At 43.5% G+C, this 239,355-nt stretch overlaps 2 protein-coding genes across 20 annotated transcripts in view; both read left to right on the top strand.

Annotated features, from left to right (window-relative positions):
- The first annotated feature begins 6,831 nt into the window (after positions 1–6,831).
- On the top strand, positions 6,832–150,439 carry zbtb38 (zinc finger and BTB domain containing 38). 19 transcript variants are annotated; one of them, XM_087993292.1, is made up of 6 exons: positions 6,832–6,950; positions 31,224–31,489; positions 36,915–37,165; positions 39,886–39,978; positions 106,732–106,824; positions 145,263–150,439. In XM_087993292.1, the coding sequence occupies exons 5-6, from the start codon at positions 106,822–106,824 to the stop codon at positions 149,421–149,423; spliced, it is 4,164 nt and encodes a 1,387-aa protein (XP_087849418.1). In that variant the 5' UTR covers positions 6,832–6,950; positions 31,224–31,489; positions 36,915–37,165; positions 39,886–39,978; positions 106,732–106,821; the 3' UTR covers positions 149,424–150,439. The 19 variants fall into 19 exon arrangements, 16 of the variants coding, with proteins under 16 accessions (XP_087849418.1, XP_087849419.1, XP_087849416.1 ...); XM_087993293.1 differs by having other exon boundaries at positions 39,883–39,978; XM_087993290.1 differs by having other exon boundaries at positions 39,775–39,978.
- Positions 150,440–228,575: 78,136 nt separating this feature from the next.
- The window catches only part of rasa2 (RAS p21 protein activator 2), a 202,400-nt gene continuing 191,620 nt past the window's right edge, over positions 228,576–239,355 (top strand). The window contains exon 1 of the mRNA XM_043702829.2: positions 228,576–228,705. Coding sequence (XP_043558764.1) covers positions 228,651–228,705 — 55 coding nt within the window. The 5' untranslated portion in view covers positions 228,576–228,650. The remainder of the gene's footprint in view (positions 228,706–239,355) is intronic.

Genomic DNA, 239,355 nt, shown 5'->3' with positions numbered 1-239,355 from the left:
TTGAAGAAGTAACAAAGAAGATTGATGAGGGCAGAGCAGTAGATGTGATCTATATGGATTTCAGTAAGGCATTCGACAAGGTTCCCCTTGGGAGACTGATTAGCATGGTTAGATGTCATGGAATAAAGGGAGAACTAGCCATTTGGATATTGCACTGGCTCAAAGGTAGAAGACAGAGGGTGGTGGTGGAGGGTTGTTTTTCAGACTGGAGGCCTGTGACCAGTGGAGTGCCACAAGGATCGTGCTGGGCCCTCTACTTTTTGTCATTTACAGAAATGATTTGGATGTGAGCATAAGAGGTACAGTTAGTAAGTTTGTAGATGACACCAAAATTGGAGGTGTAGTGGACAGCGAAGAGGGTTACCTCAGATTACAACAGGATCTGGACCAGATGCACCAATAGGCTGAGAAGTGGCAGATGGAGTTTAATTCAGATAAATGCGAGGTGCTGCATTTTGGGAAAGCAAATCTTAGCAGGACTTATACACTTAATGGTAAGGTTCTAGGGAGTGTTGCTGAACAAAGAGACCTTGGAAAGCAGGTTCATAGCTCCTTGAAAGTGGAGTCGCAGGTAGATAGGTTAGTGAAGAAGGCGTTTGGTATGCTTTCCTGTATTGGTCAGAGTATTGAGTACAGGATTTGGGAGGTCATGTTGCGGCGGTACAGGACATTGGTTAGGCCATTGTTGAAATATTGCGTGCAATTCTGGTCTCCTTCCTTTCGGAAAGAGACCTAAGAGGTAACGTTTTCATGCAGAGGGTGGTACGTGTATGGAATGAGCTGCCAGAGGATGTGGTGGAGGCTGGTACAATTACAACATTTAAAAGGCATTTGGATGGGTATATGATTAGGAAGGGTTTGGAGGGATATGGGCCGTGTGCTGGCAGGTGGGACTAGATTGGGTTGGGATTTCTGGTCGGCGTGGACGGGTTGGACCGAAGGGTCTGTTTCCATGCTGTACATCTCTATGACTCCAAATTCAGCATGTGCATAACAGCTTGCTGGACAGGCTTAGAGAGTGGGAAAAGAAGTGGAATACAATATGGGAAAGTGTGCGGTTATGCTCTTTGGTTGAAAGAATATAGGCATCGACCATTTTCTAAATGGGGAAGGGTTTCTGAAATCTGAAAGGTACAAAGGAACTTAGGGGTCCTAGTTTAGAATTTTCTTCAGGTTACATGCAGGTTCAGTTGGCGGTTAATAAAGCAAATGCAACGTTAGCATTAATTTTGAGAGGGCTAGAATACAAGAGCAGAAATGTATTGTTGAGGCTGTATAAGGCTGTGGTCAAATCACATTTGGAATATTGTGAGCCTGTACCAAAAGAACTTTGTGCTGACCTTGGAGGGAGACCAGAGGAGGTTGACAAGAATGGTCCTGGGGATGAAGGGCTTGTCATATGAGGAGAGGATGAGGACTCTGGGTCTGGACCAGATGGAGTTTAGAAGGATGAGGATGAGAATCTTATTGAATCTTATAGAATACTGAGATAGAGTGGACGTGGAGAAGATGTTACCACTAGGAAGAGAGATTAAGACACAAGGGCACAGCCTCAGAGTGAAGGGACAACCCTTTAGAACTGAGATGAGGACAAATTTCTTCAGCCAGAGGGTGGGGAATCTGTGAACTCATTGCCACAGAGAGGACTGTGGAGGCCAAGTCGTTGAGTGTATTTAAGACAGAGACAGATAGGTTCAGATTTACCTCCCTCTGCAACAGTCGTCTCCATTCTAACTGAAGGTTTGTGGATTTGGGTTTGCTCACTGAGCTGAAAGGTTCATTTTCATAAACTGAACGTTTGTGTTCTAAGCTATCCCTGATGTAGAAATTAAGGTAGCAAAAGATTTCTCTCAACAAAGCAAGCACAGAATTTTTTTTTTACAGTTTTTTTTATCACACTGCTACACCTATAGATGCCCACTCAAAGAGAAAGAAGAAAGATCTCTTTTGCTTTCAATCACCCATTTCCTAATCATTCTTTATGAGATATCATGGATTCCAAGTTGCTGTGAAACCAAAGGCTTTTATATAATTTTACAAAAAAAAGAGAATGTTGGCAAAAAAAAAGAATTGCAGATGCTGGAAATCTGAAACAAAAACAAAAGTTCCTGGAAAAGCTCAGCAAGTCTGGCAGCATCGAGAAAGAATCAGGGTTAACGTTTCAGGTTGAATGTCCCAAGAGGATTAGGAAAGGGCCCACTAGAAAAGTTTAATAAGTTATTACTCTGAATGAAGCCTTAAAAATTCTTTAAAAAGGTCAATTCTCTAAAGTTGAGAACAAATAACATCCACACAAACTAGAATAGACGTGAAATAGTTGACTGAGAATGCTTAAGCAAGGCCAAGGTGGTCTACTGACTATGTTGAAATGGCCAACACATCTGTGACATTTCAGTTAGATCACAGAACCATGCACCCTGATCATTAGATTAATAGTTGACGAGATTAGACAGGACAATAGGACAGGAATAGCTGACAAAGTAGTTAGATGATTAAATTATCAAATTCTGATTAAATGATCAAACGAAAATGAAAGCACATGGTATGTCCTAGGGAGTGACCACTGTAGAAAGGGAGCTGGAGACAAACTACTGATGATTGCTAGGCAAGATTGCTGGAGCGGGAACGACACGGGACTGCTGGGTAAGTGAGGCTTTTTAAGGAGTAGCAGAGGGTGAGGCCACAGTGAGGCGTAGAGGGCTGCCGGGTATATATTTGGGCTGCGGCTGAATCCCGAGACACTACAGGTGCAGTGTCATCACTCTGACAAAGTCTGGACACCATCACTCTGACCAGGCCTGGACACCATTACTCTGACCAAGCCTGGGCATCATCACTCTGACTAATCCTGGACACTATCACTCTGACCAAGCCTAGACACTATCACTCTGACCAAGCCTAGACACTATCATTTTGACCAGGTCTGGGCAATATCTCTCTGGCCAAGCCTGGGCACCATCAGTCTAACCAAGCATGGGCACCATCAGTCTAACTAAGCCTGGATACCATTACTCTGACCAAGCCTGGACACTATCACTCTGACCAAGCGTGGACACCATCACTCTGACCAAGCCTGGACACTATCACTCTGACCAAACCTGGACACTATCACTCTGACAAAGCCTGGACACCATCACGCTGACCAGGCCTGGACACTATTACTCTGACCAAGCCTGGAGACCATTACTTTGACCAGGCCTGGACACCATCACTCTGACCAAGCCTGGACACCATCACTCTGACCAGGCCTGGACACTATTACTCTGACCAACCCTGGACACCATCACTCTGACCAAGCCTGAACACTATCACTCTGACCAAGCCTGGACACCATTACTTTGACCAAGCCTGGACACCATCACGCTGACCAAGCCTGAACACCATCACTCTGACCAGGCCTGGACACCATTACTCTGACCAGGCCTGGACATCATCACTCTGACCAGGCCTGGACACCATCACTCTGACCAAGCCTGGACACCATCACTCCGACCAGGCCTGGACGCCATTACTCTGACCAAGCCTGGACACCATCACTCCGACCAGGCCTGGACACCATCACTCCGACCAGGCCTGGACGCCATTACTCTGACCAAGCCTGGACACATTACTCTGACCAAGCCTGGACACCATCACTCTGACCAAGCGTGGACACATTACTCTGACCAAGCCTGGGCACCATCACTCTGACCAAGCCTGGGAAGTAGGCTTTTAACCAGCTAGCTGAGCAAGTCATCGGCAACACCACAGTGATCCTGTGGGCTGGGCTATGCTCCCTTATTGTGTCACAGGCCCTTGCTGATGTCCAGCTCCTACTACTGGCACTTTGCAATAATTTGGCCCCCACTTGGTTAACCAATCAACATTTGGCTAATTGGACGAACACTTAAGAGGACTGAATTTCTCATGCTCACTGGCCAGTCTTTCAAGTCAAAAGGAGATCATCGCCTTCCTTTAACACATTCCATACAACATGCAAGAAACTTACAGCCTCCTGAACATCCATGATACTTAATAGTGAAATTTGGGAGTTCTCGGTCACTCATACTTTAACAGATTACAATGCGAGGCGCGCTTTTCTGGGTGTTTAGTTTAATTAACAAAAATCTGCAGGAAATCTGCATGAGCCACAAAGTTGACACTCATTGGCAGCTCTCTCCTCCAACAGGACCCTTAACCCTGAAGTTTCTCAAAACCTGAAACCCAGTTACATGAACATTTGACCAGTCCAACACCCTCCTTTGACTTGCTCAGGTATCAGAGACTGTGATCATACCTTGAAGTTAACAGTAATACAGCCTTATTGGAATAAAAGTGAGTTCAGATTTACCTTCAATGTGGTTTACAGTTTAACCTTCAAGAATTACCTAGCAACCATGTGTAAAAATTATATCACTTGAAGAAACAGTATAGTTAACTGAAGTGCTTTTCGATTAACTGGAATCACTTCAGCATATCTCAGGGTAGATAATTTCCCAAGCAAACTATTCTTATAGCACAGAGCAAGTGGGACTTAAACCCAGGCCTCCTGTCTCAGACTCAGGGACACTGCCACTGTGCCACAAGACCCCTCAAGGTAAAGGTATAGCTATTAGAGCTTAGCAATATTAATTCACCTCTTAACTGGTACAAGGGCATCTCGCTAACTGTTCAGTCTTCAATTCAAAGGCTAAAGGGTAAATCTAACACAAATAATTGATGGATGCCCCAGATAAATACTTTACTGTGTTAATGTGCTGGATTTTATGGTTGCAAATCAGACATTCAGCCCACCCATGTATGTGTAAAGTGAGACATGATTGTAGTATATCAGCAATATCTCATCAGGACAGTCTCAGATATTATGAAAGGTGAGTGGGCATAGGAAATGGAAACTGCTGAACTTGTTAAGAAGCCACAAGTGCAACTTCACATTTCCTGCTGCACTTATCAGGAGCTAAGATTTTATAGAAATCATAGAATCCCTACATGTACGGACAGGCTATTCAGCCCAACATTTCCACACCGACCTTCTGAAGTGTAACTCACCCAGACTCCGACATTTACCCCTGACTAATGCACCTCACCTATATATCCTGAACACTACAGGGCAATTTAGCATGACCAATTCGCCCTAACCTGCACATCTTTGGGCTGTGGGTGGAAACGGAGCACCCAGAGAAAACCCACACACACATGGAGAGAAAATGCAAACTCCACACAAGCAGTTGCCTGAGGCTGCAGTGCTAACCACTGAGCCACTATGCACCCCAAGCAGGAAGACAGTATGGATTATGTATGGTTAAAATAAAATCCAGCCACAGGACCACAGCAACATGGATGCTGCTTGACCCATTGTGACTTCCAGTATTTGTTGTTTTCAGTGCAGGTTCCAGCCTCTGCACTAATTGGTTCCAACATTAAGAGAAGATCCAGCTGGTAAAAGTGGCAGTGCCTGCAGCAATTTAAATTTAATTTGTCAGCTGCTTTGAGCCTGACATGAGGAAAACAGGAAGATTAAAGTGCAGGGAAGCGTTAGTTTTGAATCTGTAACCACTTTCTGTTCATGGTATCATTGCTTTTCTGGCATCTAGCCCAGGCTCCTGATTGAGAACAGAATCACAGAACTGTTATGGCACAGATGGAGGCCATTTGGCCCATCGTGCCTGCACCAGCTCTAGTACCCAGCACCAATCCCCTGCTTTTTGCTCATTATCCTGCACACCATTTCTATCCAAATAACCATCCAATATCCTCTTGAATGCCTCCATTGAACCTGCCTCCACCACATTTCCAGGCTGTGCATTCCAGACCCTAATTACTCGCTGGGTGAAAATATTTTTCTCACATCACCTTTGCTTCACTTGCACATCACTTTAAATCTATGTTCTCTCGTTCTTCTTTCTTTTATGAGCAGCAACAGCTCTTCCCTAAGTACTCTGTGTAGCCTGCTCTTGATTTTGAAACTTGATTAAATCTCCTCCCACTCTTCTTCAGTCCAGTTCAATCCATCCTCATCGCTAAGATTTCTCATCCCTGGTAAAATTCTAGTTTCCCTCCACTCACCATCCTGACTTGGAAATATAACTCAGTTCCTTCACAGTCACTGAGTCAAAATTCTGGAATTCTTTCTCTATCAGCTTTGTGGGTCTACCTATAGCACATGCACTGCAGCAGTTCAAGAGGGCAACTCACTCCCAACCTTCTTAAGGACAATTAGAGATGGATAATAAATGCTCGCACAGCCAGCAATGCCTGTATGCAGTGAGTGAATTGAAATAAAATACCTTCCTCTCCCAGGGTAGGACAGAAAAAGTTAGGTCAGGTAGTGGGCTGTCCAAGATTCGACTGGTCACTCCTATGTGGAGACCATCACGTCTCTGACCACCCAGAGAAGCTGAGTGACCGTATCCAAGACCTTGGACTGGTATTGGAGACTACTCTTGACATGCAGTGTTGCGATCCCCTGAGTGAAAACTATCTCTCTTGATTTGACTGAGTTAGAGGACAGAATCTAACCACGTTTCAAAATATTCTTCACCTGGAGGCAAGCAAGTGTCCTGCCCTGGTGGTCTGAAAGTTTTGCCAATCGAGCTGTCTCTCAGGAGGTGGCCCCTTATTTGGCTGCTAATTGTGGGCTTGAGCTCATCACAGAGCATGCCAGTGTAACAATACCCTGAGTCACAGGAATCAATCCATTTCAATTTGCAGACAAGCTGCTACATTGTCTTTCATAATCTTGTAATACTGATTAATTTGTGCAATCATTTCATGCAAAGCAGTCACATGCTGCAGTGTTGTGAGAACATTTCTTGATGTCATAGGGATTGGTGTCCTGGTGCTGGCTTGCCCCCTGTTGCTGGTGGAAAGTAATTGCAAGGTTGTCCTCTTCAACTTCCTGAAATGTGACTGAGCAAAAGGAAATTTTCAACTCTCCACTAAATGAAGATTTTCAGATGGGGGAGTTATTGGTAAATCATTTTTGAACCTTCTATGTCTGAAAAGTCACATATTATTGTGCAGGAGATTTGCTAGAGCTGCTCGGGAGGATTTAAACTAGTAAGGTTGGGAGGTGGGAGATAAGGTTGGGAGGTGGGAGGGTGGGACCAGGAAGATACTGAGGAAAGAGAGGGAGGGTGGGACCCAGGAAGATACTGAGGAAAGATATCAATCTGAGACAGGTACAGTTGAGAAAAGAAGCCGGTCAAGCAATCAGGGCTGGCAGGAACAAAGCAGAGAACAAGGTAGGCCTGATAAATTAAACTGCATTTTGCCAGAGCAGCGAGAAGAGAAAAAGGAGTGAAAGTGAGGGCTGCTGGGAAGGGTGAGTTTTCCCGCATAAAAAGGGACTTACCTCGGGAGTCGGGCCTCTTTAGTTAGTTCATATAAAGCTAAGCTTCCAATGACAGGGGACCTCAGACCCATGGCATGTGACTCTTGCTTGATGTGGGAGCTCAGGGACGTGTCTGACGTTCCTGACGTTCCTGACACTTGCAGGAAGTGTGTCCAGCTGCAGCTGTTGTTTGACCGCATGACGGCTCTGGAGCTGCGGGTGGACTCACTGTGGAGCATCCGCAATGCTGAGGAGGTCGGGGATAGCACGTTTAGTGAACTGGTCACACCGCAGGTTAGGATTGCTGAGGGAGACAGTGAATGGGTGACCAAAAGGCAGAGAAAGAGTAGGAAGGCAGTGCAGGTGTCCCCTGCGGTCATCTCCCTCCAAAACAGGTATACCGTTTTGGATACTGTTGGGGGAGATGGCTCACCAGGGGATGGCAGCAATTGCCAGGATCATGGCACTGCTGTTCAGAAGGGCAGGAAAAGGACTCGTACGGCCATAGTCATAGGGGATTCTATTGTGCGGGCAGTAGATAGGCGGTTCTGTGGCCGAAAATGAGACTCCCAGATGGTATGTTGCCTCCCAAGGGCTCGGGTCAGGGATGTCACCGATCAGCTGCAGAGCATTCTGAAAGGGGAGGGTGAACAGCCAGTTGTCTTGGTGCATATAGGCACCAACGATAGAAGTAGAAAGCGATATGAGGTCCTGAAAGAAGAATTCAGGGAGCTAGGAGAGAAGTTAAAGAGGAGGTCCTCAAAGGTAGTGATCTCAGGATTACTACCAGTGCCACGTGCTAGCCAGCGTAGAAATGAAAAAATAGACAGGATGAACACGTGGCTTGAGAGATGGTGTAGGAGGGAGGGGTTCAGATTTGTGGGACATTGGGACCAGCTCTGGGGAAGGTGGGACTATTACAAAATGGACGGTCTACACCTGAACCAGACTGGAACCAATGTCCTTGGGGGAGTTTTTGCTACTGCTGTTGGGGAAGGTTTTAAACTAATGTGGCAGGGGCTGGGAACCAGAAGAGAAAACAAGTAGGCAGTGAGGTGGAGACTGGAGACTGAAAGAATCGTGGAGATAGCATTAATAAAGGGAAGAGATAGCAGGGAGCAGATGAGCGCAAAAGAACTGGTGGCCTGAAGTGCATCTACTTTAATGCAAGGAGTATCGTGTGTAAGGCAGATGAACTTAGGGCTTGGATTGGTGCCTGGGAGTGTGACGTTATTGCAAATCACAGAGACTTGGTTGAAGGAAGGGCATGATGATTGGCAACTGAATATTCCAGGATATAGACGTTTCAGACAGGACAGGGAGAGAAGTAAAAGAGGGGTGGAGTTGCATTGCTGGTCAGGGACGATATCACAGCTCTGCCAAAGGACGACACTATGGCAGTCTTGAGTAGTGAGGCATTATGGGTGGAGCTGAGAAATAAGAAGGGTGCAGTTACATTGTTGGGACTGTAATACAGGCCTCACAACAGTGAGTATGAGGTAGAAGAATAAATAGATAAACAGATTATAGAAACATGGAGAGGCAACAAGGTGGTGGTGATGAGAGATTTTAATTTTCCCAACATTGACTGGGATACACTTAGCGTCAGAGTCTAGATGGGGCAGATTTTGTAAGAAGCATCCAGGAGAGTTTTCTAGAGCAGTATGTCAATAGCCCAACGAGGGAAGGGGCCATATTGGACCTGGTACTGGGGAATGAGCCAGGCCAGGTGGTAGAAGTTGCAGTGGGGGATTTCTTTGGGAACAGTGACCACAATTCTGTAAGTTTTACAATAACCGTAGATAAAGAAGAGAGTGATCCTAAGGGAAGAGAACTAAACTGGGCCAGGGCCAATTATATCAATATTAGGCAGGAGCTGGGAATGTGGATTGGACACAGCTATTTGAAGGGAAGTCCACATTTGAGATGTGGGAGGCTTTCAAAGATAAGATACAGATAGTGCAGGACAGGCATGTTCTGTTGAAGGTAAAGGATAGGAAAGGCCAGATTCGTGAACCGTAGATGGCTGGAGAAATTGTACAACTAGCCAAGAGGAAAAGGGAAGTGTACATAAGGTCTAGGCAGCTAAGAACAGAACGGGCCCTGGAGGAATATCGGAAGAGCAGGACAAGTCTTAAACAAGGAATCAAGCGGGCTAAAAGGAGTCATGAAATAGCTTAAGTGAGCAGAATTAAGGAGAACCCAAAGCCTTTTATTCTTATCTAAGAAGCAAGCGGGTAACTAGAGAAAGGATTGGTCCACGAAAAGATGACAAAGGAAGGCTGTGTCGAACCTGAGAGAATGGGTGAGATTCTAAATGAATACTTTGCATCAGTGTTCACTGAGGAGAGGGACATGATGAATGTTGAGATTAGAGATAGAAGTTTGATTAGTCTGGATCACATTGGCATAAGTAGGGAAGATGTGTTGGGTAAGCTAGAGGTTATTAAGGTGGGCAAATCCCCAGGACCGGATGGGATCTATCCCAGGTTGCTGAGAGAGGTGAGAGAGGAAATAGCTGGGGCTCTGATAGGTATCTTTGAGGCATCCTTAAATGCAGGTGAGGAGGACTGGAAGGTTGCTCATATTGTCCCCCTGTACAAGAAGGGTAGTAGGGATATTCCGGGTAACTACAGACCAGTGAGCCTGGCGTCAGTGGTGGGGAAGTTGCTGGAGAAGGTACTTAGAGATAGGGTCTATTTATATTTAGAAAAGAATGAGCTTATCAGTGATAGGCAACATGGTTTTGTGCGGGGGAGATCGTGTCTTACCAACTTAACAGAATGCTTCGAGGAAGTGTCCAAGTTGTTAGATGAAGGAAGGGCTGTTGATGTCATATACATGACTTTAGTAAGGTGTTTGATAAGGTTCCCCATTGTAGACTAATGGAGAAAGTGAAGTCACATGGTGTGCAGGGTGTTCTAGCGAGGTGGATAAAGAACTGGTTGAGCAACAGGAGACAGAGAGTAGTAGTTGAAGGGAGTTTCTCGAAATGGACAAAGGTGACCAGTGGTGTTCCACAGGGATCAGTGCTGGGGCCACTGTTGTTTGTGATATACATAAATGATCTGGAAGAGGGCACTGTTGGTATGATCAGCAAGTTTGCAGATGACACTAAGATTGGTGGAGTAGCAGAAAGCATAAGGGACTGTCAGAGAATACAGGAGAATATAGATAGACTGGAGAGTTGGGCGGAAAAGTGGCAGGTGGCTTTCAATCCAGACAAATGTAAGGTGATGCATTTAGGCAATTCTAATTCTAGAGCGAATTATACAATGAATGGAAGAGCGTTGGGAAAAGTTGATGGGCAGAGAGACCTGGGAGTGCAGGTCCATTGTACCCTGAGGGTTGCTGCACACGTAGATAGAGTGGTTAAGAAGGCATATAGTATGCTTGCCTTCATCGGGTGGGATATTGAGTATAAGAGCTGGCGAGTCATGTTAAACTTATACAAGACATTGATTCAGCCGCATTTAGAATACTGTGCACATTTCTGGTCGCCACATTACCAAAACGATGTGGACGCTTTGGAGAGGGTGCAGAGAAGGTTTACGAGGATGTTGCCTGGTATGGAAGGTAATAGCTATGAAGAGAGGTTGAGTAGATTAGGTTTGTTTTCATTAGAAAAAAGGAGATTGAGGGGGACCTGATTGAAGATTATAAAATCATGAAGGGTATAGACAGGGTGGATAGAGATAAGCGTTTTCCCAGGGTGAAGGATTCAATAACGAGACGTCATGCTTTCAAGGTGAGAGGTGGAAAGTTTCAGGGGGATACACGCGGCAAGTACTTCACACAGAGGGTGGTGGGCATTTGGAACGCGTTGCCAGCAGAGGTGGTAGAGGCAGGCACGGTAGATTCATTTAAGATGCATCTGGACAGATGGCTTGGAGAGGGTGGACGCTAGGAAATTGTTTCCGTTAGGCGAGGAGACTAGGACCCGTGGACACAGCCTTAGAATTAGAGGGGGTAAATTCAGAGCAGAAATGCGGAGACATTTCTTCAGCCAGAGAGTGGTGGGCCTGTGGAATTCATTGCCGCAGAGCGCAGTGGAGGCTGGGACGCTAAATGTCTTCAAGGCAGAAATTGATAAATTCTTGATGTCACAAGGAATTAAGGGCTACGGGGAGAATGCGGGTAAGTGGAGTTGAAATGCCCATCAGCCATGATTGAATGGCGGAGTGGACTCGATGGGCTGAATGGCCTTACTTCCGCTCCTATGTCTTATGGTCTTATGGTCTTATGAGTCGGTGGGGAGCAGAGGGATACAAATGCTTAGGAATTGACCGACAGGTTTAGACAGTACATTTGGATCAGCTCAGGTTTGGAGGGCCGAAGGGCCTTTTCCTGGGCTGTAAATTTTCTTTGTTCTTTATTTATTTTGATGCAAGGGGCCTAACAGGGAAGGCAGATGAACTCAGGGCATGGTTAGGAACATGGGACTGGGATACCATAGCAATTACAGAAACATGGCTCAGGGATGGGCAGGACTGGCAGCTTAATGTTCCAGGATACAAATGCTACAGGAAGGATAGAAAGGGAGGCAAGAGAGGAGGGGGAGTGGCGTTCGTGATAAGGGATAGCATTACAGCTGTGCTAAGGGAGGATATTCCCAGAAATACATCCAGGGAAGTTATTTGAGTGGAACTGAGAAATAAGAAAGGGATGATCACCTGATTGGGATTGTATTCCAGACCCCCTAATAGTCAGAGGGAAATTGATAAACAAATTTGTAAGGAGATCTCAGCTATCTGTAAGAATAATAGGGTGGTTATGGTAGGGGATTTTAACATTCTAAATATAGACTGGGACGGCCATAAAGTTAAGGGTTTAGATGGAGAGGAATTTGTTAAGTGTGTACAAGAATTTTTTTCTGGTTCAGTATGTGGGTGTACCTACTAGAGAAGGTGCAAAACTTGACCTACTCTTGGGGAATAAGGCAGGGCAGGTGACTGAGGAGTCAGTGGGGGAGCACTTTGGGGCCAGTGACCATAATTCTATTAGATTTAAAATAGTGATGGAAAAGGATAGACCAGATCTAACAGCTGAAGTTCTAAATTGGATAAAAGCTAATTTTGACGTATTAGGCAAGAACTTTCGACAGCTGACAGTGGGGCAGATGTTCGCAGGTAAAGGGACGGCTGGAAAATGGGTAGCTTTCAGGAATGAGATAACAAGAATCCAGAGAAAGTATATCCCTGTTATTTGAAAGGGAATGCTGGTAGGTTTAGGGAATGCTGGATGACGAAAGAAATTGAGGGTTTGGTTCAGAAAAAGAGGAAGCATGTGTCAGGTATAGACAGGAGAGATCGAGTGAATCCTTAGAGTATAAAGGCAGTAGGAGTATACTTAAGAGGGAAATCTGGAGGGCAAAAAGGGGACATGAGATAGCTTTGGTAAATAGAATTAAGGAGAATCCAAATGGTTTTTACAAATACATTAAGGACGAAAAGGTAACTCGGGAGAGAATAGGGCACCAGGTCAGGCAGCATCCAAGGAGCAGGAGAATCGACGTTTCGGGCATGAGCCCTTCTTCAGGAATGAGGAAAGTGTGTCCAGCAGGCTAAGATAAAAGGTCGGGAGGAGGGACTTGGGGGAGGGGCGTTGGAAATGCGATAGGTGGAAGGAGGTTAAGGTGAGGGTGATAGGCCGGAGTGGGGGTGGGGGGAGAGATCAGGAAGAAGATTGCAGGTTAGGAAGGTGGTGCTGAGTTCGAGGGTTGCGACTGAGACAAGGTGGGGGGAGGGGAAATGAGGAAACTGGAGAAATCTGAGTTCATCCCTTGTGGTTGGAAGGTTCCTAGGCAGAAGATGAGGCGCTCTTCCTCCAGCCGTCGTGTTGCTATGGTCTGGCGATGGAGGAGTCCAAGGACCTGCATGTCCTTGGTGGAGTGGGAAGGGGAGTTGAAGTGTCGAGCCACGGGGTGGTTGGGTTGGTTGATCCGGGTGTCCCAGAGGTGTTCTCTGAAACGTTCTGCAAGTAGGCGGCCTGTCTCCCCAATATAGAGGAGGCCACATCGGGTGCAGCGGATGCAGTAAATGATGTGTGTGGAGGTGCAGGTGAATTTATGGTGGATATGGAAGGATCCCTTGGGGCCTTGGAGGGAAGTAAGGGGGAAGGTGTGGGTGCAAGTTTTGCATTTCTTGCGGTTGCAGGGGAAGGTGCCGGGAGTGGAGGTTGGGTTGGTGGGGGCTGTGGACCTGACGAGGGAGTCGCGGAGGGAGTGGTCTTTTCGGAACGCTGATAGGGGAGGGGAGGGAAATATATCCTTGGTGGTGGGGTCCGTTTGGAGGTGGCGGAAATGACGACGGATGATATGATGTATATGGAGGTTGGTGGGGTGGTAGGTGAGGACCAGTGGGGTTCTGTCCTGGTGGCGATTGGAGGGGCGGGGCTCAATGGGGGAGGAGCAGGAAGTGGAGGAGATGCCCCTCCAATATCGACGATGCTCTCCACCGCATCTCCAGTTTCCACATTTCCCCTCCCCCCACCTTGTCTCAGTCGCAACCCTCGAACTCAGCACCACCTTCCTAACCTGCAATCAACCCCCACTCCCCCATTTATCTTAGCCTTTTATCTTAGCCTGCTTGGCACACTTTCCTCATTCCTGAAGAAGGGCTCATGCCTGAAATGTCGATTCTCCTGGTCCTTGGATGCTGCCTGACCTGCTGCGCTTTTCCAGCAACACATTTTCAGCTCTGATATCCAGCAACTGCAGTCCTTACTTTCTCCTGGAGAATAGGGCACCTCAAAGATCAGCAAGGTGGCCTTTGGTGGAGCCACAGGAGATGGGGGGAGATACTAAACTAATATTTTTCATCAATATTTACTGTGGAGAAGGATATGAAAGATATAGAATGTAGGGAAATAGATGGTGACATCTTGAAACATGTCCAGATTACAGAGGAGGAATTGCTGGATGTCTTGAAATTCATAAAGGTGGATAAATCCCCAGGACCTGATCAGGTCTACCCTAAAACTCCAAGGAAAGCATGGGAAGTGATTGTTGGGCCTCTTGCTGAGATATTTGTATCATCGATATCACAGGTGAAGTGCCAGAAGACTGGAGATTGGCTAACATGGTACCATTATTTAAGAAAGGTGGTAAGGACAAGCCAGGGAACTATAGACCAGTGAGTCTGATGTTGGTGGTGGACAAATTGTTGGAGGAAATCCTGAGGGACAGGATTTACACATATTTGGAAAGGCAAGGTCTGATTAAGAATAGTCAACATGGCTTTGTCCATGGGAAATCATGTCTCCAGAACTTGATTCAATTTTTTGAAAAAGTAACAAAGAAGATTGATGAGGGCAGAGTGGTGGACGTGATCTATATGGACCTCAGTAAGGCGTTCGACAAGGTTCCCCATGGGAGACTGGTTAGCAAGGTTAGATCTCACGGAATACAGGGGGAACTATCCATTTGGATACAGAACTGGCTCATAGGTAGAAGACAGAGGGTGGTGGTGGAGAGATGTTTTTTAGACTGGAGGCCTGTGACCAGTGGAGTGCCACAAGGATTGGTGCTTGGTTCACTACTTTTCGTCATTTATATCAATGATTTGGATATGAACATAAGAGGTACAGTTAGTAAGTTTGCAGATGACACCAAAATTGGAGGTGCAGTAGACAGCGAAGAAGGTTACCTCAGATTACAACAGGATCATGACCAGATGGGCCAATGGGCTGAGGAGTGGCAGATGGAGTTTAAATTAGATAAATGCGAGGTGCTGCATTTTGGGAAAGCAAATCTCAGCAGGCCTAATAAATTTAATGGTAAGGTCCTAGTCCTAGCTGAACAAAGATATCTTGGAGTGCAGGTTCATAGCTCCCTGAAAGTAGGGTCGCAGGTAGATAGGATAATGAAGAAGGCGTTTGGTATGCTTTCCTTTATTGGTCAGAGCATTGAGTATAGGAGCTGAAAATGTGTTGCTGGAAAAGCGCAGTAGGTCAGGCAGCATCCAAGGAACAGGAGAATCGATGTTTTGGGCATATGCCCTTCTTCGGGCTTATGCCCAAAACGTCGATTCTCCTGTTCCTTGGATGCTGCCTGACCTGCTGCGCTTTTCCAGCAACACATTTTCAGCTCTGATCTCCAGCATCTGCAGCCCTTACTTTCTCCATTGAGTATAGGGGTTGAGCGGTCATGTTGCGGCTGTACAGGACATTGGTTAGGCCACTTTTGGAATATTGCATGCAATTCTGGTCTCCTTCCTATCGGAAGGATATTGTGAAACTTGATTTACAAGGATGTTGCCAGGGTTGGAGGATTTGAGCTAGAGGGAGAGGTTGAATAGGCTAGAGCTGTTTGCCCTGGAGCGTTGAAGGCTGAGGGGTGATCTTATAGAGGTTTACAAAATTATGAGGAGCATTGACAGGATAAATAGACAAAGTCCTTTCCTTGGAGTGGGGGAGTCTAGACTAGAGGGCACAGGTTTAGGGTGAGAGGGGAAAGATATAAAAGGGGCCTAAGGGGCAAGTTTTACATGCAGAGGATGGAATGAGCTGCCAGAGAAAGTGGTGGAGGCTGGTACAATTACAACACTTAAATGGCATCTGGATGGGTACATGAATAGGAAGTGTTTATAGGGATATGGGCCAAGTGCTGGCAAATGGACAAGATTAGGTTGGGATGTCTGGTCAGCATTGACGAGTTGGACCGAAGGGTCTGTTTCCATGCTGTGTATGACTCTACGACTCTATGTAGAGCAGGTTTCACCAAAAAGACGTTGTTCTTCTGAAATATGCTCGGGCAGCTCTTCAGTAAAAGTAACATACCAACATAGAATATAGGAGCAGGAATAGGCCATTCAGCCCTTCGATTCTGCTCCTCCGTTCAATATGATCATGGCTGATCATCCAATTCAGTCTCCTGTTCCCATTTTCTCCCCATTCCCTTTGATCCCTTTATCCCTAAGAACTGTATCTAACTCCTGAAAACATTCAATGTTTTGGCTTCAAAAGCTTTCTGTGGCAAAGAATTCCACAGGTTTCACACTCTGTGGTTAAGAAATTCCCCCTCATCTCAGTCCCAATGTAAATCCCCTGTCATGGAAACATCCTTCCAGTGAATAACCTGTCTGTCCATTCTTGTTCGAAGATGTTGGGAAGAGTCCTACAGGACTGTAAAATGGCAAATGTAACAGCCTGTTTGAGAAGAGAGGGAGGTAGAAGATGGGAATCTATCAGCCAGTTAGCCTGACCTCGGTCACTGAAAAAACCTGTCTGTTCTTTGTGACATTTCCTCCAAGAAATCACTTCGAATATTTTCTTTTAAATTTAATCAGAGAAGACTGGGATTCTATATAAGGTTCCTGATTCAGTCAGTCGCTCCCTTCTGGCTGGGGAATTGACCTTGGGGAACAGCAGGAGTGGGGCATGGATCAGGATTGGCTGCTGAATGGATCCCTCCACCACCCCACCCTGCAGAAAGCTATCCCAAATCTAAGAGGGAGTTTAACCCCATGATCTCACAAGATGCAAAAATTACCCAATATCACTTCTTGCTATTTACTTAATTTCATTTCTATCTGACAAGGCACTTTCCATCTGCCTGTCCCGTTGAAAGAATGTGCTTCTTTGGATATTTAGTTCCCAGTCCTGATCTCCTTGCAACCATGCCTCAGTGACAGCCACAACATGATAGAACGGAACATTACAGCACAGTACAGGCCCTTCGGCCCTCGATTTTGCGCAGACCTGTGAAGCCAATCTGAAGCCCATCTAAACTACACTATTCCATTCTCATCCCATATGCCTATCCAGTGATCATTTTAACGCCCTTAAAGTTGGCGAGTCTACTAGTGTTGCAGGCAGGGCATTCCACATCCATACTACTCTCTGAGTACAAAAACTGCCTCTATATCTGTCCTATATCTATCACCCCTCAATTTAAAGCTATGTCCCTTTGTGCTAGCCATCCCATCCAAGGAAAAAGGCTCTCACTGTCTACCCTATCTCACCCTCTCATTATCTTATATGTTCAATTAAGTCACCTCTCAACCTTCTTCTCTCTAACAAAAACAGCCTCAAGTCCCTCAGCCTTTCCTCATAAGACCTTCCCTCCATACCAGACAGCATCCTAATAAATCTCCTTTGAACCCTTTCCAAAGCTTCCACATCCTTCCTATAATGTGGTGACCAGAACTGTACGCAATGCTCCAAGTGGGCTGCACCAGAGTTTTGTCCAGCTGCAGCATGACCTCATGGCTCCGAAACGTAATCCCTCTACCAATAAAAGCTAACACACCATATACCTTCTTAACAACCCTATCAACCTGGGTGGCAACTTTCAGGGATGTATACACATGGTCACCGAGATCTCTCTGCTCATCCACACTACCAAGAATCTTACCATTAGCCCAGTATGCTATTCCTGTTGCTCCTTCCAAAGGGATCCACCCCACAATTTTCTGCATTAAACTCCATTTGCCACCTCTAAGCCCAGCTCTGCAGCTTATCTATGTCCCTCTGTAACCTGCAACATCCTTCCATGCTGTCCACAACTCCACCAACCTTAGTGTCATCTGCAAATTTACTAACCCATCCTTCTATGCCCTCATCCAGGTCACATATAAAAATGACAAACAGCAGTGGACCCAAAACAGATCCTTGCGGTGCAGCACTAGTAACTGAGCTCCAGGATGAACATTTCCCATCAACCACCAACCTCTGTCTTCCTCCAGCTAGCCAATTTCTGATCCAAACGGCTCAATCACCCTCAACCCATGCCTCTGTATTTTCTCCAATAGCCTACCCTGGGGAATGTTATCAAATGCCTTACTGAAGTCCATATATACCGCATCAACTGTTTTACTCTCATCCGCCCTTTTGGTCACCTTCGAAAAGAACTCAATAAGGTTTGTGAGGCACGACCTACCCTTCACAAATCTGTATTGACTATCCCTAATCAACTTGTTCCTTTCTATATGATTATAAATCCTCTCTCTTGTAACTTTTTCCAACACTTTACACATAACTGAAGTAAAGCTCGCTGGTCTATAATTACCAGGATTGTCCCTACTCCTATTCTTAAACAAGGGGACAACATTTGCTATCCTCCAGCCTTCTAGAACTATTCCTCCAATTTTAGTCTGTTCCATGTCCTTAACTTCAAGGCTACATTTGACTGATGTGGCATCAAGAAGCCCTTGCAAGACTGGGATCAATGAGAATCAGGAGGCAAACTCTCCACTGTTTGGAGTCATACCTGGCACATCGGAAGATGGCTGTAGTTGTTTGAGGTCAGTCATCTCCAGGACATCTCTGCAGAAGTTCCTCAGAGTAGTTCCGAGACCCAACCATCTTCAGCTGCTTCATTAATGACCTGCCCTCCATCATAAGGTCAAAAGTGGGTATGTTTGCTAACGATTGCAATATGACAGCACCATTTGTGACTCCTTAGATACATAGAACATAGAACATAGAACAATACAGCATAGAACAGACCCTTCGGCCCACAATGTTGTGCCGAACATTTGTCCTAGTTAAGAACCTATCCATGTACCTATCCAGTTGCTGCTTAAAGGTCACCAATGATTCTGATTCTGCCACTCCCACAGGCAGCGCATTCCATGCCCCCACCACTCTCTGGGTAAAGAACCTATCCCTGACATCCCCCCTATACCTTCCATCCTTCACCTTAAATTTATGTCCCTTTGTAACACTCTGTTGTACCCGGGGAAAAAGTCTCTGACTGTCTACTCTATCTATTCCCCTGATCATCTTATAAACTTCTATCAAGTCACCCCTCATCCTTCGCCATTCCAATGAGAAAAGGCCTACCACTCTCAACCTATCCTCGTACGACCTATTCTCCATTCCAGGCAACATCCTGGTAAATCTTCTCTGCACCCTCTCCAAAGCTTCCACATCTTTCCTAAAGTGAGGCGACCAGAACTGCACACAGTACTCCAAATGTGGCCTAACCAAAGTCCTATACAGCTGCAACATCACCTCACGACTCTTGAATTCAATCCCTCTGCTAATGAACGCTAATACACCATAGGCCTCCTTACAAGCTCTATCCACCTGAGTGGCAACTTTCAAAGAACTTTGAACATAGACCCCAAGATCCCTCTGCTCCTCCACCTTACTAAGAACCCTACCGTTAACCCTGTATTCCGCATTCTTATTTGTCCTTCCAAAACGGACAACCTCACACTTGACAGGGTTTAACTCCATACTAAAGCAATTCACATGCCAGGCTCAAACTGACAAGTGATAAGTAACATTTGCACCACACATATACCAGGCAATGACCATCGCTAAGAAGAGAGAATTTAAACATTGCTCCTTGACCTTCAATGGCACTACCATCACTGAATCCCTCACTATCCATATCCTGGGGATTACCATTGATCAGAAATTAAATTAGACTCACCACGTAAATACAGTGGCCACAAAATCAAGTCAGTGTAACTCACCTTCTGACTTACCAGTCCTGGGGAGTCTGTCCATCATCTACAAGGCCCAAGTCAGGAATGTGATGGAAGACTCCTCATTTGTCTGGATGAGTGCAGCTCCAACAACATTCAAGAAGTTTGACACCATCCAGGACAAAGCAGCCTGTTTGATTTGTTCCACACGCACAAGCATTCACTCCGTCTACCACCGACACTTCATAGTAAGTGTGTAGTATTTAGAAGGTGCACTGCAGAAATTCACCAAAGATCCTCAGACACCACCTTCCAAACTCACAACCATTTGTTTCTGTAGCCAGCAGAGAAAAAGCAGAATGGTGTGTTGCTTCCCTGGTGCCAGGCTCAAGGATGTCTCAGAGAGGGTGCAGTATGTTCTCACAGGGGAGAGGGGCCAGCAAGAAGTCATTATCCAGATTGGAACCAACGACACAGGAAGGGAAAAGTCTGAGATTGTGTCGGGAGATTACAGAGAGTTAGGCAGAAATTTAAAAAGGAGGTCCTCAAGGGTAGTAATATCTGGATTACTCCCGGTGCTACGAGCTAGTGAGGGCAGGAATAGGAGGATAGAGCAGATGAATGCATGGCTGAGGAGCTGGTGTATGGGAGAAGGATTCACATTTTTGGATCATTGGAATCTCTTTTGGGGTAGAAGTGACCTGTACAACAAGGACAGATTGCACCTAAATTGGAAGGGGAACTAATATACTGGCAGGGAAATTTGCTAAAGCTGCTCGGGAGGATTTAAACTAGTAAGGTGGGGGGGGGGGGTTGAGCGTGGGGCCCAGGGAGATAGTGCGGAAAGAGATCGATCTGAGACGGGTACAGTTGAGAACAGAAGTGAGACAAACAGTCATGGCAGGCAGGGACAAGGTAGGACTAATAAATTAAACTGCATTTATTTCAATGCAAAGGGCCTAACAGGGAAGGCAGATGAACTCAGGGCATGGTTAGGAATATGGGACTGGGATATCATAGCAATTACGGAAACATGGCTCAGGGATAGGCAGGACTGGCAGCTTAATGTTCCAGGACACAAATGCTACAGGAAAGATAGAATGGGATGCAAAAAGGAGAGGGTGTGGCATTTTTGATATGGGATAGCATTACAGCTGTGCTGAGGGAGGGTATTCCCGGAAATATATCCAGGGAAGTTATTTGGTTGGAACTGAGAAATAAGAAAGGGATCACCTATTGTACCTATCACCTTCATCCCCTCCCCCACTCACCTATTGTACTCTATGCTACTTTCTCCCCGCCCCCACCCTCCTCTAGCTTATCTCTCCACCCTTCAGGCTCTCTGACTTTATTCCTGATGAAGGGCTTTTGCCTGAAAGGTCGATTTTACTGCTCCTCGGATGCTGCCTGAACTGCTGTGCTCTTCCAGCACCACTAATCCAAAATCTGGTTTCCAGCATCTGCAGTCATTGTTTTTACCCAATAAGAAAGGGATGATCACCTAGGATTGTATTATAGACCCGCTAATAGTCAGAGGGAAATTGAGAAACAAACTTATAGGGAGATCTCAGCTATCTGTAAGAATTTTAAAAATCACACAACACCAGGTTATTGTCCAACAGGTTTATTTGGAAGCACACTAGCTTTCGGAGCGACGGTCCTTCTTCAGGTGGTAGTGGAGGGCTCGATCGTAACACAGAATTTATAGCAAAAATTTACAGTGTGATGTAACTGAAATTATACATTGAAAAATTGATTGTCTGTTAAGCCTTTCATCTGTTAGAATACAGTGATAGTTTCACTTCTTTCATGTGTAAATCACAAAACCTTTTTTTAAAAAGTTGCATTCTCGGGTTAGCTGTTAACATGGTGTTAGCTAGACAATATGTTGAAGGTGTTAGCCCCTGGTATTCTCTGTCTATGTCATGATGTTTAGATTGATTCTAATCTAAAAAGTGAGATCACGGAGTTTTACATGAATGCATGCAGTTTTTGAGCAAAGTACAATGTAACCCTGAAAGTACAAATTCACCCCACAAAATATATGTGTGCATGTGGGTCTTTGTCTGTCTGTGTGTGTCTGTCTGGGTTGGGAGTTGTGAGTGTGAGAAAGTGTATGTGTGTGTGGAGTGAATGCAGAGTGTCTTAAGTCTGTGAGGGGGTGCATGTGAGAGTGTGGGAGTGTGTGTGTCTGTAAGGGTGTGTGTGGGTGTCTGTGTGTATGTGTGTGTAGGAGTGCCTGTGTGTGTGTGAGAGTGTGTATGTGTAGGAGTATCTGAGTATGTGTATAGTGACCATTGGGTGACCATCCTCCAAGGCGGACTTCGGGACAGGCAGCAGAGAAAAGTGGCCGAGCAGAGGCTGATAACTAAGTTCGGTACCCATAGGGATGGCCTCAACCGGGACCTTGGGTTCATGTCACATTACAGGTGACCACCATTGCACTATATACACACACAGATACTCCTACACACACACACACACACACACAGGCACTCCTATACACACATACACATGGACACACATACACACAGACGTGCACACAGACACCCACACACACCCTTACAGACACACACACCCCCACATTCACACATGCACCCCCTCACAGACTTAAGACACTCTGCACTCACTACACACACACACATACACTTTCTCACACTCACAACCCCCAACCCAGACAGACAGACACACAGACAGACAAAGACCCACATGCACACATATATTTTGTGGGGTGAATTTGTACTTGTAGGGTTACATTGTACTTTGCTTAAAAACTGCATGCATTCATGTAGAACTCTGAGCTCAAAAACTGCATGAATTCATGTAAACCTCTGTTATCTCACTTATTAGATTAGAATCAATCTAAACATCAGGTCATAGACAGAGAACACAGGGGGCCAACACCTTCAACATATTGTCTAGCTATCACCATTGTTAACAGCTAACCCGAGAATGCAACTTTTTTAAAAAAAGGTTGTGTGATTTACACATGAAAGAAGTGAAACTATCACTATATACTCTAACAGATGAAAGGCTTAACAGACAATCAATTTTTCAATGTATAATTTCAGTTACATCACACTGTATGTTTTTGCTATAAATTCTGTGTGTTAGGATTGAGCCGTCCACTACCATCTGATGAAGGAGCGTCGCTCCGAAAGCTAGTGTGCTTCCAACTAAACCTGTTGGACTATGACCTGGTGTTGTGTGATTTTTAACTGTGTACACCCCAGTCCAACACCAGCATCTCCAAATCATCTGTAAGAATAATAGGGTAGTTGTGGTAGGGGATTTTAACTTTCCAAACATAGACTGTGACTGCCACTGTGTTAAAGGTTTAGATGGAGAGGAATTTGTTAAGTGTGTACAAGACAATTTTCTGATCCAGTATGTGGATGTACCTACTAGAGAAGGTGCTAAACTTTACCTACTCTTGGGAAATAAGGCAGGGCAGGTGACTGAGGTGTCAGTGGGGGAGCACTTTGGGGCCAGTGACCATAATTCTATTAGATTTAAAATAGTGATCGAAAAGGATAGACCAGATTTAAAAGTTGAAATTCTAAGTTGGAGAAAGGCCAATTTTGACGGTATTAGGCAAGAACTTTCGAAAGCTGATTGGCGGCACATGTTTGCAGGTAAAGGGAGAGCTGGAAAATGGGAAGCCTTCAGAAATGAGATAATAAGAATCCAGAGAAAGTATATTCCTGTCAGGGTGAAAGGGGAGGCTGGTAGGTATAGGGAATGTTGGATGACTAAAGAAATTGCGGGTTTGGTTAAGAAAAAGCAGAATGGTATGTTGCTTACCTGGTGCCAGGATCAAGTATGTCTCAGAGAGGGTGCTGGACCTGATCAGGTGTACCCGAGAACTCTGTTGGAAGCTAGAGAAATGATTGCTGGGCCTCTTGCTGAAAGATCTGTATCATCGATAGTCACAGGTGAGGTGCCGGAAGACTGGATGTTGGCAAACGTGGTGCCACTGTTTAAGAAGGGCGGTAAAGACAAGCCAGGGAACTATAGACTGATGAGCCTGACGTCGGTGATGGGCAAGTTGTTGGAGGGAATCCTGAGGGACAGGATGTACATGTATTTGGAAAGGCAAGGACTGAATAGGGATAGTCAACATGGCTTTGTGCGTGGGAAATCATATCTCACAAACTTGATTGAGTTTTTTGTGGAAGTAACAAAGAAGATTGATGAGGGCAGAGCAGTAGATGTGATCTATGTGGACTTCAGTAAGGCGTTTGACAAGGTTCCCCATGGGAGACTGATTAGCAAGGTTAGATCTCATGGAATATAGGGAGAACTAGCCATTTGGATACAGATCTGGCTCAAAGGTAGAAGACAGAGGGTGGTGGTGGAAGGTTGTTTTTCAGACTGGAGGCCTGTGACCAGTGGAGTGCCACAAGGATCCTCTACTTTTTGTCATTTACATAAATGATTTGGATATGAGCATAGGAGGTATAGTTAGTAAGTTTGCAGATGACACCAAAATTGGAGGTGTAGTGGAAAGCAAAGAGGGTTACCTCAGATTACAACAGGATCTTGACCAGATGGGCCGATGGGCTCGGAAGTACAGATGGAGTTTAATTCTGATAAATGCGAGGTGTTGCATTTTGGGAAAGCAAATCTTAGCAGGACTTATACACATAATGGAAAGGTCCTAGGGAGTGTTGCTGAACAAAGAGACCTTGGAGTGCAGGTTCATCGCTCCTTGAAAGTGGAGTCGCAGGTAGATAGGATAGTGAAGAAGGCGTTTGGTATGCTTTCCTTTATTGGTCAGAGTATTGAGTACGGGAGTTGGTAGGTCATGTTGCAGCTGTACAGGACATTGGTTAGGCCACTGTTGGAATATTGCGTGCAATTCTGGTCTCCTTCCTATCGAAAAGGTGTTGTGAAACTTGAAAGGGATCAGAAAAGATTTACAAGGATGTTGCCAGGGTTGGAGAATTTGAGCCAAAGGGAGAGGCTGAAGAGGTTGGGCTGTTTTCCTTGGAGCATTGGAGACTGAGGAGTGACCTTATAGAGGTTTATAAAATTCTGAAGGGTATGATAGGATAAATAGGTAAAGTCTTTTCCCTGGGTTCGGGGAGTCCAGAACTAGAGGGCGTAGGTTTAGGGTGAGAGGGGAAAAATAAAAAAGAGACCTAAGGGGCAACCTTTTCACACAGAGGGTGGTATGGTATGGAATGAGCTGCCAGAGGAAGTGGTGAAGGCTGGTACAATTGCAACATTTAAGAGGCATTTGGATGGGTATATGAATAGGAAGGATTTGGAGGGATATGGGCCGGGTGCTGGCAGGTGGGACTAGATTGGGTTGGGATATCTGGTTGGCATGGACGGGTTGGACCGAAGGGTCTGTTTCCATGCTGTACATCTCTCTGACTCTATGACTAAATATTGCAGTGACAATTGCTCCCTTTTAATCTGTAGGAATAATTTCAGAATTAATGGAATCATGGGAGATAATCACCAATGCGTCAACTGTCTCCATAGCTCCAACTTCAATATTCGGGGATGTACACCATCAGGTCCTGGGGTTTTATCAACTCAGCCCCATTAATTTCTCCAATACAATCTTCCCACTAATGGGAATTTCCTTCAGCTCTTCATTCTCCCTCGCCTCTTGGACCTCTAGTTTAGGGAGACTTCTTGTATCTTCCACAGTGGAAAAAGCCAGAATGAAATCATTCAGCTTCACTGTTATTTTTCTATAAGTTATCGTGACTCTGCCTGTAATGGACTCATATTCAGTTCAGGTGAACCTATTTCCTTTCTCAGTATCTATTGAAGCTTTTACAGCCTGTCTTTTATGAACAGTGCACATGTCGCCCCAGCCACCAGTGAGTCCATGTATCTCCATTTAGACTGACCATCTCCAGGCCCTTTCCTCAGTCTTCAGCATGTTTCTTAAATTCACCACCATCAGTAAAGACTGTTTCTTGTTCCTCTTTGTCCCGGCAACTGCTATCCTTCTGGAATATTTGTTGATTTGTAGGTAGGCCTGTAACCTGATCTCAGGATTGGCTTTCTCTGCTCTCTTCCCCATGACAATAAGACACAACTGTTCATAAAGCATGGCTTTACCTCAACACCTCTCTGGGTCTTTCAGAGACTCAGGGACTACTCATGGCAAACTCAGAGACTGCTGTCATTATCTCCACATGAAAATGTCTCACTGCCTCTTCTCAATAAAACAATCTAATGCTTCCTTTGATGTTTTAATTATCAAACCAGTCAAGCCTAATGTGAGGTCACGTGACCTCCTGCATTTCCCTTAAGTTTAAAGCTACAGTCCTAAACTAAAATAGAATAAAATTGCAATAAGTTGAAACACAGAGGCCCGCTCATAAATTTATGTTAAAAGGGGCTTCAGGATATCAGAGGAAGCCCCTATGTAATCCTATTTTTTGACAAAGATGCTCTGTGTCAACAAAAATGAGAGCGCAGTGACTCAGGTTAAACACACGCACCAATGGGTTCAAACCCAGCTTCTTCAAAGCTGTTATTAGACTGCAGAATGGACCTCTCAAATTTAAATTTAAGTTGATCTTGCTCTCTGTGCACCTTCTCTGCAGCTGTCACATTGTATTCCTCGCTCTGTTCTATTACCTGAAGGCACTTTGTTAGGCATGCTCTGCCTGTATCGCTTGCAAAACAAAACTTTTCACTGTACCGAGGTACATAGATTCATGTGGCAATAATAAATCAAAGCAAATCAAAAACAGTAGAGGAGAAAGTGAGGACTGCAGATGCTGGAGATCAGAGTCGTGAGTGTGGTGCTGGAAAAGCAGGTCAGGCAGCACCCGAGGAGCAGGAGAGTCAATATTTCGGGCATAAGCCCTTCATCAAGAATTCCTGATGCTTTTCCAGCACCACACTCTCGAAATCAAAAACAGTAACTTGTTCACACCCAACAACTGCCTAACGTTTGTATGGCAAAGGCATTGAAAAACATCGGGAGTTAGCTCTGGAAAGATTCAGTCACTTTTTCCCCTATTGATGCAGTTAACCGAGTTTTCTGTATTGCAATGTGAAACCCCAGAGCAGCTTTATGGCCTTTGGCTTTTCAGCTGGGAAACAGGTGGGTGAGCGGTTTGACTCTCATCAGATTCCTCAGCAGCATCAGGAGATAATCTTCTTTTTCTTACCAAGATGGTAAAAAAAAAAACTCTCAGACTTTGCTATCACAAGAAGCAGCAGTTTTTTGGTGCCATCGTCATGTTGGACACAGACTGAAGACAATGGCATATTCTGTGCTTTGCTTCCCATAATGATATATTAAAGAGTCATCTGGTAAAAGATGGTTAAAAAAAAACTCTAGTTGCAACAGTGTTAAAATTGTTTCTTGGTATGTACTTTCACAGGACATGAGCGAGACTATTGGGGAGCTGTTGCTGCAGCCTTTTCTGTGGTGTTGTTTTTATTCACTCATGGGATATGGGCCTGTCCCTAGTTGCCCCTTGAGAAGGTGGGGGTAAGCTGCCTACTTGAACCCCTGCAGTCCATGTGCTGTAGGTGGACCTTTAGGGAGAGAATTCCAGGACTTTGACCCAACAACACTGAAGGAACAGATATATATAGTCATAGAGTCATAGAGATCTTCAGCACAAGAGAAGGTTCCTTTGGCCCATCAAGTCTGCACTGGTCTAAAACAACCTCCAAATTATTTTATTCCCATTTTCCAACATTTGGCCCCAAGCCATTTATTCATTGGCATTCCAACTGTGTGCCTAAATACTTGTTAAACGTTGTGAGGCTTTTTCGCCTCTACCACCCCTACAGACAGTGAGTTCCAGATTACCACTCCCCTCTGGGTGAAAAATAGTTTCCTCACATTCCCTCGAAACCTCCTGCCCCTTATCTTCAATATATGCTCCTGGTCATTGATCCCTGCACCAAGGGGAAAAGTTCCTTCCAGACTATTTTATCGATGCCCTTCATAATTTAATCCATCTCAATCATGTTCCCTCTCAGTTTCCTCTGCTGTAAGGAAAACAATCTGTCCAATCTCTCTACATTACTGGAACTCTCCAGCCCAGGCAACAGCCTGGTAAATCTCCTCTGCACCCTCTCCACTGGTATCACATCCCTCCCAGAATGTGGATTCCAGAACTGCATACAATACTATAGCTGTGGTCGAATCAACATTTTATACAGTTTCAGCATCACCTCCTTTCTCTTAAACTCTACACCTTGGCTAATAAAGGCAAGAGTCCAGAATGTGGTGCTGGAAAATCACAGCAGGTCAGGCAGCATCCGAGGAGCAGGAGATTCCTGATGCCCGGGCTTATGCCCGAAATGTCGATTCTCTTGCTCCTCGGATGCTGCCTGACCTGCTGTGTCTTTGCAGCGCCACACACTTCACTCTGATCTCTTGCATCTGCAGTCCTCATTTTCTCCTAAAAAAGGCAAGAATCCTATATGCCTTCTGAACCACTTTATCCACCTTTCCTGCTCCATTAAGGGACAGATGGATATGCTCCTCAGGATCTCTATGATCCATGGCGCTTCCCAGGGTCCTACTGTTCATCATCTCTACCCTTGGCTTGTTTTAGATTTGCTAAGTATGTCTTGTCGCAAATTCACTGTAATCTTATAAATCACGTCTTTGTAACAATGCAGACCTTAGCTCTCCATTGCTTTATGTTTTACAATTTATTGTTAAACTTGAAAACTATCACGATTGAGAATGGTTACACAGAATCTGCCACTGGTTTCCACAACACAGGTGTTTTCTTATCAATCTGTAACAAACAGCATTGTTTATTTTCATGAATGTATTAAATAAATTTTTATTTATAGAGTCATAGAGATGTACAGCATGGAAACAGACCCTTCAGCCCAACCCGTCCATGCCGACCAGATATCCCAACCCAATCTAGTCCCACCTGCCAGCATGCCGACCATATCCCTCCAAACCCTTCCTATTCATATACCCATCCAAATACCTTTTAAATGTTGCAATTGTACCAGCCTCCACCATATCCTCTGGCAGCTCATTCCATACACGTACCACCCTCTGCGTAAAAAAGTTGCCCCTTAGGTCTCTTTTATATCTTTCTCCTCTCATCCTAAACCTATGCCCTCTAGTTCTGGACTCCCCTACCCCAGGGAAAAGACTTTGTCAATTTATCCTATCCATGCCCCTCATAATTATGTAAACCTCTATAAGGTCACCCCTCAGCCTCCGATGCTCCAGGGAAAACAGCCCCAGCGTGTTCAGCTTCTCTCTCTTGCTCAAATCCTCCAACCTTGGCAACATCCTTGTAAATCTTTTCTGAACCCTTTCAAGTTTTACAACATCTTTCTGGTAGGAAGGAGATCAATTGCATGCAATGTTCCAACAGTGGCCGAACCAATGTCTTGTAGAGCCACAACATGCCCTCCCAACTCCTGTACTCAATAGCTGAAAATGTGTTGCTGGAAAAGCGCAGCAGGTCAGGCAGCATCCAGGGAACAGGAGAATCGACGTTTCGGCCATAAGCCCTTCTTCAGGAAACGTCAATTCTCCTGCTCTCTCGATGCTGCCTGACCTGCTGCGCTTTTCCAACAACACATTTTCAGCTCTGATCTCCAGCATCTGCAGACCTCACTTTCTCCTGTACTCAATACTCTGACCAATAAAGGAAAGCATACCAAACACCTTCTTCACTATCCTATCTACCTGAGACTCCATTTAGGTCTTATTTCATCAGGAATTGCGCTATAATCTCTGTTTTATGTACAGAAACAAAAATAGAAGTTGCTGGAAAAGCTCAGGAGGTCTGGCAGCATCTGTGGAGAGAAATTCAGTGACTCGAAACATTAACTCTGATTTCTCTCCAAGATGCTACCAGACCTGCTGAGCTTTTCCATAAACTTCTGTTTTCGTTTCGGATTTACAGCTCTGCAGTTCTTTTGACACAGAACGTAGAAAAGTGCAGCACAGAACAGGTCCTTTGGCCTACATTAGGTTTAATCCTAATGTAAAATATAGTAACTTCACCTACACACCCCTCAACTCACTGCTATCCATGTGTATGTCCAGCAGACACTTATATGTCCCCAATGATTCAGCTTCCACCACCACCGCTGGTTTTAGCTCAGCAGTCTGTAGAAATCCTTCCAACTAAGTGAAAGCAGAACTAAAAGCTTTCCTGGGTCTGTGTAAACCCTGACCCCAACCACTCATGATTCTTTTGTTTCTTAAAATAAACACCCAGGTATAAATCTAAGCTGCTTGCTAACTGCCTGTCTACAGGAGACAGTTCAGAACCAGTGACAATACCTCCCTGCAAGAGTAATAGCACAGAACACATCTCTTAAAAGGCACAGTAGCATCACACCCAGCATACCAGCACTTCCTGTGGGTCTCTTTCCCCCCAAATGTCTATTTGACTAACTCAAGGAATTTGTATGCAGCAGGTCCAGCTTTCTCCTCCTTTGAGTGGGTTTCGATGTTTTATATTTCTATTTTACCGTTCACGATTCCTTTTAATTATCAGGTCACATCAGGGGTAACAAATCTAAATTTGCCATTGAAGTTTGAATTTTTCAAGTTAGGTTGTTGGTTGCATCAAGAGCTAACATTGCCATCACAAATCAGTATCCTCATAATTCAAAGCTATCCTGATTAACCATTACAAAGACAGAGAAAGTGTACTCATCCTTGTTTGGAATATTAAGTGATGAGTTAGAGAATTTATCAGTAATCCCAATGTGTTGTGTGATGTGCCATGGAGTGTTAGAATAACAAAATAATAAAACAATCACAGCCCACATTTTGGACATGTGATTAAAAAAAAATACTCAAACTGTGAATAAGGAAACAGATTGAAACTGGAAGCAGTAATAAACAAATGAACTCGACAATTCGCCTCACCAGAATGGCCGTGTAATCGCTCATTAGTACCAAAGATTGTAAAGCCCCTTGATAATGAATGCTATCCATGACGGAAGCTTCCAGCAAAATGATAAATTGGACAAGATTAGCTTTGACATTAAAGTTTGTCAGGAGGTTAAGCAGATTGAACAGAATCTAAATGCAGAGGATGAGGTATCATCTATAAAAGGAACAAACTTGCTTAATATTTTCACCTCCACATTTTTGTGATTCCTGGGACCATAGTTCCCTTTAAAAGTAGGAGCTTGCATATCACAATACTTGGTATTGAAGATGTGCTGGATTTTATATTGGAATAAGCTCCTTTCACTTAACCTCTTTACCAAAGCTGTTTTTCCTTAATGGAACTCCCACAACTTAAATGATAAGTAGGTCAAGTCCCATACTAGACCAGTAAATGGAAGGCAGAGTCAGAGTCTAGCATGTGAAGGACAAGCATACAGTCACAACTTTGAAAGTTTTGGACATAGATAATCCATGTTATTCATCAATCTCTTGTTAATGTTATTTCCTAACTTCCCTGTGATGAAAAAGACCAACTTATTAAATGGAAAATGTGTACAGCAAAAACAGATTAAATCTTAATCAATGGATCTGATTTCTTCCATCAAAAAATGCAAAGTTTTCACCATGTTGTTTTTAATCCCTTCAGAACATTCACACAATGAATTCTGTGTACTGCTAAACCGTTCCAGAGAGTGACCAGCCCAGCCTGCGATCTTTGGAATTAGAAACTGAAAGGGGCTTTGTAACTTGTACTGAATGCTGGCCAGGAATAGAGATCAAAACAGAAGGGAGGAGGGAACGTTTACAACACATGTCAAAAAATGGCATTGCCCAATTGTTCAATTTATAAACATCAATAACCTAAAAGTGACTGAACAAATAACTTATTCCAACTGCACACAGCTGCAAGAAGTAAGTGTTGAGAAATGCAGTCAGAACAATCCAAGACCTACTGTTGAGCTGGGGACACTGTATATCATATGATTGTTAGTGCCTCTCTGGTAGGGCGGATGGTACAAAGAAACATGTTAATACTTTTCCCAAACTGTTGGTTTATGAATGTATTAGCTATCAGTACTGAGCCTGAAGTTTGTTCCAATAAAGGATCATTGAATTCTTGACTTAATCGACAATGCATTACACTCTCCTGCTTCCTGGGAAAGTCTGAATGCAAGCTAGGGGACGCCTGAGGGAGATTAGTCACAGATTATTGTCACCTTCCATTTATTAATGGAGGAAGAAGCTGAAAGTAGGTCCGAGGCTCACCCTGTCAGACCCAAGAAGTTTGTATTGGGAAAGAATAATAGGTGGGTTTCTGACTTTCAATAACAAATCATATTCGCACACAAGTGAATCATGATCATGGTATATTAACCTAGCAATTTAGTTAATTGTTAACTTAATTGAAGATCTGGTCATGCCAATGAATCAGACTTTAAAGTTGATTTCCACACCTGAATTAAATATTTAGTGGAACAATTGATCAGACTCGTCATGAACGATGATGTGGCACTAGTCACAACATTCTCATGGACGCAGAAACAGGTCAGTCAACTCCTCACCTCTCTAATGGTGCTGTTTTCTTCCATATGAGCTGGCTATTTGAAACAGAATCTCATCTGCAGGTTTCATGCCCTTTAACGTTCCTCAAATTGGACAATCCATCATTTCTTTATTTTAGTTTCACAAAGTACATCACTTCCACGCTGTTCATTTGAGTTTGATATACAACAAGTATTCATGTGTTTGCATGTCAATTGTTGCAATGGGTGTTACTATGCCCAGTAATTTTAGTTTTGTGCTTTAGTATACTTCCAAATTTTTAAAAAAACTTCATATACTCTGGAAAGTGGACATATGATCTTATCACTTATGCTAATGCGAATAGAAATGTAATTTTATTTTGTTTAGTGCTTTTACATTGTAAATTTGCATTATATTGATGGTTGTACATATTAAATTTTCGATTCTCTGGATAAGTAGGATATTAATTATATTGCTTTGCTTTGATCAAATTGTTTAAAGGGAGGTTAGGTATCCATTAAATGGACATTGTCGGAAAAATAACTCTCCTAGTCTTTCAGTTGTTTTGATTCTGGTCTCTGATTCTCTGTCAAGATTTCAGGAATTGTGGAATTCCTCTCAGCCTTAATGTAAAAACTCACAGTACAGTACAGGAACAGGCCCATTCTGCCCCCCATGCTGCTGTTCTAAGTTAAGTTAAAAATCATACAACACCAGGTTATAGTCCAACAGGTTTAGAACAAAGAACATTACAGCACAGGAACATGCCCTTCGGCCCTCCAATCCTGCGCCAATCCAGATCCTCGATCTAAACTTGCCGCCTATTTTCTAAGGATCTGTATCCCTTTGATCCCCGCCCATTCATGTGTCTGTCAAGATACAACACACACAGACACTTCTACAAACCCATAACTCATGCAGACACTCTCTCATACACAAGCTCTCTCTCTCATATGCTGACACATTCATACACTCACACCCACACACAGACACCTATCCCTTTACACTCTCACTCTCACACACACACATACAGCCCCCCCCCGCATGCGCATACACGCACATACACAAGTTTGTGGGGTGAACTTGTACTAGCAGAATTACATTTTTATTTTGCTCAAAAACTGCACGAATCCATGTAAGATTCTGTAAATCCCTTTTTTAGATTACATTAAAGTACATTACAGTGTGGAAACAGGCCCTTTGGCCCAACAAGTCCACACCGACCCGCCGAAGCGCAACCCACCCATACCCCTACATTTACCCCTTACCTAACACTACGGGCAATTTAGCATGGCCAATTCACCTGGCCTGTACATCTTTGGACTGTGGGAGGAAACCGGAGCACCCGGAGCAAACCCACGCAGACACGGGGAGAATGTGCAAACTCCACACAGTCAGTCTCCTGAGGCGGGAATTGAACCCGGGTCTCTGGCGTTGTGAGGCAGCAGTGCTAACCACTGTGCCACCGTGCTGCCCGTTAAAATCAGTCTGAACATTGGGGCACAGATAGTCCCACACTCGGCACCTCACACCTTCAGTGCATGATCTGGGCCAACATGGCACCCATTGTCACTTGAGAGTATAACTTTAAAAAAGTTCTACTATTTGCATATGAAAGAACTGAAACCAACATGCTCATTCTAAAAGATGAGAGACTTAACAAACAATCCAGGTCTTTTTTAATACATAATTTCAGTTACATCACATTATAAACGTTTGCTATAAATTCTGTGTCTTACCATCTTATACTCCACAACCACCTGATGAAGGAGCAGCACTCCGAAAGCTAGTGCTTCCAAATAAACCTGTTGGACTATAGCCTGGTGTTGTGTGATTTTCATCTTAATTGATGCTATTGTTCCCGCCTCTACCACCTCCACTGGCAACGCATTCCAGACACCCACCACCCTCTGCATGAAGAACCTTCCATGCATATCTCCCCTAAACCTTCCCCTCTGACCTTGAACTCGTGACTCCCAGTACTTGAGTTCCCCCGGTCTGGGAAAAATCTTCTTGCTGTCCACCCTGTCTACACCTCTCATGATTTTGTAGACCTCAATCAGGTCCCCCATCAACCTCTGTCTTTCTAATGAAAATAATCCTAATCTACTCAACCTCTCCTCATAGCTAGTGCCCTCCATACCAGGCAACTTCCTGGTGAACCTCCTCTGCACCCTCTCCAAAGCATCCACATCCTTTTGATAATGTGGTAACCAGAACTGTACGCAGTATTCCAAATGTGGCTGAACCAAAGTCTTATACAACTGCAACGTGACCTGTCAACTCTTTTACTCAATATCCCATCTGATGAAGGAAAGCATACTGTATGCCTTCTTGACCAGTCGACTCACCTGCGTTGCCACCTTCAGGGAACAATGAACTTGAACAATAATCTCGCAAGGAGTTAAGGGATACGGGGAGAGTGCAAGTACGTGGTGTTGAAATGCCCATGATTGAATGGCAAAGTGGACTCAATGGGCTGAATGGCCTTACTTCCACTCCTATGTCTAATGGTTTTAACACCCAGATCTCTCTGTATGTCAATTTTCCCCAAGACTTTTCCATTTACTGTATAGTTTGATTTTGAATTGCATCTTCCAAAAAGCATCACCTTGCATTTACCTGAATTGAACTGCCATTTCTCAGCCCAACTCTCCAATCTATCTATATTCTGCTGTGTTCTCTGACAGTCCCCTTCACTATCTGCCAGTCCACCAATCTTAGTGTCACCTGCAAACTTGCTAACCAGATCAGCTATACCCTTCTCCAATTCATCTATGTATATCATAAACAACAGTTGTCCCAGCACAGATTCCTGTGGGACACTACTGGTCACAGGTCTCCATTTTGAGAGGCTCTCTTCTATTACTACTCTCTGAATCCTGTTTCCCAGCCAGTTCTCTATCCAGCTAGCTAGAACAGCCTGGACCCTGTGCGACTTCACCTTCATCAGCCTACCATAGGGAACCTTATCAAATGTCTTACTGAAGTCCATGTCTATGATATCTACATCCCTTCCCTCATCAATCAACTTTGTCACCTCTTCAAATAAATCTAATAAGTTTGTAAGTCTTGACCTTCCCTGAACAAAACCACGAGCCCATTACTGATAAGCCCATTTTCTTCCAAATGGGTTTATATCCTATCCCTTAGTATCCTCTCCAGTGGTTTCCCTACCCTGACGTCAGGCTCACAGGTCTGTAATTACTTGGATTATCCCTGCTACTCTTCTTAAGCAAGGGAACAATATGTTTATTTGGAAGCACTAGCTTTCAGAGTGCTGCTCCTTCATCAGGTAGCTGTGGAGCAGGATCATAAGGCACAGAATCTATAGCAAAAGATTAGTGTTATGCAACTCAAATGATATATTGAACAAACCTAGATTGTTGTTAAGTCTTTCATCTTTTGGAATGTGTTCCAGATTTCAATTCAGTAATACATAAATCCCAGAATTTTTATAAATTCTGTGTCTTATGATCCTGTTCTACATGAAGGAGTGATGCTCCGAAAGCTAGTGCTTCCAAGTAAACCTGTTGGACTATAACCTGGTGTTGTGGGCTTTCGAACTTTGTCCACCTCAGTCCAACACCGGCACCTTCACATCACGTTCTAAATAAAGCCCATCTGTCTGTACATGGTTTGTATCCCTTTATTTCCTGCCTGTTCATGTGTCTAAGTGCTACTTAAACATTCTTCCACCTTGCTCTCCTCACAAGCCAAAACCATGACCAAATCTTTGTTCACTCCTCCCTATCTTTCAGTTTTCTTTTAACTCCTTGAAGAACCTCTTTAAAGCATTTTTCTACGTTACAGGTAAAAATGGGTATGTCCTTCTCTATTGCCCAGTGTCTTATTCTTGTGCGCATCTTTTTAAAGCTCTAGACTAGTTTCACTTCTGTGACAATTTTTAAAAATGAGTGATTTAAATTTCCTGAGTCCGTAAACTTGCAATGATGGAAAGCTATTCCTATGATAGGCCACTTGGTGGAGTGTTACGTTTGGAGCCTTTTTTTTAATGTGGCTCCAATTCATGGACAGAGAAGCTCAACAACAGGGTGCGGTGGCTTGAGAGAGGTCAAACTCTCTTGGTTCACCCCTTCACTTGTTGGGGACAAGATTTCCAACACAGAAGAGGGCAAGAGAGATTCACAAACAGGAGAACTAGAGCAAATACCTGGTCTGAAATGTTTGTTTATATTCCTTAGAGCTGCAACTTAATATCGGTTACTTATTAGACAATGGCAGGCCTAATGTCCAAGTTGCAAAGGATATTGATTGATTGTGTGGCTCTCTCTCGCACTCTCTCTCTCTCTCTCTCTCTCTGCAAATTGTTGAACATGTTTTTAAAATAAGTGCTATCAAATGTTTGGAGGATTAACCACTAAAACAACTCTATTGTGATGTTTTTTTCTCTGCATCAAGTATTCCTCCTCATTCTTGGCTTTTCATTTGCTAGAGTATTGTCCTACAAACAGGGGTCATGCTCAAAGTGTCTGTCCCCGTCTTCCCAATTGCATAATAATTCAGGCATTCTCTCTCTCTCTCTCCCTCCCCATTTCTCTTTTACTCCTGATGTCAGCAGCATTTCTGAGCTACTCATTGCTGCTAGTATTAGTTTATGTTGAGTCACAAACCTGTCCTTGTTTGAAGTCTGTCAACATAATCCCTTGTACTGAGCATTTTTTTTGTTAGCTGCTATATTTTGATTAAAAGCATTTTAAGTTGTTTAACACTATGGCTGGTAGTTTGAAAAAAATTACAACTGCAAATCTTTTCTATTTGCTGACATCATATGTATCCTCCTCCTTATCAGGAGAGATTTCAAGGACTGTGTGTTGGCCAAACCTTTCCAGGCACGCACGTAAAGAATGAAGTGTTGTCAGGTTGCTCTTCTTAAGGCCACAAAGGTTCTACTAAGCGGACAACATACAAACACCAAGAGAGAAGCTTGTGAATTGGGTCCTCAAACCAAACAACAACGAGGGAGAGACTCCTCAAGTCCTCGAGTCACAGAGCTGATCCAAAACTACTGGACAGGCTCGGTATTGTTTCATTCATTTTCAGGTAAGAGCTTTCACCCGATCACCTTCTGAGACGAGGGGTGTCTTAATAACTGAGACCAAGTTAATTCTGTATCGTATACAAGCTTAGAGATTTGAGAAAGGAACTTTTTAGCATCACTGCCTCACTGAATAAAATGAGACAATCAACAGTATGGGAATTTTTCAAAGAAGGCAATCATTGATTTTAACCTTTTATCTGCGTGGCCTGTCAGGCTCCATCATTTGTGCAGAAGTAATCTGCAAAGTTTTCAAAGACTTGGGCATTTGTGCCCTTTCTGAGCTCAAAAGAGAGTACTGAGGAAAAAATATATAATTTAAAAAAAAATTTGTAGCTTTTTGTGTTTAGTGTTATTTAGCGCCAAACCTAGCAACAGTGTTCAGTGAAGAAGGAGGTTGGATGAATTCAGTGCAGCATCCTGCTTTTAAAAAGATGTAAAACAAGTGTGGGTAATTATCCCTCGGTGTTTCTATTAGTCTTTCACCAATAATTAGGAAAATATTGGAATCTGTGAACAGGAACAAGTTTAAAGAAATTGAGTTGGAATAATCCAGTAAATAGTGATGTTATGTTTGGAAGATGGATTACTGTTGAGGCACCCACTTTTTATAACCTACATCAGTAACCTTAATCTAAAAACAATATGGAAATTAATGGATAACATCAAATTAGGAGGGATATTCAAGAACAGCTGGAAATTAACAATGGAAGTGTAGAACAAAAGTAGAAATTATTGGAGAAACTCAACAGGTCTGGCAGCATCTGTGGGAGTTAAGATTTTGAGTCTGGTGACTCTTTGTCAGAATTCATCAGGTGTCTGGAAGGATCTACACTAAATTTACAAATTGCCAGAATCTGTAAAGACAATTCAATTCGGACAGGAACAAGGCTTTCAACTTTTAGAAAAATGAGAGACGTGCTCAATTGTGTTGAACGGATAGGAAATGCTGAAAGATCTGGGAGCGGCAGTGGACTTTGTTCTTGGCACATGCAATCATTTGCAGAATAGCAATCAACAAACACAATGAGGTATATCGTCAAAACAGTCAAAAGATTTGGGCTCCTTGCCGAAAGGAATATGTGGCTAGCATAGGGGTGTGAGACATTAGCCATAGTCTCTATGAATATGAGATTGTATGGGTTTTGGTGTCAAAAAACTGAGTTATGAAGAAGTATGGAAAAAATGTAAAACTTATTATTTGGATTGTAATGGTGTGCAGGGGTATGGGGAAAAGGCAGGAGATTGGCTCTGGGTAATCGAGCTGGTGCTGGCACAATGGGCTGAATGGCCTCCTTTTGTGCTGTAATGATTCTGCGTGTGAGAAACGAAGCTCACTGCCAAATAATTTTAGTCCGAGTCAAATTCCGAAGCAGTCTTTATTCATACATTCTTGCAAGCCCGGGTGACCACAAAGTAGGCACACTGATCAGAAGATTACATTACAATTAATACAGTTCAGTTGAGTCTCTCGGTACTCCCCTTTTACCCCGTTGGTTGCTTTTGCTGTTGCGTGTAGCCGATCACAAGCTCTAGCTTCACACCGCCTCTGTTTACATTTCCCACTACTCTAAGCCTGTCGCACCCCCCTCCCCGCCCCACTCATATTTATTTTTGCCTTACTTGTTATCTTGTTCATACTAACTCCCAAGTGCATGACAATTGCAATTGTCATGTCAATACATCTGTTTCTACCAGTTGACCACCTCCCTTTTTAGTTAGTTATTTCTTGGTATACACCCTCATGATTCTGCCTTGCAATTTCTGCAGAGGCAAGATGCAGCTACTTGTAGCTGTTTGTGCAAGCATATTTAGTTTAATATACACCCCCACTCATAATTCAGCCTTGTGCAGTTTGCAGAAACAACAACATTTGCAAGCGCCTCTCACATGCGGAATTAGCCAAATGAGGAAACTAAATAAACACAAGTAAATCCTAAATGGAACAGCAAAGATTAATCATGAATATTGCTTCAAGTTAAACCATGTCAGCAGGACAAGAGAACACCGGTACACAAACTGGGCAAATTCAGGCTTGTGGTCAGGAAACATAGACATTAAAATTTCGAGTAGCCTAATGAGTAGGTTAATGGAAACGCAAATGCTGTGTAAGGTGTTAGTTCTGAATGGGATAATCCTAATACCATGTCGAAGCTACCCTTACCCAGTCCCACATTCCAGTAGAAAATATCGCAAGGTCCCAGGAGTCTGGGAAAAATGCCAATTCCAACAGTGCAGATCTGATCCCCACAACAAGAAGGAATCACAGAGACCAAGAGAAAAGAAAAGCTTTGGAGAGAATTTAACACTTTAAGACACAATCAGTCAGCAGCGGAACCGTAATTACTGACAGACTGCGGAACCTGTGGAAGTAACAACAGGGCACGCTCAGCAGGCTAAAGGTACAACTTTCCTCAGAAGATGGAAGAAGTCAGATGGGGCTCTGGGTTAAAAAAAGAGTATAGCCAGCCACTGTTGGATAAGGCTGAAGATAGCTGGAACTGAGAGGATGCTTTCCAATAGGCTGATATGTGAATGAAATGATGCCGAGTTATTCCGGTCTGCTAAGAGCTAAAATTGCAGGAAATCAATAAATTCTGTCTCTACCAAACAGGGACACAACATTCCAGATTGGTCATCTGCACAGACAGTTCCAAATAAGGCATACACTTGGCACAGAGACCAGTGTTTAAAGAGCCTGAGAAAATCCTTGCTTTTTCAGCAGAACTTTGAAGAATAACCCTGCAAGATGTACCCTACATCAGGAAGTGAGAAGACCTCGAAGAGTTGCAACCTGGTCATCTGCCAACTCTCCCGGGTAATAACATTTGGGGTTAGTTATGGAACCTTTTAATCTTTTATTCATTCACGGGATGTGGGCATCACTGGCTGAGCCAGCATTTACGACCCATACCTAATTACCCAGAGGGCTGTTAAGAGTCAAGCACATTGCTGTAGGCCAGACCAGGTCAGGATGGCAGTTTCCTTCCCTAAAGGACATTAGTGACCCTGAGTAGTGAAAGTGAGTAAGCTGTCTCCAGTGTAGGGTGACCCCCACATCCGCGGGTCTGGTTACCACTGTTTCAGTTACCTGCATGCTTACCGCAGCCTGAACGTATTATAGGGAACGTTCCAGAACCAGGGACCAGGAGGCTGCTGGGAAGGTACGCTTCCCACTTAAATGAATGGGTATGCAGTTTCCAGCTTCTGTGGTAAGTCTTGGAACGTTTCCCCTGCAGGTGCGGGGTGGGGTAGTTAAGAATATTTAAGGACTTAAGGACATTTTAATGAGCTCTGTCTCCACTGTATCTTTATCCGTGTATGTACTGTTGTCTCTCAGAAATGGGCAATTTGTATACTGAGAAAAAGCCAAGGCCTTTGTGAAGGAATCCCTATAAAAAACAACTCAATGCTCCAGAGAAACCGTTAAAGAATTTTCTGAAGGGAGAAGGGAATAATGTTGGCAATAATGTCAGGAAAAAGTGTGCAAAGCTGTGAAGGCAAAGAACATTTTTAAAAATTTCTTCTTCTTTCTAATGTGCATCTCAGCTTTGGGCCTGCAGGTTGCACAAAATGAGGCTTCAAGCCGAGGTTAAAACCCCCCTTAGATCAGGGCTGTAGAATCAGGAAGGCCCCAGAATTTATTTAAATTGAAACCAGTAAATTTTAAAGAAGCTTCATGGAAAATGTCTAGCAGAAAGAAGTAGAAGGAAAACCTGAATATTTAAAATGACCAGGACTCTGTAATTAAACCACAATTTCAGTATTGATTAGTGTGGCGCTAGAAAAGCACATATGGTCAGGCAGCATCAGAGGAGCAGGAGAGTCGACATTTCGGCATTAGCCCTTCACCAGGAATGCTCCTCAGATTGTCTTGCTCCTCGGATGCTGCCTGACCTTCTGTGCTTTTCCAGTGCCACATGTTTCGGCTCTGGCATCCGCAGTCCTCCGTTTCTCCACAATTTCCGTAGGCATATTTATAAAGGCCGTAGCTACCATTTTGTTTAAACACTTGTGCAAACCATTCAGTTGTGTGTTAGAGCCCTTCTGGGTATGTAAATGTTTGGTGTGAGTGTGGGAGAAAGTGCGTGATGTTTTAGATCATGAGAGGCTATGATCAGCATTCCCTCTGACTCCTTACTGGGCCTCTGCAGTCTGTGTGGGGCAGTGACAGCAAGGTATGTGGATGATGGGTGCATGTGGCTGGTGCTCTGAGATACTGTTGGTGCTGAGCAGTATGGTGTCCTCTCACATCCAGCACAGCTGATGTCTCCAGGTACCTGCCCTGACTGCCATGTCCAGATTTCTTTATCGTGGAGGGTGGCACGGTGGCTCAGTGGTTAGCATCGTTGTCTCACAGCGCCAGGGACCCGGGTTCGATTCCAGCCTCAGGCGACTGTTTGTGAGGAGTTTGTACATTCTCCCCGTGTCTGTGTGGGTTTCCTCCGGGTACTCCAGTTTCCTCCCACAGTCACAAAGATGTGCAGGTTAGGTGGATTTGCCGTGCTAAATTGCCCATAGTGTTAAGTGAATGAGTCTGGGTGGGTTACTCTTCAGAGGGTCGGTGTGGACTTGTTGGGCCAAACGGCCTGTTTCCACACTGTAGGGAATCTAATCTAATCTTGTGAGTTTGATAAAATGGGAAGTGGTGGAGGGTCAACAAAGCAGTTAACAAACTTTAATCGCCATCAATCGGCAACTCACTGCCCATAAGAAACGTAACTTGCCATTTGTGAAAAGACAGTCAGATTCTCCCATGTAAAGTTGGGCGTCACTTGACTTGTCCAGTTTTATCTCCAATCTCACCATGGCCCACATCACTCAGCCCCATGTAAGATCTGTTCTCAAAATCCCAAGAGGACAGACACTACCTTGATCAAGAGAGTCTGTTCACTATATGGTTACTCTAGAGAGGCACATATAACACCAGGAACAAGCAAATACCTGATGCAAAATATCAACCAAGACTCTCTGGCCTAAACAATGATCAGGCATCACTAAGTGATGCTATATTTACAAAACACAAGATCACTTCCAGAAGATGTGATCAACTGAGGCCCATGTCATAATGGAACATAGCGATACTGTCCAATAAATGATTTGGAGGTGCTGGTGTTCGAATGGGGTGTACAAAGTTAAAAATCACACAACACCAGGTTATAGTCCAACAGGTTTATTTGGAAGCACTAGCTTTCAGGGCACTGCTCCTTGATCAGGTGTAATATAAGATCATAGGGCACAGAATTTAGAGCAAAAGTTTACAGTGTGATGTAACTGAAATTATATATTGAAAATGACCTGGATTATTTAAGTCTCTCATCTTTTAGAATGGACATGTTGGTTTCAGTTTTTTCATATGTAAATCCCAGAACTTTCTTGCAGTTACATTCTCAAGTGAATTTTAACAATAGGTGCCATGTTGGCCCAGATAATGCATTGAAGGAGTGAGGTGCCCTGTGTGAGGCTGTCTGTGCCCCAATGGTCAAAGAGTCATAGAGATGTACAGCACGGAAATAGACGCTTTGGTCCAACACGTCCATACCGACCAGATATCCCAACCCAATCTAGTCCCACCTGCCAGCACCCGGCCCATATCCCTCCAAACCCTTCCTATTCATATACCCATCCAAATGCCTCTTAAATGTTGCAATTCTACCAGCCTCCACCGCTTCCTCTGGCAGCTCATTCCATACATGTACCACCCTCTGCATGAAAAGTTGCCCCTTAGGTCTCTTTTATATCTTTCCCATCTCACCCTAAGTCTATGCCCTCTAGTTCTGGACTCCCCGAACCTAGGGAAAAGACTTTGCCTATTTACCCTATCCATGCCCCTCATGATTTTGTAAACCTCTATAAGGTCACCCCGCAGCCTCCAACGCTCCAGGGAAAACAGCCCCAGCCTGTTCAGCCTCTCCCTGTAGCACAGATCCTCCAACCCTGGCAACATCCTAGTAAATCTTTTTTGAACCCTTTCAAGTTTCATAACATCTTTCCAATAGGAAGGAGACCTGAATTGCAGGCAATATTCCAACAGTGGCCTAACCAATGTCCTGTACAGCTGCAAGATGACGTTCCAACTTATGTACTCAATACTCTAACCAATAAAGGAAAGCATACCAAACGCCTTCTTCACTATCCTATCTACCTGCGACTCCACTTTCAAGGAGCTATGAACCTGGACTCCAAGGTCTTTTTGTTCAGCAACACTCCCTAGGACCTTACCATTAAGTGTATAAGACCTGCTAAGATTTGCTTTCCCAAAATGCAGCACCTCGCATTTATCTGAATTAAACTCCATCTGCCACTTCTCAGCCCATTGGCCCATCTGGTCCAGATCCTGTTGTAATCTGAGGAATACACCTCTTCGCTGTCCACTACACCTCCAATTTTGGTGTCATCTGCAAACTTACTAACTGCACCTCTTATGCTCGCATCCAAATCATTTATGTAATTGCGGCACTCCACTGCGTCACAGGCCTCCAGTCTGAAAAACAACCCTCCACCACCACCCTCTGTCTTCTACCTTTGAGCCAGTTCTGTATCCAAATGGCTATTTCTCCCTGTATTCCGTGACATCTAACCATGCTAATCAGTCTCCCATGGGGAACCTTGTCGAATGCCTTACTGAAGTCCATATAGATCACATCTACTGCTTTGCCCTCATCAATCTTCTTTGTTACTTCTTCAAAAAACTCAATCAAGTTTGTGAGACATGATTTCCCACGCACAAAGCCATGTTGACTATCCCTAATCAGTCCTTGCCTTTCCAAATACATGTACATCCTGTCCCTCAGGATTCCCTCCAACAACTTGCCCACCAGGTCGCAGGTAGATAGAATAGTGAAGAAGACGTTTGGTCAGACTGTTCTAAGCTTTAAAAAAGGATTTACAGAATCTTACATTGATTCATGCAGTTTTGGAGCAAAATAAAATGTAATTCTGCAAGTAAAAATTCACCCCACAAACCTGTGTGGGCATGCGTGGTGGGTATGAGTGTCTGTGAGAGAGCATGTATCTATGAGTGTAAAGGAGTATAGATGTATGAGAGGGTGCGTGTGGGAGTGTATGTGTAAGCGTATGAGAGTCCGCGTGAGTGTATGGGTCTGTAGGAGAGTGTAGTGCAGTGGGGTCACCTGTAGTGTGACATGAACCCAAGATCCTGGTTGAGGCCCTCCCTATGTGTACCGAACTTGGCTATCAGCCTCTGCTCGGCCACTTTGCCTGTCCCGAAGTCCACCTTGGAGGATGGTCACTCGAAGGTCTGAGGTCGAACTTTTTCATAACATGCTCAACAAGTTCCAACCAGTTCAAAAACTATTTCCCTTCACCAAATTCCTGCTGACTCTGCCCAATCAGAGCATTATTATCCAAGGGTCCATTTATCCCCTCCTTTAGATTGGATTCCAGACTTTTCCCTAGTACTGACTTAAGGTTAATAGTTGTGCAGTACCCCATTTTCTCTCATTCCCTTTCAATGATGAAGTAACATTTGTTATCTTCCAAACTGCAGGAATCATTGCAGCCTCTCTAGAACTTTGAAAGAGTACTTCGTTTTGGTATTCACCCAGAAGGAAGATGTGGAGGATAGTGAGATGTGGGTGAAGCATGAGCATTTTGAAGTTAAGAAAGAAGTGGTATTGGGTATGTGAAGAGCATTAAGATGGATGAGGCCCCTGGGCCCTATGGTATCTACCCCTGATTACTGAGAGAAGCAAGGGAGGAGATCACTGGGGCCTTGACCAAGATCTTTGCATTTGCTACTGTAGAGGTCCTGGAGGACTGGTGAGTAGCTAATGTTGCTCCTCTGTTCGAGAAGGGAAATAGGGACAATCCAGGAAACTACAGACTGGTGAGTCTCACACCGGTGGTTGGGAAGTTATTGGAGACAATCCTTAGAGATAGGATTTACGTTCATTAGAGTCAGCGTGGCTTTGTGTAGGGCAGGTCATGTCTTACTACCTTCATTGAATTTTTCGAGGAGGTGACTGAGATAATTGAGGGAAGAGCAGTGAATGATGCTGACATGGATTTTAGTGAAGCTTTTGACAAGGTCCTTCATGGTAGGCTCATCCAGAAGATTAAGATGCATGGGATCCACAGTGACTTGGCTGTGTGAATTCAGAACTGGCTTACTTATATAACACAGAGACTAGTGGTGGAAAGGTGTTTCTCTGGCTGGGGATCCATGACTAGTGGTGTTCCTCAGGGATCCATATGGGGGCCTCTGCTGTTTATGATGTATAGAAGTGACTTGGATGAAAATATAGATGGTTGAGTTAGTGAGTCAGCAGATGATACAAAGATTAGTGGAGTTATGGATGGTGTGGAAGATTGTCAAAGGATACAATGCGATATGAATCAGTTGCAGATATGAATGGAGAGATGGTAGATGGAGTTTAACCCAGGTGGGAGATGCTGCACTTTGGGAGATCAATTGTTAAGGAAAAGTATATAGTTACTGGCAGGACCGTGAACAGCACTGTGTACAGAGGGATCTTTGGGTTCAAGTTCATAGCTCCCTCTAAGTGGATACACAAGTAGATTGGGTGGTAAAGAAGGCATATGGCATACTTGCCTTTATTGGTCGGGGAACTGAGTACAAGAATCAGGATGTCATGTTGCAGCTTTATAAAAACTTGGTTTGGCCAAATTCCATTCCAGTTGCCACATTATAGGAATGATATAGGGGTCTTGAAGATGGTGCAGAAGAGGTTTATCTGAATTAGAGGGTATGAGCTATAAGGAGAGGCAAGACAAACTCGGAATGTTTTCTCTGGAGCAGTAGAGGCTGAGGGGAGACTTGAGAGAAGTCTGTAAAATTGAGAGGTGTAGATTGGGTTGACAGAATCTTTTTTTCCCCTGAGTTGAAAAGTCTAATACTCGGGGTATCCATTTAAGGTGAGAGAGGAAGTTTTTTACAGAGAGAGTGGTAGGAGTCTGGGGTGTTGTTGAAGGTAGATATGAGCTGAAAATGTGTTGCTGGAAAAGCGCAGCAGGTCAGGCAGCATCCAAGGAACAGGAGAATTGACGTTTCGGGCACCAGCTCTTCTTCAGGAAAGGGCTGAAGAAGGGCTGGTGCCCGAAACATCGATTCTCCTGTTCCTTGGATACTGCCTGACCTGCTGCGCTTTTCCAGCAACGCATTTTCAGCTCTGATCTCCAGCATCTGCAGCCCTCACTTTCTCCTCGAAGGTAGATATGACTGGAGCATTTAAGGAGGTTTTAGATAAGCACATGAATCTGCAGGGAATGGAGGGGTATGGACCAAGGGCAGGCAGAAAGGATTTAGTTTAATTTGACTTTAGGTTTGACACAACATCATGGGCCAAAGGGCCTGTTCCTGTGCAGTACAGTTCCACACTCAATGATCACTAATACATCCAGTTTCTTTCAGCATTATTGAATGAAAAATTTCAGGTCTTGGGGGTTACTCAATCTGCAGTCCAGTTTCTTACACAACCTTCTTATGAACGCTTCTTTCAAATCTTTGGTTTTTCTTCTGTCTAGTGTCTGCCCTTGGATGTGTGATTCTGAGATTTATTGCTGCATCTTCAATGAAGAGAGACAAAGGCATCATTTAGCTTCTCTGGTATTTCTCTACTCCCCCGCTGCAAACGTGTCTAACCCACATTCTTCATGGCCAAACATTTCCTTCATATCGAAGGCTTTTTTTCCTTTCTCATTAATTTATATACATTCTATTTTTCTTTTTTCATATCAATTTTCTTGGTCCAACTTTGCTGTGTACAAATGCTGCTTCCAATTCTCAGGCTTATTATTCCTGGCAACTTTATAGGTTTTCTTTCTTTAAATTTTATGCAATCCTTAACTGGATTTATTAATCTAGGTTGACTGACCTTTTGAGTTTTTGTACATGAGGGAATACATAGTTGCTATAAAATACACAGTTCTTTAAAGACTAACTTGCCTGTGTACAGTCATTTCTTCTATAGCGTGATAGTTATGTTTCTCTATGACCTTGTACTATACCATAATCACACAATACAAATAACACTTAGTGTTGGTGATGCGATCACACTATAGCCAACACACATTTTAAAAGTTTGCATTTTAGAAATGGCGTCCTCTATTCATCAGTGCATTGACTAAACACTGTAAACCCGCGTTTTTATAGTAAAATGACCTGGTACCATCATATCTTTGAATGTGTTTTGACAATCCAACACAACCAATTTGTCCCTCAAGCCTATACAATTTCCTTTGTTCAAAGTTAAACCCTTGGCTTGAGATGGAAATGCCCCACGTTCAAATATGATGGCTTGATTAAATGCAGTCAACACGGCTTTGTGAGGGGCACGTCATGCCTCACAAACCTTATCGAGTTCTTTGAGGGTGTGACTAGAAATGTTGATGAGGGTCGAGCTGTGAATGTGGTGAATATGGACTTCAGCAAGGTACTTGATAAGGTTCCCCATGGTAGGCTCATTCAGAAGGTCAGGAGGAATGGGATACAGGGGAACTTAGCTGTCTGGATACAGAATTGACTGGCCAACAGAAGACAGCGAGTGGTAGTAGAAGGAAAATTCTGGATTAGTGGTGCTGGAAGAGCACAGCAATTCAGGCAGCATCTGAGGAGCAGTAGAAGGAAAATGATGAGTGGTGTTCCACAGGGCTCTGTCGTTGGGCCTCTACTCTTTGTAATTTTTATTAATGACTTGGATGAGGGGATTGAAGAATGGGTCAGCAAGTTTGCAGACGACACAAAGGTTGGAGGTGTCATTGACAGTATAGAGGGCTGTTGTAGGCTGCAGCGGGACATTGACAGGATGCAGAGTTGGGCTGAGAGGTGGCAAATGGAGTTCAACCTGGATAAATGCGAGGTGATGCATTTTGGAAGGTCGAATTTGAAAGCTGAGTACAGGATTAAGGATAGGATTCTTGGCAGTGTAGAGGAACAGAGGGATCTTGGTGTGCAGGTACATAGATCCCTTAAAATGGCAACCCAAGTGGACAGGGTTGTTATGAGAGCATATGGTGTTTTGGCTTTCATTAACGGGGGATTGAGTTTAAGAGCCATGAGATCTTGTTGCAGCTCTATAAAACTTTGGTTAGACTGCACTTGGAATACTGGGTCCAGTTCTGGTCGCCCTATTATAGGAAAGATGTGGATGCTTTGGAGAGGGTTCAGAGGAGGTCTACCAGGATGCTGCCTGGACTGGAGGGCTTATCTTATGAAGAGAGGTTGACTGAGCTTGGACTTTTTTCATTGGAGAAAAGGAGGAGGAGAGGGGACCTAATTGAGGTATACAGGATAATGAGAGGCATAGATAGAGTCGATAGCCAGAGACTATTTCCCAGGGCAGAAATAGCTAACACGAGGAGTCATAGTTTTAAGCTGGTCGGAGGAAAGTAGAGGGGATGTCAGAGGCGGGTTCTTTACACAGAGAGTTGTGAGAGCATGGAATGCATTGCCAGCAGCAGTTGTGGAGGCAGGGTCATTGGGGACATTTAAGAGACTGCTGGGCATGCATATGGTCACAGAAATTTGAGAGTGCATACATGAGGATCAATGGTCAGCACAACATTGTGGGCTGAAGGGCCTGTTCTGTGCTGTATGTTCTATGTTCTATGTAAATCTATCATGTTATGGTAATTCATCCATAAACTTTTAAAAGATTACTAATTACCCCTCTGTTATATAATACTTACTCTACAATAGCCTGCTCTCTAGTCAGTGTGTCATTTGCGTAGTGGCAATAGAATTTACTATTTGTGGGGGAGGGAATCAACATTCAAGATGTTAGTTAGGGTGCTAGTTAAGCAGCTGCTTTGCCCTGGATGGTGTCGAGTTGCTTGAGTGTTGTTGGAGCTGCACCCAGGTGGGATGTCATGAAGTTGTACAGGACACTGGTGAGGCTACTTTGGGAATACTGTGTCCAATTCTGGTCTCCCTGTTACAGAAGGATGTTATTAAATTGGAAGGAGTTCAGAAAAGATTTACAAAGATGTTTCTGGGATTGGAGAATTTGACTTACAGAGAGAGGCTGGGACCTTTTTCCCTGGAACATAGGAGACTGATGAATGACTTTATAAAGGCTTAAAAAACATGCGAGGCACAGACAAGGTCAATAACCAAGGTCTTTTACCTTGAATAGGAGAGTTCAAAGCTATAGGTGAGAGAAGAAAGACTTGAAAGAGACCTGAGGGGTATTTTTTTCAGAGGGTGGTTCGTATATGGAATATACTGCCAGCAGAAGTGATAGATGCAAGTCCGGTTGCATTTAAAAGAAATTTGGACAGTTAGATGAATAGGAAAGGTTTAGAGGGATATGGGCCAAATGCAGACAAGTGAGACTGATTTAGTTTGAGAAACTTGGTCAGTATTAATAGTTTGGATCACGTGGTTTGTTTCCAAGCTGTGTGACTTTATGACTCTCTCTCTCTCTCTGACTCTGTGGGCAGTATTCCATCACATTTCTGACTTGTGCCTTGTAGATGATGGTCCAGTTGGGAAAAGTTAAGAAGTGAGTTGTTTTCCACAGAATTCCCAGCCTCTCACCTGCGCTTATAGCCACAGTACTATGGCTGATTAATGGTCACTCCAAGGATGTTGGGGAATCCAGCTACTATAATGTAATTGCCAATGGTTGTATCCAGTCTTATTGCAAGTTATTGTAAAGTGTTTGGAAAGGAAGGACTAATTGGGGATAGTCAACTTGGCTTTGTGTGTGGGAAATCATGTCTCACTAACTTGATTAAGTTTTTTGAAAAAGTAACAAAGAGGATTGAGGGCAGAACAGTGGATGTGATCTATATGCACTTCTATAAGATGTTCGACAAGGGGCCTCATGGTAGACTGGTTAGCAAGGTTAGATCACATGGAATATAGAGAGATCTAGCCATTTGGATACAGAACTGGCTCGAAGGTAGAAGACAGAGGCAGGTGATGGAGGGTTGCTTTTCAGACTGGAAGCCTGTGATCAGCAGAGTGCCAATCTTATCAGATCGAATGGATCGGTTGGAGAGACAGTTAGAAGCGATGAGGAATTTGCAACAGCAACAGTATGTGATGGGTTGCAGTTATAGGAAGAGGGGAAAGTCTCCGATACAGTCACATAGACGGGTTAAGTCCAGGAAAGGTAAGAGAGGTAGGCGCCTAGTACAGGAGACTTCTGTGGCTATCCCCATTACAAATAGGTATGCTGTTTTGGAAAATGTAGGGGGTGATGAATTCTCAGGGAAATGTAGCACGAACAGCCATGTTTCTGGTATTGAGACTGGCTCTAATGCAACGAGGGGTATGTCGGCTTCCAAGAGATCAATTGTGTTAGGGGATTCTCTAGTCCGACGTACAGACAGATGTTTCTCTGGCCAGCAGAGAAAAAGCAGAATGGTGTGTTGCTTCCCTGGTGCCAGGATCAAGGATGTCTCGGAGAGGGTGCAGAATGTTCTCATGGGGGAGAGGGGCCAGCAGGAGGTCATTGTCCACATTGGAACCAACGACATTGGAAGGGAAAAGGTTGAGATTCTAAAGGGAGATTACAGAGAGTTAGGCAGAAATTTAAAAAGGAGGTCCTCAAGAGTCGTAATATGTGGAATACTCCCGGTGTTATGAGCTAGTGAGGGCAGGAATAGGAGGATAGAGCTGATGAATGCATGGCTGAGGAGCTGGTGTTTGGGGGAAGGATTCACATTTTTGGATCATTGGAATCTCTTTTGGGGTAGAAGTGACCTGTACAACAAGGACGGATTGCACCTAAATTGGAAGGGGACTAATATACTGGCTAGAACTGCTTGGGAGGATTTAAACTAGTAAGGTGGGGGGTGGGACCCAGGGAGATAGATCAATCTGAGGCGGGTACAGCTGAGAACAGAAGTGAGTCAAACAGTCAGGGCAGGCAGGGACAAGGTAGGACTAATAAATTAAACTGCATTTATTTCAATGCAAGGGGCCTAACAGGGAAGGCAGATGAACTCAGTGCATGGTTAGGAACATGGGACTGGGATACCATAGCAATTACAGAAACGTGGCTCAGGGATGGGCAGGACTAGCAGCTTAATGTTCCAGGATACAAATGCTACAGGAAGGATAGAAAGGGAGGCAAGAGAGGAGGGGGAGTGACGTTCTTGATAAGCTGTGCTGAGTGAGGATATTCCTGGAAATACATCCAGAGACGTTATTTGGGTGGAACTGAGAAATAAGAAGGGGATGATCACCTTATTGGGATTGATTTATAGACCTCCTAATAGTCAGAGGGAAATTGAGAAACAAACTTGTAAGGAGATCTCAGCTATCTGTAAGAATAATAGGGTTGTTGTGGTAGGGGATTTCAATTTTCCAAGCATAGACTGGGACTGCCATAGTGTTAAGGGTTTAGATGGAGAGGAATTTGTTAAGTGTGTACAAGACAATTTTCTGATTCAGTATGTGGATGTACCTACTGAGAAGGCGCAAAACTTGATCTACTCTTGGGAAATAAGGCAGGGCAGGTGACTGAGGTGTCAGTGTAGGAGCACTTTGGGGCCAGTGACCATAATTCTATTAGATTTAAAAAACTGATGGAAAAGGATAGACCAGGTCTAAAAGTTGAAGTTCTAAATTGGAGAAAGGCCAATTTTGACAGTATAAGGCAAGAAATTCCAAAAGCTGACTTAGGCAGATGTTCGCAGGTAAAAGGACGGCTAGAAAATGGGAAGCCTTCAGGAATGAGATAACGAGAATCCAGAGAAAGTATATTCCTGTTAGGGTGAAAGGGAAGGCTGGTAGATGTAGGGAATGCTGGATGACTAAAGAAATTGAGGGTTTAGTTAAGAAAAAGAAGGAAGCATATGTCAGGTATAGACAGGATAGATCGAGTGAATCCTTAGAAGCCTATAAAGGAAGTAGGAGTATACTTAAAAGGGAAATCAGGAGGGCAAAACGGGGACATGAGATAGCTTTGGCAAATAGAGTTCAGGAGAATCCAAAGGGTTTTTACAAATACATTAATGACAAAAGGGTAACCAGGGAGAGAATAGGCTGCCTTGCTGATCTTTGAGGGGCCCTATATGTGGAGCCACAGAAAATGGAGGAGATACTAAACGAGTATTTTACATCCGTATTTACTGTGGAAAAGGATATGGAAGATATAGAATGTAGAGAAATAGATGATGACATCTTGCAAAATGTCCTTATTACAGAGGAGGAAGTGCTGGATGTCATGACTCCGAGGTCACCCATAGACTGATTAAAAGGCGGTGGAGAGCAATCGAAGATGATGACGAGGATTCATTGTAATGAATTTAATTTTTGGACATGGTTTTGAACACTGGATCGAAGACTCATTTTCATGTTCATCAAATATTACAATTCTTCATGCAAGTTTTGAAAGCAGTTCATTCACTGGGTGTAACAGTAGAATATATACTTTTCATATTGTATTTTAAACCACCTGTGCTTGTACTCCCATTTTAAATGATATTTTACAACGCCAATAAAAAGTGAAGTATTCAGAGAGTGAGAAACAATGATAGGATTGTACAACTTTCATGATCCATAGGCACCTTGTGGAAATGAAAAGATAGAATCTCTGGAGAAACCTTATCATTATCCTGGCTTCTTGCTTGGGTGTAGGCTGACTCTGTATCCATTTCAATCGTGGGTGGCATGGTGGCACAGTGGTTAGCACTGCTGCCAGAGACCCGGTTTCAATTCCCGCCTCAGGCGACTGACTGTGTGGAGTTTGCACGTTCTCCCCGTGTCTGCGTGGGTTTCCTCCGGGTGCTCCGGTTTCCTCCCACAGTCCAAATATGTGCAGGTTAGGTGAATTGGCCATGCTAAATTGCCCGTAGTGTTAGGTAAGGGGTAAATGCAGAGGCATGGGTGGGTTGCGCTTCGGCAGGTCGGTGTGGACTTGTTGGGCTGAAGGGCCTGTTTCCACGCTGTAATGTAATCTAATCTAAAAAGGTGGATAAATCCCTAGGACCTGATCAGGTGTACCCTAGAACTCTGGGAAGCTAGAGAAGTGATTGGTGGGCCTCTTGCTGAGATATTTATATCATCGATAGTCACGGGTGTGGCGCCAGTAGTCTGGAGGTTGGCTAACGTGTTGCCACCGTTTAAGAAGGGGGGTACGGACATGCCAGGGAATTATAGGCCAGTGAGCCTAACGTTGGTGGTGGGCAAGTTGTTGGAGGGCATCCCGAGAGACAGGATGTACATGTATTTGGAAAGGCAAGGACTGATTAGGGATAGTCAACATGTCTCACTTGACTGATTTTTTTTGAAAAAGTAACAAAGAGGATTAATGAGGGCAGAGCGGTAGATGTGATCTATATGGACTTCAGTAAGGCGTTTGACAAGGTTGCCCATGGGAGACTGATTAGCAAGGTTAGATCTCATGGAATAAAGGGAGAAATAGCCATTTGGATACAGAACTGGCTCAAAGGTAGAAGACAGAGGGTGGTGGTGGAGGGTTGTTTTTCAGACTGGAGGCCTGTGACCAGTGGAGTGCCACAAGGATCGGTGCTGGGTCCTCTGCTTTTTGTCATTTACATAAATGATTTGGATGCAAGCATAAGAGGTACAGTTAGTAAGTTTGCAGATGACACCAAGATTGGAGGTGTAGTGGACAGCGAAGAGAGTTACCTCAGATTACAACAGGATCTGGACCAGATGGGCCAATGGGCTGAGAAGTGGCAGATGGAGTTTAATTCAGATAAATGCGAGGTGCTGCATTTTGGGAAAGCAAATCTTAGCAGGACTTATAAACTTAATGGTAAGGTCCTAGGGAATGTTGCTGAACAAAGAGACCTGGAGTGCAGGTTCATATCTCCTTGAAAGTGGAGTTACAGGTAGATAGGTTAGTGAAGAAGGCGTTTGTATGCTTTCCTTTATTGGTCAGAGTATTGAGTACAGGAGTTGGGAGGTCATGTTGCAGCTGTACAGGACATTAGTCAGGCCACTGTTGGAATATTGTATGCAATTTGGATAAGTACATGGAAAGGAAAGGTTTGGAGGGAAATGGGCTAAATGCAAGCAGGTGGCACTAGTTTAGTTTGGGAACATGGTGAGGTCTAGTTGGACCCATGCTGTATGACTCTGAGTTGAGGTTGAGCTGAGATCGACCATGATGGTATCAAATGGCAGAGCAGACTGGAGAGGTTGAATCACCTACTCCTGCTCCTAGTTTTTTGCCTGGCATTTAATGTGGCATGAACATTACTTGCCATTTATCAGCCTTAGTTTGAATGTTGGATCTGGACTGCTTCAGTATCAGAGAACTTGACATTGTGCACATCTTTAGCTGACATTTCTACTCTGACCTTCTGGAAGAACAGTTGCTCTCATTCACACTCCACTCCAGATTTTCTTGTGTTCTTTTTGCTGCCATGCTGTATTGTGTAGTCACCCTCCCTTCCCCCTGAAATCAGCTTGTTTTTTCATGTTAGCATCAAAGCTATGAGGTCAAAACTCAAATGGTCCTGGTGGAACCAAAACTGAGCACAAGTGAGCAGGTTATTGCTCAGTACTGCCGCTTAGCTGTACTGATGACACTTTTTTTCTATTTTATGGATTGTGGAGAGTAGTCTGAAGGATACGAAATGGCCTGGTTGGATTTGTCCTTTGTGTATCGGACATAGGCGAGCAGTCTTCTATTTTAACAAAGAACTACAGATGCTGGAAATCTCAAACAGAAATTGCTGGTGAAACTCAGCAGGTCTGGCATCAACTGTGGAGAGAAAACAGGGTCACTGGACTGAAACATTAACTCTGCTTTCTCTCCACAGATGCTGCCAGACCTGCTGAGTTTCTCCAGTTTTCCAGGTTGCTGGATCTTTGCCAATGTTACACCTGTTTTGAACAGATTTGGCTTATGATAGAGGTAGTTCTGGAATTTCAGGGTCCATAATCCTTTGTAGTATCTGATGAATTCAGCTGTTGTTTGATTATAATCTGAAGTGAATCAGAAAGGCTGAAGGCTGATATCTGTGATGCTGGCTGGGAGGAGGCAGAGATGAATTGTCCATGGTCACTTCCAGATGGATGTAAATTTCTCCGTCTGTCTTTTGCATTGAGCTGGGCTCCCTAATCATTGGCAATGAATGGTTGAAAGATCTAGCACCTTTTTTGTGGTTGCAGTCCTGCCATAATCAGACCTGATGCATTGGTTGTGTGATTGCCAACTCTGTCTGCATGCTGTTTATGTAACTTGGCATGAATGTGGTCTGGTGTTGATGCTTCACCAAGTTCACCCTCTTTACGGAAACTGCATTCTGCTCCTGTTATGCCCTCCTTCACTCTGAACCAGGGTTGTTTCCTTGGTTTGATGGTAATGGTTGAATAGGGATATACAAGGCTGTGGTTACAGACTGTGATTGAATTCAATTCTGCTTATGGTTCCAGTGCCTCACGGATGCCTGTTAGACCTGTTCAACATCCATCACATATACACTGCCACAGTGCTTCATAAAATGGTACTTTTTAATGCTGACAGAGAGACAGCTGTTTGATATTGGCAACTTCGTAAGGCCAGGCCAGACCCCCTCAGCATTTCAAGAGAGTAGCCCAGACCCTAACTTTGCTAGTTGTTTTAAGCAGGTGTAGAGTGGATATTCCAGGAGTGCTGCAGCTGGTCAAACCACTTGGTTGTAAACAAAACAATTTATTTGCAATGTTACCGAATGAAACACAAACAAACGAGAACAGAATATAGAATAACTTAACCTACTCAAAAACCCAACAGACTATCCCAGCCTAATGATGCTTTTATGATGCTTTTCCAAATTCCTGCAACATTCCCTTGGCAAAAGAAAGGTGTGTGTGTGTGTGTATGTTGAGGGGTTGGGGAGGGGTGTGGGGGGTAGAGAGACAGAGAGATTCAGCAATGGAACACCTTCTGCCGTGGAGCTGCTTCTTTGGGAGCAGCACCTTCACAGCGACTGATAGCTTTCAGTGACCAGCCAGACTGCTACAACCAAACCGAACCAGAGAGAAGCTCAGCTGGGAGAACTGGCCACTCCCCTTTTCATTGTACAAGTGTTTTTTTTTTAAGTCTTTCTTTTGCCTGAGGCAGTATCTGTTAGCTATCCTCATACTGGCCCTAAAACCCTTCAAACCTACACCTCCTGGAGTCTGTGTCTTTATGACCTCCTGAAAATAAAACCAAGGACAGCCTCCCCTTGTTCAAGGAGCAACATCATCACAATAGGACTGGTGGAAGTGTTCAACATCAGTGACTGAGGAAAGCTGAGACAGCAGCAAACTTTCAGTAACACAACTACATCAAAATCACAATGGTTGGCTGAAGACACCCAGCCTGATCAGTAATTTGAGGGAGATCTACTTCACTGACTCCATGGGAGCCAGACTATTTCTACAGTCCTCGGACATGGTCAAGAAGCTGTTGGTCAAAGCATCCTGGATCCTACAAAAGAAAACAGTACTTCTTCCAATTAGCAAGTGTTTGCCTGATTTGAGTAATACAGGATACTTTAGTCAAGAACATATACGTTTTTGACAGAGCAGCTATCTTCCAAGAAGAGAATTCAGAAATTTAAAGTGCCTTCAGATAGGATAAGGGGCCAACAACATTTTCTACAAAGAGCAACATCCTCGGAGAAGGATATCAAAGAGATCAAAGGTTCTCTTATGGAGAAATGATCCAAAGATCAGAATCCAGATCAATGGTCATCAAACAACAGATCTACCATTCTGAGAAAAGTGTGCCCATCCAGACCACCTAGGTTTTGTGAAGTCGGGAGGAACAGGAATATGAAAGGAGAGAGAAAAGGTCGAGATGTTGATCATAGAATCCATTGGCTCCACCCAGACCCCACCACTACACCCTATCCTTGTAACTCTACATATCCCATGCTAACTATGGTCAATTTAGCATGGCCAATCCACCTAACCTGTATACATTTTGGACTGTGGGAGCAAACTGGAGCACCTGGAGGAAACCCATGCAGAAACGGAGAATGTGTAAACTTCACACAGGCAGTCACCTGATTAGTAGAACCAAACCTGGGTGCTTGGTGCTGTGAGGCAGCAGTGATAACCACTGAGCCACCGTGATGTAATAGATGTTTTGTGATAAACCTGTTCAGAGATATTATGATGGTGATGGCCTAGTGGTATTATTGCTAGGCTATTAATTCAGGTAATGTTCTGGGGACCTGGGTTCAAATCTTGCCATGGCGGATATTGAATCCAATTTTTTTTTTTTAAATCTAGTATTCAGAATTGACTCATGACCATGAAACCATTGCCAATTGTCAGCAAAACAGACCTGGCTCACTAATGTCTTTCAGAGAAGGAAATCTGCTATCCTCACCTGGTCTGGACTACTTTTGACTCCAGACCCAAAGCAATGTGGTAGATTCTCAACTGCCCTCCGAAATGGCCATGCAAGCCAATTGGTTGAAGGGCAATAAATGCTGGCCAGCCAGCGATGGCCCCGTTCTGGTAATGAATAAAACAAAAGGACCCACCTTTGGATGCAAGTAGGACTTAAACCCAGGCTTCTTGACACAGTAGACATGACATGAGCACTGGCCATATGGTCAATGTAAAGGTTAGTTTCATCAACCTGGTCAGACATGTTATGACACACTGAGAAAGTGACAACTGCAGATGCTGGAGAATCAGCCAAAAAAGGCTGGCGCTGGAAAAGCACAGCAGGTCAGGCAGCATCTGAGGAGCAGGACTGTTGATCCTTCGGGCATAAGTCCTTCATCAGGAATGTCACAATCCTGTTAAGACGCACACACACGTTCTTCAGACACAGGTGAGACATGAACCGGAACCTACTGGCTCAGAGGCAGGGACAGTATTCCTGCACTTATACGTATTGGTTAAGTATGGGGGAGGAAAGCTTTGTTCTTAGTGTTCATGCTCTATTTGCTCGACCTTTTTATTTCTAATGTCTCACAGTATGTCAGTGGACATAAGATGTTCAAGGGGAGCAGATCTATCTGAACCAGTTTCATAAGGTCCTAATTATGCCTGACCCCAAAGGTAGTTGTGGGAGAAAGTGAGCACTGCAGATACTGGAGATCAGAGTCGAGAGTGTGGTGCTGGAAAAGCACAGCAAGTCAGGCAGTATCCGAGGAGCAGGAGAATTGACATTTCAAGCCTAAGCTCTTCATCAGGAATGAGTTGTACCAATTGCTATCTTGCAATAAAACACCTTTTGTGTTATCTTTTTTAAAAAATTGCCTCTTTTGACATTTCCTTTCAATAGCATTGTATCCTTTACCACAGACCGCTAGATAAACCTGAGGTAACTGAGGATTGGTGGCAGCAAACTACTCCAAGTAACCGCCATCCAGGACCACACATTGGTGGAGCCGGCAAAATTCACCAGTTACCAGGAGCTGCAAAATATCACAATAAAAGGGCATTTTTCAAGATGCAGCTGTTTATTGCATCTGTATTATGTTGACTTTCAGCTTCAAAACAGGATCAAAACCAGTATCGGCTTGGTGCACTGTTGTGAAATATGTTTTTAAAATTGATGCTTTCAGTGGTAGACATATGGCTAACAGCTAAAATCTTGGAGAAACATGGACAATGGAAAACTGCTGAAACGGGTCTGGACATGTTTCTGTGTGAGCAGCCCTGGCCTGAGCTGCTGAGCTGGACTGAGAATCCGGTGAATAGTGACAGCCGAGAGCTGGTTATTTAACTAGACACAGTTGGTGTCAGGAGCAGTCACTGAGTAGAAGGGGCCTTGTTTCATTGAAACCTGATGAATTGCAATAAACATCCCAAAAGGACATCGCTATGGAAAGTTTCAACACTCGCTGCTAATTGTAGTCTGAGAATTATGGAGTCATTGTGGCAGTTTAATGGCTCAGGCTGATTTTAAAAACAGCATGAAACTGCTCGAAGATAGATAAGGAGAACAAAGAACAGGCAGTAACCGTACGAATGACCAGGGGCAACGTGGTCATCGACAATCCCAGAAGACTGGAGAAAATCCATGTTTAAAAGAAAAAATATGCTGGGAGCTCACTTCAGCGAGAACTCCAGATACGAACCACCACGGGGAACAAGCAGAACCGTGGGTCAGGAACCTGAATGAAGGTGGAACCCTCCATGTGGCAGAGCATAGCCTGGCCAGTTCAGTTACAAGTCGGTAATATCTCACTCTCAACCCTTCAGTAAACGTGCTCTATCTAGTTTTGCATGTAGTTCTGTAAAGGGCTGGACTCCATAGGACACTTGAAGCATTCCTGTAAAAGTATTGTATGGAAAGTACCGTTGAAAGTGTTCCACCTAAGTTCTTCAGTAAAGTGTTGCATACATTTACGGGGATTTTTGGGAATCCAGTGAGAGCCATTTAGGATTGTGTGCTGTGAGCATAGTCTTGACTTTCTCCAGCTGACTGTAAGGCCATTACAGTCACCAGCTGGCCTCCTCGGGTGGTCCAGGGATGTAATTAAATCATTCACTGAGTCTGGATCACCTGGAGAAAGGAGAACTCAGCAACTGAAGGAAGATCCTGGGGGGATCTAAATAGGAGAAGGAAAAGTAGTAATTTAAGAGGATTCATGGTGGTGTAGCTTTACCAAATAGAACATAGAACGTAGAACAATACAGCACAGAACAGGCCCTTCGGCCCACAATGTTGTGCCGAACATTTGTCCTAGCTTAACCACCTATTCATGTACCTATCCAATTGCAGATTAAAGGTCACAAATGATTTTGACTCTGCCACTCCCACAGGCAGTGCATTCCATGCCCCCACCACTTTCTGGGTAAAGAACCTACCCCTGATATCCCCCCTATACCTTCCACCCTTCACCTTAAATTTATGTCCCCTTGTAACCCTCTGTTGTACCCGGGGAAAAAGTCTCTGACTGTCTACTCTATCTACTCCCCTGATCATCTGATAAACCTCTACCAAGTCACCCCTCATCCTTCTCCGTTCCAATGAGAAAAGGCCTAGCACGCTCAACCTATCCTCGTACGACCTATTCTCCATTCCAGGCAACATCCTGGTAAATCTTCTCTGCACCCTCTCCAAAGCTTCCACATCTTTCCTAAAATGAGGCGACCAGAACTGCACACAATACTCCAAATGTGGCCTAACCAAAGTCCTGACCAGCTGCAACATCACCTCACGACTCTTGAATTCAATCCCTCTGCTAATGAACGCTAATACACCATAGGTCTTCTTACAAGCTCTATCCACCTGAGTGGCAACTTTCAAAGATCTATGAACATAGATCCCAAGATTCCTCTGCTCCTCCACGTTACTAAGAACCCTACCGTTAACCCTGTATTCCGCATTCTTATTTGTCCTTCCAAAATGGACAACCTCACACTTGACAGGGTTGAACTCCATCTGCCACTCCTCAGCCCAACTCTGCATCATATCTAAGTCCCTTTGCAGCCAACAACAGCCCTCCTCACTATCCACAACTCCACTAATCTTCGTATCGTCTGCAAATTTACTGACCCACCCTTCGACTCAAGCAGCAGAGAACCCAGATCTGACCCCTGCAAAACTCCACTTGTAACTGGGCTCCAGGCTGAATATTTACCATCTACCACCACTCTCTGACTTCGACCGGTTAGCCAGTTTTCTATCCAACTGGCCAAACTTCCCACTATCCTATGCCTCCTGACTTTCCACATAAGCCTACCATGAGGAACCTTATCAAATGCCTTACTAAAATCCCCAGTGACGTTACTAATCTACACGACCACAACGCTGCATGTGTCTCTGCCCCCACGCCGATCTCCATGTCTAACCCCGCCCACCCGCCAAGTTCCGTCACCACGCCTAACCCCGCCCCCACGACAATCTCCGTCACCACGCCTAACCCCGCCCCTTCGCCGATCTCCGACTGCATGCCTAACCCCGCCCCCATGCCTATATCCGTCACCACGTCTAACCCCGCCCCTTCGCCGATCTGCGTCCCCGCCCCCAGGCCTAACCCAGCTCCAGCCCCACACCAGGTCCTAGCTCCCAGCCCTGCCGTGTTTTCACCATCCCTCCAGACCTACCCCTCTCTGAGGATGAAAGATCAGTCCTCAGCAGAGGCCTCACCTTCATTCCCCTACGCTCTCGGATTAATGAGTTCAACACACGGCGTGACATCGAACAATTCTTCCGCCGCCTTCGCCTCCGTGCCTTCTTCTTCAACCAAGACTCCCACCCACCCTCTGACGACCCCTTCTCCCGCCTCCAACACACCCCGTCCACCTGGACACCCCGTGCTGGCCTCCTACCTGCCCTCGACCTCTTCATAGCCAACTGCCGCCGCGATATTAACCGTCACCTGAACTCCCCCACCCCTCTCACCCACTCCAACCTCTCACCCTCGGAACGCGCAGCCCTCCACTCCCTCCGTTGCAACCCTAACCTCACTATCAAACCAGCAGACAAGGGAGGCGCGGTAGTAGTTTGGCGCACCGACCTCTACACCGCTGAGGCCAAACGCCAGCTCGCAGATACCTCCTCCTACTGCCCCCTTGACCATGACCCCACCCCCCACCACCAAACCATCATCTCCCAGACCGTCCATAACCTCATCACCTCAGGGGACCTCCCATCCACCGCCTCCAACCTCATAGTCCCACAACCCCGCACCTCCCGCTTCTACCTCCTGCCCAAATCCACAAACCTGACTGCCCCGGCCGACCCATTGTCTCCGCCTGCTCCTGCCCCACCGAACTCATCTCCGCATACCTCGACACGGTCCTGTCCCCCTTAGTCCAAGAACTCCCCACCTACGTTCGGGACACCACCCATGCCCTCCACCACCTCCATGATTTTCGCTTCCCCGTTCCCAACGCCTTATCTTCACCATGGACATCCAGTCCCTGTACACCTCCATCCCCCATCACGAAGGACTCAAAGCCCTCCGCTTCTTCCTTTCCCGCCGTACCAACCAGTACCCTTCCACTGACACCCTCCTTCGACTGACTGAACTGGTCCTCACCCTGAACAACTTCTCTTTCCAATCCTCCCACTTCCTCCAAACCAAAGGAGTAGCCATGGGCACCCACATGGGCCCCAGCTATGCCTGCCTCTTCGTAGGATATGTGGAACAATACATCTTCCGCAACTACACTGGCCCCACCCCCCACCTCTTCCTCCGCTACATCGATGACTGACTGTATCGGCGCCGCCTCGTGCTCCCACGAGGAGGTTGACCAGTTCATCCACTTCACCAACACCTTCCACCCCGACCTCAAATTCACCTGGACAGTCTCAGATTCCTCCCTCCCCTTCCTCGACCTTTCTATTTCTATCTCAGGCAACCGAATCAACACGGACATCTACTACAAACCGACCGACTCCCACAGCTACCTGGACTACACCTCCTCCCATCCTGCTCCCTGTAAAAACGCCATCCCATTCTCCCAATTCCTTCGTCTCTGCCGCATCTGCTCCCAGGAGGACCAGTTCCAAAAACGTACAACCCAGATGGCCTCCTTTCTCAATGACCGCAATTTCCCCCCCGACGTGGTCGACGATGCTCTCCACCCCATCTCTTCCACTTCCCGCTCCGCTGCCCTTGAGCCCCGCCCCTCCAACCGCCACCAGGACAGAACCCCACTGGTCCTCACCTACCACCCCACCAATCTCCATGTACAGCGCATCATCCGCCGTCATTTCCGCCACCTCCAAACGGACCCCACCACCAAGGATATATTTCCCTCCCCTCCCCTATCAGCATTCCGTAAAGACCACTCCCTCCGTGACTCCCTCGTCAGATCCACACCCCCCACCAACCCAACCTCCACTCCCGGCACCTTCCCCTGCAACCGCAGGAGGTGCGAGACTTGCGCCCACACCTCCCCCCTCACCTCCCTCCAAGGCCCCAAAGGAAACTTCCATATCCGCCACAGATTCACCTGCACCTCCACACACATCATCTATTGCATTCTCTGCACCCGATGTGGCCTTCTCTATATTGGGGAGACAGGCTGCCTACTTGCGGAGCGTTTCAGAGAACACCTCTGGGACACCCGGACCGACCAACCCAACCACCCTGTGGCTCAACACTTCAACTCCCCCTCCCACTCCACCAAGGATATGCAGGTCTTTGGACTCCTCCATCGCCAGACCACAACAACACGACGGTTGGAGGAAGAGCGCCTCATCTTCCGCCTAGGAACTCTCCAACCACAAGGGATGAACTCGGATTTCACCAGTTTCCTCATTTCCCCTCCCCCCAGCTTGTCTCAGTCAAATCCATCGAACTCAGCACCGCCTTCCTAACCTGCAATCTTCTTCCTGACACCTCCGCCCCCACCCCAGTCTGACCTATCACCCTCCCTTTGACCTCTTTCCACCTATCGCATTTCCGACGCCCCTCCCCCAAGTCCCTCCTTCCTACCTTTTATCTTAGCCTGCTGGACAAACTTTCCTCATTCCTGAAGCAGGGCTTATGCCCGAAACATCGATTCTCCTGTTCCCTGGATGCTACCTGACCTGCTGCGCTTTTCCAGCAACACATTTTCAGCTCTGATCTCCAGCATCTGCAGACCTCACTTCCTCCTTACTAAAATCCATGTATACTACATCCACTGCTCTATCCTCATCCACATGCTTGGTCACCTCCTCAAAGAATTCAATAAGACTTGTAAGGCAAGACCTACCCCTCACAAATCCGTGCTGGCTGACCCTAATTAAGCAGTGTTTTTCCAGATACTCATAAATCCTATCCCTCAGTACCCTTTCCATGACTTTGCCTACCACCGAAGTAAGATTAACTGGCCTAAAATTCCCGGGGTTATCCCTATTCCCTTTTTTGAACAGGGGCACAACATTTGCCACTCTCCAGTCCCCTGGCACCACCCCCATTGACAGTGAAGATGAAAGGATCATTGCCAACGGTTCTGCAATTTTCTCTCTTGCTTCCCACATAATCCTAGGATATATCCCGTCAGGCCCGGGGGACTTGTCTATCCTCAAGTTTTTCAAACTGCCCAAACATCTTCCTTCCTAACAAGTATCTCCTCTAGCTTACCAGTCCGTTTCATACTCTCCTCTTCAATAATACGGTCCCTCTCATTTGTAAATACTGAAGAAAAGTACTCATTCAAGACCTCTCCTATCTCTTCTGACTCAATACACAGTCTCCCACTACTGTCCTTGATCGGACCTACCCTCGTTCTCGCCATTCTCATGTTTCTCACATACGCATAAAAGGCCTTGGGGTTATCCTTGATCCTACTCGCCAAATATTTTTCATGCCCTCTCTTAGCTCTCCTAATCCCTTTCTTCAGCTCCCTCCTGGCTATCCTGTATCCCTCCAAGGCTCTGTCTGAACCTTGTTTCCTCAACCTTATGTAAGCCTCCTTACAAGACATTCAACCTCCCTCGTCAACCAAGGTTCCCTCACACAACCATCTCTTTCCTGCCTGACAGGTACATACTTATCAAGGACACATCGTATCTGTTCCTTGAAAAAGTTCCCCATTTCAACGACATCCTTCCCTGACAGCCTATGCTCCCAATTTATGCTCCTCAGATCCTGTCTTGCAGCATCGTGTTTACCCTTCCCCCAATTGTAAAACCTGCCCTGTTGCACGCACCTATCTCTCTCCATAACCAAGGTGAAAGTCACAGAATTGTGGTCACCATCACCAAAATGTGTGCAAGGTAAGTGATTCAATAGGCAGAAATATAAAGGAATCACCCCAACCGTTCCAGGACCAGTAGTTAAGAGATTAGGGGCCACTGCAAAGGAACAGTTTGGTGAAAGAAAGATGAAATTATTATAAAGATGTCACTGTAACATGTTCTTTGGAGGAATTATATGAGCAAGACGTTGAGGATAAATGAAGAAAAGATTAAGAGAACTGGAGAGGAAGATCGAGCAATTGAGAAAATTCCAGACTATCTGCCAAACGCTCATCAGCCTGACTAGCTATCAACAAACATGGGATATGAAAAGGAACAATTGCGAAGTATAGATCCAGACTAATCAGGAAAAAAAAACGCAATTCACAAACGTGAAAGTGCACGATCAGGGCACTACCGATAACTCTCCAATGTGGTCTGTTTGGAAGCCACATGGTTCATGGCAGGTAACCATTGACTACAGAAAGTCGAATAAAATTATTCCTCAGACAGCTCTACTGCGGTGACTCATCTAAAAACTATGAGGAGACAATGTCCATTAGTGAAGTGATTCCTGGTCTTGGACATTAATGGGTTCTGCCAGTTTTAATTCACTTTTACATTGAAGACACCTGTACACTTGGATGTCTACCCCAGAGCTTTCATAACTCTCTCCCTCCACTTTTCACCCAAAAACTAGCTTAGGATTCTGTTGGTCTTTGTTTGCTTGCTGCAGCATATGGATGCTTTACAGACTGAGCATCTGCAGCTCCTCAGTGAATTGTAAACACTATTGGCTAATTTTGGGGCTGAGGGGGAACCTAAAAAGGTCCAGGTTGGTCACCTGCTTGGGTTTTATCATCACGCAGGGTTAAAGAGGTGGATGAAAACCGGATGAATGTCATTCAGGTCATGTGAGGGGGCAAGTTGAGACATCCCTCGGGTGCTTTTTAGATCAAAGGTTATTGCCGAAACCATATTGAGAGTTTTACCGCATTATATTGGCCCCATAATCAGACTTAATGAAGAAAAACACTCTATGGTGTGGGGAGACCAAAATACTTAAGCCATTGTTGCAATTGAATAAGCACTGGCTAGTTAACCAGCTTTGATAATCGCAAGCTTACCCTTTGACTTTGAACTTGTCGCTATGACCCTGACCCTTTCAGCAGTCTTTCGGGAATCGCACGGGCAACTCCTTCTGGTAACCATCTCGACCCAGTTGAACAGGGATTAACGCCATGTGAAAGACCCCCATCAGTCATTTGCAAGGTGGTGCTGTATTCCTCATCATTTGTCTGAAACATTTTATAATTCTGAAGGAATATTGTCGCAATTTAGCTTTTACTAGATGGACGTGTTAACAATGACACTGAGTCAAAATTATATTTCCCAATGGGCCCTGCTGTCTAAAGAACCCACACACCCATATTCTTAGCAGCGACATCATCAACAGGAGCAAACTCCTTAACTGCCAGGCATGGACAGCATCGACAAGGGCTACACCACACGGTGGCCAGGCATGGACAGCATCGACAAGGGCTACACCACACGGTGGCCAGGCATGGACAGCATCTACAAGGGCTACACCACACGGTGGCCAGGCATGGACAGCATCGACAAGGGCTACACCACACGGTGGCCAGGCATGGACAGCATCGACAAGGGCTACACCACACGGTGGCCAGGCATGGACAGCATCTACAAGGGCTACACCACACGGTGGCCAGGCATGGACAGCATCGACAAGGGCTACACCACACGGTGGCCAGGCATGGACAGCATCGACAAGGGCTACACCACACGGTGGCCAGGCATGGACAGCATCTACAAGGGCTACACCACACGGTGGCCAGGCATGGACAGCATCTACAAGGGCTACACCACACGGTGGCCAACAGGCCTGGACAACATATCTCCTCAAGGAATCATTTGGGCCAAAACAAAATGGGGGAGAAAAGAGAGATTAAACATTTTTTTTATTGGTGACTCTTCAATGGTAGAGGAGGGAGTTAGGAGAACAGGATGTGAAATATACGGAGGACAGCAAAGTGTTCCCGAAATACAAATAGCATTACAACTCCCATGCAGTGGGAGTGCACAAGCTACAGAACTAGCAGAAATAGCATACGTAGCGAGCTATCCCAAGAAATCCCTGACCTCAGCTGACATATATTCCAGTAGGTTGTATATCTGCAGCAATCCCTGGCCTGATGGGGGATTTGAGAGGGTTTTTGGCCAAAGATGGAAAACCATTGCCCTCTGAAGACTTCTTGCATTCATTCTCAATCAAGCATCAGGCAGGGATTATGGGATAATTTAAGGTAAAGGCACACCGCAGGTCATCTCCACAAAAGAATATCTGGACGGATGGATTGGCAAAGCAAGGACCCAGAGAGGCTTAAACCCTGGCAGATTTCACATGAAGTAACACACGTAGCTAAGATAATTGCAAACATTATAACCTAATGCATGTGTACATGATTTAGCCTCCTGAAGTATGGAAGCTGACCAAGGAACACACTTTGCTGCCAAAATGATACAAAACCTCGTGGCCCAGTCAGGAATAAATCAAAAATAGCCTTTCAACCGCAAACAAGCGATGTAGTTGTAAGAATGAACAGAATTTTGAAAACCATCATTCGAGAGACAGTACAACAAAATCACTTCACTTGGAATGTGATACCACCCTCCTAATCATGATTTACCCAGAACGGGATTTACCCCACACTTAATGATGGGACACTCCATGAGAGAGACTGAGGTCCTGTTAGGATTAAATCTACCTGAACCAGAGGCGCTGGACTTGAACCAGGGAAATTTGTATAAAGGCACCTGAAAAACATTCAAGCTGTTCAAGTAGTAATAGCAGTGACAGTGCAACAGAGGAAAAATTAAAGTGAAATCTACTTTGGCAGGAAGGTCCAGCTTGCTGAGCTAAACATTGGGAGAAAATAATACTCTGATGACCAACTGGTGACCTTATTGGCTCTGAGGTATGTGGGCCCTAACTCTGCTGTGGATAAGGCAACTCACTCTCTGTAAGGTCCTATTAGACAAGGGGAAAAGCTACCACAAAACAATTAAAGCTGTTTTGGGGGTGGGGGGAGGGGCATACAGAACAGCAATTCCCTCAACATAATGTTGGATGCTGGAGAAAACCACGTGGTTTTAGAGGAAATTGAGAATCAGGATGTATCTACCCAACCTACTCCTTTTTCAGGAGAAAGTGAGGACTGCAGATGTTGGAGAGTCAGAGCCAAAGAGTGTGGTGCTGGAAAAGCACAACAGGTCAGGCAGCATCCGAGGAGCAGGAGAAGCGACGTTTTGGGCTTAAGCCCTTCATCAGGAATGAGCTGGAAAAGCATTCCTGATGAAGGGCTGATGTCCGAAACATCAACTCACCAGCTCCTCGGATGCTGCCTGACTAGCTGTACTTTTCCAGCACCACACTCTTCGACTCTTACTCCTTTTGCAGCTCTTCCCAAGTCAGTAGCAACCAGCTCCAGCCGAACTCTCAGCAGCAATTTCTCTGCTGCCACCGGGCACGGTTTCATTTTCTTCTCAAATGCCTTCAGCTGACTGTGAATCCAGAATAATCAAACTCCCCAGAAATGGGTTTGGAGTGCAGAACACTTCCCAGAGCTCACTCGATGGGTCAGAAACAGATTGGCATCCATTAGGCCAAGTCTGTGTCCTCTAAGATATTGTTTGCCAGCCTTTCCTCTACAAGTCTGGAAGAAACATCATTTATAATCTATAATGTATATTTCAATCTGGATGGCTGATCTCGGATTTAGAAAAAAATCTTGTCAGGACAAAGTACTTACTCCTAACTATGGGAAATCAAATGATAGAACTGGTATTATGGAGTCATAGAGATGTACAGCATGAAAACAGACCCTTCGGTCCAACCCATCCATGCCGACCAGATATTGGTATTGTTTAATATGTGCATCAGATTTTAAAACTATATATACATCCACACATGGTATTTGATCTTAATAATAGGCACCAAAAGATGGACTGGAAAATATACCTTGTGACTGATGGAGCTACAGTATCAACAGAGAGAACTAGTTGTAGAGTTACATCAAGACATCCAGAACCCATAAAGCAGTATCTCAAAGCATCAGAAATTCGAGGCCGTGGATACCATATTAAAAATCTCACAACACCAGGTTATACTCCAACAGGTGGTTATGGAGGGCACAATTGTATGACACAGAATTTATAGCAAAAGTTTACAGTGTGATGTAACTGAAATTATACATTGAAAAAGGCGTTGATTGTTTGTTAAGTCTCTCATCTGTTAGAATGACCATGTTAGCTTCACTTCTTTCATATGTAAATCACAAAACTTGTTTTAAAAGTTACATTCTCAGGTTAACTTTAACAATTGGTGTCAGCAGGTGAAAGTGTTGAAGGTGTTGGCCCCTGTATTGTGCTGTCTGTGCCATAATGTTTAGACTGAGTTAACAGAGTCTTACATGGATCTGTGCATTTTTTTGAGCAAAGTACAATGTAACTCTGCAAGTACAAATTCACCCCACAAACATATATATGTATGTGTGCATGTGGTGTGTGTGTCTGGGGTGAGGGGCTGTGAGTGTCTTTGAGAGAGAGTGTATATGTGTAAAGGGGGCTAAGTCTGTGAGAGGGTGTGTGTGTGTGTGTGTAGGAGTATCTCTGTGTGCGTATAGTGCAATGGTGATCACCTGTAATGTGACATGAACCCAAGGTCCCAGTTGAGGCCCTCCCTATGGGTACCGAACTTAGCTATCAGCCTCTGCTCAGCCACTTTTCGCTGCTGCCTGTCCCGAAGTCTGCCTTGGAGGATGGTCACCCGATGGTCTGTTGATTGTTGTGCAGTGCCCATTCATCCATTGCCGTAGCCTCTGCTTGGCCTCGCCAATGTACCATGCCTCAGGGCATCCTTGCCCGCAGCGTATGAGAGAGACAACGTTGGCCCCGTCGCATGAGTACCTGCCACGTTCATGGTGGGAAGTGTCCCCATGTGTAATGGTGGTATTCGTGTCGACACTCTGACATGTCTTGCAGAGCCTACCATGACAGGGTTGTATGGAGTTGTCCTGAAAGCCGGGCAGTTTGCTATGAACCATGATCTGTTTAAGGTTTGGTGGTTGTTTAAAGGCGAGCAGTGAAGGTGTGGGGAAAGTCTTAGCGAGGTACTCATCCCCATTGATAATGTGTTGCAGGCTGTGAAGAACATGGCCCAGTTTTTTGGCTCCTGGGAAGTACTGGACAAGGAAGGGTACCTTGTCGGTTGCAGCATGTGTCTGTCTCCTGAGGAGGTCATTATGGTTCCTTGCTGTGGTATGTTGGAACTGGCGGTCGATGAGTTGGGCATCATACCCCGTTCTTATGAGGGCATCCCAGAGTACTTCCAGGTGCCCATCATGTTCCTCCTCATCTGAACAGATCCGGTGTACGCATAGGGCTTGCCCATAGGGGATGGCTGTTTTACTATGTTTTGAGTGGAAGCTGGAGAAGTGTAGCATTGTGAGGTGTCAGTGGGTTTGCAGTAGGTGCTCCTCCTTGATGGAGATGCATGTGTCCAAGAATGAGACAGATAGTAGAGAATAGTCCATGGTGAGTTTGATGGTGGGATGAAACTTGTTGAGGAGTCACTGATAAAACAGTGATATCACCGTGGGTCCAGAGGAAGAAAATGTCGTCAATGTACCCGGTGTATAATGTTGGTTGGAGGTCCTGCATAGAGAAGAAATCTTGTTCGAACCTATGCATGAAGATGTTGGCATATTGGGGTGCAAATTTGGTCCCCATGGCTGTTCTGTGTGTCTGGATGAAGAACTGGTTGTCAAAGGTGAAGACGTTGTGATCGAGAATAAAGCAGATGGGTTGTAGGATGGTGTTTGGAGATCGGCAGTTGTTGGTGTTGAGTACTGAGGCTGTTGCCACGATGCCATCCTTGTGGGGGATGCTGGTGTAGAGTGCTGAAACGTCCATTGTGACGAGGAATGTTCCCGGTTTGATTGGTCCGTGGGTGCTGAGTTTCTGTAAGAAATGTGTCGTGTCGCGACAGAAATTGGGAGTCTCCTGTACAATGGGTTTCAAGCTGCCTTCGACATTGCCAGAGAGGTTCTCACACAGAGTCCCATTGCCTGATACGATGGGACGTCCTGGTATATTGGCTTTGTGTATGTTTGGAAGGCAGTAGAAGTCGCCTACACGAGAAGTACGTGGGATGAGGGCGCGCAGGGATCCATCAGTCCTTCAGAGTTCCCTACGCGTTGTCTATCTCATACACTGCAGGCAAGGAGCTATATTGGTATATGCCCTGAGGTATATTGGTGAAACTGAGCAGAGGCTACAGCAACAGATGAATGGACACCGCACAATAATCAACAGACAGGAATGTTCCTCCCCAGTTGGGGAACACTTCGGTGGTCCAGGACATTCAACCTCGGACCTTCGGGTGACCATCCTCCAAGGCAGACTTCGGGACAGGCAGCAGCGAAAAGTGGCCGAGCAGAGGCTGATAGCTAAGTTCGGTACCCATAGGGAGGGCCTCAACTGGGACCTTGGTTCATGTCACATTACAGGTGATCACCATTGCACTATACACATACACTGACACTCCTACACACAGACACAGATACACCGATACTCTTTCCTATACACCGATACTCTCACACATACCTACAGAGACATACACTCCCACACTCTCACATGCACCCTCTCACAGAATTAGACCTCTTTATATTCACACACACACTCTCACACATACACATACACTTTCTCTCATAGACAATTAGAACCCCCCACCCCAGACACATTATCCCACACACAACACACGTGCGCATGCATGCACACACCATATGCATACACACACACATACGTCTGTGGGGTGAATTTGTACTTGCAGAGTTACATTGTACTTTGCTCAAAAACTGCATGAATCCATGTAAGACTCTGTGAACTCACTTTTTAGATGAGAATCAGTCTAAACATTATGGCACAGACAGCAGCACACAGGGGGCTAACACCTTCAACACTTATCTGGGCTGACACCTATTGTTACAGTTAACCTGAGAATGTAACTTTTAAAAAATGTTTTGTGATTTACATATGAAAGAAGTGAAGCTAACATGGTCATTCTAACAGATGAGAGTCTTAACAAACAATCAAGGGATTTTTCAATGTGTAATTTCAGTTACATCACACTGTAAACTTTTGCTATAAATTCTGTGTCTTACAATTGTGTCCTCCACAACCACCTGATGAAGGAGCAGCGCTCCGAAAGCTAGCGCTTCCAATTAAACCTGTTGGACTATAACCTGGTGTTGTGTGATTTTTAACTTTGTCCACCACAGTCCAACACCGGCACCTCCAAACCATGGATACCATGGATTATTATGTAGGTTATGCACAATAGCAAAGAAAGGCAGTGGGGTTTGTACTTTTGTGCACCAATATTGACTTGTGTACAAATATTTAAGGTACCATTAAATAGAACTAGTAGCAGAGCAGCTAACACAGATTAGGTTTTGTGTGTTCCTTTCAATTCCTCCTTATGTGGAAGTAGAACAAAGGGTTGAGAAGATTAAGAATAAAATTAAAGAAATTAGAAATTACTGTGGTTCTGGGACTGAATATAGATAATAATTCATAGGTTTGTATTATTTCTCACTTAGCTATACTGCTGGGATTTGCTTTGGTGTAACAAACTGTCCTATTGATATTAATGCATCATGGGAAATTGTGGATTAATCAGAGATTGACCAACAACTGGTCCATTCAAGGTTTAGAAATGAGATGATTAACCACTTAAATGCATGGCTGTAATGAATATGTATTGGAAGTAAATAGCACATATATTGCTGCTGATGCCATTGTAGAGGTTTGAGAGGTAGATGGATCCCAAAGGCATTGAACTGGTGAAATGAGTGATGCATAGATAATGAATGATCTAATGGATCAAAGGATTGAATGTGGTATTTGGCTAACAGCTAAGATCTTGGAAGAAACATGGACAATGGTGAACTGCTGAAACGGGTCTGGACATGTTTCTGTGTGAGCAGCCCTGGCCTGAGCTGCTGAGCCGGACTGAGAATCCGGTGAATAGTGACAGCCGAAAGCTGGTTAATTAACTAGACACAGTTGGTGTCAGGAGCAGTCACTGAGTAGAAGGGGCATTGTTTCATTGAAACCTGATTAATTGCAATAAACATCCCAAAAGGACATCGCTATGGAAAGTTTCAACACTCGCTGCTAATTGTAGTCTGAGAATTATGGAGTCATTGTGGCAGTTTAATGGCTCAGGCTGATTTTAAAAACAGCATGAAACTGCTCGAAGATAGATAAGGAGAACAAAGAACAGGCAGTAACCGTACGAATGACCAGGGGCAACGTGGTCATCGACAATCCCAGAAGACTGGAGAAAATCCATGTTTAAAAGAAAAAATATGCTGGGAGCTCACTTCAGCGAGAACTCCAGATACGAACCACCACGGGGAACAAGCAGAACCGTGGGTCAGGAACCTGAATGAAGATGGAACTCTCCATGTGGCAGAGCATAGCCTGGCCAGTTGTGCATATATGGAACAAGCTGCCCGAGGAAGCAGGAGAGGCAGGTACAATTACAATATTTAAAAGATATTTGGATATGTACATGGAGAGGAAATGTTTAGAGGGAAATGGGCCAAATGCAGGTAAATGGGACTAGTTCAGTTTAAGCAAGTTGGGCCAAGGGGTCTGTTTCAGAACTGCATGACTCTATGACTTTAGTTCAGTTACAAGCAGGTGATATCAAACTCACAATCCTTTGGTTAAAGTGTTCCTTTAGAGCATTCCCGTAAATGCATTGCATGATAAGTACCAGCTAAAGTGCTCTACATTAGTGCTTCGGTAAAGATATTGCGTGAACTAAGGGGACTTTTCTTAATGAAGTTAAAAATCACACAACACCAGGCTATAGTCCAACAGGTTTAATTGGAAGCACTAGCTTTCGGAGTGCTGCTCCTTCATCGGGTGGTTGTGGAGTATAAGATTGTAAGACACAGAATTTATCGCAAAAGTTTACAGTGTGATGTAACTGAAATTATATATTGAAAATGAGCTAGATTGTTTGTTAAGTCTCTCATCTTTTAGAATGACCATGTTGGTTTCAGTTCTTTCATATGTGAATCACAAAACTTTTTGTAAAAGTTACACAACCTTTTCTAAATGACTCCTCAAATTCCGAACTTTCTCTAGACCAAAGAACAGTGATTAGAGGCACCATTGTGCTCCACTGAAATGTGAAACATTTTGTTTTTATTGTTGTCACATGTACTGAGATACAGTGAAAATTGGTGTTTTGAATGCAGTACAGGCAGATTGTGCCATACAAAGTGCATCGGTAGCAGACCAGAGTACAGGATACAATGTTATAGCCACAGGGAAGGTGCAGAGAAAAAGAAAGCATTCGATCGATATTTACATTTGAGAGGAGAAAGTGAGTACTGCAGGTGTTGGAGATCAGAGTCGAGAGTGTGGTGCTGGAAAAGCACAGCCAGTCAAGTAGTATCTGAGGAGAATTGACGTTTCAGGCATGAAGGGCTTATGCCCAAAACATCGATTCTCCTGCTCCTTGGCTACTGTCTGACCTGATTTGCATTTGAGAGGTCCCTTGAAAGGTTTGATAACAGCGGGGAAGAAGCTGTTCTTGAATCTGTTTGTACATCTATTCAAACTTTGTGTCTTCTGCCTAATGGAATATGTTGAAAGAGAGCATAACTGTGGTGTCAGGGGTCTTTAATTATGTTGGTTGCTTTCCTGAGGCAGTGGGCAGTATAGATGGAATCAACGAGTGGAAGGCTGGTTTGTCTGATGGACTGGGCTGTGTTCACAATTCGCTGTGGTTTCTTTGTGGTCTTGGGAAGAGCAGTTGCCAAACCAAGTTGTGATGCATCCAGATCGGATGTTTTCTACAGTATATCTATAAATATTTGTAAAAGTCATTGTGGACATGCTGAAGTTCCTTAGCCTCCTGAGGACATGGAGACATTGTTGTGATTTCTTGACCATGATGTCAACGTGGGTAGACCAGGACAGATTGCTGGTGATTGTCATTCCCAGGAAAGTGACGCTGTCAATCATTTCTACCTTGGCCCCATTGATAGGGACAGGGGTGTGCCCTCCACTTTCTTTCCTGAAGTTACCAATCAGCTCCTTTGTTTTGTTGATGTTAATGGAGCAATTGTTGTCTTGACACCATGCTACTCTCAATATCCTTCCTGTGGGCGGCACGGTAGCACAGTGGTTAGCACTGCTGCCTCACAGCGCCAGAGACCAGGGTTCAATTCCCGTCTCAGGCGACTGACTGTGTGGAGTTTGCACATTCTCCCCGTGTCTGCGTGGGTTTCCTCCGGGTGCTCCGGTTTCCTCCCACAGTCCAAAAATGTGCAGGTTAGGCGAATTGGCCACACTAAAATTTCCCCTAGTGTTAGGTGCAGGGGTAAATGCAGGGGAATGGGTCTGGGTGGGTGCGCTTCGGCGGGTCGGTGTGGACTAATTGGGCTGAAGGGCCTGTTTCCACACTGTAAGTAATCTGATCTACTCTGCCTTGTCATTGTTTGAGATCCAACCTACAACAATGGTGTCGCTAGCAGACTTGTAAATGGAGTTAGAGCTGAATTTGGCCACACACTTGTGAATGTGTAAGGAGTATATTAAGGAAGACTAGTGTTGATGATTATGGTGGAGGAGATGCTGTGATTCTTACTGATTGTGGTCTATGGGTCAAGAAGTTGAGAATCCAGTGCGGGGAGCCAATAGCTAGGTCACTGAGTTTAGAGGTGAGTTTATTTGGAATTATGGTGTTGAAGGTGGAGCTGTAGTCAATAAATAAGAGCCTGATGTATGTAAACTTGTTATCCAGATGTTCCAGGGATGAACGTAGGGCCAGGGTGATGGCAAGTGCCATAGATCTGTTGAAATGGTCGGCAAATTGTAAAGGATCAGTGTAATCTGGGAGGCTGTCGTTGATGTGGGCTATGTCTACATCAACTTCATAATGATGGAGGACAGAGCCACCTGGTGGGAGTCATTGAGGCACACTGTGTGATTTTCCTTTGGCACTAGGATGATGGTGGTTGCCTTGAAGCAGATGACGCCTTCAGATCATTGTAAGGATCCTGTGATTGACCTGACTTTATTTGAAGGAAAATGTAAAAAGTCAAAAGCACAAAAACCATTCTTGCAATGAAAAAGCAAAAACAATATTTTGTGGTCGCTTATGTTGCGTTATGGCAAACAAATTGAGAATGGCTTGAAGTGCTTCTATGTTTTTTGATGTAATCAATGATTCTTGTGGCTATTTTGGATCTTTGTAAGGAATGTGGCGAAAGAGCAACTGTTAGGCTCTACTTGAGTCTGGCTAGCAGTAAATGTTGGCATAATGAAACCTAGCCAAGACATGCTGTGACCTAACTGACTGTGTTGTAAATGGGTTAAATGCTTCTTGATCCTGGTTAGTTGCAGTTCTGTAATAAAAGCCAGAGATGGAAACTCCACTCATCTGTGTGGCGTTTTGTTTGGAGCTGTCTAAACTATAGTACTACTGACTTGCATTTTGCATCTCACAAAAGTACATAATAGCAAGCTTCAATCAAGTTGCCCAAGTATTCAGACTGTCCATTTAGATGCTTGATTTAATAAAGCATTGTCCTGTTGATTCAAAAACTCATTTAAATGTGAATAAATTCTTTAGGTTCATTGTTCCTGTATAAACCTGATTCTTCTGAAATCTTAGATGAGAAGAAATGTTCTGTTTTTTGCCTGGATTTATTTCTGGAAATCTTGCAGATGACCAAGATTACAAAGTGAAGAAAATGCTCCTGATGTTATTTATTAGCTGTGTTTTGTTAATACAGCTAACTGGTCACACTGGTTTCTTCAGGAATTGTGATTTTCAAAGGAATATCTCTGCAAAGGAGTCACAGCTTGCATTCAAAATTTTCGGTTTGCAATGGGACTCTGCCCCTTTAAATGAACCCATGTTGGAACAAAAAGAAATCCTGCTTCAGTTAAAACCCAAACCTAATTACTCCTTGTTAAGGGCTACATTTAGCAGAATGGGAATGGTAAATTTGATCAAACTTCTATGAACAATTCCCTGATTTTCTTTTAGACTAGGGAACTATACTTTTCAGATTCTGGATCAGTGGTGCTGGAAGAGCACAGCAGTTGATTTTAACTATACTTTTCAGTCACCTGTTCAGTGATAAAATGCAATCCTGTAAATTCATTCCTTTAACTAGAAAACGATGCCATGATTTGAGTCTTGTGTTACTTTTTGTAGACTATAAATTAAGCAAGTGAAAGCCCAGTTAATCTACACTCAAAGAATTAAGGAATTTAATTCCTTGGGAAAGCTGAATGTCTGTCTCAAATTTCACTAATACTACCTGAGCTTTAGTAAACAGGGAAATGAATTTCAAAAGTTATTACAGAAATGTTTCAGTTGCTTAAATTGAAGGTGGGCTAAAAACACCAAAAACCTTGAACTGGAATATTATAAATCTATGGATCGAATTGATCTGAATTTATTGTCACATGTACCGAGAGACAGTGAAAAGCTTTGTCTTGTGAGCAATACAGGCAGATCACAGAGTTAAGTAGCATAGATAGTAAATAATAGGTAAACAGCAGCAAAAACAAAAACACAGGTACAGGGGAATGTTAAGAGTTTGTGAGTCCATTCAGTATTCTAACAATAGTGGGGCAGAAACTATTACGAAACCGGCTGGTGCGTGTGTTCAGGCTTCTGTACCTTCTCCCCGATGGTAGAGGTTGTAGAAAAATATTGCCATGGTGGGATGGATCTTTGAGAATGCTGGCGGCCTTTCCTTGACAGCGGGCCTGATTGATGGATTCTATAGGTGGGAGGTTGGCCTTTGGGATTGTCTGGGCCGAGTTCACCACTCTCTGTAACCATCTCCAATCTTGAATGGTAAAGTTTCCATACCAGGTAGTGATACATCCAGACTGAATGCTCTTGATGGTGCACCTATAAAAGTTGGGAAGGGTATTCACCGTCATGCCAAATTTCCTCAGCTGCCTGAGGAAGAAGAGACTTTGTGGGGCCTTTTTAACCAGTGCATCCACATGAAGAGTCCAACGAAGCTTGTTGTGGATGACCACGCCCAGCAGCTTGACATTCTCCACTCGTTACGCCTCTGTGCTGTTAATATGTAGGGGGGTATGAGTAACATCCTGCTGAAAGTCAATAATGTTCTGCTGGCAGTAAGAGCTAGGTTGTTCTCAGTGCACCATTTTTCCAGGTCTTCCACCTCTGTGGTCTGTTTCGTCGCCATCTGAGAGTTGACCGACTCTCATCAGGTGGTTTCATCAGCAAACTTGTAAATGGCATTAGTCTGGTATTTGGTGACACAGTCATGAGTATACAGTGAGTCCAGTAGGGGGCTGAGTATGCCACCCCTGGGGAGGGCTCCAGTGTTGAGGGTTAGTGAGGATGAAATATTGTCCCCAATCTTCAGCTGTGGCCTGTGGGTCAGGATCCAGTTGCAGAGAGTGGGGCTTAGTCAGAGATCACTAAGTTTAGTAATCAGTCTCGAGGGGATAATCGTGTTGAAGGCTGAACTGTAGTCAATGAATAGGATTCTTATGTAGCTGTTCTTGGTGTCAACATGTTCTAGGGATGAGTGAAGAGCAAGTGATATGGCATCTGACGTGGATCTGGTGGTCCACGATTACAGGTGAGGGATAAAAAGAAACGTCGTTCATAGGGCAATGGAGTGGGATCCCACGTTGAAACTCTGTGTCACCTTATTGTTCTTATCACAAGGTGGTCCCAAAGTCAACAAGCAACCTATATATACACACACACACACATTTATGTGAATTGAATGAAATTGGTGGTCTGATTGGTAAGTTTGTAGACAACATGAAAATTAATAGAGTTGTGGATAGTGAAGAAGGTTTTCAAAGAATACAGCAGGACATAGATCAGATGGAAAGTTTGGCGGAGAAATGGCAGATGGTGTTTAAACTGGACAAGTGTGAGAGTGCATTTTTGGGAGCTCAATTGCAAGAGGAAAGTAGACAACAAATAGCAGGACCCTTAGAAGCATTGATATACAGAGGGATCCAGGGGTACAGTCCATAGTTCCCTGAATGTGGCAGTGCAAGAGGATAAGCTGCTGAAGGCTGCATACTGCATACTTTCCTTAATTGGCTGAGGCAATGAGTATAAAATTTGGCAAGTCATGTTGCAGTTGTATAAAACTTTAGTTTGGTCATATTTGGAGTACATTATTGTGTGCAGCTCTGGTCCCCACACTATAGGAAGGATGTGAAGGCTTGACAGAGGGTGTAAAAGAGGTTTACCAGGATGTTGCCTGGATTAGGGTGCATTAGCTTTAAGAAGAGATTGGACAAATTTGGGATTTTTATGCTCGTGACAAAAAACGGGGGGGTGACCTATTGGAAGCATGTAACATTGAGAGGCCTGGAGAGGGTGGATGGTCTTTTTCCCAGGGTGAAAATATCAAATGCTAGCGGTGTAGGTTTAAGATGAGAGGGGGAATGTTTTAAAGGAGATGGGTGGGGAAAGTTTTTTTTTCACAGAGGTAGTAGGTGCCTGGAATGTGCTGCCAAGGGAGGTGATAGAAGCAGAAACAATAAAGAAATTTTAAGAGGCACCAAGGCATGTGTAGAAACGGATTAAAAATAGCTACAAGACTGTGAGAGCTAAATTCTACAACACTCAACAAAAATTCAACAAAACTTGTTCCGACAAAGCAATCCGTCTTTATTAACAAGGAAACTGCATGCAGAGTTGCTGAACTTGGAAAAGAGAGAGTTGATCACAGTTCTGAGCCTCTCACAAGTTTGTGTTTACAGATAGAAAAGCAGGAGTCTTTATACTTAAAACCTAACAATAGCTGTCAATAACTATCACTAGAGGTTAGTCATCCATTAGATCAGTACATTGAATTACGATCTGTGTTGTTACTTCAGAGATTTATCAGATTGACCTCCCAAATCCTGGTGCCACATACGTCATCTCATAGTGTCGTCCTTGTTGGGGGCTCAGAGGATTTTGTGGAATGTCTTTATTTGGGCTTAGTCAGTATCCCAGAATTCACGTGGAGCCAGCCTGATCAATCTCTGCTGAGGTCTACCAAGGTTAAAGAATTTATGTGGATTCGGCCTACTTCAAGTCCTGCTGAAGTTAGCAATGCTTTGACCTTTGTTATAGCCTTAACTTGTGTTGTGTCAGGCAGCTCTGAGGTTGTACAAAGGATAGTCAAACTGGATGTTACAACCAGAGTTGCCAGCTTTGCCATCATGGAGAAAGTAAGAATCCACATTTCGGGCCAGAGTCCTTCATCAGGAATGAGGCTGGGAGCCTCGAGGGGTGGAGAGATAAATGGGAGATGGGGGGAGGGGGCTGGGGAGAAGGTAGCTAAGAGTGCAATAGGTGGTTGGAGTTAGGGGAAAAGGTGATAGGTCAGAGAAGAGGGTGGAGCGGATAGGTGGGAAGGAAGATTGACAGGTGGGACAGTTCATGAGGATGGTGCTGAGCTGGAAGGTTGGAACTGGGGTAAGGTGGAGGGAGGGGAAATGAGGAGACTGGTGAAGTCCACATGATGCCCTGGGGTTGAAGGGTCCCAAGACGGAAGATGAGGCATTCTTCTTCCAGGCGTCGGGTGGTGTGGAAGTGTCAGTGGAGGAGGCCCAGGACCTGCATGTCCGCAGCAGAGTTGGAAGGGGAGTTGAAATGTTCAGTAATGGGGTGGTGGGGTCGAGATTTTACCTAAAGCGTCCTGCGAGAACTCATCCAGTCTCTCCAATATAAGGAGACCGCATTGGGAGCAACAGATTCATAAATGACATTGATGGATGTGCAGGTGAAACTTTTGGATGTCAAAAGCTCCTTTGGGGCCTTGGATGGAGGTGAGGGGGGGGTGGTATGGGCACAGGTTTTGTAATTCCTGCGGTGACAGGGGGAGGTGCCAGGACGGGAGGGTGGCTCCTTGCGGGGCGAGGGCTTGACCAGGTAGTCGCAGAGGGAACAGTCTTTGCGGAAAGCAGACAGGATGGAGGGAAATATATCCCTGGTGGTGGGGTCCATTTATAGATGGTGGAAATGTCAGCAAATGATGCATTTATGCGGAGGTTGGTGGGGTGGAAGATGAGCACCAAGGGGGTTCTGGCCTTGTTGTGGTTGGAGGTGTGAGATTTGAGGGCGGAGGTGCAGGATGTGGATGAGATGTGTTGGAGGGCATCTTCAACCACGTGGGAGGGGAAATTTCAGTCTTTAAAGAAGGAGGCCACCTGGTGTGTTCTGTGGTAGGACTGGTCCTCTTGGGAGCAGATGTAGAGGAGGCGGAGGAATTGTGAATATGGGATCACATTTCTACAGGAGGGAGGGTGGGAGGAGGTGTAATCCAGGTAGTTGTGGGTTGTAAAAAATATCAGTGTTGAGTCGGTCCTCGTTGATGGAGATTGAGAGGTCTAGGAAGGGGAGGGAGGTGTCAGAGATGGTCTAGGTGAATTTGAGGTCGGGATGGAAGGTGTTAGTGAAATTGAACTGTTTGACCTGCTCGTGGGAGCACAAGGTGGCACTGATGCAGTCATCAATGTCCCATCATGCAACTATCTGTTTCACACAATTCCACATTCCCTCCTTTTGTCATATCATGACAATCTGTTATACAGGTATATTAACAATTCAATTGAAAATACATTGGCACAAGCAATCCTATTCGTACTAGCAGTAGTAATATCAGTAAAAAGGCCTTAAAGATCCAATCAAACATTCCGGGACCCAACCAATCCAGTGGAATTCCCTGCCAATCTGTTGTATTTGATCAGCATATCACTTAGGATGTTCAGAGTCAGGTCGGATGCTGGAAAAGCACAGCAGATCAGGCAGCATCCGAGGAGCAGAAGAATTGATGTTTTGGGCATAAGCCCTTCATCAGGAATGAGGCTTGTAGGTTGAGGGGCTGAGAGATAAATGGGCTGGGGATGGGGCTGGGGTAAGGTAGCTGAGAATGCATTAGGAAGATGAAGGTGGGGATGAGTGATAGGTCAGAGAGGAGGTTGGAGCAGATATGTAGGAAAGACAATGGACAGGTCAAGAGGGCGGTGCCAAGTTGGAGTCTTGGGACTGGGATAATGTGGGGGGAGGGGAAATGAGGAAACTGCTAAAATCCACATTAATCAAGGCAGAAGGTGAGGTGTTCTTCCTCCAGGCGCCGGGGGCTTATATTAGATATAGGTTGTATAGGCGACTATTAGAAGTTATATTCCACACACTCTGGACCAATTACAGTTAAACATCCTGTTATCAGAAATGTTTACTATTGGGTCTTACCAGTCAAATGTAAGGTTGCACCTACTTTGGCCCATCAACTTTCCCTTTCCTGATTTTCTGAAGCATAGGGAACCTGTAGCAATATTTGAACGGACTATAAGGGAAAGGGGAACCGAGTCGTTATTATATGTGGGCTGATACCATGTTGAAAATTTAGTCATCTCACAACCTGCAGATTCCCACATTCTCACATCCCTATTAATCCTTATGTGATTCCGACATAGCATTCACTCAACTGTCTCTACTGTATAGAAGGGGAGGGGTTGGAAAGCTATTGCTTCCCTTGAATGGATGGTGATATGGGTACAAACCCAACATTTAATAACATTCAATTTTTCAGCATTCATAGACCTCTGTAAATAGGTGTTTGCATGCATTTCCTGAGTAGGTCACTTTTTCAATATCAAACATCCATCTACGTTACAGAATTCAAAAACGCCAAAGAGTATCAAAAAGATCTCCCTGCTGTGTCTTCTCCTGGTTGAGGTGTAATCTTCTTACAGATAGAGTCATAGAGATATACAGCATGGAAACAGACCCTTCGGTCCAACCCATCCATGCCAACCAGATATCCCAACCCAATCTAGTCCCACCTGCCAGCATGCCGCCCATATCCCTCCAAACCCTTCCTATTCATATACCCATCCAAATGCCTTTTAAATGTTGCAATTGTACCAGCCTCCACCACATCCTCTGGCAGCTCATTCCATACACACACCACCCTCTGCTTGAAAAAGTTGCCCCTTAGGTCTCTTTTATATCTTTCCCATCTCACCCTAAACCTATGCCCTCTAGTTCTGGACTCCCCGACCCCAGGGAAAAGTCTTTGCCTATTTACCCTATCCATGCCCCTCATAATTTTGTAAACCTCTATAAGGTCACCCCTCAGCCTCCGACGCTCCAGGGAAAACAGCCCCAGCCTGTTCAGCCTCTCCCTGTAGCTCAGATCCTCCAACCCTGGCAACATCCTTGTAAATCTTTTCTGAACCCTTTCATGTTTCACAACATCTTTCCAACAGGAAGGAGACCAGACTTGCATGCAATATTCCAACAGTGGCCTAATCAATGTCCTGTACAGCCGCAACATGACCTGCCAACTCCTGTACTCAATACTCTGACCAATAAAGGAAAGCATACCAAACGCCTCCTTCACTATCCTATCCACCTGCGACTCCACTTTCAAGGAGATATGAACCTGCACTCCAAGGTCTCTTTGTTCAGCAACACTCCCTAGGACCTTACCATTAAGTGTATAAGTCCTGCTAAGATTTGCTTTCCAAAAATGCAGCACCTTGCATTTATCTGAATTAAACTCCATCTGCCACTTCTCAGCCCATTGGCCTGTCTGGTCCAGATCCTGTTGTAGTCTGAGGTAACCCTCTTCGCTGTCCACTACAGCTCCAATTTTGGTGTCATCGGCAAACTTACTAACTGTACCTCTTATGCTTGCATCCAAATCATTTATGTAAATGACAAAAAGTAGAGGGCCCAGCACCGATCTTTGTGGCACTCCACTGGTCACAGGCCTCCAATCTGAAAAACAACCCTCCACCACCATCCTATGTCTTCTACCTTTTGAGTCAGCTCTGTATCCAAATGGCTAGTTCTCCCTGTATTCCATGAGATCTAACCTTGCTAATCAGTCTCCTAGGGGGAACTTGTCGAACGCCTTACTGAAGTCCATATAGATCACATCTACTGCTCTGCCCTCATCAATCTTCTCTGTTACTTCTTCAAAAAACTCAACCAAGTTTGTGAGACATGATTTCCCATGCACAAAGCCATGTTGACTATCCCGAATCAGTCCTTGTCTTTCCAAATACAGGTACATGTACATAGATGAACCCAATTTGAGCGTCCTTCAATTTTAACTGAGAATTGTGGTGTTAGCAAGATTTGAAAGGGGCTGCTCCAGCGTTGACCTGGTTTCTTTCCCAATTTTTGACCAGCACATAATCCCCTGGGTTTACTCGTGGATGTTGGGAGGCTTTAGTTTCTTCCTCAGCGAGTGAAGAAACTTCAGAGAAAGGGTTAACTGTTTCAAGTAGTTCTGAATTTGCTCCCCCAATACACAGAGGTGTACACCTTCTAGGGGTTAATCATGTTGGCCGAGCATAAACTATCTCTGCAGCTGACCGTCATGTAGACAGAGAATAGGGAGACCATATGCAGGCAGATGAGGTTAGTTTAGAATGGCATCCTGGTTGTTAGAGACATGGTGGGCTGTAAGGTCTGCTCGCATGCTGTACTGTTCTATGTAATAAGTAAATTTGGGGGGGCGGGGGAACTCTACGAGTAAAGAAAATAAACCTGGTTCAAATCTGAAATAAGCAACAAAATGGAGCTAGGTTACAGTGTCAGATTCTGGGTTGAGTACATGAAAACCAAGTAATTAGAAATGGTGGGTAACTGATCTTTAATCAGTCTGACAACTCCAAAATGATTAAAATCTCAAGACTGTGCCTCAAACTGGTAAATATGAGCCCTAGGCCCAAGTGTTGTTTTTATCAGGAATCCAAATTGTAAAGGCATGGCAATGTGCAACAAGATGATGGTCCTCTTGTCCATGTGACCATTAGGTATAGGAGCAGAGTAGGTCATTCAGCCAAACCCCCCTCCCCCACTGTTCAGTGAGGTCATGGATGATCATGTCTTCAGGAAGGATGGGTGACAATAAGAACAGAGGCCTGAGTTGGATAATCAGCTGTGATCAGATTGAATGGCAGAGAAGTGCTTGCTCCTGTTTCTATGATCTGATAATCCTCTGATTATTCCTGCTTTATCTCTATCTCTATAATCCTTGATTCCCTTACTGATTTTAAAAAAAATCTATTTCAGCCTTGAATGTACTTAACGTCTCGGCCTCGATAGCCCTCTGTGGTAAAGAATTTCACAGATTCGGTCCTGTTGGAGAGAAGAACTTCCTCCCCATCTCTATCTTAAATTTGTGACTCCTTGCCCTGAGATTATACACTGTGACTGTAGACTTCCTAACCCCCAACCCTCCACAAGAGGAAGCAATCTTTCCATATCTACCCAGTCAAGCCCTCTGGAAAGGATGAAAGATCTGGAGACCATTTGCTAGAAAATGGTAATTTCATAAATTAGTGTTTATGGTAGAGGTTGTGAATTGTATATTGACAGAGTCAATGGCCACGAAAAGCTTCCATTCTCTTGAGCTCTTGCTGTTTTGCCACTGCTGGAATGACATTGCCCTGGGCACTCCTACAACCTGCCTTGTTGAGAGTGGACTAAGGTGTCACCATTGTGGCAAGTAGTGGATTAAAGAACAGGAAAAATATAAAGAATCCTGGTATTGGGAGAAAACTAAGTGCTTTTTAGGAGGGCTTGCTTTCTGAGTGGTTTGGAGCTATGACTTGCTCAAGGAGAGGAGGAAAATCCTATTCCTGTTGTAGGGTGTGTCACTTGGTAACTCAGCAGCGGCCAAATGAGTAACATCTGTCTTTCTTTTCTGAAAATATTCAAACATTACTGTATCTGCATCTCATGGATTTGGCTTTCACCACTCTCCAAGAGGAGTTAGCAAACTGCATTGGCAGAGTGTGTGGTGTTCTTGATGTTATAGAAGTCCTGCTTAATGTTGTTAATTCTGTCAAATCCAGGTGATGCTGATGTCACACTGTTTGAGGAACCTGGTAATATTGTCTCATTGGTTATTTAAAATTAAAAATCACACAACACCAGATTTCTGTGCTGTGTGACTCTATGATTCTGAGTGACAGGTTTTCAGGTTTAGATCCTACATAAATACAGTCTGTCCTTTAGGCAAATCAGTAGTGATTTGACATGCTTGTTGACTTGCTGATCTCCTCTTAACGGTGCAGCAGTGAGTTGCTGTCTGTCTTTCATTCTAGCTGCCTAACAGGGAGAATCTTGCTTGGCTGTTGTTTTATATTTTCTTGGCTCAATTGATGGCCCTCAAAGATCAGCAAGGCGGCCTTTGTGTGAAACCACAGAAAGTAGGGGAGATACTAAATGAATATTTTGCATCAGTATTTACTGTGGAAAAGGATATGGAAAATATAGACTGTAGGGAAATAGATGGTGACATCTTGCAAAATGTCCAGATTACAGAGGAGGAAGTGCTGGATGTCTTGAAACGGTTAAAGGTGGATAAATCCCCAGGACCTGATCAGGTGTACGAGAACTCTGTGGGAAGCTAGAGAAGTGATTGCTGGGCCTCTTGCTGAGACATTTGTATCATCGATAGTCACAGGTGAGGTGCCGGAAGACTGGAGGTTGGCAAACGTGGTGCCACTGTTTAAGAAGGGCGGTAAAGACAAGCCAGGGAACTATAGACCGGTGAGCCTGACCTCGGTAGTGGGCAAGTTGTTGGAGGGAATCCTGAGGGACAGGATGTACATGTATTTGGAAAGGCAAGGACTGATTCGGCTTTCCAGCAAACACTCAGTTCTGAACATTATTGAGTTCCTGCCTTGAGACAAGCACATTGGAATGACAACTGAATGAGGTTTGGGGTTTTCCTTTTCGAGCTATAGAGTCATACAACATGGCCCTGCCCAAAACGTCAACTCTCTTGCTCCTCGGATGTTGCCTGACTTGTTGTGCTTTATCACCACAGACCCTTCAGGCCAATTCAGTTCCCAAACTAAACTTGTCCCACTTACCTGCATTTGGCTCATATCCCTCCAAACCATTCCTATTCATGTACCTATCCAAATGTCTTATAAACAGTGTAACTGCAACTGCACCTACCACTTCCTCTGGCAGTTCATTCCACATATGAATCATGCTGTGTAAAATAAAAAAAGTTGCTCCTTGTGTCCTTTTTAAATCTTTCTCCCCTTACCTTAAAAATATGCCCCTAGTTTTGAACTCCCCATCCTTAGGGAAAAGACCTTTTGCTATTCACCTTACTTATGCCTCTCATGATTTTATAAAGCTCTATGATGTCACTCCTCAACCTCCTATGCTCTAGTGGAAAAAGCTCTCAGCCTATCTTTATAACGCAAATCCTCCAATCCCAGCAACATCCTGGTAAAAAGTTTCTGCACCCTCCCCAGTTTAATCATATAAATTGCCCTTCCTGTAACAGGGTGACCAGAACTGCACACATCTCCTGCTTTTCTTGGGGGCGGGGGGGTTCTCCTGATCATCTGGACATCCTTTCCCACAAAACCATGTCTCCTCTGGCAAAACGGTGATGATGACAAACCTGTTCATTGTGAATTTCTTTAATTCTCTAGAGATGAATTGGGTTCCATTGTCATACACTGTTCTTTGAGGAATCCATTTAGCAGCAAACAAAACATGGTGTGATGAATGCTGAAGTTGTGAAGTCTTTCACCTCTTGGATAAATGAGAATTTTGATTAGCTGTCTGCAATTGAGGGGGCATTCTTGATTTTGAGTGAATAGTTCAACTTTACAATATCTTCTGGACTCGTTGTTAGCAATCACTCATTAATGAGTGTGATTGTCCACCCAGAAAAGCCTGTGTCACTGGTCACATGTCCTGTGGGTCCATGTGTTGTTGATGAATCCAATCCTAGAGCTGCGTCTCCAATCATGCATTTGGCAGGTGTTTCCAGGACGTGGAAGTGGTCCATGACCTGCAGACTGTTGGAATTCCTTTCTTCAGTTTGTTTTTTTCTGTACTTCCTCTTGCTGACTGGTGTTTTCAAAGAATTTCTGTCCCTTCATACAACAGGTTCCTCCAAGTCAGTTTCTTCTGAACAAGGGTCTCCGATGTATTGATATTGTTGCATTGCATGAGGGAAGCTTTTAGGGAATCTTTGAGACACCTCCTTTGTCCTCCTGTTGCTCAATTGCCTTCCTCGAGCTGGGCGAAGATGATTTGCATTGGTATTCAGAACTCTGTCTTCCGAAACATGTGTCCAGCCCGGGGGAGTTGGTTTTGGATGATCACGAACTCGATGCAGGTGCTGTTGTTTGCTTCAAGGATGCACACGCTAGCAAGCCAGTCACCCCCAGCTGATGCAGACTTTTACTCACAGTGGGTGGTACATGTATGGAATGAGCTGCGAGAGGAAGTAGTGGAGGCTGGTACAATTGCAACATTTAAGGGGCATTTGGATGGGTATATGGATAGGAAGGGTTTGGAGGGATATGGGCTGAGTGCTGGCAGACGGGACTAGATTGGATTGGGATATCTGGTCGGCATGGACAGGTTGAACCAAAGGGTCTGTTTCCATGCTGTGCATCTCTATGACTCTATAAGGGTCTTTGAAATGGCATCTGTACATAGTCCAAGTTTCAGAACCATATAGAAGACTATCTTTAGTATCAGTGCAAATGTCAGGTTGTCAAAGGCTGTCATCCTGAGGTTTCCAAAGATGGTACTCACAGATTGGATGTGAAGTTGGATCCTGAAGAAGGGCTTATGCCCGAAACGTCGATTCTCCTGTTCCCTGGATGCTGCCTGATCTGCTGCGCTTTTCCGGCAACACATTTTCAGCTCTGATCTCCAGCATCTGCAGTCCTCACTTTCTCCTCTCTGTGTTAATGCCAGCCTTAGATGAGAGGTAGCTTGCTAGGTAGGGGAAATGTTAAATACTTCGGAGAATTCTCTGTTGATCTTAATGGAGGGATGCATTGAGTTCATAGGAAACAAAGGCAGTTCTCCATTTTGGACGATTGTTCTGCTCTTTATCCATAAAGGTTCGTTCATGCCAGCTTCTGACATTTGAATTTCATTTTGATTTTCCGACTGCAGGTGGTTAAGCCTGGTGGATGTGGTTTTCCAGTCAAGTTGGTGATTGAACAGATTGTTTTCTAGCCCCTTTTCCCATACAGGATGAACAGAGAGAATTCTGAGTAAGCTGCTCAGTTGTAAAATCAGCTGAAACGCTCTCTTATTCCAAGATTGAAATGACTGTCAAACTTCATCATCTATGTGTTGGTCTGAAGCTAGGGACTTCAAAATCTCTCAATTCTTTGCAGTCACCCCTCTCCAGTCCCCACAGGATTCATGTTGTGTAAAGGTTGAACTCTCTGGGTAGATACCTTGTACAGGACACCTTTTCATGCGGGAATGCTATTGCACATCAGCCGACTTGTGGCCCTTGACAAAAGTGAGTGCTTACAAATAAACCTGTTGGACAATAACTGGTGTTGTGTGATTTTTAACTTTGTACACCCCAGATCAAAACCAGCATCTCCAAATCATAATCTTTCTTACATTAACTCTTTAAATTGGGTACTCTAGGCCATTCCACTTATAAAGCCCACACTCCATGGTGTGTATTGTCTGGCATGAAGCATCAGCTAGGTGCACCAGAGAGGAGAACTTGGGCAAATCTAATGCCTGTAATAGATCCCACTTTCATTTATCCTTCCAATCATACCCCATGTATTCACAAAGGGAAATCCGTATGGCAATTGATAATATTGGATTGAACCAGTTCTTGAACGTCTGAAAATTATAAACCAGCTGTGCTGTCCTGTAGAATTGGAAAGCAGTGGCAAATCTAGATTTCTTTTAGAGATTCAGAAGTACAGTAAGGAGGTTAGGGTGATGGATAAAACACAATGAAAATAAGTAACCAATAAACCCAAGTTATAGCATTACTATAAAACTACAAACACGTTGACTTTACAATGAGACTTCATGATGAGGCATTCTCAACCATGGAATAATTTAGAATTACAGTGAATGATAAAACCTGCTATAGTTAGTGGGAAGAGAAACAAATCTCCACAAAGGTTATTTTCCCTTGGCCCGACAACTGAATCGTAATGTTACATCGTCAGTCTCTCTTATTTGGACTGCAGCAATGAACAAAGGGCATCTGTGAGTTTCATTTCTGTTTCTGCTTGTATTTCAAAGTTAAACCCTGACTCTGAACTTTCTGCAGTCTTGCTGGTGATTTTCACAGACTGTTGCACATCTGCTCCTAGGTTCCCTCTAATTCTTCTTGCTGCTGTGTGGATCTCTGAGGCCTGTGCACAGCTGCAGCTTTCAGAATTGGAAGCCTATGTGCACACTGATCAGTCTGCAAGGAGCTTCTAAACAGTTGTGTGGCCACATTGTCTAGAGGGAATATTGATCTGTTCCAATGGATTCTGATTGTTTTCCATAATGCACTTAAGGGATTTGGGCAAACTGTTAGCCATCCATTTGGCTTCTCTCTCCTATTTGATGGAACCTGAATGATTTTATGACTCTAACAATTGGTTTCCTTTCTTCCATTCGTTGAGCTCTCTTTCAAGCTTTCCTTTTTATGGGTAAAAGATTAAGTGAAAGAGTCCATGGATTCCTTTTTTAAAAACCATGGATTAATAACTCTGGTTCCTTTTCTAGTTAAAGAGAATTTTTTGCTTCATTGGAATTTTTTTAAAGTTACCCTTTTAAGCTGAAAAGGTCAAGAAGATACCTGGATATTATTCATACGCCATCAATTAAATTGTATATGGAACAGACTGGTATCGATAATCCTTGTGAATTCATTTTAAAAAATGTAAGAAGCCTTCAAGCCTAAAACATACCAAACTCTGCTCAAGTTGGTACAGGGTAGAACCATTATCAATTCAAGTACAAATGATCAATCATGAAATGGAACATCATCAAATAAGAGACAGATGTTATGTGATCTTAAAGTGACCCAAAAGAGAAAGAGGAGGCTACTGAACTTTTTTCTAAAAGCTTGTTAGGATAAAACCCAATGAAAATAAGTAACCCAAGGTAAAGCATTACTATAAAAACTACAAACACTTTGACTTTACAATGAGACTTCATGATGAGGCATTCTCAACCATGGAATAATTTAGAATTACAGTGAATGATAAAACCTGCTATAGTTAGTGGGAAGAGAAACAAATCTCCACAAGGTAACCCCCAGAACTCGGTGTATGAAAGAACTAGATTAAGAACAGTATAAACTTAGGAATCTATTTATTGAAAAATTAGAAGTCTTGTCCTCAAACATCACCACCTCTGGTGGAATATTTTGTGTCATAACTGAGAGGGAAGACCTTGGAATATAAAGTAACAACATAATCAGTAATAAGATTCGACATTGGGAAGTAAAATAGTTTCTTTGATGGTCTTTCGTATTACAGTACTGTATACCAATCACTCTGTATTACTACAGTACTGTATACCAATCACTCTGTATTAAATGTTAATTTCTGTTTAACAATAAAATTGTAAAAGTTGACCAATCACTTTCATTGCCACTCCATTACCACCCGATGCCTGGAGGAAGAACACCTCATCTTCCACCTCAGAACACTTCAACCCCAGGGCATCGATGTGGATTTCACCAGTTTCCTTATTTCCTCTCCCCCCACCTTACCCCAGTTCCAACCTTCCAGCTCAGCACCATCCTCATGACCTGTCCTACCTGTCCATCTTCCTGCACCACCCTTCTCTCCGACCTATCGCCTTTATCCCCACCTCCGTCCGCCTATCGCACTCTCAGCTACCTTCCCCCCCCCAGCCCCACTCCCCTCCCATTTATCTCTCCATCCCCAAGGCTCCCAGCCTCATTCCTGATGAAGGGCCTTTGCACGAAACGTCAATTTTTCCTGCTCTTCAGATGCTGCCTGACCTACTGTGCTTTTCCAGCACCACACACTTGACTCTAATCTCCAGCATCTGCAGTCCTCACCTTCACCAATCGTTTCATGTAGCCTTCCGTATGTAATTGCATAAATTACCTCTCTCGAGACTCTTTAAATTGGGAGCATGTTTTCGAAAATCATGTCCCAGACCCTTTTTTATTATATCTGGGATACTTTATGGCCTAGCTAACGCCTTTTTTTAAAAAAAGGCAAGCTATTTGGAAGAAGGTAATATTCACCAAAGATTTATTTAGCTATCTAACTTGAAAATAAGTGTTTTGAGATCTGAGTAAACTTAAGTGAGAGGGATTATAAAAGGAATGTTTCTGATCTGGGTTAGCTCTAACCAGGGATTGAGGGCCATAAATCAGTTTATGCTTTACTTTCCTCTCAAACTAGTTTTACATTATAGATGAATGGTTCTCATTCCATTAGCTGTGCTCCTAAATGTAAAGCTGTGGTCTCAAGAACTAGGGGTAAAAGCTCTCCAAGTATATCTATGAATGTTAGCGCCCTGGGTTTGGCCAAGTGAAGGAAGAGGTCTACCTGAACATTTGCACTTTCGGCCTCCACGTAAGATGGCAGATAATATTTTTAAAAGACTGGTTTACATGTGGATGTAGCAAAAAAGTAGAAGGACAAGTCAGGTGTCTCCAGTAACAGGACGCCATAAGTTGATATCGCGGTAGAACTATCAAGATACTTTGCCCATATCTGGGCCACCGCTCTGAGTAACATTCCTGCTGTGTCTCTGGATTTGTCCTTGTCCCTTTTCACTGTGAAAACTATCAACATTTTGTACAAAAAGTCTTTGAAAGGAAAATAACATTGCGATACAAGCAGTAATGGTTACTGCATTCCTTTTATTGTAAACACTTTGAGGCAGGCTGCCTTCTAACACTATGGATACTTCACTGGGAAAGTGGTTTTACATTAATCCTAAAGACCACTATGCGTCTAAGCCTAATGATTACTGAGCTCTGCATTTGAATGTTTAAGCTGTTTTTGGTCATTGTTGTATTACAGAAATTACCATCAACTGACTATCAGCCAATAAGACTTTGCTTCTGGCAAATGGAAATGATGCAATGCTAATCCGTTGTTTCAGGGGGTAGGTAGTATCTAAACTAAAGTCGCGTTTTGGGTTTGGTGACGTGTTCAGGAAAACCAAGCTGGTATCCAGGAATATCCCCCACTGTTGTTACACGGGACTGTTGACATCAATTCTTACAACATCGATTCTCACCTTGCACTTCTAGAGTTCAGGAATAATTATTGAAGCAAAATGAAACAACGTTAAATACATAACACTGGGTGGAGTTCTGTGCTGCTTTGTTTATGAAAACAAATGTGCCAATGCGAAATGTAAAGGAGGGAGGTAACTCAAAGCAGATACAAGTAGTGATTAGCCACTCTTGAAAGGGAAACTGAGTTGCCCACAAAGAGGGAATTTGGACATTGAAACTGATTTTCAATTGACCAGTTTTGAGGAAATGTCAGCCTTTTCAACGTAATATCAGCCAATGTTTTTGATATGTGTATTTTTCCTCCTTGACAACATATAGTTAATTAAATGCTCAGTTGCATCACTGCTATTATGGCATTAACCTAAAGAAGATTACAGCTATAATAACATGGCAATTGAGAACTGGGTGGGAAACATTTTTTTGAGAAGCCTCTCTTTCCCCACCACCACCCCCCTCCAATGTATGTTGCTAAACTCTCTCAGTAGCTACTTAGGCCACAAAATTTTACCATTTTTCATACAGTAATTATTTTCATGCTCCAGACCAGGAGTAAAGCAATCATAATGTCAAATAAAATCTGCGCTTTATATTTGATTGTCTTTGCTTTTTGTTTTTTTTTTAAAACTAATCATTTAAAAATAATCTAAAGGAAGTAGAATTTCACAATGCACCCGGGTGTTGTGAGGCCGTGCAACCCTGCAAAAATTTGCAATGCTCTCTGTTTCCATATTAAATATGTTCTGTAAACACCAATGACTGCTCATGTGACAAGAGATCTGCCTGTGTGGTTGTTGGTACAGAAATAGACCGATTAATACAGCATCGCAGCAGAGAATTTGAGGGACTGAAGGTTTTTAAGATTTTTGCTTTTCAGGGAGAATCTCAATGCTCAAACATTTACTTCAGAATTCAGCAAAAGGTACAAGATTTGTATTAAATTGCATTTGGTGAATGTGGCCAAGGATTGCCTGTTTCTGTCAAATACTTCCACCTAATGGTGATGCTCCTGCCATCCTTTTTTATTTTTGCACTGCATTTGCGATGAACTACAACTGGGCTTTTCGAACTGAGCTGTAAAGCAGACTGACTGGACAGGAAGCAGCCAGCTAAACGTGTGGTGTGCATGTTCTCCCATCACTGCAGAATTTGGTTGCACTGCCTTTTATTTTTAATTTGGTGATCGGGGCTCATCTTGCATCATCAGTGCATGACAACAGCATTTTACTGTTGCCTCCTATCCATCTGAATCAGCACCATGTAGTTGACAGCTACTGAATTTAAGGTGAGCTGCCCCTCCCCCTTCCCTAGCTATGGTGCAGTATACAACAAGACTAAGCTTACTACTGCAAACCAAAAATGGCAGACAGGTTTAATACTGCTTCTTTTACGAACGTGCCATGTATTGATTACTGTGTCTGATGTCCTTGTGTTTGAAATGTGAGTATGTAAATACCATGCAGTACGTTGCCTTGACAGCACCAGTGAGTATAGTTTGGACTGTATTACAACATAAAGTAAAAAAGCTTTTTAATTTTTAAAAAATTGCTTAATATAGCTCAAAATAATAGATTACTGAAATACCATCCATGTCCCTTAGTGACTCTGTTTGCAATGAGATTTTGTTTGTTTTTAAAAAAAATTTATTTCCCATTTGTAATGCCAGTCGGTACTGCTGGACAACTCTCCGTCCAAATGTCGTTTCTGTTGGTATTTACCAGAGTTTGTAGAATTGAATTTGTAGATCCAGGTTTATGATGCAAATAGCAGATGTAACCAGTCTATTTTTAGCAGTAGTGCACATTGTGTACCACTGCTTGTATGTTTCTGACTCGTCTTTTTGGCAGTGATATCATGGGTTGATTCTCACCTAGTGTGACAGGCGGCCTTTGCAGTAGTCAGCCTCTGAGCCCTGGGAGAATGGTTTTCGCGCAACAGCTTACACAGGTTTGCAGACGGGCTATTTTTACAGAACAGTCTTGGTGACGATCTGAATTTTCAGGAACACCATTTCTGCGAGAAACACAAGTGCAACAACAGCTTCCTGCACTGGAGAGTTTTGATATTTTTTTTGGAAAGGTAATTACGGCAGTTGTCCAGTGTTTTTTTAAAAAAATTTCTTGTTTGAAATTTGTAAAAATATTGTATTACGTTTGATGCTTTCTTTTTTCTTCTCCTCACAAATAGATTTTAGCATGCCTGGCGCATAATGTTTCTCCTGGTTGATATTTACGTACAGCTTGCTTTTTATAAAGAAAAAATATTTTCGCTGTGTTTTCAGCTAAGGACGTTTATTGAAAGTGTCTGATTACTCATCAGAATTCACAGTTATTCTATTTTACTCATTCATCCTATGTTGATGTACATAAGCACTGGAAATAGGGGTGGGGAGGGGTTATTACATTTAATTGTAACAACAGCAGAAGGTAAGGTTATGCATAATACTGAGTATGCTGTTGTTTAATGACCTTTAGCATTTTGGTATGCAGCATTTTCATCAGAAACCTTTTGAAGTGTCATTTTCTTTTAAAAAGAAAAATCTGCAGTGAATCTTGGAGGAAAAAAAGGAGGAAAAGTACCTTTGAGAAAACTATTTTCCATTTTTGTGTAAAATGTTGACTTATCAGAAAAAATGCTTTACAGGACATGTATTTCTAAAACATGAGCGCATCTGTGAGGCTCTGCCATTCACTCTCTCTTAGTTTTCAATGGCTCTGAAAAGACTATGGTGCTGTATTTGACAGTAAATTCATAATCGAAACTGTGAGTCCACATATTAATTGTGTCATTCCATATCTTATTGTTCATTTGATTCTAACCAGCCTGCTGTTCTCCAACACTAAGTACGAGGTGAAGAGGTGGAAGTCATACTAAAAATAGATGCGCTAAATTATCGTCACTGAAAGCTGTTTTCTATCTGATTTCCAACCTACATACCTGGAGCATGAACAGTTTATGAAATCAATTGCTTGGCTATTAGTCACTGCTGAGAATACAACATGCTTCCCAATAACTACTGCATAACGACATGTTTCTTTGACAACCACATTCCGTCAGCATGAACAGCTCAAACTAGCATTGGCATCCTGGGATTCTTCCTTCATCTACCTTTTATTTTAAGGTTTGACTTTATTCAGTTACCGACATTCATCTTTGCGCTCACAGTTGACTTGGCATTGCAACAGAAAATTTGGAGTATGACTATAATTTTGCATTAAAATTTGAATGTGTTAGGAGATCAAGACAATAGCAGGCGATGCCCATTTAGGGCGAATTTGAATTTTGGGATTGTGCGGTATTAAATGCATTTATACATTGTGAAGTGAACAGAAAGACCAAACCTTCAATTTTGTTTTTAAATTAATTTTTCACTTTTAACCGTACAATTTGTGTTTTGGTATCTAGTACAATTTGCATTCTGATCTGTCTAGACTATCCTTCTGGATACAATCCAAATAAAGTGCTAACTGTTTGCAAATGCAATAGAATGCAGGGCGGTAAATACCATTCAGTGCTGATCAGTGCTGAAAATACTTGAGCTCTTGAACAGGTTTGTTAAAAGTGAAAATTAAATGGTGCTTTCATAATACCGGATAATTTAGATTGTAAAGCTTCTCTAATGCTGTTCAGTGCACGTACTGAAATAAAAATTGCCCTATTTCACTTTAGAGGACATCCGGAGTATAGAGTGATTCATTTTGAATTCCTAGCAGCAGCCATTTTACAAGTAGTTTATATATATTCTGTATTTCTGCAGTTGGTTTCAAAATGGCTGTTTTCTGTTGTGGTTGAGTGTTCACAGTCTTCTGATATGCTGTAAGAAATAGGAATTATTGAACTTGTCCACTGACCAAATCAAGTAACATTCTTTAAATTTAACTTCCAAAATAGCTTTTCCTTTTAAGTGTTAAATCAACAGCGATTGTACTAATTCCTAGAAGTATCTTCAAAGAATGATATGGTTTTTCTAAGTAAGACTTCAAAGATTACGAAATGGCTGCGACCTTCAGATGGGTGGCATAATAATGTTGCCGACAGATAACTGGCAAAATATTTACTTTTACAGTTATAACATGACAATAAATAGGGTTGTTGCAAGAGAATCACCTTTCAAATGAAAGACATTCTAATCTAAATTTTTCCTTTTCTGTATCTATGCTATGTTTTGATTGTAGTAGCAGAGTGACCTACTTAATTTGTAGATCCTGAAGTAGATTTTTAAAAAAAATATCCATGTTGCTTGCTCGTTACTTCAGGGTATAAATATGCTGGTCAAAAACAATAAACTTACCTATAACATTTTGAGAATTTGTTCAGAGGCGAGCTGGTGGGTAAGAGAGGTAATAGGTGATGCTAATCAAATGAGTTGATGAGCAGATTGCATCAAAACCTTAGCTTCCAAACCCCAATAATATTTAAGCAGTGTTTGGACACTGGAAAAGCTGAATTGATAGTTCTGCAGCAGTACTGTGGAATCAGGTCATGCATAGCATATGTTGCAATGTTGTGCTGAGCAGAGCATTTGCAGTTACAGCAGAATTCAGCACTTTTTTCAGTAGAATTTAGACCACATGTGAACTAATAGTTTATAGTCAACCTCACGTGGTTTGAATGTGTGCACAGACTCTCTATTCTTCTGTCTGAAAAGACATTTGTTCCTTTTGTGTGGGTAATTGTCTCCTCTTCCACAGCAATCAGGTATGAATCTTGGTTGACACTATATGACTCAGCGCTAGTGGGAACTGTTGTTGTCATTGACTTCAAAGATTTACATAAATAGACTTTATTTTTTCTGTACAAAGAGGTAACTTCTCTCTCACTCTAGTAATTTCTCCCACCACACAGATTTTAGTTGAGGGGGGTCATGGTACTAGATTTTAAATGGGAGGGATCATGGTGATCTATTTTATTCTGAAACTGTCTGTGAGAGGTGGTCCACAGGAGAATTTTAGATCCCAGTTTTTCTGCACACACATTGCTACAGAAGACGCTGAACAAAAACAGCTCTTAACCCCAGCATACGGCTGAAGTTGAGGAACTCAACAGGATAGGCTGGAGAGGAAAGACCCTGGGAGTTGAAATTTTCACAAAACAACTATTTGCTACATTAAATATAAATGCAATTTTAATATAGAATGGAATAGGGGCTTTTGATAATTCAATAATTTCTGCAGCAGTTTTTCTTTCAAAAAAGATGATTATCTTTCAGTTACAGAGTAACTGTAGTAGTATGAAATGTTGATAAGGATCAAGAATGTTTCTGGGCTTTACAAGACCTTGGATTTCTTGCGGATTTTTTTTTAGATCATTTTGTGTATAATAGGAACGAGGAGGTGTATTCAATCCGTAGTATTTTTAAAAGGAAAAAAATAGACAGCTAAAACACAATTAACTCAATGTTTTCAGGAACTTCAGGGTAAAGTCTGACAAGATTCGGATGTGAATATAGGAGGATTGGTAAGTAAGTTCGCAGATGACACCAAAATTGGCAGTGTAATATATAGTGAAGAAGGTGATCTCAGAATATACCTCAGAAGGACTTTGATCAGACGGGCTGAGAAGCGGCAGATGGAGTTTAATTTTGATAAGTGAGGTGTTGCATTTTGAAAAGGCAACTCAGAGCAGGAATTATACACTTTATGGTAAGATCCTGGGCAGTGTTGCTGAACAAAGAGACCTTGGAGTGCAGGTTCATAGTTCCTCGAAAGTGGAATCGCAGGTAGACAGTGATAAAGAAGGCATTGGGTAAGCTTGCCTTTATTGGTCAGTGCATTGAGTTTGGAAGGTGCGATGTTATGTTGCGGCTGTACAGAGACATTGGTTAGGCCACTTTTGGAATACTTTATTCAATGCTGATCTGCCTGATATAGGATAAATGTTAAACATGAAAGGGTGCAGAAAAGATTTACAAAGATGATTTCAGGGTAGGAGAGTTTGAGCTATAGGAAAAAGCTGAACGGGCTGGGGCTGTTTCCCCTGACATGTCAGGGGCTGAGGGGTGACCTTACAGAGGTTTGTAACATCATGAGGGGCATGGAGAGGGTAAACAGCCAAGGTCTTTTCCCAGGGGTGGGGGAGTCCAAAACTAGAAGGCACAATTTTAGGGTAAGAGGGGAATGATTTAAGAGAGCAACGGTTTCTCGCAGAGGGTGGTGTGTGTATGGATTGCACAGTCAGAGGAAGTGGTGAAGGTTGGTACAATTACAGCATTTAAAAGCCATTTGGATGGGTACATGAATAAGAAATATTTAGAGGGATATGGACCAAATGCTGGCAAATGGGACTTTGTACTGAAGAAGGAACAAATTTACTTTCTCAATTAAGTACGTCACTACAACAGTTACTTTCTTGTTACTATAGTTAGAAATATATTTAATCCTTTATCCATTTTTAGGTAAATTTTCTACTCCATAAATGATCATTCAGTTAGTCAAATTTGATTGTAAGTTTTTACCAATTTTTAATTCTAGCTCCATTGTTTGTGACCAGGTTCTTTTTGCCAAAATGTAGCAGACAAAAAGGTAGTAGGGGTGGTTTTAACTTTGGGTAGTAATATGCCATTGGCACCCAGAGCGCTTTAGGGAACATCTCCGAGACACCCGCACCAATCAACCAAATCGCCCAGTGGCTCAACATTTCAACTCCCCCTCCCACTCTGCCGAGGATATGGAGGTGCTGGGCCTCCTCCACCGCCGCTCCCTCACCACCAGACGCCTGGAGGAAGAACGCCTCATCTTCCGCCTCGGAACACTTCAACCCCAGGGCATCAATGTGGATTTCAACAGTTTCCTCATTTCCCCTTCCCCCACCTCATCCTAGCTTCTAACCTCCAGAAACTCGATCCCCTGACCTGTCCGGACTTGTCCGACCTGCCCAGCTCCTTTTCCACCTATCCACTCCACCCTCTCCTCCCTGACCTATCACCTTCATCTCCTTCCCCACTGACCTATTGTACTCTATGCCACTCTCTCCCCACCCCCACCCTCCTCTAGCTTATCTCTCCACGCTTCAGGCTCTCTGCCTTTATTCCTGATGAAGGGCTTTTGCCCGAAACGTCGATTTTGCCTGTCCTCGGATGCTGCCTGAATTGCTGTGCTCTTCCAGCACCACTGACCCATAACTACCTATCTAGTCTTAGAGTTATAGAGATGTACAGCATGGAGACAGACCCTTTGATCCAAATTGTCCATGCCGACCAGATATCTGAATTTAATCTCATCCCATTTGCCAGCATTTGGCTCATGCCCTTCTCAAGCCTTCCTATTCATATACCCATCCAGATGCCTTTAATATGCTGTAATTGTAACAGCTTTCGCCACTTCTCCTGGCAGCTCATTCCATACAGGTACCACCCTCTGCATGAAAAAGTTGCCCCTTAGGTCTCTTTTATATCTTTCCCCTCTCACATGAAACCTATGTCCTCTAGTTCTGGACTCCCTCTAATGTTTTTTGTCCCTTTGTATTTCTCAACACTATCTATACAGACTCCACATTGTCAAACCTAATATCCTTTCTCACTATTGTGTTAATTTCCTCTTTTTTTTAACCAGCAATGCCACTCCACTACCTTTTCCTTTTTGCCTGTCCTTCTTAAATACTGAATACCCTGTGACATTCTGTTTCCGTTCCTGGACACCCTGCAGCCATGTCTCCGTAATCCCAATTATATTGTACACGTTTACATCTATTTGTGCAATTAGTTCATCTACTTTATTGCAAATTTGCCGTGTATTAAGGCACAAAGCCTTCAAGCTTGTCTTTTTAACATTTTGTTTTGCTCCCAATATTTTTATCAATAGTCCTGTTTGAATTTTGTCTTCAGTTTCTCTGCCAATCACTTTTCTTCCCTTTTTTTTCTACCTTTTTTTTGTTTTTGTCCTTGCTCCCTCCCTCCCTCTGACTCCTTACATAGGCTCCCATCCCCCTCGCATATTAGTTTAAACCCTCCCCATCCGCTCTAACAAACATTCACTCGAGGACATCAGTCCAAGTCCTGTGAGGGTGTAACCTGTCCAATTTGTACAGACTAACAAATTGCTCCCCATCCAAACCCTCACACTAAGGGAGTTCCAGTCAATATGGGAGAAGTTAAAACCACCCACAACAACCCCCTAATTTTCACCAAAAAAGAGAAAATGCTGGAAAATCTCAGCAAGTCTGGCAGCATTTGTAAGGAGAGAAAAGAGCTGACGTTTCGAGTCTAACTGACCCTTTGTCAAACCCCCTAACTTTCATATCTTTCCACAGTCTGACTACATATCTCTTCTTCTGTCTCCTGCTGGCAGCTGGGAAGTCTGTAGAAGATCCCAGCATTGTGACTGCACCCTTCCTATTCCTGAGCTCTACCCATAATGCCTTGTTTCAAGATCCCTTCAGGGTGTCCTCCCTCAGCACAGCTGTGATTTGCTCCCTAACCAGTAATGCAATTCCCTCACCATCTGGCATATCTCCTATGAGGTTAGCTAGGCCTAAACTACTGTGATCAGACTAAGGTAGGGTTAGGGGAGTCCAAAACTAGAGGGGTATATGTTTAAGGTGAGGGGGAAGGATTTAATAGGCACCTGACAGGCCACTTTCTCACACAGAAGGCGGTGCATATGTGGAACAAGCTGCCAGAGGAAGTGATAGAGGTGGGTATAATTACAACATTTAAAAGATATTTGGACAGGTGTATGAATAGTAAAGGTTTAGAGGGATAAGGGCCAAATGCAGGCAAGTGGGACTAGTTCAGTTTAGGAAACCTGATCTGCTTGGATGAATTGGACCGAAGGGCCTGTTTCCATGCTGTATGAGTCTATGACTGTACAGTCATAAAGTGTGGACTGCAGCAGATTATATAGCTCCACCCAGAGGCAATCACAGCTATAATGGACAGGATTTCAAGCGTGGAATTCAAGCAATTGAATCATACCTAACTTTTCGTTAAAAAACGTTTAATTTTATACAAGTAGAATGTAACATAGCAACAAAAAATGTACAAATAGGCAAACCATTTTTGGCAGTGACGTGGTTAATTCAACATATAGAAGGCTAATGCTTTGAAATATGATTTACCCATGGAAACTTTAGTATTCCCTGGAAGTGTTGGCCACTTCTTGAGGTGGTTTATTTTGACTGGACTCTTGATCATATAGTTCAGAAGTATTGGGAAATTATAAATTGCATGTTGCAATGTAGGGGATGTAAATGATCAATTTAGCAAATTAGAAGATTATGATTATGGAAATAGTGAGTGTACGTAATCCATGAGTGTCAGAGATTTCAGTTGTCTGATCCTAATTTTCATATTTAATTATAGCAGCTGCTTCATTAAATAGCTGTTGTATGCCATTCTTACAGAACATTGACAGTTCTGAAGTGAACGTAATTACAAAGATGTGTCCACATGACAATACATGGTTGTGAGTGTACTTTGGCATACTGAGTGATAGAGCAATTTGCATCTGTATGCATGTCTGAAAATTAGAGATTATAAACTGCTGAGCAAGTTTGGCCCCATATGCTCAGTGCAAGCCCAGAAACTTCCCAGAAATAATACATCCTCCAGCCGATGCTGCAGATGATTGTTTCAGTTTCTGCCTTCACAGAATATAGTTCAGGTTATCATAGAAACATAGAAGACAGGAGGAGGCCGTTCAGTCCCAAAATCTGGTTCTACTATCCATCATGATCATCCATCTCAATAGACTGTTCCTGCTTTCTCCCTCATACACCATTCATCCAGGTGCTGTATCCAAACTCCTCCATGAAATCATAATGTTTTTACCATCAAGATCATTCTGCCCATCCTACTCATGTTGACTCTAGAAGGAAGTATCACCTCACTCTCATCATGTTAATAATTTCCCATGTTTCTTTATCATAAAGAGAAAGCTGATTTCTCTTTTTAAATAAAAACCTATTGCAGATCCTGCTTACACTGCTGTTGTTAGCACAGGTATGATTTGGGTTTTTAAGAAATGGCTGTACCTTTCTCTTCATTCTTCCCACAGTCAACTTAAATTACTCTAGCTACCAAATTGCTGACAAATCAAACCAGACTTTTGCTAATTACTTTCTCAAAAGACTCCTTAATTTTAAATATCATTTGCATTATTTTCTATTCTAGTATCTCAGATTCTCTAGTTTATTTGGAATCTCTCAGTACTCTCTCTTCCCCCATAAATTTAATGTCCTCTTTTTGATGTTGGGTGTCCAAAACTGAATACAGTGTTCTAACTCTGACCTAACCTTTTTTTTATGCATTTACTCTTTAAATTGGGTACTCTAGGCCACTCTACCTATAAAGCCCACATTCCATGGTGTCTATTGTCTGGCATGAAGCATCAGCTTGGTGCACCAGAGAGGAGAACTTGGGCAAATCTAATGCCTGTAATAGATCCCACTTTCATTTATCCTTCCAGTCATACACCATGCATTATAAAGGGAAAATATTATCAATTGCTATACAAATGATACTGGATTGAACCAGTTATAAACCAGATAAAAACAATGACTGCAGATGCTGGAAACCAGATTTTGGATTAGTGGCGCTGGAAGAGCACAGCAGTTCAGGCAGCATCCAAGGAGATTCCTGATGAAGGACTTTTGCTCAAAACGTCGATTTTGCTGCTCCTCGGATGCTGCCTGAACTGCTGTGCTCTTCCAGCACCACTAATCCAAAATCCAGTTATAAACCAGTTCGACTGAACTGAAGAATTGGAGAGGAGTAGCAAACCTTGTTTTCTTCTTGAAAATCAGAAGCACAGAAAGGAGGTTAGGGTGATGAATAATCTAGATGTGTGTACAATTTTTTATTGACTCTACAACCGAATCGACAAACTCTTCATACAATTACAGTATCAGATGATAGTGTGGGCAATGGCTAAAGCAAGTCGTCTCAACATAAAACTGGACGCTCTCAATTAAAGACACTGCAAGCAAGGCAGTGATGAAATGCAAAGAGACCAAGTTTGCTACAGGTCAAAAGTCAACAGGGATCAGTCCAGACCTGTTGTGCATATTGAACAAAGGTGCTCAACCTTCACAATAGAAGTCGTTATGACCCAAAACCTGTCAAGAGGTACGCTGACAGAACAAAAGGAAAAGACATTCTGTTTGCATATTCCCTAGCTTCAGACTCCTTGGCACCTTGTATTGACCACAGAGAAGGTGATATGTGCACCTGGGATGACTTGGCCTAACCTCATTGGGTGCTGTGGCCCCTGCCTAGTCACCCCATTTTGGCTGAAGCCAGAGAATATTCCAGAAGGGCTCAGAAAGGGATAAGAACAAACATCTGGTGACAATTCTGTGCAAAGAATCAACCAGCCTGCTGAGACCTGCAACCCGTGGTGATGGAAGGAAGATGTGCAAGATCCACCTTTGTATCAAAGAAAACCCTGAATTTCCCTGTTGACAGAACAGCCGTATCATTTTCACCAGCGCGGGTAATATGTGATTTTTCAGGTAGTTAGCCTAATTTGGGGAAAAGTATGTTGTGCGAGTCATTTCCTTAACATGCAAGTGTTTAAACAAAACTAAGTTTTACACCCACAGTACTTTTCTTTTGTCTCACAAAGTAACAGTCTCAGGGTAAACACATTTTTGGGTAATAAATTGATCAAAGTGTCTGTATAGAATATTTCACAGGCATCAAAAGGTAGGTATTACAAACATTTATTCTTGTGTACTGTACCATCAAGGCTAATTCGCACAACCTAGAATTGCTAGATCTCTGATTTTGATGATTACTCATCTCTGAAACGTGATAAAAGACTACAATTGTGAAGTGTTTAAACAAAAAACTTGTCACCTTCCTTAGGCTCAATATTCAATCTTATGAATACCCTTACAAATTCTTCTCAATAGTCCTGATTGCATATGTTGAGTAATTGTATGTCCTACTTGTGAGTTCAGTTTTTTGGTAGAAGCTACAGTTTTGATTCCACCAATTTTGCATTAATTGTTTTAAAATTATTTCAGTATATTACTGTAAAGACATTTTAAGTTGCTTTCCTGTTGCAGTAGACACTAAAGGTAGAAGTTCCTTTACAAGACTGAAAGATTACCAAACCTGTTTTGCAGCCAATTAAGAACTTTTTTGAAGCTTAATCACGGTTGTGGGAGATGTGATCCTTCACTACTGTATTTTAAGGACGTGCTGTAGTTGCGTTCCAGTGAAACTTTGTTTAATAGAAAATCACTTAATAAAATAATGGGGCCTATGGGAAAAGTGGGGCTTGGGGTAGACCAGCAAAAACATCTATAAACAAAATGAACATCCTTGTGGAGCTGTTATTCACAAGACAAGTGAATTCATGACTTTTCAAATAATTCAAAGGGATCCACTTGTTCTGACATTACTCATTGATCTATGAGATTCTTCATCAGACTGGACATTTGTTTTATTTTGAAGTACTCTGTTTCTTTGACCACGTGTCTAGCTATCATGCCATTGTCCTGGTTTTATCACTACTTTTGGATTATTGTTCCACTTTTTGTTCCTCTGTTACCCTCACTGAGACAAGATAACACTGATTAGTCATTGGTCAAAAGTTAACCTTTTTGAATTCAGCAAAATATCATAAACTCAGCAAAGCCAGTATCACAGACTGCAAGGCACAATAATTTAGATGTGTAGGTACAGCTGTCTCTTTGCTGTTCTCTGATTTTGCTGGGGATGTGGAAATAAAGTTAGTTGAATGATGCGGTTCTGAGAAAGGGTCACTGAACCCGAAATACTAACTTTGATTTCTTTCCACAGATGCACCAGACTTGCTGAACTTTTCCAGCAATTTCTGTCTTTGTTAGTTGAATAATGTTGATTACAGGAAATTCACATAGCAAGTCCTTTCAGTGCAGTGGACATAACCAAGATGACCAGTGAGGAACAGATGGCTTTCCTTTTTCATTTTAAGAATTAAGGAATGATTATGCACTTTTTTTTGGAATTCCTGAAGTTGATTTTGAGGAAGTTTTGAGCAGTTTAAGATTGCTCCTTGCACATGCTGTGTTTGAGTACTCAGTAAGGGGGAGATGATGGCCAAGTGATATTATCACCAGTCTGTTAATCCAGGGATCAAGTAATGCTCTGGGGAACTGAGTTTGAATCTTGCCACAGCATTGATGGAATTTGAATTCAATAAAAATCTGGCATTAAAGAGTCTAATGATACATTGTCGATTGTCAGAAAAAAGCCCATCTAGTTACCTAATGTTCTTTGGGGTAGGAAACTGCCATCCTTACACTTGGTCCGGCCTACATGTGACTCCAGACCCACAACAATATGGTTGACTCTTAATTGCCCTCTGGGTAATTAGGGTTGGGCAATAAATGCTGGCCTAGCCAGTGATGCCATCATCCTGTGAATGAATTTTTAAAAATTACATGAAAAGTACTAACGGTTTTATCAATTGTGAAGATCACTATTTGCTGTTACAGATAACTGTGGGCAATCTTCTTTTAGTACTTTTTCTACTGAACTTCATGGAACAGTCAGTCACATGGTTTATGTCCAAATCCTTTATTCAAACTCAACAACAGTATCTTAAATATTTCTTCAAAATCCAGTGTGGTTAGTTTAGCTCCATTTTCAGGTGTTAATAGATTTTACTTGAGATATTGTGTCAGGAAGCTTGCAAAGCAAGCTGCCAGGGTTTGAAATTAAAATTACTATTGAGGTTTGAGCTTTTTCATACAATGTTTCCCATATATACCGAAGTAATCACTCAGCTATGCGTTGGCTTGTTTGTAGATGAGCTGTAGCCCCTCTTAGGTTTTGAAAGCAGCGTAGTTGATTGGGATTTCTTTGGTTACACAACTGAGAAAGATGTTTCCATGTGATGTACATTCATTTGAGTTTTCCTACTTTTCCAGCATCCATCAGTTGGAACTAAATTTGCTGCGCAAGATGCAAATTGCAAGAGGTGCGAGCAATCTGATGACGGCTACAGGGATCTCTGAATCATGGTACCAATATTCACTCTCCTTTACCAATGAGATTAAAGAATTGAGAAATAAACAGATAAATTAAATGTCAAATCCAGGTAGAGAGGGAGGAAGAACATTTGGATTAAGAGACATAGGAGTATGTGGTTTTGGCAGTTTTTAATCTCTCTGATTCAGTTCTCGTTTGAAGGAATGAATCTCTACACTTACAATTGGATCAAACTTTTGAACCAGCTGAAGTTTGTCTAGCAATCATAACAATTAACATGTTAAAACAGCATTTGTACTTTTGCTAAACTTCACTTTCTAAGGTGAGTAAGGTTAAGATGCAATTTACCCCTGCAATTCTGCACATTGCCACTATTGTCCTGCACATTTTGCATACTTTTTTTCAACCAATCCTGGTTCAATATTGTATGCGCACAAGTGTGGAACAGTAGCAATTATTGAAGCTAGACTCAAAACTGTAGCAAACAAGAAACCGAGGCTCTTATCACTTCCTCTGGGCCAAAAGTCCGGGGTTAAATCCTACCTGCTCTAGAGGTGTGCCATAACATATCTGAACAGGTTGATTAGAAATCACAAAAAGAGGAATTTGTGCTCAAAGTGGATTAAAAGTGATTTAGTTATAGAATCCCTACAGTGTGCAAACAGGCCTTTCGGTCCAACAAGTCCACACCAACCCTCTGAAGAGTAACCCATGCAGACCCATTCCCCTATACCATTTTTTACCCTGACTAATGCATCTAACCTACACATCTCTGAACGCTGTGGGCAATTTAGTATGGCTAATCCACCCTAACCTGCACAATTCTGGATGTACCTTCATAATGTACCTTGAGGACTGTATCCAGTTCTGGGCACAGAGACTGAATTGTTAGAATGAGGATAAAGAATTCTGAGCTAAACTTAGACTCAAATGTTGATTCCGAACAGTCCAAACTGCAGTAACTTGAAACCTGAGTAGCGTTCACACCTGGACCTTGTCTATGCCCAAAACCCCTTCCGGCTTTCTGGTAAACTAGTCATGCATCTGGCTGGTGGATAATAGGCTGCCAAAAAAGGCACAGGGATTCAGATGCTGGAAATCTGAAACAAGCCTCCACAGAAAATGCTTGGTTTTCAGCTGGTCTGGCAGCATATATGCATAGAGAGAAACCCAAATTTACATTTCAAGTCCAGTATGACTCATCCTCAGTTCTGAAGAATAGTCATACCAGACCAGAAATGCTGTTTCTCTCTCCACTGATGCTGTAAGACCTGCTGAGTTTCATTTTGCCACTGCAGCATCACCTGCCAACAATCTCTATTGATCAGGACTCATATTTGACACTTGGACATTTCATGCCACCACAAGCCTCACTCTCACATTTTTAAAGACTAGCAACTATTTAACCTCAATAGCCACATCACCCAAGCAGATTGAAGGACTAGGGTGTTGCAAAATGAAAGCTACTAAACCAGACAGGACAATTGTGCTGACATGGTTTTGGCTAATCTCTTGTTGCAGAGGCTGTGGTCAGCAGAGGTGCTCAAACCATTAAAGCTGATGGTAGGAACAAATTGCGGCAGATGCTGGAATCTGTACTGAAGACAACAAATGCTGGAGATCACAGTGGGTCAGGTAGCATCCATAGAGAGAGAGCAAACTAATGTTTCAAGTTTAGATGACTCTTCATCAGAGCTGAAGTGAATTGTGGGGGGACAGCATTTATGCTGTCAGGGAGTGATGGTGGTGGTGGAGAGAAGATGTTAGTGATTGGAATGTGAGAATGGCAGAACAATGGTGTGTTTCCTACCAGAATTGAAAGGACAGTAAGTGGAATGGGGAAGGGGAAGACATGATAACAAGCTAAAAGAAAGGAAAGAAATGGTTCACAGTTTAAAGGTGTTGAACTTAATATTAAGTCCAGAAGGCTGTAAAATGAGGTGTAAGGTGAGATGTTGTTCCTCCAGTTTGCGCTGTGATTCACTGGAACACTGCAGCAGGCTGAGGAAGACATGTGAGCTTGCGAGCAAGATGTTGTGTTAAATTGACCAGCTACTGGATTCCTGATGAAGGGCTCCTGTCCGAAACGTCGATTTTTCCTGCTCCTCAGATGCTGCCTGACCTGCTGTGCTTTTCCAGCACCACTCTCATCTTGACTCTAATCTCCAGCATCTGCATCCTCACTTTCGCCTAGCTTTTGGAAAGTCAGGTCCTGCTTGCACACAGACTGGAAATCTTCTGCAAAGAGGTCACCTAGTATGCGTTTGGTTGTGGACCACGTTGGGTGTAGCGAATACAATTCACAAGATTGGAGGAGATACAGGTGAAATGCTGCTTCACCTGAAAAGACTGCTTAGACCCTTGGATAGTGAGCATGGAGGTGGCGAAGGGGTAGGTGTTGCACCGTCTGCAGTTCCATGGAAAGGTGTCATGGAAAGGGGGGGGGAGGGCGGGTGGCGGGGGGGTGTTGGTGGTTGTGGAATGGACTAAGGTCTCCTGAAGGGAATGATCGCTGTGAAGTGTACTTTGGTAAGTGTACACTTTGGTAAGTGTAATAAAAAGATGGGGTACTGGGCTAATGGTCGGATACTTGGTAGTGTGGATGAGCAGAGGGATCTTGGTGTCCATGTACACAAATCTTTGAATGTTGCCACCCAGGTAAATAGTGCGGTGAAGAAGGCATATGGCGTACTGGCTTTTATTGGTAGAGGAATTGAGTTCCGGAGTACTGAGGTCATGTTGCAGTTGTATAAGACTCTGGTGCGGCCACATCTGGAGTATTGTGTGCAGTTTTGGTCGCCATACTATAGGAAGGATGTGGAGGCACTGGAACGGGTGCAGAGGAGGTTTACCAGGATGTTGCCTGGTATGGTAGAAAGGTCGTATGAGGAAAGGCTGAGGCACTTGGGGTTGTTTTCATTGGAGAAAAGAAGGTTTAGGGGTGACTTGATAGAGGTGTATAAGATGATTAGGGGTTTAGATAGGGTCGACAGTGAGAATCTTTTTCCACGTATGGAGTCAGCTATTACAAGGGGGCATAGCTTTAAATTAAGGGGGGGTAGGTATAGGACAGATGTTAGGGGTAGGTTCTTTACTCAGCGAGTCGTGAGTTCATGGAATGCCCTGCCAGTAGCAGTGGTGGACACTCCCTCATTATGGGCATTTAAGCGGGCATTGGATAGGCATATGGAGGATAGTGGGCTAGTGTAGGTTAGGTGGGCTTGGATCGGCGCAACATCGAGGGCCGAAGGGCCTGTACTGCGCTGTATTGTTCTATGTTCTATGTTCTAAGTGTAGACTGGGAGCAAGGGGAAGATTTGTTTTGTGGTGGAATTCTGCTGGAACTGTCTGAAATAGACAGACAGGGGCTGGAAGAACGCAGCAATTGTGGGTGTAACCCTTCTTCAGGACTCACGGCGTTGTGGCAGTGAGAAAGGGACTCACTGAGTGGACCTCTGAGGGATCACAGCGGATCCTGAAGAAGGTTACACCCAAAACGTTGACTTCACCACCTGATGCTGCCTGGCTTCCTGTGTTCTTCCAGCCTCCTGTCTGTCTACTTTGGATTCCACTATCTGCTGGTTTTTTTCTGTTGTTGAAAAATGTGGTGCTGGAAAAAAACAGCAGGCCAGGCAGCATCCGAGAAGCAGGAGAATCGACGTTTCGGGCATAAGCCCTTCTTTTTTCTGTCTCTAACCAGAGTTGTCTGAAATGGCAGAGATAATGGTAGGGTCTTACTCAATTGTCAGTGTGACAATCCATTTCTCTCTTTGTCTCTACACACATACACAGACAGAAATGACACCAGCAGCAGCATTCAGTTTCCAAAAGGTACCACAATTGTTAAATCAGCTTTGCCAACCTATTGTGATCTTGATTCCCACTGGAAGTGCGAGGATTATCATGTACAAACCTAACACCCTCCACAATGTGGCTTCCAGCACAAGTCTCTTGAGAAATGTGTACACATTTGAGTTGAAACTTTATTGCTGGAACAGCACAGCAGGTCAGGCAGCATCCAGGGAACAGGAGATTCGACGTTTCGGGCACAGGCCCTTCTTCAGGAAAGGGCCTGAAGAAGGGCCTGTGCCCGAAACGTCGAATCTCCTGTTCCCTGGATGCTGCCTGACCTGCTGTGCTGTTCCAGCAATAAAGTTTCAACTTTGATCTCCAGCATCTGCAGACCTCACTTTCTCCTCGAAGAAATGTGTACACATCCCTTGGATGTCATTTTTGGACCCTCCGGTAATGTCCAAATCCCAAACTGAGTTTCAGAGAGGTGATCCTTTATAGAGATACACAACAACAACCAGAACAATGGCATTCATACAGCGCTTTCAAAACAAGAAAGGATGCCTGGGTACACCACAACTGCATTATCAGGGAAAAACTGACACCCAGCCAAAGGATTATATTCAAGCCTACTTGTATGAACGACTGATAAGAGAATAAATTACTTGAGAATTAAATCTCTATGTACAATTGCCTTTTTTTTTATCACTTCCAAGTTCAACTGTCCCTGAGAATTAACAAATTCTAACTTATACAATTTATTCAAATATATGATGCATTTAAGTGCTGTATGAGCTGTTTAAGCTGACATTTCCAAAAGCATTTTTGTTAAATGCAAAAATTGCTTAATCAACATTTTGGTGCTTATTGGATATTTTTAGGAGCTTAGACTTGTGCATTTTTGGAAATCAATATGACAACACTTCTTTGTTTGTTTCAGCGAAACGTATTTCATCAGATGCTAACACTCAAGTTTTGTGATTCTTAGAACTTGTTTGTTTCATCTTGTGAGCCCAGATAAACAGAGAATGTCATGACTGTGTTAAACTAATATTCAGCACTATATTGTATTGCAAGAGGCATGTTTTAATAATTAAATCTGCTTTTTAAGACTTTGTAATGCACTGCATAATGACATGTACATGCACTGTTCTTCATAAGATCTGTGTAAATGATATTATTACATTCCCATTTGTTTTTCTATTAAAATTTATAAGATTGAACTACTTTTGGACAATAGCTTTAGTTTAAGGTCATATAAAGGAAATGTGACCTATTCTGCAGTCTGCATGACAGTAAACCTGGTGTTTTGATTGTTGGAGATCAAAGGAAGGATTAGATTGTACTTTATCACTTTAAAAAATGGTGACACAAGAGTTGCTATTGTCTCCAAGGAGTGACTAAATCTTAGGAGCAAATTACTGTGGATGCTGGAATCTGTAGTAATTTTCCCAAGTGACTAAATCTTCCCAAATCCCAAAAAAGGTGGTGTTGTTGTGAATAGTTTCTAAGATGAAAGAAAGTTGAGTGCAAGGATAACCAATCAATATTTCTACCTGAATCAGGTTGGTTGTGTTCTTTTACCTTGCTATGGGGAAGAGGGCAAGTTTGAGATCCAGTTAAACTTGATCAGAGGGCAGTGGAGGCCCAGTCTCTGGATTCATTTAAGAAAGAGTTGGATAGAGCTCTCAAGGATAGTGGAATCAAGGGTTATGGAGATAAGGCAGGAACAGGATACTGATTAAGGATGATCAGCCATGATCATATTGAATGGTGGTGCAGGCTCAAAGGGCAGAATGGCCTACTCCTGCACCTTTTGTCTATTAAAAACTTCCTGACAAATGAATGTGCAGATGAGAGAAGTTCTGTATGATCAGCAGAGGCAGCACTTTCTCTGACTTTGAACTACCATAACCAGATGCAGGAGGTAACTGGTATCCCTTGAAGAGACAATCCTGCAGCCACTTAAGGAAAGATTGATCATGGAATGGCCAGGGGTGAAGAGGACTATTGCTACTGGTAGTAACTTATAAAACCTAGAAAACTGTGGAAAGGATCTCAGAATAATCATTTGAATTTAATACCTGGCAATCAGGGATAAGAAACCCATTGGAGGCTGGGAGCTACTGTGCATTCCCCATAGAATTACAGACCTTATTAGCAGTATGTGGTGACTATGAAAGACCATAAAGCCATAAGAAATAGGAACAGCTGTAGGTCATTTGGCCCTTGAGCCTGCACTGCCATTCAACATGATTATGGCTGATCTGACACTCTTCACGTGTAGGAGGATCCTCTTTCCTGCCCTTTCTCCAACTGATCAAGAATCTATCTCAGCCTTAATCTAACGTAAAGATTCTGGCCAACACCATGACCACCACCAAACCCCAACCCTGCCACCATCCCCTGCAAGCTCTCTCTGGCAAGGAATTCCAAAGAGAAGAAATTCCTCCTCCTCTCTGTCTTAAATTGTCACCTCTTAATTCTAAGGTAATGCCCTCTAGTCCTAGACTCTCCCATGAGGGAGAACATTCTTTATCTTGTCAAGCCCCTTTTAAGAATCCTTAATGGTTCAATGAGATCACTTTTCATTCTTCTAAACTTCAGTGAGTAGAGTTCTGACCTGTTTCGTAGTTGTTTCTAAGACAGTGCCTCCATGCTTGGGGTCATCCCAGTGAACCTTCTCTGAACTGTTTCCAATGAAACAAAATCTTTTCTTGGATAAGGGGACCAAAACTGTTCACAGTACTCCAAATGTGGTCTCACTAACACCTTGTACAGTTGCAGAAAGACTTTCCTACTCTTTTACTTCAATCCCTTTGAAATAGGAGCAATTATTTCATTAGCCTTCATGATCACCTGCTGCACCTTTCATGTACAAGTACTCCAAATCCTCGGTGTTGCAGCCTTCTGCAGTTTTTCTGCATTTAAATAATAGTTTTTTATTCTTCTTTCCTTCCAAAACAAACAACTTGAAATTTTACCACATTACACTCCATCTGTCACTTCTTGCCCACTCACTTAATCTTTCTGTAAGTTGTTTGTACCACCCTTCTAATCTACCTTTCCACCTTTTCACATCAATTTCTGTAACTGCAAAGAGAAAGAAAAGCATGAATTATGTACAAAAAAAGAATCTGGAGTAAGCTATTTGACCCCTTGATTCATTATGGTTAATGAATGATTTATTTATTATGATCACGGCTGACCATCAAGCTCAATACCCTAATCTCTCCTTCCCCTGATATCTCCATTCCTTTTGCCACAAGAGCTCTATCTCCCTTCTTGAAAACAGTATTTTGGCCTCTATCACATTCAGTGGTGTGAATTCCAGAAGTTTATTATTTTTTGGGTGAAGAAATTTCTCCTCCTCTCTGTCCCCAAAAGCTTACATTAAGCTAGGACGCCTGGTTCTGTACTCCCCCATCTCCTCTTCCTTTATTTGAGTAAAGGTTTCAAAACATGAAATCTTGATGTGGCATTCTTTCAACTGATAACTGGAATTTCAAATTCATTTTTTACAAGTTATTTGTTTCTATAGTGTATTAAGTATTGATACATTTATACTTACAAATTTATATTTAATGAAATATTTTAGGCAAAATCCTTATTCATTCAACCAGTTTGCACTATTGAGTGAGGGAGATGAAAAGCTTCATCAAAGAAATAGGTTTTAAGGAGAATTAAAGAAAGAAGAGAGAGGAACTGGAAATGTTTAGTGAGTAGATTTAGATTAATGATATGGTATGGCTTTTGTTAAACCAGGTCTTCCCAAAGTGGGTTGGGGGGCCGCAAATGGACTTGTGAGCTGCAGTTTAGGACCTTGTGAATACTAAGGTAGCAATAATTGATGTCTATCATCATTAATACTTACCAAGGGGGTCATGAAAACTTGCAAATTTTGAAATAGCAGTGGTTGGCATTGTAAAAATACTGAACTTTATTTGGAGTTTATCAGTTCTTTCATCATTGAAGACTGAGAATTTAAGGAAGTAACCCACATTAGGTAGTTCAAAGTTAAAAATCACACAATACAAGATTATAGTCCAACAGATTTAATTGGAAGCACTAGCTCTAGGAGCGCAGCTCCTTTATCAGGGGGTTGTGAGTGCACAATTGTAAGACACAGAACTTATAACAAAAGTTTACAGTGTGATGTAACTGAAATTACACATTGAAAAATACCTTGATTGTTTGTTAAGTCTCTCATCTGTTAGAATGACCATGTTAGCTTCACTTCTTTCATTTGTAAATCACAAAACTTGTTTAGAGTTACATTCTCAGGTTAACTTTAACAATTGGTGTCAGCCCAGAGAGATGTTTAGATATTGAAGGTCTTGGCCCCCTGTGTTCTGTTGTCTGTGCTATAATGTTTAGACTTATTCTAATCTAAAAAGTGAGTCAACAGAGTCTTACATGAATTCATGCAGTTTTTGAGCAAAGTACAATGTAACTCTTTTTGTGTGTGTGTCTGGGGTGGGGGGGGGGCGGTTGTGAGTGTTTGTGAGAGAGAGTGTATATGTGTGAGTGTAAAGGGGTCTAAGTCTGAGAGGGTGCATGTGAGAGTGTAGGAGTATGTGTGTGAGTGTCTGTGTGCATGTATGTGTATAGGTGTGTGTGTGTGTATAGGAGTGCCTATATATGTATGTGTGTGTGTGTAGGAGTGTGTGTGCATGTGTATAGTGCAATGGTGGTCACCTGTAGTGTGACATGAACCCAAGGTCCTGGTTGAGGCCCTCCCTATGTGTACCAAATCACATTAGGTAGAGGTTTTTTTGTTTCTGATTTAGGATGCTTCACTGAGAGTGAAGATTACAATTTCTTGGCCAGTGTTTGTTTAAAATGAGTGACAACCGTGAATCTTTACAGGGCATTTGTCACTGAAGATGATTTAAAGATTATATTTGTCAAAAACACATCTTTTAATCTCAAATAGCCTTCAAAGTGGTTAAAGTGTAGGAAAGAGTGAGCATAGCAAAAATCTGCTGAAAATTTCAACCATGAAGCCCAAAGAAAATCATAGTATGCTGTTGAGAGAAAGCAAGATTACAGAAATTGAGATCGAAGGAGAACACAATTCAGAAGGTGTGCAGATATTTTCAGATTGCCACTTGGATAAATCAGAAGTTTTCTGGGAATAACTAAAGTGAGATTTGAACCAGCTTTAGTCCAAATATATCTACTGACGTGAAAAGGAGGTCTACCCAGGAAAAAGATTAACCAAAGGGCAACGGATCCAGGATTTCAGCATCCCACAGAAGATAAGGCAATCAATAATACTCAGCCGACTAAGAAAGATTGAGTTATTTTAGCATTAGTTGTAAGCAGAATTTAATCAGAATTTGAATGTGCCAAGTAGACTAGATTATTAGTAGCAGTTGCTGAAAATGTGTTGCTGGAAAAGCGCAGCAGGTCCGGCAGCATCCAAGGAACAGGAGAATCGACGTTTCGGGCATAAGCCCTTCTTCAGGAAGCCCTCCTATTAGTAGCAATCATCTTGTAATTATATCAAGAATCTATCCAGGCATAGGGATGACTATTCAGAACTGAGGAAGAGCCATTGAATGTTAAATATGATTTTTCTCCACAGTTGCTGCTAGATTTGCTAAGCCTTTCCAGCAATTTCTGTTTTATTGAAAGATATTATCGCACATTCTTAATGAGATGGGTCTTGAACACAGATCTTCTGGACCAAAGGAAGGGGATAGTACCCTTGCACCACACGTGGACTCTAGTAAAGCCTTTGACAAAGTTCTGCATGGTAGACTAATTAGTAATGCTAGATCACACAGTATTCAGGGAGAGCTTGCCAATTGGATACAAAATTGGCTTGACTGTTTGGAGACAGAGTGTGCTGGTGAAGGGTTGCTTTTCCAATTGGAGGCTTGTGGTGGTGTTCCACAGGGAACACCACGAGTGGTGTTCCACAGGGATTGGTGCTGGGTCCTCTTTTGTTTGTCAGTATGTAAATAATTTGGATGAGAATATAGAAGGCATGGTTACTAAATTTGTGGATGGCATCAAAACTGGTGGTATAGTACATAGTGAAGGTTACAAAGAGATCTTGATCAGTTGAGTCAATGGGCTGTTGAATGACAGATGGAGTTTAATTTGGATAAATGGGTGGTATTGCATTTTGGTAAAACAAACACGGGCAGGACTTACACAATTAATGGTAGGGCTGAATAACAGAAAGACCTAGGAATTCGAGTTTCTAGTTCTTTGAAAGTTGCATCACAGATAGACAGGTTAAATAGAGCCAAGATGAGGACTAGTCCACATAATAGAACTTGGCATTCAATGTTTTTTTGAGCCTCATTTGCGATTTTACTAAAATGCCCATTAAGGACTAACTACTTGATAGACAGTTAAAATGACATCAACCTTTTGTCCATGACAGAACCCCAATTTGCAAAGTATTGAGGTTTGTGCCTTGGAATGGCTTCAGAAGCAACTGCAGTAGAGTGATGTTTGCTGTGTAAGTTTATTACCTCCAGCATCCTATTTACAACAGGAATGAAAGGTTACATTAATGTGAAACATCCATAACCTGAAGGCAAGGCAATAAAACCTATGAGGGAGGACACTCCGAACTCAAAATTACCGGACAAAACGTTTTATCCAGGGAAATGCAAAATTAATAAATTTAAGCAGCAGATGATCCATTGGAGATATACAATTTTATATGGGATGAGTTATTTTTTTCTATGATTTTAATATTACAAAGAATTGGTTCAGGGAAGAAGCAAGAAAGCATTAGTCCACTGAGAGGATGATTTTATTCTGAAATGTTTCAGTAAATGAGGTTGAAAAGATAGCTTTGATTTCGCAAAGGTCAACCTGACATATCTTTTATAAAAATGCAACTTTGTCTTCTGTCTTAGCAATTCTAACCAAGTGAATCAGTAGCTTTTCCTAGTACTAGAAATTGTTTCTTTCAGATAGCCATTCCTTTTTTTCATCTAACTTGTCAATGTTGCAATGTTTGGTTTCCAATGATCTTTGGTTTCTGACTAAAACAAAATCTGGTAACCTATAACTTTCAAGGACTGTTGTAATTCAGAGGGATTTGTAGGTTAGAGGTCTGATTGGAACCTCCTACACTACCATTACACTTTCTTTTCTGTGTAGCCTACAGGGGATCAGTGTTTGTTACAAAAGATGTTTAAATTGTAACATATTTTCCCAATGGTTTTGTGAGAAAATAATTCACTCTGCCTTGAAGTGAGATGGGAACAGGGGACACACGACCAAAAAATATGGCAACAAGTAAGCTGTTGCTTAAAACCTATTTATAGGATGGTTTCCACCATTTATTCATTTGTTTACGTGAAAAATACAAACTACAGTAATTTGCATAATGCAGAGTCCTAGCACCATCTTGTGGGGAAAGAGTTTTTAAAACCTAATGATGAAATACAATTTCCTGAACTTTTTTAATCCACGTGTCTACACTGCTGATTTTATAAAATTTCAGCTTGTTTTTAGATTTCTTCAAGAAAATTGTCAAGATGTGCCAAATACGTTGATTATTATGAGTTTGTAAAAATTGTTATGTGCTGATTTATGACTATGTTTAATTAATGCATCAGTTTGAGATTCTCTGATTAGAAACTTTTTTTAATGGAAACCAGACAAAACTATTCAATTTTACACTTTATACTTGTGAATGAGCCTCTGTTGTATACAATCTGGCAAAAATGGAAGTTGGAATTAATGTGACAAACTGAAGCTAGGTTTGATAAACTGGGAATTGACTGTCTATTAGTCAATGGAAAATTTAAAATGCTGGCAATGTTTTATTCCTTCTAACTTTGCTGTGCATTGCCTATTTACAACAGTAAGTGGCATCTGTAACTTTTCTTTCTTGCTGTGGCCTGCAGATTGCTGTACTCAGAGTTTAAATGGGATCATTGACATTACATCCAAATTCTCCCGTGTATTTATTCTCAGAACATCTTTGAAATGCAACAATTTTTCACCACTCGATGAAACCATTATCGATGACATTATTTAAAGAAGAATTAAATAAAAGCTTGCAGAAGAATATTGGAGGTAAAAACAATGACTGCAGATGCTGGAAACCAGATTCTGGATTAGTGGCGCTGGAAGAGCACAGCAGTTCAGGCAGCATCCAAGGAGCTTCGAAATCGACGTTTCGGGCAAAAGAGGGCTTGATTTCGAAGAATATTGGAGTCTAGGGAAAGTTCAGAATGATGCCAGAAGAGCAGAATGTTTATGGTACACCAATTGGCTGTACTGTTCCTGACTTTTCATAATCTAGTTAAGATTGCAACGTTCTTTCCTATTCCTTCACTTGCCATCACTGTATAACCAATTTGGTAATTTTATTGAGGGTATGGAATCAAACTCATCTTGGCAACACAAGACCTTACAATATAGGAGTATAATTATATAATCAGCCAATCAAGTCTGCTCCACCATTCAATCATGGCTGATATGTTTCTCAACCATATTCTCCTGCCTTCTCTCTGTGGCCATTGATTCCACTACATAAACAAGAACTTATCAATCGCTTATCATAGAGATGTACAGCATGGAAAGAGACCCTTCAGTAAAATTGTTCTTTAGATCCCTTTTAAATCTTTCTCCTCTCACCTGAAACCTATGCTCTCTAGTTCTGGACTCCCCCACCCCAGGGAAAAGACTTTGTCTATTTATCCTATCCATGCCCCTCATGATTTAGTAAACCTCTATAAGGTCACCCCTCCTCCGATGCTCCAGGGAAAACAGCCCCAGCATATTCAGCTGTCTGAAATACATTCAGTGATTTGACCTCCACAGCCTTGACAGCAATGAGTTCCACAGATTCACAACAGTCTTGCTGAAGATATTCCTCGTCCCCATTTTAAAAGGTTATCCCTTCAATCAGGTCATCCCCTGAGATTATGTCCTTGGGTCCTGGTCTCTCCTACTGGTGGAAACATTTTCTCTATGTCCACTCTATCCCGGCCTGTAAGTATTCTGTAAGTTTCAATCCGATCCCCCTCATCCTTCTAAATTCCATAGACTACAGACCCAGAATCCTCAGGTGCTCCTTATATGACAAGCCCTTCATCCCCAGGATCATTGCTGTCAACCTCCTCTGGACTCTCTCCAATGGCAGCATATCCTCCCTTCAGATAGAGGGCCCAATGCTGCTCACAATATTCCAAATGCTGTCTGACCAGAATTTTATATAGCCCCAATCTACCATGCAGAAACTTGGTCAAAGGCTTTACTAAAGTCCATGTGTGGTGCAACAGTAAATTCTCCTTCCTTTGGGCCAGAAATGAATGCTAACACTGCATTTGCATTCCTACCTGCCAGCCAAACCTGCATGTTAACCTGAAGAGAACCCTGAAGTAGGACTCCAAAGTCCCTTTGCACTTTAGATTTCTGAAGTCTTTTTGCATTTAGAAATACTCTATGCCTCTTCTTCCTTCCAAAGTGCATAACCTCACAGTTTCTGACATTGTATTCGATCTGCCACTTTTTTGCACTATTTCCTTGCCTGTCCTAGTCCTTCTCCAGCCTTCCCACTTCCTCAATTTTAACTATACTCCACTTATCTTTGTCATTGACCAACTTAACAACAATGCCTCCTTCATCTAGATCGTTAATGTACAACATGAATAGTTGTGGTCCCAACACTGACCCCTGTGGAGCTACACTACTCACCTGCTGCCATCCTGAAAAAGGCCCCATTCTCTGCCTTCTGCCAGTCAACCAATCCTCTATGTGTGCCTGTACCTTGTACCATAGACTCTTATTTTATTTAGCAGCATTCTGTCTGGCACCTTGTCAAAGGCCTTCTGGAAATCCAAACCGATCACATCCACTGGATTTTGGTGGTTCCTCCAAGTCAGTTTCTTCTGAGTGAGAGTCTCCCATGCAATGCTGAATATGTTGCACTTCTCGAAGTAAGTCTTCACTTGTTTTGAAGCATTTCCTTGGTCCTCCTGTCATTCCAAGTGCCTTCCTTGAGCTGGGTGAAGAAGGTTTGCTTTGTTACTCGGAACTCAGGATCCTAAGCATATGGCCGTCCAAGCAGAATTAGTTTCGGATGATCAGTACAGATGTTTCAGTTGTTAAAAACTCTCCTCCTTAAAGTGTCCAAGGGTGGTGCCTGCGGATTGGATGTGGTTATGCATCTCCCCATCAATGTCAGACTCAGATGAGAGGTGGCTCTCCAGGTTTGGTAAAATGTTCTACGTTTGGGAGGATTTTTCCACTGATCTTAATGGAGGGTTAGACCAGAATTTGGCTTGGGATAGATTGGTAAATAATTTGGGTGGTCTTCAGGTTGAGGCTGAGACTAATCCTCCTGTAAATGTGTTAAATGAGGCTTGAAGATTCTCTTCAGAAAGCAGAGATGGCATTGTCATCGACATTTCAGAAATTCCACAAGCAGTGTTTCCTTGTTGGATTTAACTGATTTGGGTTTGAAATGTTTTTCATCCATCCTGTAGACAATTATTCAGTAATAAATTTTACACTGTAAATATTTTTATCTCTTTCCAATCAAATGATTATGCAACAAACTTAATTTTGAATAACGTTTTTACAATATTTTTCTTTTTGCATATTATATTTTATGACAATTATATGGTCCTTCATGTAAGTGGGAGGTCAAACCACGGTTGTTGAATTTTGTTATAGACCAAAAGCAGTGAAGTTTAAATCAACTGTTACTGGCAGGTTTGGAAGTCTCTCGCCAACAGTGAATTTTAATCAGAGTTATTTCCATCTCAATTAAGGCACAAACTGCTGACAGTAATGCTTGACTATTGTCATGGCAATAGACCATAACTCCAAATTACTTATGGATATACTGAACTACATGCCAGAAGATGGCTGGGAATGAAAATTCATTGGCTATACAGTTACATTTGTATGAAAAAGATTGTGTTTATATTTTTAGGTTTCCTAATTCAGAACAAAATGTCAATGAGTTTTCCTGTGACGTTTTTCAGTATTTTTAGTTTTGAGACAAACTTTGTGTATTTGCTTATTAATGTAAACCCTGACACTTTCCAAAGAATGATGTGACAGAACTGTGTCTGCAATTTTCTCAGTTACTTGCCAGTTTGGTTCATTTCCTGCAGATGATCAGCTAGAAACAGAAGCACTGACGACAAATAGAGAAGCGAAATTGTACATTTCTAGGTCATCTTTGGCACGTTTTGGAGGCGAGATATTGAACAGTATTAGCAGAGGCCTTTGAACATTTCCTTATGTGGCAACAGATAGAGTCATGAAAACAGGCCCTTCGGTCCAACTCATCCATGCCGACCAGATATCTTTATCTAATCTAGTCCCATTTGCTAGCACCTGGCCCATATCCCTCTAAACCCTTCCTGTTCATATACCCATCCAGATGCAATTTTACCAGGCTCAACCACTTTGCTCTGGCAGCTCATTACACACACTCCACCCTTTGCATGAAAAACTTGCCCCTGAGGTCCCTATAAAATCTTTCCCCTCTCCCCCTAAACTTATGTCCTCTAGTTCTGGACTCCCCTACCCCAGGGAAAAGACCTTGTCTCTTTACCCTACCCATGTCCCTCACCGTTTTATAAGCCTCTATCATATCACACCTCAGTATCCGACACTCCATGGAAAACAGCCCCAATCTATTCAACCTCTCCCTATAACTCAACCCTCCAATCCTGGCAACATCCTTGTAAATCTTTTCTGAACCCTTTCAAGTGTCACAACATTCTTCCAATAGGGATGTTGGCCGAATCAATGTCCTGTATAGCTGCAACATGACCTCCCAACTCCTATACTCGATGCTCTGTCCAATAAAGGAAAGCATACCAAAAGCCTTTTTCACTGTCTTATCTACCTGCAACTCCACTTTCAAGGAACAATGAACCTGCACTCCAACTTCTGTTCAGCAACATCCCCAAAATTTACCATTAAATACATAACTCCTGCCCTGATTTGCCTTTCCAAACTGCAATATCTCACATTTATCTCAATTAAACTCCCATCTGCCATTCCTCGGCCCATCTGATTAAGATCCCACTGTACTCTGAGGTAGCCTTCTTCGCTGTCCACTACACCTCCAATTTCGGTGTCATCTGCAAACTTACCAACTATACCTCCTATGATCACACCCAAATCATTATTTAAATGACAAAAAGCAGTGGACCGAGCACCGATCCTTGTGATCTTTGTGTATTCCATGTGATCTCACCTTACTAACCACTGGTCACAGGTCTCTAGTCTGAAAAGCAACCCTCCACCACCATCCTCTGCCTACCTTCGAGCTAGTTTTGTATCTAAATGGCTAGTTCTCCCTGTATTCCATGTGATCTCACCTTGCTAACCAATCTGTCATGGGGAACCATGTTGAACGCCTTACTGAAGTCCATATAAATCACGTCCACCATGCTGCCCTCATCAATCCTCTTTGTTACTTCTTCAAAAAACTCAATCAAGTTAGTGAGGCATGATTTCCCCCATACACAGCCAAATTGACTATCCTCAACCAACCTTTGCCTTTCTAAATCCTGTTCCTCAGGATTCCCTGTAACAATGTGCCCTCCACCAATTTCTGACTCACCGATCTATAGTTCCCTGGCTTTTCCTTACCACCTTCCTTAAAAAGTGGCACCATGTTAGCCAACCTCCAGTTTTCCGGCACCTCAGCTGTGACTATCGATGATTCAAATATCTCAGCAAGGGGCCAGCAATCATTTTCCTAGCCTCCCATAGAGTTCTAGAATATACCTGATCAGGTCCTGGGGATTTATCCATCATTATGCGTTTTAAGACATCTAGCACCAGCTGTCTGTAATATGGACAATAGTGCTGACCATAGAAAATGCCTATCTTAATGGTGTTGCATTAAGATCTGAAATAGAAAGAAAATTTGAATCTGAAGCCATCAATGAGAAGGTGTAATGCAACTGACTAACATGAATGGAAAATATACACTTCTTCATCGGTGGGATTACTTTCTTTCATTAGTTGGATTCTACCTTTAATGAAGGAACTGCACAATGTTCAGTTGTATAAATTTTCTTATTTATATCATTTTCAGTCAAATAAATTCAAGTAATTAAAGAGAGGAACTCAGCTGAGGAGAGCTATTTTAGAAGGGGATGACATAAAAAAAGTGTTTCAGCAGGAAGGAGTGATTTTGAATCTGAACAATTAGAATCAATTCCATTAATTTGTGGCTTTTAAAGAAGAAAAAGGAGGGATAATGGAAAATGATCCATAAAATGCTGTTTAATAATACTGGAAACTTCTTTTAATAAAAGCAGATGTTGAATTATTAGTCACAAAGCGGCGGCTCTGGTCATAATTCTGACTGGATCAGGAAATTGCGAAACAACAAAGTTATACTATTGGTTTAGCCAACATTGAGCTTATAACTAGACAGAACATGCATGGCCATCAAAACAAGAGATTTCCAAAAAGAAGAGTCCTATTGTGCAAGCGTTGAGCTGTTCAGACAGTGACGTGCACTGGAATGTCTATACATTTTTAAATGTCAGATAACTAGTTTGACACATCCTTGTTACTATTATCTTAACCTTTAATCATAGATTCATTCATCGTGATGTGGCATTGGAGAATAGATTGAAAGGTCTTTTGTTTAAACTGATAAGTTAAGGTCATAAGATGTAGGAGAAGTAGGCCATTTAGCCCATTAAGTCTGCTTCACCATTCAATGAGATCATGTCTGATAATCCTCAACTCCTCCACTATCCTGCCTTTTCCTCATAACCCTTGATTCCCCTATTCATTCAAGGCTGTGGTAGACCGATTTTTTACTGTATTCAATGACCCAGCCTTCAAGGTCTTCTGTGGTGTTTTAAAAGAAAATCACTATCTTTTGAGAGAACATAGAACATAGAAGAATACAGCTCGGTACAGGCCCTTCGGCCCTCGATGTTGCGCCGATCCAAGCCCACCTAACCTACACTAGCCCACTATCCTCCATATGCCTATCCAATGCCCGCTTAAATGCCCATAATGAGGGAGAGTCCACCACTGCTACTGGCAGGGCATTCCATGAACTCACGACTCGCTGAGTAAAGAAATACTCTTTTCATTAATTCATAGGATGAGGGTATTACTGGTTTTCTTTTTCATTAACTGCCCATCTTCAGTTGCCCAAAGGGCAGTTGAGAATCAACCACATTTCTGTGGGTCTGGAGTCATATGTAGGCCAGACCAGATAAGGATGGCAGATTTCCTTCCCTAAAGGATATCAGTGAACCAGATGGGTTTTTACTGACAATCAATAATGGATTCATTGTCATCATCAGACTCTTAATTCCATATGTTCTTGTTGTTGTTGAATTCAAATTCCATCATCTGTCATGACAGGTTTCAAAGCTGGGTCCCCAGGTCTCTGGGTCAGCAGTCCATAAGTAATAAAGTCTCATCTGATGTTAAATCTGATCTAGCTTAAATGTGTGATCCTTTACCCTGAGATTTCAGCCTCTGATCATAGTCTCACCTTGAAGGAGAAATGATCTCTCTGCATCTACCTTGTTAATCCCTGCCCAAGAATCTTTTATTTTTAAATAAGGTTGCATCTTATTTTTTGGAAGTCCAATTAAGTACAGGCTCAATCCACTCAGCCTCTCATAAGAAAATATCTCCAAATGCACAACCAACCGAGAGAACCATATCAGGAATATGCAATGACATTACATCTTGTCTTGAGAAAAGAGGACCAAAACTGTTCACAGTATTCCTGGTGTGGACTGTTAAGTGCCTTTATAGTTCGGGAAAATCTCCCTATTTTATATGCCTTTCGTTTGAAATAATGGCCACTATTCCTTTTGCATTCTTTACCGACTGAATGTGTGTCATTCGGAAACATGGCTATAGAACATTGTCCATCCCTCAAAGGCATTAACATATATTGTAAATAATTGTCATCCAGCACTGATCTCTGTTATAACCCACTGGGGGCAATGTTGAACAGGCTTTGCCTTTGCATTTATTTTTAATTTAAAAGAGTTGGTGGAGCTTTACTCTGTATCTAACCCCCATACTGTCCCAGGAATCAATGGGGATGGTGTCGAGAGAATGTACTTTCAGTTGAAAACAGTCATGGGCTTTTTGCTCTGTATCTAGTCTTGTGCTGTTCCTGTCCTTTTCTGTTTGTAGACTTTAACAAGGGTGCTTTACTTTCAGGAGAAAGTGAGGTCTGCAGATGCTGGAGATCAGAGCTGGAAGTGTGTTGCTGGAAAAGCGCAGCAGGTCAGGCAGCATCCAGGGAACAGGAGAATCGACGTTTCGGGCATAAGCCCTTCTTCAGGAGCTTATGCCCTGAAGTTGTGCATTCCTGAAGAAGGGCTTATGCCCGAAACGTCGATTCTCCTGTTCCCTGGATGCTGCCTGACCTGCTGCGCTTTTCCAGCAACACACTTCCAGCTCTGCTTTACTTTCAGTTTAAAATAGTAGAGACTGCTGCTTTGGAAGGTGCTGTGAAAGGAATGATGGGTTCTAAAGTGCATAGAGTGACAGAGTCATAGAGATGTAGAGCACGGTAACAGACTGTTCAGTCCAACCACCCATGCCAACCGGACCCAATCTAGTCCCACCTGCCAGCACCCGGCCCATTTCCCTCCAAACCCTTCCTATTCATATACCCATCCAAATGCCTTTTAAATGTTGCAATTGTACCAGCCTCCACCACTTCCTCTGGCAGCTCATTCCATACATGTACCATCCTCTGCATGAAAAAGTTTCCCCTTGGGTCTCTCTTATATCTTTCCCCTCTCACCCTAAACCTATGCCATTTAGTTCTGGACTCCCCCACCCCAGGGAAAAGATTTTATCTATTTATCCTATCCTTGTCCCTCATAATTTTGTAAACCTCTATATAAGGTCACCCCTCAGCCTCCGACGCTCCATGGAAAACAGCCCCAGCCTATTCAGCCTCTCCCTATAGCTCAAATCCTCCAACCTTGGCAACATATCCTTGTAAATCTTTTCTGAACCCTTTCAAGTTTCACAACATCTTTCCGATAGGAAGGAGACCAGAATTGCATGCAATGTTCCAACAGTGATTACCACTCTGTGTCAGTGGTGAAGGAGGTGAGTAAAGAATAGTACAGCATGAGATCAGACCCTTCGGCCCACCTATCCTGCACCCACATGTGGCACCTTGCTAAACTAAAAAATGACCAGTTCATATTCCTTTCACTCCCTGCCTATTCATGTGTATGTCAAGATGCCTCTTAAATGATGCCCAAACATTGAATGTATTCAAGAAATGGCTAGATATACCACTTGGGGTGAATGGGACCAAAGGGTATGGGGAGAAAGCAGGATTAGGCTACAGAGATGGACGATCAGCCATGATCGTGATGAATGGTGGAGCAAGCTTGATGGCTGAATGGCCTTCTCCTGCTCCTACCATCTATGTTTCCACCATGTCTTCTGGCTGTGCATTCCAGGCACTTAGCACTCTCTGTGAGGGGGGGAAAAAACTCTCGCATCTCCTTTAAACTTTCTTCCCTTTACCTTACACCTTTGTCCCCGAGTAACTGGCATCTCTCCTCTGGAAAAAAGATTGCAAATGTCCACTCTATCCACGTCTTTCATAATTTTGTAAACCTCTATCAGATTGCCTCACAGCCTCTGACATTTAAGTGGAAGCAAATAGCGTTTGTCCCATCTCCCCTCCTAGCTAATGCCCTCCAAACCAGGCAATGTCACAGTATACCTTTTCTGTATACTCTCCAAAGCCTCCACATCCTTTTAGCCGTGTGGTGACCGGAACTGCATATAATATTCCAAATATGACCTAACTAAAATTCAATACAGCTGGAATATGACTTACCAATTTTTTTTACTGCATGCTGCAATCAGTGAAGAGAAGCATGCCATACACTTCCTTGAGCAGCTTATCCACTTGAGATACTTGAGTGATGAGGATATTTTGAAGATGTTGGCACTCTGCTCCTGGAGAGAAGGAGGATGGGGGGAGATTTAATTAAAACTAAACATTTTTCAAAATCAAGAGCAGGCTACATAGAGTACTTAGGGAGGAGCTGTTGCTGCTCATAAAAGAAAGAAGAATGAGAGAACGTAGATTTAAAGTGATGTGCAAGTGAAGCAAAAGTGATGTGAGAAAAATATTTCAACCCAGTGAGTAATTAGGGTCTGGAATGCACGGCCTGGAAATTTGGTGCAGGCAGGTTCAATGGAGTTAGAAATCACACAACACCAGGTTCTCGTCAAACAGGTTTAATTGGTGCTTGTTAGACTATAACCTGGTGTGTGTGATTTTTAACTTTGTATACCCCAGTCCAACACAGGCATCTCCAAATCATGAGGTTCAATGGAGGCGTTCAAGAGGATATTGGATGGTTATTTGGATAGAAATGGTGTGCAGGGTAATGAGGAAAAAGCAGGGGATTGGTGCTGGGTACTAGAGCTGGTGCAGGCACAATGGGCCAAACGGCTTCCATCTGTGCCATAACAGTTCTGTGATTCTATTCTCAATCAGGAACCTGGGCTAGATGTCATGTAGAAAGTGGTCACAGCCTCAAAACTAAAGCTCACCACCAAATTCCAAGCTTTTGACCTGCTCTTGTAGCCACAATGTTTATTTTCTGGTCAATTATAATTCTCCGGAAGAAAGCAGATGATTCAGTTATGGTAATGTCATTGAATGTCAAAGGGTGACAGTTAGAATCTCTCGTTGATAGTCAGCGCCTGGCACTTACATGGTGCAAATATTACTTGCTACTTATCAGCCCGTACCCTGATGTTTTGCTCCATATGCATAGGGACTGCTGCAGTCTCAAAGGAATTACAAAATTGTACAACTATTTGGATACACCTCACTTCTGAACTGAAGGTGACAAACAGCTAAAGATGGTTGGAACTAGGACACTATCTGAGGAACTCCCATAGTGATGTCCCAGAGTGGAGATGACAGATCTCAAACAACCAAACCATGAATCTTTTTTGAGGCTGGCCTTTAATCAACAGAGTTTTTTGCACTGATTCATGTTGATTCTAGTTTTGCTAGACTTACTGATGCCACAGTAATTCAAATGTAGTCTTGATGTCCAGTGCAATCATTCTCACCTCACCTCTGTAGTCAGCTCCTTTCTCCATATTTGGACCAAGTTTATAATTGGCTGGGGAGGCTGAGTGAACGCAACATCATTGTCAGTAAGCACACAATTCCTGTTCAAGCGCTGCTTGATAACACTGTCTATGACAAAGTGATGGAAGAGTTCAATAATTAAGAGTGCACTGATAGCATGGTAACTGGCCAGTTTAGATTCGTCCTCTTTGTAGGGAGGACATCCCTGGACATTTTTTGTTTACAATGTCAGACTGATGCCAGTGTTGATGCTGTACTGGAATAGTTTAGCTACGGATGCAGCTTCTTCAGCCAATTCTTGATATCATATGGAGTGAATCAAATTGATTGATCATTGATCTTGGGAGGAGATCAATATGGATTATTCAACTGGCACTAAATTATTTACATTCTTTCCTACTTGGGTGTTGGTCTCTCGCATCATTTCAAAATGAGGAAATGTGTGTGGGACCAGCATCTTCTGTTTAATTATCCACTACCATTCACAACTTCGGACAGGACTACACCGTTTTAAACAAAAACAGGTAATTATTCCTCCAATGAGAACAAAGCACTGGTGATATTGGAGCCCCTTCAGTTATTCGAGGTGTTTATGGACCACAGCCCCTTAATTTTTATTCAGAAACTTTAACATAAAACACTGCAATTTTCTGGTGGAGCTTGTCACTTCAGCGTTTTAATGTCAAGTTAGTCCATATCAAGGTTACGGATCATGTAATAGCAGATGCCTTGTCAAGGGAGTAAAGAATCTGATTATGGATTCATTTTACTCAGGTTTTAGGGGCTATGGATTATACTAGGTTAACTGGATTGATCAAATTGGTTAAGGACCTTGGTGCATGCTTCTGAAGGGAGAAAGAAGGCATGTGAGAATGTTGACTCCATAGATGATACAGATGATGAGGTATGGATAGAATGGTGAATGGTTTGAGCTTGGGAGGAGGAAATTCAAGAGGTAGATGAGGCAAGGGGAGTAAGAATGGGAAAATGTTTCCCATGAAAGACTCTAATGCTGCTCCAGTGTGGAGAAATAAAGGAGGTAGAGAAAGAGGAGGTGATGTTAATCCTTGGTGTTTCCCGCCTCCACATACAGTGCCTCTGGGTAAAGGTAGACGCCAATCATAAGTGGACACTAGACCTCCAGTGCAGTGTTATAATTGTGGTCAACTGGCTCACTTCGCTCGGGATTGTAGAGTACCTTGCCAGTATCCATAAGGACAGGGATAGCAATCAGGACAAGGATATACAGCTCTGCCACTAGAGAGACCAGTGTGACATGCTTCAGTAAGGGAAGCAGAGGAGATTGCTTCTCTTTATCCACTGTTATTTATGTGAATCCAAGGGCATGACAATGCCAATCCCCTCATGGTAATGTTAGGTGGGCAGTGTAGGGAGATCCTTGGTAGAAGGCCAGATAGGAGGCCACCATGTCAAATTCCTATGGGATACAGAAAGTTCCCACCCTACCTTCAACATCCAGAGATATTTATTTATTTTGATGAAAGAAAGGGACAAATATTTTGAGTGGACTTACCAGAAATTTCTCAGAAAGATTTGAAATGGACCCAATTTGAGTTAGGCGATGTGGTTTGTTCTCACCCAGCCACATTATTCAACTTCCCTGAACAGTAAAGCATATGTAAGGTTCAGATTTTATGAGTAGATTTAACTTGACTTTTGATGCAGTGAATTATTGCATCTGGTAGATGGCTGATGTAAATGAGGTGCCAATAGAGATATGATGGGAATCTATGCAGACAGGGTCTGTACATTTGGGGAATTCTGGCTCAAACCTACAAGAGCTAATTGTTAGACATACGGATGCACTTGCAAAGCATAAGCATGACTGTGGTCCAATGTCAGGGGAGGTCAGCGGAGAAGACTCCGACCTAAAACCTTGAAAGACTGTGGTTTCCCTAAATAAGCTGAAGGAGAAACAGCAAAAGTAATTAAGAGTCTGCTACAAAGGGAGTTTTATCACCTGTACCTTCAACAAATAATTCTGCCTCTTGGCCATTCAGAAAACCAGATGACTCTTGACAACTGGCAATTGATTATAGAGAATAAAAGGACTCCATTAACAGTACCATTAGTAGCAATCAGTCCGAGGACAATGATGAAGCAATTCCACAAGCAAAATCCTTTACTGTTCTTGACATTAGTAATAGGTTTTGGTCTATTCATATTCATAGTCATAGAGATGTACAGCATGGAAACAGACCCTTCGGTCCAAACCGTCCATGCTGACCAGATATCCCAACCCAATCTAGTCCCACCTGCCAGCACCCAGCCCATATCCCTCCAAACCCTTCCTATTCATATACTCATCCAAATGCCTCTTAAATGTTGCAATTGTACCAGCCTCCACCACATCCTCTGGCAGCTCATTCCATACACATACCACCCTCTGTGTGTAAAGGTTGCCCCTTAGGTGTCTTTTATACCTTTCCCCTCTCACCCTAAACCTATGCCCTCTAGTCCTGGACTCCCCAACCCCAGGGAAAAGACTTTGTCTATTTATCCTATCTACGCCACTCATAATTTTGTAAACCTCTATAAGGTCACCCCTCAGCCTCCGATGCTCCAGGGAAAACAGCCCCAGCCTGTTCAGCCTCTCCCTGTAGCTCAGATCCTCCAATCCTGGCAACATCCTTGTAAATCTTTTCTGAACCCTTTCACGTTTCACAACATCTTTCCAATAAGAAGGAGACCAGAATTGCAGGCAATATTCCAACAGTAGCCTAACTAATGTCCTGTACAGCCGCAACATGACCTCCCAACTCCTGTACTCAATGCTCTGACCAATAAAGGAAAGCATACCAAACGACTTCATCACTATCCTATCTACCTGCAACTCCACTTTCAAGGAGCTATGAACCTGCACTCCAAGGTCTCTTTGTTCAGCAATACTCCCTAGGACCTTACCATTAAGTGTATAAGTCCTGCTAAGATTTGCTTTCCCAAAATGCAGCACCTCGTATTTATCTGAATTAAACAGTCACATAGATGGGCTAACTCCAGGAAGGGAGGCCGACACCGAGGGCAGGAGTCCCCCGTGGACACACCCATCCCAAACAGACACGCTGTCCCGGAAAATGCAGGGGGCGATGGACCCCCAGGTGAACATAGCACGAACAGCCAAGCCCCTGGTATCGAGACTGGCTCCAACACAACGAGGGCGCGCCGGCCTCCAAGAGACCAACTGTGCCAGAGGACTACGCAGCCAGAGGCACAGACAGATGCTTCCGCGGCCAACAGAGAAAAAGCAGAACGGCGCGCTGCCTCCCTGGCACCAGGACCAAGGACCTTTTAAGATTAGATTAGATTAGATTCCCTACAGTATGGAAACAAACCCTTCGGCTCAACAAGTCTACACTGACCGTCCGAAGAGTAACCCACCCAGACCCATTCCCCGACTGGACATTTAACCCTGACTAATGTACCCCATAGGCAGTTTAGCATGGCCAATTCATTAACCTGCACATTTTTTGATTGTGGGAGGAAACCAGAGGAAACCCACATGCACATGGTGTGGGTTTAAGTCAGCAATATCAATATAAATTTGCTTTTACAGTTCAAGATCAGCAATAAACATAGGTTGGTTTACCACAATGGCTCTACAACTGTCCATCCATCTACCATCAAAGATTGGCTAAAAGGTTTGGAGACTTCATGATCATTTACATACTGGATTAAATCAGATCATCTCCTCCAGATTGAAACTAGACAGGAACATCTCCAATTATTTGATGAACTATTAACCCTCCTCATTTCATTAGGACTTAAAGTGCAGATAATGAAGTCTCAGGTCATGTACTTGGGCACCGTGGGACTCTCAGGAAGCGCGAAATTGAAAAGAAACACATTGAATCCATTGTGCAGTTGCCCCTCCTTAAATATGTAAATTTGCTTCGATCTTTATTGGGATTAGTAGACTGTTGTAGAAATCCATTGGTGATTTGCTACCAAAGCATCTCCACTATCCAATCTTTTTGAAGAATAATGTTCTTTGGCAGTGGACTGAACAGAACATACATACTGTTTCAACAGGGTATAGCTACAGCGCAAGCACTGCACTATAGGTCACTGCAGCAGATTCGACCCGTGCTGCAGTGCTTTTGCAGGAATACCACAGGAAAATGAGACCAGTGGCTGATGCTTGGCTTTTAACCCCAGTGCAGTCAGGATTCACAATGCATGAAAGACATTTTCTTGGAATTTTCTGGGCAGTGCAGTGTTTTTGTCACATAATTGGGCTTAATCCCTTGACTGTCCTTATACATACTCTTTAATGTTGTTCGATGGTCACATTAAAGATGGTTCAGTTAGTCAATTCTGTACTGCACTTTGGACTCTTCAAGGTCGAGATATCACAGTTAAACGGGGCTAAATTGCCAACTTTCTTAATTGACAATTGGAATTACAGTGGTGAACTGCAGGAGTGTCAAATAGTGGCAACAAGTGTTCCCAAGGGACCGTTTGTTCCAAAACAAAAGTGGAGAAAGGACCCAATAAGGAGAAAGTGAGGACTGCAGTTGTTGGAGATCAGAGCTGAAAATGTGTTGCTGGAAAAGCGCAGCAGGTCAGGCAGCATCCAAGGAGCAGGAGAATCGAGGTTTATGCCCGAAACGTCGATTCTCCTTCTCCTTTGATGCTGCCTGACCTGCTGCGCTTTTCCAGCAACACATTTTCAGAAAGGACCCAATAAGTCTACAAGATCTTTTGTTGATGGATCCTCTTTTGTGGAGGTTGGCATTAGAAAGACAGGATATGTGGCAAATATGTAGAGCATCATCTAGATATACCCCTTAAGTTACTGAGTGGATGACTGCTTAAGCAGTCAAATTAGCAGCCGTGGCTTATATAGTTAGTTACCCTGATAAGTTCCCAACCTCCAAACAGACCCCACCACCAGGGATATATTTCCCTCCCCTCCCCTATCAGCGTTCCGAAAAGACCACTCCCTCCGCGACTCCCTCGTCAGGTCCACACCCCCCACCAACCCAACCCCCACTCCCAGCACCTTCCCCTGCAACCGCAAGAAATGCAAAGCTTGCGCCCACACCTCCCCCCTTCCCTCCAAGGCCCCAAAGAATCCTTCCATATCCGCCATAAATTCACCTGCACCTCCACACACATCATTTATTGGATCCACTGCACCCGATGTGGCCTCCTCTATATTGGGGAGACAGGCCGCCTACTTGCAGAACGTTTCAGAGAACATCTCTGGGACACTCGGACCATCCAACCCACCCACCCCGTGGCTCAACACTTCAACTCCCCCTCCCACTCCACCAAGGACATGCAGGTCCTCGGACTCCTCCATCGCCAGACCATAGCAACATGACGGTTGGAGGAAGAACGCCTCATCTTCCGCCTAGGAACCCTCCAACCACAAGGGATGAACTCAGATTTCTCCAGTTTCCTCATTTCCCCTCCCCCCACCTTGTCTCAGTCAAATCCCTCGAACTCAGCACCGTCTTCCTAACCTGCAATCTTCTTCCTGACCTCTCCGACCCAACCCCCTCTCCGGCCTATCACCCTCACCTTGACCTCCTTCCACCTATCGCATTTCCAATGCCCCTCCCCCAAGTCCCTCCTCCCTACCTTTTATCTTAGCCTGCTGGACACACTTTCCTCATTCCTGAAGAAGGGCTCATGCCCGAAACATCGATTCTCCTGTTCCTTGGATCCTGCCTGACCTGCTGCGCTTTTCGAGCAACCCATTTTCAGTGTAGTATGATAGAAACTTGGCTGAGGAAAAGATCGTACTGGCAGCTCAATGTCCTGGTCTTTGATGCTATAGGAAGGATAGAAAAAGAGGCAAGAGAGGAGGGGGTGTGGCATTTTTGATTAATGACAAGATTACTGCTCTAATAAGAGAGGATATTTCTGAGAAATTGTCCAGTGAAAATATATGGGTTGAAATTGGAAATCAGAAAGGGACAATCATCTTGATGGGATTGTACTATATTTCCCCCCTCCGGCCTCCCAATAGTCAGAGAGAAATTAACAAGCAAAGATATAGAGAGATCTCAAATATATGTAAAAATAATAGGGTTGGAACAGGGGATTTTAAATTTTCCAAACATTGACTGGGACTAATATAGTGTTAAAAGTTTGGATGATGAAGAATTTGCTAAATGTGTTCAAGGTGATTTTCTTCAATATGCAAACGTTCCTACTAGCAAAGGAATAAAATTTGACCACCTCTTGGGAAATAAGGCAGGGCAAACGACTGAAGTGTTAGTAGGGGAATGCTTTGGAACGTGTGATCATAATTGTATTTGTTTTAAAATTGTTCTGGAAAAGGATAAGCCTTTCATTGAAGTTCTTAATTGGAGTAAGCCAAATTTTAATGGTATGAGACAAGAATTTTCAAAAGTTGATTGGAGTCGACTGTTTGCTGGTAAAGGAATGACTGACCAGTGGGAGGCTTTCAAAAGTGTGATACCGAGAGTTCAGAGACATTACGTACCTGTTAGAGTGAAGGGTAAGGCTGCTAAGAATAGGGAACAATGGGTGAATAAAGATATTGAGGTTCTGGTCAAGAATAGAAAAGAATCATATATTACATATAAACAATTGAATTGAATTGAATTGAATTGATTGTCACAGTGCAAAGCTTTGCTAGAGAGCAATATAGGCAGGTCACAGAGTTAAGTTGCATAGACAAGTAAATAATATGTGAACAGTGGCAAAAACAAAAACACAGGTACGGGCGAATGTTAAGAGTTTGTGAGTCCATTCAGTATTCTAACAACTGTAGAGTAGAAACTGTTACGAAACTGGTGCATGTGTTCAGGCTTCTCACCTTCTCCCCGATGGTAGAGGTTGTAGAAAAGCATTGCCAAGGTGGGATGGATCTTTGAGAATGCTGGCAGCCTTTCCTTGACAGCGGGCCTGGTAGATGGATTCTATAGATGGGAGGTTGGCCTTTGTGATTGTCCAGGCTGAGTTCACCACTCTCTGTAACTGTCTCTGCTCTTGAATGGTACAGTTGCCATACCAGGTAGTGATACATCCAGACAGATACTCTCGATGGCGCACCTATAAAAGTTGGCAAGGGTATTCACCGTCATGCCAAATTTCCTCAGCTGCCTGATGAAGAAGAGATGTTGTTGGGCCTTTGTAACCAGTGCAACCACATGAAGAGAAAGCTGGTTGTGGATGACCATTCCCTGGAGCTTGACACTGTCCACTCAATGCACCTTTGTGCTGTTAATGTGTAGGGGCGCATGAGTAACATCCCGCTGAAAGTTAATAATGAACAATTGGGATAAAATGAATCTTTTTAACAGTATGAAGAGTACAGGGGCATTGTTAAGAGGGGAATCAGGAAGGCAAAGGGGGGATATGAGACAGCCTTGGCAGATAAAGTTAAGGATAATCCACAGAGATTATGCAAGTACATTAAGAACAAAATAGCAATTAGGGAGTAGGACCATTTAAGGATCAACGAGGTCATCTTTGTGTTGAACCTCAGGAGATGGCAGAGATAAATGAAGATTTCGTGTTCACTTTTACTATGGAGAAAGAAATAGACACTAGAGAATGCAGGGAAATAAATATTGATGTTTTGAAAACAGTTCACATTACAGAAGAAGTGCTGGAGATCTTAGAAAACCTAAATGGGGATAAATCTTCCAGACCTGATCAAGTGTATCCCAGACCTGATCAAGTGTATCCCAGAACAAGGTGGGAATGTAGGGAGGAAATTGTGGGACCCATAGCAGAAATATCTGTATCAGCTACAACCACTGGTTAGGTGCTGGAGGACTAGAATTTGGCTAATATTATGCCATTGTTTAAGAATGGCAGTAAGGAAAAGCCTGGAAAATATAGACCTGTGAATCTGACATCCATGATGGGTAAGTTGTTGAGACTGACTGAAAGATAGGAGTTATATGCATTTGAGGAGGCAAGGAATGATTAGGGATAGTCAGTGTGGTTTTGTGCAAGGGAAATCATGTCTCTCAAACTTTAGGGCAGAATAGTAGATGTTGTTTAATTGAACTTCAGAAAAGCTTTGAGAAGGTTCAGTATGGTAGGCTAATTAGTAAAGTTAGATCACATTGGATTCAGGGTGAGCTTGCCAACTGGATACAAAATTTGCATGATGGTAGGAGACAGGATGGTGGTGGAGGGTTGCTTTTTGGATTGGAGGCCTGTGACCAGCGGTGTTCCAGAGATTGGTACTGGGCCCACTTTTGTTTGTCATTTCTATAAATTATTTGGTTGAGAATATAGGAGGCATAGTAACTTTGTAGATGACACCAAAATTGGGGGTATAGTGGACTGTGAAGAAGGTTATCTAAGATTACAAAGAGATCTTGATCAATTAGTTGGGTCAGTGGGCTGAGGAGTGGCAGATTGGGGCTTAATTTGGGATGAATGTGATGTAAGGCATTTTGGTAAAACAAATAAAGACAGTAATTCTATAATTAGTGATAGTGCATTAGATTGTGTTGCAGAACAGAGAGAGACCTGGGGTTCAGGTGCATTAGTTTTTTGAAATTTGCTTCACAGGTAGACTGGGTGGTTAAGAAGGCATTTAGCATGCTTGCCTTCCTTGCTTAGACCTTTTGAGTCAAGGAATTGGGATGTTATGTTGAGGTTGTACTGGATGTTGGTGAGGCCTCTTCTGGAGAACTGTATGCAGTTTTGATCACACTGCTATAGGAGCAATAGTATTAAATTGGAGAGACTTCAGAAAAGATTTGCTGGAATGTTGCCAGGAATGGAAGTTTTGAGTTACAAAAATAGGCTAGGACTTTTTCACTGGAGTGTAAGAGGTTGTAAGTGACCTTTATAGAGGTTTATAAAATCATGAGGGGCACAGATAAGGTGAATGACACTGATTTATTCCCTAAGGTGGGGGAGTTCAAACCAAAGGGGTATATTTTTAAGGTAAGAGGGGAAAAAGTTAAAAAGGATATGAGGAGCAACTTTTTCTTAACACCATGGTTGGTATGTGGAATGAACTGACAAAGGATGCAGGAACAGTTACATTTAAAAGACATTTGGATAGGTACATGAATAGGAAAGGTTTGGAGGGATATGGGCCAAACACAGGCAGGTGGGACTAGTTTAGTTTGGGAACATGGTCAGGTGGACTAGTTGGTCTGCTTTTATGCAGACCAACTAGTCCACCTTAATTCATGTCATTTATCCTCTCCAATTGGGAATTCTTGAGCAGATGAAATAATTATTTATCCTTGCGCAATATATCTTAATGAACAGATTTTGTGTTGTTTTAGAACAGATAAGAATTTAGTTTGTACATTAGAAGCTAAGAATCATGATTACATGGTATGTTATAGAGATAAAGGAAAATATTGTTACTACCTCATTGAAGTAGTATCACAATGGTGCATTATTATGTAATATTATGAACACAACGTTTTGCTTTAACTCTCAAACACCAGCTGACTAGGCTACCAAGAGTTAATTGATATACATAAAAGGGAAGAAGTTCCTTTTAATGTTACAGATTATTTAAAAGGGATGTTAAGTAACTATTTCGAGAAATATGACACTGCCATTGAACTTCTGCCAGAAAATCTGATACAAATTAAGGCATGGTTAGTTAATGCCCTTCCAGCTTTGACTTAGTGGTTCAAAGAATTGAGAAGATTAAAAGGGGATATTTACATTATCAAAATAATTGATGGGATAATTTAGAGGATTGGCATACAGTTGGAATACAGATTCATCCTTGAGTTCATCTTATGTCACATGCTCCTGTGTTAATAATGTAGTGTATTTTAATTTTTTTACAATTCAATTTGTTAAATGGAGAGAACACAACAGTTAAACATGGAATTGATGTTACTTAACAAGAATTTAATTAATTGTGAGAATAATATTAGTCATACATTAATAGTCAGATTGACTGGATTCAAATACTTACCCTTGAGAAGGAATTCAATCACTGTTTGTAATCAAATTCACTTGGAGTTTCAGAATCAAAGGAGGGTTTGTGGTCATTAGAGTCATAAAGATGTACAGCACGGAAACAGATCCTTAGGATCAACTCATCCATGCCGATCAGATATCCCAACCTAATCTAGTCCCATTTGTCAGCACCTGGGCCACATATCCCTTTAAACCCTTCCTATTCATGTACCCATCTAGATGCCTTTTAAATGTTTCAATTGTACCAGCCTCCACCACTTCCTCTGGCAGCTCATTCCATACTCGAACCACCCTCTGTGCAAAAAAGTTGTCCCTTATGTCCCTTTTAAATCTTTCCCCTCTCACCTTAAACCTATGTCCTCTAGTTTAGGACTCCCCCACTCCAGGGAAAAGACCTTGACTATTTCCCCTATCCATGCCCCTCATGATCTTATAAACATTTATAAGGTCACTCCTCAGCCTCCCAACACTCTAGGGAAAACAGCCCCAGCTTATTCAGCTCTCCCTTTAGCCCAAACCCTCCAACTCTGGCAACATTGTTGTAAATCTTTTCTGAACCTTTTCAAGTTTTACAACATCCTTCCAATAGCAAGGAGACCCAGAATTTCTCACAGGTTAAGCCACTTTTGGAATACTATGTCCTGTATAGCCACAACATGATCTCCCAACTCTTATACTCAGTGCTCTGACCAATAAAGGAAAGCATACCAAATGCCGCCTTCACTATTCTTTCTACCTGCGACTTCACTTTGAAGGAACTGTGAACGTACACTCCAAGGTCTCTTTGTTCAGCAACACTGTACAGGACCTTACCATTAAAAGTATAAGCCCTGCCCTGATTTGCCTTTCCAAAAAACTGCAACTTACATTTATCTAAATTAAACTCCAGGTGCCACTCCTCGGCCCATTGGCCCAGCTGATCAAGATCCCGTTGTACTCTGAGCTGTCCATGACACCTCCAATTTTGGTGTCATCTGCAAACTTACTAACTATACCTCCTGTGTTCACATTCAAATCATTTATATAAATGACAAAAAGCACCAACCCTTATGGCAAACCACTGGTCACAGGCCTCCAGTCTAAAAAGCAACCCTCCACCACCACCCTCTGGCTCTAACTTTGAGCCAATTCTATTTCCAAATGGCTAGTTCTCCATGAATTCCGTATGATCTAATCTTGCTAACCAGTCTACCATGAGGAACCTTGTCAAAAACCTTACTGAAGTCCATATAGATCACGTCTGCCGCTCTTCCCTCATCAGTCCTCTTCGTTATTTCTTCAAAACACTAATCAAGTTAGTGACACATGATCTTCTATGCACAAAGCCATGTTGACTATCCGTATTCAGTCCTTGGCTATCCAAATATATGTAAATCCTGTCCCTCAAGATTCTCTCCAACAATTTGCCCATCACTGATGTCAGGCTCACTGGTCTATAGTTCCCTGCCTTTTCCTTACTACTTTCAGGGTAGTCAGCAGCGGAAATGGCTATTAGATACGAGCTATAATCAAACATGCTGGGGACTTTGGTCAAGCTAGTTTAAGCACTGACCTAGGATAAAACTGCAACAAGGAGATGACGTGACCTGCAGTTTCCTGTGTTGACCAATTAAGGGACACCATAATGGATTCACTCGACATACTGGCACCATTACCTTGTATCGAGCATGAATTGTGACATTTATGACTTGGTATAAACATTTGGGAGTTGTTTACCAGCAAACTCCAGTGGTTGGGATTGAACACTGTGGTCAAATTTCAGGCAATTCATTCACTGAGTTTCTGGAAGACTTGGCATAAATTTAACAGCACAAAGGGCTTTCCTCCTCTGCAAGCACTCGAGATCTACGTTTAGAGTCATAAAGATGTCCAGCACAGAAACAGACCCTTCAGTCCAACTTGCCCATGCCAACAAGATATGCTAAATTAATCTAGTCGCATTTGCCAGCATTTGGCCCATATCTTTCTAAACCTTTCCCACCCATGTATTCATCCAGATGCCTTTTAAATGTTGTAATTGTACCAGCCTCTACCATTTCCTCTGGCATTCTATACACACACCACCCTCTGCATGAAAAGATTCCTTTTAAATTTTTACCCAATCACTTTAAACCTATGCCATCTGGATTTGGACTCCCCCACCCCAGGGAATAGACTTTATCTAATTACCCTATCCATGCCCCTCATGATTTTATAATCCTCTATAAGGTCACTCCTCAGCCTCCAACACCCCAGGGAAAACAGCCCCAACCTATTCAGCCTTTTCCTCTAGGTCAAACTTTCCAACCCTGGCAACATCCTTATCAATCCTTTCCGAACCCTTTCAAGTTTCACAACATCCTTCCTATAGCAGGGAGACCAGAATTGAATGCAATATTCTAAAAGTGGCCTAACCAATGTCTCTGAAGTTTCTTGATTTGTTACAGTAAAATCCTGAACACAAGATTCAATTTCTTGTGTCATCCTCTCAACTATAACGAGAAAATCTCTATAGTGATTGTGAGACGATATGCTTTTCAAACTATTGGTGTATTTCATGTAATGACTGTCCATCTTCCAGTAAAAACTTTGACCACCTACTTACATTGAATGACTTGTTAATGAAAATACATATTTAAACTTAACTTTAATGCTCTTTTTAAAATTATTGGCCTTTGGGCATGAAATTGAATATATGTGTTGATGCTAAGTGCACTATATTATATTAATAACTAATATGCCTTATCCAATTGAGCTTCGAAATTGACGTTTCAGGCAAAAGCCCCCTTTATTCCTGATGAAGGGCTTTTGCCCAAAACGTCGATTTCGAAGCTCCTTGGTTGCTGCCTGAACTGCTGTGCTCTTCCAGCACCACTAATCCAGAATCTGGTTTCCAGCATCTGCAGTCATTGTTTTTACCTTATCCAATTGAGTTCCCTCTAAGCAGAAAAAGCAACAAACCTGCAAATGCTCTACCACTGACTGTTTGTGCAATTTGCCAACATTTATTTATGAATAAGATTAATGTCACAATGACTGGATAATCAGTGTTTTTTCATGTTGTTGATATGAGCGACATACAGTATTGGCCAGGTCACCAGGAACAACTCTCCAAGTCAAAGGTAACTGGGGATGGATAAGACATCTGCTGCAAACAAAACACAAAATGCTCAAGAAACTCAGCAGGTCAGGCAGCATTTATACAGACAGTAAACAGTTAACATTTCAAGTCCAGTGACCTTTCTTCAGAACATCTGGCCTGACCAGCGTCACCCATTCCATCACAATAATAGAAACATACAAATTTCTGTTTGCTTTATATTGGGAAGACAAAATGCAGGCTGGGCAAACACTTCATAGAACACCTACATTCTGTCTGCAAACAATGACCCTGAGCTTCCTGTTGCCTGTCACTTCAACAGACCACCTGTTCTCTGGCCAACATCTCCTCAGGCTTGCTGTAGTGCTCCAGTGAAGCTCAGGGTCAGCTGGAGGAACAGCACTTTGTTTTCTGCTTGGGGACTGTGCAGCATTAACAGGACTCCGTATTGAGGTCAATAATTTTACAGCCTGAGCAGCTTCTCCCGTAAGTCCTTTCCTCAAACCCCACATACCAGACTTCATCATCACATGGCTGCTACCACAAAAAAAATTGTCCGTTACTAATGGTCCTTATTAGCAACTATTCATTCTCCCAGGCTGACCTCTACCAATTCCTTTGTCTGCCCAAATGTTTCCTCTCTCTGGGCTCCATCTCGACCTATTGTTTACTCATCCCCTAAACCCCCTCACCCCTCCCCATTTTAGTATATACAACAACCTTTTCCTAGCTATATAATCAGTTCTGAAGAAGGGTCACTGAACCCAAAATATTATTTTTTTTCTTTCTCGCTACAGATGCTGCCAGACCTGCTGAGATTTTCCAGAAATTTCTGTTGTGGTTGTTGATAAAAATTTCTGTCTTTGTTCCATGTAAAGGTAGGGACTGCGGATATAGAGATGCTCCAGACCTCCAACGCGGGGGCGGCACGGTGGCACAGTGGTTAGCACTGCTGCCTCACAGCGCCAGAGACCCGGGTTCAATTCCCGCCTCAGGCAACTGACTGTGTGGAGTTTGCACATTCTCCCCGTGTCTGCGTGGGTTTCCTCCAGGTGCTCCGGTTTCCTCCCACAGTCCAAAGATGTGCAGGTCAGGTGAATTGGCCATGCTAAATTGCCCGTAGTGTTAGGTAAGGGGTAAATGTAGGGGTATGGGTGGTTTGCGCTTCGGCGGGGCGGTGTGGACTTGTTGGCCCGAAGGGCCTGTTTCCACACTGTAAAGTAATCTAATCTAATCTTAATCTAAAACGCTTTTTTCTCCCCCTGCAATTTGTTTGTGTTTCACATCTCATGATGATATTCTTTCTAAGTTTTGTACCCCCTTCCCTATTGTTGAAGTTCACCTCTAAGCTCCTGCAGAAAATGTGCCTCTCTTGGTTTTTTGTATCGAAACATAAGGAAGGGTAGATCACTTGCCAACAAAGGAAAGGATGCAGAGTTGGAATGTCCAATCTTGTGGAAGCTGGCTTCTCTACAGGCTTTCACTCACTGTCAATTTTGGGAGGCCCAGCTTGTCCTGGAGAGTCCTGGTGACAGCACCAAGGAGAAAAAAGAACATAGGAGCAGGAGCCTTTGAGCCTGCTCCACCAATCAATAAGATCATAGCTGATCTTCTCATGGACTCAGCTCCACTTACCTGTCCACTCACTATCACCCTTAATTCCTTTACTGTTCAAAAATCTATCTATCTTTGTCTTAAAAACATTCAACGACATAGTTCCAACTGTTTCACTAGGCAGGGGAGTTCCACAGATTCGCAACCATTTTGGGTGAAGAAATTCCTCCTCAATTCAGTCCTAAATCTGTTCCCCCCCTCATTTGAGGCTATGCTCCCTAATCCTAGTTTCACCCACCAGTGGAAACAATCTCCCTGCTTCTCTCTTATAAAATTATGAAGGGAAGAAATATATTTCTATAAGACCCTCCCCCAATCATTCTTCTAAATACCAATGAAGTCTACTCAATCTCTCCTCGTAAGCCAACTGTCTCCATTCCAGAATTATCCTGGTGAACCTCCTCTGCACCACTTCCGGTGCCAATATATCTTTTCTCGAGTAAGGAGACCAAAACTGTACATAGTACTCCAGGTGTAGCTTATCAGCACCCTACATAGCTGCAACATAACCCCTCTGATTTTAAACTCCATCCATCTAGCAATGAAGGACAATATTCCCTTTGCCTTAATTACCTACTGCACCTCCAAATCAACTTTTTTATGATTCATGCAGCAGCATTTAAATAGTAGTCCATTTTGCTGTTTGTCCTACCAAAATGAATGACCTCACATCTACCAGCATCGTACTCCATCTGCCAGGCCCTTGCCATTCACTTAACTTATCTATATCCCTCTGCAGACTTTCAGTGTCCTCCACACACTTTACTCTAGTACTCATTTTAGTGGCATCTGTGAACTTTGACATACTGCATTTGGTCCTCAACTCCGAATCATCTATGTAAATTGTAAACAAGGGGCCGCACAGTGGCTCAGTGGTTAGCACTGCTGCCTTCCAGTGCCAAGGACCTGGGTTCGATTCCCGCCTCGGGTGACTGTCTGTGTGGAGTTTGCACATTCTACCCGTATCTGCGTGGGTTTCCTCCGGGTGCTCCGGTTTCCTCCCACTGCCCAAAGATGTGCAGGTTAGGTAAATTGGCTGTGCTAAATTGCCCAGAGTGATAAGTGCATGGGTAAATATAGGGTAGGGAAATGAGTCTGTGTGGGTTACTCTTCAGAGAGCTGGCGTGGACTTGTTGGGCCGAAGGGACTGTATCCATCCTGTAGGGAATCTAATCTAATCGCGGTCCCAACACTGCTCCCTGAGGCACACCATTAGCTACTGATCGCCAGCCAGAAAAACAACTATTTATCCCCACTTTTTGCTTTATATTAGTTAGTTGTGTTAGGTCGAGGTGGGTAAATACCAGGAGTCTCAATATGAAGGTACTCTTACATGGTACTATGCTGGATCCTTCAGAGAGCCTGCAGAATTTAGTAGTTCCAAGAAAATGTGTAAGTGTAGGAGGTGAGGGGTTTGAAGTGAATGTGGGTGCTCCAGCATTTGGAGGGTTTCTTTATATTAGGGTGGGGTTTTGTGGGGGAGGATGCTGGTGGTGGTGGTGAAGGAGCCTGGCTGACCATCCCCAGATTGCAGTTGGGTTCTAGTCTCACTCAGTCTGAGCGATGTCCAAAAAATTCCATCAGCTCCACGGGGAGAATGGCCCAAGATTAGAGCCTTTGGTGTGGAGAGTGTGTCTATACTTCATCCAGTACCACATTCATGAGTTCCACCAAGCATCACCAAAAGTAATTTAGTTTTGTCAGGTATCGTTTGATATAAAGTGTATATTTATAAATTAGAAGGAAGTCTAAAGTAAGTTTCAGATCACCTGGTTAGATGAACAACAGAATAACACTCCTGTTTTACATTAACACCATTAAAATTGAGGATAAAGTTTCAGTCTATTATACCCTGATTTTAGTTATAGCTACAGACATGAGATCCACATTGATCCCTGATCTGCACTTGATCAGAGTTGACTCAGTTTCTAATGCTGACTTGAATTCATTTATTTTCTTTCTAGAAGATTGCCATGCCTTCAAGTACAGATATGATGGACAACTCCCACAGCCAGACTGTCCTTTGCTGCTTGAATGAACAACGCACCAAAGGAGTCTTTTGTGATGTAACCATTGTTGTGGAGGACGCCAAGTTTAAAGCCCACAAAAATGTCTTGGCAGCAGCTAGCATTTACTTTAAAAACCTCTTTTCGAGCCAGGAGTTGTGGTTGGTTGGCCATATTCTGGAGCTGCCTGACTTCAAGGCAGATGTGTTTGCAGAAATACTGCATTTCATCTACAGTGCAAAGGTAGCTATCAAAGGGTATGAGAGAGTTCAAGAACTTGTTGATGCTGGGAAAAGATTAGGTATATCATTTTTGGAAAATCTGATGCCTATTCCTCAGCAACACATTGAGTCTGTAAATGCACTACGCAGTTATTCACCTAACTCTTCTCAGTCAGTTTCTCCTGCTTCCACCCTCTCTTTGCCAACTAGCATTACGAATCTCAAAGCAGAGGTCTGCAATGCTGTGAGTGATAAAGGCAATGAAGACTTCCCTTTTGTAAATGGACCTCGAATCACAAATGCGTTTTCAATTTTTGACATGCAAGCTGGCAGTGACATGTATTTTCCAGTTGACTTAACAACCAATGTCAACAAAAAAGCAACTGAATCTGATAAGCTGTCCATGGTATGTGTTGGCCAGGATGCAAATGGCACACTGCAGATACCTGCTCAAACTTTTGCTGAACATTCCTATGCTGTATCATCATCTCGAAAAGATCAGCAAAATGTTGATCCTCCTTCTGATCTTCAAGTGAGGAAACCTACAGAAGAAAATGAAAAATCTTTGTGCAATATTAATAGCAATACTGCTGATTCTGGAGCTACACAGGAGATGCAGTTGCAAGACCAAATTTCCAAAACTCCACAAACACTGTACACTGCCAGCTCCACTGGCTTCAATGTTTTACGATTTAACTTGAATGCTTTGCAAACTGCAAATGATAGTAGCCCAGTAAATGTTGTGCCAGCTACTGGTCCATTAAATGGACCTAACGTAGAGACAAGGGAAACTGAAGGTGGACATACTGATGTAGAAAGAGCTTCTGCTAAGGAAAACATGAGCAAATTAGTATCTAATACTGTTTGGTCTGAAACTGTGCCAGCAGTACCATGCCAAACTCCTTACAATTGTAAATATTGTCCACGATCTTTTAGTACTCGAGTATCATTGAATGTTCATTCCCAAATCCACACAACACTTTTGGAGAAGCCTTTATCTTGTAGGCACTGTGGTAAACCATTCGTTCATCTGAAGAGGCTACAAACTCATGAGCATCTTTGCAGAGGACCAGGAACATCTTTGTCTGATCGTGAATCAACTGATGAGCAAGTGGAGAATATTTGCAGCGACAATGAAGTTGCAAGTGGTGAGGAAGATCGAAATTCAATCTCCCATGCTTTAGAATTAGAATCTTCCAACAAACGCCCATTGAAATTGGTGCGGTCAAGGAGAGGCAACAGCTCCCCAGAACCAGAACACTTTGTGAAAGTTGTTGAGGGACACATTTTATACTTTTGCAGTGTCTGCAAACGTTCCTATGTAACTCTGTCCAGCTTAAAGAGACATGCCAATGTTCATTCTTGGCGGCGAACATATCCCTGTCACTACTGCAATAAGGTATTTGCATTAGCTGAATATCGTACTAAACATGAAATATGGCACACTGGGGAGAGACGCTATCAGTGCATCTTTTGTTTAGAGACCTTTATGACCTATTATACTTTGAAAACCCATCAGAAATCATTTCATGGCATTGATCCAGGTCTTCCCACAAACAAGAAAGCAACAAGTGGTGGATATAGAGCCAAGATGTATCCATTCAAACTTTACAGGCTTCTACCTATGAAACTACAAAAAAGACCTTACAAAACATACACTAGATCTTCCCCAGAAAACTGCAAAGATAATAAAGTTGTTGGAGTTTCTTCAAGTGATGAAAATGCCAGTTCTCTTGACATCACTAATTTTTCCATTGGTAGCTTATCATCTACTTCAGAGCATTTGCAGGACAAGTTGCTATCTTCAGAAGTTATGCCTTCACAGCAGTCTTCTCTTTGCGCACCAGGATCCTTCCTCACAGAAACATCTGAAAGTAGTGCAAGAGAAGCATGCCACATGTCTGAATGTGAAGATGGCAGTCTTTCCATTGGTTGCCATCTTAATAAACCCTTACTTCCTTGCACTTCAACAGAAAATGAAGCCTATGATAACGATAAAGATAATGCTGAAATTGGGCAACAAGGGTTGGCCACTAATGTAAACAATACAGGTCTTTCTGTTATTAACTATGGGCACACCGCTCCCTCTGTTATAATGCACAGCAATAGGGTTTCATCTGTTATAAAACATGGAAATGCATTTTCTTCAGTCATTACATACAACCATGGAGTACAGTCTGGCAATGATATTCATCACTCACGTTCACAGACCAATTTGAGCAACGATTCTTTGGATACAAATCCAAGGAAAAATATTTCTAAAGATTGTGTTAGATTTCAGAAAAAAAGTACATACAAAAAGGGAAATGGACAAATCACAGAACCAGCTGCTACACCAAAAAATCATTCAAGCACTTTTTCTGGAGGATGTCGAACAGAAACTTATATTGCAAAACCAGCCTTCCCTGGAACCTCCACAGATAATCAAGTAGCTCCGCTTTGCCAAATTACAGTGAAGATCGGGGACAAAGCAGTGGTACAAAGACAAATTACTGAATCCAGACAGTTCCATAGAAAAGGTAGAAAACCTAAATACATGATTCCAAATGAAGAAAAGATGGTCCAGGATATTAAAAAAGAAGAAAGTGAAGAACAAATTAACAAGTCACCTAGTTACACAGATCCTATTGGAAGCATTGCAGATCCTGCTGGAGGCATTGAAACATGTGATGAAATGAGTGATCATGACTCAAATGACAAACTTTGGAGACCATACTATTCATATAAACCAAAAAAGAGACCTAAAGGGTTTAATAAACTGAGAAAATCTAGATGGAAGAAAAATGGTGGATGCAATGTTGATAGCCTCTCTATTCCAATTCCTGCTATCAGAGAAGAACAGAATTTTGACATCCTAAAAGGAATTGCTATAAACAAAGAGAGTAATGATGTATCTCAAGAATCTAATTGTACACTTGGTGATAAATTAAAAGATCCTGAAGAAGTGAAAAGACAACCAAAAAGCCATTTAACAACAAAGCCTCATTCATGTAGTATTTGCACAAAATCATTTCCAAACTCTTCTACGTTGAAAATGCATATGAGATGTCATACAGGTGAACAACCATTCTCCTGCAAATCCTGTGGCCGACGGTTTTCGGTCCAAGGAAACCTCCACAAACATGAACGCATCCATATGGGTGTTAAAGAATTTATTTGCCTCTACTGCAACAAGGCCTTCACTTTGAGTGAAACTCTTAAAAAGCATGAAAGGATCCACACTGGGGAAAAGCGGTACCGCTGTCATTTCTGCCCTCGGCGTTTCCTTTACCTGACAACAAAGAAGAATCATGAGCAAAGACACTTGGAAAGAAAGCGTGCTCAGCAGGTAGGAAAGGAGCATGTTTGTTTCCAGTGTTTTAAAGTTTGCAAAACAGCTGCTGCACTTGGTATGCACCAAAAAAAGCACTTAATAAAGGTTCCTGGTTGTGAGGATGCAGAAGGATCGAAGAACTACCAAAGTGATCTCCATACAAATGTGACTTGTCCAACTGTAGCCGAATCTAAACTTAAAAATAGGACAGAGGCAGAGAACAAACTGAAATTGGCAACTACTACAGGTAACTGTGAACAGAATCTCAGTTCACGCAACACAGAACTTAGCCCTGATTACGGCCAACCTGAACTGCCAATCGTTCAAACTAATAATACAAAATACACATGGTCAAGTGCGCATGACATCAATGCAGATCCTTTACGGAGTTCGCTACCACAAAATAGTGAGAACATTTGGCAGATTCACCAGCAAAATCTAGACATTAATCTGCCTATTTGCAGAAATGTTTCTTATCAGTGTGAGAATAGCAACAGAGATGATGGCAGATTTGCTTTCTATCAACATTCTTCTAAAATGTTTTATACTCATCAGGGCGAGGGGATGGTGTACAAAGCCATGTAAAAAAGGCTCAGTCGTGAGAATTTAGTGCTTTCTTCTGCTGTAGAGTGGAATATCATTGAAACTCAGAATGTTTAAGTTAAAAGCATATTATTGTGCTTAAGAAATTGTGCTGCAGGAGATTATGAAGGTATTAAAGGCAAAATTCTCAATGGGAAAGGAAGTAAGTTTCTTGGTTTTTTTTTCAAGTTATTTTCTTGAAGGAAATAAATATCACGTTTTCTCCTCAAACACTGATTTCTCAGTTGTTTCTGAAAATTTCCCTTGCTTTAAGGATCATTATGTTGAAACTTTTTAAATGCATCTAAGTTTTATGGCTGTGAGATGTTTATTGAAGCTTTCAATGCAGAGAAGCATGCTCACATGGCACTGGTTTAAGCAGAATCAAGTTGGATACCAAATTAAACTTATTTTCAAAGTTGGAGCAAATAGTGTTAATGCAAAGCATCCGTCCAAGATATTTAACTTCTAAAATAGCAAAAATCATGACAACTCGTAGCAGTCTTGTATGTACAGATACATATATGTATATTTGTGTATATATATCTGTCTCTTTCATTACAGTAAGATACAACTTTAGATATGTGATGTAAACTGTGTCCACAAGTACCATTTTCCCTCCTCCTGCACAGTGACATTTAACTGTATTTAGATCGAGTTTAAAAAAAACTGTTACGTCAGTTGACTCTATCTCAGAGTGTAACATGCTTTAGTTTGTATTTTTTTGCCCAGAAAATAGTGTTTGAAACATTTAAGGAGTTTTCCTAATGTACATGTTGGCAATAACTTGAAATTCAATTCTATAAATGTGTGACTGTTGTTGGATTAATGTTTCATGTAACGAATGTAAAGGAATTTGTCAAACTAAGGGTTTTTTTTTGGGAGGGTGGTGTGGAAGGGGAAAGGTAATTTTTTTTTGTGTTAAAAGGATATGATCACTGTAGATGCCACTGATGGAATTAATTTGATGTAATAAAGCAAATTAAACAATATAATTTTTTTAGCTTTCCTTGTTGAAATGTGATGTTTTGATTTATTTTCCATATTTTTATTTTCCATTCATTACAGGTCATGATATCAACAGTAAATAAATCTTCATGACATGATATCAGTTTTCCTGACCGTCGATCACAAATAAACGACCCCTTTTTAATATTGATGTTATAGAATCATTCAACACAGAAACAGAACCTCCAATCCAACTAGTCTATGCTGAACATAATCCCAATTAAACTAGTCTCACCTGCCTGCTGCTGGTCCATATTCCTCCAAACCTTTTCTATTCATGTACTTATCAAAGTGTCTTTTTAAATGTTGTAATTGTGCCTGCATCATATCTGAAGACTTCAATCACATCACCCTGTTAACCTTCTAAATCCTACAGAAAACATGCCTAATTTGAATAGTCTCTCCTCCTAGTCTAACACCGGTCAGCTCAGGTAAAGTCTTTTTAACTTTCCTCTTTAGTCTTACAGCGGTTGAGATGGCAGTTAGGGCAGTCACATGTTCCTCCTGCAGGATATGGGAGCTCAGGGAGACTTCCATCGTCCCTGATGACCACACGTGTGAGAAGTGCACCCAGCTGCAGTTCCTGGGAGACCATGGTGGGGAGCTGGAGCTGGATGCACTCTGGATCATCCGAGATGCTGAGCGCTTCACAGATAGGAGTTTTAGTGAGGTGGTCACATCTAAGGTGCAGCAGAAAGTAGCTGGGTGACCACTAGGAAAGGCAAAGGGAGTAGGCAGAGAATGCAGGAATCCCACGTGGCTTTTCCCTTTGAAAGCAAGTCTACCATTTTGGATACTGTTGGAGGGGATGACTGTTCAGGGGAAAGCAGCTACAAACGCCTCTGAGGTACAGTGGGAAAGGGTTAAGTTAAACAGGACCTTCATGATAGGAGACTTGATAGTTAGGGGGACAGACAGGAGTTTCTGTGCCCGCAAATGGGTTTCTAGGATGGTGTGTTGCCTCCCGGGGCCAGGGTCCAGGATGCCTTGGAGCGACTGCAGAATGACCTCCAGGGGGAGGGTGAACAGCCAGAAGTTATTGTGCATGTTGGCATAAATGACATGGGGAGAACTAGGGGTGAGGTCCTGCGGAGTGAGTATAGAGAGGTAGGAAAAATGTGAAAATCCAGGACCTCGTCGGTAGGAATCTCCAAGTTACTTCTAGTGTCATGTGCTAGTGAGGGTAAGAACAGGAGGATATGGCAGATGAATGTATGGCTAAAGAATTGGTGCAGAGGGCAGGGATTCAGATTTTTCGATCATTGGGATCTTTTGTGGGGCAGAGGTGACCTGTTCAAGAGGGATGGTTACATCTGAACTCAAGGGGGACTAATATCTTGGCGGCCAGGTTTGCTGGTGCTGCAAGGGAGGGTTTAAACTCAATTGCCGGGGGGGGGTGGGATTCTCAACAGCATGGAGGCAAGTGCAAGGCTGGAAGGAGATACAGCAATCAGAAATAGTAACATGAAGGGACAGGTCAGGCTGGAACATGACTCCCAGTAGATTAAATAATTCAAATTCAGTTAGTGATCAGGAACAACAGGATGTGACTGTAAGTGAGGCAGGTAGGGGGATTCTGAGTTCAGAACTGGAGTAGCCTCAGCCCTTGACCTTGTCCAACAGGTATGAGATTCTTGCTCCCAGTACGGATGAGGAAAAGGGCTGTGGACAGGATGAGCCAGCTGACCAAGGCACCATGGTACAGAAGGCCATTCAAGAGGGGGGAGCAAAAAGACAAGTAGTTGTTATAGAGGATTCTATGATGAGGGGGACAGATAGTATCCTTTGCAAGCCAGATCAGGAGTCCCGCATGGTGTGTTGCCTGCCCGGTGCCAGGGTGCAGGACATCTCTGACCGGCTTGTGAGGATATTGGAGCAGGAAGAAGATCCAGTTGTTGTGGTCCACGTTGGGACTAACAACATAGGCAAGGCTAGGAAGGAGGACCTGTTTGAGGAGTATCAAGCACTAGGCAGGAAATTGAAGAACAGGTCCTCAAGGGTCATAATCTTTGGATTACTGCCTGACCCACGTGCTAATTGGCATAGGGATATGAAAATTAGGGAAGTAAACATGTGGCTGAGAGATTGGTGTCGGAAAGCTGGATTCCATTTTGGGGACATTGGCATCAGTTTTAGAATCGGGGCAATCTGTACCGATGGAACAGTCTCCACCTGAACTGATCTGGAACCAGTGTTCTGGTGAAAAGGATAAATAGAGTGGTCACTAGACTTTAAACTTGAGTCCAGGGAAAGGGAAAGCAACAGGGAGTATTGAGTCAAGTAGAAAGATTAGCAGCAGGTTAGCATGTGTGCAGGGTTTAATTTCAAGGCAGACTAGGAATGAAGCAAATAGGAAGGATTAACTTAGGACATATCCTCATGATTTCCAACATTTCTAGTAATAAGAAAATTAGCATTAAGGCACTTTACCTGAATGCTCATAGTATTCATAACAAAGTAGATGTATTAACTGCACAAATCATTGTTATTCATTATGATGTGGTAAGCATCACAGAGATGTGATTGCAGAGGGTTCAGGACAGGCAGTTAAACATCCAAGACCATCTAACCTACACTATTCCATTATCATCCATATGTTTATCCTATGACCTTTTAAATGCCCTTAATGTTGGTGAGTCCACTACTGTTGAAGGCAGTGTGTTCCACGCCCCTACTATTCTCTTGAGTAAAGAAACTACCTCTGATATCTGTCCTATATCTATCACCCCTCAATTTAAAGCTATTCCTTCGTGTTAGCCATCACCATCCGAGGAAAAGGCTCTCACTGTCCACCACATCTAATCCTCTTGTATGCCTGTATTAATTAGCCTCTTAACCTTCTTCTCTCTAACGAAAACAGCCTCAAGTCCCTCAGCCTTTCCTTGTAAGACCTTCCCTCCATACCAGGCAATATCCTGGTAAATCTCCTCTCCACCCTTTCCAAAGCTTCCACATCCTTCCTATAATGCAGTGACCAGAACTGTACGCAATACTAGCCGCACCGGAGTTTTGTACAGCTGCAACATGACCTTGTGGCTCCAAAACTCAATCCCTCTACCAATAAAAGCTAACATACCTTATGCCATCTTAACAACCTTATCAACCTGGGAGGCAACTTTCAGAGATCTATGTACATAGACACCGAGATCTCTCTGCTCATCTAGACTACCAAGAATCTTACCATTAGCCCAGTATTCTGTATTCCTGTTGTTCCTTCCAAAGTGAATAACTTCATACTTTTCCACATTAAACTCCATTTGCCACCTCTCAGCACAGCTCTGCAGCTTATCCATGTTCCTCTATTACCTGCAACATCCTTCCACACTGTTCACAATTCCATCGACCTTAGTGTCAACTGCAAATTTAGTAACCCATCCTTCTATGCCCTCATCCAGTGGCCCAAAAACAGATCCTTGTGGTACACCACTTGTAAATGAACTCCAGGATGAATATTTCCCATCAACCACCACTTCTGTCTTCTTACAACTAGCCAATTTCTGATCTAAACTGCTAAATCACCCCCAAAATCATGCCTCCCTATTTTCTGCAATAGCCTACTATGGGGGAACCATATACACCACACCAACTGCTTAACCCTCATCCACCTGTTTGGTCACCTTCTCAAAGAACTTAGTAAGGTTTGTGAGGCACGGCCAACCCTTCACAAAACCATGTTGACTATCTGAAATCAAATTATTCCTCTCCAGATGATTACAAATCCTATCTCTTATAACCTTTTCCAACACTTTACTCACAACCGAAGTAACGCTCACTGGGTCTATAATTACCAGGGTTGTCTCTACTCCCTTTCTTGAATAAGGGCACATTTGCTTCCTCCAGTCTTCTGGCACTATTCCTGTTGGCAATGACGACATAAAGATCAAAGCCAAATGCTCTGCAATCTCCTCTCTACCGTCTGAGAGAATCCTAGGAAAAATCCCATCTGGTCCAGGGGACTTAGCTATTTTCACACTTTTCAGAATCGCTAACACCATCTCCTTCTGCACCTCAATCCTGTCTAGTCTAATAGCCTATATCTCAGTATTCTCCTCGACAACAATGTCTGCTTCCTGTGTTAATACTGATGAAAAATGTTCATTTAGCACCTCTCCTATCTCTTCAGACTCCACACACAATGTCTCACTACGTCCTCGACTGGCCCTAATCTTACCCTGATCATTCTTTTATTCCTGACATACCTATAGAAAGCTTTAGGGATTTTTTGATCCGCTCTACCAAAGACTTCTCATGTCCCCTCCTGGCTCTTCTAAGCTCTCCCTTGGTGATATCTTGGAGGCAGTCCATATCACAGTAGAGGAGATGGGCTTTAGATTGGATTCACATTTTGGCGCAACATCAAGGGCTGAAGGGCCTGTACTGCGCTGTCATGTTCTATTTTCAATGTCCTGCCCTATTTCCCAAGAATCGGTCGAGCTTTGTCCCTTCCTGAGTAGGGCCTTCTATAGATTAGATTACTTACAGTGTGGAAACAGGCCCTTTGGCTCAACAAGTCCACACCGACCCTCTGAAGAGCAACCCACCCAGGCCCATTCTCCTACATTTACCCCTTCACCTAACGCTATTTAGCATAGCCAATTCACCTAACCTGCACGTTTTTGGATTGTGGGAGGAAACCAGAGCACCGGGAGGAAACCCATGCAGAACACAGAGGAGAATGTGCAAACTCCACACACATAGTTGCCCGAGGTGGGAATTGAATCCGGGTCTCTGATGCTGTGAGGCAGCAGTGCTAAACACTGTGCCACCGTGCTACCCACTACTTAAGGAAACTTTCCTGAACTCACTTATCAAATTCCATCCCCCCCAAGCCCTTAATGCACTGGCAGTCCTAGTCTATGTTAGGAAAATTAATATCCCCTACTATGACAACCCTATTGCTCCTGCAAAACTCCCCAATCTCCCAGCATATTTGTTCCTCTAATTTCCGTTGAGTATTCGGGTGCCTATAGAACAGCCCATGCCTTCTTATTTCTTAGTTTCACCCACAAAGCCTCACTAGATCATCCTTCAATTATTTTATCTCTGGTTAATGTTGTAATACTCTCTTTAATTAAAAAATGTAACTCCCGCTCCCCCCCTTCCACCACCTTTGTCTCGTCCAATGTACCCTGGTACATTAAGCTACCAGTCCTGTCCCTCCCATAGCCATGTTTCTGTAATGGCTATAATATCCTAGTCTCACATACCTATCCATGCCCTGAGTTAATCGGCCTTACCTGTCAACCCTCTTGCATTGAAATAAATGCAATTTAATCCAACAGGCATTCCTTGCTCCCTGTCATAAGACCATAAGACATAGGAGTGGAAGTAAGGCCATTTGGTCAATTGAGTCCACTCCACTATTTAATCATGGCTGATGGGCATTTCAACTCCACTTACCCGCACTCTCCCCTTAGTCCTTAATTCCTTGCAAGATCAAGAATTTATCAATCTCTGCCTTGAAAACATCCTGCCCTCCACTGCGCTCCGTGGCAATGAATTCCACAGGCCCACCACTCTCTGGCTGAAGAAATGTCACCTCATTTGCATTCTAAATTGACTCCCTCGAATTCTAAGGCTGTGCCCACGGGTCCTAGTCTCCCCGCCTAACGCAAACAAATTCCCAGCGTCCACCCTTTCTAAGCCATGCATTATCTTCTAAGTTTCTATTAGATTTCCTCTCAACATTCTGAACTCTAATGAATACAATCCCAGGATCCTCAGCCACTCATCGTATATTAGGCCTACCATTCCAGGGATCATCCGTGTGAATCCCTGCTGGACACGCTCCAGTGCCAGTATGTCCTTCCTGAGGTGTTGGCACAAAACTAGACACAGTATTCTAAATGGGGCCTAACTAAAGCTTCATAAAGTCTCAGAAGCACATCGTTGCTTTTATATTCCAACCCTCTTGAGACAAATGACAACATTACATTTGCTTTCTTAACCACACATTCAACCTGCAAGTCAAACTTCAGAGAATCCTGGACTAGCACTCCCAGATCTCTTTGTACTTTGGCTTTATGAATTTTCTCACCGTTTAGAAAATAGTCCATGCCTGTATTCTTTTTTCCAAAGTGCAAGACCCCCTCACATTTGCTCACGTTGAATTTCATCAGCCATTTCCTGGACCACTCTCCTAAACTGTCTAGATCTTTCTGCAGCCTCCCCACCTCCTCAGTACTACCTGCCTGTCCACCTAACTTCCTATCATTGGCAAACTTCGCCAGAATGCCCGCAGTCCCTTCATCCAGATCATTAATATATAAAGTGAACAGTTACAGCCCTAACATTGAACCCTGCGGGACCCCACTTGTCACTGGCTACCATTCCAAAAAAGAATCTTTTATCCCAACTCTCTGCCTTCTCAATTCTCAATCCAATCCTCAATCCATGCCAGTAGCTCACTTCAAATACCATGGGCCCTCACCTTACTCAGCAGTCTTATCAATGGCCTTTTGGAAGTCTAGATAAATAAATAACATCCACTGGGTTTCCTTGGTCTAACCTACTTGTCACATCTTCAAAGAACTCCAACAGGTTTGTCAGGCACGACCTCCCCTTACTAAATCCACGCTGACTTGTTCAAATCCGACCCTGCACTTCCAAGAATTTAGAAATCTCATCCTTAACGATGGATTCTAGAATTTTACCTAGAACCGAGGTTAGGCTAACTGGCCTATTATTTTCCATCTTTTGTCTTGATCCTTTCTTGAACAAGGGGGTTACAACAGCAATCTTCCAATCATCCGGGACTTTCTCTGACTCCAGTGAGTTTTGAAAGATCACAGTCAGCGCCTCCGCTATTTCTTCAGCCACCTCTCTCAGAACTCTAGGATGTAGCCCATCCAGGCCAGGAGATTTATCAATTTTTAGGCCTTTTAGCTTTTTTCACACTTTCTCTTTTGTAATGGCAACCATCCTCAACTCTGCCTTTAATTGTTGGGATATTACTCATGTCTTCTACTGTGAAGACTGACACAAAGTACTTATTAAGTTCTCCTGCCATTTCCTTATCTCCCATCACTAGGCTTCCACCATCAATTTGGAGTGGCCCAATTTCTACCTTTGCTTCTCGTTTGTTTCTTATGTATTGAAAGAGACTTTTACTATCATTTCTAATATTACTGGCTAGCTTATCTTCATATTTGAACCTCTCCTTCCTTATTTCTCTATTTGTTATCCTCTGTTTGCTTTTGTGGACTTCACAATCTTCTGATTTTGCATTGCTCTTGGCCACTTTATAGGCGCTCTCTCTCTCTCTCTTCCTTTGCTACTTCCTGACTTCCCTTGTCAGCTATGGCTGTCTAATTCCACACACACCTCCCCCCAACCCTGCCTCCGGTAACCTTTCTTTTCTTTGGGATGAACCTCTGTACTGTGTCCTCAAGTACACCCAGAAACTCCTGCCATTATTGCTCTACTGTCTTCCCCACTAGGCTCTGCTTCCAGTCGATTTTCATCAGTTCCTCTCTCATGCCCCTGTAATTATCTTTATTTAACTGTAACATCATTACATCCAATTTTGCCTTCTCTCTTTCAAACTGCAGATTGAACTCTACCATATTATGATCACTGTCTCCTAAGTGTTCCCTTACTTTAAGATCTTTTATAAAGTCTGGTTCATTACATAGCACTAGGTCTAAAATAGCCTGCTCCCCTGTGGGTTCCATCACAAGCTGTTCCAAAAAGCCATCCTGTAAGCATTCAATGAATTCCCTTTATTATTCCCAACATTATTCACCCAGTCCATTTGCATAATGAAATCCCCCATGATCACTGCGACCTTGCCTTTCTGACGTGCCTTATCTATTTCCTGGTACATCTTGCGCCCCGGGTCCAATTTTTGATCCAAACTGCTAAATCACCCTCAGTCCCATGCCTCTGTATTTTCTGCAATAGTCTACTATGGGGAACCTTATCAAATGCCTTACTGAAATCCACATACACCACATCAATCGTTTTACCCTCATCCACCTGTTTGGTCACCATCTCAAAGAACTCAATAAGGTTTGTGAGGCACAACCTACCCTTCACAAAACTGTGTTGACTACCCCTAATCAAATTATTCCTTCCCAGATGATTGTAAATCCTATCTCTTATAACCTTTTCCAATACTTTATCCACAACCAAAGTAAGGCTCACTGGTCTATAATTACCAGGATTGTCCATACTCCACTTCTTAAACAAGGGGACAACATTTGCTATCCTCCAGTCTTCCGGCACCATTCCTGGCATAAAGATCAAAGCCAAAGGCTTGGCAATCTCCTCCCTGGCTTCCCAGAGAATCCTAGGATAAATCCCATCCAGCCCTGGGGCTTTTTCCATTTTTACACTTTCCAGAATTGCTGACACTTCCTCCTTGTGAACCTCAATTCCGTCTAGTCTAGTAGCCTCTTTCTCAATATTCTCCTCGACAAATTGTCTTTTTCCTGTGTGTGTACTGATGAAAAATATTCATTTAACGCTTCCCCTTTCTCCTTGGACTTCACATATAACTTCTTACTACTGTCCTTGATTGGCTCTAATCTTACTCTAGTCATTCTTTTATTCCTGACATACCTAAAGAAAGCTTTAGGGTTTTCCTTGATCCTCCCTGCCAAAGACTTTTCATGTCCCCTCCTGGCTCTTCTTAGCTCTCTCTTTAGGTCCTTCCTGTCTAATTTGTAACTCTCAAGCTCCCTAACTGAGCCTTCACCTCTCATCTTTACATAAGTCCCCTTCCTCTTGACAAGAGATTCAACTTCTTTCGTTCCCTTGCTCGACCACTTACTCCCTGCCTGACAGGGTATGTATTTGTCAAGGACACACATTAGCTGTTCCTTCAACAAGCTCCACATTTTAATTGTACTCATCCCCTGCAGTTTCCTTCCCCATCCTCAGGTGACGGAGGTGACAGTGGGGGCGCACCTGGGGACCAGTGACCATAGTTCCATCAATTTTAAAATACTTATGAAGAGGGAAAAACTGGTCCACGTGAACAAGAACTAAACTGGGGCAAGGTGAATTTTGATGATATTAGACTGAAGCTTGCAGAGGTTGATTGGAGTATTTTATTTGCAGGCAAAGGGATTTCTGGCAAGTGGGAGGCCTTTAAAAGTGAGATAACTGGAGTTTAAGGTCTATATGTTCTTGTTAGGGTGAAGGGCAAGGTAAACAGGAATATGGAACCCTGGACGACAAGATATTGAGGCTTTGATCAGAAAGTAAAGGTATGGCTCAGGCTCAGGCACAGGCAACTGAGATCAAGGGAATCTCTGGAGGTATATCGGGGAGTTTACTGAAGAAGGAAATCAAGAGGGCTAAAACAGGTCACGAGACATCCTTGGCCGAGAAGGTTAGGGTGAATCCAAACTGGTTCTTTAAGTATATTAAAGGAAAAAGAATAACTAGAGACAGAATAGGACTCCTCAAGGACCTAAGTGGACATGTGTGGAGAACCAGAGGTGGTTGAGGTCCTCAATGAATATTTCTCCTCTGTGTTTACCATGGAGACTTGGGAACTTGGGGAAGTTCATGGTGATATCTTGAGGACAGTCCATATCACAGTAGAGGAGGTATTGGATATATTAGAATGTATGAAGGTGGATAAATCTCCTGGTCTTGACTAGATATATCCAAGAACACTGTAAGAGGCTAGAGAAGAAATTGCGGGGGGCCCTGGCTGATATTTTTGCATCATCATAAGCCACGAGTAAGGTCCCGGAAGACTGGTGGGTAGCGAATGTTGTGCCCTTATTCAAGAAGGGCTGCAAAGAAAAGCCTGGGAACAAAAGGCCCGTAAGACTAACATCTGTGATAAGTAAGTTACTTGAGAAGATTCTGACAGATACAATATACATGCATTTGGAAAGACAAGGTTTGATTAGCTACAATCAACATGGCTTTGTGGGTGGGAGATCATACTTCAGTAATTTGTTAGAATTCTTTGATGAAGTGACCAGGAAGGTTGACGAGGGGAGGGTGGTAGACATAGAACATAGAACATAGAACATAGAAGAATACAGCGCAGTACAGGCCCTTCGGCCCTTGATGTTGCGCCGATCCAAGCCCACCTAACCTACACTAGCCCACTATCCTCCATATGCCTATCCATTGCCCGCTTAAATGCCCATAATGAGGGAGAGTCCACCACTGCTACTGGCAGGGCATTCCATGAACTCACGACTCGCTGAGTAAAGAACCTACCCCTAACTTCTGTCCTATACCTACCCCCCCCTTAATTTAAAGCTATGCCCCCTTGTAATAGCTGACTCCATACGTGGAAAAAGATTCTCACTGTCGACCCTATCTAAACCCCATAGTCTATATGGATTTCAGTAAGGCCTTTGATAAGGTTCCACATGGAAAGTTAGATCTCATGGAATCCAAGGGGAGCAGGCAAATTGGATACACAATTGGCTTGATGGTGGGAAGCAAAGGGTAATAGTGGAATGATGCTTATTAGATTGGAGGACTGTGGCTAGTGGAGTGCCTCAAAAGTCAGTGTTGGGCCCATTGCTGTTTGTTATCTGTATCAATGATTTGGTTGAGAATTTACAAGGCATGATTAGTAAGTTTGCTGATGACACTAAAATAGGTGATATCGTAGACATGAGGAAGGTTATCAGAACTTGTAGCAAGATCTTGATTAGCTGGGGAAGTGGGCCAAGAAATGGCAGGTGGAGTTTAATACAGACAAATGTGAGGTCTTGCAATTTGTAAAGTCAAATCAAGGTAGGAGTTCCATGGTGAACAGTAGGGCCTTATGGAGTGTTGTGAAACAGAGAGATTTTGAAGTTCTGGTGCACGGTTGTCTGAAAGTATAGGTAGACAGGGTCATGAAGAAGGCTTTTAGCACACTGGCCTTCATTAGTCAAGGCATTGAGTAAAGAAATTGGGAAGTTATGTTGCAGTTGTACAGGACATTGGTGAGGTCACACTTGGAGTATTGTGTTCAGTTTTGCTTACCTTGCTATAGGAAGGATGCTAGAACATAGAACAGTAAGCACAGTACAGGCCCTTTGGCCCTACACTAAGATCAGACTAATCAACATACCCTTTATTATACTATCTTCCACATGCCTATCCAAGACTCGCTTAAACGTCCCTAATATATCTGACTCTACCACCATTGCTGGCAGTGCATTCCAGGCACCCACCACTCTCTGTGTAAAGAACCTACTTCTGACATCTCCTGTAAACTTTCTCTCAATGTCCCCTCATGATAGACATTTCTGCCATGGGAATAAGTCTCTGACTATCCACTCTATCTATGCGTGTTATCATCTTGCACACCTCTATCAAGTCACCTCTCATCCTTCTTTGCTCCAATGAGAAAAGCCCTAGCTCCCTCAACCTTTCTTCAAAGACATGCCCTCCAGTCCAGGCAGCATCCTGGTAAATCTCCTCTGCATTCTCTCTAAAGCTTCCACATCTTTCCTATAATGAGGTGACCAGAACTGAACACAATATTCCAAGTGTGGTCTAACCAGAGCTCTTCAGAGCTGCAGCAAATCCTTGCAGCTTTTCAACTTGATCCCACTGCTACTGAAAGCCAACACACCATACGCTTTATTAACTAGAAAGAGCGCAGAAGCAGCTTACAAGGAAGTTGCCAGGACTTCTCTCTTTACACGTAGGAGACTGAAGAAGGAATCTTATATAATTGTGTAAGATCATGAGAGGCATGGATTGGGTGAATGTACTCAGGGTTGGGAATCAAGGACTAGAGGGCATCAGTTTAAAGTTAGTGGGGAAAGAATAAAAGAGGATGTTATGTATGGGGAATGAGCTGCCAGTGGAAGTGGCACTTGAAAGGCATTTAGACAATTACATAGATAGGAAAGGTTTAGAAGGATATGGGCCAAATGCAGGGAAATGGGGTTAATGTGGATGGACATTTTGGTCGGCATGGGCCAGTTTGGGCCATAGGACCTACCTCTGTGCTGTAGGACTCTATGACTCTAACACCAGACATCCAGGTATCATTCTTGTAAACTCACGTTAGACTCCTTCTAAGGCCAATATATCCACCCTAAGTTGTGGTGTCCAGTTCAGCTCATAGTACTCCAAGTGGGATCTAACAGGAATTTGGATAACTGCAGCATAACTTCAGCATCCTTGTACTCCAGACCTTTCAATATAAAGGCCAGCATTCCATTCGTTTCTTGATTATTTTTTGCACTTGTTTATGACATTTTAAAGATCTATGCACTTGAACCCCCGAGTCCCTTTGGACACTCACTGTATTTAACTTTATGCCATCTAGAAAGTACACTGATCTATCCTTTTCTGGTCCAAACTGGATAACCTCATACTTGTTAACATTAAACTCCAGCCATGATAGTTTTGCCCATTCACCTAGTCTATCCATATCCTTTATAATTTTATGCTATCATTCACACTGCCTACAATGCCACCTAACGTTTTGTCCCTTAGTCACCTCTGCAAAAAATTCAATGAGGTTTGTCAGGAATGGCTTACCAGTCATGAATTCACGCCGGTTCTCTCTAATTAACTGAAAACTTTTGAGATGTTCTGTTAGGCCTCTCAGGGGTATAAACCGGTAATAATGTTGTGATAAATGTTTTAGTTAAACATGCTCCATTGTTTTTCAGTTATTATTCCCATTTCACTGTGGACAGTCTGTGTTTCATCTTGTTAAAGTCAGCCTTACCTAAATCTAAAGCTCTATTGGTTGATTTGTGCTATTCACTTTCAAATGCTACATTGAATTCAATCATGTTTTGATCAATATTTGACAAATGTTCACACACAATTAGGTTATTAACTAAATCTGGCTCATTACTCTAACACCAGACATTCAGGTATCATTCTTGTAAACTCACATTAGACTCCTTCTAAGGCCAATATATCCACCCTAAGTTGTGGTGTCCAGTTCAGCTCATAGTACTCCAAGTGGGATCTCACAGGAATTTGTTCAATCCAATATTGTTTACTGATTTGTTGCATTGATGACAGTGATCCAGCTTTAAGAGGTTATTTTTTTCCATTTTTCTCTTAAAGTTCTTGAAATGTTTTGATAGCCTGCAGGTATTTCTATTGAATATACACTCCCCTACATTTATAATGGAAATATTCCTGCTTTTATTCACTTGAAACATATCTTGATTTATCCCTTTCAAGGCCAATAGCTTTCATTTTTACAACACCTTTTTTTAATGTTGGAAAATATTCCAAGATACCTCGTAATCAAAAAATGATACTTGAACTAAAAAAAGGAGAGATTAGCACAGATGACGAAAAGCATATTCAAACAGAAGTTTGGAGGAAGATCAGATGAAGGAGACTAGAGTTGCAAGAAAGGCCAGATTGGAGAGACAGAGTCTTTGGAGGTTACAGAGATTGAGATCGTGGTTCATTTTGGATCTTCTTTGTCTCATTATTGTCCTAATAAGTTATTTACAAAAAAAGCTCCATGTCAATCATTAAACTACAAACTTTCAAACAAAACCCCTCTCACACAGGCTTATACTCATTGTTCAATTTGTTGTACTTTATATTATTTAATGGAGAGTATTTATAAAGTGAGCTGCAAGTATCTTTGTAATGAAGAATATACACATAGGGATGCAGGTTACTCCTTTGTAACATATTGATGTGGTTTACTCCTTACAACCTCCTAAAATTGTTATTTTCAGATTAACTTTTATAACAAATGCATATATAATAGGGGAGCAGAAGCAAACCACGTGGACCATTTTAAAAATCACACAACACCAGGTTATAGTCCAACAGGTTTATTTGGAAGTACAAGCTTTCGCAGCCCTGCTCCTTTGTCAGGTAGCTAGTGGGGCAGGATCATAGGACATAGGCTTAATAGTAAAAGATCCAAGTACTATACAACTGATGTGATGCACTGAACGAACCTTAATTGCTGTTAAGTCTTAATCATTTAGAATGGGGTTGTCGGTTTCGATTGACTAATATGTAAATCCCAGAACTTCTTTCAAGTCACATTCCTGAGATAACTTAAGGTTTTATAAACAAAAATGACAACTCAGCTCAGACAGTGCATTAAAGGTATAAGGGTAGAGTCTGTTTATATGCCAACCTTGAGTCAAACTGGTTCTACTTCCAAAGTAGGAATTTATAAAATTAAAAGAAATGTTGTGTTCTATGATCCTGTCCCACCAGCCACCTGACAAAGGAGCAGTGCTCCGAAAGCTTGTACTTCCAAATAAACCTGTTGGACTATAACTTGGTGTTGTATGATTTTTTTTAACTTTGTCCACCCCAGTCCAACACTGGCACCTCCGCATCATGTGGACCATTGAGTGTGCTCTGTCATTGAATGAGATTATCTAATGAACCTCAACCCCACTTCCTTGCCAGATCCCCATGCTTCGATTCCTTACTGATTTCAAAAGACTGTCCATCTCAACTTTGAATACATTTCACAACCCAGCTTCAACAGGCCTCCTTGATAAAGAATTCCACAGATTGTCTACTCTTTGAGATGAGAAATTCCTGTTCATCTCTGTCCCAAACAGGGCAACCCCTTACTTTAGGGCTGGAAGGCATAATCTCAAAGTCTCCCACATGGAGAAACAACCTTTCCACATCTACTCTGTCAAGCCCTCTATGAACTTTATGTTTCATTTAAGGTTACCTCTCATTCTTCCAGCCAACTTAACCTCTCCTCATAAAATCCCTCCATACTCAGGATCGGTCTAGTGATGGGGAGGTGATGGCCTAGTGGTATTATCACTATGTTGTCAATTGTTAGGAAAAATCCATCTGGTTCACACTAATGTTTTTTAGGGAAGGAAATCTGCCATCCTTACCTGATCTGACCTACATGTGACTTCAGATCCACAGCAATGTGGTTCTCAATGAGAGATGGGCAATAAATACTAGCCAGGCCAACAAAACCCATATCCCATGATTTAATTATAAACAACCTTATCAGGATTGTATCCAAAGTCACTACATCTTTGTTCATATAAAAAGGCCAAAACTGTTCACAGTATTTTAGATATGGTCCAACTATAGCTCTATATAGACTTTTCGAAAGTCTTCTCAATTTCTTTGTTTTGTTCCCTTTAGAATAGAAAGGCCAACAGTCTATTTGCCTTCCCTATTTCTGCTGATCTTGAATTTTTTTGTGATTTATGAGCAAGGACTCCCAGATCCCTCAGAGTTTTAGCTTTCTGCAGTCTTTCTCCAATGATAGAACAGAAGACATAGAGTGCATAACCTCCCATTTTCCACACTATATTCAATTTGCCAAGACCTTCCCTACTCACTTAACTTGTCTACTATTCTTATAAATGCTTTGTAAAATCCTCACCACTTACTTTCCCACCTATTTTGTCCATAAACCTAGTGGCAGTACATTCACTTCCTTCATCCAAGTCATTCATAAAAATGTAGTAAATAATTGTAACCTCAGCAATGATTCCTGTGGCAGGCCGCTAGTTACAGATTGCCATCCAGAAAATGTCTCCCTTATCCCAACTTTGTGACTTGAATCTGCTATTATAAATTAGGGAATATCCCTTAAAGGGATAACAATAGATCGATAGTGGCAAACATTTAAAGAGTGCATGGATGAAACCACAAGAATTATTCATTCCTACCCAGCAAAAAAGAAGCAAAATGGGAAGGGTACACATAAGGAAGGGACATATAAAGGACTGTCTCAGGTTCTTCCTTGTCCCACAGAATTCCAACTGAGGTTCCATTCTTCATGTTTTGAACCCAATGTTAATTACAGGCATTTTCAAGATGTAAAAAGTTCCTCCTGCTGCATCCTGAGATCCACACCCAGTACCATGCACTGTCACATGCACACATTCTACATCTCTCTCCATCAGCATCAAGTTATGCTTTCTTAAGGTTGTCCTGGTCCCAGATTCCACCTCATTCTTTGTTTCATTTGCACTTAAACAATAAATTTTTCTCTTCCTTTCAGGTGTTAAGGAACAAAGTTCTGAAGAAGAGATATAATGGACTCGAAATGTTAACTCTGTTTCTCTGTCCACAGATGTTGCTAGGGTTACTGAATTTTTAAGTTTGTGTCAGTTTTCCAGCATCCGCAGTGTGGTTTCTTATCGAGTGCTTTTGGGAATTAAAATATATCTGCTAGATCTCTTATATCCAATAAATTTGTGTACCATGATTTTGTTTTTATGAAGCCGTAATGCCATTGCTTAATCATATTATGTATTTTGAAATGCTGTTCTATTACCTCCTTTAGAATGGATTGTAACATTTTCCCAATGACAGATTTTAAGTTAACTGACCTATTGTAAGCTGCTTTTTGTCTCCTTCCCTTATTTATTAATGGCGTTGCATTGGCAGTTTTCCAATCCTTGGATTCTTGGAAGATTTCTACCAGTACATCCACTACCTCCATAGCTACTTCCTTTAATTTTGTAAAACGCAGTGCTTTGGGTCCAGGGGATCAAATACCCTTTGCCCCATCAGTTTCCTGAGCACTTTTTCTCAAATTATTCTGTTTATTTCCCTTCCTCCTTTTGCTGTTGATTGTTTTGACTTTCTGGAATGCTATTAGCGCCTTCTAACGTTAAGACCCTAAAATATAGAATGAGAATCCCTACAGAACTAGAATCCCTACAGTGTGGAAACAGGTCCTTCGGCCCAACAAGTTCACACCGAATCTCCGAAGAGTAACCCACCCAGACCCATTCCCCTACTCTATATTCACCCCTGACTAATGCACATATTCTACACATCCCTGAACACTATGGGAAATTTAGCATGGCCAATTCACCTAACTTGCATATCTTTGGAATCCTGATGAAGGGCTTATGCTCGAAACAGTGATTCTCCTGCTCCTCAGACTCTGCCTGACCTGATGTACTTTTCCAGTACCAGATTGAAGAAAATTTCTCTTTTTATTTCTAAAGGGTTGTCCCTTCACTCTGAGGCTGTGCTCTTGGGTTCTAATCTCTCCCATCAGTGGAAACATCTTCTCCATGTCCACTCTACCGAGGTCTCTCATTTTTCTGTAAGTTTCAACAAGAGCACCTTCTATCCACTAAAGTCAATCAAATACAGACCCAGAGTCCTCAATAGCTCTTCATATATCAAACCATTCATCCCTGAATCATTCTTGTAAACGTCCTCTGGATCCCTTCCAAGACCAGCACATCCTCCCTTAGATATGAGGCTCAAAACTGCTAAACAATATTCCAAATGCAGTCTGAGCCTTATACAGCCTCAGCAATACATCTCTTGTATCCTAGCTCTCTTAAAATGAATGCCAATTTATCATTTATCTTCTTAACTATCATCAGAACCTTTGATTTGATTTATTGTTGTCTCATGTACTGAGATGCAGTGAAAATATTGTTTCGTGTGCTAACCAGACAAATCATACCTTGCACAAGAACATCAGGGTAATTGAACAGAATGCAGAACACAGTGTTACAGCCACAGAGAAGATGACAAAAAGATCAACTCTAATATACGAGAGGTCTGTTCATAAGTCTGATAACAGTGGTGAAGAAGCTGTTCACCTGAACTAGGAGTTCCAAGGCCCTTTGTGCTTCAGATATCTGAAGTCTTTCCTATTTAGAAAATAGTCTGGGCATCTACTCTTCCTTGCAAAATGCATAACCTCATACTTTTGCACACTGAATACAATCTGCCACTTTTTTGCCCACTCTCCTAGCCTGTCCAAGTTCTTCTGCAGCCTCCCTGCCTTTCCAACCCTACCTGTCCCTCCAACTATCTTTGTGTCATCTGCAAATGGAGCAAAAACGCCCTCAGTTCATTCATCCAGATTGTTAACATATAACGTGAACAGTTGTGGTCCCAATGGCTCAAAGTTTGGGAGAAGATTTGTAGCTCGGGTGCTCGTTGTTGTGGTTCTGTTCGCCGAGCTGGGAATTTGTGTTGCAGACGTTTCATCCCCTGTCTAGGTGACATCCTCAGTGTCTGGGAGCCTCCTGTGAAGCGCTTCTGTGGTGTTTCCTCCGGCATTTATAGTGGTTTGAATCTGCCGCTTACGGTTGTCAGTTCCAGCTGTCTGCTGCAGTGGTTGGTATATTGGGTCCAGGTCGATGTGCTTATTGATTGAATCTGTGGATGAGTGCCATGCCTCTAGGAATTCCCTGGCTGTTCTCGGTTTGGCTTGTCCTATAATAGTAGTGTTGTCCCAGTCGAATTCTTGTTGCTTGTCATCTGCATGTGTGGCTACTAAGGATAGCTGGTCGTGTCGTTTCGTGGCTAGTTGGTGTTCATGGATGCGGATCGTTAGCTGTCTTCCTGTTTGTCCTATGTAGTGTTTTGTGCAGTCCTTGCATGGGATTTTGTACACTACATTGGTTTTGCTCATGCTGGGTATCGGGTCCTTCGTTCTGGTGAGTTGTTGTCTGAGAGTGGCTGTTGGTTTGTGTGCTGTTATGAGTCCTAGTGGTCACAGTAGTCTGGCTGTCGGTTCGGAAATGCTCTTGATGTATGGTAACGTGGCTAGTCCTTTGGGTTGTGGCATGTCCTCGTTCCGTTGTCTTTCCCTTAGGCATCTGTTGATGAAATTGCGCGGGTATCCGATTTTGGCGAATACATTGTATAGGTGTTCTTCCTCTTTTTGCAGTTCTGGTGTACTGCAGTGTGTTGTGGCCCTTTTGAACAGTGTCTTAATGCAACTTCTTTTGTGTTTGTTGGGGTAGTTGCTTTCGTAATTCAGGACTTGGTCTGTGTGACTGGTTTTCCCGCAATTTCATCAACAAATGCCTAAGGGAAAGACAACGGACAGCTGGAACTGACAACCAGAAGCGACAGATTCAAACCACTACAAATGCCGGAGGAAAGACCATAGAAGCGCTTCACAGGAGGCTCCCAAGCACTGAGGATGTCACCTAGACAGGGGATGAAACGTCTGCAAACAGAACCACAACAATCCCAACAGCTGCCATCCTAAATTGCTATTTATTGCTATTCTCTTTATTGCTATTCTCTGCCTTCTGCTAGCTAGCCAATCCTCTATCCATGCCAGTACCTTGCACCTAACACCATGGTGCTTTTATCTTATTTAGCAGCCTCCTGTGGAGCAACTTGTCAAAGGTCTTCTGAAAATCAAAATAGATAATGTCCACTGTCTCTCCTTTGTCCATTTTGTTGATTACCTCCTCCAAAGAATTCTGAAAGATTTGTCAGGCATGACCTCCCCTTGAGGAAACCATGCTGACTCAACTCTATTTTACTACGCACTTCTGTGCGCTCCACAATCTCATCCTTCATAATGCAAATCAAATCTTACCAACACCTGAGTTCAGGCGAACCAGCCTCTGCTTCCCTCCCTTCTTAAAAGGAGTGTTACATTAGCCATTTTGCAGTCCTCTGTGACTCTCCCTGACCCCAGTGGTTCCTGAAAGATAACCACTAATACCTGTACAATCTTTTCTGCATCCTCTCAAATTTAATAATATCCTTCCTAAGGGAGGATGACCATAACCATACACAGTGCTAGAAAAGTAGCCTCACCAACATCCTGTACAACTGCAACATGACATCCCAACTCATATTCTCAATGGTCTGAGCAATGGAGGCAAAAATGTCAAAGGCCTTCTTAACCAATCTCACAACGCATAGCCCTCCACTCCCTCTGCTCCAACCACAACCTCATCATCAAACCAGCAGCCAAGGGGTTGCAGTGGTAGTTTGGCACACTGACGTCTACACTGCTGAAGCCAGGTGCCAACTTGAAGAAATCTCCTCCTACTGCCCCCTCGACCATGACCTCATGCCCCCCATCACCAAACCATCATCTCCCAGTCTGTACGCAACCCATCACCTCAGGGGATCTCCCACCCACAGCCTCCAACCTCATAGTTTGGAAATCCCACACCACCCGGTTCTACCTCCACCCCAAGATCCTGACTGACCCAGCTGACCCATCATCTCGACCTGCTCCTGCCCCACTGAACTCATCTCCACATACCTCGATACTGTCCTATCCCCCAGTCAGGAACTCCCCACATACGTTCGGGACACCATCCACGCCCTCCACCTCCTCCAAGGCTTTTGTTTTCCTGGACTCAAATGCCTCATCTTCACCATGGACATCCAATCCCTCTACACCTCCATCCGCTATGACCAGGGCCTCCAAGCCCTCCATTTCTTCCTCTCCCAACGTCGCCACCAGTACCCTTCCACTGACACTCTAATTCGTTTGGCTGAACTGGTCCTCACCCTCAATAATTTCTCCTTTGAATCCTCCCACTTCCTCCAGATGAAAGGGGTAGCTATGGGCACCTGCATGGGCCCCAGCTATGCCTGCATCTTTGTTGGCTACGTGGAACAGTCCATCTTCCGTAGTTACACCGGCACCATTCCCCACCTTTTACTCCGTTACATTGATGACTGCATCGGCGTAACCTCATGGTCCCGTGAGGAGTTTGAACAGTTCATCAACTTCACAAACACATTCCACCCTGACATTAAATTCACCTGGACTATCTCAGACACCTCCCTCTCATTCCTGGACCTCTCCATCTCCATCAATGGGGACCGACTCATCATTGACATCTTTTACAAACCCACCAACTCCCACAGCTACCTGGACTACACCTCCTCTGAGCCTGCCTCCTGCAAAAATGCTATCCCTTATTCCCAATTCCTCCACCACATCTACTCCCAGGAGGATCTGTTCTACCAAAGAACACACCAGATAGCCTCCTTCTTAAAAGACTGCAATTTCCCCTCCCACATGGTTGATGATGCTTCCTAGCACATTTCATCCACTTCTCGCACCTACACCCTCGAACCACACCCCTCCGACGACAAGGACAGAACCCCACCCCCCCCCCCCCCCCGCCCCAGTAATAGAGTCATAGAGATGTACAGCATGGAAACAGATCCTTCGGTCCAACCCGTCCATGCCGACCAGATATCCCAACCCAATCTAATCCCACCTGCCAGCACTCGGCCCATATCCCTCTAAACCCTTCCTATTCATATACCCATCCAAATGCCTCTTAAATGTTGCAATTGTACCAGTCTCCACCACATCCTCTGGCAGCTCATTCCATACACGTACCACTCTCTGCGTGAAAAAGTTGCCCCTTAGGTCTCTTTTATATCTTTCCCCTCTCGCTCTAAACCTATGCCCTCCTGAAGAAGGGCTTATGCCCGAAACGTCGATTCTCCTGTTCCCTGGATGCTGCCTGACCTGCTGCACTTTTCCAGTAACACATTTTCAGCTCTGGACGATTTTGCCTATTTATCCTATCCATGCCCCTCATAATTTTGTAAACCTCTATAAGGTCACCCCTCAGCCTCCAACACTCCAGGGAAAACAGCCCCAGCCTGTTCAGCCTCTCCCTGTAGCTCAGATCCTCCAACCTTGGCAACATCCTTGTAAGTCTTTTCTGAACCCTTTCAAGTTTCACAACATCTTTCCGATAGGAAGGAGACCAGAATTGCACGCAATATTCCAACCAATGTCCTGTACAGCCGCAACATGACCTCCCAACTCCTGTACTCAATACTCTGACCAATAAAGGAAAGCATACCAACCGTCTTCTTCGCTATCCTATCTACCTGTGACTCCACTTTCAAGGAGCTATGAACCTGCACTCCAAGGTCTCTTTGTTCAGCAACACTCTCTAGGACCTTACCATTAAGTGTATAAGTCCTGCTAAGATTTGCTTTCCCAAAATGCAGCACCTCACATTTATCTGAATTAAATTCCATCTGCCACTTCTTAGCCCATTGGCCCATCTGATCAAGATCCTGTTGTAATCTGAGGTAACCCTCTTCGTTGTACACTACCCCTCCAATTTTGGTGTCATCTACAAACTTACTAACTGTACCTCTTATGCTTGCATCCAAATCATTTATGTAAATGACAAAAAGTAAAGGGCCCAGCACCAATCCTTGTGGCACTCCATTCCACCAACCTCCAATTACATCTCATTATCCTCCGTCATTTCCACCACTCCAAACAGACCCCACCACCAGGGATATATTTCCCTCCCCACCCCTATCCGCTTTCCGCAAAGACCGTTCCCTCCGTGACTCTCTCATCAGGTCCAAGTCTCCAACCAACCCACCCTCCCCTCCCGGCACCTTCCCCTACCACCGCAGGAATTGCAAAACCTGCGCCCACACCTCCCCCCTAATCTCCGTCCAAGGCCCCAAAGGAGCATTCTGCATCCATCAAAGTTTCACCTGCACTTCCACACGTCATTTACTGTATCCGTTGCTCCCGATGCAATCTCTTCTTCACTGGGGAGACAAGACGCCTACTCGCAGACTACTTCAGAGAACATCTCTGGGACAACCGCACCAAGCAATCCCACCACCCCATGGCCAAACACGTCAACTCCACCGCTCCCACCCGCCAAGGGCATGCAGGTCCTGGGCCTCCTCCATTGCCACTCCCTTACCACCCGACATCTGGAGGAAGAATGCCTCATCTTCCACCTCGGGACCCTCCAACCCTATGGCATCAATGTGGATTTCACCAGTTTCCTCATCTGCCTTCCGCCGACCTTATCCTCCAACTTGGCACCACTCTCATAACCTGTCCCACCTGTCCATCTTTTTTCCCACCTATCGTCTCCACCCTCCTCTCTGACCTATTATCATTCCCCCCACCTCCATCCACCTATCGCACTCTCAGCTATATTCTCCCCCCAAGCCCTACCCCCTCCCATTTATCTCTCCACCCTCTAGGCTTCCAGCCTCATTCATGATGAAGGGTTTTTGCCCGAAATATCGATTCTCCTGCTCCTTGAATGCTGCCTACCTGCTGTGCCTTTCCAGCACCACACTCTCGACATCTTAACCAATCTGTCTATCTGTGAAGCAACTTTCAAGAGCTATGTCATTACTAAACCCAGTTTTATATTCCAGATTTATGAACTGAGTTAAATTCAACCAGTTGCTGTGGTGGGCTGTGAGCCCAGTGTATTAGAATGGACCTCTGGAATAGTAACCTCACACCTTTACTACTTGCTCTGAAATTTTTAATAACCTCTGCCGAACCGTCCCCATGTGAACATTTTCCACAATTTTCCATGCTGCTTCACACCCCACTCACTATTTAGTTTAAAACCCTATCCACAGCCTTAGTTATATGATTCGTCAGGATTCTGGTCCCAGCATGATTCAGATGCAGTACATCCCGCCAGAACAGATCTCTCCTTCTCTCGTACCGGTGCTAATATCCCATGAATTAAAACCCAATTTTCCCACACCAATCTTTGAGCTACACGTCTGTCTCTTTAATCTTGTTGACCATGTCCAATTTGCTCGTGGGTCAGGTAGTAATCCAGAAATTATTACCTTTTTGGTTCTAAATTTTAGTTTTGCATATTCCCTCAGCAGAACCTCCTTCCTCTTTCTACCTATGTCATTAGTATCAACATGGATCATGACATCTGGATCTTTCCCCTCCCACTCCCAAGTTCCTCTGCAGCCCGGATGAGGAATCCTGAACTCGGACACCAGGCACACAAACAGTCTTCAGGACTCTCGATCCTGGCCACAGAACAGTGTCTATTCCTCTGACTATACTATCTCCAATTACAACTAGATTTCTCTTTTCTCCCAACTCTGGAATGACTCCCTGTATCATGGTGCTATGATCAGTTTGCTCAATCTCCCTCCAGCTCCCCCTCTCATCCACACAGGGAACAAGAATCCAAACCTGTTAGACAAGCTCAAGGGCTGGGCTGCCCTCAACATTCCCTCCTGGATCCATCTACCTGCCTCACTGATAGTCACACCCTCCCATCCCTGAGAACTGACCAAAATTGAGGTACTTTATCTAAGAGATGTGACTGCCTCCTGAAACATCCAGGTAACTCTCCCCCTCCCTGACATGTTGTGTGTTTGAAGCTCAGTTTCCAGCTCACCAATTCTGGGTGGCACGGTGGCACAGTGGTTAGCACTGCTGCCTCACAGCACCAGAGACCTGGGTTCAATTCTCCCCTCAGGTGACTGACTGTGTGGAGTTTGCACATTCTCCCCGTGTCTCCGTGGGTTTTCTCCGGGTGCTCTGGTTTCCTCCCACAGTCCAAAGATGTGCAGGTGAATTGGCCATGCTAAATTGCCCATAGTGTTAGGTGAAGGGGTAAATGTAGGGAATGGGTCTGGGTGGGTTGCGCTTCGGAGGGTCGGTGTGGACTTGTTGAGCCGAAGAGCCTGTTTCCACACTGTAAGAAATCTAACACTTGCTACAAATGTGGTCACTATGAACCACAATGGGGTCCGTGTGCTCCCACATTATGCAGTTGCAACACGTTGTCTGGCCCATCATATCTACCTTAATTACTTAGTCCTTAAGCTGATTTTTGAAAATTTCATACTGGTATTTTAGTTTGTAGTCTGTAAATACTACCCCTATATCCCTTCAATTTGAAAGTAACCTTTACTAGATAGTCAAATTACCAGCTATCACCAATCAATGAACTTACAACTTAATTGTGATGTCACTCTTTTGTACTAGACCTCAATCCTGTGCTTCAATCTATCTTGTTCTTTAAAAGAAACCTTACAAACTATAAGCCAAAAAAAGCAAGCAAAACACACCTCTTCTCATCTGTACCAAAATCCTACTTTGCCTCCGAATTCCCTGAACAATACATTCACTCAGGCTGTGCCTCACCCTGGGTGTGATCTCTCCTTCCTGACCATGTAAAGACTGATGCAATGTATTTATTTAATTCCTCTTCCATTTCATGGTTCCCCATTATTACTTCACCAGTCCGTTTTCTCCAAGGTGCCGACGTTGGCTTTGGCCTTTAGCTTCCATTTCAAATATCTAAAGAAGTTCTTGATGTCCATCTTGATATTACTTGCTAGTTTACCCTCAATGTTTATTTTCTCTCTTTTTCTGGGAGGCATCTTTTGTTAGTTTTTAAATGTTACCCAATCTGCTGGCTTATCGGTCATCTTTTAATTTGATGCTATCCTACTTTGGTTAACCATGGTTGGTCTACCCCTCCATATAATCCTCACATCAATACTATGAAGATTTTCTGAAACGTCTGCCATTCATCCTGAATCGTCTTTGGTGTTACATTCTTCCCAGTCCACTCCTACTAACTCTGCTCTTGTTCCTTTATAATTACCCTTGTTTCTCACTTTCAGACAGAATGCTAAATTCTATCAAGTTATGGTCACTGTTACCTCAGGAGATCTCTCACTTTGAGATCACTATTAAATCTGCCTTATTACACATCACCAGATCCAAAATAGCATGATCCCTAGTCAGTTCCACAATATATCATTGGAATCTCTTCTGGGGTAGAAGTGACCTGCATAAGAAGGATGGGTTGCACCTGAATTGGAAGGGGACTAATATACTGGCAGAGAGATTTGCTAGAGCTGTTCAGGAGGATTTAAACTAGTAAGATGGTGTGTGTGTGTGGTGGTGGGACCCAGGGAGAAAGTGAGGAAAGAGATCTATCTGAGACTGGTACAGTTGAGAAAAGAAGCGACTCAAACAGTTAGGGCAGGCAGGGACAAAGCATAGAATAAGGTAGGACTGATAAATTCAACTGCATTTATTTCAATGCAAGATACCGAACAGGGAAGGCAGATGAACTCAGGGCATGGTTAGGAACATGGGACTGGGATATCACAGCAATTATAGAAACATGGCTCAGGGATGGACAGGACTGGCAGCTTAATGTTACAGGATACAAATGCTACAGGAAGGATAGAAAGGGAGGCAAGAGATGAGAGGGAGTGGCTTTTTGATAAGGGATAACATTATAGCTGTACTGAGGGAGGTTATTCCCAGAAATATGTCCAAAGAAGTTATTTGGGTGGAACTGAGAAATAAGAAAGGGCTGATCATCTTATTGGGATTGTATTATAGATCATCTAATAATCAGATGGAAATTGAGAAACAAATTTGTAAGGAGATCTCAGTTATCTGGATGAATAATAGGTGGTTATGGGAGGGGATTTTAACTTTCCAAACGCAGACTGGGACTGCCATAGTGTTAAGGCTTTAGATGGAGAGGGATTTGTTAAGTGTGTACAAGAAAATTTTCTGACCCAGTCTGTGGACGTACCTACTGCAAACTTGACCTACTCTTGGGAAATAAGGCAGGGCAGGTGACTGAGGTGTCACTGGGGGAGCACTTTGGGTCCAGCGACCATAATTCTATTAGATTTAAAATAGTGATGGAAAAGGATAGACCAGATCTAAAAGTTGAAGTTCTAAATTGGAGGAAGGCTAATTTTGACGGTGTTAGGCAAGAACTTTCAAAAGCTGACTGTGGGCAGATGTTTGCAGGTAAAGGGACGGCTGGAAAGTGGGAAGTGTTCAGAAATGAGATAACAAGAGACCAGAGAAAGTATGTTCCTCTTAGGGTGAAAGGGAAGGCTGGTAAGTGGAGGGAATGCTGATGACAAAACAAATTGAGGGTTTGGTTAAAAAAAGGAAGCGTATGTCAGATATAGACAGGATAGATTGAGTGAATCTTTTAAAGAGTATAAAGGCAATGGGAATATACTTCAGAGGGAAATCAGGAGGGCAAAAAGGGGACATGAGATAGCTTTGGCAAATAGAATTAAGGATGAAAAACAAAAGGGTAACTAGGGAGAGAACAGGGCTCCTCAAAGATCAGCAAAGCGGCCTTTGTGTGGAGCTGCAGGACATGAGGGAGATACTAAATAAGTATTTTGTATCAGTGTTTACTGAGGAAAAGGACATGGAAGATATAGAATGTAGGGAAATAGATGGTGACATCTTGCAAAATGTCCAGATTACAGAAGAGGAAGTGCTGGATGTCTTGAAATACATAAAAGTGGATAAATCCCAAGGACCTGATCAGATGTACCCAAGAGCTCTGTGGGAAGCTAGGGAAGTGATTGCTGGGCCTCTTGCTGAGATATTTGTATCATCCATAGTCACAGCGAGGTGCCGGAAGACTGGAGGTTGGCTAATGGACAGTGAGCCTGATGGGTCAGTGGTCGACAAGTTATTGGAGGGAATCCTGAGGGACACGATGTAAATGTATTTGGAAAGGCAAGGAAAGTGCATGGGAAATCATGTCTCACAAACTTGATTGAGTTGTTTGAAAAAGTAACAAAGAGGATTGATGAGGGCAGAGTGGTGGATATGATCTCCATGGACTTCAGTAAGGCGTTTGACAAAGATCCCCATGACAGACTGGTTAGCAAGGTTAGATCTCATGGAATACATGGAGAACTAGCCATTTGGATACAGAACTGGCTCAAAGGTAGAAGACAGAGGGTGATGGCAGAGAACTGTTTTTCAGACTGGAGGCCTGTAACCAGTAGTGTGCCACAAGAATTTGCGCTGTGTCCACTACTTTTCATCATTTATACAAGTGATTTGGATGTGAACATAAGAGGTACAGTTAGTAAGTTTGCAGATGACACCAAAATTGGAGGTGTAGTGGACAGCGAAGAGGGTTACCTCAGATTACAATGGGATCTTGATCAGATGGGCCAATGGGCTGAGGAATGGCAGATGGAGTTTAATTCAGATAAATGTGAGGTGCTGCATTTTGGGAAAGCAAATCTTAGCAGGACTTATACACTTAATGGTAAGGTCCTAGGGAGTGTTGCTGAACAAAGAGACCTTGGAATGCAGGTTCATAGCTCCTTGAAAGTGGAGTCGCAGGTAGATAGGATAGTGAAGAAGGTTTTTGGTATGCTTTCCTTTATTGGTCAGAGTATTGAGTATGTCTCTACCAAATCCCCTCTTCACCTTCTTCTCTCCAATGAGAACAGACCCAAGTCCCTCAGCCTTTCCTCATAAGACCTTCCCTCCAGACCAGGCAACATCCTGGTAAATCTTTTCTGCACCTTTTCCAATGCTTCCACATCCTTCCTGTAATGGGGTGACCAGAACTGTATACATTATTCCAAGTCTGGCCTCACTAGCATTTTGTGTAGTTGTAGCATGACATTACGGCTCCAGAACTCAATCCCTCTACCAATAAAACTAACACACCATATGCCTTCTTAACAGCACTATCAACCTGGGTGCCAACATTCAGGAATCTGCTGTGGTTCTGTTCGCCGAGCTGGAAGTTTTTGTTGCAAACGTTTCGTCCCCTGTCTTGGTGACATCCTCAGTGCTTGGGAGCCTCCTGTGAAGCACTTCTGTGGTGTTTCCTCCGGCATTTATAGTGGCATGTCCCTGCCGCTTCCGGTTGTCAGTTTCAGCTGTCCGCTGTAGTGGCCGGTATATTGGGTCCAGGTCGATGTGTTTGTTGATGGAGTTTGTGGATGAGTGCCATGCCTCTAGGAATTCCCTGGCTGTTCTTTGTTTCGCTTGCCCTATAATGTTAGTGTTGTCCCAGTCAAATTCATGTTGCTTGTCGTCTGCGTGTGTGGCTACTAGGGATAGCTGGTCGTGTCGTTTCGTGGCTAGTTGATGTTCGTGGATGCGGATCGTTAGCTGTCTTCCTGTTTGTCCTATATAGTGTTTTGTGCAGTCCTTGCATGGGATTTTGTACACTACATTAGTTTTGCTCATGCTGGGTATCGGGTCCTTCGTTTTGGTGTGTTGTCAACACTAAACACTATATAGGACAAACAGGAAGACAGCTAACGATCCGCATCCACGAACATCAACTAGCCACGAAACGACACGACCAGCTATCCCTAGTAGCCACACACGCAGACGACAAGCAACATAAATTTGACTGGGACAACACTACCATTATAGGGCAAGCGAAACAAAGAACAGCCAGGGAATTCCTAGAAGCATGGCACTCATTCACAAACTCTATCAACAAACACATCGACCTGGACCCAATATACCGGCCACTACAGCGGATAGCTGAAACTGACAACCGGAAGCGGCAGGGACAGGTCACTATAAATGCCGGAGGAAACACAACAGAAGCGCTTCACTGGAGGCTCCCAAGCACTGAGGATGTCACCTAGACAGGGGACGAAACGTTTGCAACAAAAACTTCCAGCTCGGCGAACAGAACCACAGCAACGAGCACCCGAGCTACAAATCTTCTCACAAACTTTGAATTCAGGAATCTATGCCCATAGATTCCAAGATTCCTCCGCACATCCACACTACCCAAGAATCTTTCCACTGACACAGTATTTTGCCTTCCTGTTATTCTTCCCAAAGTGAATCACCTCACATTTATTTGCATTGAACTCCATTTGCCGTCTCCAAGCCCAATTCTGTACTTTATCCAAGTCGTCCAGCAACCTGTAACATTTAGGAGAAAGTGAGGACTGCAGATGCTGGAGATCAGAGCTTAAAAATGTGTTGCTGGAAAAGCGCAGCAGGTCAGGCAGCATCAAAGGAACAGGAGAATCGACGTTTCGGGCATAAGCCCTTCTTCAGGAATGAGGAGGGTGTGCCAAGCAGGCTAAGATAAAAGGTAGGGAGGAGGGACTTGGGGGAGGGGCGTTGGAAATACGATAGGTGGAAGGAAGTTAAGGTGAGGGTGATAGGCTGGAGAGGGGGTGGGGGCGGAGAGGTCAGGAAGAAGATTTCAGGTCAAGAAGGCAGTGCTGAATCTGAGGGTTGGGACTGAGAAAAGGGTGGGGGGAGGGGAAATGAGAAAGCTGAAGAAATCTGCATTCATCCCTTGTGGTTGGAGGGTTCCTAGGCGGAAAATGAGGCGCTCTTCCTCCAGGCGTCGTGTTGCCATGCTCTGGCGATGGAGGAGGCCAAAGACCTGCATGTCCTTGGCGGAATGGGAGGGGGAGTTAAAGTGTTCAGCCACGGGGCAGTTGGGTTGGTTGGTGCGGGTGTCCCAGGGGTGTTCTCTGAAACATTCCGCAAGTAGGCGGCCTGTCTCCCCAATGTATAGGAGGCCACATCGGGTACAGCGGATGCAGTAAATGATGTGTGTGGAGGTGCAGGTGACTTTCTGACGGATATGGAAGGATCCCTTGGGGCCTTGGAGGGAAGTGAGGGGGGAGGTGTGGGCGCAAGTTTTGCATTTCTTGCGGTTGCAGGGGAAGGTGCCGGGAGTGGAGGTTGGTTTGGTGGGGAGGTGTGGATCTGACGAGGGAGTGGCGGAGGGAGTGGTCTTTTCGGAACGCTGTTAGGGGTGGGGAGGGACATATTTCCAAGGTTTGTAAAGGTTTGTAGCTCAGGTTGAGGTTTAGGGTGTAGGTTTGCTCTCTGAGCTGTAGGTTTGATATCCAAACATTTCATTACCTGACTAGGTAACATCATCAGTGGCGACCTCCAAGTGAAGCGAAGTTGTTGTGATGTCATTTCCTGTTCGTTTTCTGAGGGGTTGATAGATGGTATCTATATATCTATGTTTGTTTATGACGTTGTAGCCCTACACACGAATGAAAAAAACCCACCATTTCAACTGGGACAACACATCTATCCTGGGACAGGCTTAGCAAAGACATGCCAGAGAATTCCTAGAGGCCTGGCACTCCAATCACAACGCCATAAACAAACCATCACCACGAACCCCAGGAACCCCATCCAGGACAAACATATAAATAGAAAGCAGGAGACAACAGCTTCGCTTTACTTGGAGGTCGCCACTGATGATGTTACCTAGCCAGGTAATGAAACGGCTGGATATCAAACCTACAGCTCAGCGAGCAAACCTACACCTTAAACCTGTAACATTCTTCCACACTTGCCACTAGTCCACCGACTTTAGTGTCATCTGCAAACTTACTAACCCATCCACCTATGCCTGCGTCTAAGTCATTTATTAAAATAACAAACAGTAGTGGTCCCAAAACAGATTCTTGTGGCACGCCACTAGTAACCGGACTCCAGGCTGAACATTTTCCATCAACCACCACTCGCTGCCTTCTTATAGAAAGCCGGTTTCTAATCCATACTGCTAAATCACCCTCAATCCCATGACTCTGCATTTTCTCCAACAGCCTACCATGTGGGCTTTACTGAAGTCCATGTACACCACGTCAAGTGCCCTACCCTCATCCACCTGCTTGGTCGCCTTCTCAAAAAACTCCATCAAGTTTGTGAGACACGACCTGCCCTTGACGAAACCATGTTGACTCTCTGAAATCAAATTGTTGCTTGCTAGATGATTATAAATCCTATCTCCTATAATCCTTTCCAAAATTTTTCCTAGAACAAACATAAGGCTCACTGGTCTATAATTACCTGGGTCATCTTTCAAGCACTTCTTGAACAAGGGCACATTTGCAATCCTCCAATCCTCTGGTTCTAAACCTGTAGATAATGACGATTCAAAGATCAAAGCCAAAGGCTCCACCATCTCCTCCCTAGCTTCCCAGATAATCCTCAGATAAATCCCATCTGGCCCAGGGGACTTCTTTACTTTCACTCCTTCTAGAATTGATAACATCTCTTCCTTACTAAGCTCTGTCCTTTCTAGTCTAATATTTCATATCTCATTCTTCTCCTCTATAATTTTCTCCTTTTCCTGAGTGAAAACAGATGACAAATATTCGTTTAGCACCTCTCTGATCTCCACAGGGTCCACACACAACATCCCATTTCTGTCTTTGACTGGTCCTTTTATTCCTCACATACCTATAGAAAGCTTTAGGGTTCTTCTTTATTCTACCTGCTAATGACTGCTCATGTCCTCTCTTTGCTCTTCTGAACTCTCTCTTTAAATCCATCCTAGCTAATCTGAAATTCTCCATCGCCTCATCTGAACCATCTCATCTCATTGTCCCATAAGCCTCCTTCTTCTGCTTAACAAGAGATGCAATTTCTTTAGTAAACCACGGTTCCCTTACCTTATCACTCCCTCCCTGCCTGACAGGGACATACCTATCATGGACACGCAATATCTGTTCCTGAAACCAGCCCCACATTTCGATTGTCCCCATCCCCTGCATTTTGTTACCCCATTCTATATGTCCTAATTCTTGCCTAATTGCATTATAATTGCCCTTGCCCCATTGATAACTCTTGACCTGTGGCATGTACCTATCCCTTTCCATCACTAAACTAAACGTAACTGAATTATGGTTACTCTCTCCAAAGTGCTCACCTACCACTAAATCAAACACCTCGCCTGGTTCATTACCAAGCACCAGATCCAGTGTGGCCTCCCCTCTTATCGGCCCTTCAACATACTGTGTCAGGAAACCCTCCTGCACACATTGGACAAAAACTGATCCATCTAACGTACTGGAACTACAGCATTTCCAGTTTGGGTGGATATGGGCCGGGTGCTGCCAGGTGGGACTAGATTGGGTTGGGGTATCTGGTCAACACGGACGAGTTGGACCGAAGGGTCTATTTCCATGATGTACATCTCTATGACTCTATATTGTTCTAGGAAACTGTCCTGAGTACACTGTTTGGATTCTTCATGATGCCTAACTCAGCAAATTTGATTTTCTTAGAATCATAAAATCCCTACAGTATGGAAAGAAGCCATTTGGCCCATTGAGTCTCTAGGAGAAAATGAGCACTGCAGATGATGGTGATCAGAGCTGAAAATGTGTTGCAGGAAAAGCGCAGCAGGTCAGGCAGCATCCAAGGAGAAGGAGAATCAATGTTTCGGGCATGAGCCACTCTTCAGGAATGAGGAGAGTGTGCCAAGCAGGCTAAGATAAAAGGTAGAGAGGAGGAACTTGGGGGAGGGGCTTTGGAAATGCGATAGGGGGAAGGAGGTTAAGGTGAGGGTCATAGGCCGGAGTGGGGGTGGGGGCGGAGAGGTCAGGAAGAAGATTGCAGGTTAGGAAGGTGGTGCTGAGTTCGAGGGTTGGAACTGAGACAAGGTGGGGGGAGGCGAAATGAGGAAACTGGAGAAATCTGAGTTCATCTCTTGTGGTTGGAGGGTTCCTAGGCGGAAGATGAAGCGATCTTCCTCCAGCCATCGTGTTGCTATGGTCTGGCGATGGAGGAGTCCAAGGATCTGCATGTCCTTGGTGGAGTGGGAGGGGGAGTTGAAGTGTTGAGCCACGGTGTGGTTTGTTGTTTGGTCCGGGTGTCCCAGAGGTGTTCTCTGAAATGTTCTGCAAGTAGGCGGCCTGTCTCCCCAATATAGAGGAGGCCACATCGGGTGCAGCGGATGCAGTAAATGATGTGTGTGCCATGGGCACCCGCATGGGCCCCAGCTATGCCTGCCTCTTCATAGGATATGTAGAACAATCCATCTTCCACAGCTACACTAGCACCACCCCCCACCTTTTCCTCCGCTACATCATGACTGTATCGGCACTGCCTCGTGCTCCCACGAGGAGGTTGAACAGTTCATCCACTTTACCAATACCTTCCACCCCAACCTCAAATTTACCTGGACTGTCTCAGACTCCTCCCTCCCCTCCCTAGACCTCTCCATTTCTATCTCGGGCAACCGAATCAACACGGACATTTACTATAAACCGACCGACTCCCACAGCTACCTAGACTACACCTCCTCCCACCCTGCCCCCTGTAAAAACGTCATCCCATATTCCCAATTCCTTCGTCTCCGCCGCATCTGTTCCCAGGAGGACCAGTTCCAAAACTGTACAACCCAGATGGCCTCCTTCTTCAAAGACCACAGTATCCCCCCAGACATGATCGACGATGCCCTCCACCGCATCTACTCCACTTCCCGCTCCTCCGCCCTTGAGCCCTGCCCCTCCAACCGCCACCAGGACAGAACCCCACTGGTCCTCACCTACCACCCCACCAACCTCCATAGACATCATATCATCCATCGTCATTTCCGCCACCTCCAAACGGACCCCACCACCAGGGATATATTTCCCTCCCCTCCCCTATCAGCGTTCCGAAAAGACCACTCCCTCCATGACTCCCTCGTCAGGTCCACACCCCCCACCAACCCAACCTCCACTCCCAGCACCTTCCCCTGCAACTGCAAGAAATGCAAAACTTGCGCCCACACCTCCCCCCTTACTTCCCTCCAAGGCCCCAAGGGATCCTTCCATATCCGCCACAAATTCACCTGCACCTCCACACACATCATTTACTGCATCCACTGCACCCGATATGGCCTCCTCTATATTGGGGAGACAGGCCGCCTACTTGCGGAACGTTTCAGAGAACACCTCTGGGACACCCGGACCAACCAACCCAACCACCCCGTGGCTCAACACTTCAACTCCCCCTCCCACTCCACCAAGGACATGCAGGTCCTTGGACTCCTCCATCGCCAGACCATAGCAACACGACAGCTGGAGGAAGAGCGCCTCATCTTCTGCCTAGGAACCCTCCAACCACAAGGGATGAACTCAGATTTCTCCAGTTTCCTCATTTCCCCTCCCCCCACCTTGTCTCAGTCCCAACCCCTGAACTCAGCACCGTCTTCCTAACCTGCAATCTTCTTCCTGACCTCTCCGCCCCCACCCCCACTCCGGCCTATCACCCTCACCTTAACCTCCTTCCACCTATCGTATTTCCAACGCCCCTTCCCCAAGTCCCTCCTCCCTACCTTTTATCTTAGCCTGCTTGGCACACTCTCCTCATTCCTGAAGAAGGGCCCATGCCCGAAACCTCGATTCTCCTGCTCCTTGGATGCTGCCTGACCTGCTGCGCTTTTCCAGCAACCCATTGAGTCTCTACCAATCCTCTGAAGAGCATCCCATCCAGCCACAGCTCCCCACCCTCTCCCCGTAACACCACGCATTTTTTTCAAGATGGAGGTGGCAACAGGATAGGAGGTGTTCGGGCTCCCTGCCCATCCACTCCCTTTCGTGTGACCAACTGCATCCTTTTTATAAATTTTATTTTTCTTCATTTGACTTTTGAATCAAATTCATTTTCTCGTCTTTCTGTGGCTGTGGTGGTGGAGAGCTGTTGCAGGCAGCTGCTGAGCAACGGATCTGGTCCATTCCTCATGACCGTAGCTGTCACGGCTTGAGCAACTGTTCCAGCATTGATGGATTGGGGTTGATTCTTTTCCTTCAGTGGTTTAGTGGCATGTGCAACAGCAGCAGAGTGAATGATCCCTCAATCCTTGGGAGTTAGCTTGAGTGGCCCGTTAGTCCTTGGAAGTTGAGAATGGGTCCTAGTCCTCGAGAGTTGGGACAGCTCCTGGCTGTGGCAGTGACTGGATTATCAGCAGCAATGAAGTGGCTTTGTCAGAAGCGACATTCTGGCTTTGGTCAGCAATGGCAGAGGCTACTTCAGAGTACTTCCACCTTGGTCTTGCAGCCTCAGGGGCACCTTTGGCAGTTATGGAGTAAGGCACATCCCATAGCCACTTATGAAATCAAGAAGCCGTGGCTGGAACAAAACATTAAATCTGTTTTAACTTTGTATGTATTGTTTCGTTTTTATAATCTATGTAATTAAAATAGCGCCGGATTAATTATGGTGACTTGTACACATTTACTGTACTTTCATAAACACATGTAACAATAAATTACCATACTATAAATATATATACACAACTTGGTCAGTTCACCTAGCCTGTGCGTCTCTAGACTTGGAGGAAACTCATATAGACACGAGGAGAACATGCAAAGTCTCTGCACAATCACCCAAGGCTGGAATCAAACCCATGTCCTTTGTGTTGTGAGGCAGTACTGCTAACCACTAACTTTCCCAATCGACACGAAGATTAGTCACTCATGAGTAATGTGCTTTTTTTTTAACATGCCCTCAATATCTCCTGATTTGTTCCTTTGTCTCACAGTATATCTCCTGTTCAGGGCCAATGGACTACTCCAACAAGTCAGTTCTTATTTCTTTGGCTTCATCCAGATGGATGTTACATCTTCCAATCCAAGATCCTTTCTTGCAATTTTACTTATTCCATTGTGTATTAACAAAGTTATCATGGCTAAAGCTTACATTATCCATCTCCCAAACCTCCTTTGACTCAGTTACCACCCCCCCCCCCACCTTAATTAGTGCCAAACCCCCTCCATAGCTCCAATTATTGTGTTTGCCAGGTCGCTGTTGCTGGAACATTTCAAATGAAGCCAATTCCACCCTTCTACCCACATACTGATGCCAGTGTCCCTTGACCTGAAACCCATTCCACATAACACTCTTTGAGCTATGTATTTACCCTATGCCAGTTAGCCTGTGGCTCTGGTAGTTATCCAGAGATTATTCTCTTGGAAGTTCGGCTTTGTAATTTCACTCCTAACTGTTCAAATTCTCAGGACAATTTCCTTTCTGGTTCAATCAATGATGTTGGTACTGATGTGACGATGATAACCACTTCCCTGCCCTCCCTCTCTAAGTTCTTCTCCATTTAGGAGATGACCTAAATTGTGGCACCAAGCACGTGACACAACTGTTAGTGGACAAGCTCATGCCTGCCGAGAACAGTATCCAGCTCCCTGACTATACTGTCCACTACTACCATCATTTTATGATTTCCTCTCTCCACTTGAAGCTCGCTGTATTACCATACTGTGGTCAACTTGGCCATTCTCCATGCTGTTCCCACCATTGTCCACATAGTTTACAAGAGCCATGTAAATGTTGGACAAATGCATTGTCAGTTCAATTTGTTTTTGTCATTTTAAAAATTTAATTAAATTTGTCAACAACATTCCAGTATTCAGCAATCACATTCAACTACAGAAAGCCCTTATTGGTTCCCCAGGCAGGAAATCCAGAAAATTAATTTTGTTTTCCACATTGCTGCTTTGATCAACAAAGCTCTTAAGACAGCATCCAAACCCAGAACCACTTTCATCTAGAGGGACAAGGGCAGCAGGTACATGGGAACACTACCACATGCAAGTTCCCCTTCTAGCCACTCACAATCCTGACTTGGAAATACACTACTGTTCCTTCAGTGTCACTGGGTCAAAATTCTGTAACTCCCTCCCAATAGCACAGTGGGTCTACCTATAGCACATAGACTGAAGAGGTTCAAGAATGGAACTCACCTGCACCTTGTCAAAGACAACTAGGGATGGCTAATTCTGGCCCAGCCAGTGGTACCTCCATATCATGAGTGAATAAAAAAAGTCCTTACACTTTCATAAGAAAGATAAATGTTATAAGCTGCAAGTATTCTAAGTTTCAAACCATACTACATCCAGTTATCAAGGATCCTTGTTGATGTGCATTCCCAAAGGAATTTGGAAACTGAAAAATGCAGAGGGCCAAGCCACTAATGAGGTGCATTCTGATCTGCAGATATGCATGATGCAACATAGGCTGGTAGGAATGCAGTATGTTATACAGATTCACGTAACTCATAGTATACAGTAACAGTTGTGCAGTAAGATGCAACCTAACCTTGAATAAATACAAAATTTTGATTAACTGACCAGCCTGTATTACAAGTTGAGCATCTTGCCTTAATTAGCCTATTAGTACATTGGTGCTTGTCACTGTAAACTGTCTGGACATCTTTAGAAATGTGCCTATACAAACTAATACCTAAATGCTGGCGTGGCAGAGGGTTAAAACACAGCGTCACTCTGTGATCTAATGATATTCTTGTTAGCATAGTTGTTTCAATCTGAGACAAACATAGCAAGCTAGTGAGATAAGGAATGATATGAGTTACAGCACTGAGCATATGCAATAGTAGATATGATCAGATTTTCACTTGGTTCAATCAGCAAAACGTTTTGTTATATAACAATTGATTTAATGAACAAGCCACATTTCCTCACATTGGTGTGTCAGCTTCCTTGACTTAAAACAACTCCAAATTAACAACCTTTCCTGGATTTGATTTTTGCGAGTTTTTTTAAATCAGCTTTATTAATCACCCTATATCCACAACCAAAAGGGTAACGTGACTCCCGGAAACTACAGCGTGAGATGCTTATCAATTGCTGCAACAGGCTAACAAAATGCTTATCATTTACAAGCCATGTAAAACCAAGATCAAAACTAGCTCATTTTTATATTAATAAGCTTCATGTATTACAATAACATATTACAGAGTATATAATAAACTATAATTACTTTAAAATTCTATGCTTTCAAACACAACAGAGTAATTTTTGTCTACTGTTGTGCGGTAATCGATTGGAGCAAATCACCATCTTAAAACATGCCTTAGCAGAAATTATTTTAAATTTAACTATTTTCTTGCCCAGCTCTTACTCCGAAAGATTGTTTAAGTTGCTGTATAAAACCATAAGATACAGGAGCAGAATTAGGCCATGCAATCCATTGAGCCTGCTTGACCTTTTGATCATGGCTGATATTTCTCAGATAAAAACAAGCACTGCAGATGCTAGAAACCAGAGTCTAGATTAGAGTGGTGCTGGAAAAGCACAGCAGTTCAGGCAGCATTCAAGGAGCAGGAAAATCAACATTTCGTGCAAAAGCCCTTCATCAGGAATAGAGGCAGGGTGCCTGCAGAGTGGAGAGATAAATGAGAGGGGGGTGGGGGTGGGGAGAAAGTAGCATAGAGTACAATAGGTGAATGGGGGTGGGGATGGAGGTGATAGATCAGAGACGAGGATGGGGGAAGGTAGCAAAGAATACAATGGGTGAATGGGGGATGAAGGTGATAGGTCAGAGAGGAGGGTGGAGTGGATAGGTGGAAAGGAAGATAGGCAGGTAGGACAGGTCATGGGGATGGTGCTGAGCTGGAAAGTTGGAGCTGGGGTGAGGTGGGGGAAGGGGAAATGAGGCAACTGGTGACGTCCACACTGATGCCTGGAGTTGAAGTGTTCCGAGATGGAAGATGAGGCGTTCTTCCTCATGAGGGTGCCAGAATGGGAGGGTGGGTTGTTGGGGGAGTGTGGACCTGACCAGGTAGTCAGGGAGGGAACGGTCTTTGTGGAAAGAGGAAAGGGGTGGGGAAGGAAATATATCCCTGGTGGTGGGGTCCGTTTGGAGGTGGTGGAAATGTTGTTAGATGATGTGGTTTATGCAAAGGTTGGTAGGGTGGAAGGTGAGCACCAGGGGAGTTCTGCCCTTGTTACAGTTGGAGGGGTGGGGTTTGAGGGTGGAGGGGAAGGATGTGGACGAGATGCGTTGGAGGGCATCTTTAACTACGTGGGAAGGGAAATTGCGGTCTCTAAAGAAGGAGGCCATGTGGTGTGTTCTGTGGTGGAACTGGCTCTCCTGGGAGTAGATATGGTGGAGGCGGAGGAATTGGGTATACGGGATGGCATTTTTGCAAGAGGTAGGGTGGGAAGAGGTGTAATCCAGGTAGCTATGGGAGTCGGTGGGTTGGTAAAAAATGTCAGTGTCAAGTTGGTCGTCATTAATGGAGATGGACAGGTCCAGGAAGGGGAGGGAGGTGTCAGAGATGGTCGTGTGAATTTAAGGTCAGGGTGGAATGTGTTGGTGAAGTTGATGAATTGCTCAACCTCATCGCGGGAGCACGAGGTGGTGCCAATGCAGTCATCAATGTAGCGGAGGAAGAGGTGGGAGTGGTGCCGGTGTAACTATGGAAGATGGACTGTTCTACGTAGCCAACAAAGAGACAGACATAGCTGGGGCCCATACGGGTGCCAATGGCTACCCCTTTGGTCTGTTGGAAGTGGGTGCATTCAAAAGAGAAATTGTTAAGGGTGAGGACCGGTTCGGCCAAACGAATGAAAGTGTCGGTGGAAGGGTACTGTTGGGGACATCAGGAGAGGAAGAAACAGCGGGCGTGGAGGCCCTGGTCATGGCGGATGGAGGTGTAGAGGGATTGGATATCCATGGTGAAGATGAGGCATTGGGGGCTGGGGAAACGGAAGTCTTGAAGAAGGTGGAGGACGCGGGTGGTGTCTCAAATGGATGTGGGGAGTTCCTGGACTAGGGGGAATAGGACAGTGTCGAGGTAGGTAGAAATGAGTTCAGTGGGGCAGGAGCATGCTGAGACAATGGATTGGCCAGGGTGGTCAGGCTTGTGGATCTTGGGAAGGAGGTAGAATTGGGCGATGCTGGGTTCCCGGACTATGAGGTTGGAAGCTGTGGGTGGGAGATCTCCTGAGGTGATGAGGTTCTGTATGGTCTGGGAGATGATGATTTGGTGATGGGGGTGGGGTCATGGTCAAGGGGGTGGTAGGAGGAGGTGTCTTCAAGTTGACGTGTGGCTTCTGTGGTGTAGAGGTCAATGTGCCAAACTACCACTGCACCCCCTTTATCTGCTGGTTTGATGGTGAGGTTTGGATTGGAGCAGAGGGAGTGGAGGGCTACGCGTTGTGAGGGTGAGAGGTTAGAGTGGGGTAGACTGGTAGAGGTGGTTAATGTCTCGGCGGCAGTTGGAAATGAAGAGATCGAGGGCAGGTAATAGGCCAACACGGGGTGTCCAGGTGGATGGAGTGTGCTGGAGGTGGGCAAAGGGGTCCTTGGAAGGTGGGCAGGAGTCCTGATTGTAAAAGTAAGCTCGGAGGTGAAGGCGGCAGAAGAAGTGTTTGACGTCACGGCGTGTATTGAATTCATTGATGCGTGGACGGAGGGGGATGAAGGTGTGGCCTTTTCTGAGGACTCAACATTTGTCCTCAGTGAGGGGGAGGTCAGGGGGAATGGTGAAAACCCGGCAGGGCTGGGAGCTAGGACCTGGTGTAGGTGTGGAGCTGGGAGTGGAGGAGGAGCCTGTAACTGGAGTGGGTGTGGTGGTAGGGGGAATGGGGGTGGAGTCATGAGCAGGGGTGATGTTCCCCTCAGGGTTCTGGGGAGTGGGGATGGTGACAGTGGGACCTGTGGGGGGGCTATTTCTCAACCCATTCTCCTGTCTTCTCCCCATAACCTTTGATCCCCTTACTAATCAGGAACTTATCTGTCTCTGCGTTAAATACACTCCACAACCCTCCGTGGCAATGAGTTCCACAGTTTCACCACCCTCTGGCTGAAGAAATTCCTCCTATCTGAGTTCTGAAGAATCGTCCCTTCACTCTGAGGCTGTGCCCTCAGGTCCTAGTCTCTCTGACTAGTGGTAACATCTTCTCCATGTTCCAGGCCTCTCAGCAATCTGTAAGTTCAAATGAGATGCTCCCTCATCCTTCTAAACTCCATTGAGTACAAGTCCAGAGTCCTCAATTGCTCTTCATATGACAAGCCCTTCATTCCTGAGATTAATCTTGTGATCCTCCTCTGAACCACCTCTAAGGCTCATGCATCCTTCCTTAGATATGGGGCCCAAAACTGCTCACAATATTGCAAAATTGGCCTTATACATCCTCTGCAGTACATAGAACATAGAAAAGTATAGCACAGACAGGCCCTTTGGCCCACGATATTGTGCTAAGACTTAATCCTAATGTAAAATATAATAACTTAACTTACTTACCCATCAACTCACTGCTATCCATGTGCATGTCCACCAGTCGCTTAAATGTCCCCAATGACTCTGCTTCCACCAGCACCGCTGGCAACGCATTCCATGCATTCACAACTCTCTGTGTAAATAACCTACCTCTGACATCTCCTTTATACCTTCCTCCTAATATCTTCAAACTATGACTCCTCGTACCAGTTAATCCGGCCCTGGGGAAAAGTCTTTGGCCGTTGACTCTATCTATTCCACTCATTATCTTGTATACCTCGATCAGGTCTCCTCTCTTCCTCCTTCTCTCCAGAGAGAAAAGTCCGAGCTTATTCAATCTTTCTTCATAAGACAAGCCCTCCAGTCCAGGCAGCATCCTGGTAAACCTTCTATGTACCCTCTCCAAAGCCTCTGTAGCTTTCCTATAGTAGGGCGACCAGAACTGGACACAATATTCCAAGTGCAGTCTCACCAGGGACTTGTAGAGCTGCAGCAAAACCTCGTGGCTCTTAAACTCAGTCCCCCTGTTAATGAAACCCAAACACCATACGCTTTCATAACAACTCTATCCACTTGGGTGGCAATTTTGCACACCCAGATCCCTCTGTTCCTCCACATGGCCAAAAATCCTGTCTTTAATCCGATATTCAGCATTTGGTTCGACCTTCCAAAATGCATCACTTCGCATTTATCCAGGTTGAACTCCATCTGCCATTTCTCAGCCCAGCTCTGCATCCTGTCTATGTTCGACCAGATGGCCTCCTTCTTCAAAGACCGCAATTTCCCCTCAGACGTGGTTCACGAAGCTCTCCACCTCATCTCCTGCACTTCCCGCTCCTCCACCCTTGAACCCGCCCCTCCAATCGCCACCAGAACAGAACCCTACTGGTCCTCACCTACCACCCCACCAACTTCCAGATACATTGTATCATCCTTCGTCATTTCCGCCACCTCCAAACAGACCAAGGATACATTTCCCTCCCCTCCCCTATCAGCATTCCAGAAAGACCACTCCCTCCGCGACTCCCTTGTCACGTCCACGCCCCCCACCAACCCAACCTCCACTCCCGGCACCTTCCCCTGCAACTGCAAGAAATGCAAATCTTGCACCCACACCTCCCCCCTCACTTCCCTCCAAGGCCCCAAGGGATCCTTCCATATCCGTCACAAATTCACCTGCACCTCCACACACATCATTTACTGCATCCGCTATACCCGATGTGGCCTCCTCTACATTGGGGAGACAGGCCGCCTACTTGCGGAACGTTTCAGAGAACACCTCTGGGATACCTGCACCAACCAACCCAACCACCCCGTGGCTCAACACTTTAACTCCCCCTCCCACTCTGCCAAGGACATGCAGGTCCTTGGCCTCCTCCATTGCCAGATCATGGCAACATGACACCTGGAGGAAGAGCACCTCATCGTCTGCCTAGGAACCACAAGGGATGAATGCAGATTTCTCCAGCTTCCTCATTTCCCCTCCCCACACCTTGTCTCAGTCCCAACCCTCGGACTCAGCACCGCCTTCTTGACCTGCAATCTTCTTCCTGACCTCTCCACCCCCACCCCCTCTCTGGCCTATCACCCTTACCTTAACCTCCTTCCACCTATCGCATTCCCAATGCCCCTCCCCCAAGTCCCTCCTCCCTACCTTTATCTTAGCCTGCTTGGTACACCTTTCTTATTCCTGAAGAAGGGCTTATGCCCAAAACGTCGATTCTCCTGCTCCTTGGATGCTGCATGAACTGCTGCACTTTTCCAGCAACACATTTTTCAGCTCTGATCTCCAGCATCTGCAGTCCTCACTTTCTCCGACTTTATGAATGAGCCTACCATGGGGAATCTTATCAAATGCCTTGCTGATGTCCATATCCACCACATCCACTGCTTGACTTTCGTCGACCTGTCTTGACACCTCCTCAAAGAACTCAATAAGCTTTGTGAGGCATGACCTGCCCCTCACAAAGCCATGCTGATTGCCTTTAATCACACTATGCTTTACCATTCCTAATCTTTTATTCTAGCCCTCTCAAAATGAATGCTAACATAGCATTTGCCTTCGTAACTGGTGGCTGAACCTGCAAATTAACCCTAAAAAAATCCTGAACTAGGATTCCTAAGTCCCTTTGTACTTCAGATTTCCAAAGTCTTTTCTCATTTAGAAAATACTCTGTGCCTCTACTCTTCTTACCAAAGTGCATAACCTCACATTTTCCCATATTGTATTCCATTTGCCACTTCTTTGCCCACTCTCCTAGCCTGTCCAAGCCCTTCTGCAGTCTCCTTGTCTCAACACTACCTGTCCTTCCACCTATCTTTGTATCATCTAAAAATGCCTTCAGCTGAGCCACTAACAAACTCCTGGAATATGTGTATGCACTGCTACCTGTTCTGTAACATCCATTAACAGCTGTAAACCAAGCACTGACATTTTTGTGCTTAAAACAGTAATTTTTTCATCATTTTTATTTGACTGAAATACATTTTAGTAATATTTCCCTTTACTTTTTTCCAGAACAAAACACAAGATCCCAGGTGTTCATTTGAATGATTTCCAGTCTTCAGAGGAGGGATAATTTATAAAATATAAATGATGGTCTGCAACCCTTTTCATTTTTTTTAGAAGACTTACTCTTCAGGTCCATGTCAATATTCAATTAAGTTCTCAATTGCATGGGAAAAATACTTATGTTCACTTTGCACTCTTTTTATACTAATGCTGATTTGTGAATTTTTAAAGACTTTTGTTGTCAAGTAAGCATGAGAGCAGATTTGCCAAGTTTTACTTCAATCGATTCTTACAATTTCAGCAGAAAGGTCAATCCTGACTTATGATGCTATGTTTCCCTTGCTTATTGCTTTGCTAAGCAAAACAAGCATTTTATTTCACATACAATACATGGTCTGCAACAATTTGGAGACAAGTTTAGTTATTCATGGGATGTAGAGTTGCTGACTTGGCTAGAATTTATGGTCCATTCCAAAAAAAAGCCCTGGCAGTGACTTGCTGTTTTGGACAGCAGCAGGTCGTGGATGTAGGGACACCCAGAATGCTCTAAGGAAGGGAATTCCAGGATTCTGACCCAGTGACAATCAAGGAACTGTGTTGTAGGGCTAAACCTTACTCGAAATTGGCTAAGTGCTACTTTTGTTGAAACTTTATTGCTGGAACAGCACAGCAGGTCAGGCAGCATCCAGGGAACAGGAGATTCGACGTTTCGGGCACAGGCCCTTCTTCAGGAATGAGCAGAGAGTGTTAGATCTTTGTAGAGAGAGGCAGAGAGCTTCTTCAAGGAAGGCATCCTTGTAAGAGGATTCGCAGTAGGTTGAAATCTTCGAGGAGAAAGTGAGGTCTGCAGATGCTGGAGATCAAAGTTGAAACTTTATTGCTGGAACAGCACAGCAGGTCAGGCAGCATCCAGGGAACAGGAGATTCGACGTTTCGGGCACAGGCCCTTCTTCAGGAATGAGCAGAGAGTGTTAGATCTTTGTAGAGAGAGGCAGAGAGCTTCTTCAAGGAAGGCATCCTTGTAAGAGGATTCGCAGTAGGTTGAAATCTTCGAGGAGAAAGTGAGGTCTGCAGATGCTGGAGATCAAAGTTGAAACTTTATTGCTGGAACAGCACAGCAGGTCAGGCAGCATCCAGGGAACAGGAGATTCGACGTTTCGGGCACAGGCCCTTCTTCAGGAATGAGCAGAGAGTGTTAGATCTTTGTAGAGAGAGGCAGAGAGCTTCTTCAAGGAAGGCATCCTTGTAAGAGGATTCGCAGTAGGTTGAAATCTTCGAGGAGAAAGTGAGGTCTGCAGATGCTGGAGATCAAAGTTGAAACTTTATTGCTGGAACAGCACAGCAGGTCAGGCAGCATCCAGGGAACAGGAGATTCGACGTTTCGGGCACAGGCCCTTCTTCAGGAATGAGCAGAGAGTGTTAGATCTTTGTAGAGAGAGGCAGAGAGCTTCTTCAAGGAAGGCATCCTTGTAAGAGGATTCGCAGTAGGTTGAAATCTTCGAGGAGAAAGTGAGGTCTGCAGATGCTGGAGATCAAAGTTGAAACTTTATTGCTGGAACAGCACAGCAGGTCAGGCAGCATCCAGGGAACAGGAGATTCGACGTTTCGGGCACAGGCCCTTCTTCAGGAATGAGCAGAGAGTGTTAGATCTTTGTAGAGAGAGGCAGAGAGCTTCTTCAAGGAAGGCATCCTTGTAAGAGGATTCGCAGTAGGTTGAAATCTTCGAGGAGAAAGTGAGGTCTGCAGATGCTGGAGATCAAAGTTGAAACTTTATTGCTGGAACAGCACAGCAGGTCAGGCAGCATCCAGGGAACAGGAGATTCGACGTTTCGGGCACAGGCCCTTCTTCAGGAATGAGCAGAGAGTGTTAGATCTTTGTAGAGAGAGGCAGAGAGCTTCTTCAAGGAAGGCATCCTTGTAAGAGGATTCGCAGTAGGTTGAAATCTTCGAGGAGAAAGTGAGGTCTGCAGATGCTGGAGATCAAAGTTGAAACTTTATTGCTGGAACAGCACAGCAGGTCAGGCAGCATCCAGGGAACAGGAGATTCGACGTTTCGGGCACAGGCCCTTCTTCAGGAATGAGCAGAGAGTGTTAGATCTTTGTAGAGAGAGGCAGAGAGCTTCTTCAAGGAAGGCATCCTTGTAAGAGGATTCGCAGTAGGTTGAAATCTTCGAGGAGAAAGTGAGGTCTGCAGATGCTGGAGATCAAAGTTGAAACTTTATTGCTGGAACAGCACAGCAGGTCAGGCAGCATCCAGGGAACAGGAGATTCGACGTTTCGGGCACAGGCCCTTCTTCAGGAATGAGCAGAGAGTGTTAGATCTTTGTAGAGAGAGGCAGAGAGCTTCTTCAAGGAAGGCATCCTTGTAAGAGGATTCGCAGTAGGTTGAAATCTTCGAGGAGAAAGTGAGGTCTGCAGATGCTGGAGATCAAAGTTGAAACTTTATTGCTGGAACAGCACAGCAGGTCAGGCAGCATCCAGGGAACAGGAGATTCGACGTTTCGGGCACAGGCCCTTCTTCAGGAATGAGCAGAGAGTGTTAGATCTTTGTAGAGAGAGGCAGAGAGCTTCTTCAAGGAAGGCATCCTTGTAAGAGGATTCGCAGTAGGTTGAAATCTTCGAGGAGAAAGTGAGGTCTGCAGATGCTGGAGATCAAAGTTGAAACTTTATTGCTGGAACAGCACAGCAGGTCAGGCAGCATCCAGGGAACAGGAGATTCGACGTTTCGGGCACAGGCCCTTCTTCAGGAATGAGCAGAGAGTGTTAGATCTTTGTAGAGAGAGGCAGAGAGCTTCTTCAAGGAAGGCATCCTTGTAAGAGGATTCGCAGTAGGTTGAAATCTTCGAGGAGAAAGTGAGGTCTGCAGATGCTGGAGATCAAAGTTGAAACTTTATTGCTGGAACAGCACAGCAGGTCAGGCAGCATCCAGGGAACAGGAGATTCGACGTTTCGGGCACAGGCCCTTCTTCAGGAATGAGCAGAGAGTGTTAGATCTTTGTAGAGAGAGGCAGAGAGCTTCTTCAAGGAAGGCATCCTTGTAAGAGGATTCGCAGTAGGTTGAAATCTTCGAGGAGAAAGTGAGGTCTGCAGATGCTGGAGATCAAAGTTGAAACTTTATTGCTGGAACAGCACAGCAGGTCAGGCAGCATCCAGGGAACAGGAGATTCGACGTTTCGGGCACAGGCCCTTCTTCAGGAATGAGCAGAGAGTGTTAGATCTTTGTAGAGAGAGGCAGAGAGCTTCTTCAAGGAAGGCATCCTTGTAAGAGGATTCGCAGTAGGTTGAAATCTTCGAGGAGAAAGTGAGGTCTGCAGATGCTGGAGATCAAAGTTGAAACTTTATTGCTGGAACAGCACAGCAGGTCAGGCAGCATCCAGGGAACAGGAGATTCGACGTTTCGGGCACAGGCCCTTCTTCAGGAATGAGCAGAGAGTGTTAGATCTTTGTAGAGAGAGGCAGAGAGCTTCTTCAAGGAAGGCATCCTTGTAAGAGGATTCGCAGTAGGTTGAAATCTTCGAGGAGAAAGTGAGGTCTGCAGATGCTGGAGATCAAAGTTGAAACTTTATTGCTGGAACAGCACAGCAGGTCAGGCAGCATCCAGGGAACAGGAGATTCGACGTTTCGGGCACAGGCCCTTCTTCAGGAATGAGCAGAGAGTGTTAGATCTTTGTAGAGAGAGGCAGAGAGCTTCTTCAAGGAAGGCATCCTTGTAAGAGGATTCGCAGTAGGTTGAAATCTTCGAGGAGAAAGTGAGGTCTGCAGATGCTGGAGATCAAAGTTGAAACTTTATTGCTGGAACAGCACAGCAGGTCAGGCAGCATCCAGGGAACAGGAGATTCGACGTTTCGGGCACAGGCCCTTCTTCAGGAATGAGCAGAGAGTGTTAGATCTTTGTAGAGAGAGGCAGAGAGCTTCTTCAAGGAAGGCATCCTTGTAAGAGGATTCGCAGTAGGTTGAAATCTTCGAGGAGAAAGTGAGGTCTGCAGATGCTGGAGATCAAAGTTGAAACTTTATTGCTGGAACAGCACAGCAGGTCAGGCAGCATCCAGGGAACAGGAGATTCGACGTTTCGGGCACAGGCCCTTCTTCAGGAATGAGCAGAGAGTGTTAGATCTTTGTAGAGAGAGGCAGAGAGCTTCTTCAAGGAAGGCATCCTTGTAAGAGGATTCGCAGTAGGTTGAAATCTTCGAGGAGAAAGTGAGGTCTGCAGATGCTGGAGATCAAAGCCTCACTTTCTCCTCGAAGATTTCAACCTACTGCGAATCCTCTTACAAGGATGCCTTCCTTGAAGAAGCTCTCTGCCTCTCTCTACAAAGATCTAACACTCTCTGCTCATTCCTGAAGAAGGGCCTGTGCCCGAAACGTCGAATCTCCTGTTCCCTGGATGCTGCCTGACCTGCTGTGCTGTTCCAGCAATAAAGTTTCAACTTTGATCTCCAGCATCTGCAGACCTCACTTTCTCCTCGAAGATTTCAACCTACTGCGAATCCTCTTACAAGGATGCCTTCCTTGAAGAAGCTCTCTGCCTCTCTCTACAAAGATCTAACACTCTCTGCTCATTCCTGAAGAAGGGCCTGTGCCCGAAACGTCGAATCTCCTGTTCCCTGGATGCTGCCTGACCTGCTGTGCTGTTCCAGCAATAAAGTTTCAACTTTGATCTCCAGCATCTGCAGACCTCACTTTCTCCTCGAAGATTTCAACCTACTGCGAATCCTCTTACAAGGATGCCTTCCTTGAAGAAGCTCTCTGCCTCTCTCTACAAAGATCTAACACTCTCTGCTCATTCCTGAAGAAGGGCCTGTGCCCGAAACGTCGAATCTCCTGTTCCCTGGATGCTGCCTGACCTGCTGTGCTGTTCCAGCAATAAAGTTTCAACTTTGATCTCCAGCATCTGCAGACCTCACTTTCTCCTCGAAGATTTCAACCTACTGCGAATCCTCTTACAAGGATGCCTTCCTTGAAGAAGCTCTCTGCCTCTCTCTACAAAGATCTAACACTCTCTGCTCATTCCTGAAGAAGGGCCTGTGCCCGAAACGTCGAATCTCCTGTTCCCTGGATGCTGCCTGACCTGCTGTGCTGTTCCAGCAATAAAGTTTCAACTTTGATCTCCAGCATCTGCAGACCTCACTTTCTCCTCGAAGATTTCAACCTACTGCGAATCCTCTTACAAGGATGCCTTCCTTGAAGAAGCTCTCTGCCTCTCTCTACAAAGATCTAACACTCTCTGCTCATTCCTGAAGAAGGGCCTGTGCCCGAAACGTCGAATCTCCTGTTCCCTGGATGCTGCCTGACCTGCTGTGCTGTTCCAGCAATAAAGTTTCAACTTTGATCTCCAGCATCTGCAGACCTCACTTTCTCCTCGAAGATTTCAACCTACTGCGAATCCTCTTACAAGGATGCCTTCCTTGAAGAAGCTCTCTGCCTCTCTCTACAAAGATCTAACACTCTCTGCTCATTCCTGAAGAAGGGCCTGTGCCCGAAACGTCGAATCTCCTGTTCCCTGGATGCTGCCTGACCTGCTGTGCTGTTCCAGCAATAAAGTTTCAACTTTGATCTCCAGCATCTGCAGACCTCACTTTCTCCTCGAAGATTTCAACCTACTGCGAATCCTCTTACAAGGATGCCTTCCTTGAAGAAGCTCTCTGCCTCTCTCTACAAAGATCTAACACTCTCTGCTCATTCCTGAAGAAGGGCCTGTGCCCGAAACGTCGAATCTCCTGTTCCCTGGATGCTGCCTGACCTGCTGTGCTGTTCCAGCAATAAAGTTTCAACTTTGATCTCCAGCATCTGCAGACCTCACTTTCTCCTCGAAGATTTCAACCTACTGCGAATCCTCTTACAAGGATGCCTTCCTTGAAGAAGCTCTCTGCCTCTCTCTACAAAGATCTAACACTCTCTGCTCATTCCTGAAGAAGGGCCTGTGCCCGAAACGTCGAATCTCCTGTTCCCTGGATGCTGCCTGACCTGCTGTGCTGTTCCAGCAATAAAGTTTCAACTTTGATCTCCAGCATCTGCAGACCTCACTTTCTCCTCGAAGATTTCAACCTACTGCGAATCCTCTTACAAGGATGCCTTCCTTGAAGAAGCTCTCTGCCTCTCTCTACAAAGATCTAACACTCTCTGCTCATTCCTGAAGAAGGGCCTGTGCCCGAAACGTCGAATCTCCTGTTCCCTGGATGCTGCCTGACCTGCTGTGCTGTTCCAGCAATAAAGTTTCAACTTTGATCTCCAGCATCTGCAGACCTCACTTTCTCCTCGAAGATTTCAACCTACTGCGAATCCTCTTACAAGGATGCCTTCCTTGAAGAAGCTCTCTGCCTCTCTCTACAAAGATCTAACACTCTCTGCTCATTCCTGAAGAAGGGCCTGTGCCCGAAACGTCGAATCTCCTGTTCCCTGGATGCTGCCTGACCTGCTGTGCTGTTCCAGCAATAAAGTTTCAACTTTGATCTCCAGCATCTGCAGACCTCACTTTCTCCTCGAAGATTTCAACCTACTGCGAATCCTCTTACAAGGATGCCTTCCTTGAAGAAGCTCTCTGCCTCTCTCTACAAAGATCTAACACTCTCTGCTCATTCCTGAAGAAGGGCCTGTGCCCGAAACGTCGAATCTCCTGTTCCCTGGATGCTGCCTGACCTGCTGTGCTGTTCCAGCAATAAAGTTTCAACTTTGATCTCCAGCATCTGCAGACCTCACTTTCTCCTCGAAGATTTCAACCTACTGCGAATCCTCTTACAAGGATGCCTTCCTTGAAGAAGCTCTCTGCCTCTCTCTACAAAGATCTAACACTCTCTGCTCATTCCTGAAGAAGGGCCTGTGCCCGAAACGTCGAATCTCCTGTTCCCTGGATGCTGCCTGACCTGCTGTGCTGTTCCAGCAATAAAGTTTCAACTTTGATCTCCAGCATCTGCAGACCTCACTTTCTCCTCGAAGATTTCAACCTACTGCGAATCCTCTTACAAGGATGCCTTCCTTGAAGAAGCTCTCTGCCTCTCTCTACAAAGATCTAACACTCTCTGCTCATTCCTGAAGAAGGGACTGTGCCCGAAACGTCGAATCTCCTGTTCCCTGGATGCTGCCTGACCTGCTGTGCTGTTCCAGCAATAAAGTTTCAACTTTGATCTCCAGCATCTGCAGACCTCACTTTCTCCTCGAAGATTTCAACCTACTGCGAATCCTCTTACAAGGATGCCTTCCTTGAAGAAGCTCTCTGCCTCTCTCTACAAAGATCTAACACTCTCTGCTCATTCCTGAAGAAGGGCCTGTGCCCGAAACGTCGAATCTCCTGTTCCCTGGATGCTGCCTGACCTGCTGTGCTGTTCCAGCAATAAAGTTTCAACTTTGATCTCCAGCATCTACAGACCTCACTTTCTCCTCGAAGATTTCAACCTACTGCGAATCCTCTTACAAGGATGCCTTCCTTGAAGAAGCTCTCTGCCTCTCTCTACAAAGATCTAACACTCTCTGCTCATTCCTGAAGAAGGGCCTGTGCCCGAAACGTCGAATCTCCTGTTCCCTGGATGCTGCCTGACCTGCTGTGCTGTTCCAGCAATAAAGTTTCAACTTTGATCTCCAGCATCTGCAGACCTCACTTTCTCCTCGAAGATTTCAACCTACTGCGAATCCTCTTACAAGGATGCCTTCCTTGAAGAAGCTCTCTGCCTCTCTCTACAAAGATCTAACACTCTCTGCTCATTCCTGAAGAAGGGCCTGTGCCCGAAACGTCGAATCTCCTGTTCCCTGGATGCTGCCTGACCTGCTGTGCTGTTCCAGCAATAAAGTTTCAACTTTGATCTCCAGCATCTGCAGACCTCACTTTCTCCTCGAAGATTTCAACCTACTGCGAATCCTCTTACAAGGATGCCTTCCTTGAAGAAGCTCTCTGCCTCTCTCTACAAAGATCTAACACTCTCTGCTCATTCCTGAAGAAGGGCCTGTGCCCGAAACGTCGAATCTCCTGTTCCCTGGATGCTGCCTGACCTGCTATGCTGTTCCAGCAATAAAGTTTCAACTTTGATCTCCAGCATCTGCAGACCTCACTTTCTCCTCGAAGATTTCAACCTACTGCGAATCCTCTTACAAGGATGCCTTCCTTGAAGAAGCTCTCTGCCTCTCTCTACAAAGATCTAACACTCTCTGCTCATTCCTGAAGAAGGGCCTGTGCCCGAAACGTCGAATCTCCTGTTCCCTGGATGCTGCCTGACCTGCTGTGCTGTTCCAGCAATAAAGTTTCAACTTTGATCTCCAGCATCTGCAGACCTCACTTTCTCCTCGAAGATTTCAACCTACTGCGAATCCTCTTACAAGGATGCCTTCCTTGAAGAAGCTCTCTGCCTCTCTCTACAAAGATCTAACACTCTCTGCTCATTCCTGAAGAAGGGCCTGTGCCCGAAACGTCGAATCTCCTGTTCCCTGGATGCTGCCTGACCTGCTGTGCTGTTCCAGCAATAAAGTTTCAACTTTGATCTCCAGCATCTGCAGACCTCACTTTCTCCTCGAAGATTTCAACCTACTGCGAATCCTCTTACAAGGATGCCTTCCTTGAAGAAGCTCTCTGCCTCTCTCTACAAAGATCTAACACTCTCTGCTCATTCCTGAAGAAGGGCCTGTGCCCGAAACGTCGAATCTCCTGTTCCCTGGATGCTGCCTGACCTGCTGTGCTGTTCCAGCAATAAAGTTTCAACTTTGATCTCCAGCATCTGCAGACCTCACTTTCTCCTCGAAGATTTCAACCTACTGCGAATCCTCTTACAAGGATGCCTTCCTTGAAGAAGCTCTCTGCCTCTCTCTACAAAGATCTAACACTCTCTGCTCATTCCTGAAGAAGGGCCTGTGCCCGAAACGTCGAATCTCCTGTTCCCTGGATGCTGCCTGACCTGCTGTGCTGTTCCAGCAATAAAGTTTCAACTTTGATCTCCAGCATCTGCAGACCTCACTAAGTGCTACTTTTCTCAAGGTTCATGGAGGGCTTTGCTCCGTAAGACTGATCAAGTTTTCTCTTGCTGTCATCCTGGAGGCCTGTGACCAGCAATGTGCCACAAAGATCGGTGCTGGATCCACTGCTTTACATCATGATTTAGATGTGAACGTAGGAGGTATTATTAGTAAGTTTGCACACAACACCACAATTGTGGGTGTAGTGGACAGTGAAGAAGACCTCAGCATACAATGGCATCTTGATCAGATGGGCCAATGGGCTGAGGAGTGGCAGATGGAGATTAATTTAGATAAATGTGAGGTGCTGCTTTTTGGAAAGGCAAATCAGAGCAGGACTTACACACTTAATGGTAAGGGCCTGGGGACTGTTGCTGAACAAAGAGATCTTGGTGCGCACATTCAAAGTTCGTTGAAAGTGAAGTCGCAGGTAGATAGGATAGTAAAGGAGACATTTAGTTTACTTACCTTTATTGGTCAAAGCATTGAGTATAGGAGTTGGGAGGTCATGTTGTGGCTGTACAGGACATTGGTTAGGCCATTTTTGGAATACTGTGTGTAATTCTGGTCCCCTTGCTATAGGAAGGATGTTGTGAAACTTGAAAGGGTTCAGAAAAGAATTACGAGGATGTTAACAGGTTTGGAGGATTTGAGCTATAGAGAAAGGCTGAACAGGCTGGGGCTGTTTTACCTGGAGTGTTAGAAGCTGAGGGGTGACCTTATAGTGGTTTATAAAATCATGAGGGACATGGATAGGGTAAATAGACAAGGTGAAAAGATTACAATGGTGCTGGAAAAGCACAGCAGGTCAGGCAGCATCCGAGGAGCAGGAAAATCGATGTTTCGGTCAGGAGCCCTTCATCAGGAAGGAGGCTGGGAGCCTCCAGGGTGGAGAGATAAATGCGAGGTGGTGGGGCTGGGGAGAAGATAGCTAAAAGTGCAATAAGTGGTTGGAGGTGGGGATAAAGGTGATAGGTCGGAGAGGATGGTGGAGTGGATAGGTGGGAAGAAAGATTGGCAGGTTGGTCAGGTCATGACGATGGTGCTGAGCTGGAAGGTTGGAACTGGGGTAAGGTGGAGGGGGGAGGGGAAATGAGGAAACTGGTGAAATCCACATTATGCCTTGGGGTTGAAGTGTTCCGAGGTGAAAAATGAGGCGTCCTTCCTCCAGGCATCGGGTGGTGAGGGAGTGGTGATGGAAGAGACCCAGGACTTGCATGTCCTTGGCAGAGTGGGAGGGGGAGTTGAAATGTTGGACCACGGGGCGGTGTGGTTGATTGGTGCGGGTGTCCCGGAGATGTTCCCTAAAGAGCTCTGCGAGAAGGTGTCCAGTTTCCCCAATGTAGAGGAGACCGCATCGGGAGCAACGGATACAATAAATGACATTCGTGGAAGTGCAGGTGAAACTTTGATGGATGTGGAATGCTCCTTTGGGGCCTTGGAAGGAGGTGAGGGAGGAGGTGTGGGCACAGATTTTGCAATCCCTGTGGTGGCAGGGGAAGGTGCCAGGATGGGAGGTTGGGCTGTTGGGGGGCGTGACCAGGTAGTCACGGAGGGAACGGTCTTTGTGGAAAGCAGATACGGGTGGGGAGGGAAGTATATCCTTGCTGATGGGTTCTATTTGTAGATGGACAGACAAGATGTTTTCCCTGGGTTGGGGGAGTCCAGAACTAGAAGGCATAGGTTTAGGGTGAGAGGGGAAAGATTTAAAAGGGACCATAGGGACAACGTTTTCACACAAAGGATAGTGCATGTATGGAATGAGCTTCCAGAGAAAATGGTGGAGGCTGGTACATTTATAACATTTAAAAGGCACTTGGATGGGTATATGAATATGAAGGGTTTAGAGGGATATGGGCCAAGTGCTGGCAAATGGGACTAGATTAGGTTAGGATATCAGGTTGGCATAGATGAGTTGGACCGAAGATACTGTTTATGTGCTGTACATTTCTATGACTCAATCCCAAACTCACCTCATTAACACTCCTCTAGCACCCTGCTCATCTGATGCATGTTGAATTCTCTCAATTACAGTTGTGGAATTATTCGCCGATGACAAAACGTTCTGGAATTCCTGGTACCAGCACCATATTTAAAAGGCTGCTTGCACTTGTTCAAGTATTGGTAATCTGGAACTGCCCTGCACTGTTTGCCTCGAACATAGTAGATTAGGAAAACATGGTACTCGGCTTTGTGGTTTGACACCTGGAGATCCTGGTGGAAGGGGTGGTGCAGAGCAAGTCTGTCTTCTTCCTCTGGAACAGGACACCAGACCCTGTCAGCCTGGTCAGTGCAGATTCAACTGCCTGGAGAAATGTCCAGCAGTGTCTTAGTAAGGTCAATTGCCTTCTGTTTTTTGCCAGGGTAAGTGTTTCCATCTTCTCTCTGTTACCTAACATTCACTCTATCTCTGCTACTGCATCCACCTCTCATCAAACTTTATGTTCTACCACTGTCACTACTGCATGCAAAAAATTCTCTCATTCGCCCTCACCCACTAAATCCTCAGCTCCACTAACCCTGCATTGGCCTCTGTGCAGCCTATGTACTTGGAATACCTCTCCACTTTTGTCAATAAGCACCAGCACTAATAGCTATGCCACCCATACGTTCACAAGACATAGGAGCATAAGTTAAGCCATTCAGCCTAACGAGTTTTCTCCACCATTCAATCATAGCTGATAAGTTTCTCAACTACATTCTCCTACTTTCTTCCTGTAACCCTTGATCCCCATGACAATCAAGAACCTATTTATCTCAGTCTTAAATATACTCAATGAACTTCTGTGGCAATGAATTCCATAGATTCACCACTCTCCGGCAGAACAAGTTTCTCCTTATCTCCATTCTAAAACGTCTTTCCTTTACTCTAAGGCTATGCCTTCGGGTCCTCGTCTTTCCTACCAATGAAAACATCTTCCCAACATCTACTATGTCCAGGCCATTCATTATTCTGTTTCTTTCAATTAGGTCCTCCCTCAACCTTCTAAACTCCATCAAGTATAAACCGAGAGTTCTCAAACATTCCTCATATGTTAAGCGTTTCATTCCTGAGACCACTTTCATGAACCTCTTCTGGACACACTCCAGGGCCAGTACATCCTTCCTGAGATGTGGGGCCCAAAACTGTTTACAGTACTCCAAATATGGTCTGACCAGAGCCTTACAGAGCCTCAGAAGTACATCACTGCTTTCACATTCAAGTCTTCCCAAAATAAATACCATCTTGCATATCCCTTCCTAACTACTGACTCAACCTGCAAGTTTACCTTGAGAGAATTATGGACTAGAACTCCCTAGACTCTTTGCAATTCAGACTTCTGAATTTTCTTCCCGTTTAGAAGATAGTCCATGCCTCTATTATTCCTACCATAGTCCATGACCTCACACTCTCCCATGTTGTACTCCATCTGCCACTTCTTAGCCCACTCTCCTAACTTGTGCAAATTCTTCTGCAGCCTCCCTAACTCCTCAATACTACTATTTGTCCCTCCACCTATCTTTGTCTTGTCTGCAAACTTAGCCAGAATGCCCTCAGTTCCTTCATCTAGATTGTTAATATACAAAATGAAAAGTTGTGGTCTCAACACTGAGCCTTGCAGAACACCTCTTGTCACTGGCTGCGATCCTGAGAAGGACTCTTTTATCTGCACTCTCTGCTTTCTGCCAGTCAGCCAATTTTCTATCCATACCTGTGACATTATGGGTCCTTACCTCATTCAGTAGCCTCCTGTGCAGCGCCTTGTCAAAGACCTTCTTGAGATCAAGATAGATAACATCCATTGGTTCTCTTTGGTCTAATCTGCACGTTATTTAAAGTCATAGAGTCATAGAGATGTACAGCATGGAAACAGACCCTTCGATCCAACCCGTCCATGCTGACCAGATATCCCAACCCAATCTAGTCCCACCTGCCAGCACCCAACCCATATCCCTTCCTATTCATATACCCATCCAAATGACTCTTAAATGTTGCAATTGTACCAGCCTCCACCACATCCTCTGGCAGCTCATTCCATACACGTACCACCCTCTGCGTGAAAAAGTTGCCCCTTAGGTCTCTTTTATATCTTTCCCCTCTCACCCTAAACCTATGCCCTCTAGTTCTGGACTCCTCCACCCCAGGGAAAAGACTTTGCCTATTTATCCTATCCATGCTCTTCATAATTTTATAAACCTCTATAAGATCACCCCTCAGCCTCCGACGCTCCAGGGAAAACAGCACCAGCCTATTCAGCCTCTCCCTTTAGCTCAGATCCTCCAGCCCTGGCAACATCCTTGTAAATCTTTTCTGAACCCTTTCAAGTTTCACAACATCTTTCCAATAGGAAGACCAGAATTGCACGCAATATTCCAACAGTGGCCTAACCAATGTCCTGTACAGCCGCAACATGACCTCCCAACTCCTGTACTCAATACTCTGACCAATAAAGGAAAGCATACCAAACGCCTTCTTCACTATCCTATCTACCTGCGACTCCACTTTCAAGGAGCTATGAACCGACTTTCCAAGGTCTCTTTGTTCAGCAACACTCCCTAGGACCTTACCATTAAGTGTATAAGTCCTGCTAAGATTTGCTTTCCCAAAATGTAGCACCTCGCATTTATCTGAATTAAACTCCATCTGCCACTTCTCAGCTCATTGGCCCATCTGATCAAGATCCTGTTGTAATCTGAGGTAACCCTCTTCGGAGTCCATTACACCTCCAATTTTGGTGTCATCTGCAAACTTACTAACTGTACCTCTTATGCTCGCATCCAAATCATTTATGTAAATGACAAAAAGTAGAGGGCCCAGCACCAATCCTTGTGGCACTCCACTGGTCACATGCCTCCAGTCTGAAAAACAACCCTCCACCACCACCCTCTGTCTTCTATCTTTGAGCCAGTTCTGTATCCAAATGGCTAGTTCTCCCTGTATTCCATGAGATCTAACCTTGCTAATCAGTCTCCCATGGGGAACCATGTCGGACGCCTTACTGAAGTCCATATAGATCATATCTACTGTTCTGCCTTCATCAATCTTCTTTGTTACTTCATCAAGTTTGTGAGACATGATTTCTCACGCACAAAACCATGTTGACTATCCCGAATCAGTCCTTGCCTTTCCAAATACATGTACATCCTGTCCCTCAGGATTCCCTCCAACAACTTGTCCATCACCGAGGTCAGGCTCACTGGTCTATAGTTCCCTGGCTTGTCCTTACCACCCTTCTTAAACAGTTCCTCAAAGAATTCTAGCAGATTTGTCAGGCATGACCTCCCCTGGATTAAACGATGCTGACTCTGCCCTATTTTACCATACACCTCCAAGTATTCAGATTCCAGGATCTTACCCACGGCCGAGGTTATGCTAATCGGTCTGTAATTTTCCCTTTTTTGCCTCACTCCCTTTTTTAAACAGGGGTGTCATAGTTATGATTTTCCAGCCCTCTGGGATCCTCCCTGGTTCTAATAATTAGAACAAAGAAATTTACAGCCCAGAAACAGGCCCTTCGGCCCTCTAAGCCTGAGCCGATCCAAATGTACTGTCTAAACCTGTCGGTCAATTCCTAAGCATCACCATTAATGCCTCCACTTCAGCAATCTCCCTTATAACTCTGGGGTGTAGCATATCTGTCCAGGTGATTTATCCATCTTCAGGCCATTCAGTTTTTCTAACACCCTCTCTTTGGTGATGGCCACCATACTCAGCTCTGCCCCCTCAATCTCTTGAATTGTTGGGATATTACTTATTTTGGGATATTGCCCAGTTTCATTTCACTCTTTTTTTTTAAATTCATTCACAGGATGTTGGTGTCACTCACCAGACCAGCATTTATTACCCATCCCTAATTGCCCAGAGGGCAGTTAAATGTCAACTACATTATGGATCTGGACTCACTTCAGGGTCAAACCACGTAAGGATAGCAGTATCCTCCCTAAAAGACATTAGCAAACCTGATGGGTTCTTCCAACAATCACCATGAGACTCTTAATTTCAGATATTTATTGAATTTAAATTCCACCATCAGGCATGGCAGGATTCAAACTAAGGTGTCTAGAACATGACCAGGGTCTATGGATTAACAGTCTGCAATAAACCACTAGGCTATCAGGTCCCTTCAATTCCTCTGTTTCTCTCATTCACTTAGCAACCTGATACAAAGATTACTGGACTGCAGCAACATTGCTGGGATCCTGCTTCTCAGGCTTGAGTGATTTCAGAATCATAGAAGTCTTTTGGCTCAGAAGGAGCTATTCAACTCATGCCAGCAGTGATTCTTCAAATGAGCATTATTACCCAGTACCAATCTCCTGCCTTTTCTCCTTGTAATTTTTTAAAATCCAAATAATTGTTTTCTGAATGCCTCAACTGTATATGCCTCCACTACACTGATATACAATGCATTCCATGGACATGTTTGCAGCTGCAATGGAGAGTCAGGTCCATGGAATGTACACAATATAAGTGCACTGGAGGCATGTTCAATTGAGTTTAGATCAGAGTGGTGCTGGAAAAGCACAGCAGGTCAGGCAGCATCTGAGGAGCAGGAAAATTGACGTTTCAGGCAAAAGCCCTTCATCAGGAATCATGATTAAGGGGTTTTGCCAAAACGTCGATTTTCCTGCTCCTCGGATGCTGCCTGACCTGCCTGTGCTTTTCCAGCACCGCTCTGATCTAAACTCTGGTTTCCAGCATCTGCAGTCCTCACTTTTGCTTGCATGTTCAATTGAGGCATTCAAGAGGACAATTATTTGGATAAAATAATATCCAAGGGCAAAGTCTGAGTCTGCTAGATATGGACATAAGAACTTAAGAACTAGGAGCCGAAGTCGGCTGTCCGGCCTTTCGAGCCTGCTCTGCCATTCAATAAGATTAGGGCTAATCTTTCCATGGCCTCAGCTCCACTTACCCGCATTTTCACCATATCCTTTAATTCCTTTGTTTTTCAAAAATGTATCTACCTTAGCTTTACAATCGAATACTGAACTAGTGTCACCTACTTCCCTGAGCAAGGAATTCCATAGATTAACAACCCTTTAGGCGAAGAAGTTCCTTCTCAGTTCCGTTCTAAATCTGCTTCCTCTAATCTTGAGGCCATGCCCTCTTATCCCAGTTTCACCTATCACCTACCTATTTCTATTTTATCGAATCCCTTTATAATTTTATATATTTCTATAAGATCTCCCCTCATTCTTCAGAATTCCAATGAATATAATCCCAGTCTACTCAGCCTCTCCTCATAAGCCAACTCCCTCAACTCCTAGTGAACCTCTTCTGCACGCCTCCAGTGCCAGTACATCCTGTCTTAAGTAAGGAGACCAAATCTGCACACAGTATTCCAGGTGTGGCCTCATCAGCACCCTGTACATTTGTAACATTACCTTTCTGCTTTTAAACTCAACCCCAATGAAGGACAAAATTCCATTTGCCTCCTAATTACTTGTTGTACCTGCAGATTCGTAGTCCCTCTGCAAATCAGCATGCTGCAACTTTTTACCATTCAAGTAATAATCTATTTTGCTGTTACTCCTACCAAAATGTATGACTTCACATTTACTGACATTTACACATTTAGTAACGCTATTGAAATACTTAACAAAATAATAGAGTCATAGAGATGTACAGCACGGATACAGACCCTTCGGTCCAACCCGTCCATGCCGACCAGATATCCCAACCTAATCTAGTCCCACCTGCCAGCACCCGGCCCATATCCCTCCAAACCCTTCCTATTCATATACCCATCCAATGCCTCTTAAATGTTGCAATTGTACCAGCCTCCACCACACCCTCTGGCAGCTCATTCCATACACGTACCACCCTCTGCGTGAAAAAGTTGCCCCTTAGGTCTCTTTTATATTTTTCCCCTCTCACCTTAAACTTATGCCCTCTAGTTCTGGACTCCTCCGACGCTCCAGGGAAAACAGCCCCAGCCTGTTCAGCATCTCCCTATAGCTCAAATCCTCCAACCCTGGCAACATCCTTATAAATCTTTTCTGAACCCTTTCAAGTTTCACAACATATTTCCGATAGGAAGGAGACCAGAATTGCACACAATACTCCAACAGTGGCCTAACCAATGTTCTGTACAGCTGCAACATGACCTCCCAACTCCTGTACTCAATACTCTGACCAATAAAGGAAGGCATACCAAACACCTTCTTCACTATCCTATCTACCATTTTCAAGGAGATATATGAACTACTAATAATTAATTGTTCCAATATAGTAACTTTGCTGGATGTAAGTTTGCTTGCTCATTTGGAAGGTTCATTTTCAGATGTTTTGTCACCATAGTCAGTAACATCATCTGTGGGCCTCCTTTACAGAATAAATAAACCAAATTTCCCTTCCTTAGAACAGTCACCTTTTCAGTACACCTCTTAACTTCTTTAGGCATTTTGAGAGTTTTTAAACGTTCGTGTCAGAGATCCATAAGCAAACAGTTAAAGCTCTCATGAATCTTGCTGCCAGAATCAAAGCAGCTTTTTTCACACATCCTGAGAATTTGTTACCCTTTGACAATTAACCGTAGACTGTACATATTTTAGTCATAAAGTCATACAGCATAAAAACAGGCCCTTCAGCCTGAACTCCTCATCTTCCGCCTTGGAACACTTCAACCCCAGGGCATCAATGTGGACTTCACCAGTTTCCTCATTTCCCCTCCCCCCACCTTACCCCAGTTCCAACCTTCCAGCTCAGCACCATCCTCATGACCTGTCCCACCTGCCTATCTCCCTTCCCACCTATCCGCTCTACCCACCCCTCTGACCTATCACCTCCATCCCCACCCCCATTCACCTATTGTACTCTTTGCTACCTTCTCCCCAGCCCCAACCCCCCCCCCCCCTCTTTATCTCTCCACCCTGCCTTCATTCCTGATGAAGGGCTTTTGCCCGAAACGTCGATTTTCCTGCTCCTCGGGATGCTGCCTGACCTGCTGTGCTTTTCCAGCACCAGCTCTGATCTAAACTCTGGTTTCCAGCATCTGCAGTCCTAACGTTTACCTACCTTCAGCCTACTATGTCTATATGGACCAAAAAATCACCAAACTACACTAATTCTATTAACCTGCAGCTGGCCTGACATTTTAAGTGCCTGTCCAGATGCTTTTTAGAAGTCGCAAGAGCACCTGCTTCCACCACCCTCTCAGGCAGCCGTTCAATATTTCTACTACCTTCTGTTTGAAAATATTCTTCCTCAGATTTCCTCCAAATCACCTAATCTTCACCTTAAACTCATGTCCTTTGGTCAGGGAAAAGATTCTCATGATGCACACTGTCTATGCCTTTCATAATTTTGTATACAGTCTATTCTACTATAGCGCGTTTCTTCGATGTGAGTCAACTTTAACGCGATTGAAGAATTTAGACTATTATTTGTAGAATGTGAACTTTCCTTACTTGTATTGGATATAATGTGATTCTGGCCCCATTAGTTTAAATGGCGCAACAATTGCATGATTTTCTTACAACGCAAGATCATACAAGAACAGAACTATCGTGTTATACCAGAACCAACTGTACTTAAATGAGATCCCCTTCAACCTCGTCTGGTCCAAGAATAACAAACCCATTTTCTCCAGTGTCTTCTTATAACTGAGATTTTCCATCCTAGGCAGCATCCTGATGAATTTCCTCTCCATCTTTTCCAGCGAAATTACATTCTTCCAATCATGTGATGACCAAAACTGCACTGTGTTCCATCTGCAGTCTAACCAATGCTCTGTAAAGTTGTAACAAGACTTCCCTGCTCTTATATTCTATGCCCTGGCTAATGAAGACAAGCATCCTGTTTACCTTCTTCACCATGCTGTCTTCCTGTGCTGACACGTTCATGGCTCTATGGATATGTACACCAAGGTCCCTTTGTTCCTCAGTATTCCATAGGGAACTGCCATTCATTGTGTACATCCTTCCCTTATTAGACCTCCCAAATTGCATCACCTCACACTTATCAGGATTAAATTCTACCTGTCATTGCTCTGCCCAATTTACCAGCTATCAATCTTCTCAGTTGTTATTCCTCCATTAGTCCCAGATATAACTTTCTGCACTTGCAGAACTTAGGTTGGATTTTCACCTGACGTTTCTGGGAATGAATTCAGCCTTTTAGCACAGTGACTTCAAAACTGGTCCACATCCACTGCTGTGTATGGGTTAGTAGGTCTGATGGTAAGCTGTCCTACCATCCAAGAGGTGAAAATCTTGCCTGTCGCAGTGCTGAAACTGAGGCAGGATTGTGCCATTGGGATTAATCCCAACTCTTACTTTTGGCGTCTGAGTCAAAAAGTCTAGCCCCAATGTCTCAGGTTTGGTTTTGTCCTCAGACTGCTTTGTCTCTAACCTCTCTTTCATTTGAAATCATCTCTTAAATGATAGCTGCAGGAAAAGAAACACATGACCCACTACTGCCCTCTTGCTGTGTTTTAAGAATCATACCATTGAAAACAGGCCTGTGTTTATTTTTAGCTGCTGTATGTGCATCCTTAACAAAACTGAAATGTAGTTATATTAAATTGTATCCATTTATCCCAGATAAATTTAACAGATTATTTTTTCTAACAGAATCTGAAAGTCACTGCTGTAATTTTAAATATACGCTAAATCTACAAACTTCTTTCCAAACCAAACCAATGTTTTGTGGCACATTGGCTCACATTTCTAAATATCCTTAGACAAATGGCAAGTTGCAGGTCATCACAAGCTTGCTGCCCAGTAATATCTAGCCTACGTTTTGAAGGGTTTTGATAGAGTAAATAAGAAGAAATTGCTTCCAATGGTAGAAATGTCATTAACTGGAGGATACAAAATTAAGCTAATCATCAAAAAAAGGTAAGATGGGAATTTATTTGCATCACAAACTGATATGAAGCTTGGAAGGATGATGGAAGCATTTAGTGCAATCTTTCAGAAAGAAATTGGATAAATCCTTGGAGATAAAATTACACCCTATACAGCAAGTGCAGGGGACTGGGACTAATTGAGTATCTTTCCAATAGCAGAAACACAATGGTCTGTTTGGTCTTCCTCTGCATTGTAAAATCTTTTTGTTCTGTAAAACTCTTTGTTCAATTTCAAGATTTATTACCATTTTAAAAGTAAATTATAAATACAATTACTTATGAAAATAGTGATGATCAGTGGCAATGCTAGCTTGATTAATATACTTATTTTGTTGACAGGAGCACTCTGAATGATCGTATGACACTACATTTTATTGTGTTCAAAGTTAAATATCACAGAGCACCAGGTTATTGTCCAACAGGTTTATTTGGAAGCACTAGCTTTCAGAGTGCTGCTCCTTCCTCAGGTGGTTGTATTGTGTTGCTGAAGAAGAGCTGTTATTAAGCTGAGTTTATCCTAGGAGCGTTAAAAAATTTAATCTATGTAAATGCAAACATCCTGAGAAGTAAATCCCAGATTAATTAGAAATGTTGGGAATGTTTGTAGAATGATAGTAAAGTTCAAAATCAAAAGAATCCGTATAATATGACTAACTTACTTTCTTCTTATGTTCTATATTCAGTACTTAGATGTGCAACTTCAGAAATATTCACGCTAAATGTGAGACTCATATTCTGAGTCAGTAAAACACAGACTGGTGGTTTGCTAAATTATCTTTGTTTTTCTGTTTCTCCCATCTAGTTGTGCTGACTCAGTTCTGCAGACTTCGCCATTGTTCAAATTTCAGCTAGTTTGACTAGAGTCAGTTTTAACCAGCTTTACTGCCCTGAGTTTTGCACCTCAGACCAAGTGATTTGTAAACATAAATGAGCTACAATAATTTTTCTTGACACTCATTTTGTAAAAGGATAACACCAATTATTGATATATCACGGCTTTGGATTTGATGAATTGGATAAATATTGGATTTACCAAAATGTTTTTTTTCCTTAGATCCACTGATGCAAGTACCTTTTGAAATTGTTTAATGTTAAAATAAGTCACATAGAAACTGAAAATAGGAACAGGGATCATTCAACCCTTCAAGCCTGGTCTGCTATTCAAAATGATCATGGTTGACCATTCAACTCAGTACCTTGTACACACTTTCTCCCCATGCCTTTTGATCTCTTTAGCTCTAATAGCCCTATATATTAATTTTTTCTTGAAACATTTAATGTTTTGGCCTCAACTACTTTCTGTGGCAGGCTCATCACCCTCTGAGTGAAGAAATTCCTCCTCATCTTAGTCCTAAATGGCCTAAACAATATAATTAAACTGCAGTCCGTTGTTTGAACTCCCCATTCATTGGGAATATCTTTCCCGCATTTACCCAATCTAGTTCTGATAGAATTTTATTGGTGTCCTTCAAATGAGTAAAAGCAATGGTTACACCCTCATAATAGCGAGGTTGTGGAGGTCACAGCAGAATGTAATGAATATGCAAATATGCTCTGGAGGCTTTGGAACATAGACCAGAGAACATAGAACAGTTCAGCACGTTACAGGGCCTTCAGCCTTCAATATTGTGCCGAGCTTTTACCTTACTCTAACATTAAACTAACCTACATACCCTTCATTTTACTACCATCCATGTGCCTATCCAAGAGTCGTTTAAATATCCCTAATGTATCTGTGTCTACTACCATTGCTGGCAATGCATTCTGCACACCCACCACTCTCTATGTAAAGAACCTGCCTCTGACATTTGCCCTGAACCTTCCTCCAATCACCTTAAAATTATGCCCCTCGTGATAGCCATCTCCACTCTTGGAAAAAGTCTCTGGCTAGCCACTCGATGTATGCCTCTAATAATCTTGTACACCTCTATCAGTCACCACTCATCCTTCTTGCTGCAATGAGAAAAGCACTCGCTCCTTCATCCTTTCTTCATAAGACATGCCCCCAGTCCAGGCAGCATTCTGGTAAATCTCCTCTGCACTGACCTCCTCTGCACTGTCTCTAAAGCTTCCACAATCTTCCTATAGCAAGGTGACCAGAACTGAACACAATATTCCAAGTATGGTCTAACCAAGGCTTTATGGAGCTGTGGCAATAACCTCACAGCTCTTTAGCTCAATTCCCCTGCTAATGAAAGCCAACACACCATACACCTTCTTAACAGCCCTATCAACTTGGGTGGCATCCTTTGAGGGATCTATAGACCTGGACCCCCAGATCCTTCTGTTCCTCCACATTGACAAGAATCCTGCTTTTAACCCTTTAATCTGCATTCAAATTTAACCTTCCAAAATGAATCACTTCACACTTTTTCAGGTTGAACTCCAGCTGCCACTTCTCAGCCCAGCTCTGCATCCTGTAAATGTCCTTTTTCAACCTACAAAAGTCCTCTACACTATCCACATCTCTACTAATCTTTGTGTCATTGGCAAACTTACTAACCCACCTTTCCACTTGCTCATCCAAGACATTTATAAAAGTCACAAAGAGCAGAGGTCCCAGTACAGATCCCTGTGAAACATCACTGGTTACCGAGCTCCAGGTTGAATACTTTCCATCTACCACCACCCTCTGTCTTCTGTGGGCCAGCCAATTCTGTATCCAGACAGCCTAATTGCCCAATATCCCATGCCACCTCACTTTCTGAATGATTCTAACATGGGGAACCTTCTCAAATATTTTACTAAACTCCATACACATCACATCCACTGCTCTACCTTCATCAATGTGTTTTGTCACATCCTCAAAGAATTCAGTAAGGCTTGTGAGACATGACCTGCCCCTCACAACACTGTGCCCTTGTTAATCAAGCTCTGCTCTTCCAAATAATCATAAATCCTGTCTGTCAAAATCCTCTCCAATAATTTGCCTACCACTGATGTAAGACAGGCAGGTCTGTAATTCCCAGGGTTACTCCTATTCCCTTTCTTGACCAAAGGAATAACATTTGCCACCCTCCTATCATCTAGTACTATTCCAGTGGGAGGTTTGTAGGGGTGCCCACTGAATATACCACTTAGTAGAATCAATATTTAGTGACAGATTTGCTTTCATCGTACGACCACCGTATCGTCAGGTGGCAGAGGGTTGTCATCAATCTTGTATAGAAGGAAGCATCCCTTGTATCCAAATAGCCAGTCTGATTCTTCAAAGTAGACAAAGTTAGCTGAAATGGGAGACTATCACAAGGTAAAGACATCATTATTGCTGCCAGGATGAGCTTTCATCAACGTGATATCTTGTACATAGTCACACCCTTACAGTTCCTGTACCCCTCCTCTTGATATGTGTGACCTGTAGAGCCATGTGTACGCAATTGATGGCTCCCTGAACTATTGGGAATTCTGTTATCTCGATAAAGCTACATTATAGTTTAGCTTGGTTCTCTGTGAGAGAGCAAAAATGGTGAGTTCTCCTTTCTTTGCATTATTGACTTCTGCCATTTGGAATGATCAGACTCATGTATGTTTTGAGTTACGGTGCCTTAAATGGTCATTGCATAAGTGTGAGGCTTTGTGTCGTAGTGAAAAAGATGACTTGGCTCTAGACCCAATTTTTTGGTGAATCATAGCTGCTTCAGGCATTGATCCTGGCTACGGTGAGGTAGGAGGAAGTGCTCCCTGAAGCATGTACTTTCTGTGGAAAATCATCCTACTCCTTCCCTTGTAAGCCTTTACTCTTCTAGTCTGTTGTATTGCATACTCAAAGGTATTGCAGTCACAGCCCCCGTAATCTTTGGATAGATAGGAAACCAAAATCTCAGCCCTCCCAGTGAAAACTTTTATTTTATTCATTCATGGGACATGGGCTTTGCTGGCTGGCCAGCATTTATTGCCCGCCCCTAGTTGCCTTTGAGAAGGTGATGGCGAGTTACCTTCTTGAACCATTGCACTCTATGTGCCATTGGTTGACCTTTGGGAAGAAATTCCAGGATTCTAAGCCAGCAACAGTGAAGCAACAGTGATATATATATTCAAGTCAGGATGGTGAGTGGCTTGGAGGGTTACTTGCAGATGTGGTGTTCTCTTGTGTGTTGCCCTTCTAGATGGAAGTGATCGTGGGTTTTGAAGGTGCTGTCCAAGGATCTTTGATGAAGTGAATGTCTCACCAAATCCAGGAACTGAACACAACATTTCAGCATTTGTACAAATTTTTCATGGAAGAAATAAATAAAAAGCACTTTAACTGCAAGTTGGATGAATATGTTTTATATAGCAATCATATGGTTGTTCCCTCAGACAGGTGAAAGCTTGTTTAGCTGGTAGAAATTAGCACAGGCATCCAGTGACCACCAGTCAAGTTTCAAAAGCAGACATCAGCTCAACCGGAATAGTTGTTTGATATAAGATCAGCCCCTCTCCCGTTGAAAGCTTCCTGCACAGATGCAGCAAGCCTTTGCCACATCCTTTATCAAAGTGGCTGAAAAAACTATGCATGCCATTTTCTGACCACAGGATTTCCATCGTGCTGGCACTGACATCGATTTAGGGCTTAATTTTACAGCTTTGATCTTTTTAACAAATTCCTACAATAAGTGACATTACATTCCAGGTTGACACTAGAAATTACTCTCTTTTCCTGGTTTTTGTATTATGGTTCAAATAATATGTAAGTATAGCATAATAATTCTTATGATTTGTCTCAATAAGAATTTGTTTTCTGTAACCCAATGTCTTTATAATTTCTGACTGGGATTTTCAATTACCCTTGGTGTCTGTAACAGCAGTAGGCACACTTCGAATGTCACATTCCTGGATGGTATGTCAGTACCCTGATGCCTCCAGGACACGCTGGAATTTTCAAATGAGGCTGTGAGTTGGAGGGAAAGTTGGAACAACTCTTACCTCAAATTAACAAGGTATTAAGCTGCTGAGGGAGATTGCTAACAGGTCATGGAGATCAGGAAGACAATTTCATCTGTAAATTGTGAAATCCGACCAGTTTGGTGCAAGTTTGTGCAGAGATTCAATGAAGGGATGATAGGTAACTTGTTTTGTCATGATAAACATTTTTAATCACCAAGTGTTTTTGTGTGAGATTGAATGCAGTATCTTCTAGTTGGCTGTTTGACCACTTCTCAATACAGTGAGACTCATCTCATCTGTAAGACAACAACATGCCCCATCATGGCTACCATATGCTGTTTGCCATTTGTGTGCTGCAGGATAGAGAAGCAGGAGGCTGGAAGAATACAGGAAGCCAGGCAGCATCAGAGGTGGAGAGGTCAACTGCAGGCAGCTCCTGTCTCCTGGATAGGCTTAGCACCAGTTATAGCATCTACATTTCAAAACTGCATCCCGAGCAACGTAGATGTAATATGGTATCAGGACCCAGAAATTATCCAGGCATTGGCTTTCCCACAAGGATTGAATATCAAGCCAAACTGCTGGTTATTGGTTTAGTTTTGTCTATCTATGTTTGAAAGTCTTTCCTCTTTTGCCTTTAGTATTTCCGTTTACATGAAATAAGTTGTCAATAGGATCGAGGTGCTGCATAAAACCTCTGCAGGACGTCTCTCTTAATGATTATTATTGGTGTTCCAGTTCCTAGTTTGCCAGACATGACGTGGTGTCATGTCACAGTTGTTTTTGGATTTCCTCTAGCCTAAATAAATAATGCTTTTAATTATAGAATGCACCATTATGCCCAAGCATGTAAAAGTGATTAAATACCTTAGAAAAACTGCAACTTCAGATTGTAATAAGACCGTAGCAGCTATTCTGCATCACTAATCTATCACACAACCATTAAATGACCAATTACTCTATTTTGGTGTAACAGATGAAAGAGAACTGTTGGCTCTTCTTCAAATGAAACCTCATTTTTGAGTGCTTGAGCAGAATGTTGGGTCTGCATTTTATTCAAAGGATGGTATCTCTGACAATGTAGCATTTCTTCAGTATTACACTAGATTGTCATTAAATTTACATTCTCAAACATTGATATGGAACTTGCAGCCACAGCTTTTTGACCTTAAAAGCGGGTGTGTTACCAATGACTCAAGTTGGAACATGCTGGGATTCCCAGAGGTATCAGGGAATTCTCCAACATTCTGAAACCTGATTACTCTGACCTTTCAGAATCACTCCCCTGCCTTGTTCCCAATTAAGGTGCACACATTGGCACTGCCATTAGTTTGTTGTTTGACTTAGAGTCATAAAATCACGCAGTACAGAAATAGACCCTTCAGCCCAACTCTTCCATGCTGACCTGGTTTCCTAAACTGAACTAATTCCCTTTGCCTGCATTTGGCCCAAATCCCTCTAAATCTTTCATATCCACGTACCTGTCCAAAGATCTTTAAAATGGGGAAATTTTACTCACCTCTACCATTTCATCTGGCAGCTTGTTCCATATTTGTACTACCCTCTCCATGAAAACATTGCCCTTCAGGTCCCTTTTCAAACTTTCCCCTCGCACCTTAAATCTATGTCCTTTAGTTTTGGACTCCCCAAAGACCTTGACTATTCACCACTATGCCCCTCATGAATTTATAAACTGGGAATATGTGACCCTGACTATTCCACTCTATTTTCTGCACTGGAACTATAAATTAACTAGGTGTCAAGAAACAAAGTACAACTGCTAAACTATGAATAGGCTGACAGGAGAAGTCTGGCTTGTGTTGATCTGTAGTGTGGGAAGATACACCAGTTCCAAAGACAATTTATTAGATATTATTAAAAAATGATCCAATAAGTGCTTTCTTTCATTTTGTTTCAGACCTTTGTCAGTCTTTTAAAGCATAACTTCTTAGAGTCATAGAGTCCTACAGCACGGAGACAGGCCGTGGTCCAAACTGGTCCATGCTGACCAAAATGTCAATCCACGCCAACCCATTTTCTCTGCACTTGGCCCATATCCTTCTAATCCTTTCCTATCCAAGCATTTGTCCAAATGCCTTTTAAATGTCGTTAATGTACGCATCTCAATCACTTCTGTGGGCAGCTCATTCCATATGTATACCACCCTCTGTGTAAAAACGTTGCCCCTCAGGTTCCCTTTTATTCTTTCCCCTCTAACCTTAAACTGATGTCCTCAAGTCCTCAATAGGAAAAAGACTGAGTGCATTCACCATACCTGTGCTTCTCATGATCTTATACGCCTCTATAAAGTCCCCCCTCAGTTTCCTACGCTCTAAGAATAAAGTCCTAGCTTTTCAAACCCCTCCCTATAACTCTGACCATTGAATCCTGGAACCATCCTTTTAAATTTCTTTTGCACTCTTTCCAGTTTAATAACGTCCTACCTATAACAAGGTGACCAAAAATGAACACAATACTCCAAGTGCGGCCCCACCAATGTCCTGTATAACTGCAACATAACATCCCAATTTCTATATTCAGTGTCCTGATTGATGAAGCCTTCTTCACTGCCCTGTCTACATGTGACTCCACTTTCAGAGAAATGTGAACCTGAACCGCAAGATCTCTCTGTTCCACTACACTCCTTAAGACCCTACCATTCACCATGGAGCTCCTACCTTGATTTGATTTTCCAAAATGCAAGACCTCACACTTATCCATATTAAACTCCATTTGCCATTTCTCGGCCCACTTCCCCAGCTGATCAAGATCATGCTGCAATTTCTGATAACCTTCCTCACTGTCCACAATACTGCCTATTTTAATGTCTTACATAGTTTTTGGTTCAATTCTAATAATTGCTTGTTGAAAATCATTAACTGTAGAATTATACGCTGTGCTCTGACTCTCCAAATCAACATTATATACTTTTTCAATTATTCCATGCCTTGTTCCAACATTCCATGCAATTATTCTATTACATCCAGGCTTTTTGTACCTTTATACCTAAGATAATATGAACAGATTGTGAGTGTTAGATTTCTACTTTGAGTATGCATTTAATAGTTATCCTTGGTTCCCTAGAGAAGCTACTAAGGCCCATGTTCTTAGTTAATAGAGTCACAGAGCATGGAAACAGACCTTTCAATCCAACCAGTCTACGCCAAACTAAACTAGTCCCACCTGCTGTGTTTGGCCCATATCCCTCCAAACCCTTCCTATTCATGTACTTATCCAAATGTCTTTTAAACATTGTAACTGTACCTGCAGCTATCACTTCCTCTGGCAGTTTATTCCATATATGAACCACTCTCTGTAAAACAGTTGCCCTTCATGTTCTTTTAAAATCTTTCTCCTCTCACCTTCAAAATTTCCCCCTAGGTTTGAACACCCCACCATACGGGAAAAAGGAGTTTTGTTTTTTCGACTCCTCAAAGAAGTCTTTTGTATCTTGCCCAACTGAAATTTGTTTTGGTGTTTGCATCACACATTGCATACAATACCCTTGTTTTGTGGGGAGTCTTCGAGCATAGGTGCATTATATCACTGGACAGAGGTTACTATGCCTAAACTGATGATAGTAGGACTGGAGTCAGCAGTACTTATACCTTTGAGTCATGCTGTGCCAGTTTGAAGTCCCACTCCAGTACAGAAATCACAGCTGACACTGGAATGCAGTACTGAGGGAGTGGTGCAGCATTGCAGTTCCCAATTTCTGAGATCCCAACTGCTTTCTTAGTTGAATGGGCCACAAGGATTTGTGCTGGGTCCACTGCTTTTCGTCATTTATATAAATAATTTGGGTCTGAAGATAAGAGGTATGGTTAGTAAGTTTGCAGTTTACACCAAAAGTGGAGATGTAGTGGACAGCGAAAAAGGTTACCTCAGAGTACAACAGAGTCTTGATGTGATGAACCAATGTGACGAGGAGTGGCAGGTGGAGCTGCATTTGAAAAGGCAAAAACATATAATGGTAAGGTCCTAGGGAGAGTCGCTGAACAAAGATGCCTTGGATTGCAGGTTCATAGTTCCTAGAAAGTTTTAGGTAGACAGGATAGCAAAGAAGGCATGTGGTATGCTTGCCTTTATTCATCAGTTCATTGAGGTTAGGCGTTGGGTGAGACTGTATAGGATATTGATTCGACCACTTTTGGAATACTGCACTTAATTCTGGTCTTTCTGCTACAGGAAGGATGTTGTGAAACTTGAAAGGGTTCCGAAAATGATAACAAGGATGTTGTCAGGATTGGAGCGTTTGTGCTGGGGCTATTTTCCCTGGAGCACCAGAGGCCATTGGGTGACCTTATCGAGGTTTATAAAATGGTGAGGTCATGGTTAGGGTAGATTAGGTCTTTACCCCAGGGTGGGGGAATTCAAAACTAGAGGGCATAGGTTTAAGGTGAGAGGGGAAAAATTTAAAAGGGACCTAAGCGGCAACTTTTTCATGCAGGTGCTGGTGTGTTTGTGGAAGGAACTGCCAGAGGAGGTGGTGAAGGCTCCTACAATAACAACATTTAAAAGGCATCTGGATGGGTATATGAATAGGAAGGGTTTAGAGGGATATGGACCAAATGCTGGCAAATGGACTAGATTAATTTAGGATATCTGGTTGGCATGGACGAGTTAGACGTAAGGGTCTGTTTCCATGCTACACAGCTCTATGAAAAAGATCTGATGGCACTATTTAAAAGGAAATATCAGGGGAATTATTCCTAATGTTCTGATCATTATTTATTCTTCAATCAACATACAAAATCAGTTTACCTTATCATTATTACATTGTTGTGAGTTGGGATTTATTGTGTGCATATTTTCTACTGCATCTCCTACATTTCAACATGCTTCAAAATTGGCTGCAAAGTGCATTGAAAGACCAGGAGTCATGAAAGGTACTACATAAGTACAAAGTCTTTCTGTTTTGGTTGGATGTGGACTCACATTTTACTTGATTAGGAGGCCCGGCTTCTGGGTTACTAATCTAGTAACATAACTATTCATATATCAATATATATTTTGGCCCAAGTTCAATACAGACGCTGAGATTGAGTCCTGAATTTCTCTACTCACCACGTTGCCCCAATCTAGTTCAACTCATATTCTAATTATTTGTCTTTTTTTAAATGAACTTTTGATCTGGTACTATGTTTCACCAGATTCTTTTAATTCTTAATTTTATTACTAGTATTTTGTGGAATTTTATTGAAGTATTCATGAAAATATTCATGAATTATATAAACATTTGTTTTACCAACTTATTGACTACTAAGTTCTTTTTAAAAACACTTGTTTTTGAAAGTGAACATTCCTCTCATGGAGAATTTCATTCTTCTTAGGAATAGTTTGATTTTAGCGTAGGCAGTTATGCAATCATGGGTAATTGTTCAGCCAACATAATTTGGCACAGGAAGTTGACTATTCTTGAAGCTCAACTCAAATTTGTTTCACAGTTGTTTCAAAAATAGACAATAGACAATAGGTGCGGGAGTAGGCCATTCTGCCCTTCGAGCCTGCACCGCCATTCAATATAATCATGGCTGATCATTCCTAATCAGTATCCTGTTCCTGCCTTATCTCCATAACCCTTGATTTCACTATCTTTGAGAGCTCTACCCAACTCTTTCTTAAATGAATTCAGAGAGTGGACCTCCACTGCCCTCTGGGGCAGAGCATTCCGCACAGCCACCACTCTCTGCGTGAAGAAGTTTCTCCTGAGCTCTGTCCTAAATGGTCTACCCCGTATTTTTAAGCTGTGTCCTCTGGTTCGGCACTCACCCATCAGTGGAAATATGTTTCCTACTGCCAGAGTGTCCAATCCTTTCATAATCTTATACGTCTCAATCAGATCCCCTCTCAGTCTTCGAAACTCAAGGGTATACAAGCCCAGTCGCTTCAGTCTTTCAGTGTAAGGTAATCCTGCCATTCCAGGAATTGACCTCGTGAATCTACGCTGCACTCCCTCAATAGCCAGAATGTCTTTTCTCAAATTTGGAGACCAAAACTGCACACAGTACTCCAGGTGTGGTCTCACCAGTGCCCTGTATAGCTGCAGAAGCACCTCTTTGCTTCTATACTCAATCCCTCTTGTTATGAAGGCCAGCATGCTATTAGCCTTCTTCACTACCTGCTGTACCTGCATGCTTGCCTTCATTGACTGCTGTACAAGAACACCCAGATCTCTCTGTACTGCCCTTTTACATAAATTGATTCCATTGAGGTAGTAGTCTGCCTTCCTGTTCTTGCCACCAAAGTGGATAACCATATATTTATCCACATTAAACTGCATCTGCCATGCATCTGCCCACTCACTTAACTTGTCCAGGTCACCCTGTAATCTCCTAACATCCTCATCACATTTCACCCTGCCACCCAGCTTTGTATCATCAGCAAATTTGCTAATGTTATTGCTGATACCATCTTCTACATCATTAACATATATTGTAAAAAGCTGCGTTCCCAGCACGGATCCCTGCGGTACCCCACTGGTCACTGCCTGCCATTCCGAAATGGAGCCGTTTATCACTACCCTTTGTTTCCTATTAGCCAACCAATTTTCAATCCAATCTAGTACTTTGCCCCCAATACCATGCACCCTAATTTTACTCACTAACCTCCTGTGTGGGACTTTATCAAAAGCTTTCTGACAGTCCAGGTACACTACATCTACTGGATCTCCCTCGTCCAACTTCAGAGTTACATCCTCAAAAAATTGAAGAAGATTAGTCAAGCATGATTTCCGCTTCATAAATCCATGCTGACTCTGTCCTATCCTGTTACTACTATCCAGATGTGCAGTAATTTCATCCTTTATAATAGACTCCAGCATCTTTCCCACCACTGAGGTCAGACTAACTGGTCTATAATTTCCTGCTTTCTCTCGCCCACCTTTCTTAAAAAGTGGTATAACATTAGCCACCCTCCAATCCTCAGGAACCGACCCCGAATCTATTGAACTCTGGAAAATAATCACCAACGCATCCACGATTTCCCGAGCCACCTCCTTCAGTACCCTGGGATGCAGACCATCAGGCCCCGGAGACTTATCAACCTTCAGACCTAACAGTCTCTCCAACACCAAATCCTGGCAAATATAAATTCCCTTCAGTTCAGGTCTGTGTCTTCCCCAGTGAACACAGATCTGAAGTACCCATTTAATTCCTCTGCCATTTCTTTGTTCCTAGTAATATATTCCCGTTTCTGTCTTCAAGGGCCCAATTTTCGTCCTAACTATTTTTTTGCCTTGCACATACCTAAAAAAGCTTTTACTATCCTCCTTAATATTCTTGGCCAGTTTACCTTCGTACCTCATTTTTCCTCTGCGTATTTCCTTCTTAGTAATCCTCTGTTGCTCTTTAAAAGCTTCCCAGTCCTCAGTTTTCCCACTTATCTTAGCTATGTTATACTTTTTCTCTTTTAACTTTATATGTTTCTTTACTTCCCTCGTCAGCCACGGCCGCCCATGCCTCCTCCTGGGATCTTTCTTCCTTTTTGGAATGAACTGATCCTGCAACTTCTGCATTATACACAGAAATATCTGCCATTGTTCCTCCACGGTCATCCCTGCTAAGGTATTGCACCATTGAACTTTGGCCAGCTCCTCCCTCAGAGCTCCATCGTTCCCTTTATTCAACAGAAGTACTGTCACTTCCGAGTGTACCCTCTCCCTCTCAAATTGCAGATTGAAGCTTATTGTATTATGGTCACTACTTCCCAATGGCTCCTTCACTTCGAGGTCTCTGACTAATTCTGGTTTATTACACAATACCAGATCCAGAATTGCCTTCTCCCTGGTCGGCTCCAGCACCAGTTGCTCTAAGAATCCATCTCTGAGGTACTCCACAAAGTCTCTTTCTTGAGGCCCCATACCATCCTGATTCTCCCAGTCTACCTGCATGTTAAAATCCCCCATAACAACTGTAGTGACAGTTAAAGCCAGATATTAACATTTCCTCAGTCTCTTCATCCCTGCCAAAGTAGAATATCTCGTGCTAATGTACATTTTGGGCAGAATCAACGTTAATCAAAAGACAAAGAATGTATTTTTGTTCAATATAATGTGTTCCTAGTTCAATTGTTTCTAAATTAAAAATGGCAAAACAGTTTATTGAAGCTACCTTACATTGTTATCACTCCAGAAAATGAAAGGTAATAATTCAAAAGTAAAACTATACTTTGAATACATTTCCAAATAAAAATTGGTAACAACTGCTGCTGGGAATAGGAATTAACTAATGTATGGATGGATCAAGGAGTGGCATTTTAGTATTTGACAGACCGATTGAACATTTTTTTGTCTGAATTATAAGTGTTACCTTATCCTTTCTACAGAGAGTAATTTGATCAGAGTATTCGAGAAGATTTATAGCTCAGGTTGTGGATGAGGTTGTTGACTTGCTTGCTGAGCTGTTATGTTTGTTCGCAGACGTTCCATCATCATTCTAGGTAACATCATCAGTGCTCTTCCGGTGAAGCACAGGTGCATTGATGATGTTACCTAGAATGGTGATGAATCGTCTGCAAACAAACTTACCAGCTCAGCAAGCAAGTCAATAACCTCACTAATTTTTATGTATGTGGAGAAAATGGAAGAATGTTGCAGAATAAAAACTGGTTGTATAGTCTTGCCCATCCAAGTTGTTTTCCATCCATATTCTTATTTATCAGAGATCATGTATTTAACTTTGTTATAAACACGATGTTTCACCTTAGTTGATTTCCATCCTCTCTTGCATCATCAAGGCTCGTGAGACAGCATTTTTCACACCTACAAACACCGCCAAGTCGAAGGGCAGCAGATACATGGGAAACGATCGTGACTTGGAAATATATTGCCATTGCTTCAGCATCAAGAGTAAAAATCCTTGAATTCCCTCTTTCATGGCATTGTGGGTCAACCTGCAGTGCATGGATTGCAGCAGTTCACGAAGACAGGTCTTCTCAAGGGGCAATTATGGATGGGCAATAAATGCTGGCACAGCCAGTGATGTGCAAGTCCCACAAATAAAAAGCAAGATCAGAAATTCCAGTGTTGGGCGACTGTCTGTGTGGATTTTACACATTCTTCCTGTGACTGCCTGGATTTGCTCCAGATGTTCCAGTTTCCTTCCACAATCCAAAGATATGCAAGTTAGATGGATTGTCTGTGCTAAATTGCCCATAGTGTTCACGGATGTGTAGGTTAAGTGCATTGGTCCATAGGATAGAGGAATAGTTCTGGGTGAGATACTGTTCGGAGGTTCAGTATGGATTTGTTGCGCCAAAAGACCTGTTTCCATAACCAAAAGAGAAAACGCTGGAAAATCTCAGCAGGTGTGGTAGCATGCTATTTTCCAGCATTCTCTCTTTTGGTTTCAGATTCCAGCATCCGCAGTAATTTGCTTTTTTTAGACCTGTTTCCATACCGTATTGTTCTATGAGAAACTTTTCCTGAAACAGCAAAGATTTTGCGACGTGATCTTTAAATGAAGTAATCATCACAGCAAATATGTCCAATCCAGCCCAAAGAATCTTAGAATATTAAGAGCTCAGAAGAAGGCCATTCAGCCCATCGTGTCTCTACACATTTTCTACAATAACTTGTCAGTTCGTGCCCTGATTTCCAAATTCTCACGTTCTGATGGTTGGATAATGAAGAAGGAAAATCAGCTCTGTATGCACCTCAACTGAGTCAGGTTGCCTTTTAGGGAGACTCAGTCTCTATATTTTGGAGTCAGTTTTAGAACAAACGACGACGCCTCGCGCTCAAATCCCGCACGAGGACAGGCGCTCGCACACGCACAACCACGCCTGAAACACGCATGCGCACACTGACTGCCTCCCCCCCCCGGGCCCGGGGAGACGGAGATGTATACGCACTTCCGCCCCAAGGTGTGGGATGAGCGCACCGATGCGCATGTGCATGCGCGGCCTGACTGGTCCCACCCCTAATGGGAGCCGGACGGAAGGGTACGCGCAGGCGCGGTCTGCGCTCCACCTGCCCCCCCCCCCCCCCCCCCCTTCCTAGTGGCCGTCGACGGATGTGAGGGATGCAAGATGTACAGTAGGCGAGGGCCGGCGGCGAGACATGGCGGAAGAAGATAAAGCGGTTCGCATCTTACAGAGCCTGAGGGGCAAAATCTGTGAGTGCTGTTTGATTGCTCTCCCTCTCTCTTTTACCATTCCCTTTCGGCCTGTTGCGTCTCCTTCTACCCGGGCTGTTGCCCTCGGCCCGGCCTGTGGGGAGGCCGGGGCGCCGGCTTCTGGAGGTGAGGCACCGGCCGGGGAAGGGGAGAACCTCTCGGCTCAGGGTGGGCCGTCTCCCTATCTCCCTCCCTCAAGTCTCACCGAGCATCCCGTGCGTTTGTGAGGTGGCCCCTACTCCTGATCTCCTTTTTGTCGCGGTTGAAGTTTAAAGAGTGCGTGTTGCTCCCGGGGCTTTCGGAGTTCTGATCTTGAACCACATTGCCTGTAACCCCCAGAGTATCTGCAGTCCTCACTTTTTCCTAAGAATAGGAGACCCCGGGCATCTCGAGAATTACCAGAGTAAACCTGATGATCTGAAATTCCGGTATAACTCCGTTTGAATGTCTTGAATTAAATCGGTTTGACACCCGAGTGTCAGTATCATTTTGTAAATAATACAACTGAGACCTGAGCTGACCCATGTCCTTTCAGTGTTCTTTCTGTGGGGCAATAGTAGTAGAATAAACTTCTTTCGGTGTTTTATGTCCTCGTAAAATTAAAGTTGAGGTATAGATTAGATTAGATTAGATTACAGTGTGGAAACAGGCCCTTCGGCCCAACAAGTCCACACCGACCCGCCGAAGCGAAACCCACCCATACCCCTACATTTACCCCTTACCTAACACTACGGGCAATTTAGTATGGCCAATTCACCTACCCTGCACATCTTTGGATGGTGGGAGGAAACCGGAGCACCCGGAGGAAACCCACGCAGACACGGGGAGAACATGCAAACTCCACACAGTCAGTCGCCTGAGGCGGGAATTGAACCCGGGTCTCTGGCGCTGTGAGGCAGCAGTGCTAACCACTGTGCCACCGTGCCGCCCACCGTTGCAGTCAGTAATGGTTTTTTTAATGTTTTGACATCGTATGCATAAAAAACCGAACACTAAATTAGCACACAAAAAAATGACCATGTAATATCGAAAGTATAGATTTTTGGGATATTTAACATTTTTAAAATGGCCAATTTTTATTTGTTCAGTGTAATATATTTATTTTTCATGCTCGCAATTAGTATTGATCCTAACATTGTTGTCTAGTGTATATTGCAGCAATCTGGTTATTATACTCCAATTGATAGTAACTTTTTGTAATTTATCAGTGCAGATTAAAGTGCTTTTCTGTGTGCGATTGGTATAACTGTTTCCTCCTATTGGTGTCAATACACTTTTTATGATCTGTTTTCCTTTCGATTTATGTAAGTGTCCATTCCTTGCTCATGACCATTCTTATTTATCGTCAAGCTAGTCACAACGTAAAGTTTCACTGGTTCTGATGGTAGTCACAAGTTAAAATGTGTTTGTGAAGTTAACTCTTTTTGCTGTGCAACTGTAGTGTTATTTTAAGCCAGTCTATTGCTGTGCGCAAAGATTTGTGAATGTGCTAATGCTTTTGGCATGCTTGAATTTGTTGTCATAGAGTCTTAGCGATGTACAGTACGAAAACAGACTCTTTGGTCCAACTCGTCCACGCTGACCAAATATTCGATCCTAATTTAGTCTCATTTTGCAGCAATTAGCCTTATCTCTCTAAACCCTTCCTATTCATACAACCATTCAGATGCTTTTAAATGCTGTAATTGGATCAGCCTCCACCACTTCCTCTGGCAGCTCATTCCATACATGCTCCACCCTCAGGTTGGTGTTCCCCAAAAGGAAACCCTGGATGAATCATGACATCTAGAACCTGCTAAAAACCAGGTGTGAGGCCTTCAGATCAGGAGACCCACTCAAATAGAAGGAATGTTATGGTTCTGCTCGCCGAACTGGGAATTTGTGTTGCAGACGTTTCGTCCCCTGTCTAGGTGACATCCTCAGTGCTTGGGAGCCTCCTGTGAAGCGCTCCTGTGATCTTTCCTCCGGCATTTGTAGTGGTTTGAATCTGCCGCTTCCGGTTGTCCGTTCCAGCTGTCCGCTGCAGTGGTTGATAAGCACATTGACCTGGACCTGGACCCAATATATCGACCACTGCAGCGGACAGCTGGAACTGACAACCGGAAGCGGCAGATTCAAACCACTACAAATGCCGGAGGAAAGATCACAGAAGCGCTTCACAGGAGGCTCCCAAGCACTGAGGATGTCACCTAGACAGGGGACGAAATGTCTGCAACACAAATTCCCAGCTTGGCGAACAGAACCACAACAACGAGCACCCGAGCTACAAATCTTCTCCCAAACTTTGAAATAGAAGGAATCCAAGTATGACCTTCGCATAGCCATTAAGACAGCCAAGGACCAATACTGATCCAAACAGATACCTGGCGACTATGGACTGAATGACATCACAGGTTCTAAAAAGAGAAAGTGCAAGATAGCAGATGATGACACGTCCCTCCCAGATTGTCTGAACACCTTCTATGCTCGCTTTGAGCAGAATTTCAGCAGAGAGGTAACACCTATTCCGACGAGGTCCTGACAAACATATCCCAATAGTCACTGCATCAGAGGTCAGATCAGTTTTCCTTCGTATGAATCCAAGGAAAGTGATGGGACCAGAGGGAGTACCAAGCGTAGATCAACTGGCAGAGAACTTCTCGGACATCTTCAACCTCTCCCTGCAGCAGGCCACTGTCCCTGCTTGTTTCAAGAGACCAACATCATCCCAGTGCCTAAGAAGGCTCATGCAGCATGTCTCAATGACTACCACCCAGTGGCCCTAACTTTGGTCATGAAGTGTTTTGAAAAGCTGGTTATGGCATTAATCAACTCTAGCCACCCCACTACTCTTGACCTACTGCAATTTGCCTATCGGACAACTGATCCACCTCAGATGCCATATTACCTGCCCTTCACTCATCCCTATAACATGTTGACACCAAGAACAGCTACATAAGAGTCCTATTCATTGACTACAGTTCAGCCTTCAGCACAATTATCCCCTCGAGGCTGATTGATTGATTACTAAACTTAGTGATCTCGGACTAAGCCCCCACTCTCTGCAACTGGATCCTCAGTTTCCTGACCCACAGGCCACAATCAGTGAAGATTGGGGGCAATATTTCATCGTTACTAATGCTCAACGCTGGAACCCCCCAGGGGTGTGTACTCAGCCCCCTACTGTACTCACTGTATACCCATGACTGCGTCGCCAATTTCAGACTAATGCCATTTACAAGTTTGCTGATGACACCACCATGGTCGGTCGAATCTCAGATGGTGACGAAACAGAGTACAGACGGGAGGTAAGACCTAGAAGAATGGTACACGGAGAACAACCTAGCTCTGAATTCCGGCAAAACCAAGGAACTAATTGACTTTCCGCGGGATGCTGCTTGTGCCCCCTCTACACATTAACAGCACAAAGGTGGAACGAGTAGAGATTGTCAAGCTCCTGTGAATGGTCATCCACAACAAGCTTTCTTGGACTCTTCATGTGGATGCAGTGGTTACAAAGGCCCAACGAAGTCCCTTCTTCCTCAGGCAGCTGAGGAAATTTGGCATGACGACGAATACCCTTGCCAACTTTTATAGGTGTGCCATTGAGAGCATTCTGGATGTATCACTATCTGGATTGGCAACTGTACCATTCAAGATTGAAGATGGTTACAAAGAGTGGTGAACTCGGCCCAGGCAATCACAAAGGCCAATCTCCCATCTATAGAATCCATCTACCAGGCCCGCTGTCAAGGAAAGGCTGCCAGCATTCTCAAAGATCCATCCCACCCTTTCAATGATTTTCTACAACCTCTACCATCGGGGAGAAGGTACAGAAGCCTGAACACACCCACCAGCCGGTTTCAAAACAGTTTCTACCCTACTGTTGTCAGAATACTGAATGGACTTCAAACTCTTAACGTTTGTCTGTACCTGTGTTTTTGCAGCTGTTTACCTATTATTTACTATCTATACTACTTAACTCTGTGATCTGCCTATATTACTTGCAAGACAAACCTTTTCTCTGTGCCTCTGTACACATAACAATAAATTTAAATTCAAAAGTTGCCTCTCAGGTTCCCTTATCTTTCCCTCTCATCCTAAACCTATACCCTCTACTTCTGGACACATCCCCCGGGAAAAGACCTTGTCTATTTAATCCTTACCATACCCCTCATGATTTTATAAACCTGTATAGGGTCACCCCTCAGCCTCTGCTCCTGGGAAAACAGCCCCGGCCTATTCAGCCTCTTGATATTGCTCAAATCCTCCAACCCTGGCAACATCCTTAAATCTTTTCTGAACCCTTTCAAATTTCACAACATCCTTCCGATAGGAAGGAGACCAGAATTGCAGACGATATTCCAGAAGTGGTCTAACCATGTCTTGTTCAGCCGCAACGTGACCTCCCAACTCTTGTACTCAATACTCTGACCAATAAAGGAAAACATCCCAAATGCCTTCTTCACTATCCTATCTACCAGTGACTATACTTTCAAGGAACGATGCACCTGCACTCCATGGTCTCTTTGTTCAGTAACACACTATAGGTTCTTATCACTAAGTGTGTAAGTCCTGCTCTGATTTGCTTTTCCAAAATGCAGCACCTTACATTTATCGAAATTAATTAAACTCCACCTGCCACTCAAATTGGCTTGTTCTCCATGTATTCCATGAGATCTAACCTTGCTAACCAGTCTTCCATGAGGAACCTTGTCGAATGCCTTACTGAAGTTCGTATCGATCACTTCTACCACTCTGCTCTCAATCCTCTTTGTTACTCAGTCAAGTTTGTGAGACATGATTTCCCACGCACAAAGCCATGTGACTATCCCTTATCAGTCCTTGCCTTTCCAAATACATGTACATCCTGTCCCTCAGGATTCCCTCCAACAACTTGCCCACCACCGATGTAAAGCTCACCGGTGTATAGTTCCCTGGCTTTTCCTTACCACGTTTCTGAAACAGTGGCACCACGTTAGCCAACCTCCAGTCTTCCAGCACCTCAACTGTGACTCTACTCCCCTATGAATCTGCACTCCAAAGTCTTTGTTCAGTAACACTCCCCGTGGACTTTATAAGTCCTGCGAAGATTTGCTGCCCAAAATGCAGCACCATGCATTTATCTAAATTAAACTCCATTTGCCATTCTTCAGCCCATTGGCATCTGATCAAGATCCTGTTGTAATCTGAGCTAATCTCTTTTGCTGTCCACTACACCTCCAATTTTGTTGTCATCTGCAAACTTACTAACTATACCTCTTGTGCTCACATCCAAACCTTTTATGTAAATGATGATAAGTAGTGGACTCAGCACTGATCCTTGTGGCACATCACTGGTCACAGGCCTCCAGTCTGAAAAACAACCCTCCACCACCACTACCACCGTCTTCTACTTTTGAGCCACTTCTGTATCCAAATGGCTAGTTTTCCCTGTTTTCAGTCTCCCATGGGGAACCTTGTCGTATTTCCCCCATGTAGTCTACTTCTCTTTTCCTGGCCTCAATTGATATTTATCATTATAACCAATCGAGTATTTCCAGATTCCCGGCTTTAACAATCTCACTTTCTGACCAGCTTTAATGCAAACGAATGTGTAAAGTAAAGAAAAAAAATTACATTTCTGTTCTACCTTCAATGATCTCATGAACTCTCATGATTAACTACTAATGATTTATTTCTGGTATAATTGCTGGCGTATGGAAAATTAGTCAGCCAATCTGTGCACAGCAAGATCTCTCGCTTGAAAGAATTGGTTGATTTATTATGAAGTTAGTTGAGTGATGAATATTGACCAGAACCTTAGGGAAACTCCTCTTGATGATATGATCCAGAAATCAGGATTAGTTTTCTCTTGTTTGCTGATGGCACTGAACGTTACTTCACCATCCACCTCGACCTCTCAGTTCCAAGTTATTGGATTTGTTATTTGACTTAATTAGGGATGATGGAGTATAGTGGTAAAACAGTGAGGCTAGTCATCCAGAAATCCAGCCTAATATCCTGGGCTAACAGTTAACAGCCCATCATAACAACTCAATTCAAAATCTGGAATAAAAGCTGGTTTCACGAATGACCGTTCTTTGCAAGTTGCTTCATAGGTAGACAGGGTGGTAAAGAAGACTTTTGGCATGCTCGATTTGGAGATGCTGGTGTTGTACACCCCAGTCCAAAGTTAAAAATCTCACGACACCAGGTTATAGTCCAACAGGTTTAAATGGAAGCACTAGCTTTCAGAGCACTGCTCCTTCATCAGGTGGTGCTTCCAATTAAACCTATTGGACTATAACCTGGTATCGTGTGATTTTTAATTTTGTCATGCTTGCTTTATTGCTCAGACCTTTTGAGTAAAGGAGTTGGGATGTCATGTTGCTGTTGGACAGGATGTTGGTAAGGCCACTCTTGGAGTACTGTGCACAGTTCTTGTCACCCTGCTAAAGGAAGAATATTATTAAATTGGAGAGGATGCAGAAAAGATGTACAAGATTGTTACCGGGACTGGAGAGTTTGCGTTATAAGGAGGGGGGCTGGAAAGCTGCAGCTTTTCTTCATTGGAGTGTAGTAGATTAAGGGGTGACCTTATAGAGATTTATAAAATCATGAATGCAGAGATAAGGTGAACAGGAAGGGTCTTTGCCCAATGGTGGGGCTAGTTCAAAACTAGAGGGCATATTTTTACAGTGAGAGGAGTGGGTTTTTAAGTGTGTTCCATATGTGAAATGAACTGCCAGAGGAAGTGGTAGATGCAGGTACAGTTACAACATTTAGACCATAGGACTTGGGAGTAGAAATTAGGCCATTCAGCCCATCGAGTCTGCTCTGCCTTCAATCGTAGCTGATAAGTTTCTCAACCCCATTCACGTGCTTTTTCCCCTTAACCTTTGATCCCCTGGCTTTACTTCCACTCCTATGTCTTATGGTCTTATACTCAAAAATCAATCTATCTATCTCAGTCTTAAACCTACTCAAAGACCTGGCCTCCGCAGCCTTTTGTGGCAATGAATTCCATAGATTCACCACTCACTGGCTGAAGAAGTCTCTCCTGATCTACGTTCTAAAGATCTTACCCTTAACTCCAAGGCTATTCCCTCTGCTCCTAGTCTCCTACCAATGGAAACATCTTCCCAACGTCCACTTTGACCAGGCCATGTAGTATTCTGTATGTTTCAATTAGACACAACCTCCTCCTTCTAAACTCCATCGAGTATAGACAGAGTCCTCGAACATTCTTCTTCATAAGCTTTTCATTCCTGGGACCATTCTTGTGAGCCTCCTCTGACCATGCTCCAGGACTAGTACATCCTTCAAGATATGGGGCCCAAAACTGTGCACAATACTTGAATTGTGGTCTGACTAGAGTCTTATATAGCCTCAGAAGTACATCCCTGCTTTCATATTTAAATCCTCTCAAGATAAATACCATCACTGCATTTGCCTTCCTAACTACTGACTCAACCTGCAAGTTTACTTTGAGAGAATCTTGAACGTGAACTCCCAAGTCTCTTTGCACTTCAGACATCTGATTTTTTTTTCCCCCATTTAGAAAATAGTCCATGCCTCTATTCTTCCTACCAAAGTGCATGACCTCACAATTTCCCATGTTGTACTTCATCTGCCACTTCTCTGTACACTCTCCCACCCTTGGCCAAATCCTTCTGCAGCCTCCCTGCTTCCTCAATGCTACCTGTCCCTCCACCTATCTTTGTATCATCTGCAAACTTAGCCAGAATGCCCTCACTTCCTTCATCTAGATTTTTAATGTATGAAATGAAAAGTTGTGGCCCCAACACTGACCCTTGTGGAACACTACTTGTCACCAGCTGCCGTGCTGTGAAGGGCCCTTTTATCCCCACTCTGCGTTCTGCCAGAGAGCCAAGCTTCTGTCCATGCTTGCACCTTGCCTCTTACACCATGGGCCCTTACCTTAAGCAGCCTCCTGTGTGGCACCTTGTTAAATGCCTTCTTGAAGTTCAGGTAGAAAACATTCATTGGCTCTCCTTGGTCTAACCTGCTCATTACTTCCTCAAAAGTTTCTAGCAAATTTGTTAGGCAGGACCTCCCCTTGACTAAACCATGTTGAGTTTGCCCTATTTTACTATACACTTCCAAATATTCCAAAATCTCATGCTTCATAATGAATTCCAGGATCTTACCTACAACTGAGGTTAGGTTAATCAGTCTGTAATTTTCTGTCTTTTGCCTTACTCCCTTTTTAAACAAGCATGTCATGTAAACGACTTTCCAGTCCTCTGGGACCCTCCTTGGTTCTAGTGATTTCTGAAAGATTGCCACTGATGCTTCTGCTGTCTCTTCAGCTGTCTCTCTTAGAACTCTGGGGTGTAGTCCATCTGGTCCAGGTTATTTATCCACCTTCAGGCCATTGAGTTTTTCTAACACCTTCTCCTTGTTGATGGCTAGCATACTTAGCTCCGACCCCTCCCTCACGTGAAGCTTTGGGATATTACTCGTGGTTTCCGCTGTGAAGACTGACACAAAATAATTACTCAATTCCTCAGCCATTTCCTTGTTTCCCACGCCTATCTCTCCGTTGTCATTTTCCAGCAGCCCAGTATTCACTTTTGCCTCGTTTTGCCATTTACACATCTAAAGAAACTCTTAGTTGTTCTTTGTATTACTGGCTAGCTTACCCTCATTCAGCCATTCGAGCCTGCTCTGCCATTCAGTGTGCTCATGGCTAATCGTCCAAATCAATACTTTGTTCCTGTTTCTCCCCCATACCATTTGATCCATTTGGCCTTAAGAATGATATGTAATTCCTTGAAAAATATTTGGTGTTTTGTCTCAATTGCTTTCAGTGGCACAGAATTCCACAGGCTCACCGCGCTCTCGATAAACAAATTTCTTCTCATCACGGTCCTCAATGGCTGACCTCATATCCTTAAACTGTGACTCCTGGCTCTGGACTTCAAGATCATCAGGAATATTCTTCCTGCATTTATACTGTCCAGTCCTCCTTCATTCTTTTCAATTCTAGTCAATATTGTCCTAATTGATCCAGTCTCGCTTCGTATGTCAGTGCTACCATCCCCAGAAATCAGTCCGGTATACGTTTGTTGCACTCCCTTCGTAGCCAGAGCATCCCTCTTAAGGTAAAGAGGCCTGAACTTCATATGTTGCTCCAGATATGGTCTCACTGAGGCCGTGTACCAATGCAGCAAAATGTTTGCTCCTGTGCTCAAATCCCCTTACAATGAGGGCCAAAATACAACTTCCTGTCTTCACCACTAGCTGCATCTGCATACTTACTTTCAGGGACCGGAGTACAAGGCCACCCAGGTCTCATTGCATCTCCCACTTTCTCAGTCTGTTGCCATTTGGATAATTGTCTGCTGCCTGTTTTTACTACCCAAGTGGGTAACCTCATTTATCCACTTTTTACTTCACTTTCCACATCTTTTGCCAATCACTCAACTTGTCCAATCATACCGAAGCATCCATGTATCCTCATCACAGCTCACCCTTCCATCCAGATTTGTGTTGGCTACAAACCTATAGATAATCTATTTAGTTCCCTCCTCTATGTTATTAGGTAAAGTCACCATGTTCAATAGGACCAAGTGCTGCTCTTCCATCCAAATGAACATAACCAACCAACTGGATCCTAGTACTGATCCCATAATTGTTGTCTGTCATTCAGAAAAAGACCCTTTTACTGCTTTTTTTTTCCTAGCTGCCCATCAACACTCTCTTCATGTCAGTATACTAACCCCAATCCTATGCACTTCAGTTTTACATTTAATTTCTTTTGTGGGACCTTATCCAAAGCTATTTGAAAGACCAGACAAACCAGATTCACTTGATTTGCCCCTACTAACTCTATTTATTACATCCTGTCAAAATTCCAGTGGATTTGTCAAGCACCATTTCCTTTTCATTAATCCATGCTGACTGTCTGATCCTGTCACCATTTTCCAAGTCCTCTGCTATTGATCTCTTAGATTGGACTGTAGTGTTTTCCCCATTATAGATGTCAGGTCAGCAGTCTATAATTTCGTATTTTGTCTCTACCTCTTTTTTTAAATTCTGGGTCACATTAACAACATTCCAATCCGTAAGTCTCATGCAAAGTCTGTAGAATTTTGAAAGATGACTACCAAAGCACCATTTGCTTGGCTGTTTTCTTAAGTACTCCAGGATGTGGAATATCAGGCCCTGGGAATTTATCAGCCAGAGCCAAGCAACACTTTGATTTTAAAATTCTCAACCTTGTTTTGAAATCCCTTCATGACCTAACCTTGTCCCTTCCTGCTCTGTCATGACTTCTAGCCCCACAATATTGTGACATCTACACTTACCTGACCTTAGGCATATACTCTAACTGCTGAACCATTGCTCAGGTCTCTCTCTCTTTCTCTCTCTCTCTTTCTCTCTCTCTCTTTCTCTTTCTCTCTCTCTCTCTCTTTCTCTCTCTCTCTTTTTCTCTCTCTCTCTCTCTTTCTCTCTCTCTCTTCTCTCTCTCTTTCTCTCTCTCTCTCTCTCTTTCTCTCTCTCTCTCTCTCTTTCCTCTCTCTCTTTCTTTCTCTCTCTCTCTTTCTCTCTCTCTCTCTCTCTTTCTCTCTCTCTCTCTCTCTCTCTTTCTCTCTCTCTCTCTTTCTCTCTCTCTCTTTCTCTCTCTCTTTCTCTCTCTCTCTCTTTCTTTCTCTCTCTCTT

The sequence above is a fragment of the Chiloscyllium plagiosum genome, unplaced genomic scaffold (assembly GCF_037043375.1).
Source record: "Chiloscyllium plagiosum isolate Xiang-an unplaced genomic scaffold, Cpla_swu_hap1 HiC_scaffold_13, whole genome shotgun sequence".
NCBI lineage: Eukaryota > Metazoa > Chordata > Chondrichthyes > Orectolobiformes > Hemiscylliidae > Chiloscyllium > Chiloscyllium plagiosum.
Note: the sequence above shows the minus strand (reverse complement) of the source record. Positions and strands in the feature narration are given on the sequence as shown.